This window comes from Strigops habroptila, chromosome 22 (genome assembly GCF_004027225.2).
Source record: "Strigops habroptila isolate Jane chromosome 22, bStrHab1.2.pri, whole genome shotgun sequence".
NCBI lineage: Eukaryota > Metazoa > Chordata > Aves > Psittaciformes > Psittacidae > Strigops > Strigops habroptila.
Window position 1 is genome coordinate 1 of NC_044298.2, and position 206966 is coordinate 206966.

Here is a 206966-nt window from a genome sequence, read left to right on the forward strand (position 1 = left end):
ACCAGCGCCCGCCGCAGCTCTCGGCCAGCACCGCCACCATCCGCTCCACAGAGCCCAGCACCGCGCGGTGCAGCAGCACCGGCCGCGCCCGGGGCCCCCCCGCGCTGGGAGGGGGACACACAGCGGGGGTCAAGGGGGAGGATGGGACCCCCAGCACCAAACATGACCCCCAGCACCAGTCCTGAGCCTCCAGCCTCAATTCTGACCCCCCAGCACCAATCCTGACCCCCCAAATCCCCAATCCTGCTGCCCCCAGCACCAATCCTGACCCCCCAAAGCCTTAATTCTGACCCCCCAGCACCAATCCTGCCCCCCCCAAAGACAAAATCCTGCTCCCTCAAATCCCAATCCTGCCCCCCGCCTCAATTCTGACCCTCCAGCCCCATTCCTGCACCCCCCAGCACCATTCCTACCCCCCCAGCCCCATTCCCACTCCCTCCAGCCCCATTCCTGCCCCCCCAGCCCCATTCCCATCCCCTCAAAGCCCCATTCCCACTCCCCCCAGCCCCATTCCCACTCCCTCCAGCCCCATTGCTGCCCTCCCAGCCCCATTCCTGCCCCCCCATCCCATACCTCGTATACTCCAGCCCAAACCTCTCCGGCATCTGGAAGTCCAGCTGGATGGTGCCACACTGGTGCTGCCTCCCCAGCGCATCCCGGATCCGGATATCGATCTGTTGGGAATAACACAGTCGGGGGGTCCCAAAGGGTCCCAGTTTGCCCTGTTCTGGGACCCCCCACCCAAAATCTCTCACCTTGGGGCCATAGAAGGCCCCGTCACCCGGACTCAGTTCCCAGGGGTGCCCGAATGTGCTGAGGCTCTGCTCCAGGATCTGGGGGGACAGTGGAGGGATTTAGGGACAGGAATGGGGGGGGACACAGGGGTATGATGGACACCTTGGGGGGGGGACACTGAGGATGGGATGGACACATTGGGGTGACACTGGGACGGGATGGACACGTTGGGGGTGATATGATGGATATGGGGTGACACTGGGATGCGACGGACACGTTGGGGTGATGGAGGCGATGGTGCCCAATGCACGTTGTAGGGGCCATCAGGGCCTCACTGGGTGCACGGGGACGAACCAGGGTGACACAGGACACAACGAGGGGACACCATGTCCCCATCCCACCTTCTCAGCACGGTCCCAGGTCTCGGGGTCCCCCAGGAAGCCCTGGGGACGAGTGGCCAGAGCCATGCGGAAGGTGAACCCCAACACATCATAGACCTTGTGCACGAAGTCCAGGCAGGAGCCGATCTCCTGCTCCAGCTGTGGATGAGGGGATGAGGGGGTGACAATGGGCTCGTGGGGACACAGGGAGGGGACAGGAGGGGACCGCGACCTGCTCCATGGTGCAGAAGATGTGGGCATCATCCTGCTGGAAGCGCCGCACCCGCGTGAGCCCTGTGAGGGTCCCGGGGGGCTCATTGCGGTGCAGGACCCCGAAATCCGCCAAGCGAAGGGGCAGCTCCCGCCAGGAGCGCGGCCGGTGTGCGAACATCAGGCTGGGGATGGACACACGGACACTCGGAGCTGCCCTTGTGTGTCCCCCCCCCCCCTCTTTTGGGTGTCCCCAAATGTCCCCAAGCTCACCAGTGCGCCGGGCAGTTCATGGGCTTGAGGGACAGCGTCTCGGAGCCGGCCGCGCAGGAGAACATGTTGGGGCCATAGTGCTGCCAGTGCCCAGAGAGCTCCCACAGCCGCGGGTGGAACACGTTGGGGGTCACCACCTCCAGGAAGCCCCGAGCACGGTACTCGCTCTGCAGGGATGGGATGGGGATAGGGTGGGGAGGGGGACGGGATGGGGAGAGGGTGGGGAGGGGGATAGACACAGGGATGGGGACGGGATGGGGAGAGGGTGGGGATGGAGTGGGGACGTCAGGACAGATCCACAGAACAAGGAGTGGGTGTGCTGTGGGGTGAGGGAGGCATGGGGAGATGGACCCACGGGTGATGTGGGAGGGGGAATGGCAGCGATGGGGGAGTCAGGGGGTGGTGGGGATGGGTGCAGTGGGGTGCAGTGGGGTGCAATGGGGACGGGGGAGGTGAGGATGGGGAGCAGTGGGGATGGACTGGATGGGACAAAGGCCAACCCCCATTTCTCCCCCCACCCTGGCAGTGGTGACAGTGACACTGGGGGGGGTCCAGTGGGTGCCTGTGTCCTGGTGTGTCCGTACCCGGATGAACTCCACCAGCGCGTTATAGATGTGGGCGCCACGGGGCAGGAAGAAGCAGCTGCCGGGGCTGAGCTCATGGAAGAAGAAAAGCTCCTGCTCCTGTGTGGGGGGAGAGGGGGTGACACTGAGGGGGTGACAAGGTGGGGGTGACGGGGGGGGTGACACTGGGGGTGACAGCAGGGGCTGACCCTGCCGATGCGGCGATGGTCCCTCTGCATCGCCTCGTCCTGCGCCCGCTCCCACTGGGACAGGTCCTGGATACTGGGAAAGGCGACGGCAGCGACGCGCTGGAGAGACCCGGAGCCGGCGCCGTGCCACAGCGCAGCTGAGCTCTGCAGCGGGGGGCAGAGGGGCGGGGGCTGACACACAGCTCCTGACCCACAGCCTGACCCACAGCGCTGACCCAAAGCCTGCTCCATAGCACTGCCCCACAGCCTGACCCAGAGCCTGACCCACAGCACTGACCCATAGCACTGCCCCACACCTGCCCCACAGCACTGACCCAAAGACTGACCAGCAGCCCGGCTCCACACACAGCCTGACCCACAGCCCCTGTGACCCACATCACCCCTGACCCATAGCACTGCCCCACAGCCCACCCCACACCCTGCCCCATACCTGACCATACCGAAAGGACGCGCAGGGCTGTGATCAGCCCCGTGTGCCGCAGGAGGGGCCCGCGGCAGAGCTGGAGCAGAGGCCCACACCTGAGGGGGGACAGAGGGATGGAGGCGGGGACAGACAGGGGGACCCCGCAGCCCCGGTGCCCCCGCGCTCACCTATAGACAGTGGCTGTTGGGGACGTCACCTCCTCAATCTGCTGCAGCTGGAAGCTGTTGTGCTGCGAGGAGGACATGACACTGAGCTGGGTGACACCGACACGGGTGACACCAAGGGGACGTGACACCAGCACGGGCGCCAGTGCCATGTGTGCCACCGAGCACGGCTGACCCCAGTCCCCATTAGCATCACCCTGATCTATAACCCCAACCAGGAGCATCCCGCTGTCCCCAAAGGGTCCTGCTTTGCCAGTGCGGGGACAGGGAGGGGACACCGTGGGGGGGTGTTTGTCACCTTGAGGAGCTCCATCAGCTGCTGCCGCGGGGCCTCGAGGCGCTCGAAGCGGTGCCCGGCGCGGGCGAAGGCGGCGCAGGCCTGTTCCAGCGCCTGCAGGTCCCCGCGCGGCACCGTCCTGGGTGGGAACACGTGGGGACACGTGGGGACACCCCCATGGGGGGGTTGGGGGGTGTGTGTGTCCCCTCCTGGTCCCCTCTTACCTGTCCCCCATGTGCACATCGCAGTGGAACCCATCCTCGGTGGCACAGGCGCGGCAGAAGGTGGCCCCATAGAACTGCTCCAGCACCGCCCCCAGCACACAGGCACCCGAGCGCCAGAACGCCTGGGGACAGGGGGACACAACAGAGACATGAGGGGATATGGGGACACAATGGGGGGACATGGGGTGCGAGGAGCCCCCGCCCCACCTCGCGCCCCTCGGGCGAGCTGAAGTCCAGCAGCTCCAGGTCGCTGTCACACTCGAGCGGCTGCTCCAGGTCCTGCAGAGCCCCGTTCACACGGGCCACCAGCGCCGCGGCCGCCACGTCACCCCTGCGGGACACGGGCACACGTGGGGACACTGGGGGACACTAAGGGGGTACTTGGGGACCTTGTGGTGACACCCCCAGAGATAGCATGGGGACACTGGGAATGTTCTGGGGACACTGGGGACCCCTTGGAGATGCTGGTGCCCTGTGGGGACCCCTTTGGGGACCTGTGGGGATCCCGTGAAGACACTGGGGACCCTGTGGGGATCCCGTGAAGACACTGGGGACCCTGTGGGGATGCTGTGGACCTTCTGGGGATCCCATAGGGACAGTGGGGACCTTGTGCAGCCCCTCTGGGGACCATGGGGACACCATGGGGACACCCCAGAGACACTGCTGGGATGCTGAGACCCTGTGGGGACATAGTGGGGATACCTGGGGACACTATGGGGACCCACGGGACCTTGTGGGAACTCCAAGGACGCCATGGGAGCACCACAGAGATACCACGGGGACAGACACTATGGGGCCACTATGGGGCACTACGGGGCACTGTAGGGCACTACGGGGATGCTATGGGGGCACTATGGGGCACTATGGGGCACGATGGGGACGCTATGGGGGCACTGTGGGGCACTGTGGGGACGCGCGGGGCCGCACCCGAGCTGCGTGGCCACCATGAAGGGGGTGGTCTGCAGGGCCCGGCCGGGCAGGAGGCGGCCGCCGGGCAGCGCGATGCGGATGGGGGCGCCGGGGGCGGGGCTCCCGCCGCTGCTCCCGCCGCTGTTCCCGCTGCTCCCATCCCGGCGGAGCCGCTGGAACAGCCGGAACCGATCGGGATCGGGCCCGGAGACCTGGGAACGGGGGTCAAGGGTCAGGGGGGGAGGGGCGATCCCGGGGCAGGGGGGAGGGGTGGCGGGGGGGGGGGGGGCGGGGTGGCGCACCCGGTGCCGGCGCGAGGCTCCCGCGAACAGCAGCCGCCCGGCCGCGGGCGCAGGCGTCATGACGTCAAGCCCCGCCCCTTCCGCCGCCGCGCTCTACGCCCCGCCCCGGAGGAGAGACCAATCGGGCCCAGAAGGGGCGGAGCCTGAACTTTAGGTCCCCGTGTCCCCGTCCCCGTCCGCCCCCCCCCCCGCCGCCCGCAGTGGACTCGCCCGCCCGTAGCGCAGCCCCGCGGTGCCGGACGGAACCACGGGCGGGGGGGGGGGGGGGGGACGGACGCGCACACGCAGACACAGTCACACACACACGCGATAACGGGACACACCCCCACCCCCGCGAGAAAGAAAAGGAGCCGTCACCTCCTCTGTTTTGTAGTTTTTATGTCGATATTGAACCCTACACCTTTATCAAACAGAATGATGGATTCTAGCAACTAAAAACCAACCCAAAAAACAACCAAAAAAAAAAAGAGAAAATCAAGTAAAATCCCAACTTCATATAAAAGCCGCCGGGGGGGAGGGGGGGCCTTGTCAGGCTCCGTCTGCGCGTCGAGAGGGCAATTAAAAAGTGATTCTTGTTCTTATATACACCCAGGTACAAAGGCGAAGAAGGGAAAGAATTCAAGAGAAGGGAAACCAAAGCCACCAGCTGCAGTTTGGGCCATGGGGGGGGGACGGGACTGAACCGGTGGAGCTCAGCACCACGAGGGGAAGGGGTTTGGCCTTTCTAAGGGGGCTGAAAGTGGCGCCGGGACCCTTCGCTCCTCCCCCTGGCAGCGCCTGGGGCTAGAAAAGCACTGCTGGAACCTTCCTTTCCTCTTCTTTTCCTCTTTTTGGGTCTTTTTGTGCCTGAACGTTACCGCTTTTCGCTCCTCGCGGAAGGTTTCCTTCCAGCCGCAAAGCTCTGGGTCGTGAAAAGGCTTTTCTCCTGCTCTTCGTTCTGCACCAAACGGGGGGGTTCGGGGCCAGAAATGAAAAGGGGGGGGGGGGAGGGGAAAGAAAAAAAAAAGGGAAAATTGGAAAAGAAAAGAACATAAAATTACAGAGTATTTAATTTAGAGGTTCGGGGGCTCTCGAGGGCAAGAGAAAAGAAGAGGGAAAAGTGGGAAATGTAGGGAAAAAAAACCCAAGTGAAAAGCGCTGCTCTCGACAGCACGCGGGTGCCTGCGCGCGGGGCGGCTGCCTCAGTACCTGGGGGGGAAGAAGGGGCGTTTTGGGGTGAAGAAGGGGGCCCCCCCCCTGCCGAAGGGGGGGCGGGGCCGTTTCAGGCTATGGAAGGGGTCTCTGCTCACAAAGGGCTCCCTCGGCCTGAACTCGGTGCGGGGGGTCCTCACCAAGACCCCCCCGCGGCCACCAGTGTCCCGGTGACTGGAGGGGCCCAAACCCCGCGCTGCCCCCAGGGGCTCCCTGGAGAGGGGCGTCATTCCCACGGCTTCCCGAGAGCGGGCTAAGGGAGCCGGGGTGTGATCCCGCTGCTGGGGCTGAGCCCCTGGCTCCCGGGATGCGGCGTGCACGGAGAAATGCTCCTTGAGCGTCCCTTGGTGGAGCGGGCCGTGCTCCATGGGCGGCGGCGCGGGGAAGGGGACACCACCGTGCTCCCCGGATGCTGGAGGCTGGGTTGGGAAGGGGACGCTGGGATGATCCCCGGGAACGGGGGGCGGAGGGGGAGCGGGGAAGGGGACCCCGGTGTGCTCCACGGGCGGGGGCAGCGAGAGCGGAGCGGAGGGTTCCTTCGAGAAGGGGTTGTTGTGATCCACCGCCGGCATGCGGGGAGGGACGGGGTGATCCCTTGGGAATAAGCCACCGTGGTCCTTGGCGGGAGCAGCCGGGGGGACCGGCTCCCGCGGGAAGGGAGTCCCGTGCTCCAGGGGAGGCGGCGCGAGCGGCGGCGGCGCCATGTGGTGCTCAAAGGCAGGGCTGAAGTTGTTGGTTCGGAAGTTGTTGACGCTCTCCGGGAAGGGCGGTGGCGGCGCCACGTGCTCCTTGTACGGAGTTGGGAACGCCGCGATGGCGGGAAGCTCCGAGCTGCCCGAGGGCCCGTTGTCGAAGGCACTGCCGCCGCTGCTCATCTCAAACCAGCCTCTGCTCGCCTCTCGCCCGTGGCCTCTGTTCCCTTTGCCCAGCACCCGGATGGATTCCACCGTCTGGATGGGTTCTCCCGACATTCCCCTGCTGGAAGCGTTGTGGTATCCCAGTGTTTCAATGGGAGCCCCTTTCTCCTCGGTGCTGTCGGGTAAGTCCAAGCAGGAGGAGGAGACCCTGGTCTCGATGCGGTAGTGCTCCTCCTGTGGTTGTGGTTTTCCTTTGGGATCTCCAGCCAAGCTCACACTGTCACCAGAGCTGGATTTGGGGATCTGACCAAAATGCTTCTCCTCGGAGGGTTTACGGGAGGCGTTTTTGAGCATGTTCTTGAACTCCATGGTGGACGTGGTGGAAATGGACGAACCCAATGGTTTCTCCACGCTGGAAAGGGTGTTTTGAGAGGAGAAAAGGGAACGGTGGGGAAGGGAGTGGGGAGAGTCCGGGAATTGCTTCTGTGCCAGGCCGGAATGCACCACCGGCTTGGGCAGGGTGTTGTGGTTGGAGTCCGGGGTGAAGAACACGTCGTTCTTACTGGGAGAGGGGGATCCATCCGAGGTGGAATCGTTCCCCCGGAGGCTGTAGCTCCCATAGAGCCCCGGGGATCCGGCCAGCGGGTCGCAGCTCTCGCTCTGCTCGAGGATGGACCTCATGGATTGAGGGAAAGGGGACTTCACCCCAAACTCCTGCGACCTCTGGCCGTAGCTGGACAGGACTGGCTGATATTCTGCAGCCTCGGAGAGTTTGCTTGACTTCAGGATGGATTTGGTGGGCTTCTTCTCCAGGTTCAGCATGGCCGACGGCGGCGGCCCCGAGTAATCGAAGTCACGGTAATCCTCATCCTCTTGGAAAGAGGTGTCCGGGTAGAACTTCTCCTGGGAGGAGTCCATCAAGGAGGAAGGGATCTCCATGCTGTCTGCAGGCTGCTTGTACAGCCCGGCTGGAGACTCTCTACCAAGCCCGAAGGGGCGGTAGGTGTGCACAGAGCTGGAAAGCTCTTGGGAATACCCATCATCCCGGCTCTGGAGAGGGGACCTGGTGCTGCTGGGAGTAGAAGAACCCGGGCTCATGATTTTGGACAGCAGGGAAATGGTGTCCACGTTGCTGGAGGTTGGTTTATCCATCATCTCGTCCTGGGTGGGTGTCCCGCTCCGCTCGTCGCGCACCGGCGTTCCATCCACATTGTCCATGGAAGTGCTGGTGGGACCCCGCTGGAAGTCGGCCGCATGGCTTTCCGTTGCCATGCTGGATCCTAAGCTGCTGAGGATGGGAATATTCAAGTTGAGGCCACTAAAACCAGGATTTCCCTTCAGGAAGTTGTGGATCTTCATCTCCAGGCTGGGAGAAGGCGGCTCCGATTCCAGCTTTGCTTTGGGAATTTCAGAGGGTTGAGCCAGAGAGGTTTCTGTTGGCAAAAGGGATGAAGGGCTGGTGGGGTGGGAGCTGGAAAAGCCCAAGGAATTGGTTGGTGGCTTAAAACTGGAGCTGGGCAGGCCTGTGGTGTGTCCAACGGGGGCTTTGTTAACTGAGGTGGAGGAGACCTCAGCAGTAGATGAGTTTGGAGAATAACCAAAGCTTTTGGATATAAAAGACTGAGTGTTGGGAGGAACATTCCTGCCCTTCCCGCAAGGAACAGTCGTGTTGGCTGGAGAGGCTGCAGTGCTCTGCGAGGAGGCTTCACTGGACTGAACGGAGCTTCCAGCCACGCTCTGGAGCAGGGATGACAAACCTGGAAAGAACAGAACCTGAGCTGAGACATTCAGGACAGGACGAGGGGGCAATGGCCATCAACTGAACCACAACAAGTTCCACCTCAACATGAGGAAGAACTTCTTGATGTTGAGGGTGGCAGAGCACTGGAAGAGGCTGCTCATGCGGGATGCGGAGTCTCCATCTCTGGAGACATCCCAAAGCCACCACGGTGTAACCTGCTCTAGGTGGCTCTGCCTTGGTCTAGATGATCTCTAGAGGTCCCTTCCAACACTAATGATTCTGTGGTGCTGGGAAGTCAACCTGAGCTGCTGCCAAGCGAAAGGTTTTGGTGGTTATACCACGGATGTTGCTCCTTCAAACTGCTCCACGGCTTAGCCAGGAGAATGAGTGGATTTCACAGCATTAATGTTGGTGTTTGAACCTTGGTGGGTGCAAACTATTGCCCAGGGGAACCACAAAGAGCTCCTGGTCTCCTGTCGCACTCAGTGCCCTTGCATGAAGGGCTCTGGAGAAGCACACCGTGGTCATGGCAGAAGTATGAAGGTGTACAGAAATCATGGAACCATGGGATGGGTTGGGTTGAAGAGAGCTTAAAGCTCCTCCAGCTCCAACCCCTGTCACAGGCAGGGACACCTTCCACTAGAGCAGGTTGCTCCAAGCCCCTGTGTCCAACCTGGCCTTGAACACTGCCAGGGATGGGGCAGCCACAGCTTCTCTGGGCACCCTGTGCCAGCGCCTCAGCACCCTCACAGGGAAGAGCTTCTGCCCAAGAGCTCATCTCCATCTCCCCTCTGGCAGGTTAAAGCCATTCCCTCTTGGACTCACGGGTCCATCACATGTGCACTACATGAGAAGAAGTCACTGGGATTTGCCAAGGACATTCTACGTTCCAAGTAAGGAATTCTCCCTCCATATCCCGGGTAAGTGCTGCCATTCCCGTTCCCTCCATCCCCGCTCTGGTACCTTGCAACGCCGGCGCCGCCTGAGTCTGGGTTTTGGACAGAGCTGACAAAATACTTTCTGGAGTAATTTCCACTTTGGAGAGGATATTTGCTAAAGGATTGGAAGGAGCAGCTGGAGTCCCCAGGACAGGAGTCTTCAGGCCACTAGTGAGAGCGGTGGGGCTCGTTGGGGTTCCTGGAGAAGGCCTGGAGGCCGGACTGACACCTAGGACAGAAGGAGACACCACTCATGTCCATTGCTTCCTGAAAAGGTGCTTTTTAGCCTCAAGGGAGAAGCTCCTGAAGGTGACAGTTTGTGTGTCAAAGAGACTGAAGCAGGTTTTTAAGCAGTAACTCTAAAGCTTTAGGAGATGCCAAAGCTCCACCATGAGCTCAACACCTCAGCACCCACCTGTGTTCTTCATCACTGAAGTCAAGCTGCTGAGGATGGAGCTGATCTTGGCCAGGTCCACGTTGGCCAGGTTGGGCAGGGCAAGAGCTGGGGCCGGGGGGCCGGGTGCCGCGCTCGCTGCCTTTGGAGCTGGAGGGGTTGGAGGGGTCTGGGCTGGTGGTGTCACCGTCACCGACGTGCTGGCTGCTGCAGTGGTGCACGGCACCGCCTTGGGGACGCTTTCAGCCTTGCTGGGTGCTGGAGCTGTTTGCTTCTCCTTCCTCTCTTCCACTGCAGGGAGAGGGGGAGAACAAGACCAAACCCATCACTCTGTCCATGAAGAGTTGCTTGGGGTACAGGATTTTCAATGGGATTCGGCCTAATTCATGGAATCATGGAATGGGTTGGGTCGAAGGGAGCTTAAAGCTCCTCCAGCTCCAACCCCTGCCACAGGCAGGGACACCTTCCACTAGAGCAGGTTGCTCCAAGCCCCTGTGTCCAACCTGGCCTTGAACACTGCCAGGGATGGGGCAGCCACAGCTTCTCTGGGCACCCTGTGCCAGCGCCTCAGCACCCTCCCAGGGAAGAGCTTCTGCCTTATCTCCAACCTAAATTTCCACAAAAACCATAAGATTCCCATAAAAACATATCTGAAGGGGGGCTGGGACACGGGAATGGTCACGGCTGGACTGGGACTTCCCTCCTGGCACCAGGGTGTGGAGCAGGAGAAGCCCAAGAGCTCCAACCTCAGCTCTCTGGCTGGTGGATTTGTGCATCCTCCACACCCCGAAGGAGGCTCCAAGGGGCTGTTCCACCTCCGTGTAACTACTACCTCATTACTCCAACACTACCTACCGATGATTTTAGACGTATCATCCTCCACATCAGAGAGCTCCATGTCCTCCACATCCCGGTTATCCGTCACAGGCTCTGGAGACACCGTCTTACGGCTTCCAACCGCCGGCGAGTGGGAATTATCCTCCTCTCCCATCCCTTGGAATGGGGACTCAGAGCCTGTTGGAGATGGTGCATCCATGCTTGGGGAAGGGACAGGAGACTCCTCCGGATCGGGAAGCGTTGCTTTCAACTGGTCAAGCTTCTTCTTTAGGTTGCTCACTCGGTTGGCAAATGTTTTGTAAGCCTAAGGAGGAAAGGACATGCACTGAGAAGGGTTTATGGGATGCTCCTGCCTCAGTTGCTTCCCTCACAAAGCAGGACACAGCTTTGGAAAAGCATTTCCAACTCCTCTGCACCAAGAGCTCAGCTTGGCAGCGACCTGCAGAGCAACAGCCACTACAAAAGGGGAAGGGAAAACCTTCTGCCAGTGGCTTCAAGCAATTTCATGTCCAAAATCCCACTTTCTAACAACTCTGCTGCTTGGCTGGGGAGGTTTGGGGCACGATTGGGTGTTTTTACAATGCTTTCCTCAATTCTTTCCTCCTTTGTCCCTCTAGTTTGTACATTGAGGACAATTTGTGCTGTTTCCACCATTTAGGATTTAGAGGAACTCTAATTCTGCCCCCATTTGAAAATCCAGGGGGGCTAAAACTGAGCTCCTGAGCCCTGGATTTTGGTAGCATCAAACACCTCAACTCTGCTCTCTCTTGGAACCATCTGGACAAGCACCACCTCCAACTTCCCCGTTTGTGAATAGAAGATGATGCATCTGAGGAGGAGTGAGGAAAAGCCACTTACATTTGCTACCACCTTGACTTCCTTATACTGAGCTTCATAAAATATCCCAGCGTTTTCCAGGGCCTCTGTGAGAGAGGGGCCGTTCTTCACTTGCTTGTCCAAGCCATTGACAAACTCCTCCAGCTTTGAACTTGCTTCTTCAAATTCCTTGGAGAACTTCTTCCCTCCTGTTTTATCTGCAGGGAGATGAACAGGATGTAATAAGCTGAGCACCCTCCCAGGGAAGAGCTTCTGCCCAAGAACTCATCTCAATCTCCCCTCTGGCAGGTTAAAGCCATTCCCCTTGGCCTGTCCCTCCATCCCTTGCCCAAAGCCCCCCTCCAGGTTTCCTGGAGCCCCTTTAGGCACTGGAGCTGCTCTCAGGTCTCTCCTTCATGCAGTAGAGGGGGAGAACCCCCTCCATGAGCTGCTGCCCACAGTCTGGGGGTGCACCCAGCACATGGCAGGGTTCTGGGCTCAAAGTTCACACTTTCACTCTTTTGACTTCCCAGAGAGTGGACTTTTGCCTTCCTTACCATACTCCAAGAGTTCCTCACACCTATGAGCTACCACGACTGTAAAGGAGCATTATCAAGACTGTGGTCATGGATCCCAGAGCCCAGTTTGAGGCATCTGTGGTTTTACACAGTTCAATTTCCCCTTAACACAACTCAACCCAGTTCCTTTACCCCTAAACGTGCTGCTGCTTCTTGCACTCCTGGCTGGTGTTCCCCAACTGCAGCCTTTGATGGATCCTTAATCCGCTTCAAATATCAAATCCCAAATGATTTAAGGGGTTCTGAATGCTTTAAAGACAAACCACCACCTGAGGGAGTGTGTGACTAGTACAAAATGCATCTTCAACACTTCTGCTCTGTTTGACCCTCAGGTTTCTACAAACAGCTTCAAGTTAACACAGGGCTGAGGCTCCAGCTCCTCTGCTTTCTGGTCCAAGGCTCAAGCGAGGAGCTCCCACAGCTCTACCTGCACCTCCTTCAATGGCAGAAGGTTTTGTTTGCTCCACTCTGTCTTTACCTTTCAAACACTTCAGTGTTTCGGTGCTGCACACATCCACCCTCATGGTGGAAAGCTGCTTCTCCTTCAGCTCTATCTGGTCTTCTGAGCGCTTGTACAAGAGCAACTCATCAATGAGAGACTGGGGCTGAAAGAGAAGGCGAACAAGAAAAGCATCTTCATCACATTCCACGGCAGAGCAGCTCAGCTGGGAATGGCACAGAGCTGCTCCAGCGAGGAGCAGCAACGCTCTGTTTTGAGGCGGTTTCCACGTGAGAGCTGATGCAGAACCAAACTGGGGATCTCTGTGGTTTTCACAGAACCCTGGAACGGGTCAGGATGGAGGGAGCTTAAAGCTCATCCCGGTCCAACCCCCTCTCTGGGCACCCTGTGCCAGCGCCTCAGCACCCCCACAGGGAACAACTTCTGCCCGAGATCCCATCTCAGTCTCCCCTCTGGCAGGTTAAAGCCATTCCCCTTGGCCTGTCCCTCCATCCCTTGTCCAAAGCCCCTCTCCGGGTTTCCTGGAGCCCCTTTAGGCACTGGAGCTGCTCCAGGGTCTCCTCAGAGCCTTCTCTTCTCTAGAAGAACACCAGAGCTTCTCACAAGCCTGCACTGCTGGTGGACATCACCACAAGCCCCGGCATGGAGCTTAGTGCAACAGAATACCTCCACTTACCCTGAATTCAGCAACGATCTTGGACTTCAAAGCAGCTTTCGGGTTGGTGGATGCTGTTGGAATAAAGAAAAGGGATAAAGAAACCAAAAGGAACCACAAGTCAGTCACAAAAAGCAGCTCTAAGTCAAAAGGTCACAACATAATTTAACCAGAGACTCATGGGCTGATGTTCCTCATTCCAATCCCCCTCCACGCACGGCCCTCAGCGCTCTGGCTTTTGGGACACGGTCACATGCAGCTCAACAAGTCCTACAACCACTTCAGTTACCGGGTGCACCAGCCCCAGCTCTGCTCTTGGGAAGAGAAACCCCTGCCAGGGTTCATCTAAGAGCCTCATCCAAGGAGTTTCCACCTCTCCACAAGGAATGTTAAAGCAGTGCCTAAGTGCCAGGCTCAGAGCTGACACGTGCAGCTCAGCACTTCCTTCACACAGGCTTTCCTTTGGTACTTATTAAGCTTAAGCACATAAAACCTCTCACGCTTCTATTCTGGTGTCTTATTAACAGGGTGAGGGGACAAATTCCACTGTCAGACACCCTAAATCCATCATTTTCTGCCCAGACCAGGAGAAGCGACACACTAACCCTTCAGCCACGCTGACTGCAGCACAGCTGGTGTTTGGGAAGCAGCTTGTGATGTTAAGCCAAGTACTAAACACTTCCAAACTCTTTGGTTAACCTGCTCTGGGCACTCACACAGATTGTGGGATGTTCCTCCACCTTCTTTACAAACCCCTCAAGGCTTTAGAATACAAGAGATGAGTAAACTTGGAGCGTCCTTAAAGGTGTTTCCTGCTAGACTGCACTCTCGGGCACCCAAGTTCATCCTCTGCACTGCCAGTGCCTGCTGCTTTCAGCCTAGTTTGCTGTCCCAGGTGTGCTCCTGCCACCACACGTGGCTCTGTGTCTTCTCTCCAGAGCCTGAGGTTCCACCAGCTCTTCCCTCTACTCTTCACAACCTCCACTCTCAAAGATCTGGGGTCTCCTCACTTCATTCCTTTAGAACCACCATTTAGAAGTGGGTTTCTAGCACCAGCTCCTTGGTGCTTTCTGCATTAGTGTGTGAGGAGCTCCACAAGGCTGGAAGGTGCCTGTTTGCTCCTGGTTTACTCCAGTACTGCCTTCTCTTCCTCAAGCCCTACATCAGGTCAGAGAATTCCCATTGGTTCCTTACTTTGTGCTTTCTTCCACGGCTTATTCGGTTGTTTGTTGAGAGTTTCTTTCAGCTGCTTCTGAGTTTTGAAAGTGGTACCTGGAAAACATTGCAGGTTTTGCAGGCTGGCAGTAGGGAATTCCTGGGAAAAGCTGGATTTTGGGGCCCAGATGGTTGCACAGTGAAAGAGTGAACAGAAAATTGGTTTAAAGGACTTAGACCAAGTTCCTTTGGAGAGCTGCTGGATGCCCAAGAGAACCCACGTTGCCTCAGGAATGCAGCAACCTGGGGATGGTCTTCCAGGTTTAAATCAAGTTTCTGTTTGCCCTTAGGCTGAGACAGGTCAAAACTGACAGTGATGAGGAAAAGGCAACACACAAAGCATGGAAAAATGAAACCATAGGCAAGTTGGAATGAAATCAGGCAATAAACCAAGTTGGGAATAGCCACAATTCCCAAGTTAAAGTTATCTGAAGGATTTCTGCTCTCAAGTGATGGGAATGAAGAGATTTCAGCACATTGTGTGCAAACTTCTCACCATGCAACACCCAACAGAAGCCTTTTAGCTCTCAGATCCACACAGGATTCCCCCACATCACCTTCAGCTCTAAAGGTGGCACTGAAGAAAGCAGCAACGTGCATTTACGCCCTTCCAGTGTTTTGAGTATTGGTTCAGTTTGGGTGTAAGTGGACCTGTGCTTCCCGTTCCCTCAGAGCACACGAGGACACTTCACCTCCAGCTTTGCTTCCACCACTTTCCACATCAAATCTTATCAGTTACAACAACTTCGACCTACACCAGACTCCAAAGGAGAGCCAGGGCAGAGCCAGGGCACTGTGTTCATGGCTGGCAGGACCACGTCACCTTTCCATCCTGTGTCCTCCCAGCTGGAATAACCCCAGCTCATGTGGAAGGATTCAGAGCTGCTTCAGAGAAGTACAAAGCCATGAGGCAGAGGAAGTCCAGCACCTCAGTGCTGCTCTGAAGCCTGCACTAGGTGTAAGAACGGACACACACACAAACCAACTTGTTCTGCTCAGTGTTAGTGCAAAGGGGAAGGAACTTACTCAGAGCTTCTTTTAGAGCCAGGATGGTTTCCTCAGGGTACACGTTTCTGTCCTCCCAGATCTTGAAGATCCTTTCAATGGATTTGGATACAGATGGATCCCTGGAAAAGAGAAGAGTGTTGTGGCTTTTCCTCACCCCACACTGGGATTCCTCCTCATTCCAGACTGGGAATAATTTTGTGTTGAAATCAAGACTTTAAGGGCTCCTTCAGGTGGGAAGTTCTCTGTCCAGGTGATGACTTTAAAGCCTAAGGCAGCACATCCACATGCTTGGGGTCACACAAACACTCCCACACCCCAGCAGGGTCCTTTCTGGGGTTAAATCAGGAGGTTTCAGAGAAGAAGGAACAGCAACAAGACCTCTCTGAAGCCTTTCTTCATGGAAAAGCAAGGGACAGCTCCTGGGATAAGAGAGGATCAACACACGAGCAGCCACCGTGCTCAGCACCCAAAGAGCTTTCCTCAAGGACCCCACATTGAAGTTCATGTGCCCACACTGAGCACCCTGAGGGCAGCACCCTGAAGCCCCCAACCACCACAAGCAGCTCTCCCAGACGACTCCAGCTGGGAATAACAGACTCTAATTGGGAAGTGGAGCGGCCACCGCAGCTCCAAGCACAGGGTGAAGGAGCTGCTCTGCACCCATGGGTGCTCCAGAAGAACTCTTTGGGTCAAAGGGAGCTTCTTAAAGACCACCTGAGCAGCCTCAACTCCTGGGGCGTTCATGTTCCAGCCCCAGGAAAGAGCAACGTGATTTCTGGCTGCTTTTCCTTTCCCACATTTTCCTTTTCCCCCAATTCCCAGCGTTTTCCCTCCCTCCTCCTCATCTCTTCACGGTATTTGCAACTTTCTCTTCTGGCAAATGGCACTGAAATAGAAGCTAATGAGCAGCCCAGCTCTAACCTCTCCCTGCTTCCTGCTAGGTTCAACCATCTGCTGCTTCAAACTCTGTTCCAAAGACCCACAAACCAACCTCATCACTCCAGAGGAGCTGCTGCTTTGGGGGTTTACTATGTCCTGTCCTTTAAAAACCAGCTTTGAGGAAGATTCGGAAGCCAAATGGAGGGCAGCAAGTAGAGGGAGTGACGGGATGGGGCTCAGCCCACTGCGACCCACACCAGGGCCAGACCTTTTCATCCTATGCTACTCTGATCATGGAACCATGGGATGGGGTGGGATGAAGGGAGCTTAAAGCTGCTCCAGCTCCAACCCCTGCCACGGGCAGGGACACCTTCCACTAGAGCAGGTTGCTCCAAGCCCCTGTGTCCAACCTGGCCTTGAACACTGCCAGGGATGGGGCAGCCACAGCTTCTCTGGGCACCCTGTGCCAGCGCCTCAGCACCCTCACAGGGAAGAGCTTCTGCCTCAGAGCTCATCTCAGTCTCCCCTCTGGCAGGTTAAAGCCATTCCCCTTGGCCTGTCCCTCCATCCCTTGTCCAAAGCCCCTCTCCAGGTTTCCTGGAGCCCCTCTAGGCACTGGCAGAACGTCCCACACTGACTCCAGGTGAAGCCAGACTTCAGACTTCTCCTTTATCCCTGTCCATGATGCCACCTGGACTAAAGCCCCTTGGATCACTCCACGTGATGACTTTACCCAAAGGAGACCCCCACGCCAACCCCCAGCTAGCTCTATGTGTGTTGGAGCCCACTCCTCCCCAAAAACCCCAAACCCACAGAGCATTGGAACAACCTCCCTGAAGTTCTGCTGCTGTTTCTAAACGCTTTGAGCTGTTTGAAAGCCAGAAATCCCATTTGGGGGAAATGTTCAACCTTCCATCACCTTGTTACTTACTTGACCAAGGAAGCAGCTTCAGGGAGCACTTCTGCAAAGGTGTCACGAAAGACGATGGCGTTCTTCCTCTTGCAGTTCTGTATGACATCGTTGGCCAAGTAGAAGAGGTTCAGTCGATGAGGAAAGGCAGCTAAAGACAAAGAGAAGATTCGGGTTCATCGCTCAACAGGAGCAGTCCCATCGGCATCGAGCCTTGAGCTGGCCTTCAAAAGGACACAAAGAGCTGCTGGCCCCGTCCAACACCGTGCAGCCAAAGGAGCCAGAGAGCCACAAAGACCAGCCTCATGAGAGGTCAACCACGAACCAACCCAAACGTCTGGTGAGGAGCGGCTGAGGGACCTGGGGGGGTTTAGTCTGGAGAAGAGAAGGCTCAGGGGGGTCCTTATCGCTCTCTGCAACTGCCTGACAGGAGGATGGAGCCAGGAGGGGGCTGGTCTCTGCTCCCAAGGAACAAGGGATGAGACAAGAGGAAACGGCCTCAAGCTGCTCCAGGGCAGGTTTAGATGGAGATGAGGAACAATTCCTTCCCCAGAGGGTGCTCAGGCATTGGAACAGGCTGCCCAGGGCAGGGCTGGAGTCACCGTCCCTGCAAGTGTTCACACCCCGTGTAGCCGAGGCCTCAGTGCCATGGGTTAGTGGTGGCCTTGGCAGCTGGGACTGGATGAGCTGAAAGGTCTTTTCCAACCCGGTTGATTCCATGATTCTCCACATTAAATCCTTCCAATGTGTATTAATGCACTCGATAAGTGCTGCTGGTTCCCTGGATACGGCATTTGCCACCACGGGAAAACAGGATTTAAGGCAGCAGCAGGGACACAGGGAGTGATCCCAGAGCCAGGGCTCACGGCGCTGCTGCCTCCACCAGTGCTGCAGCCGGTTGCTCATCCCCAGCTTTGCTCCCCATGGATTTTCCAGCCAGCTTTTTGCCAAAGGTATCTGGCATCCTTCCCACCACTATTACAGGAGCTGCTGCCTCAAGGAGCCTCAGCTCCCATAGAACCATGGGATGGTTTGGGTTGAAGGGACCTTAAAACTCCTCCAGCCCCAACCCCTGCCACGGGCAGGGACACCTTCCACTAGAGCAGGTTGCTCCAAGCCCCTGTGTCCAACCTGGCCTTGAACACTGCCAGGGATGGGGCAGCCACAGCTTCACATCCACAACCTGGATCTGATGGTTGAGCAGCTCCTTCCTCACTCTCAGCCTGCTTTGGCTTCAACTGGAGAAAGAATATGGACAAGAAACAGATTTTCCACCTGAGCCCGGCCCAGCTTTGAGCTCAGCTCAAGCCACACTTAAAGCTGCTCTCATGCTCCTGGTTCCCAACAGCCACTTCCCAGAGGTGAAGTTCTCTCAGTGTTACCTTCCAGAAACATGAAGTTCTTTGGCCAACAACCACAGCCTGGCCCAAGGAAGGGAGATGCCAACACCCCCAGCAATGTATTTAAACACCGGTGCTCAGGTTTGCCCTTAAAGGACCAAATCCTTTGTCCAAACAGCCCCACATCTTGTCAGTTAAGGTAGACAGAAGGACCCACTTGAATGTGTCCTTAGAAGCTTTGCAGTTAAAGGATCTAAAAGGTGGGAAAGGAACCCGAAAGCAAGTGGTGCTCAGTGGCGGTGTCACCTCATGGAGAGGCGCTTGGGCCGAGAATGAAGTGGCCACGGAGGGAAAAGCAGGGAAAAACCTCACCACATAAATGGGAATAATCAAATAATCAGGGATCAGCAGCAACGACATTCCTTTGGATGAGCTTAGGATGGAAACGGGAAGGGGCAGCACCGCACAGAAGCTCTGTGGCCTTAGGCAGGAGTTGAGAGATGAACGGCAGCCACGGAGCAGGGCAGGGAAGAGGCTCTGCTCCACGGGGATGGGACCTGCAGGACAATCCCCATGAGGCAGTTGTGCCAGCACCCACAGAGCAAGGACCTGCCCTGAGGTGCAGGCAGGGAACGAGGGGACGGGGCGGGGGGGAGTGTGAAGCCTGACCTAGAGCAGGATGTTCACTGATGTCCAGAGAGGAGCCACAACAAGAGGCACCAAGTCCAGAGGAGTCAGCATAGCCCAAGGGGAGATAGGAGCTGAGAGGGAGAAGAGGATGAGGAGGGTCCTTGCAGGACCCCTCTGGTGACAAGGGCTGCCAGAGGGAAAAGGGTTGCCAGGAGAGGTGGGACACAGCAAGGCAGGAGCAACCAGGACCAGCTTCTCCTCACTACCAGGTCAGTATGGACCAGAACAGCCCTCGGGCTCTTCCCTTCCTCTTTAATCCCAGCATATAGATAAGACCAACCATAAATCAAAACATGGGAGACGAGGGCCCCTCTGTTTAGCAGAAAGACCTTGACAGGGAAAACCAACTATCCCGGCGGCACTTTGGGATGGGAACGTTATCTCTGCGTCCCTGCTGAAGCTTATTGTAACTCCTGCCACAAGAGGCCAAACCCTCCCGCAGCAGCAGATAAACCACCTCGTTCGGGCTCACGGAAACATTCAACTTCCCACTTTGGGTGGTCAAATCCCAGCGTTGGCACCGCAGACTTGTGCCCACAACCAACAGCCTCCCCTATGGCAGGGGACAGCGCTGCCCCATCCCCGCCGCGCTGATGGCGGCTTCCCCCCCCCCAACCCCGCAAGTAACGTTTCAGCCCCCGGGGGGAGCAGACACAGCCCCGGGGAGGGTGACGGTGCCGCCGTTGGGCTGCACACACACACCGGGAGCCTCTAAGCGTGACCCGGGGATGCCGAGCCCGGGGGCCGCCAACCCCGACAGGTCCCCAAGCGATGGGAAACGCTCCGCTTCCCCTCCGCTGCCCCACATCGGCTCCGCCACCTCGGGCAGCGCCGCCTCCGCCGCCCCCCATTGCCCTTCCCCTCCCCACAGCCGCGCCGAGGCCCCCCGGCCCGCCTCGCCCCGCACTCACAGCGGCGCAGCCACTTCATCCAGTGGTAGACGATGGTGCTGTGGTGCCGCTTGTTCTCCAGGCACCATGAGGACAGGCCCTGGATGGACTCCATGGTGTTGGTCACCGCCTGCAGCTTCCTGTCGAGCGAGGCCTCCAGCGCGCCGGCCGAGGACGAGGAGGCGGCGGCCGAGGAGGAGGAGGACGAGGCCCGCCCGCCGCCTCCGCCGCCCGCCGCCATCTTCCCGCCCTGCTCGCCCCAGCCGGGCCCGCACGGAGCGACGGCGGCGGCGCAGCCCTCCCCGCTCCGCTCTCAGCCCGCCGGGGCCCGGGCGGCGGCGCCTCAGAAGGAGGAGGAGAAGGAGGAGGAAGAGGCGGCGGCCCCGCTGCGGGGGCCGGGAAGCGCGGCGCCGCGCAGCGCCGGGCCGAGGTGAAGACAACAGGAGGTGGCACCGCCCTAGAGCGCGATCGGTTCAACCGAGAGCCGCGGGGCCCGTCCCGCTGCCCCGGGGCGGCGGCGGCAGTCACCGGCCGGCCCCCCCCCGCGCGCAGCGCCCGCCCCCCCGCCGCCATTTTGTGCCGGGCTCCCCTCACACGGGCCGCCGCCGCTCTGCGCATGCGCCGTCCCGCCCGGCGCCGCACCGCCCCTTGGCGCGCTCACACCCCCCCCCGCCCCGCCCCCCCCCCCCCCCGCCGCCGCGCAAGATGGCGGCTGCCGCCAGTGTGAGGGTGGCGAAGGGCTGAGCCCTACGTTAGGGCTTAAAACAGCTTCGGCGGTACAAAATAAAGCAGTTTATAGTATAAATAACGAAGGAAGAGGCGGATCCTGCCCCGCCGGAGCCCAACGCGGGGTGCGCACCCCTCATTTCCCCTCACAAACCCCCTCAGCAGCGGGTACCCCCCCACCCCAAGCAGCCTCAGCGCGGCTTTAACCCGCTTTGAACGAGCGGAACGGGGGCTTTGCTTTAAAAAATAGGTCTTTAATGGAGGAGGGTGAGGACAGGGGGGGCTGGGGGGCCCCGCCTCAGTCTGTGGACTCGAGCACGGACTCGCTGAGGGCCAGGTCCCAGTAGTGCTCGGCGCCGTGCTTCTTGAAGTGCTCCCGCGCCATGTTCTCTGTGGGACACTGCTTAAACTTCATCTCCCCGAAGCTGCGGTCCTTGGCGGTGCCCTGGGAGGGGGGAAAGGGATGGAGTCCAAGGCATCGCTGTTGGAAATGTGGCTACAAGGGGTGTAACAGAGCCAGGAGGGAAGGCTTTCCAGTCTGAGGTGTGACTACGGTCCTACTGCTGCTACAGCTCAAGAGCACCATGAAAACAGAGAGAGAATCACATAATCCCAGCCTGGTTCGGGGTGGAAGTGACCTTAAAGCTCCTCCAGTTCCAACCCCTGCCACAGCAGCAGGTTTGCATCCGTTCCAAAGCCTTGGAATAGCGTTTCCACCCCAGCAGAGGGACAGGAGTCGATGCCCTCCAGGGTTAAACCCTCCCCTCTGGAGCTACCCCCCAACTCACCTCCCAAACCAGAGAGCATTTGTTTGTCTTCTTAACAGACTCCTCGTCAGACTCATCATCATCTGAAAAACAACCCCAAAACCAGCCAATAAAGATGATTTTAGTCCCAAAGGAAGAGCGGGGAAGCCCCACTGCCCCCCCCCCAGCACAGGGTCCTCCACTCACCCTCGCCCTTTGTGTTTGCTGTTTGCTCATCCCACTTTATTCGATGAAGCATGAGACGTTTGAATTTCTTCTGTGCTTTTGGGCCTGGAGAACAATCAAGAACGTTCAACCAAGAACAGGTCGGGTTGAAGGGAGCTTAAAGCTCCTCCAGCTCCAACCCCTGTCACGGGCAGGGACACCTTCCACTGGAGCAGGTTGCTCCAAGCCCCTGTGTCCAACCTGGCCTTGAACACTGCCAGGGATGGGGCAGCCACAGCTTCTCTGGGCACCCTGTGCCAGCGCCTCAGCACCCTCACAGGGAAGAGCTTCTGCCCAAGAGCTCATCTCAGCCTCCCCTCTGGCAGGTTAAAGCCATTCCCCTTGTCCTGTTCCTCCATCCCTTCTCCAAAGCCCCTCTCCAGGTTTCCTGGAGCCCCTTTAGGCACTGGAGCTGCTCTAAGGTCTCCCCAGAGAGCAGCAGAGGGGCAGGATCCCCTCCCTGACCTGCTGCTCCCGCTCTGGGGGTGCTCCGAGCACACAGGGGGGTTCTGTGTTGGAAGCACACACACTGCTGTGGGCAGCCTTGGGCACGGCACTTGGCTCTCCTGCTGCTAAACGCACCCTTCAACCCCTCCGAAGCATCACTTCCAACAGAGCAAACCACAAGGAGCTGCAGCAGAGAACTGACCCTCTCGTCACTCAGAGCAGCCAGGATTCAAATCCAAGGCTCTTCCATCCAGCCCGGAACGCGCTGGGATTCTACCTGGATCCCAGCACACTCTGCACTCAGCAGAACCCTGTTAGAGCCGTAACTAAGGCTAAATTCAGGGAGTTGCAAACTTCCTCCTGACTTCTTGTCCTTCTGCCACCCTCAGTCAACAGTTTTCCTGGGAATTTTGGCTTTTCAACACTCTGCTGTGACCAAAACCCGCTCCCGAAGTCCTCACCTCCTTCTACCACGACCACATTGACATCTTTGTGCAGAACCACCACTCCTGTCAGGTAGAGCTGCCCGGCGTTCGCCTCGATTTTGAACTTCTTTGCTGGATTGCTCAAGTTTCTGACCCTAAGAATGGAAAACAACAAAGAAACGTTCGTGGCAAGACAGAAGCATTGTCACCACACACGAAGCTCCTCCTGTGCCAGCGCCTCAGCACCCTCCCAGGGAAGAACTTCTGCCTAAGAGCTCGTCTCAGCCTCCCTCTGGCAGGTTTCTGGCCGCCAAGGTCAGCTCTGCCAGGCAGGAACCAGCTCTTCCTCAGCAGCAACTTCAATCCCAGTTGAAATGCTCCAAATCTGAGCCATTCTTTTAGTGCTTGGCTGCAACGCCCTGAGTTAAGGACAAAGTGAATGACTCCTGGCTGGGATTCTTTCATGCTTGCTGAATGGGAAACCTGCCTGCTCCTCCCCAGCGGCACGTTGGGCATTCGCCATGTATTTAGGAAGAGAAGGAGCGTGCCCAGCAGCAGGAGCCCCAGCCCAGCCTCACCTGTACACCGCTATGTGAACCCCTTGGGAAACATCCTCCTTCAGCTTTTTGACCTTCTTGGCTTTCCGCTGCTCTGCCGTGAGCTTCCTGGCAGCGTTGGCCTCCTCGTGAGCTCTGCACGCACAGGGAGAGGCAGCAGTGAGCTCCCGCCACGGGAGCCACGCACCCCAAAGCGGCTTCAGCTTCGTGAATCCCCTCACCACCCCCCCAGATCATCCTCCCCTTCTTCCCTGGAAGCCTGACTTAGTGACAACCACCCCAGTGATCAGCCTCAGGGGAACAGACTCTACTACAGGGCACAAGGGTCGATCGCCCAGACCCACACCTCAAAGGGAATCACTCCGGCAGCCAAAACAGGCTCTAAACCCAACACACACAACCTGCTTCACTCCATCACTTCAGGGATTTCCTTCTCTCCAAACAAATGCAGCAGCAGCAGCACTAAATGCATCTCAAAATAACCCCAAAAACCAACGTGCCACCTACTTCTGCCTCTTTGCCATCTGTGCTCTAACGTGAGCTTCCACTTTTGTTGGGTCCTGGACAGCTTCTGTGCCCAGAACTCGCATCAAGTTGGAGATTCTGACTGCAAGGGAAGGGGAGAGGAGCTGTCAGAGGCTGCTGCTGGCTCGGGCTGGTGCTCTGCTGGCTCACGGCCCACAGGAACTCTCACCTTTGGGCTCTGGAGGTGGCATCAGGCCCAGCCTGACCTTCTCCTGCAGCTCCTTCTGCGCTTCTCTCCGAGTCTGTCGCCGTAGTTTCTTCTGCTCTTTCTTAGTTAAATAAACACCCAAAGTCACCGGTGTGTCACTGTCCACTGGGAAGAGAAATGAGGAAAGATGAATGGGAATCTGCAAAGGAAAACCAGGGAACACCCAGCACCACATGCTGCTGTACCCACACTTCATCAACCTTGACCCCACAGTGCCGGGGGGTGTTTGCACCACACGTGGAACAGACAAAAGTGGGGGTTCTGCTACTCTTGGCTTTGATTGAAAAGGCAAATGTTGTGTTCAGCTCTGGGGCAACAGCACGAGGGGGACGTGGAGCTGTCGGAGGCCCCGGAGCTGCTGCGAGGGCTGGAGCAGCTCTGCCATGGAGCCAGGCTGAGAGAGCTGGGCTGGGGCAGCCTGGAGAAGAGAAGGCTCCTGAAGGGGAGACCTTAGAGCAGCTCCAGTGCCTAAAGGGGCTCCAGGAAACCTGGAGAGGGGCTTTGGACAAGGGATGGAGGGACAGGCCAAGGGGAATGGCTTTAACCTGCCAGAGGGGAGATTGAGGAGAGCTCTTGGGCAGAAGCTCTTCCCTGTGAGGGTGCTGAGGCGCTGGCACAGGGTGCCCACTGGGCTGCAGTGCTATGAGCTGGGGTTCAAGTGCCACCAAGCACTGGCCATCTGGAGTATTTTGTGTCCCGTTTAAGAGCAGATCACTGAGAACTGGTGCTACCTGGTGGGTTGAGCTGTGCCGGGTGTTCCACGAGGTTTGTGATCCCAAAGTACTCGTCTCTCTTGGAAGATGTTCCACCTTTTCTAGAAGGGAAAGAGTTGGGGGTCATTGCAGAACTCCCAGCCTGACTTCCCGTGTTCCCTCATGAACACAAGCCATGGGAAATGAATAAAGCAGAGATCAGGGCACAACCCCAGCCCTGGCAGTGTTCAAGGCCAGGTTGGACACAGGGGCTTGGAGCAACCTGCTCTAGTGGAAGATGTCCCTGCCCGTGGCAGGGGTTGGAGCTGGAGGAGCTTTAAGCTCCCTTCAACCCAAACCACTCTGGGATTCTATTAACTCTGGACCAAAATCCATTAAGCCCCCCAGCAGCCACCTGAGACAACATGGGAGAGGAGCAGCCAACCACCATCAGCCCCCAGCAAGACTTGGGGAGCAAATGTAGGTGACAAGAGGTGGAATCCAATAGCTGGAGCAGATAATCTGACCCAAGTCACCCAAGCACCCAACAGACCCACCACATCACCCCATGGAGCTCCCGGAGTTTCCTCCTGGAGAATGATCCCAACCTGTGGAGTGAGCTACTTACAGGTCGAGGCCATTGGGGATGATGTAGGAGTCCCACCACTCTATCTCTGGGATCTCCCCCTCCTTCAGCTCCTTCTTGGGGGTGATGAGAGCCAGCTTGGTGGAGGTGTGGATCCCCGTCTTCCTGGCAGCCTGGGAGATCTCAGCCTGCAGCTTTTCTAGTTGAGCCTGAGAGCAAGGAGAGGAAATGGGCACATAAAGGTCATTCCAAACGGCACATCCCTTGTCCAAAGCCCCTCTCCAGGTCTCCTGGAGCCCCTTCAAGGCACTGGAGCTGCTCTAAGGTCTCCCCTTAAGGAGCCTTCTCTTCTCCAGGCTGAGCAAACCCTGGCTCCCGTGCTCTCCTGACCACATCTCCAGTACCTTTGTTCTCAACCTCTGGGCTATTTTCTCAAATTTGCCTTTTTCATGGAATTTGAAGGTTCGTTTCTGCCTCTGGGCCGGGGTTATGGAGACCCGGGGGTCAAAGTAAGTGTTGGACTCCATATCTTCTGAGGGCTTCTCTTTAAGCTGCTGTTTGAACTGCTCCCTCTTCACAGCTCTGATGTTTGCTTTCAGCGTTGGCATGCGGTGAGTCAACTCAATCTCTTTACCAGTAGCATCAACAGTTCGGCCTTGCTCATCCAAGATCAGTGGGGTGGGCTTTGTCTGATCCTTCAGCTCCACTTTCCTGGGGGCAAGACAAGAGACATCACCTTAAAACACGAGCATGGCATTCCTTTGAAGGAAACACCAACCTTCCCAAGGCAGGGCTGGAGTCACCGTCCCTGCAAGTGTCTGACACCAGGTAAGCCAAGGCCCTCAGTGCCATGGGTTAGTGGTGGCCTTGGCAGTGCTGGGCAATGGTTGGACTTGATGAGCTGAAAGGTCTTTTCCAACCTGGTTGATGCTGTGATTCTTCACTCCATGGGAAGCACCAAACACACACCCCCCCCCCATCTGAAATCTGATTTATGCCACCAGAAAGGACTCAAATCCCACGTGTGGACATTGAGAGTCTCACCCAAGGATGGAGCAAAACCCACTTCACTTTCTTAATAGAAAACCTGTTCCTTCAGCAGCTGTTAAAGCCACTGCTGGGGAACCAACCACAGCAGTGACACCCTTGCTTAGACCTTCCACGGCATTCCAGAGCGGGACTGAGCAGGGAGGGAGCAGCAGCCACGGGGTACTTACGGCGGCGCGATGCCCATGGCGTGCAGGTTGGCCAACCCCACCATGTTGGCGTTGCCAATGAGCCCGGGCTTCAGAGCCAACTGAGCCTGGATGCGGGCCTGGAGCTCTGCGGCTTTCCTGGCCTTCTCTATGGCATCGTTCATGAAGGTGGCTGCCTGGGAGGGCTGGATGGTGTTGCCAATGGGGAGACGTTCCGATTGGGATGAAGAAGAGATTTTGGGCTGTGGACAGAGAAGGAGGTTTTGTTATGTCCCAGCACACCCAAGCCAACGCGGCCCAGGTGAAATGGGGGCTGTGGGATGTGCCTCTGGCCCCCAGTGGTACCTGGGGTGTTGGAGGGCTGATGAAGCTGAGCTGCTTTTTCCTCTCTTCTATCTGCCGGGTGGCTGCCTCCATCATCTGCTTGATCTGTGGGAAGAGAAGTGGGCACTGAGCGTTCCTTCCCTCTGCCACAAGGAGAAGAAGGGTCCCCACCACAAACACACACCCCCCCGCTTGGTGAGGACACAACCACAGCAAACAGCTCCAACCAACAACCTCCAGCTATGGAGAAGGAACTGACAGTGGAACCCTACCAAGCTTGTGCAGAGAGAACACCCAAACCCTCCTCACTTGAAGGCTTCCCATCATGATCAACCCAACGTGCAAGTGACACAGGCAACGGGTGCACCCCGGGAAGGGTGGCCCAGAGCAACCTGCCACGTGCTCGCTCACAACAGGAGTTGAGATAAAGACTCAAGCACGTTGGGACTGAAGCTCTCAACCACAGGCAGCTCAGACTGACCTGAAGCTTGGTCAGCATCCCCGGGCTCTCCGATGGTGGGCCTGGAATAACCTCAGGCTCATCCTCCACCTCCTCGAATCGGGGGATGCGCCGCTTCTTCACACCAGAGGATTCCTTGGATACCTCAGAGTCATCACCAAACACATCCTGATGTAAAAGGAGAGAAGGAGAAAGCTGTGGTTAACATCAAAGGGTTCTCCTCATGGCCAGATGAGAAAGCACCGCATGGAGCAGATCCGGCACGGGCAGCACCTCAGTGTGCTCTGGAATTTCCAGGGAAGCACTCACAGGTATTCCCATGAGTCCCCCACCAGACAAGCACCAATGATGATCCATGCAAAAGCAGGAAGGACAGGAGACATCTCAGGGATGTGTCTGTGTAAAAGCCACCATCATTCTCTGGTGGTCAAAGGGGTTTCTGGCGCTGAGGAGATGTAAGGTCTCGGTCAGCAACATGGAGAGACCTTCCCACAACTGACTTGATGGGACTAAACTAGTTTCCATGTCTTAGAACCCCAGAGTGGTTTGGGATGGAGGGAGCTTGAAGCTCCTCCAGCTCCAACCCCTGCCCCGGGCAGGGACACCTTCCACTGGAGCAGGTTGCTCCAAGCCCCTGTGTCCAACCTGGCCTTGAACACTGCCAGGGATGGGGCAGCCACAGCTTCTCTGGGCACCCTGTGCCAGCGCCTCAGCACCCTCCCAGGGAAGAGCTTCTGCCCAAGAGCTCATCTCAATCTCCCCTCTGGCAGGTTAAAGCCATTGCCCTTGTCCTGTCCCTCCATCCCTTGCCCAAAGCCCCTCTCCAGGTTTCCTGGAGCCCCTTTAGGCACTGGAGCTGCTCTGAGGTCTTCGCGCAGCTTCTCTTCTCCAGCCTGAGCTCTTCCACCAACTTCAGAGGGTTTGGTGAAGGAATGTGCACTGTCCCACCACATCCTCCCCAGAGGAGGCTGCAGCCCCAGCCCTGAGGCAGCTCAGGACACCACAGCATTGCCCCCTGCTCCAACTCCAGCTCAGATCCAAAGACACCGCGCTCAGCCCGAGCTGCTCCGGAGCAACCACCACCCTGGTGGACTCCTGAGGGTCACCAAGCCAAAGGTGAGGTGAACCCCTGGGTTGGGAGGCTGCAGCCATGGGTTGTGGTGGGTGACTGGCTGCATCCCTGGGTCTGGAGTGTGTGTGTCAAGGTGTTATTTGAAAAGAGAAGATACACACCGGTTGCAATCAGTCGCAATCCCTTCTTCACTACAACGGTTCTACAAGGACACTTCCTCAGCCACACACAGGTACTTCTTGGAAAACCTACAAGTTCAAGAGAAAGGACTTGCCCATAGTATAAAGTGTGTAAACCATTACTTTTAGTTCCTGAAACTTCCCAAGCAATGACCTACCCCACGAGAGTTAAACCAAGGAGAGGAAGGCAGCGAGATGAAGACACCAGACACGAGCAGGAAGTGCCATTCAGGGTTAATCCACCACGTTGGATCTTGTTGCTACAAGATCTTAGCGTGCAAGTACCAACTGAGCTCCAAAGCCTGCACTGGGGTGAGGGGAATGTTGGTCTGTGAGTACAGCCACCGTCTGACACCACCGCCAGAGCATCTCGTGCTCCAGCAGCTCACACTGATCTACATCTCGATGGAGGACCTCCAAGAAAGTGAACTGTGGAGAGGAGGTTGATGATTTAGCAGTAGGTTGAGCCAAGAGAAGAGGACAGGTCTGTTCTGCTTCCCAGCTCTGCTTTTGGGAAGCTGAGGACACCATCGGCCATTTGTGGTCACAGGAGAGAGCCCAGATGTGCTCCACTGGAGAAGAACCACCTACTGCACACCCGGCCCCAGCACGAGATCCTCTCTGCCACGGCCACAAGGAACAGGAGAGGACACCACAGCCCCAAGGTGGGCACAGGAAGAGGGGAACTGGAGTTCAACGTGTGAAGGCAGGTGGGATCCACAGGCACCACCACGTCCCAGCACCACCAAGCAGTGGTGGGGCTGGTGATGGTTTGGTCTCTCCACCATCTCCCCAAGAAATCAGCAGCAGGAGGGTCAATGGGAGCAGGGAGGATCCATCAGGTGAGCCAAAACCTCGCCCTTTGGCTGTGCCCCCCTGGATTCAACCAGACCCACAGCACAGAAACGCTCCAGAGGTGCTCAGCGGCCTCTCAGCTGTGACCAAGAAAGCTGCAGAACACTGAGCCACGGCCAGAGCCCTGAGGAGCAGTAACCGGGCTCGTGCTGCTGCCACCTCAGGGTGGCAACTCCTTTAACACCAGTTGTTAACTGGTGACCGGCCCCGGCCCCTTCCCAGCACTGCTTAAAGCCTCAGCCAGAGGGAGGAGAGACAAGACTCTACCAGAAACAGGGAGTGGAGGCAGCTCCCACCACGCCTGAGGGGATCCAGATCCTGCCCGGGATTATTCCAGCTCACTGAGGTCAACATGGACTGAAACTGCCCCACAGAAACAGGGGGGCACGAAAGAGCTTCCTCTGGAAACGTGAAGGGGACTCACTGTGGGAGTGGGGAGCAGCAGAGAGTGGCCCCTGTTCCACTCAGAGAGGTTTAACTCCAGAAGCTGGTACGTGAAGACCTCCAGGGAAGAGAGGAAGTGCAAGCGGTTGGGACGCACGAGACTTCCCCCCTCGCAGCCAATGTGGGGTGGGAGAGACACCAGAGAGCTCTTAAATCCCTGCTGGAAGGAGAATCAGAGAATCCCAGACTGGTTTGGATTGGGAGGGACCTTAAAGCCCTTAAAGGGGCAGCCACAGCTTCTCTGGGCACCCTGTGCCAGCGCCTCAGCACCCTCACAGGGAACAACTGCCTCAGAGCTCATCTCAGTCTCCCCTCTGGCAGGTTAAAGCCATTCCCCCTGTCCTGTCCCTGCATCCCTTGTCCAAAGCCCCTCTCCAGGTTTCCTGGAGCCCCTTTAGGCACTGGAGCTGCTCTAAGGTCTTCGCGGAGCCTTCTTCAGGCTGACCCATGTACTGGACCTTGCACTCGGTCTTGTTGAGCCTCATGAGGTCCACACTGAGCCACCTCTCCAGCCTGTCTAACCTTTGGCACTGCCAAAACACCCCCCTCTATTGGTTCCTGATGGAAAAAGGGAATGAAAGCCCTTCAAGATGACCCAGCACAGAGCCCTGACGGGAACAGCCGCTGGGAAGAGCGGTGGGAAGCTGTTGGGAGCATCTAATCCCGTGAAAACACTGTGCTGCCAACACAAAGGTGAAGAGTATGAAAGAACAGAGATGAAGTGACTCCACTGGGGGAGCCAAGCGGAGATCGGGAACGAACTGAAGGGAAAAGAACGGGCAGGTAAAGGCTCACACACTTCATCATGGAGAAGAGTCTTTTCTCTTGAACTTTAAGCATTCCAAGATGTACCTCTCTGGAAGAGGAAAGTGTGGCAGAGAACCAGCGCTGCCTCCAGGCCACCAAACCACAGCAAACCACTAACAACTAAAGCAATCAATAATCAATAATCACCTTCAGCTCTCGCTTGCGGTTCCGGTCACTGTTGGACTTGGAATGTCGGGAGCTTCGACCTTCCTCCACTGCTTCAAAGAGCTTGTCCACAAACCGCAGGGTGGAATCATCGAGGAAGGGTTTGAGGTGGTCTGGAAAAGAGGAGGAATTGTGGCAGGTTAGAATACGGAGTGGGAGAATCCACAGGGATTTCTGGGAAGCTGTGAAGTGAGTGAAGGGGGATTCAACGCAACTACTCCAGCAGGAATGTGGCTGCGCGCTGGGATCTGGGGATCCTGTTGTCAGGAGCTTTAAACTAAGGGATTAAGGGACCCCAGACCTCAATTGGGGAAATTAGGCTCTAAATAGCAAACAAAAAGCACCAAAAGGGTGAAATTCTCATTTCCAGCTGCTTTAGAACAAGAGCCTTTAATATCCTGGCTCCATCCTGGTTTTCTTAACGTATTCCAATGCTTCCGAGCACCTCTCTCATGAGCCCAAGCTGGAATCAGCCCGGTGTGGCTGCTCCAGAGGCTGGTTTAAGGCTACGTGGGGCTTTTCCTGCACTTCTTTCCTCCCCCACGGGGTGTGAGCAGGGTTTGAAGCTCCCCAGGGCCAGGCTGGGCCCCCAGCTCCTACCTGCCGCTTTCTTTTTGTCCATGCCCTTCCCCACGCAGTTGAGCGCTGCAGTGACCACGGTGGGCTCCGAGAAGCCCAGAACTCGCTTCACTGTCTTCTCGATCCATGGTTTGAGCTCATCCAGCTCTCTTTTGGACAGAGCCATCGTGGCCAGGACCCAAACAGACTTATCTTGCTTGGAGCTGTGAAGAAGAAAGAGAAGGACAGAAGCAAGTCAAACGTGGGCTCAGCAGGAACGCTCTCCTTTGTAGCAAAGCTTCCCAGCACCAACAGCTCTTGGGGAGGGCTTTTCTGCCTTCATTAACGAGCTGCATTAACGAGGAGGAGCCTCAGCCCCATGAAACCCACAACCCAACCCCAAGAGACTTCACCATCAAGCCGTGCAATGGAACCGGCACTTGCAGAGCTCAGACCCCACATCTGCCCCATGGATCCACCAGCACCAGGAGGAGAACTCGGGGGGTCCCTCACCCCTCAGCAAAGCCCTGGTGGGTCTTTCCAGGCCCGGTACCGATGGGCTTTGACAGGTTGGGAGCAACCACGGGCTGGTTCTGCTGCATCCAGCCCCAGGCGGAGCGGCCAGTGATGGTTAATGCCCTGCCCGGGCTCTAATCTCATTCGGAAATGGGACAAAATCCTCTTAAGGGAACACGTTTGACCTCAGAGCTTCTCCCTGCGACGGGACTCGGGGCTGTTTGACCAGAGCCCAACGAGACGCAGCCAAAGAGCCCCCGGGGCTCACCCCAAAGCAGCGATTCGGGGTCTGCGCCGCGGCTGAAAGCGACAAATCCCCCGTTCAAAGCCCCAACCCCCGGGCAGGGACACGCTCCATAGAGCAGGCTGCTCCAAACCCCTGTGCCCAACCCGGCCTTGAACACTGCCAGGGCTGGGGCAGCCGCAGATCCCCCGGGACACTCCATGGAGCTGCGGGAACAGCCCCCGGGGGGGGGGGGGTGTTGAGCGGCTCCAGCCCCGGCGCCCCCCGAGGGCCCCGCAGCCGCTAAAGCCCCGTTTCCCCGCCCCCAACGGGCCCCGACACGCGCCTTCCCCCGCCGCGAACCGCGACCTCCCCTCAGGCCGGCCCGGCCCCCCCCGCTCCCCTCGGCCGCGGCCCAGCCCCGGTCCCGCCGGTGCCCCCCGGCGCGGCCGCGCTCCCGCTCCCGGTCTCGGTCTCTCACCGGGCGCGGCCCGGGCCCGCTCGGCGGCCCCTGACGGCGACGGCACGTCGCGGCGGAACCGGAAACGGCGGCGCGGCGCCTGCGCGCCCGCTCGCGGCGGGGGATGGCGGGAAGGCGGGCGGGGCTCTGGGCGGGAGGAGGACGGAGTGACCCCCGGCGGGTGGGCGTGGCTTCTGAGGAGGGCGCGGCCTGAGGCACGGGGCGTAGCCGAATGAGGGCTGGCGCTGATTGGGTGGAAGACAGAGAGTGGGCGTGGCCTGCGGCGGGGCCTGGCACACACTGCAGCCCCGCTGGAAGGCGTGGCCTGCTAAAGGAGGCGTGGTCTACTGAAGGGGGCGTGGTCGCCGGCGCGCCCCTGCCCACCCCGCAAGATTGACAGCGCTGCCGCCCAATCGCCACTCCCCGCGCTGTAAGCGCTGCCCCCGCCCGCACTAAGGCAGTTCGGAGGCGCTCGGAGGGAGAAGGAGCCTTTATTGCGGCCGCCGCTAACAGCCCGGCCACGGATCCTGCCGGTTGCTCCGCGCCAGGAAGCTGATCTTGCGGCCCATCTCGGCGTTGTAGACCCGCCGGCACGCCTCGTAGGCCAAGCGCTGCCGCCGCCGGCACGGCTTCTCGTAGTAGCGCCCGCGGCGCACGGTGTCCACCAGCCCGTCCTGCGTCAGGATCCTGCGGGGGGGGACGCGCAGAGAGACCCCGTGAACGGCCGCGCCTCCCGAACCACGGAGTCCGGTTCAAGCCGGGCTCCCTGGTGGGGTTTTAACAGCGGGTTTGGCTGCCCCACCCCTGGCAGTGTTCAAGGCCAGGGTGGACACAGGCGCTTGGAGCAACCTGCTCCAGTGGAAGGTGTCCCTGCCCCGGCTTTAAGCTCCCTCCCAACCCAAACCACTCCGGGATTCCGTGATGCCAGGAAACATCCTGTGGGCTCATCCCTGCTCCACTCTGTGCCCATTCGGGGTTTAATTCGTTTCCATTCATCAATGCTCATGCCTGAGGAGGAGTCAGGGCACAGCGCTGGGGGCAAAGTGAGATCCCCCCCGACTCAAAGAGAGGAGCCCCAAACCCGCCCGTTCTGAGCCCATTCCTGAGGAGTGGGAGGTGCGATTTTTTCCTGGACCCCACTTAATCTAACTGCTTAATTAACGCTGTGATTGTGTCTGAAAGCGACGAAGCTTAAAGGGCTCCAGAAGTGCCCCAGTGCGGGTGAGCTCTGCCCCCCAGTGCCCCCCGGGTCCCGCCCGGAGCCTCCCCCGGCCCCTCACCTATTTAGCACGCCGTAGGCCGCCTCCACGTTGCCGTTCTGGACCATGACGGTGCGGCCCCAGAATCGGAGGTGATTCGCCATTGCCGCGCTGCTGCGGGACGGGCACCGGGGAGCGGGGCTGGAGCGGGGCGAGGGGACCCCGAACCCGCGATGGGGCCGGTTCTGACCCACAGCACCGACGTCCTCCCCCCCACCCCCCGCCGGGACTCACCCCCCGCCCCCCGGTGCCACCAATGTCGCGATCGCGACGACAGACGCCAGGTCCTTCCCACTCACCGCGACCGAACGGGAACCGGATGTGACGTCCCGACCAGCGGGGGGAGGGGCTTAGGGCGCGGGGGGGGCGGGGCCTGTCCTATGGGTCCCGCGGGGAGAGGTCAGCGCTTAGGGGGCAGGTCACGGGGTCAGAGGTCACCATTTGGGGCGCTCGGGGGGGGTGTGTTGGCCCTTTGCCCCCCCATTGCTTCCGGTGGGGGAGGGGACAATGCGGGGGGAGGGGCAGTGGGGTTACACCACCCCCAAAGCGCCATATGGGGGGGCCCAGCCCCCACCTACCCCCCCATGGGGGGGGTTTGGGGGGTCCATGGGGGGGTCCTGCCCCTCCCCCCCCCCGGGTCACAAAATCAGCGTTAAATAAGAAAATACCCCAAAAAAAGGCAAAAAGCAGGAACTCGGGGGGGGGAGGGGGGGTCACGCGTCGGGGGTCGCGCTGCTGGGGGGGCGGTGGCACTTGGGGGGGCCCCGTGCCCTCGATGGTCCCATGGGGAGGGGGTGGGGGGGGGCGGCGGCACCGGGGGGCTGCGGAGGGGCCGGAGGGGGGGCGGCGGCGGGGGAGGGGCGCGGGGGAGTCCGGGGGGGGCGGTTTGGGGGTGACGTGGGGGAACCAGACCCGCAGCATCCCCTCGACTTGCAGCAGCGTCGCCAAGTACCGGGCGCTGTGGGGGGAGGGGGGGGGGAAAGGCATCACCCCACTGCTGATGGGGGGCACCCCATGGCGGGGTGTCCCCCACCCACCCACCCATAGGGGGTTTTGGGGGATGCTCACCCCATTTCTGGATTCTGCAGGACCCCGATGATGCGCTGGAGCCGGTCCATGGCCACGCTCTGCTGGAAGCTGCTCAGGCCTGGGGGGACCCCAAAGGCTGTGAAGGGGGGGGGGGGGGGGGGGGGGGGGGGGGGAAACGGTGGAAAAGGGTGGGAAAAGGAGAAAAAGGGGGAAAAAGAAGAGAAAAGGGGAGAAAAGGGAGGAAAAGGGGAGGGAAAAGGGGGGAAAAGGCAGAAAAAGGGGTAAAAGGAGGCTCAGGAAGGGTGCAGGGGGTCACCCACCTCTGTCGTACCGTCCCCGCTTGAGCCCCTCGAGCAGCTCCTCCAGGGGCTGGATGAAGCCCCCCAGCTCCCGGCACTGCGAGGAGGAAGAGGATGAGCTGGATCCTCCCCAACCCCTCCTGTCTCACCCATTTGAAGTGGGGAAACTGAGGCAGAGGCAAGTGAAGACCCGTTCATAGAGACCCCCCCCCCCCCGGGTTTGGGGCTTCTCCTTTCTTTCCCCCCCCCCAAAAAACTCACTTTTTGGGCAAAGAGGAGATCGGCATCACTGGGGGTGGGGGGCTGGGGCTTCCCCCCCTCCCCTTTCCGGGGCCGCTTCCCAGTGCAGGGGGATGGGGGGGAGCCGGAGGGAGCTCGTTCCGGCCCCCCCAGGCGCTTGCAGCCGTGCTCAGGTTTGGGGGGGGGGCGGGAGGGTGCCGCCCCCCTCGGTCTCGCTGTCGGAGGTAGGGGAGCCGCAGGAGCAGGCGCGGGGGGGGGGCTCCATGGTAAGGGGGGGGTTCAGCTCCGTCGGGATGAGGCTGCATCGAGGGGGGGGGAGAAAGAGGGAAAAAGGGGTGAAATAGGGTCAAAATGGGAAGTGGGGGAGCACAGCGGTGCCCCATGGGGGGGTTGTGGCCCCCCTGACCCCCCATGGCGGCACAGGGACCCCCCACCCGAGGCGTGGCACCCCCTCCCATATATACGGGACCCCCATAACCGGGACCCCCCCCAAGACCAAGACCTCCCCCCCCACACACGGGGACCTCGCTTCCTACAACCGGCCCCCTCCCGACCCCATCAGCACCCCCTGATGGGACCCCCATTCCCAGGGCCGGACATCCCCGGTACCGGGACCTTCCCCCCTCCTCCGGCCCCCCGGGTCCCACCTCGGGGGTGCTGCAGGTGCCGGTGTCCGGGTGTCGGTACCGATACCGCGCTGTCCCGGTACCGCTGGTCCCGGTCTCGTTGTTCCCGTCCCGGTCCCGCCCCGGCCGCGGTGGCCCCACGCGGACACGTGCGCGGCCGCACGTGCCTCCCGCTGGGCCCCGCCCACCCCGTTCGTCCATTGGCTCCCGCGTCCCAGCAGCGGGCGGAGCCTCGGCGCCACGCCACGCCCCCTCGCCGCTGGTTGGCCGGCGCTGCCCAATGCGGTGCCGCCCCGCAGCTGATTGGCCTGAGGAGGTGGAGCCGCGGCCACGCCCCTCCATGTGGCGACACGGGCTGCGCGTCACGTGGCTCCGCGCTGGGGGCTCATTGGCTCCGCCCCTTCTCCTCCAGCCCCGCCCCGCTACGATCCACCAATGGGCGGTGACTTTGGTCTCGCGTCCCTGCCAATAGGGAGGGAGGGGCAGGGCGGCCTCCGCCGGGGCGATGTTACATAATGATGGGGAGGAGGGGCCACCAAGCGGGGGGTGTGCCTTTGTGACGTCAGGGGGCGTTGGGGGGGGGGGTCAGGCAAGGGGGCGGAGCTTAGAAAGGGGCGGGGCTTCACAAAGGGGGCGGGGCGAGGGGAGCCAGCGCAGGGGGCCCCCCCTCGTCCCCCAGCCCCACATGAGCCCCCTGCAGCCCCACACAGGCCACCCCCCCCGCCTCACACGAGCCCCCCCCAGCCCCACATGAGCCCCCTCCCCCAAACCCACCCCCCGCTCCCCCCAGATCCCTCCAAGGTCCTCACCCCGCCTCAGCTCCCAGCCCCCCTGCCCCAAATCCCCCCGTGCCCCCGCCCCAACGCCATGGGGATGGGCACCCCCCTCCCCGTGCCCCCCGGGGGGGTATTTAAGGCCTGTCCGGCGGCCCCCAGCCCCCCCCGCCCCCGGCCATGCTGCCCGTGCTGCTGCTGCTGCTGGCGGGCCTGGCCCCCACCCTGCCCGCCGGTGAGTGTGTCCCCCCCCGGTCACCCCAATCCTGGGACCCCCGCGGGGGGACCCCAGGAATGGGCTGGGGGGAGCTCACCCGAGCCCCAGGCCCACCTCGGGGACCCCCCCCAACGCCTCTTTGCCCCCCCTACAGGTCCCCACTGGGCATATGAGGGTGAGTGGGACACCGGACCCCCAAGTCTATCACCCCACACTAGCACCCCCAGAGCCGGGGGGCACCACCCGAATCCCCCCAAATGGGAGGGAGATGGATGGGTGCAGCCCCCCCAACACCCCCACCCCCTTCCCAGACAGCTGGGTGCTCCCAGATCAGAGGGGGTTCCACATGTCTTCCCCCCAGACCCCTGGGTCCCCCCAAATCAGAGGTGGATGGATGGGTGCAGCCCCCATGTCCCCCCCAGACTTCTGGGTCCCCCCCAATGGGAGGTGGGTGGTTGGGTGCTCCCCCCCCCCCGCCGTGTCCCCCTGGGTCCCCACCGTGCTCCAATGCTCCCATTGTGTTCCCTTACATAAAGCTCCATCCCCGCTCCCGCTGCCAAATCCAATTAGAATCAGACCCCGGCCAAATCCCGGCTAAGCCCCATCCCGCTGGAGACCCCGTGGGTCCCCCCCGGCTTTGTCCCCGCTCCCCGAGCCGGAAAAACCGGCCCCAAAAAGATTAACGAGCCCGTTGGGAATGTCCCCGGCCGGGGGCTGGCACCGCTTGTCCTCCTGTGGGGAGAAACGAGGGCGTTCGGGGACACGGGCTTGGGGAAAGCGGCATTCCCGACGTGAGGAGGATCCCCCCGGACACTGGGACCCCCCCCTCCCCAGGTCCCCACGGGCAGCAGCACTGGCCCGAGGGGCACCCGGCATGCGGGGGGCGAGCCCAGTCCCCCATCGACATCCGGACGCAGCGGGTGCAACCGGACCCTTCGCTGCCCCCCATCCGCCCCGTGGGCTACGAGCGCCCCGGCCCCGCGCTCCTCACCCTGAGCAACAACGGCCACACGGGTGAGGGGGCAGCGGGATGGGGGGCTCGGGGGTCCCGGCGCTGGGCGCAGCCCCGTGAGCCCCCTCCCGCTGTCCCCGCAGCGGTGCTGGAGCTGCCGCCGTCGCTGCGGCTGCGGGGGCTGCCCCGGAGCTTCGCCGCGGCGCAGCTTCACTTCCACTGGGGCCGAGCGGGGCGGCGCGGAGGGGCCGAGCACCTCCTGGATGGGCACCGGGCGCCCGCGGAGGTACCGCGGTGCGAAGGGGGGGCGGCCTGGGAATGGGGTGGGAAATGGGGCTGGGGTGGGAAATGGGATGGGAATGGGGCAGGAAATGGGGCTGGGGGTGGGAAACGGTATGGGAATGGGGTGGGAAATGGAATGGGAATGGGGCAGGAAATGGGATGGGAATGGGGCGGGAAATGGGGCTGGGGGTGGGAAACGGTATGGGAATGGGGTGGGAAATGGAATGGGAATGGGGCAGGAAATGGGATGGGAATGGGGTGGGAAATGGGGCTGGGGTGGGAAATGGGTTTGGGGATGGGAAATGGAATGAGAATGGGTGAGAAATGGGGCTGGGTGTGGGAAATGGCATGGAAATGAGTCTGGAGGTGGGAAATGGAATGGGAATGGGGTGAGAAATGGGGCTGGGGTGGGAAATGGGATGGGAATGCGGTGGGAAATGGGTTTGAGGATGGGAAATGGGATGGCACTGGGGTGGGAAACGGGTACAGGAGAAGGTCTGGGGGTGGGAAACAGCACAGGAAAGGTGCAGGAAACGGGTCCGGGTGCAGGAATTGGGTGCAGGGAATGGGAGAAGGGTCCTGGTGTGGGAACAGCCGAGGCAACGGGTCTGCAGAGCAGGCGGGTGCAGGGAGCGGGTGCAGGAAACGGGAGCGGGAAGAGGTGACGAGCGCAGGCAGCGGGTCCAGAAGGGAAGGGGGTGAGGGGGGGACCCCAGCAGGGGCTGGGGGTTTGGGGGGTCCCTGCTCTGCCCCCCCCCGACCCCCCCAGATGCACGTGGTGCACTACGACGCGGAGCACTACGGCAACGCCAGCGATGCGCAGCACCACGGCGGGGGCCTGGCTGTGCTGGGGGTGCTGCTGGAGGTACCACCCCCCCCCAACCCCCCAAATCACCCCCAAACCCAAGCCCTGACACCCCCACTGCCCCCCCCAGGTGGGTGCTGACCCCCACCCTGCCTATGACAACATCCTGAGGCACCTCGGCAGCATCCGCTACGCCGGTGAGTGAGCAGGGAGCTGCAGGCAACGAGCGGGGTGATGATGGGGGGGACCCCGAATTCCTCCTCCAGCCCCCCCCAAACTGCTTCCCCCCCCCCCCAGGGCAGGCGACGGCCATCCCCTCCTTCAGCATCCAGGACCTGCTGCCGTCACGCCTGGATCTCTACTATCGCTATAACGGGTCCCTCACCACCCCCCCGTGCTTCCAAAGCGTCCTCTGGACGCTCTTCCAGCAGCCCGTCCACATCAGCCTGGCCCAGGTGTGGGTTTGGGGGTGAAAACCCCCTTGGTTTGGGGGGGGGGGGCAAAGCTCCAGCACCCCCCATTCCATGCCCATTGCAGCTGGAGCAGCTCCAGGGAACTCTTTATGCCACGGAGGCAAGTGAGCCCGAGCCCCAGCTCCTGGTGGACAACTTTCGGGTGCCCCAAGAGCTCAACCAGCGGCGGGTGCTCTCCTCCTTCCCCAGGGGTGAGAGTGGGCCCGGGGGGGTGGGAAGGCCCCGGGGGGGGTTGAGGAGGCCCCCCCCGTACCCCTCAAACAGCTCCTGGAGCCCCAGTTGAGTGCGAGGCCCCAGCGCTGAGCCCCGGCTCTTCTCTTGCAGCACCCGAGGGGTATTCAACAGGTAGGGCCGGGCTGGGGGGGTGGGGGGTTGAAGGGGGGTTGGGATATGGGGTTCACCCCCAGCACCTCCCCCACCCCGGTGTCCCCAAGGTGAAGTCATCGCCATCCTCATCGGTGCCGTGTGCGGCTGCATCGGCCTCTTCCTCAGCATCCACTTTGTGGGCAAAAGGATGCGGTGAGAGGCTCCTGCCCCCAAGGAGGGACCCCCCCGCCCCGGGACCCCCCCCAGGGCTGGGTCAGTGGCACCTCAGCCCCTTTGTGCCCCCCCAAAGCAGCGCGAGGAGGACGCAGGAGCAGGACGTCGTGTTCAAAGCCTCCTCCCATCGTACCCCCTCCAACAACAGCCACCCCTGAGCCCCCTCGGGGGGCTCGGAGGGACCCCCCCGGGGCTCAGCCCCATGGAGTGACAGAAATAAAGCCCCTTCCCTACCCTATGGCTCTTTGGGGGGGTAATGGGGCTGGATCCCATCAGTACTGGGACACTGGGACACCTGGGTGTCCCCCCCCCCTTGAAGTGGGAGCAGAACAAGATGGGGGGGCCCAACCCCTGCACCCCCCCCAGCACCGTGGCACCATTGCTCTAGTAAAAGGGTTTTACTCTGAATCCACAAAAATAATTTACCCCCCCCAAAACGGCTCCAAGGGAGCCCAGCCACCAGCGGGGGGGCACAGCACCCCCAAACCCAGCTCTGTCCCCCCCCCCCGAGCATCACCCCACTGCCACAGAGGCCAAGAGGGGGGTGGCAGCAGGTTGTGATGGGCAGGACCCCCCCGGAGGAGGGGGGGGGGGGAATGTGAGGGAAGGGGGGTCCTGCCCCGAGCCCCTCAATGTGGCCGCCCCCTGCAAGGCCCAAGTCACTAATGGGGCACTGGGAAGATTCCCAAAATCCCATGGGGAAGGGGCTGGGATATGGAGCCCCCGTGGGGCACAGCGAGGGGCAGCACCGGGGGAACAAACTGCGGTGGCCAAGGCAGCATCAGGAGATTCCCGAGGCCGGGAATGGGGCCCTCAGTCCTCACAAGGCACCTGCAGCGCTGAGTACATCATCACCGTGCTGTCATCCTCCTGCTTACCTGCGGTTGGGGGGGGGCAAAGGGGGTGCAGGGGGTGGTTTGGGGCTTCGGGACTGTTTGGGGGTTCAGAGGAGCCCCCCATTAGCCCAAAGACCCCATTAGCCCCCATTGAACAAGAGGGAGATGGTTGCAAACGAGCCGTTCTCCCCCAGCCCACCAGCTCTGAGCCCCCCCCCCCCCCCCAGGGACCCCTCATCCAACCCCCAACACCCCAAAGGGGGCAGAGACCCCCCAAAGAGTCCCCCCATCACAGCAGTGACCCCCCCACTCCTCCTCAGTCCCCCCAACTTACAGGAGAGGCACTTGAGGACGTTGTGGAAGGAGCCCCCGGCAGTGATGAAGGCCCAGAGGCCCGTGCAGAGGGTGATGATGAAGATGGGGCCCAGGCTGGCTTCATACCAGGGGTTCAGGAATGTCTTGGGATGCAGAGGGATGTGTTGGGAATGTCAGGGCCTCCCCGCTGCCCTCCCCGGCCATGGTGGGGATGGGGGGAAGCGGATCCAGCCCCTCTGAGCCCGCCTCAAAGTCCTGCCCAGAGGTTTCCCAGCAGGAATTTGGTGGCTCAGCCTCAGCCCAGCCCGTCGTGAGCCCCTCAATGCCTCCCCCCAGAGCCTGGGGAGGCTGAAGCAGCACCTGGGGTGTCCCCATGTCCCCAGGGGGGTGCTGGGACTCACCAGCCCCGAGGTGAGGAGGTGACTGGTGACCACCAGCCCCAGGCACCAGTAGCGGCGGCGCTCGCAGGCGTCGAAGAAGATGATGCCCCAGAAGGTGTGGAGCAGAACCAGGGCCATGGTGAGGAACGCTGGGGAGGAGAGAGCCCTCAGACCCCACCACCTTACTCTTCCTCCTCCGGGGAAGGGCCAGGCTCCAGCCTCACCTGATGTGATGAAGTAATAGGGCGAATCCCCATGGATCCCAACGATTCCCGGCCCCATGGAGTCTGCCAAGATGTTGATGACGGAGAAGATGCCGCTGATGATGCCAAAGGAGAGGCCGGAGACTGTGGAGGGAGAAGAATGAGCCAAGAGCAGCCACCATGAGCCCCACGCTCCCTAAGTCAGCCCAGGGAAAGGTGGGAGAGCAGGGAAAGAGTTGGGAATGCTGCAGGAGTTCATCAACACAGGGGCTGGGACCTGGATCTGAGATTCCCGCTGTCGGGAAGCGCCAGGGGAGAACAGGGCCAGCCCAGAGCTCACCATAAGCCATCTGCCGCAGGGACATGGGGGATCGCCCGTCCTCGCTGATGGTCACCAGCCCTTCATCTGCTTTCCTGCAGGGACAGGGGAGGAGGAGGGAGGAGCTGGGGGGGAACAGGGAGAGGGGAAGGCTTCGGAACCAGCGGGGGCCCAGGAGAAACGGGGCTCTCCAGGGATGCTGGGATGGGCTGGCTTCAAGCGACCTTAAAACTCCTCCAGCTCCATCCCGTGCCCAAAGCCCCTCTCCAGGTTTCTTGGAGCCCCTTTAGGCACTGGAGCTGCTCTAAGGTGGCCCCAGAGCGCAGCAGAGGGGCAGGATCCCCTCCCTGCCCTGCTGCTCCCGCTCTGGGGGTGCTCCCAGCACATGGAGGGCGGTTCTGTGGGTCAGGGGGAGCTTTTTGTCACCCAACAGCCCAAGCCCTTCTCCTCGGGGCTCCTACTTGAGCAGTTTGAAGTAGGCGAATCTGAAGAGCTCCTGCAGCAGCACGGAGATGGCAGCGCCGAAGATGAGGAGCCCGTACTGCAGCTTGGGGTCCTCCTGGTCGCTGACATGGACCATAACGAACCAGATGAGAGAGGCCAAGAGCAGGGACACGAGCCAGAAGAATGCCCTGGGGGGGGCAGCACAGCAGAGCTCAGCACCACCCCCGGCTCAGCCCCTCCACGCTCTGCTCCTTGTCACGTGGCTGCAAACTGAAGGGATTTAGACCCAAAATCCTCCTTTCTCCTCCCGCAACCTCCTGCTCCAACCAGGCTCAGGAGGAAGGAGCTGAACACTCAATGCACGGGGTGTTTAAGCCATGGAGCCAAGCGGTGGCACCCCCCAAAGTGGGGAGACCCCACTATGGGGACAGCTCTTCCGCCCCCCTCCAAAGCCACAGCCTCACCCCCACTTGCCAAACCCTCCTCAGCCCCCCAACAGGCACAACCTGCCCCCCAACTGCCCCCAAGGTGCTGCCTCCTGCCCAAGACCCACCTTCAGCCCCTCCTGGACACCCCTGAACCCCCCCCCCCCATTGCTGTCTGCACCCCAGATCCCCTCAGCTCTCCCTTGTGCCCCCTCTAAGCTGCCCCATCGCCCCCTTGACTGCCCCATAGCTGACTCCCCCCTTCTCCAGCTGCCCCCTTGGTCCTCTCTGTCCCCTCACCCCCCTGCTGCTGCCCGCCCCGCCCCAGACCCCCCAACTCCCCCCCCACGGGCTGCTCCTGCCGCCAAGAGGGCGCAGAATGGGCTCCTCAGCCCCACGGAGCTCCTCGGAGCACCGACCCCTTTACCGCCCCCCCGCGGGCCCCGCCGGCCCCGCTCCCCCTCCGAGCCCCGCCGCCGGTCCCGCTCTCACCCCGCCACCAGCACGATGACCCGCAGCGGCTCCGCCGCCACCGTGAGCAGCACAAGGGCGAGCGCGGGCCCGAACGCGATGGCGGCGCAGCCGAAGAAGACGGCGGCGGCCATGGCGGCGCGCCGGCACAGAGCGCCGGCAGCGGGGTAGTGTGTGCGCACAGCGCCCCCTGCCAGTGGGAGGCCGCGCTGGGGTTGGTGGGGGGGTAGGACCAGCGCTGGGGATGCTGCAGTGATGAGGGGACCCCTCGTCTGTACCCCAAAACGGGTGAGCTGGGCCACTCACCCCCTGGTACCTCCAAAGCGGTGCTGTTAGAGCCATTCTGTCCCCCAAATTCTCCTCCCAAAGCCTAAATTGTCCCCTGTACCCCACATCCCTTCTGTACCCCAAATTCTCCTCCCAAAGCCTAAATTGTCCCCTGTACCCCACATCCCTTCCGTACCCCAAATTCTCCCCATACCCCAAATTCCACCCCTGTACTTCAAACTCCTCCTGTACCCCAAATTCCCACCCCATACCCCAAATTTCCCCCCATACCCCAAGTTCCCCCCCAGCAGCAGTGGGGTGCTGATCCTCCCCTGCTGCCCAAAAAGGGGCAGGGGGGTGGGATCTTACATCCTCACATCCAAATTCCTATCTGGAATTTCAGTGGAATGGGAAAACCCACCATCATGCTGGTCAGAAAACGGACTTTTAGGGGTGCAAACGCTGGTGCTGCATCACCAGGTCCTGCCTGGAGCATCCCAGTGTGGATTTTGGGGTGGCTGCGAGGGTCCCCCCTCCAAAGCTGAGGGTGAATCCTGGCCGGGTGTAACCTCACCCTCAGATCCAGCTCTGGAACGATCCCAGAGAAGCTGTGGCTGCCCCATCCCTGGCAGTGTTCAAGGCCAGGTTGGACACAGGTGCTTGGAGCAACCTGCTCTAGTGGAAGGTGTCCCTGCCCGGGGCAGGGGCTGGAGGAGCTTTAAGCTCCCTGCAAGCCAAAGCATTCCAGGATTCCATGATGGATATTCCTGACCGCCATCCACATCCGAAGGCAGTCAGTTGCCTCCAGGATATCCTGGTAAAAGCAAAGAGGTTCCATTCACGTTCATTTTATTACAAAATCCTCAGTCCCAAAGCACACCTCAAGCCCTCAGAGCCACCAGCAAGACCAGAACCCCCCAACCCACCGCTCCTGGAAGCACAACGGGACTTCCAGGAGAAGCTCCAGGAGAGCTCTTGTGTCCCACCTTGAGGAGCAGCAGCAGCTCAAGGTGTGGTTCCCACCTTGAGATTCCACATCGAATGTGCAGATTTGGGGTTGGGATGTTCAGGTTTGGGTCGGAGAAGACACCACCTCACCCTGTGGAAGGAGTTGCTGGCTCCAGACCTGATCCCAACGGGATGCTGGGCTCTGGGGTGCTGGTGGCATCTGCCTTGGCTCAGTTCTTCTTGGTCTTGGGGGTGTCATACTTCCTCTTGCTCGAGTACCACAACAGCAGGGGGATGCCAATGGAGGGCAGGGTCATCACACCAAAAGCTGCCCAGTCCAGCTGGAAGGAGAAGACATTAGAAGAACCAAACCAAACCCATGTAGATGAGGCTCAGAGCCATCAGATCTTCTCTGCTCTAAAGCTTCTGGCTCAAATCCCACCATGTCAGCTCCTTCCCAGAGATAACCGGGATGCAAGCTGCTCGTTTTGGTGCAATCCATGCAGTTTTCCAGGTGACTGCAGGAGAACATCCATCACCAGCCCCAAGGTACTCACAAAGTGTGGGGAGAACCTCCTGTCGAACTCCCGTTGGGCCAAGATCCCTCCCTGCCCTGGAGCACTGGTGAAACCAACCTGGAAAAGGCAAGGAGGGAAAAGAGAGAGGATTTGTCACCTTTCCTTCTGGAGCAGGGCCATGGATCATGCTCCAGGGCTACCCGGTGCCTGCTGAGGGCAGTGAACTCACCACAACCTGTCCCCCCTCCTGCGCCACGTAGGTGATTGTGGCCGAGGTGAAGTTGAAGTATCCAGCTTTGAGAGGCCGCAGCACCACGGTGTGGGACACGTTGCTGGCTCTGAGTGTTGGCAGTTCAGGAGAACAGTTGGATTTACCAAAGGGAAAGTGAGGAGATGGCGAAAGAGGAGCCACAAACCAGGTGGAGAAGTCATTCATGGAACCATGGGATGGGTTGGGTTGAAGGGAGCTTAAAGCTCCTCCAGTTCCAACCCCTGCCACGGGCAGGGACACCTTCCACTAGAGCAGGTTGCTCCAAGCCCCTGTGTCCAACCTGGCCTTGAGCACTGCCAGGGATGGGGCAGCCACAGCTTCTCTGGGAAAAGTCTGTGCCAGCGCCTCAGCACCCTCACAGGGAAGAGCTTCTGCCCAAGAGCTCATCTCAGTCTCCCCTCTGGCAGGTTAAAGCCATTCCCCTTGGCCTGTCCCTCCCTCCCTCATCCAAAGCCCCTCTCCAGGTTTCCTGGAGTCCCTTTAGGCACTGGAGCTGCTCTAAGGTCTCCCCTTCAGGAGCCTTCTCTTCTCCAGGCTGCCCCAGCCCAGCTCTCTCAGCCTGGCTCTAGAGCAGAGCTGCTCCAGCCCTCGCAGCAGCTCCGGGGCCTCCAGCAGCTCCACGTCCCTCTGCTGCTGTTGTTGTTTCACTTCCCTGGGTCTGGCACACTGGAATTCCAGTGCAAACAAATGAAGGCAGGAGAGCTACAGGGGTGAGGAGGAGCATTGGGAGTGATTCCATGGATACGGAGCGATCCTGTCCCACTTGACGTTGAGCATTCCCGAGACGATGCCAAAATCTTCCGGAGGGAAGGAATCATCCGACAGCTCCACATCCAAAGCCGCACTAAATGCAATAGAGAGAGGGATGAGAAGTGAACCTCACCCTTGACATTCCACACACTAATGATGGGTCCAGAGTGAGGGGGTTTGGAAACAGAAGTCAGGAGACGGGGAGGAAAGTCAAAGCGTGTTGTAGGGAGAGGGCTGGAAGAGGAAGACCAAGCTGAGAGAAAGGGCAGAAAGGAAAGGCAATGAGGTGGAAAAGAGCTCCCAGAGCCCCCAAAGGGAGGCTGTGACACAGGCAGCACAACCCGCTGCGCCGTCAAAGCAGGGAGCAAGGCAAGAAGAGAGAATAGGAGGAATCCCAGGGTCAGCCCTTCACGCTGGGAAGCTCCGAGTCAGGGCGAGCAGAGGGAAGAGCCCCTCCTGGAGCTCACAAAGCGGCTCCCGCCCATCCACACACAGAGCCCGCGGCCGCGGCTCACCTGGAGCCCACGTTGTAGATGTTGTACTGCAGAGTCAGGTCCTTGCCCTCCACCGCGTATCTGTTCAGCAGCGACTTGGAGGCCAAGAGCCTGGCGCCGTCCTCACAGCGAGCCACGGAGCACAGGGCGAGCACGGCGAGCGGCAGGAGCCTCATCTGCCAGCGCGAAGGGAACGGAATTGGGGATTTAACCATAACACACGCAGAGCCAGCCCCGCGGAGCTGGTCCCGGTGCGTCCCGGTGCCCCCCGTCCCGGCCCCGTCCCGGCCCCCCCGGCCCTCACCGTCCCCTCCCGGCCGCGCTCCTCCGGCCGCGTCAGCGCTGAGGGAGCCCCTCACTGCCAACATGGCGGCCGGAAGCGGCCCCGGGGCACGCTGGGAAATGTAGTCTCAGCCCCACCCCGGGACTCTGTGGAGGCCATGCCTCCTCGTGGGTCCAGTGTGCCGTGAGTCCCCCTCCGCGCATGCGCACTCCAGCGCCGCCCCGCCCCAACGCGCCTCAACGCAACTTGCTGCGAGCGCCTCCTTCTCATTGGGCAGCGCGCCGCGGGGTCGGGCCGGGATTGGCCGGGGCTGGGCGGTGGGCGGGGTAGGGTGCGGCGGCGCGGTGAGGCGGCAGATCGCGCCGTGGCTCCAGAAGGTTCCGCGCTCGGAGCCGCTGTCGCCGCCATGATGGGCCCGCGGCCTGTGCTGGTGCTCAGTGAGTGTCGCTGCCGGGCCCCGGCCCCGGGGGCTGCGGCGGGGGCGGGCGGGCGGGCCGGGGCCGCGGCCGGTTCTGCTTCTCTTCCCTTCTCGCCTTCCCGCCGCCATGTCGGGTTCGATGCGGCCGCGTGCTCCCTCACAGACCCTCCCCCCGCCCCCGGGTCCGTCTCCTCAGGGGGGCCCTTTGGAGCCTCCGTGCTCGGCCCCCCCCAGCGCTGCCTCCGGCCCCGTCCTTAAGGGCCCAATCACGGCTCCCCGGGGGAGGGGGGTCTCGGCTTCTATCGGCTGTATTCACACAATCCCAGCCTGGGTTGGGTTGAAGGGACCTTAAAGCCCCTCCAGCTCCAACCCCTGCCGCGGGCAGGGACACCTTCCACTAGAGCAGGTTGCTCCAAGCCCCTGTGTCCAACCTGGCCTTGGACACTGCCAGGGATGGGGCAGCCACAGCTTCTCTGGGCACCCTGTGCCAGCGCCTCAGCACCCTCACAGGGAAGAGCTTCTGCCCAAGAGCTCCCCTAATACCCACCCGTTCCATTGTTCCTCAGCGCGGTGCTTTCTGTTGCCTCGCTTGGCCCCCACGTGCTCTGTGAGCGTGTCCCCACCCCGCGATGCCAGTCATTCCTGGCGGCTGCTTTCTCTTTGGGTTTTCTATCCCAGCACTGGGAAGTGCTGTTCCCGTTCGCCCCGGAGGTGTCTGGCATAGCCCCGGGGTCCCTTTGCTGTCACCCTGCTCCCCTTTGTTCTGCTTTTACCAGTGCTTTTGTTCTGTCTTCGATACACAAACATCCTTAAATCTGTGCCCATCCAGGCTGGGAGTGGAGGAAAAGCAGCACCAGGCTTGGAGGTTCTTTAGGGCAGACCCTTGTGGGAGAACAGTGGAAGCCTGGGGTAGAGCAGTGGCTGCTCACCCCAGTGTGCCCAAGGCTGAGCCCCACAGGGAGAAAACTGAGTTTAAAGCAGTGTTTTACATACTGTTTGGGAGCATCTGGGCTAAAAACTAGTGTGCAGCAGCTTCTGGGTTAGTTTTGGACTTAGAGAGATCAGCTTAAAGTCTGTTTGTGCTTTAACAGCTTCTTCCTTTTCCATCTCTTAAGGTCAGAATATGAAACGGGAGTCTGGGAGAAAAGTCCAGACTGGAAACATCACTGCTGCAAAGGTACCAGCTCCTCACCCAGGTGTTCTCATTCAGTGTGTATGTGCAGATATATGTGTGTATGGAGCCATTTAAGAGGGCAAAATGGGATTTGGAGCATGTTTTCTCTCTTATGAATCCAGAGCAGAAGCAGCGTAGAAATGAGGTGTCAGGGTAAGTGATCAGGGAGAGGTTTCTCTTTCCCTGTCCAATCTCGAAGTGTGTGAGCTCTGCACTGGGTTTAGGTAACCCTGCAGTGTGGTGCCAGTCCCTGTGTTCCATTCCCACCCAGTTCTTAGTCCAGTTGCTCCATCAAAGCACTGCAGATAGGTGGTTACTGGTATTTTCCACCAGCTGCTTGTTCCATAATGGGGTGTTTTGGACTGTCTGATGCTCTCCAGCACTGCTCATGTCCTTTCTTCCTCCTAGACCATCGCTGACGTGATCAGGACGTGTTTAGGACCACGAGCCATGATGAAGGTAAGAACTTGGCTGAAGAAGCTGTGTTGAACACCAATGGAAACCCCACACGACCAAGTGTTGCTTCTCCTTTGCTTGTAGATGCTTCTGGACCCCATGGGTGGGATTGTGATGACCAACGATGGCAACGCTATCCTCAGAGAAGTGAGTTTCTCCTGAAGGATTGTCTTGCTGAACGTGGGAGTAGGAATCTTCCAGGATACCATTAAATAGCTGCCAGTCCTGGAATGGGTTGGAAGGGACCTCAAAGCTCATCCAGTTCCCTGCCACGGGCAGGGACACCTTCCACTAGAGCAGGTTGTTCCAAGCCCCTGTGTCCAGCCTGGCCTTGAGCACTGCCAGGGATGGGGGATGATGTGATTTCATTCTCTCTCTTGAAAGCAGCAGGTTCTAACCAGCAGTACCAAGAGAGGAGCTTATAAAGGAGGAAGTAAATGTATCCAGCAAACACTCTTTCTCCTCAGAAGAGTAGGTTTGAGTCCTGGGCTTCAGTTTTCATCGAGGTTTTCTAAGCTTCATCTAAATTCTCTGGTGATGGAGTGATGCTGAAAGCTTCAGCTTTCGTCTTCTGGAACAAACTCCTGTTTCTTGCTCCTGTACAGATTCAGGTCCAGCATCCAGCTGCTAAATCAATGATAGAGATCAGCCGTACTCAGGATGAAGAAGTTGGAGATGGGACCACATCTGTGATTATCCTGGGTGAGGAGAGCGAAGGATGTGCCTTTTAGCAAGGGTTTTAGAAAGGGTTTCACTCTTTTTGCCCACCAGAGCCTGATAAATATGCTTTAAAGTGGCAGATATTCATTATCTACCACCCCTAAAGGTGAATCCTCGAATCCCAGCTTGGAAGGGACCTCACGGATCATCTGCTCCAACCTTTCCAGGCACATCGTGACCTAGACTAGATGTTTCAACACCCTGCACAGCCCAGTGTTAACTGTCCAACACTGGGGCACCCATCACTTCCCTGGGGAGATTATTCCAATGGCTGGTTGCTCTCATTGTGACAAATTCCTCTTGTGTCCATTGGGAATCTCCCCAGGATTAACTTGGGCCCATCACACCTTGTCTTTTCCATGTGATTCCATGTAAAAAGGGACTCTCCATCTTCTTCGTAGCCACCCTTACCTAGTGGAACATGGGGATAAGGTCTCCCTGAGCCTTGTCTTCTCCAGGCTGAACATTCCCAGCTCTCAGCCTTTCCTTACCTGCTTCCTAGTCCTGGGATCATCCTTGGGGCTATTTTCTGGATCCTCTCCAGCCCATCCACAGCTTTTCTGTGTAGCAGGGACCATACTGAGCCCAGTATTCCCAGTGTGGCCTCACAACCCCTGGGCAGAGCGGGACAATGACATCTTTACCTCTGCTGGTGATGGCCACCAGCACCCTGTTGCTCCCTCCTATGGGGCTTGTGTCCCCAGAAGGCTGTTCCCAGCCTCCGGGGGTTGTGCTTGCCTGGATGCAAGACCTTCCCCTTATCCCTATGGAACTCCATCAGGTTCTTGTCACCCCACTCTGGGCTACAAGTTCCTTTTGGGGTCTCTTTGCTGTGTGGAAGAGAATGGGGTTCATCAGCCCCTGAGGTGAGCAGCTCCATGCCCGAGAGCTCGGCCTTCCCCTGGGATAAGCACCGTGAAGTAGAAAGGAAGGTGCAGATGACGTTAGAGTTCTCCTCATGGGGAGCAGATGCTCCTTGTGTGGGGTGTTCTCCTGTTTTGGTTGTTCCACAGCTGAGGAAGTTTGATGTTTGGCCTTTGCTTTTTAGCTGGAGAGATGCTCTCTGTTGCTGAACACTTCCTGGAGCAGCAGATGCACCCAACTGTGATCATTGGGGCTTATCGGAAGGCTTTGGATGACATGATCAGCATCCTAAAGAAAATCGGGTGAGTTTGGGGGTTGGGGGGGGGTGGAAGAGAAGGGATTGGGGGGAATAATCCTTTTCCCTTTGGGGCAGCACCCCAGTGGATGTGAACAACAAAGAGATGATGCTGAAAATCATCAAGAGTGCAATAAACACCAAGGCAATCAACCGGTGGTGCGAGCTGGCCTGCAGCATCGCCCTGGAGGCTGTTCGAACGGTGGAGCTGGAAGAAAACGGCAGGAAGGAAATTGACATCAAGAAATACGCCAAAGTAGAGAAGGTGAGTGTGTCCTGAAGCCCCTTTTTGCCTTCAACCTGGTGGTTCCTGGCGATGGGAATCTCGTCGCGCTCATCAAATGACCTCACGGCGTGGCCTGGCTGCATCGTGGTTGCTTGGGAAGGGTTTTCCTTTCTCAGCACATGGGGTATGGGTGGTTTCAGGAGCCTGGAACCTATCCTGAAGGATAATTTCCATAGAGGAGCCTGATTTGCCTTATTTCCCTCTCTCCTGGGGCAGATTCCAGGTGGGTTTAGTGAAGACTCGTGTGTGTTACGTGGGATCATGGTGAATAAAGATGTAACTCACCCCAGAATGAGGCGTCTCATCAAGAATCCACGGATTGTCCTTCTGGATTGTTCACTGGAGTACAAGAAAGGAGAGAGCCAGGTAAAGCCAGGATTGAAACCATGGAATCCTGGAATGGTTTGTGTTGAAGGGAGCTTAAAGCTCCTCCAGCTCCAACCCCTGCCACGGGCAGGGACACCTTCCACTAGAGCAGGTTGCTCCAAGCCCCTGTGTCCAACCTGGCCTTGAACACTGCCAGGGATGGGGCAGCCACAGCTTCTCTGGGCACCCTGTGCCAGCGCCTCAGCACCCTCACAGGGAAGAGCTTCTGCCCAAGAGCTCAGCTCAACCTCCCCTCTGGCAGGTTAAAGCCATTCCCCTTGTCCTGTCCCTCCATCCCTTGTCCAAAGCCCCTCTCCCAGTTTCCTGGAGCCCCTTTAGGCACCGGGAGCTGGTGGGTGTTTTTCCTTGTGTAGTTCTCCTTGGCTCCTGCCCAGGAGGTGCTGGAGGAGCTCAGATCCCTCAGCTCAGGGGCTCTGGGTTTAACTTCCAGCTCTTTCTGTGCAGACGGACATTGAGATCACCCGGGAGGAAGACTTTGCCCGCATCCTGCAGATGGAGGAGGAGTACATCCAGCAGATGTGTGCAGATCTCATAAGGGTCAAACCAGATCTGATCATCACAGAGAAAGGCATTTCTGGTAATAACCCACTTCTTGGTGTTGAGTTCATTCGAGTGAGATTCAGCCTGGCTTAAATTCACCCTTTGGCAACTTCCAAACCCCCCAGAAGCAAGCCCTCAAACCTGATGTGAGGTTTGGGTCAGGTTTTTAGCTCTCTAACAGAGATCTCCAGCGCAGGGGTTGGATCTGGGGCTCGAGGTTGCCTTGTGGCAATTCAAAGAGTATTTTGCTTTTCCAGTAGTTGGAAACCATCAAATGAGCAGTGAGGAGGAGCCTGAAAAGCTGCGCTTTGTGCCTTGAGAAAGTGCATGTGGCTTTCCTTTCTATAAGAGATTGCACTTGAAAGAGACCTCAGTTAGTCCTGATAGTGCTGATTGATGACTAAACCTCCCTAAACCTGATTCCAAACCTGATTCCAGACCTGGCCCAGCACTACCTGATGAGAGCCAACATCACGGCCATCCGCAGGGTGAGGAAGACGGACAACAACCGCATCGCCAGGTGAGTGCTCCTCCTCACCGGAGCCTCTGCTTGCTCTCCTGCCATGGACTTCCCTCCTGCTCTCCCCTCTTTCTCCCTTCTCCTTCCCCGGGCGTGTGTGACTGGGCCCTGGTTGTGCGCAGGGCCTGTGGAGCTCGCATCGTGAGCCGCACGGATGAGCTGCGGGAGGAGGATGTGGGCACCGGCGCCAGGCTCTTCGAGGTTAAGAAGATAGGGGATGAGTATTTTGCCTTCATCACCGACTGCAAAGAGCCCAAGGCCTGCACCATCATCCTGCGTGGAGCCAGCAAGGAGATCCTGGCAGTGAGTTCCTGCATGTTCTGCTTCCCCTCCTGGCCTGGCCCTCCTCTCAGTGACAAGAAGTCACTGCTTCCTTTGGAGCAGCTCTAGGGCACGAGCGAAGCCAAGTCCAGGTTTCCTTTGGCTTCTGGAGCTACAGAATTCCCATCTCCTGGCTCCACTGTACAGGGGAAGCAGAACTTGCCCCCAGACAGGAGCCACCCAGCAGCCTGCAGTGGTGGCAGCTGCAATAAGGACCATGGAATGATTTGGGCTGGAAGGGAGCTTAAAGCTCTTCCCCTTGTCCTGTCCCTCCATCCCTTGGCCAAAGCCCTTCTCCAGGTTCCTTGGAGCTGCTCTAAGTTCTCCGTGGAGCTCAGCAGAGGGGCAGGATCCCCTCCCTGACCTGCTGCTCCTGCTGTGGGGTGCTCCCAGCCCAGGGGGGGTTCCCATCCCCTCCTCCCTGATGTGATCCCGTTGCAGGAGGTGGAGAGGAACCTGCAGGATGCGATGCAGGTCTGTCGCAACGTCCTCCTGGACCCGCAGCTGGTGCCGGGCGGAGGTGCCACCGAGATGGCCGTGGCCCATGCACTCACTGAGAAATCCAAAGGGATGACAGGGGTGGAGCAGTGGCCGTACCGAGCCGTGGCCCAGGCTCTGGAAGTCATTCCTCGCACCCTCATCCAGAACTGTGGTGCCAGTACCATCCGCGTGCTGACCTCGCTCAGGGTAAGCTGTAAGCTGGGCTCATGAAGGAGCTTCAGCTCTTCTCGCTGTGTCCCTGAGATCCGTCAGCTTTCCATAGCTGTGCCTGTGCCATAGCTGCTGGGGCAGCTCTTTGGGTAGTTGCTGTAGGTTTTTCCATTGAAGGATCCTGGTGGGCAAGGAACTGATGGATCCCTTGAGAGTGATTTAAAGGCTTGTTGGCATTAGCTGGGCTGCCGAAGTCCTGTGCTTGGATTTCAAAGCATGAAAATCATGGAATCCTGGAATGGGTCGGGTTGAAGGGAGCTTAAAGCTCCTCCAGCTCCAACCCCTGCCCCGGGCAGGGACACCTTCCACTAGAGCAGGTTGCTCCAAGCCCCTGTGTCCAACCTGGCCTTGAACGCTGCCAGGGCTGGGGCAGCCACAGCTTCTCTGGGCACCCTGTGCCAGCGCCTCGGCACCCTCACAGGGAAGAGCTTCTGCCCAAGAGCTCGTCTCCATCTCCCCTCTGGCAGGTTAAAGCCATTCCCCTTGGCCTGTCCCTCCATCCCTTGCCCAAAGCCCCTCTCCAGGTTTCCTGCAGCCCCTTTAGGCACTGGGAGGCCACACTAAGGTCTCCTCAGAAGGTCCCAGCCCCTGGTGGTGATCCCATCTTTCCCGACAGGCAAAACACACTCAGGACAACAGCCAGACGTGGGGGGTGAACGGGGAGACCGGAGCCCTGGTGGACATGAAGGAGCTGGGGGTCTGGGAGCCGCTGGCGGTCAAGCTGCAGACCTACAAGACAGCGGTGGAGGTGAGGACGGGGCCCGGGGCCCCCCGGCTCCTGCGCCCACATCCCAGCGGGGGGCTCGGTGGGGAGGGAGCCGGGATGCGGTTCCTGACTGGCTCCGGGTGCTCTCTCCCCAGACGGCCGTTCTCCTGCTCCGCATCGATGACATCGTGTCGGGGCACAAAAAGAAGGGCGAGGAGAAGAGCCAGGGCCCGGCGGCGCCAGAGTCAGCGCAGGAATGAGCTCCGGGAATGAGGGATCCAGTCGCCGATGGGAAGAACCAGCCGGCACCCGGCTCCCTGGAGCTGCTGGGGCTGAAGCCTTGGGGTGGGATGGGGCAAAGCAACGCGAAGGTGGGGCGGGGGCTCAGTGCCCTGCTCGAGGGGCAGGGACTGGGCACGGTAGGCTCTGGAATGTCACGGTTTGCCTGGGAAATAAACCCAATCACATCATTCCAGTCCCTTTGTGCAGTGCATGGGGAATTGGGGGGGTAGGAACCTGCCGCTGGGCTGGTTCATGGGCCCTGGGGGGGGGGACAGGACCCCCCCCATGGTGCTTTTTGAAGGATGGTGGCTCCTTTAAGCCCCTGGTTTCTCCCTGTTATTCCATTCAGGAGCAGAATCACTTCCCTCAACAAGGAATCCCCTGTGGCAGGTTAAGGCCATTCCCCTTGGCCTGTCCCTCCATCCCTTGCCCAAAGCCCGTCTCCAGGTTTCCTGGAGCCCCTTCAGGCACTGGAGCTGCTCCAAGGTTTCTCCTTAAGGATGGAACCGAGAGCATCGGACCTGCCCTTGGGGCAGGGCTCCCTCCCTCCCACTGCCCCGGCTGGTTCAGGAACCAGTTCCTGAACATCCACCCCCCCGCGAGGAAGAGGAAGGAGCTGGATGGGACTGGCCCCACCAGAGCCAGGGCTGGGTCCTGCCGCAGGGCTGGGGCTGGACATGCCACCCCATGGGCAAAGTCAAGTCCTGGCAGCAGCGATTCCTTGTGGGACCTATCCCACCCTCCATAAACCAGCCACGGAAGCACTTAGCAAAGTGTTTTATTGGGCCATGGGGCTCACCCGCCCAGGGCAGGGCAACGGGGAGAGCAGGCAGGGAAGTAGGACCCGGCCACATCTACCTGCCCCCCATCCTGGGGGTCCCCTCATCCCCAGTACCGGAGTTTGGCTCCAGTGTTCTTGGAGTGATCCTCAGGCTTTGCCTCCGCCACGGCCAGGAGGTTCTCGGGCTCCAGGACTAACATGCTGTAGAGGTTCCAGAGGAGCATGGCCAGGAGGGGCAGGAAGCTCATGCTGAAGCCAAAGACGCGGAAGGAGCGCCCGATGGCGTAGGCCAACCAGTAAATCAACCTGGAGAAGGCACAGAAGGAGCAGGCTCAGCCAGGGCCAGGCATGGAAGCGGCCTGAGGGATGGAGCAATCCTTCCCCTGCGCTGGCTGAGCTCGGGAAGGTCCAAGGCACCGCTAGAGCCCCACGTGCACCCCACCTCGGCTTACCTGGAGATGGCAAAGAGCCCTGTGAGCAGGGGGATGAGCTTGAGGACCTCCTGCTGGAGGTAGGTGGCCAGGACAGCCATGTTGAAGAAGTAGAGGATGAAGAGGTGGATGGACTGCGCCACGTAGGTGCGGTGGATCTCCACCTCCCGCTGCAGCTCCCCGAAGGGCTCCAGCGCGGAGGAGCAGAGGCGTGAGATGCCGCTGACGATCATACCTGGGGGTCAGAGACAGGAGCTGAGGGGTGGGAATGGGGCAGGACTACCCCGTGTGCTGCTCCTGGTGGGAGCAATGGAGCTGGAGCTCTGCTCACGCCACCCCTCAGCGCCACGGGCTAGCGGTGGGACTGGATGAGCTGAAAGCTCTCTTCCAGCCCGGCTGATCCCGTGCTGGTTCCACCCCAAACCTGATGCTCACCCAGAACGATGGGGAACGTGGCAAAGGAGGCGCAGCGCAGCGTGTACACCAGGCGGGTGCTGATGGTGGGCAGCAGTGGGGCATCGAAGGGCAGGAAGACGTAGGCCCCATAGATGAGGCAGGGGCAGAGGAGCAGAGCCCCCACCACTGAGGCCACAGCCTTGAGGTTGCCACCATCACAGTCCTTAGCACATGGGCACCGTGCTCCTTCACTTGGCTTGGCCACTCGCCCCTTGAAGCCCAGTGGGTCCCTGTAGCGTGAGGGACCCATGGGGAGGAAGACCTGCTTCTGGCGCTGGCTGCTGGGTCGGTCACTGGGGGGCAGGTACCCCCCTTTGCCCTCCTCCTGCTGCTTCTTCAGCTTGCCGGGGCTCTGCTCAATGCACTGGGGGTCTATGGGCACAAAGACATGGGACGCCACCACGGGCAGCCCGGGGGCTTCCTCATCTCCAGGCTCAGCCTTGGGGACCACGGTGGCCTCCTCAGGGTCTTCGCGGCCACCTTCAGGGCTCGCCCGTCTCCTCCCCGGCGCGGCACTGAGCTGGCACCGGTCCCATGGCAGGGTGGCATCGGGGTCCCCCAGCACTGGGGGCACCTTGTCCAGGGGGGTGGCCGGGGCCCCCTTCCCCAGCTCCAGCAAAGCCACCTCCTCGGGGGGCAGGACGGGGTCTGCAGCAGACATGAGGGTGGCTGCGGAGGAAGGAACTCGCTGGTGCTTTGAGGTGCCGAGGGGGGACGTGGCTCCGGCTCCTTCCACTTCACCCTGCGCAGGAGAACAGCCAAAAACCAGCAGAAATGAGAGGTTTGGGCTCATGTCCTGCCCCTGGTGACAATGGGGGTGGGGGGTGAATCGGCAGCTGCCACCCCCGGGAGCTCCCACACTTGTCCTGTCCCTGCATCCCTCACCCAAAGCCCCTCTCCAGGTTTCCTGGAGCCCCTTTAGGCACTGGAGCTGCTCTAAGGTCTCCCCTTCAGGAGCCTTCTCTTCTCCAGGCTGCCCCAGCCCAGCTCTCTCAGCCTGGCTCCAGAGCAGAGCTGCTCCAGCTCCGCGGCCTCGCTCCAGGAGCTCCATGTCCCTCTGGTGTCGCTGCCCAGTGCCGTGGGCAGGGGAGCCTCCTGCAATGGGAACCCCCCTCCCTCCTGGGCACATTCCCCCCCAGAGCGAGCCTCAGCACTGGGGGGCCGGAGGCAGGGAGCGGCGCAGGGCTCCGCACAGGGAGCATGGCGGCTGCTGCTTCCTGGGTCCCACACTCCTCCCTGCTCCCAGCCCCATTCCCTCGGGCCGGAGGGAGCCGGCTCCGCGCTGCCCTCGCTGCGGGACTCACTTGGGCTGCAGAGCGGGGCCATGGGGCTCCTGGGGAGGCTCCGCAGCGCTTCCACCTTCTCCAGGTCTCTCCTGCTCTCTCTGGACCTCAAACCTGTTGGACCGGCCGAGGTGGGGCCGGGCTGGAAGGGGCAGAGCTGCTGCCGAGCCCCAATGGGGCCGAGCCTCAGCCCTGCGCCCGAGCCCGCGCCCGGCAAGCGGCAGGAGCCAGCGCAGGGCAGCACATCCCTACCCAAGGCTCTGTGCTTGGAGGAGGAGAAGAAGCCAACGGCTGGGGTGGGAGCAGGCTGGAGCCGTGTCCACGCTGGAGCTGTGTCCACGCTGGAGCCGTGTCCATGCTGGAGCCGTGTCGATGCCACTCCTGTGGCCGGGCCCAAGGGTGAAGCTCCAAAGAGAGCCCCCGGCCTGGGCAGCAGCACCTCGGCTCCACCGTGTGTGCGCCATGAGGCATCCCAGCGCTGGGCAGGGATTCCCAAGGGATGAGGAGGAACTCCCAAAGCCGTTCCATCTGTCTCATGTCAGCCCCACAGCCCCTGCCAGCCCCACAGCACTGCCAGCCCCACAGCCCCTGTCAGCTCCACAGCCCCTGTCAGCTCCACAGCCCTGCCAGCCCCACAGCCCCTACCAGCGCCACAGCACTGCCAGCCCCACAGCGCTGTCAGCCCCACAGCCCCTGTCAGCTCCACAGCCCTGCCAGCCCCACAGTGCTGTCAGCCCCACAGCGCTGTCTGCCCCACAGCCCCTGTCAGCCCCACAGTGCTGTCTGCCCCACAGCCTCTGCCAGCCCCACAGCGAGGGGCAGCCATGGCGAGGCCCCACAGGCCCGCACTAGGCCGTGGCTGAGGCCGGCGCGGGCACCATGTTTGCCAGCACCAAGTACTGGCAGGGCGGAGAGGGCGAACTCTCGCGAGGTGAAGAGGGCCCCGCCAGGTCTCGCCGGCTCTCGCGAGAGCGGCGCGGGGCAGGGGGCAGCCATGGCGGCCGAGCGGGGCCGGGGGCGGCGGCGGCGGCGGCGGGGCCGGTGCTGAGGGGCGGCGGGGCCCGGCCGGGGCTCAGCTCCCATCGGAGCCATGAGCCAGGGCGGAGGGGCCGGCGGGGAGAGCGGCGAGCCCGAGGCCAAGGTGCTGCACACCAAGCGGCTGTACCGGTGAGGAGACAGCGGGCGGCGTGAGGGGCGATGGGGAGACCGGGGCGGGGAGCCGGGCGGGAAGGGGATGGGGAGAGGAACCGGGAGAGCGGGAGCGAGGATGAGGGGGACCGGAGGGGAATGGGAATGACGAGAGAGGGGGAGCGGGGTGCGGGAGGGGGGATGAGGTGCAGGGGAAGGGGGTTCCCTGGCGTTGGCAGCAGCCGGGGGTTATATGAGAAGTGCTGGGGATGAGGATGTGAGCGAAGGAACTCGGGCCCCGGCACCTCTGTGCAGTGTCAGGGCAGGACTGCCCCAGCTGCAGCGCTGCCCACGTAACCGCCGCGCTCCGGTCCCAGGTCTCTGCCTCGTGTGTGCGGAACCGAGGCAGGATCCGGCAATACTGACGGCCTTGGGCTGGGGGGCCCGCTCTCTGCTCACCCGCCCCGTGACCTCTGCAGGCTCCGTCTCTCCATCAGTGCTCATAGCATCAGCCAGGTTGGAAAAGACCTTTCAGATCATCAGGTGCCGCCGGTGGTTTGGGACTCTCTGGGTTTGAAGAGGAGGAATCTGGTGAAGGCAGGAGGTGGAGTTGGTGGCAGGGTCCCCCAGGTGACACTGGGCATGTCCTTTCATCTCCCTGCCCTCCTCCAAAGCAGGGCAAGGCTTTCCCCTTCCCCTCTGAGGAATGGGGCAACATCCTTAAGGCCAAGGATAAGAAGAGCTTTGCTTGGGAGTCACTAGTTGCCATGATGGGCTTTGGACAAGCACGTTCCTAGTACTTGGAAGTTCTCTGTGGTGAATCCCTCTGTCTTATTGGGAGCTCAGTGGTAGGACACAAGGAGTTGGAGCCCCAGAGGTGGTGTGGAGCTCTGGAGCTGCCATCCCATAGAGCTCCCCTGTGCCCACAGCACCCGAGCTGCGCTGGGCAGGGCTGCAGAGGATCTACGTGCTGCTGCTTGCAGATGGAATGTGTTCTGTTTCAATCACCTTCATCTCCATTCAGGATGGGGTTTCATTTGTGCTCATGGTGGCCGAGGAGTGTGTGTGCTCAGCAGGCAAGTGGCAATGGGGTCAAACTGAAACAGGGGAAGTTCAGGCTGGAGATAAGGCAGAAGCTCTTCCCTGTGAGGGTGCTGGGGCGCTGGCACAGGGTGCCCAGAGAAGCTGTGGCTGCCCCATCCCTGGCAGTGTTCAAGGCCAGGTTGGACACGGGGGCTTGGAGCAACCTGCTCTAGTGGAAGGTGTCCCTGCCCGTGGAGCTGGAGCAGCTTTAAGGTCCCTTAAAGGGGCTCAGAGTTGTGTCTGTGTATGAGGAGCTGAGCTCTGGTCTCCATGGTCTGTTTTTCATTGGAGTATCCTTTTGGAGATGCTGTTTTGTTTGTAGGATGCTCTTTTGCTCTTTTCCATTGCAAGCCTTCCTGGATTGCTGTGCCCCAAGTTTCCCCTTGGAACACAGCAACTGGGTGATCCTGGTGCATCTTTCAGCATAGGGCAAGTGGGTTTATTCTCTTCCAGCTTTGTGTTGCTATTCCTGTCTTCCAGCCTTGTCCTGGGCAGCCTGGTTCGTGTGCTGCCACATGCCAGGACACAGCTGAACACTGCAGCTCTTCTCCCTTGCTCCTCAGAGCCTTTGGGGTGAATTAAAGCCAGAAATAGAGGACAAATCTTCCTCCTGCATCTTGCCCCATCAGATTAATGGCACAAAAGGAGGAGGTTGGGGTCTGCGTGGCTGAAGAGGGCTCCACGTTGGACCGTTTCCACCCTGCTTGGCGTGATGTGCTCTCCTTGCTGCTTTTAATAGCCTGCCGGCTCATTTTCCTCCTCTGGGCGCTCATGTGCTGTCTGAAAGCAACTTCTAACCAAGCAGGTGTCAGAATGGCTCCAAATTCGGCCTCTTTAACAGCCACATGGGATCCAGCCCATGGTCCCAAAGCACTAACGTTAAGGTGCATTTCAAGCCTGTCGATGCTTCCTGACACTTCCGAGGTGAGGTGGGCTCCTCACTGTGTCCCCTTTCCTCATGGCTGTGGACACAGGACCCTCAGCTCCTTCTTTATTCCTGCCCCTTCCAGAGCTTGTTCTAACATGGGATCTGCTTTCCAGCTCAGCAACCCCCATCCTAAAAGAGCAACCTTCCTGCCTTCTATCCCCCGTCTCTCTGTTTCTTTGAGAACTCCTAAAAAGGAGCAGAAGGAACCAGTGTCTTTGGGCTGAACTTCATGGCTGGAGACAAGGTCGTGTTGGAGACGTGCTCTGGGCTGCTCCCAGCCAAGGGGAAGGTGAAACACCCACCGGTGCCCTGCTGGGACAGCCCCTGGGAGGCTTTGGACACATGGATTTGCCATCCCCCCCAAAGGGATGTGCTGGGGTGCAGGTGTTGGCTGCTTGTGGTCACTTCCCACCTGGAGGTGTGGGTGACACATGGCAGACACCCGCTGGGCACGGGGAGCGCTCGTTGGAAGGTGCTGCTGCCTGTTTTGGGAAGAGAAGAGCACATTTTCCCTGTCATCCCCTCTGGGAATCAGATGAATCAGCAGTTCCCCTTTCTGGTCACCTTTGTGCGTAGGAACCAAAGTGGTTGCCTGGGAGCCACAAGCTTCATCCCACTGCAGGGAGGCTTTGGGGGATACAGGGCCAGGACATGAAGCGCTTATTCCCTTTTACCTGTAAGCCAAAAGGGTTTTACTCACCTGCTTTACTTGCTGGTGGGGTTGTTGGAGGTTGCAAAGGACCTTCAGGCCACGTGAGGAGGATGCTGGTGAGCAGAAGTGGATGTTGAGGTTGGTCACAGACCTTTGGATGGGATTCCTCCTCTGGAGGAGGGTTCTTGAAGAGGAAGACGTAGAGTCAGCAGCTGGGAAAGGCTGATCTCAGGTTTTGGCCGTGGTTTAGAGGTTGCTTGGTCTGATTTTAGCTGCTTTCAGGGGCAAAAAGCTCATAAGTTCATATTTTAGGCTGGTTTGGAATCCCTGCTGGCCTGAAGCTCTTCCTCCTGTGTCCCCTTGCAGAGCAGTGGTGGAGGCTGTTCATCGCCTGGATCTCATCCTTGGTAACAAGGCAGCGTATCAAGAGGTGTTCAAGCCGGAGAACATCAGCTTGAGGAACAAGTAAGTTGGGCAGAGCACTCGCTGGGCATGGTTCCCGGGGAAGATCCCTGTGCAGCAGCAGCAGCCCCCGGGGGTTTCGAAGGTGGCCTTGCACAGTGTGAGCAGGTTGTGGTGCTCCTCGTGGCCTGGGAGCACTGCCAGGGCTTGGGAGCAGAGGCTGCGTTTGAAGCACACACCCCATGGCTGGAGGCTGTCGCTGTGCTACAACCAGGTCACCTTCACACTGGCCAATGCCTTCCCTGTCATCTTCTCTGTGTGTGAAACCTCCTCCCAGGCTCAGAGGTGCCCAGCAGGGATGAGTTCTCCTCCTAATTCTTTAAGCTGTCAAGACAACCCTTGACATGACCCTTCCTGCAGCGCAGGAAGCTGCTGGTGGCCCGTTGACCCAAGGTGACCATTGAGGTGCCACCCCACTTCCAGATGCTGGTGTGTGGGGGTGATACACACTGTACCATCACCCCGTGGCCCAGCTCATCCCTTGTAATGCACTCTGCTTTTCCTCTTCCATGCTTAGCAAGTGGCATTTCCGTGCTTATCAAGTGTATTTGGAGGTGGATGTGACTTCTGTGCTCTCTGCCTCAGGCTGCGGGAGCTCTGTGTGAAGCTGATGTTCTTGCACCCGGTGGATTATGGAAGAAAAGCAGAGGAGCTGCTCTGGAGGAAGGTTTACTATGAAGTTATCCAGCTCATTAAAACAAATAAAAAGGCAGGTATCTGGAGCTCTGGCCTGAGAAAGCCTCTGCCTGGGCAGCGGGTGTCTTCCCATCTCCAAAAGCCTCCCATCTCCCTGTGGAATGATGGTCTCCAGAGGCACAGTGTTCCCGCTTGTGTTTTCCAATGCCATGAGCCCTCTCCTGGTGACCTGGTGCTCTGAAGGTGTTTCAAGTGCTCTGAGCACTCGCCTTGATTTTAATTACCTCTTGTTGCAAGAGTTTCTCGTTCTTGATGTTGGCCCTGAGTCAGTCCCACTTGATAGAGCATTGCTGAGCAAGAGAAGGTACACAGCAGTGCAAAACTCCACCTGAGCTACCTACTATCCTCCTTCTACTCGGTGTAACTCGGGTGGCCAGTCTAAACGTTAACTGGGTTAACAGAGCCTCCTTTTTCCTCCCTCCAGCACATTCACAGCCGCAGCACCCTGGAGTGTGCCTATAGGACTCACTTAGTAGCTGGGATAGGATTCTACCAGCACCTTCTCCTCTACATCCAGTCTCACTATCAGCTGGAGCTGCAGTGCTGCATCGACTGGACACACGTAACAGACCCTCTGATAGGTTAGTGCTTGGGCTCACTGGGGAGGACTGAATCTCTGGCTGGACAGAGAGGTTTGAAAAGCTTCATTAAACCTGATAAATGGGCCATGGGGGGAAATAGAATCATAGAATCCTGGAATGGGTCGGGTTGAAGGGAGCTTAAAGCTCCTCCAGCTCCAACCCCTGACCCAGGCAGGGACACCTTCCACTAGAGCAGGTTGCTCCAAGCCCCTGTGTCCAACCTGGCCTTGAACACTGCCAGGGATGGTTCCTCCAAACCTTCTCCCTTCAACCCATTCCAGTTCCTCATCACCCTCACAGGGAAGAGCTTCTGCCTCAGAGCTCATCTCAGTCTCCCCTCTGGCAGGTTCAAGCCATTCCTCTTGGCCTGTCCCTCCATCCCTTGCCCAAAGCCCCTCTCCAGGTTTCCTGCAGCCCCTTTAGGCACTGGAGCTGCTCTAAGGTCTCCCCTTAAGGAGCCTTCTCCCTTTACCCAATGGTGTGTGTGATTCCCTCATGCAGGCTGCAAGAAACCTGTGTCTGCGTCGGAGAAGGAGATGGAATGGGCGCAGATGGCATGTCACAGATGTCTGGTTTATCTGGGAGATCTGGGTAAGAGCAGCAGCATCTTTTGGGGTGTTTTATATAGTAAAAAGATGGTGCCTGGCCAGGGCTGAGTCCCTCGTTGTTAGTAACCAGCCACAGTGACTTGGGGACACTGGCTTCCCTCTGACATGTTTGGCAGTGACTGGTATAAGCTGGAATCCTCGTGGCTCACTGAACTTCACCTCAAGCTTTAGCTTTAGGCAAGTAGATGAGGTGTAAAGCAGTGGCTCAGGGAGGCCTTCACTTGCATTGGTGGTGTTTGGACAGTGTGAAGGCAACTCTGAGACTCCTCACTTCACACATGCTTTAAGGCTGCCTCACTGCTGTCACCAGCACAGGCATGACACAAAGTCAGGTTTCTTAAGGAATATTGGGGGTCAATCTGGAGCTTTAGGCCACCACGGGTTCTTCATCGCTGTGTCTGTGTCTCTCCCACAAGCGTGTGGGGTGAGTGTGTCAGCGTCTTGCTTGTGAACACGGGGGAGGGAAGGCAGGGAGGAAACATGGAGCTGGGTAAGAACCAGCTCTTTGGAGTGTGGCACAGCTCTTGGAAGCTCTTTGCCCTTCTCGCTGGGCATGAATCAGCCTGAAAATGGCTTTGTCACAAAGAAATGGCTGATGGGGGTAGGAAGAACGACTGGTGGGAGAGAAATGGGCTCATCTCCTCAGTGTGCTTTCACCTCAGGTTTCCAAAGTGCCTCCTGTTGTCCAAAAACTAAAGGCACAGCTATGTTATTAACTCAGCTGACTTGATTTAGTTTTCCCACTCTGCTGTAGTAGAACATAGTCTTAGGCACTGGAAAATGGTGATATTTCAAGGATACATTTATCAGCACTTACCCCACGGGGCAGGAGAATTTCTTCCCTTTGCTTATGTGCTGTTACAAGTGTTGAGGGCTGGCCCCTCAGCTTCAAGTGTGATGTGCAGTGAAAACAAAAGGGTTTCCTAGAACCATGGAGTGCTTTGGGTTGGAAAGGACCTTCCAATCAGCCAGTTCCAACCCCCTGCCACGGGCTGTTGCCCTCTGGTTGTAGTTTTGATGCCTGGTGTGTGCTTTCCTTCCAGCTCGCTACCAGAACGAACTGGCAGGCGTGGACACGGAGCTGCTGGCTGAGAGGTTTTACTATCAGGCCCTTTCTGTTGCACCACAAATTGGTGAGTGAGTTTGTAGCTGTTCAAATGACGTTACCACAAGGTGAGCCCAGCACGTTGTGATGTGGCCCGGGGCAGGTTTCTGTGCTGCTGCTGAGGGAGGGGTGGCTTTAAATCATGTCCTTTGGGAATCTTCCTTGCTGGGAACCCAAAGAGAGGAGTTAAACCAAAGTGCTCTTCATCAGTGAGTGAAGTATGTATTCCTCATCTGCTAACCTCTGAGAATTTATGTGCCACATACCAGAGCAGAACTCTTAGATGCTGATAAGATGATGTCTATGACAAGAGGAGTCAAGGGCATGGTATTACTGCTGTACAGGAGGAGATGACATTGTTTGCTCCGCTTTCTTACGTAGAGAACTGGCAGGAAGGTTGGGAGGGCCTAAAAGCACTACAAAACATGAAACAAAAAGCTGTGTGCCTGAAGGATTGAGTAGTCCAGACCTTTGTACTCCAGCTTTGCTACTGGTTGTGTCTCCTGGCTTCCCTCCTGTGTAGAAATGTAGTGAGAGGGAAAGGATCTGCTTTCTAGGGCCGCTAGAGGATCGTCACTTAATGCCATTGCCCCTCTCTCGTGACAGGCATGCCCTTTAACCAGCTGGGGACACTGGCAGGGAGCAAATACTACAATGTGGAAGCTACCTATTGTTACTTACGCTGGTGAGTGTCTGTCCTGGGCAGAGAATCAGTGCACTGTGGTGGTGGTACCACATTCTTTTCTCCTTTACTTTGGACTTGGGGGCCTGTTTGAAGCGGATAAGTTTCGGGGGACATCAGTGGGAAGTCAGTAGCCCAGCAGGCTCAAAGCAAAGCACTCAGTACCTGTCTTCATGCTGAAGTGACTGAAAAGCTTTATGGCTTTAATACAAGCCCTAAAATGTGAGTAACCTTGTGGCAAAGTAACCTGGGCTGTGTTCTCTTTGGGGGTCTCAGCATCCAGTCTGAAGTGTCCTTCGAAGGTGCCTATGGGAACCTGAAGCGGCTCTATGACAAAGCAGCCAAAATGTACCACCAGCTGAAGAAGTGTGAGACCAGGAGGTTGTCTCCAAGCAAGAAAAGGTGAGAGGGGAAAGGAGGAGGTTTGCAGTGCCCCCAGAGTCACCCTCAGGGTTGGGAGCAGTGTCTTTCTGCAGTGGGAACTGCAGGAATGGCTGCTTGCAAGCAGGGCTGTTTCCAGGATGCTGAGAGCCCCAGTCTGGATCCCATTCCTGAGCTCTTGGGTCCTAATTTTAGGAGAAAAGCTAAATGCTGGCTCATTGTAGAGTGTGAAATGAGACATTTTCTCTCTCTCCCCTGGAGCCGGTGACTGTTCCTGAGGGTTGAGGCACATTGGTGACAGTTTGAAGTGTATGAAGTGTCGTCTTCCTCTAGTTTCATCAAGATGTGGTTTTGAATTGAGACCTGATTTACCTGTTCATACAGCTCTGCTAGTCTGGTCCATCTCTGCTTTACAGTATTTTCTTCTCAATCTTTTTAGAGGCAAGGACATTAAGAGGTTGCTGGTGAGCTTCATGTACCTGCAGAGTCTTTTGCAGCCAAAGAGCAGGTAAGGTTACAGCACATTCCATCTCCTATTGCTCACTCACAGTAGTGGGCATTCAGAACTGAGAGAGACTGTTCCCTGGGGGATAACAGTGCCTGTGCTGAGGCTTCCTGCCAAAAGGGCCAAGACTTTAGTCTTCTAAATCATGGTGGGACACTGGCACAGGGTGCCCAGAGAAGCTGTGGCTGCCCCAGCCCTGGCAGTGTTCAAGGCCAGGTTGGACACAGGGGCTTGGAGCAACCTGCTCCAGTGGAAGGTGTCCCTGCCTGGGGCAGGGGTTGGGGCTGGAGAAGCTTTAAGCTCCCTCCCAACCCAACCCAGGCTGGGGTTCTAACCTTGCACGGAGAGTGAAGATTGTCCTCTAAGGGAGGCAGAACCCCAGAGGGTTCAATACTTTGCAGCTAAATGAAGCCAGGTGCTGAGGGGATGTTGAAGCTCTGAGCCTCACATCTCAGCTCTGCTCTTCTGTGCCTTTGGTGTTGTCTTGCCTTGTTCAGCCGTCAAGTGCTTCCTCCTGGCAAGTGCTGGCTTTTGGCTGATGGGGCAGCAAAGAGGCCGCTGTGAATCTGTAACCAAAGGAGCACACAAACCTGTTCCTGCTGGAGTCAAGGGGAAGCTTTGTGCAGTCCCTGGTTTCTGTTTTTCCTTGGCTTCTCTGTCTCTGATAGAGTTTTCCAGGTGACTGGAAATGAACCTCATCCTGCTTGAAATGGAGCAGTTGTTTTAAAGGCCTTACACACAGGCTACAGTTAAACCCATGGTGGAACATGTGAAAACAGAGATTATCCCCCCTGAGGCTTCTCCCTTTTGGGCTGAACAAACTTGCTTCTCTTTTCCTCTTACACATCATGTTTTCTCTACCCCTTGACAGTCTTCTGCTGGGCTGGGTCCAGTTTGTCAGTGTCTTTAGTTGGGTTTTTGTGCACTGGGGACCCCAAACTGCTGCACTACTCCAGCTGCCATCTCCTGAGTGCCAAATACAGAGGGATCATGGTTTTCCTCAACCTGCTGCTGTGCCAATGCAGCCCAGTGTGGGACTAGCTTTCAGCTGCTGCCTACTAGCAGAGTAGAACTTCAATGCTCCTTAAAATAGCTGCTCCACACTTATTTAGTGCCTAAGAAAACTGGGAATGGCTTCAATTTCTCCAGCTCCCTGCAAAGGATGTTTTGCAGCCAGATTTACTTTGTAAGGAGGAGGTTCCCATAGACTGTTACACTGGATACTGAGCGTGCTTCCTTTGAAGGAGCTGATAGCTACAGAGGATTGGGAATATTCTTCCAGGGCTGCAAGTTAAAGACACTGGAGTCGAGGGCTGAAGGATGGCCCAAGTGCCAGGTTTGGGTCAGCTTCCCCACAGACCTGAGTCTGGAATACTAATGCTGGTTTGGTTTTGCCTCTTGTTCAGCTCTCTGGATTCCGAGCTGACATCTCTGTGCCAGTCTGTGCTGGAGGATTTCAACCTGTGCTTGTTTTACCTGCCCTCTCCTCCTAATCTGAGCTCAACTAGTGAAGATGAAGAAGAGTATGAGAGTGGCTACTCCTTCCTTCCTGATCTCCTCATCTTTCGCATGGTGATCATCTGCCTCATGAGTGTTCACAGCCTCAAGAGGGCAGGTAACCACTGCTTTATTCAGGGGGCTCTCATCTTAACTGTGGTCTTAGGATGTTGGCAGTCATGGTTTGGGCTCGTGCTTGGTCTTCTCCACCTCCTGCTGCTGCCTTGTTGCAGGTTCCAAGCAGTACAGTGCAGCCATTGCCTTCACCCTGGCCCTGTTCTCTCACCTGATAAACCACGTCAACATCCGCCTGCAGGCAGAGCTGGAAGAAGGGGAGAATCCAGTCCCAGCCTTTCAGAGTGACAGCACGGGTGAGTTGGGGCTCCTGGAGGCTCTTCCCTTGCTTTCCTCAGTCTCCTGGGCGTGGGTTTTGGTGCCTGAGTGGGGTTAGAGACATCTACACTTCTGACTGCTGAAATCCCTCAACATGGGTGATGTGCTGAGGCAGTCTCCACCTAAACACTCCCTGGGAGTCTCAGACTCCTCACAGGAGGTGGTGAAAATGTGGCTTTCCTTGTTGTAAGGAGTTATCTGGCTGGATCTCTTGGCAGCTCGTTCCTCATCTGTTCACCCTAAGCTGTGCTCCTTAGTTTCCATGTCTCTGCTGCTATTTACTGGACTCTTTTCCACTGACATGATTTGAGGTGAAACATCTGAGCAGAGCCTCGGGGGGGCAGATCTTGCTCAGCAAACCTCATCCCTGCTCACACTGCCCGGAGAAGCTGTGGCTGTGCCATCCCTGGCAGTGTTCAAGGCCAGGTTGGACACAGGGCCTTGGAGCAACCTGCTCTAGTGGAAGGTGTCCCTGCCCGTGGCTTTAGATGAGCTTTAAGCTCCCTTCCAACCCAGCTGCTGGTCTCATTTTCAATGCCTGCAGATGACCAGGAGCCCCGGGAGCCATTGATTGAGAAGGAAGCTGAAGGTGACTTGGCAAATCATCAGGCAAGTGAGGAGCAAAGGAAGAGTGACTGCAAGAAGAGCAAGAAGTACTCCCGCCTGTCCTGCCTGCGGCGCCGCCGCCACCCCCAGAAGGTGGATGAGAGCGACCTGAGCGAGGGCTTTGACTCTGACTCCAGCCAGGGCTCCATAAAGGGCAGTGATGGCTCTGAAAGTGGCTCAGAGAAGAGTGATGAGGAAGCAGAAGCTGCTTTTGATGTGGAGACAGACTCTGACATGAACAGCCAGGAATCTCGGTCCGACTTGGAGGACATGGAGGATGAGCCGGGCGAGGAGGGAAGCGGCCGAGGCAAAAGTGGGCCTAAAGAGGCCTTGAAGAACTGTGTGGATGGCAGTGGGCTGGGGGACTCCAAGAGCTCCAGCAGCTCTAAAGCTGAGGCTCCAGACCCAGCCCTCAATGGGCCAGCTTCCCTGAGCACGAGTGACACCAGCATAGCCAGTAACCTCCAGGCCATGTCAACCCAACTGTTCCAGACCAAACGCTGCTTCCGCTTGGCTCCCACCTTCAGCAACATCCTTTTGAAACCCAACAGTGAACCCCCTGTCTTGAAGGATGGAATAGAAGGCAAGCCATGTGTCAATGGAGATCTGGAGAAGTCCAGCCTGGCAGAGCAAGGTAAGGAGCAGTGACCTCATCCCAGGTACTTGTGGTTGCAGTTCTGGGGCTGTTTGCTGAAATCCAGTCCTTCTCCTGGGACAAGTTCTCCTTTGGGCAGGTTTGGAGGAGCAGGTTGCCCTGCAAGTGCTGGGCAGGGCTTGGGTTGGGTGTTTCCTGAAGAGCTTTACTGTTCCCGAGGGACATCCAGGAATATGTACACTGAGCAAAGTACCTGCAGCCAGCCAGGACTAGCCACTGCTCAGGCTAAATGCTGAGCAGCTCTGGTAATCCAGAGGAGAATTCCAGCAGGTATTAAGGATTCTCTTCCTTTTTCCCCATGTGAAACCTCTGTAATAAGACACTTCCAAGTGCTTCTGGTGCTGGGCAGTGCAGGAAGCTCTTCATGACGTGAAGCTCTCAAGGAGCTGGCTGTAAGATGGGACCTGGGGGCAGGGGAGAGGTGTTGGGGGCGTCTTGCTGTGCCCCTCTGACCAGGCTGCAGGTGGAGCTGCAGTGTCTCTATGGAGCTCCCACAACTGAGTAATGCTCTGGTGGGAAAGGGGGGGATAAAAACCAGCTCGAAAGGGAGACGTGGTGCCCTACAGGGGGTTGCTTGTGTCTCAGGTAAACCCACATGGGCCTGTTTGTCGTTCCTGGAGCAAGGAAGCACTTTGGCAGCCTGCTGCCAGGTTCCTGCAGGGTTCAGGCTTTGCCAGGATTTGGAGGGGAGCTCTGAGATGATGTTAATGTTTGCTGGCTCCCAGCATTGCTTCAGAGCCACTTGAAAGACATGGGGGTAAAGGAAGAAACAAACCATTTTGGGGGCTGCTTAACATTGTCCTTCACTGGGTTCCCCGACGTTGCAGCTCCAGGAATGTGGTTGAATAGTGTGGCCACGAGCTGGGGAAGAGGAGAGGGTTGACTGAGCCAGCTTGAGTTAACCCGTGTGTGCTTTAGCTTGGAGCTCCCCCTGCCTCAGCTCTGCAGTTTCAAAGCTCTTCCCTGATCTTCCCACTCTGTGAGGGCTGGTTTGTGAGTAAATGACTTCCTCCCTTTTGATTCTGAAGGTTTCTTGGTTGCTGGTAGCAAAATGTGGCCCCGATTCCCACCATGCTGCTGCCTTGGCCTCAGGTCACTCCAGGGAGTTCAGCAGCAGTGGCTTTGAGATCATAGGATCAACCAGGTTGGAAAAGACCTGTAAGATCCTGAAGTCCAACCAAGATCCTCAGGGTACCGAGTGTTTCAAACTCAGCAGTGAGCCCCACCATCATCTTCTCTTGCACAGCTCGGAGGCTGATGCCCATTGACTTGAACAGCAACCACTGGCTCTGGTCTCTGCGGTAAATGATGCTCCTACGCATGGCTTCTGCAGGGGTCTCATTCCTGCTTTTCCCTTTGTTTTGCAGATGATGTGTCTGACTCCGAGGAAAGCATTTCAAGTAACAAATCCTGCAGGAATGAGCGCTCCCTTCAGGAGAAGCTGCAGATCATGACCAACGAAGGGCTGCTGCTCACTGTCAAGGTGTTCCTGGACTGGCTGAGGACAAACACAGACCTCATCATCATGTGTGCTCAGGTGGGAACTCTGTTGGGTGCTCAGTTCCTCTGCGCTGGGGTGCTGAGGGCATAGGAAAGCTGCTGTCCCAGGCCTGGGCGGGATGGGAGATGTTAACTACTCCTCAGCTGAATGAAAATAATCTTCATTTAAGAAGGGGAGTGAAATTTATCCTTCAGCTCATTCTGAGGCCTGTGAAAGGGGCTGAAATTCCCCAAGGGGGTTGTGTCCATCACTCTTGACCTGTGTGTTCTGTGTTCTGCTCCTGCAGAGCTCTCAGAGCCTGTGGAACAGGCTGTCAGTGCTCCTGAACCTTCTGCCTTCTGCTGCAGACCTGCAGGAATCAGGTACTGGAGAGGGAATGTCGTGTTTCAGCCATCGGGGGGGAGAGATTTGCCAGGAGCACTTTGCTGCCAAGCACAGTGGGAAGCAACATCACACGTGTGGTGGTTGAAACACCATTCCAGTTACATTTGAGCTCTATTAGTGCGTCGTGTACAGCTGACAAGACACTGGCACACTCTCCCCTCTGTGTGAGGCCTTTATGTGGCCAACACCTTGAGAATTAACTGTCAAGGGTATGATTTTTGTCATGGCAATCATGGAAACTAGTTTGGAACCTCCAAATGCTCATGCTGTGCCCTGTACCTCAGCCTAAAGATGCCCATGGTCCATGAGGAGCAGAGTTGAGATGGGAATGCTTGTCAGTTGGACAGAGAACCCTCCCATTGCTGTTCTTCCCCTCCATCCCCTCCAGGCCTGGCCCTATGTAATGAAGTCAAGGACATTCTGAGTGGTGCTGAGCTCCCAGACCTAAAGGCCAACTTGCTGCTCCCAGAAGATGTTGCCCTGCGGAACCTTCCTCCTCTGAGGAGCGCACACAAGAGGTTTAACTTCGAGCAGGACAGGCCCATTTTTACACCCCTCGAGGAGGTGAGTTGGGCTAAATCCTGGCCAAAGTCCTCTGCTGGAGGTCTCAGCTCTGCAGGGGAAGATCTGCTTCGTTCTTGCCCCCAAAAGACCATCTGCCATGAGCTCCCCTTGTGCCGGTTGGAGCTGCTGAGGCTGCAGCCCCCGAGGGGAGCCTGCTGCTGAGTCCCTGCCTGCTGCTTTCAGTCTGTCGTTCGGATCTGCTGCATTCGGAGCTTTGGCCACTTCATCAGCCACTTGCAAGGCAGCATCCTGCAGTTCAACCCCGAGCTTGGGATCTTCATCAGCATCGCCCAGTCAGAGCAGGACAACCTGCTGCACCAGGCGCAGGCCCAGTTCCACATGGTGAGTCGGCAGAGGTGGGCTAATGCTCCGTGCTTGGCACAACTACCTGGAGGTTACTATTAGGTTGTAACTAATCTTTGGGGGGGATGGAAGTTTTGCTCCTGAAAGCTACTTGGGTGTCCCCTTTTCACCCGGTCCCAGTGTGAGCTTGTGTGTTTCCTGCTAACTGATGTGGAAGTTTGGTTTTGTGATTAGGCTGCAGAGGAAGCTCGTCGGAACAGGCTGATGAGAGACATGGCTCAGCTTCGACTGCAGGTAGGAGGGGATGCTGCTTCCAGCCTTGCTCCTTCCTCTGACAGCCCTGGTGCTGGGAGCCAGTGACCAAGGGTGAAGAACCTTTTCCTAATGTCCAATGTGAACTTCCCCTGGCGCAGCTTCATCCCATTTCCTCATGTCCTGTCTCTGGCCATCAGAGAGAGGAGATCAGCACCTCCCCTTCTGTTTCCCCTTGTGATAAGGCCGCTCCTCAGCCTTCTCTTCTCCAAGCTTAAGCCAAGTGACCTCAGCTGCTCCTAAGTCTTGTCCTCTAGACCTTTCACCATCTGGGTCACGCTCCTCTGGATGCACTCTGATAGTTTAATGTCCTTCTTCTACTGAGGTGCACAAAACCTGCCCACACAACTCCACTGGCCCACTCTCCACCTCCCTCTGCCCCACTGCCTGCAGCCAGGCCTGTGCTCCATGTGCTGGGAGCTTGGAAGGGGCTGGCGAAGCTTTGCAGGGCAAGTCTTCAGCATAAACGTGAAGCAAAGTGTCTGTGCATGTGTGTGTGTTTCCAGCTGGAGGTTTCTCAGCTGGAGGGGAGTCTGCAGCAGCCCAAGGCACAGTCAGCCATGTCCCCTTACCTCGTCCCGGACACCCAGGCCCTCTGCCAGCACTTGGCTGTCATCAAGCAGTTGGCCACCAGTGGGAGGTTCATCATCATCATCCCTCGAACAGGTAAAGGAGTCTCCACATCAACCAACCCAGTCTGCCTTCCCCTCCTGGCACATGGGTCCAGGTGGTGGCTGCTGTTGGGCTTTCCTTGTCCTCTCCTCTTCCCGCGTGTGACTTTGGGGGCCTGTTGGCCCCCGCTTGGAATCTGTAGTGTATTGGAGAGCAGCTGGAAGGAGGGAAGCCCCATTCACCATCTCCATCTGCCTCCTGTGGCAGCCACTGCTGCAGCAGCAGCAGCAGCTCAGGGGGCTGAGGAATTCCTGCCCCATGTGGCTGGGTTTGCAGGAGCAGAGCTGTAAGGCAGATGGGTTTGCTTTTTGTGTGGTTTCTGTTAGTGATCGATGGCTTGGACTTCCTGAAGAAGGAGAATGCAGGAGCTCGGGACAGCATCCGGTATCTGGAGGCAGAGTTTAAAAAGGGAAACAGGTATGGAGTGGGAGAAGCTTGATCCCTGCTTTTGGAATGGGTGGATCTGGGCTGGAAGGAGATCCAGCAGTGGGAGCAGGTCGTGCAGCAGTAGGAGCAGAGCAGCCAAGGGCAAGCCAGGCCTCAGGAATGCACTTGGCAAGAGGGAAGGTGGGAAAGGAATAGATTTGGTTCTCTGGATGCACTTGGAGTTGCTGCTTCTGAGGGCTGGAGGGAGAACATCCCCTTCTCAGTGTGAAACCTGAGCAGCACCTTGCACCAAGGCACTGGGGGTGCTGGAAAAGCTTTGCTGCAGGTCAGGCTTGGGGCTGGTGGGCTTTGAAATGCTTGGGAGCTGCACCCAGAGGTGCTGGGGGGACAGAGGGTTCCTTGGGCAGGCCTTTGGTTGCTAAAAGGAGGTGAACAGGTCCTGCAGCACTGGGAGGACCTGCTGGAGAGCATCGACTTCAGGCTGGGTGATGGTCTCCACGTGAGCTCAGGGACTCTCTGCTTTCCTCAGGTACATTCGTTGCCAGAAAGATGTTGGGAAGAGCTTTGAGAGGCATAAGTTGAAGAGACAAGATTTAGATGCCTGGTAAGATTGCAGGACCTGGAGTGGCCTGAGCATGATTCCCAGCAGGAAGGTGGCTTGGGACCCATCCTGCAGGTTGCTTGATGTGGTACTGATACAGTTCCCTATAGGGAGAGTCCTGGGTGTTCACCTCTCATCTCACTCAGCACCAAACACTCGGTGCTAAGAAGGGGCTCAGAAAAGCCCTCAACAGGCAACAGTCCTGCTTCCCCCTTGAGCCCCTCTGGAGCTGCGCAGACAAGGGCTCTTCCCTCTGACTTCTCCCTCTTTCTCTTGGATCTCTGTGGCAGGAATCTCTATAAAATCCTGGACAGCTGCAAACAACTGACAGTGTCGCAAGGAAGTGGAGAGGATGACACCACGGGAATGGTCACCATCATCACAGGCTTCCAGCTGGAGGACCCAAGCATGTTCTCAGCACCCATGCAGGTCAGTGGCTCTGCCCGAGCTGGGCTTGGCTGGCAAAAGAGGGTTTGGTTTTCAGTGCTTTCTGCTTTGGGAACGAAGTGTCCAAGTCCCAGGTTTAGTTCTTCCAACTTGAAGGCCCCTCAATTTCTCCTGTTGTTGTGATGCAAAGTGCCTTGGGGGGAGGCCTCTTGTGCCAGAGCAGCTGGAAGCATGAAGGAGAATCAAGTCGTGGAGCCAGGACAAACTGCCCAAGGATTTCCAAGTTGTGAGGGGCTGAATTCTTGACAGGGCAAAAATAGAACCATGGAATGGGTTGGGATGGAGGGAGCTTAAAGCTCCTCCAGCTCCAACCCCTGCCACAGGCAGGGACACCTTCCACTAGAGCAGGTTGCTCCAAGCCCCTGTGTCCAACCTGGCCTTGAACACTGCCAGGGATGGGGCAGCCACAGCTTCTCTGGGAAAAGTCTGTGCCAGCGCCTCATCACCCTCACAGGGAAGAGCTTCTGCCCAAGAGCTCGTCTCAGTCTCCCCTCGGGCAGGTTGAAGCCATTCCCCTTGTCGTGCCCCTCCATCCCTTGTCACATAACCTGGTGTGTGTGTGTCTGTTTGCAGTCTGCCATCCAGGCAGCCGCCAGTGCCAGCGTAGAGATAAAGAACGTTCTGGAGTTCTACAAGCAGTGGAAGGAGATGGGCTGATGCTCTGCAGGGCACTGGCTGGTGTGAACCTTTCTCTCCCCCTCTCGGAACGTGCAGCGTCTGAACAAAGGCAACCAAACTCCAGGCGACACTTGGACACGAAGAAGCAGCAGCAGCAGCAGCACCACCAACAACAACCAAATCTCTACCCAAACCAAGCCAAAATGAACCCCAAATCCAATTTGGGCACCAACACAGAGCCACCCTCCAGCTGGATCCTGAGCAGACGGCTGCACAGCTCCAACTGCTCTGAGAAGAGCCAAGGAGAGCTCTGCCCTTCTCCCAATGGGCAGAGATGGGCGAGAGCTGGGCAGTCCTTGAGCCCCCCACTCCCCCCAGTGCTTGCTCAGCTCCTCAAGCCTGGACTTGACCTCCAAGCCCCCAAACCAGCGTGGCGGGAACGGAGCCCTCCTGGCTTGGGAAAGAAGATCCAAAGAGTTGTTGAGCTCTTGGTTGGCAATTTGGTGACAGGAAAGCAGAAAGTCTTTTCTTTCCTTCCCCCTCCTGCGAATCAGTTCGTTTTCAAGGGCTTTTTCCTTTCAATTCTTAGGTTTTTCTATGTAGAAATGAGCTTAAAGCAACAGCAAAGTTGGGAGTTCCTTTGGGGTTCTGGCTCCTCTTCCCATGTCAGAGAGAAAAGGAAGGGATGATGCTATTTAAAAGGGGGGGAGTGGGGGGAAAGCTCTTAATATAATATTGTTGTCTTGGAAGAAGCATATTTATTTCCTTTCCCAGTCCCCCCAGTGCGGGTTCAGTGCAAAGGGATGGTTCCTGCAAGGAGGGAGCATGTCCTGGCTCTCCTCACAAGCTGCATGAGCACCAAGAGCTTGGCCAAGCTGCTTGGGAGAGGTGAAGAAGACTCTGGTCCTCCTTCCCCAGTCCCTCCCACCTCTTTGCTTCCAGCATTAGGAGGAAGGAGGGGAATTGCAGTGGAGCTGCTGGAAGAGAGAAGAGCCATGTGGGATTTGAACCCCAAATAAGGCTTGAGTGACCCTGGGATGGAGCAAACATCTCAGAAGGACCCAATGCCACCTCTTTTTGTCTGTTTTCCATTGTTTTTTTCCTTGCAATGAGGTGTTTGTGGAGGAGGAAGGAGGATCTCGAAGCCATTCTCTCTTCTGCTGGTTGTTCTGACACCCCACTGCTGCTATGCCGTGCTAAAGAGGGTGGTAGAACTTTGAGTGTTGGGTGTCCCCTCTCCTCACACCCCTCCCGGGCAGGCAGAGGCAGTGTCACTGCCCAGGAGGACACAAACCCTTTGGTGCTTTCAGCATCCCAAAAAAGAAGGGATGATGCTACTGGGATGGATGCTGGAAGAGCTTATTCCCCATGTAAGGGACCTTTGAGACCTCCATCCTGATGGCATCTCAAGCAACCTGTGTCTGACATCCTGTCTCACCACCATGCTTGGAAATGAAGAAATGGGTTGCTCCTGGGCTGCCTGAGTGGCCTCTTTGTAGCTCATCCGTGTCAATGTGCTCCAGAAGCAGATGTCTCCTCCCTCCACATGGACTCACAGCAGCTATGCAAGTACCAAACCACTCGTCTTCGATGTCTCCTCACATGGGCCAGCCAGAAGCTGCTACAAAAGGGGCCTAAGACAGCAAGTGACCTGCTCCAGTCATTGCAGACTTCCCAGCATGGGTCAGGATGTTCCTGGTGTTCAGGTAAAAGCCCAAACCAGCACAAATCCCCGAGGATTCATTTCTAGCCCCACTTCCAGTTCCTTTGCAGCATGCAGCCTTGTAGCACAGCAGGAACCTGCAAGCTCCAGCCCTCGGGGGCTGATGGGCACACAGAACCAGGGCTTCCCTCCGGGGTTTTGCTTCTGCAGCTTCTCCTGAGCCTCGTGGTGCTTTTCTAGGCTAAGCCAAGGAACCAACACAAGCAGAAGAGCAGGACCCAGCCTCTGGCTCCTCCTCTTAGAGGTCCAAGGTGGGCTGCGAAGCTTCACTTGCTCTTTGTTCCAGTGCTTTGATTTGAGGCCGTTGCTTTGGCGAAGCTCCTGAGGTTTGGTTGATGGGCTGGGGCCGTGCTTCCGCCCGGCATGGGACGGGGAAGCACAGAGGAAACCCCATCCCTTGGGCCACAATCCTGTGGGTTTGTGTGTCTCTTGGGTTTGGTTTTCTCTTCGTCACCACCACATTGAGCTTTGGGAGGGGTCGGGGCACACGGTGGTGGGGGCTGAGGCTTTCGGGGCTGTCCCAATGGCCACGGTCCCTCTGGTGCTGGTTGGACTTTGGCTCCGGGGCTTCAGGGGCTGTGCCAAGCGCCTCTTCCTTTTCCCAGCCTTGCTCGGGGTTGCCTTGCGCTTGGTTTGGCTCCTCCTCGAGCTCCCTGGGGCAGAGCCCAGGGTGAGGGCAGGGGAAGGTTGGCACAAGAGCCCGGGGCTTGCTTGGAGCTGAGGGATGCTCCGGCACGAGCCAAGCCCTGGCTCTGTGCTTGCGGTGGCAAAGGGCTGCTGGAGCTCAGCAGGGCCAGGAGGAGCTCGGGGGCTCTCACAGCATGTGCTTGACTGTGCCCCCACCACCTTGAGTAGCTTAATAAAGCCCAGGATGTTTGTAGCCTGTGTCCTGTGCTCCCGCTGGGCCATGGGGATGGATGGAGGGATGGATGGAGCTCCAAGTCCCTCTTGTGTTGCTGCCCCCCTGGGCCCCCAATCATTCCATAGTTCCCAGGGCTGCCCGAGGATCCCGGCGCTCCCCACACTGTTCCCAGGGAATGGGATTCCTCTGAGGCTCAATAGATCCCTAAGGACGGGGGCTTGGGAAGTGTCACTCCCACTCCTGCGAGGCGGCTGCATCCCCTCGGGGTGGATGTGGACACCATGGGCTGAGCCTCAGGCATTCCCCGGGGTGCAGCTCCGGTCCCCTGCTCCCAAAGCCACCCCTCGCAGCAGGAGCAGCACCCAGGGGTGCCATCGGCCGCAGCTTCCCTATCTTTTACATTCAGCTGATGGGACCTGTCACTGGGGGGGGGGGGCATTTACGCTGCACCCACCCCAGGTAGCACCCCCGCCACAGCCCCAGGGCATAGGATCCCCAAACCCACCCCAAATCCATGGATCCATCCCAAGCCCAGGAGCCCATTTCCAGCCAGTTGAGTGCAGGAACCTTGGGGCCCGTTGCCCTGTGCTGCAGGACCCCGGCAGCAGCCATGCAGGAGGCACCTGGAGCAGCCCCAAAGCCCCCCATAGTGCTTGGGATGAGCAGCTTCCAATGAGCCTGGAATAGCACAGGGATGGAGGGATGGGGACGGAGTGATGGGGATAGAGGGATGGGGACAGAGCCCACGGGGATGGACGAGGCAGAAGCTGCCGACACTGTTTTGTGCGTTTATTTCTGTCCCGTTACCAGGAACGGGATGAAAACGGAGCTGTTGGGGGGGGGGGGGGGCTGGTGCTGGGAGCCCAGCGGGGCGCTGGGGGGCGCTGGGGGGGTTACACAAGGCCATAGTAGCGCCGATACGCCTCCTGGAAGCCGATTTGGTCGGCGAGCTCATCGCAGTCGGGGTTGAACTCACACACCTCCCGCTTGGCCTCCAGCGGGTCCCGCACGACGCCGTAGACACTGCTGGGACACAAGGGGAGGTTCGGGGGGGGGGGGGTCCTGCAGTAGGGACCCCCCCACCCCCCAGACATGGGGTGGATGCAGCAGGTCCCCCCCACGGTACCTGTCATAGATGTAATTCCTCTTGTGCCTCCTCATCTCGGCGCTGGTACGTTTGGATGCAAAGGCTGCAGGGACAGAGCAGGGGGTCGGGGGGGGCCGGGATGGGCCTCCCCCCTCCCATCCTCATCCCCACAGGGACACACGCAGCCGCTCACTCACCTTCAGATCTCGGAGAGTCGGCGCTGAGGGAGCGCTCCGGCCCTGGGGATGGAGCAGGGGGGTCAGAGCAGCCCCGGTCCCACTCTGGAATCGCATCCCAGCCCCTGCCCTGAGACCCCCTACACAAGAGGGACGTGGAGCTGCTGGAGCGAGGCCAGAGGAGGCCCTGGAGCTGCTGCGAGGGCTGGAGCAGCTCTGCTCTGGAGCCAGGCTGAGAGAGCTGGGCTGGGGCAGCCTGGAGAAGAGAAGGCTCCTGAAGGGGAGACCTTAGAGCAGCTCCAGTGCCTAAAGGGGCTCCAGGAAACCTGGAGAGGGGCTTTGGACAAGGGATGGAGGGACAGGCCAAGGGGAATGGCTTTAACCTGCCAGAGGGGAGATTGAGGTGGGATGCTCCATCCAGCCCACCCGAGGGTCCCCATCACCCGTGGCTGCCCCATTACCTCTGCGGCAGAGGCCAAGGGCGAGGAGGGCCAGGAGGGGCAGCAGGACCAGGAGCCTCATGGTGCCTCTCTGCTGGGTCTGTCCTCACTGCCCTGCTCCCGGAACAGCTTTATAGGGCGCTGCGGCCACCAAGGAGGGGCCCGGGGCCCGGCCGTGGTTATTTCCAGCACATCCGGGAGCGCAGCACAAGCAGCAATTGTGGTTTGGGATGAACTTGGTCCCCCCGGGAATGGGCAGAGCCCACAGGGAGGGGATGGTGCAGGCCTGGCCTCGTTGGCAGCAGAGATGGGGAGAGCTGGAACCGGAGCTCTCTGCATCCATCCCACTCTCCATCGGAGCCCGGAGGGCTCAGGGCACCTCCAGGCTTGGCTCCCGTTCCCCTCCGGGCAGGGGGTGATGCTTCTCTCCAGGTCCTGCCCAGATTCCAGCTCCGGTAGATCCCACTGGAGCAGAACTGGAGGAGGGAAGGGCTGGACCAGCCCCTTTGTCAAACAAAGCCATAAGTACAGAGCACGGGAGCCAAGCACCGGCAGCGGGAGCCCATCCCGAGGGAACGGTGGCTCCAGTTGCTGTTGATTATAAAGCAGTGGGGGAAGCGCTGGTTCCACAGGAGGGAACGGTGCCCGAGCCAGGCAGGGCCGGGCTCTGGTGCCTCCCGTTAGAACCCTTGGTCTGCACCAGGCAGGGTCCAGCCCCCCAGAAGCTGCTGCCATCGGCTGAGGTGGTGGCAATGGGCTCAGTGACAGACAGTGGGTTCCAGGCATGGACACTGCAGCGCCGTGGTGTGAAGAATCCTAGGGGATATTTATTCCAAACACCATTTCCTGATGTGGACTTTGTGGGTTCCAGCTCCTCATTCCATGGATAAAGCACCCATCTCCCTCCCAACGCCCATGGGAGATCCCTTCAAGGCCCCCAGTTGATGTGTACTGAGCTAGAACCACGCTCCCCCCAGCACCAAAGCAGCAGCCACCCACATCCATGGGATTCTCCTCCCTGCTGGGCTGAGAGCAGGAAACTGTCCCCAATTCCCAAAGCTCCTGTTGTGTCCTTTGTTATTCCTTTGATCCAGCTGGTGCAATCCAGCGGCTTTGCAGTCCTGCCGCAAGTTCCGTTTGGGCCTGATGGGACAAACAGGAGCTGAACATTCCCTCCGGGATGAGGATCAAGCCCTGCGAGAGGTCCAGGACATCCCCACGTCCTCACTGGGGCTGCTGGAAGGTCAGGACGAGCTCCTGTTGCTCTTTACTAAGTGCCTGGAAGGGAAACAACCACCACTGAGCTCAGGCAAAGGCACAGGACACAGAGAGAGCACCCCCCCGGCTCCCCCCCCAGCTCTGGAGGCAATCCAAGGGCTCCCAAGGAGGCCTTTGCTACATGGAAGGCTTCAATCTAGAGCAGCCGTTGACCAGTGAGGCCACACGGGGTGTTGCTGGCACAGAAGGGGTTTGACTCGTTTCTGGGCCATTCTTTACCTGCCAGGCCCGTTTGTGAGCCTGGATTTGCTGCTGCAGCTCCGAGATCCTGCCCCTTCCCGCAAGCACCGACTCTGCCACCTTCTTGTTCTCCTCCTCCTTGTTCTTCAGGGCTCTGAGCAGGTAGGAGCGGTGCTTGAGGAGATAGGGCACGAGGGCACTGCGCGCGTCCTCCTCCGGGATCCCGCTGGGGCGCCTGCGGACAAAGGGGGATGTGGAGCAAGCAGAGAGCAAGGAGCTGGCAGGGGAACTGGTGTCACACACCTCGGGGGAGGCCCCGGCTCCATTCCCCACCTCTGGCCCTGGCAGGAGGCAATGGGAGCCCCTGAGTGAGGTGGAGCCATAAGAGGGGGCTCTGGCAGAGCAGCAGCTCAGGCTCAAACACCCCCTTTTGGGTTCCTCACCTCCCCTCCGGTCTCAGCAGGGGTAACAGCCCCTTGTGCTGCGGCAGCACCCAGAGATGCCTGACCCCGAGGTGAGGAACCGGGGCTTTGGGTGCTTTGCGCTCACTGGCACCGCTGGTAAAGCCCAGGAGCAGAGCACAAGGTCTGTAGGACACCCCACATCCCCTACGGGCTGTGCCCCCCCCGCTGGCCCGCACCACGCAGGCTCCTCCTGCGGCTCTGCCTCCTCCACAATCTTATCCAGCGAGTCGAGGAGCGCCTCCAGGTTCCCTTCGTCCATCACCTCCTGGACCTCCGCCTGCAAAAGAGCCCGTCTCAGTCCCCCTCCGGCGGCTTAAAGCCGTTCCCCGCGTCCCCAGCCCCGCGCCCGGCGCCCCCTGAGAGCCCCCCCTCACCCTGATGGACGCCTGGAGCTGGGCCACGAACTGGCTGTGGATGCTCTTGGTCACCTCCGGCTGCAGCCTGTAGAAGCTGCGGTAGCAGCTGGCGAACCGCTGGTAGCTGCAACGGGGGGGGGACGGGACCGGTCACTGCGGGGAGCTCCCCAGAGCCCCGGCTCCCTCCTCACCCCCCGGCTCTCCCCCTCCCCACCTCCCGGCCGCCACCAGCTTCCCGAGGAACGCGTCCATCACGGTGCTGAAGAGCTGAGCGCGGCCGGGCCCGCCCGAAACGCTGCTGCTGCCGCCGCCGCCATCGCTGCCGCCGCCCCGCGCCTCCGCCATTGTTTGCCCCCTACAAACGGCCGCCCGCGCCGCCTCCCCATTGGCTGCCGCCACAGCGCCGCGCCGCTGCCATTGGTGGATGAGCCGGGGAGGGCCCGCCCACGATTGAGGGCGCGCAGCGGACTGGGGGGCGAGGCCCGGCTCATGGGGGCGTGGCCTGGAGCATCGGGGGCGGAGCCTTGCGGAAGGGGGCGTGGCCTGGCGGGCGTGGCTCGGCCCCGGGACGCTGGAAAACTGCTCAAACGGTAAAAAACGCGAATGTGCCCAAACGCCCCCCGGGGGTTAACGCTCCATCGGCCGCGTCCCGGCGGGAAGCAGCGAGGCAGGGCCTGAGGCAGGGCAATGGCTACAATAAACCGTCCTGGGAGCCCACGGGACCCCCCCCCCCGCTCCCTCCCTGTACTGTCACTCATGAAGCAGAACTGAGCCGTCCCAAGGCGGGTGAACGAGCCCCGCTGAGCACACGGAGAGAGGCAAAAGCAGTTTTCTCTTAAGACAGTGCTCGCAGGAGCCAACCAGAACTCACCGCATTGGGGAAGGGGGATCACAGACTCACAGAGCAGTTTGGGTGGGAAGGGACCCCCGAAGCTCATCCAGTCCACCCCCTGCAACGAGCAGGGACATCTCCAACCAGACCAGGTTGCCCAAACCCACATCCAGCCTGGCCCTGGATGCCTCCGGGGGGTTTGCGCTTGCTTGATGCACAGTTTCAGGTACTCCATGTGCTTTAGGCTGGTATTTTTCCAGCTTGTTCAGCTCCGTGCGCAGTCACTGCCACTGCTTCCCCTCTGCTGGCCAGGCCCCTCGGGAGGAAAAGCATCAAACCCAAGCAGGAATAGCTGTGAGAGGACAGAAACCATCAGGCTCCCTCAGCACAACCACGCTTTTAAACCCAGGCATCACATCGAAGGTCTCTGAAGTTTATTAGTTGTCAAGAACTTCGCTGGTTACGAGAGGAACATGAAGCTGGAAAGTCCCTACATCCGTGCTGCCACTTCCCCACCACACACAGACACTTACCCTGCTGGTACCCACCAGAGCCTGATGGTTAGTTTTGATTTTAAACCAGGATTAGTACCACCTTTGTGTGAGAACGGGGCTACCACACGCTCGGGAGGGCCCCTGCAAGCCTTGAGGTGCTGCTGTTCCACTCTGGAAGAGCACTCTGCTATTACAGAAAGAACCAACAAAAAGGCAAGAGAGGAGCAGCTTGCAGAGTGCATCACCACCTTCTTTAATGCTGCAAGACACAAAGGTGGGATTAAAAGGCCTTTCCTGCCTCATCTGCAACCCCACTCATGAGTACCACGTCTTCGAACCCAGTTCTGCACCTCATGGCACAAGCCTCGGTCCATCGTCAGCAGCATTTTGGCACCTCCAGCAGCAGCTGTGGCCCAGGCAGTCTCTGCTGGCGTGAAAAGGCAGCCAAGAGCCTGGCAGGAGCCACAGCGCAGCAGGACCAATGCTGCAACCAAGAATTCCAGCAGCAAGATGATGAGAGGCAGCGACCCCCCCGTGCTGTGGAGGTGCATCCCTCCCCTCGCAGGTGTCCACCTACCTGGGATGAGCACCATGGCATGAGGAGCGGCAAACCTCAACTACTGAGAGCCAAAGCAACCCCGTCAGCCCTTCTCCTCCCCTCTTGCTTCGTCACTCGATTGCAGGTTAAAAAACACAGGAGCATGGCTTAAGGTTTTGATCCAGCACGACAGTGCAAAGAGTCATCCCTGCCCTTCCCAAACAGGAGAAGCAGGATTTAAACGTACAAAGTATTAGTGACCCATCACTTCTTATTCAATATGAACACGTCAACCAGGTTGGAACTGGATCAAAAGCCAGTCCAAGGTTTCTTCCTTCCCCACCTCACATCCAGTTGGAGCTCAACTCACTCTCGTGCCGGCAGCACAAGCTTCCAAACGCCACCCTTGTTTGTGCTTCAACTAAGGAAAAGGTGGGAAGTGGCAGCGGCCACCCTGAACATGCACTACTGACACGTTGAACAAGGCCACAGCACAACCACTCAGTCCCCCCCGAAATCAGAAGCAGCGTCCCTAAGATAAAAACATTAAATAACACCAGATTAAAAGCACAGGTTGAGTGTCCAAACTGCCACCAGGTGGTTACAAACAGCTCGACTCCTGTTTTGCTGTTTGAAGGATGAGAGATAGGAAACCATTTTCTGAGTGCATACAAAAAGGGGATGTTACAGATCGCCTCAAAGAAGGGCTGAAGTGGTTCCAGGTTACTCACATCTAGAAATCAACGTGGGTGACTGGAGAAACGGGGCTGGATCTTCCAGCTTCCCACAGGACAAGTGCAGTGAGCAGCCAACCCACGAGAGGGCTCTTGCTGCCGTGTGCTGCCCTCTCCTCCGCGGCAGCTTGGCAACGATTAGAACAACTGAAGCTGGCTTTTGGCTCCAGCCAGGGAAGTCTTTCACCTAAAACCCCCCTACGGGAAGGAAGGTGGGGCCAGGATGTGCTCCTGGACAAAGCGTCACGGGCAAACTGCGTTGCCAAAGGTCACATCCTGATGGTTTGCAGCAGAGCACTGGGTGACAGGCGAACCCGAAGAGGCGAGCTGCAGGTGCTCTTGGTTCTGCCTTGTTCTGTGAAACCGGCTGGAGACAAAGGAGAAGGCAGCAGCTTCTCCTACCCTCAAGCTCTCCACCAGGACGGTCCAACCGAGGGTGCAAAGGAAGGTTTCTCTTCACCACTTGCCTCTACCAGTGTCTTGAATCCACCAGCTCTGGGCGGAGGCTCAGCTTCTTCAGAGTTTCATAGCCCACCACGATGACGATGGTGGAAGGAGTAGCTGAGATGATACGGGCGGAGAGGCCCTTTGTCAGGCCCCAGGGACCTTCCTCTGCCATGAGCTGTTTGAACGTGAGGATGATGGAGCTCTTGCCTTCCACCTGCAAAGCCAGAACAAGCATTCACAGAGCTGCCAAGCGTCAGCCTGAGCTGCTCTGGGGTTCTGCTCCAACTGAAGGCTCTAGAAGCCACACATCAGCCTTGATCTAGGCTCCAGGACTCCCTAAGTGGGGGGGAAAAGGCAAGAAGTCCTAAAGAGGCAGCAGCAAGTGGGGTCTTAGACCTGTCTCCTGCTTCCTCCCATCCGCCCCCATCCAGAAGGGGCTGGATGAACCCTTGAGCAACAGCTCAAGTCTCACTCAAATTGACACTTTTAAGTGTCTCCTTATGTGAAGGAGGCCACAGCTGCTGGGGAACCTCATGTGGAGCAGCCCAGGTAGGCAAATCCAGCCTTGCTACTCGAGCTGCGCCCTATTAATGCTGAGTGCTAATGAAGCAGCGAGAGATCTAGGCCAAAAGAGCCCATCCAAGCAGAGAGAGGAGGAGAGCAGCTCACCTGAAACCACAGAGATCAAAGAGCTGAGCCCAAACCCCACCCTGCTTCCTGCTGGTGCTGCAGACAGACGTGCTGAGCAGGCTGAGCTCTCACCTGAACCCGAGCCCTGATGACATCCATGGGGTTGGTGAGTGTTGAAGCTGTTGCAGCTGCAAGTGGCCCAGATATAGCTTGAAGGAGGAGATGGGGACAGTCTTTAGGAGTCAAGCTAGAAAGTTGTTCTGGGAATGGAAAAGAGAGTCAAGCATCAGTGCAAGCGGCTGTTCAAGCAGCTCCTCAGCTCCCCCTCCTCACTCAGACCCAGGATCCCTGCTTCACCTCCTCCCACAGTGTGTCTAAGTGCTGCTTTCTACATCGAGTTAGCAAAGGGCAGGGAGCAAGCCCATAAACACGCCAGTGCTCCAGCAGCCAGCTTCTAAGCAGCTCAAACCTCAGCCATGCTGGGCAAAGAGGGCAGAATGAGCTCGTACGGCCCCAAACCATCGAAACACTCCCCCCTCCTTTAAAGGGCTGGGGGAAGCTTTTAGACGAGGCTCTCAGGAATGTCTGCAGATTCCCACAGATCCAGAAAGCTGGAGCTACCAGTGGGCACATCGATATCTCCACAGGGATCCTGCTGTGGGATCCCTAAGGAATATGTCCAGCTCATCCCAGGGATTCCCTCATTCTGCTCCTCAGCAAAGGGGAATTTCAATCTCCCACCCATTCAAGTTGTCCCAAAGCCAGTGTAAAAGCCCCAGTTCCTTTGGGTGCTGGGTGGAGGGAAGGGAGCTGCTCTGTTCAGCACCTCAGCACCCAAAGAGCACCCTGCCAGCACTGCACTTTGAGCCCTGGGGAGGGTTCAGCGACCTCCTGCTGCTGCCAGCGGAGCCCAGCACAGGGCCAGGGGCCAGCAAAGAGGCACTGCCCTGGGGGCTTCATACAGCAGCATCTTCATTTCCACTTGCAGCAGGCAGCACCCATCTGAAAGAGGCAAATTATCTTGGCTGGGCAGTACCTTCAGTAGTCGGGAACACCCTAAGGATTACCAGAGCTGAGCTGGAGAGAACATCAGAGAAACTAAGGGAGAGAAACTTAGAGAAACGAAGTTCAACCAAGTGTAGTTTTATAGCCCAAGGCTTGGTGCCAGTTTTAGAGCTACAGGAACCGAAGCACCATCTCGAGACACAGAATCATGGCACATTTGGCCTTTACCTCTTTGGTTTTGCTACAGGATTTGTGGCCCTAAGAAGTCTTTTTGTCACCACTGAGACCCCTGAGTCTGCGTGAGCTGGAACTGTACTTGCACAGTGGCTTCAAAACCCTGCCCATTGCCAGACAACAGCCTTCCATGCAGAAAGCAAGCATTATTTGGGATTAGTGGAAGAGAAGGCTAAACCCAACAGCCACAGGATTTGATTTGTTTCAAGGCAGGTTCTGCTCCCCCCCCAAATCAAAGAGAAAAAGCAAATCATGCTGGGCCCACAGTCTCAGAGTCAGTTGGAGCAACTTCTGGGGTAAGTCTCCCTTCACTTACCAGCATAGAAATGGTAGAAGGGCCACCAGACTGCACTGTTGGGGATGTAGGTGAGCAGTGAGGCCACGTAACCCCTGTAGAAGCCTCTAAAGCCATCGGCCTTGAAGATCTGTACAATGATGTCCTTGGTTTGGCCAAAGACCAAGAGCCGTTTGCCATCCTGGTTCTGCACCTTGAACCTGCCCATGCTCTCCCCTTTCCTCTGCATCATGAGGTGCTGGGAGATGACATCGATGGGCACCGTGATGCTCTGGGCCACCAGGGAGGCCGAGCCCCCCGCCACCAGAGACTTGACAGCGTTGTTGTTGTTGTAGCGCGACACGTACTTGCGGGTGAGCTCGTAGGTCGTCACGTAGCACTGGCCTGAGATGAGGGTGAAGGTGTTGACCAAGAAGCCACGATAGAGCCCGGCTGTCCCTTCTGTCTGCAGGATCTTCACAAAGGCATCAAAAGTCCCCTTGTACAAGCTCTTGCCCTTCTGAACCTGTAACCGGGTGCGGATGAGCGTGAAGGGGTAAACGCTCACGCGGATCATCATCGTCATGCAGATCCCAAACACGTAGAACTTCCTTTTGTCCAAGTGCTCCCACTCAATGATGGGGATGTTGCGTTTGTCCTCCATGACTCCTTGGAGGCCAGGAGAGGTGGGATGGCCCAGACCTACCTCAGCAGGACAGAGCAGATCCAAGCTCAGCACCAGTGGCTAGATTGGGAAGTGCTGGCATCTGAAACGAGAGACACTTTGAGGAGCTGATGAAGCACTTCAGTCACCTAAAGTCTGCCAGTGCCTAAAGGGGCTCCAGGAAACCTGAAGAGGGGCTTTGGACAAGGGATGGAGGGACAGGCCAAGGGGAATGGCTTTAACCTGCCAGAGGGGAGATCGGGATGGGATCTTGGGCAGAAGCTCTTCCCTGTGAGGGTGCTGAGGCGCTGGCACAGGGTGCCCAGAGAAGCTGTGGCTGCCCCATCCCTGGCAGTGTTCAAGGCCAGGTTGGACACAGGGGCTTGAGCAACCTGCTCTAGTGGAAGATGTCCCTGCCCATGGCAGGGGGTTGGAACTGGAGAAGCTTTAAGGTCCCTTCAACCCAACCCATTCCATGATTCCATGATCCATGGAGGAAGAACACTGCTCCAATGGGAAGCATCACCTCTGAACAGACACGCAGGAATCCAAGTAGTCAACGAAAGCAGCTTCTCCCCAGTCATTCCGGATTTGGGATGCTCTGAGATGTCAGGACATCAATTTTCAGTTCCAGGCTCTGCACAAGGAAGGAAATGACAAGTTTCCTTTTGCGTTCCCAGATTCCCTGCACAAATCAGACCCATTTTCCTGGGGCATTTCCATTTGGACCTTCCAAACCTGGAAGCTGACAGAAACCAGGGAAGAGGAGGTTGTGAAAACAGGAGACCCAACAGAACAAGAGCAATGCAAACAGCCTCACAGAGCCTGCAGGTTAACGACCAAGACCCTGAGAAGAAGAGGGTTAAAGTCACAGCTGAGCAGCAACTCACCCTGTGAGCAAAGTCCACCCTCACAGAGTGCCTTCCTCCCGGCTTTGGCAGCATTCAGAGCACCAGGAGCTGCGGGTTGGGGAGGCAGAGCCTCCTGCAGCAGACCCCCCCTGCCCCAGGGCGCTACCACTGCTCTCCCCGTCACCACCAAGTGCTTCTCCGAGACAAGACTCTTGGTGGTTCCACCACTTGGTTCTCACTGGGTGCATTAACCAAGCTTGGAATGAGGCAAACTCCTTGCAGAGTCCAAGCCAAGAGAGAAAAGCACCTGAAAGCACCAACCCAACAGGAAACCACAGGAACTTTCCTTCCATAGCAAAAAAAAAAGCTGCCAAAAAAGCTGGTTTGGGTTGGAAGAGACCTTAAAGCTCCTCCAGTCCCAACCCCCCCGGAACTAGTCCCACCTCCCGCTAGGAGCTTCAAGTACTTTTGGGGAGACGGATGGAAAAGGAACTGCTGCTGCTGCTTCCTCACTGCTCTGTGCTACCACCTACAGGACCCAGCTTCAGTCTCAGACCCCAACTCAGTACGAACCCCCCCAATTTACCTCCCTTTTCCCCATCCACCCGCTCCCCAAACTGCTTTTGGTTCCGCTGTATCTAAATGTGATGCTTTGGAAGCTCCAGACAAGGCCCTTTGTGTAGCGCTGGCCACGGAGGTGTCCTGCTTGGCATACTAATGCCTTTGGGAAGCATCCCGAAGCCTTTCCAAGCCCCGCTCACTGCACGTGGCTGCCTTTGGAGATCCTCTGAAGTGGGAAAGTCCCAGCCCCCCCAAACCGCTCCCAGGGGAAGGCTCTGACCCGCTCCGCACGGCTCCGAGCGGGCACAAACTCCCTTTCCAGCCCTTCCATCACCCTCCTTCACCCGCAGCACGGACGCGGGCCCAAACCTCCCCCCCGCTGCCAGCGACGGGGCAGAGCCTCACGCTGCCCCCCCCGCCCCGTCCCCAAATCACCCCCTTACCCCGCGGGCAGAGCCCCCGCCGCTTACACCCGACCTGCGCCAACCCCGCGGGCAAACGGGACGCGCCGGGCACCGGCCCCGCTCAAGGTCACTGCGCGGATCCGCGGCCCCGGTTCCACGGCGCTGCCGTGTCCCGTGTCCCCCCCACGGAGGGCTCCCGCAGCACAACCCCCCCCCCCCACCTCCGGGCTCTATCGGCACCGACCCGCTCCGCCGCTCCGCCACCCCCCCCCCCCCCGCCGCGGGCGCCCCCCGGGGCTGCCGCCTCCCCTCACCCCGCGGCCGCGCCGCCGCCGCCCGGTCCCGCCGCTCCCCCCGCCCCATGGCGGCTCGGCTGACACCGGCCGGAAATGAAGTGCCAGCGGCGCGGCGCCGCTCGACCAATCAGCGCCAGAGAACCGGTGCCATCTTGGAAAAGGGCTGAAGCCGCGCCGGAAGAGGGCGGTGTTGGCGCGGCGGAGGGACGGAAAACGTTACTTCCGCCCTCAGTAAAGATGGCGGCATCCTGGGAAGGACGTATGGGGGAACGGAATGCGCATGCGCACATCCGAACCCTCCCTCCTCACCCCCCCTTCCGCGCCCTGTTCTTAAAGGGCCAGCGCCGAATTCCAGCTCCATAGCCGTGCACGCGCGCGCCCTCGTGTTGCGCGAGGCCGGGGGAGGGTTGGGGGGGGGGGGGGGTGTTTCTTTCCTTTTTGTGTTTAATACAAAACATCGAATGTACAAAGACAAGGAAAATTTACAGCTTCCAAAACAGCGGCTCGACAGCATCCGACGGGGCGGGGGGAGGCTCCATCCCCACAGTCGCCCCACGGCAGGTGGCTGTGGGGCAGGGCCGTGGGGTGCCCCCCCCTCCCATTGCTCAGCACCCAGGGTTGCACATGGGGCACCAGGGGTTGTTCCGTGGGGTGACACTAACGGCACCGTCCTCATCCCTATCCCTGTGCCCCCCATCCCACCCCCTTCGCTGCCCCCACCCCAAAACGTTACGTTGGGTGTGTTAAATTAACCCCCAAACCCTTCACATTCACCCCACATCCCCCCCCACCATTGCTCCCCGTCCCGGTGGCACCGTCACGCTGGGCCCCCCATGGGGACACGGAGCCTGTTGTTATCAGCATCGATGTCCCCATCAAGCTGGAGGCAGCAGGGTTGGGAGCCTTCCTCCTCCTCCTCCTCCTCCTCCGTGGTACCTCCGGGTGCCGCGGGCTCCCCGGTGCCCCCATTGAGGGGCACCTTCTCCCGGCGCTGTGTTGGGGGGCTGTGGGGCGCGCTGCACCCCCGAACCTTGCTCCTGGCTTTGAGCTGCTCATGGTAGGCGAGGAGAGCCAAGCAGGCGACCGCGGCCAGCGTCACAGCCAGCAGCACGGTGACAGTGACAAACTGGGGCCAGTACGAGCGGGGGGCCCCAGAGGACCCCCAGGGCAGCCCGTCCTCAGCCAGCCCGTCCGGCGGTGGGGTGGCCCCGCTGGGGTCCCGGAGCTGGTAATGAGCCACGGTCCATGTGTAGCCGTTCTCAGTGGCCTGGCATTTGTAGGTGCCCGCGGTCCCCCGCTGCATGATGACAACCAGCGTGTGGTCGGGCAGCAGCGCTGTGTCCCCGCGGTCCCCGTGGGGCTGCTGCCAGTGGTAGGTGGCCAGTGCGGAGGGATGGGGACAGGGCAGGCGGACCACGGCGTTAAGCGGCGGGGTGAGCCCTGTGGGGTACAGAGGGGGACAGTGGGGTGATGGGGTCCCCATCCTGCGTGTGTCCCCCCCATCCCGCTGTGTCCCCACACTCAACTCTCTGCGGTGGGGTCCTCCGGTGCTCCCCATGCGCGGGGCATGGCCACGCTCCGGCCGCGGTGGCACAGGGTGGCCGGGCTCTCTGCCTCGATGTCCTGCAGCCACGTGCTCCTGTGGTGGGAGAGCGGCATCAGCATCAGAGATCACAGGATCATGGGATGGGTTGGGATGAAGGGAGCTTAAAGCTCCTCCAGCTCCAACCCTTGCCACGGGCAGGGACACCTTCCACTGGAGCAGGTTGCTCCAAGCCCCTGTGTCCAACCTGGCCTTGAACACTGCCAGGGATGGGGCAGCCACAGCTTCTCTGGGCACCCTGTGCCAGCGCCTCAGCACCCTCACAGGGAAGAGCTTCTGCCCAAGATCCCATCCCGATCTCCCCTCTGGCAGGTTAAAGCCATTCCCCTTGTCCTGTCCCTCCATCCCTTGTCCTAAGCCCCTCTCCAGGTTTCCTGGAGCCCCTTTAGGCACTGGAGCTGCTCTAAGGTCTCCCCTTCAGGAGCCTTCTCTTCTCCAGGCTGCCCCAGCCCAGCTCTCTCAGCCTGGCTCCAGAGCAGAGCTGCTCCAGCCCTCGCAGCAGCTCTGGGGCCTCCTCTGGCCTCGCTCCAACAGCTCCACGTCCCCAGGGTGTTGCTGCCCCAGAGCTGGATGGAGGATGCAGGGGGGGGCTCACAGAGGGGCAGGATCCCCTCCATGACCCGCTGCTCCCGCTCCACATCCCTTTTCCCACCCTCATCCCGGCTCACGTGTCCTGGGCGCCGCGGGTGGGCTGGCAGGACCCCTCGGCGCTGTTCCAGCCGCAGTAGGGGTCCCGCGCCAGCACGCACTCAGCACAGCTCCGGTGCAGGCTGCAGTTGGCCAACGGCACCTGGAGGACGCCACCGGAGTAACCCACGTAGAGGATGCCCTTTGGAGGGAGAGGAGCAGGGTTGAGCCTATCCCAGCTTTGGGGTGGGTTCTTGTCCCATCCCCATCCCCTGTACCTTCCCCGGGGCCAGCAGTAGGTTCTTCACTGGCTCCGGTGTTCCAAAGAGCTGGATGCTCTCCACGATGTGGGGAGCTCCGGGCAGCTCCACGGCTTTGTGCAGGAACCCATCCGCTGTGGGGCACAAGGGACATCGTGGGTGGGTTTGGGGACACCAAGGGAAGGGTTGGGAGGGGTGACCCTGTGCATGTACCCCCAACATAAACTCACCCGTGGCCAGGAACAGGACACGGTAGATGGTCCCCGAGGCACCGCGGGTCTCATCCACCACGATACGTGTGTAGGTGACGTCCGTCTTCACCAGCAGCGGCCGCCCCTGGGTGGGTGACACCTTCCCATCCATCAGGAAATGGTCCTTCATGAAGGTGAGGGCTTTGTCAGAGGAGGGACCCATGGAGCACTGTGGGGAGAGAGGAGTCAGCGCTGGCATGGGGAAACTGAGGCACGGGGAGGGGGACAGCATCATTGGATGTGATGGGACCTTCTCCCTTTCCCATCTTTCCCATCCCTCTCATGACACCATTTCACTCCAGTAGGAGCAAACTGGAACAGCAAAACCCTTCCCCATAGGGATCAGCAGCATCCCTCAGGGATGGGTCTTGTCCCACTCACGCTGCCGGGCCGGGGGCTCATGTCGGGGCCACCATAGACGGTCCAGCGGGAGCTCTCCTTGTTCAGCTCCTTGTATTTGCCCTCGAAGACCTTCTCCAGCTCCTCGTGGCTGTAGGCACAGACGGCAGCGCTGCCCGCCCTGCCCTCCTGCCTGTGGGGACAGCACGGTGCCCATGGGTGCACCCCAGGGGCACCCGCAGCACCCCTGGGTGCCGGCACTCACCACTGCGAGGTGAAGACGGCGTAGAAGTCAGCGCCGCCCGGCTGGGGCAGGGCGAAGGCGTGATGGATGACATTGAAGGGGAAGTGGCCGGGTTGTGAACACAGCAACTGGGCCTTGAGGAACGTTGTCCACTTCTTCTGCAGCACCTTGTCCCCACCGACATCGCTCTGCGGGAGATGGGGGGATGCTCAGCACCAAGGTGGCAGGAGCTGGGTACCCCTGTCATCATCCTCCGTCATCATCCACCATCATCGTCCTTTATTATCATTCTCCATTGCCATCCTCCATCCTCATCCTCCAACATCATCATTCTCCAACATCATCATCCTCCAACATCATCATACTCCAACATCATCATCCTCCATCCTCATCCTCCAACATCATCTTCTGTCATCAGAACTGTTGGAGCAAGCCCAGAGGAGGCCAGGAGGATGAGCAGGGGCTGGAGCAGCTCCTGTAGGAGACAGGCTGAGAACATTGGGGCTGTTCAGCCTGGAGAAGAGAAGCTGAGTGGAGAACTCAGAGCAGCTCCCAGTGTCTGAAGGGGGCTACAAGGATGCTGGAGAGGGACCTTCATCAGGGACTGGAGCGATAGGACAAGGGGTGATGCACCCACCTTGCAGACACGCGCCACCCGCGGCACCAGGAGCCGCTCGAAGAAGTCAAACTCCTCAGCGGTCTCTTCGAAGAAGAAGTAGACTTTGTCATCTCGAGGGATGCTGAAGGAGGCCACGAAGGCAGCGTCGGCTGTGGGGGAGCGGGTGAGGAGCTGGTGGTGGCACAAGGAGGGTTCCGGGGGGGTTCTCCCAAGGGTTGTCCCCTTTGCTCACCCGAAAGCCAGCGGAGGAAAGCATCTGTCTTGAGCAGGGTCCTGCTGCCCAGCGAGCGGGAGATGATGGGCTCGTTGCCTTGGAAGTTGTTCATGGTGCCGGCGTAGAGCTCACCCTCTGCATGGGGACACCGGGACCGCCCCTCTCCATCAGCCTCCATCCCACCCCAGCAATGGGTGCCCACCCATAGGGGCCACCAGCCCCGTACTCACCCACCAGCAGGGCCGTGTAGGTGTGCTGCGGGTCGAAGGGGCACTGGCCCTTCCCATCCAGGAAGGGTTGTCCTCTGCTGTTGGACACCAGCGTGAAGTTCTCCAGGAGCTGTGGGGACGGGGAGAAGGATCAGCCCCAAAGTGCACAGAAATGGCTGGGGAGTCCCTGGGCAGGTGGGGAAACTGAGGCAGGGGCAAGCCTGGGGTCACCTGAGGGACCCCAAACCAGGGCTTCACCACCTCCATCCATGGCAGCGTGCTTAGAGGCACCACGGGCTTCTATAACCCCAACGGCAGGGGGTACCCAGCACCCCACATCCCAGGGGACATCCTGGGATGCAATGAAGCTCCAATACCCCATCCTGCAGGATGCTGCCCCCCCCCCCTTATCCCCACCCTCCTCTGAGGGGCACACTCACGATGTAGGTGCACGCGGGGCTGAAGGCGTAGGTCCCACACACATAGAGGTGGGTCTGGTTCAGGGGCACCAGCACCCGGATGAAGTTGAAACACTCGGTCTGCAGTGGGGGGGAAGAGTAAGAAGTGAGGGGCTGAGCACCCCGTAGCCCCTATGGGACCCCCCCAAACCCCATGGTGCTGTCCCACCTCCTGGCTCTTCTTCTTGAAAGCACACTGGGAGGTTTTCTCGGCCGTGGGTCCCCACGTTATCTGTTGGAGGGAAGGGAGATGAGTGGGGAAACTGAGGCACGGCCAAGGGCATCACCCCAAAGCTGCTGCTCACCGAGGCCTTGGCGCGGATGGTGCCGGGGGTGCCGACGGCGAGGGCCAGCACCCTGTCCCGTGCCCCCACGTACAGCTCCTCCTCATCCTCACTCAGGAGGAAGATGTCGTAGTGCAAGACATTGGCCTGGCTGAAGTGGGTCAGGGTCCGCCGGGGGTCCCCTGGGCAGAGAGGGAAGGGTGACAAGTGCCAAGGGCCACCCAGAGAGGTCCCGGTGCCACCGTCAAGCCCGGATGTGGCACCACCGGGGAGGTGCGGATGTGGCAGCTCTCACATACGAAATGGGGGGAGCTGCTTCCTCCATGGTCACCCCATCACTATCCTCAGCTCCCTGCTGTCCCCTCCAGGTCCTGCTGCAGGAGCTGGATGTCCCTGAGCACGCCTCACCCTGTGACACCGGGTCGGTGTCCTGTTAGAAATGGGGTGTTCATTGTCCCCTGTTGGGCTGCCAGCGCTGCCCATGACCATGGCCATGGTCTGGGGGATCCATCATCCTAAGGGGACAACTTGGGGGGGGGGGTTCCAAGCCCTCCCTGATGGTCTCAAGCTTCTTGTTTGCCCCCATCAACCACGGAAACAGGGAGAGAGCAGAGGGAAGTGTTGCACTTCTCGGAATGGCTGCATGGGGAAGTGGAAGTGGCAGCAGGGCCAAGGGCCTCGGCAGGGCACAGAAGTCTCTGTGGTAGAGCTGGTACCCTGGGGTGCGCCCAGCATCCCACTCCCAAAGGGGTTTGGGTACCAACCAGCCTCACTCCATCGGCCCCTGTGGTCACCCTTTGCATCACCCTTGTGCCACCCTGTCGTGGTACTCGGGACACAGCAGAAGGTCCCCAGCCCCACCACCACCTTCCCACTGCCAAAACGAGGGGGAATGGGAGGGGGGGAGGTGATGGAGAGCAGCCCATGGATGGATCCTCAACCCAACGACCTGTTCTAGTGGAAGGTGTCCCTGGGTGGAACTGGAGGAGCTTTAAGGTCCCTTCATCCCAACCTATCCCGTGACCCCATGATGCCGATGGTGTCCCCCAGCCCGTCCCGATCCCTCTCCCTGCCCTCACTCACCGCTGTGGAAGGTGGCGCGGGGCCGGGGCTCGGCGCAGAGCAGCGCAACCGGCACCAGCAGTGCCCAGAGCAGGCGCAGGGCGTTGGGGGGCAGCGGGGGGGCCCCCATGGAGCGTCCCGGCACCATCCCTGCGGGAAGGATGGGGGATCAGAGCCCCGCGGCGCTGGCACCGCGTGTCCCTGGGGCGGAAATGACACGAGGGGGAACCAGCACCCGGCGCGGGGGGGCCGTGGGGCCTCAATGCATCGAGACACGTGTGACCCCCAAGTGTGAGGCAGAGAGTCCCATTCTCACCGCGGCACAGGCGGTGCCATCCCTATGTCCTTCTGGGACCCCTCCGTGTGGCTCCATCAGTGGCCACAGGGTCCATAGGAGGGTGTGTGGGTATAAACCATGGAACACCCCCACCCCTTCCAACTCTTTTTGCCCCTCTTGCTAGAAGCAACAGGGAAAGCCCTCCCCATGGGGCTGGGCACTGTCCCCACAAACAGCTCCACGGAGCTGAGCATCACCCCTTCAAAACAGCGCCTTGAGGACCCCGTGGTCCCTTTGGAGCAGCCACCGTGTCCCCACGGAGCAGCTTTACCTCTCCGGCGGGCGAGGACGGAGCCGCTTCACCTCCACCCCTGGGCCATCATCATCACCCAGCGGGTGATGCGGCCAGAAGCGCCCCCCGGCCCCATGCCCGGTGCTGGTCCCAGGACGGGGCTCCCAGCGCAGTTGGGGCCCGGCCCAGCCCAGCGCTGCCCCGGCAGCGACTGCGGGAACCAGAAAGTCCTGCTGGAAGGGGACGAGCCTCAGCCTGCTCCGCGCCCGCCCTGCGGAGCCTGGTGGAGGGAGCCGGGATGGGAGCTGCGGTGCTGCTGCTCCTCCTGCTGGGGGGGAACGGGGTGTCCCAGTGCCCGGGTTCCCGCCTGGCTTTGGAGCGAGGGTGAAGCAATGGTGGTTTTTCTGCTGAGCATCGTTCCTGCGAATGGCCCCATGGGGCTGAGCATCACCCCCTAAAACAGTGCCATGGGGCTGAGCATCACCTCCTAAAACAATGCTATGGGGCTGAGCATCACCCCCTAAAACAGTGCTATGGGCTGGACATTGCACCCTCCAAAAAGCCCTACAGGGCGAGCATCACCCCTCTAAAAGCAGCGCCATGGGGCTGAGCATCACCCCTGAAAACAGTGCCATAGGGCTGAGCATTACCCCTTAAAACCAGGCCATGGGGCTGGACATTGCCCCCCATGAACTAGGGCTCGGGCAGGCTCCATCCTTCACCCCAGGCAGCTCCGGGGCGAGGAACCCCCCAAAGCCAATGCCCTGGAGTCCCCCCAAGGCCAGAGCCACATCTGAGCACCCCAATACCCCACTCCAGGCGCATCCTGCCCTGTCTGTGCCTCCTTACCTGCATCCCCCAGTGCCACCATCCACCCGCAGGGACCCCGGGCCCCAGGAGGGCAGCGCTGTCCCCACCACCTCGCTTGGCTGGGACAGAAAGCTCCTTGTGAGCACAGAAAGTAGGTTACTCTGCCCCGGATTTCCCACTTGGGGACACACGGAGCCTCGGACCGGCCGCATTGTTCTGCCCTGGGCTGGAGCCACCGGGGCCGGCGGAGGGGGAGGAGGGATGGGAAAGGGAGTAAGAGGCTCCTTGGTGAGGCTGAAGGCTCAGGGGGGCCGTGGTGGGGCTGTGTCCTCCCCCCAGCACAAGCCAGATCTGATACAGGGTGGAAGCTGCTCCAGAAGCTCCATCCCAGCCCTGGCCCTCATCCTTTCTGGATCCAAAGTGGTCCATATGCGAGGGGGGCACATATGGACATTACAGCCTCCCTGGATAGGGTTTGGAAGCGAGTGTCGCCAAGGGCCACTCAATGCTGGAGTAGTTTGGTTGTCCCTGGTGCTTCCGGGTTCACCACGGCCGTGGCTCCATGGGTCCCCTCTCCACATTCCCTCCAATGCCAGGGAATGTTGTGCTGCCAAGAAACACAAATTCTCCTTCCAAAGAGTGGTTTAAGCTGCCCCAGGATGGAGCCAGACCCAGGCCATGTGCTCAGCAAGGGAACAGGGAGGCCCCAACCTCTGCCCATGTCATAGAATAGAACCACAGCATGGTTTGGGTTGGGAGGGAGCTTAAACCCCAGCTTCAACCCCCTGCCACAGGCGGAACACCTTCCACTAGAGCAGGTTGCTCCAAGCCCCATCCATCCTGGCCAGGATGGGGCATGTCACCCCTCAGGAGCATCCCTGTGGAATGGAGAGGTGCTGAGATGCTTCCAACACCCAGGAACAACCTTACTCCCGCCCCCCCCACCTCAGAGCCCGGGCAGGAGGAGGGGTGGGGGAGATGGAAAGCAAAGGATGCAGTAAGGATATAGCAGGATGCAGGGGAGGAATCTGGGGGAGAATACAGGGAGATGGGGAGGGATTCAAGAGGTGGGGAACGCAAAGGGTGGGGATAGAAAGAGGTGGGAGGATGCACAGGAGGGAACTGGGGGGTAGCGGAGGGATGTGGAGGGGTGCGCGGGAGATGTGGGATGAAGGGGGGGGGGGGGTGCTCCTAACGCGGGATGCAGGGAAGCGATCCCCGGGGCTGGGACCTCCGGCCCTTTGTCACCGCCCGGCAGCATCAGGGCGGTCTGGGGGGGTCCCCAGAGCCCATCCCCGCTATAGCGACCACCCGCAGCCCCCGCGGAGCCCCGGTCCCCGTGCGCGGCGGTACCGACCTGCGGCAGCCCAGGGCCGGGCTGGCGGGAGCATCCCCGGGGCCGCCGGATGCTGCTCACGTCGCCATGGCAACGGCTCGGGGCGGACACACGGACGGACACACGGACGGACACGCGTGTACACGGCACATGTATGACCGCGCACACACACGCACATGTGCGGGGACACGCACAGCACAGACATCCCTGAGCAGCGCCCCCCCCAGCTTTGGACACGCTGCTCTGCCCCATAACTACATCGTGTCACCCCAGCTTTGCTCTGCCCCTGTTTGCAGTATGGCCCCGCACCCCATCCCTGCACCCCCATCCTTGCACCCCCTTATCCACAATGCATCCCTGTACCCACCTCTGCACCCCTGTGGCTGTACTACACCCCCCTATATCCACACTGTATCCCTGAATCCTATCCCTGCCTCCCCATATCCACACTGCATTCCTGAGTCCCATCCCTGTGCCCCCACAGCCACAGTGCATCCCTGAATCCCTGCACCCCCATATGCACACCACATCCCTGGACCCTCATCCCCACTCCCCCACCTCGCACCAGCCGTGCTGGCTTGGGGGGGTGGGGTCCCCAGAGGGGGTTCTTGGCCCATCAACAGGACCCCATCCTGAGCACCCCCCAGCACCCCAGTTTGGTCGATGGCACTTCCCATGAGAGCAAGTCTGCCCCGATCCCACTTCTCCTTCCCCTTGCTGGAACCCCGAAACAGGATCCTGCCTCCGCTGCTTCCTCCCTGCACATCCTCAGGCAAGTCCCTTGTCTCCAACCTGGACCAGGCATGAGGAACCCCAGGGAGGTACCTGCTGGGGGCACCAGCACCCCAAAGGCATCAGGCTGGGAACGAGCCTATCCAGGAGCCCATTTTTCCCCCTTGGCTGCTCCCCACTCCCACGAGGCTCCAGTGCTCCGGAGCCTTTGCCTGGGATCCATAAGGAGCTTGTGCCTCGTGCCTTGAAGGCTTAGCCAAAGCTGTGGGGATGCAGAGCTGCCCCGGCCCCTTCCCACCCCAAGGGTTGAGCCACGTCCCCTCCTTCTCCCCCCACTTTTGGTCCCCCCAAGGGTCCCCCCATGACATGCAGCCCCTTGGGGTGCAACCTTGGGGGGTGGCAGTGGGCTCAAGCTCCCATCTCAAAGCACCCTTGCGATTAGCAGGGAGACCTGACCTTAATCCCCCTGGGCATGCAGGGGCCTGGAGGGGGCCGGTGTGGGGCTGGTGGGGCCCCTGGCACCTCCCGCCAGATGTGCTGGGCATTCCTGGCTCTATCCCAGCCCAAGGGCTGCTCCAAGGCTCTCCCGCAGAGACCCTGCCGCTCAGTGCACAAGTGGGTGCGGACGGGCCATGGTCTCATTTCCCTCCTGTCACCCACCCTGGGGAGCCCAAAGCTGGGCTCAGCCTTGTGGCTGCAGCAGGAGAACCCCAAACCTGGGCTGGGGCTCTGCCACAGGCTCCCTTGTGCATGGTCCTCATGGGCTGTGTGAGGTGTCATGGGCCATACGGGCTCCCCATGGGCTGTACATGGGCCCCATAGGCTGCACCAGGCGCCAGTGGGGCTTATGCAAGGTCTACATGGGCTGTGCAAGGCTCCCATGGGATGTGTGAGTTCCCCGTGGGCTGTACATGGTCTCCATGGGGCTGTGCAAGGTCCCCATGGGATGTGTGGGGTCCCCATGTGCTGTACAAGGTCCCCAGGTGCTGTACAAGGTCCCCATGGGGCCGTGCAAGGAGCCCACAGCTCGTGGGGCACTGAGGCAGGCGAAGGGGCACTGACTTCCCAGTGTCACCAGCCCTGATGTGGCAGGGCCCCAGTGTCACCAGCCCCATTCACCCCTTGGAACCCATTGCCCTCAGCCCTGCTTGCACCCATCTCCAGGGTGCTGTGACCCCGTTCAATGAGGGGGACCCATTGGGTGGGCACCTACCTGTGCCTGCGCTCACCCGTCCGTGCTCCTCACATCGCGGCTCCCAGCGCCAGGCCCAGTAAAGCCGATTAGGGACCAGCTTTACAGCTCCCTCCTTCTTGCCACATCTCCTCCCGCCTCATTCCAGTGCCTGGCACAGCCCGGGCAGGGCGGGAATACACGGGGAAGGGGTCCCCTTGGTGGGGTGCTGGGGTCATCCCGTGGTAGGAGCAAAGCTGCACCCTGGGGCTCACTCAGGTTCTACAGCTCCCCCCCCCCCCCAATCTGTCCCATCCAGGGGGATTTCTGCTTCCCAAAAGCCCAGGGGCAGGGAATCTCTGAGCCTTCTCCCCACGTTCCATCCCCTCTTCACTAGTGTTGGAGCTGGGGGGCTTCCGGTCCCACAATCCCGACCCGCTTCCCAGGACATCAATGACAACAGCACACAGGGTGGGAAGGGATCAGCTCTATTGATTCCAGAAGGAAATAGAGGCAGGAATACAGAAGCTTTGCAAGCACAGATACATAACGCGGTGTCACCATATCCCGCTGGAGCAGGGGGCTCGCACCGGGGGCCTGATCCTGTCCTCAGGCTGGGGGTCAAGAGCTGGATGGAGCCTGGCAGAGAGGGGAGCTGCCCCCCAGATCCCCCTCACTCAAAGGAAAACCTTCCTCAATGCTTCCTACAGCATCCTTGGCCTCATCCTGCCTGGAAAAGGGCTCCTGAGCTCCTACCACTGGAGAACAAAGAGGGGTTTGAACCCCACTGGATGCAGCATCCCCCGAAGAGGACGTTCAAGTGGGTCCTGCAGGAGCGAGGTCCATCACCCCATCCACCGAATCCATCTGGTCCCAGCATACAGCTCCAGGGCGTTTCACTTCCCATATTCCATCCACCCGTGATGCCGTGCGGGATCCCTGCTCCGGAGCGGCTCCCGCCTTGGCTAAGGCACAACTTGGCTGCTTATAAACGAGAGACCCCAAGGGGCAAAGAGGCGCTTGGGCTGGGGAATACAGTACATGGAGTGACGGGAATGCTGCCGGATGCCCGCGAGCGGGGACCTGAAAATGGGGGAAAAAGGGGGAAAAAAATGGGAATTTGGGGAGCAAATCCCCAAAAGAGCCCGAGTTGCTCGAGGCATCGCTCCACGTCAGGCACCAGCATCAGAGCTGCTCTGCTCAGCCCCATGGGAATGGCTTCGCTTCTCCCAGCCCTAGAGAAAAAGCTTTGGCAAATACTAGGATAGCATCTATGGAGCTGTCGAATTCCAATCTCCTGCTCCGTAAACACAATTCCTCCTTGTCTTTGGCTGCAGTTTTAAAAAGATTTGGAAGCTGAAAAAGCTTTTTTGGTTTTTTTTTTTGTTTGGTTTTTGTTTTTTATAGAAATAGATCTTTTTTCTTTACAAAAACAAAAAATCAAAGCATCTGGAAGCGTTTTGAATAGATTTATATATAAAATTCCTGCTCTAGAAAAGAAAAAATCCCAACGTTGGTGCTGGATGTCAGTGGGTTGAAAAGAAAACACCAAAGTACTCTGGCTTTGGGAAAGCAAAACCTGCCGAGGGATCCCAGGAATGGTGCCACGGAGTTACATGATGCTGCAGTTCTGCACGGCCTGAGCCTGGGAGGAAGAGAGGGAAAGCAGCGCATGAAACCCAAATCACTGTCATCGATTATTTGCCCTGGTTGTGACGGAGGCAGCAAATTCCAAGTGGGATCCCCCCCGATCCCCTCGGGATGCAATGAACTCCCCTCAGCACTGGGATTTCTAGACCTGAATTGGGGAATTAGAGGAGGGTATTGATTGATATTGAGGGTATTAATCTGCAAGTGCCCAGCACAAATGATGGGTGGAATGAGAGCCATGGGGATGAGGGATGCTCCCAGGGGTCAAGCATGGGATGGGGAGATGCTGTGGACATCCTCTCCCAGTCCCTCCCCTTACAAAGGTGCCCAGAGCAAGAGGAAAAGCAGAAAGGAGGAAGAGGAAGGTGCTGCCTTGTTGAGAGAGGAGGATGAAGAGTCATGGTGGGCTCCGGCAGCACCAGGGCAGTGCGGAGCCAGGCACTAACCTGCCGACGAGGGCTGGAGTCACCCAGGAGGTAGTTCCTGGTCACCAGCGTTTCCCCGAGGCCGATGCTGCCGGAGTCGCCCATGCTGCGGTAGCTGCGGGTGACGGTCACGCTGGAGGTGGACGAGCCCGAGGACATGGTGGCGACGTTCTGGTTGCCCCCCTTGTCAGCCGGTTGCCCGCACGTGCCGCAGACCACGGTGCGTGAGCGCAGGTTGTATTCACCGGGGTCCCCGGGGCCACCGCAGCTGCCCTGCACCAGAGGGAGGGGGGACACAGACAAAGGGACCTCAAGCACCCGCCAGAGCATCTTCTGCCTCAAGCACCCTGCCCTGAGGACCATGGTGGGAGCCAGGAGGGCTCCTCAAGGTAGTCTTCAAAGAGGGTGCATGCGCCACCCATCCCATCCATCCCCTGTTTTGAAAGTAATAGTGGTAATAACAATAATAATTATATTATTATTAATTATAACTATACATTCTCCTCTTCCTCCTCCTCTTCTTTTCATCCTCCTCCTTCTTCTTCTTTTTCTTCTTCTTCTACTTCTTCTTCTTCTTCTTTTTCTTCTTCTTCTGCTTCTGCTTCTCCTTCTGCTTCTGCTTCTTTTGCTTCTGCTGCTTCGTTTGCTTCTTCTTTTTCCTTTTCTTCTTCTTTTTCTTTTTCTTCTTCTTGTTTTTCTTCTTTCTCCTTTTTCTTCTTCTTTCTCTTCTAATTACTATTATTAATACTCTTAGATGATGATGATGATGATGATCCCTGGCAGTGTTCAAGGCCAGGTTGGATGGGGCTTGGAGCAACCTGCTCTAGTGGAAGGTGCCCCTGCCCGTGGCAGGGGGTTGGAGCTGGAGGAGCTTTAAGGTCCTTCCAACCCAAACCATTCCATGACTCTATTACTATTACTATTATCATCATCATCATCATCATCATCCCAAATCACTGGGGCTGGCACACTGCAGGTGGATGAACTGTCCCCACTGCCCCAGGGCTCTCAGCACATAGGACTCATCTTAACTGTGCTTCTCTTGTGCTTATCCAAGAGCATCCTCTTCCTCGCTGCCTGGGAAAGCACAAGCTGACTGCTTTCCAATGGGAAATTCACTCTTGCAAAGGATTCAAGGATCCAGCCCCGGATAAATGGGCAGCACTGGCCTGCAGGAGCTTAGGGATCATCAATATCTGACTCACACAGCTCTTCAGATCCCAAGAACTCAGAGGGAAGTGGATGATGGATGCAGACCCACAGCCCCAGGAGCAGCATCCAGCTTTCCCTCCAGTCCCGCCATCCTGTCCTCCACCTCCGAGCAATGCGAGGTACCACCTCAGCCCCCCTCCTTGGTTCCTCCAGCCTGTTCTGCAGCAGGTGAAGGCTGCTCAGGCTTGCAGATGACTTCCAGCAGGGTCTCTAGAGCTTTTATGGCAAACAGGAATCTTCTGCAGGTGCCAGAAATCTATTGGCTTCTCCCACGTGGTGGTTTCCACAGCAGTCTCCCAACTGCCTTCTCCTGTAATGACTGATCCAGGTGACGCTGAGCTGCCTCCCATCCTGCCTGGGGCCAGACCCAAGCCCCCCAGCATCCCTCCAACAGCCCCCTGCGTTACTCACGTGGTGATGGCGGTGGTGGATGTTAACTTCATCATCGTCCTCATCCTCATCGTCATCGTTGATGATCACGGTGCGGACCAGCTTCCGCATGGCCACCTCCTGCAGGGGACAGGGAAGGAGCTGGGGGCTTAGGTGGCTGCTGACCCCCACCCTGTGCCCTGGAGCTGCCCTTGGGCTCTTACCTCCCCATTGGAGTTGATGAGGGCAGTGCGCAGGCTGTCCCCAGAGCCCCAGCTGCTCTGGGCTTTCCACACCACGTTACTGGGGGGGCTATGGGTCGCCCCAGCCCCTGAGGCCCAGATCTAGGGAGAAGTGCACAGAGAAAAGCAACGTCTCAGGTCTGCAGAGCCCAGAGCCCAGGGCCATGGCTCTGTCCCTCAGAAAAGCCACGTGCCAAGGAGCCTGCACCCCAGGTCCAAGCGCTCCATGTCTCCAACAGCCCATCTGGGACAGGCTGAGAACGCTGGGGCTGTTCAGCCTGGAGAAGAGAAGCTGCATGGAGACCTCAGAGCAGTTTCCAGTGTCTGAAGGGGGCTACAAGGATGCTGGAGAGGGACCTTCATCAGGGACTGGAGCGATAGGACAAGGGGTGATGGGTTCAAACTGAAACAGGGGAAGTTCAGGTTGGAGATAAGGCAGAAGCTCTTCCCTGTGAGGGTGCTGAGGCGCTGGCACAGGGTGCCCAGAGAAGCTGTGGCTGCCCCATCCCTGGCAGTGTTCAAGGCCAGGTTGGACACAGGGGCTTGGAGCAACCTGCTCTAGTGGAAGGTGTCCCTGCCCGTGACAGGGGTTGGGACTGGGTGAGCTTTAAGGTCCCTTCAACCCAACCCAGTCTGGGGTTCTCTGATTCTATGACCTGTGTCTGGGATCTTGGCTGGATCTGTCACTGGGCAGTGACTCACCGTGACCACTTGTCCAGCCTTCAGGGTGAACTTCGGGGGGAAGCGGTAGGTGATGGGGGGATCGTCTCCATTCTGCCTCTTGATCTGCCAGTTCCCCATCGCCTGGTCCTGCAAGAGACCCATCCTTAGATCCCTCCATTCCTCATCAGCTTGTCCCTGTTCCCTCCTCCCCATGGGGTGAAGTAGGGCTGAACTGACCCCCCCTTGGATCCTCCCTGAAGGCAAACGCACCTCGTTGGACTTGTTCCTGAGCCTCACGAACCTCCCCTCCAAGTCAACCTCCTCCACACCAACGCGGCCACTTGTCCGGGCATGGTGGGAGAAGCTGGTCCGGCTCTCGCTGTCCTCCAGCTTCCTCTTCTTGGAGGAGCCCGGGGTGGACAAGTGGCTCCGGGATGTACCTTTGTGGGAGGACGGGCTGGGGGACAACCTCAGCCTGGGCAGGAGGAGAAGGTGAGATGGGATCAGTGAGGACACAAGGGCCGGGACCCACCGAGCCGGCTGGGTGCAGCACCCCATGCTCACCGCTCCTCCTCGCCCTCCAGCAGCTTGCGGTAGGCGTTGATCTCCATGTCCAGAGCCAGCTTGATGTCCAGCAGCTCCTGGTACTCATCGAGCTGCTGCTGCATGCGCGCCCTCATCTCAGCCATGTCTCGCTCCTTGTCGGACAGCAGGCGCCGGTTGGTCTCACGTTCTCTGGCCAGGATATCCTCCAAGTCGTGCAGCTTCGCTTCCTTGGCGGCCAACTGTGTAGGGAAGGGAAGGTGAGGGTGGCTGCTCCATCTAAGAATCATTGATGGAGCATAGGATCATAGAATGGTTTGGGTTGGAAAGGACCTTAAGATCATCCAGTTCCAACCCCCTGCCGTGGGCAGGGACACCACACACTAAATCAGAGGGACCCCCCTGGTCCTCACTCACCTGCTTCTGGAGCTGGCTGACTTCCGAGGAGAGGTTGTCGATGCGGATCCGGGTTTGCTGCAGCTCTTCATGGGCAGCACCCACCATGTTGCTGTTCCTCTCAGCCGACTGCTTGGCATTCTCCAGCTGGAGGACACGAAGGATGGATGGGTCACCATCCCCATCACCCCTATGGGGCAGGGTGAGGAGGGGACAAGGCACGTGGGGTGCTGCTCACCTTTGCCCCATAGGTCTTTTCCAGTTCCTCCTTGTAGAGCCTGATCTGGGCTTCGTGCTGGCTCCGCAGCTCCTGCAGGGCTTCCGAGAGCTTGCTCTCGAACTCCCGCTGTCGCCCATTGTCAATCTCCACCAGCCGCGTCTCGTGGCGGCGCTTGGTCTCCCGCAGCTCCTGGGGACAGGACACAGTGGGATCAGCTTTGGGAACGGGGACATGGCTCGGCCGGAGGGGTGTTATCTGCCGCGGCACATGGAGGCTCACCTCACTGTAAATGTTCTTCTGGAATTCCAGCTCCTCCTTCAGCGTCTGGAGCCGGTTCTCGGCGTCCACGCGGCGCAGCATCTCATCCTGCAGCTGCTTCTTGGCTTCACCCAAGGCGTTCTCAAGCTGCAGGGCATTGAGGACGGTCACAGCGGGCTCCTGAGCACCCGGCCCTGGCTCTGCCCCACGGCTGGCCGGGGACATGGTGGGGGACAGGGGCTGTCAATGCTCACCTTGGCCACCTGCGCCCTCAGGTCCCTCACTTCGTTCTCCAGGTTCCTCTTCTCGCCCAGGGCCGTGGAGAGCGCGGCCTCCTTGGAGTTGAGCAGAGCCTCCACGTCCTTGAGCCGCGCCTGCGCTGTCAGCAGGTCCCCTTCCTTCTTGGCATTCCTGCAGGGACCACATGGGATGGGTGAGTGTCTATGGCACAGTGCAGCATGGCACAGTGCATATGGCACAGTGTCTATGGCACAGTGCAGCATGGCACAGTGCAGCATGGCACAGTGCATATGGCACAGTGTATATGGCACAGTGCATATGACACAGTGCATATGGCACAGTGCAGCATGGTACAGTGCAGCATGGCACAGTGCATATGGCACAGTGCATATGGCACAGTGCAGCACGGTACAGTGTATACGGCACAGTGTATACAGCACAGTGTATATGGCATGGCACAGTGCGGCATGGCACAGTGCAGCATGGCACAGTGTATACTGTACAGTATATATGGCACAGAGTATATGGGATGGCAGAGTGTATATGGCACTGTGTATATGGCACAGTGTATATGGCATGGCACAGTGTAGCATAGCATAGTGTATATGGCACAGTGTATACGGCACAGTGCAGCATGGCACAGTGTATATGGCACAGTGTATACAGCACAGTGCAGCATGACACAGTGTATATGGCATGGCACAGTATAGCATGGCACAGTGTATACGGCACAGTGTACATGGCACAGTGTATACAGCACAGTGTAGCATGGCACAGTGTATACGGCACAGTATAGCATGGCACAGTGTATATGGCACAGTGTATACAGCACAGTGTAGCATGGCACAGTGTATACGGCACAGTGTATACGGCACAGTGTATATGGCAGGCACGGTCCCACACTGCACTGTGGGTGACTCTCCTGTCCTCCAGCATCACCTCATCCCATCCCTCGCTCCTCCCCTCGCTCTTCCAGCCCTCCAAGAGCAGGTCCAGGCTGTTCCTTATGGACCCATTGCTCTGTGCCTGGGGAACCCGACCCGGCTCCCACCCCATACACAACCTGACGCTATTTTGGTAAGTCCTATAAAAAGCACAGCCCTGTGGGTGCCTGTCAGCACCAGGGTGGTTGTGCTGCCAGCCCAGAACAGAGGTCGTCACCCCTCCTCCTTCACAATGGGGTGTAGGATGTGCACAGGCACGTGGTGCACATTCCTGGGGCAGAATTCCTGCCCCCATGGCTCAGAAATAGCAGGGAGGAGCTGGTGGCCCCACAGCAGGATCTGCCCCACTTCACATCGGGAACACATGGAGGAGCTGCTCCACTCCTCTCCTCCTGCCCACCAGGATGAGCAAGCACCGACATTCCCAGACTTGTGTGTAGGAGGCTCCTTGCTTGGCCAACAGCAGCTTTTCCTGCGTTTCTTTCTGCTTTCTGACCTGAGCCAGCCACGGAAAAGTCATTCCAAGATATCCACCCGGTGCCGTACTCCATTAACCCCCTTCCTGGGGCACCACGGTCCTTCCAGTGCATCCCACTCCTTTCATGGCACTGACTCACGGGACAAAAATGCCATCTGGGAGCGGATCCAGAGCCTGAGCTGTCCCATCTGGCAGCAGCTCCTCACAGCGGCCACCCCAGCGTTGCCGGCAGGGATCCATCCCGCTGTTCCTGATGGAGTTAACCACCTCCGAATTCTGGGACCTGGGTACAACTGGGGGGTCACTGGCTCTTTGGGATGGGGTTTGGGGTATGTGCAGCGCCGGGCACATCCAGAGCCTCTGATGCTTTAGGGGGCACCAGCACCATTTAGAAGTAAAAAGGCTGAGATTGGACACGCTGATGCTCAGGAAGCCCTGTGGTAAATCCCAGGAGACTTGAGGACAGACCTATTTTCCCTAAAAGCCTCTGGGATACCCCAGGGAGGACCAGACGCAGGAGCTCAGAGAAGGATGAGGTGAACATTATCCCATCCTTCCCTTTCCTCCGGAGGCTCCTGGGGACCTGAGCACGTCCCCCCATGTCCCTTCAAGCCACATAGGGTTTGTGTGATGATCTCGGAAGGTCCCTTCCGACCCAAACTGTTCCATTCTATGAAGTTCTCTCCTGTGCCCACAGTTTGGGTTTTCCCCCCTCGCTTCCCATCGGATCCTGCTTTTATTTCCCTGCAGCCTCCCAGGCTCCAACTGGCACTGGGCTAAAAATACATCACTTCCATGGCAGCTGCGTCGCTCCCACGTCCCTCGGGAAAGGGATGAACAGGGACCATCCTCCTCCTCCTTCTCCGTGTGTTCCACTGCTCTCCCCATCCTGCCTGTGAGAGCCAAAAGGATCTCAAAGGCTCTGTCAGCCCAAAGGGAGGCACAGCCCCACTTTTGGAGCAGATCCCATGGGATTTGCTTCCCTACACTGGGAGAGTCGAGTGTAAACCCGAGCATTTATTGAAGCCAAGAGGAGAAAACACAAAGAGAGAATCAAATCCTTCAGGAACAAACGTCTCGAGAGAAAAGACAGAGGGAAAAGGGGCCTCCAAACTATTTTTAGCTTTTAAAAGCAGGAAGGAGGGAAAAAACCCATTGCGGCTGCCAGAAAATCCCAACGTTCATGGAAAGTTGGATCTGCTCGGAGCGAGCTCAGCACAGGCACAGGCACAGGCACGAGCCTGCAGAGCGCATGGGGTGGCCTCAGGGTCTGGAGACCTTGGGATCCTTGCCCCTCTTTCTATTGCTGCCCTTCCTTCTGTCCCAGAATCCCAGGCAGGAGCCCGGATCTGGGCTCTCCCTCTGGGAAAGCCGAGGCAGGCCACAGCCACCAGAGCTCACCGAGGCGGGATGCTCCGGGCGCGCTCAAACCCCATCCTCATCCCTCCCCGAGCCCTGGCTGAGGCATGAGGCTGCTGGGAAGGGACCATGGAGGTGGGATGGAGAACCAGGCACTTCCCTCCTTCCCTGCCTCCCAGTCGCAGCCGTCCCGCTCCAGACGAGGTGCCAAGTCAGGAGCTTCTTCCCCATGGATAAATCTTTTTCCCTTATCCCAGGCATCACTCCCCCATCCCAGGTTTCATTCCCCCATCCCAGCAATCATTCCCCCATCTCAGGGATCAATCCCCCATCCCAGGGATCACTCCTCCTATCCCAGGGATCATTCCCCTACCCCAGGGATCATTACCCCCATCTCAGGGATCATTTCCCCTATCCCAGGGATCATTCCCCCATGGCAAGGACCAGGGCCCCAGAGGACAAGCAGCAGGGACAGGGTGAGGAAAGCCTCTGTGGTGGGGCAATGGGAATGTGGCAAAGCAGCTTCTCCCAATTCCTGACTCATCCATGCCTCTGCCAGGTCACCAGGATAAACAGAGCCGGTCTCCAAGCACGGGCCCTAAAGAGCCGGCACAACGTATGGAGAGGACAGCATCCGCACGCAGCCAGCATCCTGCCAGGTCCAGAGCCCTGCCAAACACAGCCAGGGAATGCCAGCGCTCATGGATGCATGGAAACAGCTCCCACCCTCCAGCATCCGCTGGGCCAAAGCCCCTTCCCGGTGCTGGGCACGCTCATCCCTAGGGATGAGGGGTTTGCTCAGCTCCACGTAGCTTGTTGGCATCTCTTAAGAGCTCAGCTTCCTCTTCCTGGAATGGGGAGCTGGCTTTTCCATGCATCCTAGAAGGGAATCAAACCCGCTGGAACCAGAAAAGGGCATTTCATAGGGATGCAAATGGACTCAGAATCATACTGATTCCTGTTGCCCCACAACCCCCACCACCAGGAGCCTCACTGGGGGTTGCTCCCAGCTTGATTCCTCCAGGAATCGGCTACAAACATTCCCCACGAAGCCTTGGAAGGAGCTTTTTTCCTTTCCATGGATACACTCTGCGCCGTCTCCCCACATCCTCGCCTCTCATGACAGGGAAAAGCAACCTGGCTTCATCAGCACCAGGATGCATGGACACGCGTGACCACGACATGGAATGATGCCCCTTCCCTCGTGGCTTAGAAGCTGGAAATGGGATTTCAGAGGACAAATAGCACATTCAAAAGCCACAGAGCCGCCGTGCCGTGGGGAGCCCCAATGCCACTCACTCCCTATCCCAGGCTTGGTGACTCATCCCAGCTCCAATGGAAATCCCAAATCACGGAGCGACGTGGCTGTTTGGGCTGAGTTCCCCCGGTAACAGGAGGGCTCCGTGGGTTTGAAGGGCGGATGCTATTACCAGAAGGGTTTTATAGCTGGAAAAAGGGGTTTTGCCGGCTCCGAAGTGGGAGTCGATGGGGGAACAGATGGGAATTGGCTTTCCACTGCCCACACTGCACATCCCCCAGGCATGAAATTGTGCCTGCATAGACAAGGGGCAGGGTGTATTCTTCCATTAAAGCAGGTCACTCCAAGCCCCATCCAGCCTGGCCTTGTCCACTTCCAGGGCTGTGATTCCATGATTCTGTGCAAACAACTCCTAGAATTGCACCTCCATAGAAATCCCAGAGCATCAGATTGACTTTAATACCTCTTCCTCGTGCTGAATGAGCCTCTCAAACATCACCTGCAAGGCTGAAGACACAGTGCAGATTCCCAGGGCTTCCCTGGGGGATTCAACACGGTGGGGGCAGGATTACAGATGGACTTAAACCCAAAGAGCTGAGTCACTCAGGTTAATCACATCCTTGGGGCAGGGAGGGAAAACAGCCCTAAACTTGTGTTTTGCTGGGCCCTGGCAATGCAGCCAGGGCTTGGGGCAGCAGAAAAGGAGCAGGGATGCAAATTCCAGCCCCAGGAGCAAGGAAATGAGTTGCCACCATGGAAATGTGGCTGTGGCCCCCTTTCCCGTGGCACCTCTGCATGGAAAGGTGATGGAAAGCAGTGGGGAGGTCGCTCTGCTTATGGGGGCTGCAGGGTGAAAGCTGCAGCCCAGCCAGCACATGGATCCATGGCTGGGAATGGGGTCCCTGATGGGACAAGGCAGAGAGGACCCAGGAGAGGCAAACCAAGAAGCAAGCTCAAGGGCTCCCTCCTGACCAGCACCTCACCCCATTCCTCATCAATCCGTGTACACAAAGCTTCCGGCCAGGAAAATTTGCTCAAGGAACAAAGCAGGGATTGTGGGATCCAGTCTTCCCAGGAATTAAAGGATTTGCTCCCAGCTCTGGAGCACAGGCAGATAAGGGCAGGGAAATGTTTACTCTGCACAAGGTCTGTTTGCCTGCTGCTGCCTTGTTTGCCGTCTGCAGCTGGGGCGGGTCTGGATGTGATTCCGTTGGGAAAAGGCAGCTGGGTGCAGGGATGAGGAGGCCAGTGCTGTGCTGTGTGGAGGCCAGTCCTGTGCTGTGTGAGGCAGAGGCTCCCAGCTCACCTCTGCCTGCTTTAGCTTCCAGGATGGAGCCCGGAGTGCAGGGAATACCCACTTCCCCACTAGCCATGACGTGGCATCCCTGGGTGTAAGTTTAAACCCATGGGATGAAAGCTCAGCTTTGCCAAACCGTTGCTCATGTCACCCATAGGGATGCGAGGAGATGAGCACGACAGATCGCTGCACCCCACGGGCGCTGCTGGGAGCAGGTTATCCACGAGCACCCATCACACCAGGAAGGAAGGGGCAGGCGAGAGCGACAGCCGGCGGCAACCGCACCCTGCGCCAGCCCCAGGGCTGAGCCTGACTCATCTTATTCATCGCACAACCACAGCCTGCTTTGGGTTGAAGGGAGCTTAAAGCTCATCCAGCTCCAACCCCCTGCCACGGGCAGGGACACCTTCCACTAGAGCAGGTTGCTCCAAGCCCCTGTGTCCAACCTGGCCTTGAACACTGCCAGGGATGGGGCAGCCACAGCTTCTCCATTCAACCCAATTCCAGTTCCTCACCACCCTCACAGGGAAGAACTTCTGCCTGATATTCTTCTAATTCCACTTTTGCCACCGAGCCCCAAAGCCATTGGTGAGCCCAGAGGTCTGCTCAGCCACCCTATTGCAAGGAGAAGGGGACAAGTGGCTCTTCCCAATGGGGACTGATACCTGAAATGGGGCAACTGGTACAGGGTGCCCAGAGAAGCTGTGGCTGCCCCATCCCTGGCAGTGTTCAAGGCCTGGTTGGACGGGGTTTGGAGCAACCTGCTCCAGTGGGAGCACCAAGCTGCATGGAGCAGGGCAGAGCACGTGGCTGGAGGTGGCTTTTGTCCAAGCGGGCTGAGAGACCTCTGCTATCAGAAACCACCTCTACAGAGCCACTCACAGCCCCGGTGCAGGAATCCAAGTGATCCACAAGAGCTGTTGGCTCCCAACCCTGGCTCCATCCCCACGTCGTAGGGACATGGCACCAGCGCCTGCAGAGGTGCAACCCCATAACTGAGCGGGGCAAAGTCCAGGCAGTGGGTAATCACCGTGCACAGTCCCTGGGCTGCAGGAGAACTTTGGCCCTCTTGCTGTAGCATCTCCTGGCTCTAACCATGGGAAGGCAGCAACAGAGCTTCATGGCTGTGAGGGGAACACCGGCCACCGGCGCCTTCACCTTCATCGTGGGAGGAAGCTGGTTTATGATGGACAACGGGTGATGCTGACTCAGCAGTGCTCAGAACAGGGATGTCCCAACCCCAGTTTGGTTTTGTGGCATTCCTGTGGGCTCGATTCAATGCACTTCATCAACCAACTTATCATAGAGTCAGACTGGTTTCTGTTGGAGGGAGCTTAAAGCTCCTCCAGCTCCAACCCCTGCCACGGGCAGGGACACCTTCCACTAGAGCAGGTTGCTCCAAGCCCCTGCCTCCAACCTGGCCTTGAACACTGCCAGGGATGGGGCAGCCACAGCTTCTCTGGGCACCCTGTGCCAGCGCCTCAGCACCCTCACAGGGAAGAGCTTCTGCCTTATCTCCAGCCTGAACTTCTCCTGTTTCCTCTTGAACCCATCACCCCTCGTCCTATCGCTCCAGTCCCTGATGAAGGTCCCTCTCCAGCATCCAGCTTCCACCCCCTTGGACTTTCCTTAATCACCACAGTCCCATATGGCACCACAAGGCTCAGACATGTGCTGGATGTGACCCAGCACAGCCGCGGCCACAGCTGCCATTGCACCGGTGCTGCACCAGTTGCTCACTCCACACCGGGGCTATTCACCCCTCGGTGGCTATTCACCCAGCCCTGGCACCACGGTGAGGGGCTGCGGGCACACACGTGCCCCCAGCTGCTGGGAACGTGCTGAGCCAGCCACAAAGGAGCTGGTGCAGCAAATGGCATTGGAAAGAGACCGGGAAATGGGGAGCGGAGCTGGCGGCAGAGCAGCGGGAAGTGGTTCTGGGCTCTCGCATCCCAAAAGGCCAATGCTTACCAGGGACTCTATATATATAATCACGGAACGGTTTGGGTTAGAACTTGTCCATGCCAACCCTCATTTTGGCCAGGACTGGGGGGGAAAGCTCCAGTGGCTTCCTCCTGCCCTGATTGCCAACAACAGGGAAGGAAACTGCTGCTCCCAAAGGGCATCAATTCAGCACAAGGAGCTGGGAGCAGCCTCTCCACACGCCTCCGTGCCGGGAACAGCTCTGGAGCTGAAGCGTTAACTGGGAATCAGGCAACTGAAGTGACGTGCAAGAGGCACGAAAACACTTGTGGCAGCAAGTGCAGCCAGGGCAGGCTGGGACGCGCCGTGCTAGGCGCTGCATGGCAGGGGGGGAAGCATCCCCACACCAAAAGCAGCCACAATTCCCTTTGGAATTGCTTCTCTTTAATCCCCCATCTCTGGGATAAAGCCCTTAATTTGCCAGGGTGGATCCTACCGCAATACAAGTGGTGAAGGCAGCAGGATTTCCTCTCATTCCCCTCATTCCCGGGGCGGCCCAGCCCTGCAGCAGGAGTGGGTAAGACGCCAGCAATGGGAGCAGAGCCACAGAAACGAAAGTGTTGGAGCAGCTTCATCTGCCTGAAATATTCCTACTGGGACAAAATGGGGCTGGATGTTTGCACAGAGAAGAAATATCCCTGTGGAGAAAGAGCTGTGGATGTAAGGAGGTCCCTGAGGGATGGGGGGTCCTGGAGCAGCCCCGGCTCCACATCTCCTGCTCCCCCAAAGCATCCTCCAGCAGCACAAGCTGTTCTTTGTGTGCTCCAAAAGGGCAAAGCCTCCTCAGAACCCAACTGCTCCTTCCCTGGCAGAGGTTCTCTGAGACAGAGAGGGGGAAACAGGCCAAGAGCTTGAGGTTTACCCCCACGCAAAGTGTTCCAGCACAAGCACGTCATGGCTGGAGGCAGCGCCCAGCCCTGCGGCGGGAGGCTCTGGGCTTGGGGTTCTTTATCCCTTCTCCTCTCATCTGGCTCTGTTTTCCTGCTCCTGCTTGGAAGGTCATTGTGGAACACGGGGCAAAACCCATGCGGGATGAGTGCCTGCTGGGTCTGCCCCTGGAGGAGCTTCTCCTCCCCCAACAACCACCTTTGGAAAACACAGTTTTCCTCCTTAGGGCAGGGATGAGCTCTGGGCGTGGAGGAGGAGGCTCTTCCAGCACCAGTTTAATTGCATTAGGGGCTGCAATTGAGGAAGCCATCGCTCAGCAGCCGCGCTCCAATGACGGTCTGGTTCCGGAGGAGGGAGCTGGCAATGACCAACCTCTGCTGCTGGGATGTGGGATGAGGGGGATCCTCAGTGGAGCATGGCAACGGCTCCGGTTTTCGTAGAGCCACAGCAGGGGTTGGGTGGAAGGGACCTTAAAGCTCACCCAGCTCCAAGCACCTTCCACTGGAGCAGGTTGCTCCAAGCCCCTGTGTCCAACCTGGCCTTGAACACTGCCAGGGATGGGGCAGCCACAGCTTCTCTGGGCACCCTGTGCCAGCGCCACAGCACCCTCACAGGGAAGAGCTTCTGCCTCAGAGCTCATCTCAATCTCCCCTCTGGCAGGTTAAAGCCATTCCCCTTGTCCTGTCCCTACATTCCTTGTCCAAAGCCCCCACAGCTCATGGAGATGGCAGGATGGGCAGGACCGGGGTGCAGTGCATCTCCCCGCGGCAGCCCAGTGCCACGCTGGAGCCGGTGCCCTCCAAACCCTCCTGCCCATCCTTGGGGACTGCAGGTCAGGGACATTTTGGGCTGGTCCTGGCTCTCCCCATGGTGCTGGAGGGGACAATGAGGTGCAAGAGTCCAGGGTGGGGACTTTGGGAAACCCTTCCTGGACCAGCATTGGGAGCAGCTGAACACAAAATAGGAAGGCTCCAGCCCAAGGGAAGAGCAGCCGGCTGGGAATAGCAGGATGGCAGGAGGCACAGGGCAGGGAGCCAGGGAATACCAGGCTGGCCGGACCCTCCTTCACCCACTCAGCTCTTGCACCAGTGAGTCGGTAGCTGGTGAGACCTGTCTCCTGCTGCACACCCTGCACCCAGCACCACCCTGGATGGGAGGGACAGGAACCGGGTGCTATGGGGTGGCCCCAGCACCAGGCACAGTGCCCCACACAACGCACCATGACAGCCCCAGCCCCGTTTCTGTGCTGGTGAGACAACCGCAGCTGCGGGCAGCGGTGATGCTGGGGGTGCTGATAACACAGCCCCACTGCTGCCTGCCCCATGGGAGATACCCGGAGCTTCCCCTCGGCTGATGAGGTGAGCTTGGGGCTCCCCAGTGTCAGGGTCAGTGAGACGAGGTGCTGGGCCAGGGGCTCGGGTGGGCAGGACCGGTTCTCCCTGCCCATCGGGATGGAGCAGCACCACGACAGCAGCACACAAGTCCCTCCTGACCCTTCCAATGGCTCCAACCCATCCACTATTCCCCCACGGCCCAAAGGTTGAGGCCACCCCTTCCAAACCAAGCCCTTGGAGCAGCATCTCGGTTTGTGGTCCCTTTGAGCAACTCCATCACATTGAGAAGGTCCCTGGTGATGTGACAATGAGCCACAGCCCCTTGGCAATGACTCCGTGTGTGTGGGGGGGGAAGCGGCCCCGATGCTGGTGCCCAGAGTGGTGGCACGCTAAGGGCGGCGATGAATATCTGCTCTTCCATCTCACAGCCCATGAGTCAGAGACGACTCAACACCTCCCTCCTTCAGAAACCAGCCCTGAGCCCCCACCCAAACCTGCCTCCAGCCAAAGAGCTGCTCTTTGGGACCCCCCCCCCCAGTGGTGAAGAAGCTCCAGGAGCATTTTCCATCGCAGGGATAAAGCCCATCATCTATTCTGTTGCAGGACTAGCTCCGGGCTGAGCACGCAGCACCCAGCCAGCAGCAGCAGGCAGCTTGGGCGTGTTTTCCAGCCCTCCTCATACCATGGCCAAGATAGTTCTTAGTTTGCATCAGGCAGCATAAAAGCCTGTAGACAGCTCAGCTCAGCTCCCCGGGAGCTGTGAGCAAGGACGGCGCCTTATCCGAGCCCAGCGCTGCAGCAGCACATGGGAAATGGAGCTATATATAACCCAGCGCCCGGCATTCCGGGAGCGCTGGGAAAGGCTTCGCTTCACCCCTTCCCTGTCGGAAGAACGTTGACGGCATCTTCTGGGGAGGTTAATTTTAGCCTCGTTGGAGATGGCTCCAAATGAGGCGTCCAGAGCGAGAGGCAAAAGAGCAAATGGAGGAAGAAGGGAGTTGTCCTGATCCTGCCCCAGTGACAGAGGGGAACCCACTCGCTCCAACGTGGAGCGGGACTCGGGAGCAGAGCCAATGGCACCGGGGCTGTCAGAGCCCCAGGGAAGCCCAGGGCTGGTCCAGCACTGACCCGTGCCAAGACCCATGTCCTCAGGGGACACGTTCCCAGAATGGGAAGGGCAGAGGCAGTCGGCAACAGCAGGGAGGTCCCTATGTCAGGAAGGGAATGACATAAACCTGTCAGGAAGGGGCTGGGGGGAGGAATTTGAGCCTCAGAGCAGAGTGGGAATGCATCGCCCGAAGGCAGCCGATGGGATGGGGATGCAGGCATCGCCCCAGGGGACCCCACGGCACAGGGAGGGTTAAGGCAAACAAAACCAGAGCAGGTTCTTTAAGTGGCAAAGACAGCAGAGGAAAATAGGGCGAGCTCAGTGGGCAGGACGGAGCCAGCTGCCTGGCACCGCTTCCTGCCCTGCGCCCCAGCCTGATTGGGAATAGCTCCAGGACAACGAACGCGGAGGGGCCACCAGCCCCATGTCACACAGACCCGCTCCAATACCCCCCCTCTGAGGGCATTCCTGGTGCTGGGAGGGAGTGGGAATGCCGGGAGACCCTCCCTCCCCTCTTGGTCCCTGCCATGGACACTCCAGCTCTAGCCAGGTCACGGGTTTCTCCTCTCCCGGCCTCCTCCAGGTCTCTATTTCCTCACTCCCGGCTCGCTGCCAGCCATGACGACAGTGACCGTCCCGCCATCATTCCCCCCCCCCGCATCCATCCATCCATCCGTCCCTCCATCCATCCCTACTGCACTCACCGGGCTTTGAGCTCCTTGTGCTCCTCCCGGACTTTGCTGAGCTCCAACTGCAGCCGAGCTCTCTCCTTGGCCACGGAATCCAAGGTCTTGCGGGCATCCGCCAGCTCCGACTCATAGGCAGCCTTGATGCCGGAGACCTCCCGGCTCACCACCTCCTCGGACTCGGTGATGCGGAGCCTCAGCCCCGCGTTCTCCAGCTCCAAGGAGCGCACCTTGTCGATGTAGACAGCCAAGCGGTCATTGAGCTCCTGCAGGTCCTCCTTCTCCTGCAGGCGCGTGATGCGGGTCGGGGACAGGGGGGTCCCCGAAGCCCCGCTACGGGTGCTCCTCTTCTGCGAAGGGGTCGCCATTGGGGTCCGGTGGCGAAAGGACACGGCTCAGGTCACGGCTCGATGTCCCCAACCGAGCGCCTCGGCTGCTCCTGCTTGTCTGGGTGACTCGCTTATATCCCGACTAGGAGGAGGAGCTGCGAGGAGGAGGAGGGTGGAGTTAGCCGGGGCCTGGCTGGGGACAACCCACTTGCATCAGTCAAGGCTGTTGCTTGGTGAAAGCCGGGAAAAGCATCCTTGGGAATAGGGGCCTTGGGGTGAGCCCATTGGAAACACCCCTTTGCAAACACCACCACCACCCCCCCCCCCCCGCTTTTCCCAGCTTTCAGCTTTGGAAAGGGCAAAGTGCTCCAAGCCTCGGGGGGGCTGCACCAGGCACCCCCAGGACATCACTGCCCTACACAGTGGGGTAGGTGGCATCTCAAGCTGGCCCCAGGGGGTCCTGGCATACCCCAAGCACAGGACCCTGGAGCACCCCAAGATTTGAGGTCTGGGAACCCAAGTACAGAATGCCAGGTCACCCATTGCCCAGGGTGCCCCCGAACCCCAAATCATCACAGACCTAGAGCCCTGGGGCACCCGAGGACACCCCATTGCACTGGCTTTGCCCAGTTCTCTTAGCATCAGTCACTCCCATTGCTCCCAGTTTCCCTGTGCCCAGTTTAACCCTTTCTCCCCCTTTCCCATCCCAGATGTGCTCAGTTTGGAACTCCCCCAGTTCTGAGCACCAGCAGAGTCCAGTTCCCATTCTCCCACCACCCATTCCCAGCCCCACCAGTTCCCATTCTCCCACCACCCATTCCCAGCTCCACCAGTTCCCATTCTCCCACCACCATTCCCAGCCCCACCAGTGCTCAGCCATTCTCCCATTATCTCCAGTTCCCACAGGGATGATTCCCAAGTCTTCCCAGCTTGGTCCAGGCTGCTCTGCCTCCCTCCGAGCCCTATCAGCTCCTGACTGCCAGATCTGCTTCCTGGCACCCCCAGTGCTACTGGGGGGGTGTTTGTCCCCTCCTTAGGCTTCATTGGCACTAAAAGCCAATCCCTCCTGCACAGGAGAGGGAAAACTGAGAATGGCAATGGGAGAGGAGAAGTAGCACCCCAGTAATGAGGTCGGCTGTGGGGGCTTCAGCTTCCTCCTTTATAGGTTCCTGCTTACAGTGCTGGGATCTGCAGCAAGGAAAGCTGGAATGGGAGCTGTATCCCACGGCTGGGAACACTGGTGGAAGCCTGGGCACCGCGATCCATGGCCGTCCCAGCTCGTCCTGCAGCTGAGCTCCGTTCCCTTCCCAGTGCGCTCAGAGCAGGAAAGCCGAGGGCAGGCTGGGAATGACTCACCCAGCAACCAGAGCAACACAGGCAAACACATGGGGCACACGCAGAGGGACACGCGTGTGGGTGCATGCGCGCTCCGGGAATGATTAATCCCGGCTCCATGAGTCACTGTCACTGGAGCAGGAGTGGGGTGGGGACAGGGAATGCAGCAGCAGCCAACTTTGGGGAAGCAACAGCCGAATGGCAGGAAGCAGCTACCGCGCTCCCTTGCTCAGCCCTTCTCCTTTGTGTTTGCAGCTCTATTCCCTTTCCCACCCTCCTGCCTGTTCCCCATGTCCTCCACTCACTTATCTGCTTCCCTTGGCTGCACTATAGCCCTGGGGACCCGCATGCATGGGCCTGGGGACATGAGGGGTGTTGACGGTGCCCCAAGGACAAGGACAACAGGGTTAAAGATGCTTTCACTTCACATGGGAACTGCAGCCAGGGCAAAGGCACAGGGATGAGCTTGGGCAATAGCTAAAAATCCCAGCTAAGGGTCATGGGTGCAGCAGGGCCCATATCCTGGCTCCTGGCCCTTGGTCCTGTCCTTCACTGCCCATTTGAAGGCTTCTCCTGGGCTGGGGGCAGCAGGACAACGTGGGGGGCTTGGGGGGCTCTTGTCACCCTCCTTGGTGGGGGTGACAGACCCGGGTGGGCTCTCTGCCCCCGTTGCTCTGGTTGCTGCATGCACAGGGTGGTGATGCCCTTCTCCTGCTCCATCGTCCCCACCAGTCCCAAGGGACACCCTCAGCCCTGCCTTGGACCAGGGCAGGATTATCCCAACCCGACACAGCCATGGGTCTGTCTGGCTCGTGATGGCAAAGAGGTTCTTGTCCCTTGTGCAAGGCAGGAGGGGTTTAATTCAAAGCAGATGAGCCACGGGATGAGGCTCCGCTCAGCACCTCCCATCCCTGCCACAGCCAGGCCAGGATCCGTGCCCAGAACTGGGAATTCCTGTGGTTTCCACGAGCTGGAGCAGTGTGTGCATGAGGAGCGATGCGCAGGGGATGGTGAGGGGTGATGGAGGGATGGATGAGGAGGCTGTGTGGCTCCAGCACAGGCGCTATCTCCCCCAGCAGGACTCGGAAGGCAGAAATCAGCGCCATCGCTGGAATTCCAACCTCCTTCCAGCCTCCAACACTCCTTGGTCAGCAAAAGAAGCCTGGAACCATGGAGTGCTGCTCTGCGCGTTTGGGGTGCTGAGAGGAGCTGCAGATCCAAGGCTGCTCCAGCATGGAGAGCCATGGGATGGGGATGTGCCATCGGTGGGAGCCTTATGGAATGGGGCTCTTCCCAAGGAGCCTGGGGGTCCCTCTCTGGGCTGTGCTCCCCTCGCCCCTCGACATCGTTCCTCCAGCTCTTTCCAAAGCAGACACATCCCATCTCCAAGTGGGAATTTGCTCTTTCCAACCGTCTCTTCTGGCCAACAAGACATCAAAGCGTTAACCCTGCATCCCTGCCCACGCCGCTACCAGCAGGAGAAGATCCCATCCTCCAAGTTTCTTCCCATCGGACCCCAGGCAGCCGAAAATCACTGCGTTGGCTGTACCCAGAGGTCCCCCTCCCTTATCTCGAGCAGTAAGTGACATGCCCAAGGGTGAAGGGATGCAGTGGTAGAGGCAGGGATGGGACCTAGATCCCCCCATCCAGCATCCCAATGCATGGTGCTGACCTGCAAGGCCCTGTGCTGGGCTTCCAATTCCTCCCCCCCAAACTGTGCACATAAGGGGGTTGGTGTGTACGTGTAGAGGAGCTTTAATTAGCTAATACTCTCTAATAGGCTCTAATTGCCTTGTTATAAGAGGTAATTACAGCGATACATCAATTAGAGCTGGAAAATTAATAGATTTACCAGTTGCATTTGCGGTGAGGGCTGGAACTCGCAGTGAGCAGCGGCCGGGGGGGAGCTCGGAGGTGCCAACAGGAGGAATGGCACTAATCTTGCTCGAGCATCCTGTGATCCACTAGCACCCACAGCCCCGCTGTGCTCAGCAGCCAAGGGGTTAAAGCAGATCGGATGGACACCCAGACATGAGGATGGGGTCCATGGGACAGGTCCCTGCTGTGTCCCTCTGGGATGCTGGAATAAGTCACCTCTGCCAGGGATGGGGCAGCAGAGGCAAGAGCACCCCTGGGGCTCGGGGACATGCTCTGGGCTCTTCCCTAACCCAGGAGGTGCCAAGCGGCCGCTCCAGGTATCCCAATGGGAAATGCATCCCCTGGCTTGGCTGCGAGGGAAGGGTTTGGAAGGAAAAGCCGGTTTGGCATCACGTTGCTTTGTGGCCATTTTCCAACTCCCAAACGAAGGCTGAGCCCTCCTGCCCCTTCCCCAAGTTGTTCCTATAGAGCAGGAGCAGCCTGTTTTCCATACAGCCCATGGACCATGTGTCCATCACCCGGAATATCCCATTTCACATCAAGGAGCAAGCTTCTGAGTGTGGAATCCTGAGCAGGGCAGTTTCCTGCTCCCCACAACCCCCCATTGGGGTCACACTCATCTTTTATTGCCCATTTTCCCCCATGCAGCGGCTTGGCACACACAGGAAAAGCAAATACAATGGGCTGGCACCAGCCCAGGACACAGTGGGGCAAAGGCTGGAGCCTCCTACACAAGGACCAGCCTGGGATGTGCCCCCTTAACTGCCACCCTGGGCATGGCACCCCGCCAGCTCACCCCATCCATGTGGGAAGGGGCTCGAAGGACTCAAACCCCTTTGTGCTTTGCCGGGGGGGGATGGATGGAGGCCTGAGGAGCAGGACCTGAGGTGTTGGGTGAGGAGAAGCTCCCCACGAGCTGGCCCAGAACCCCCCCTGTGCTGGGCTGCACCCCCAGAGCAGGAGCAGCAGGTCAGGGAGGGGATCCTGCCCCTCTGCTGTGCTCTGGGGACACCTTAGAGCAGCTCCAGTGCCTAAAGGGGCTCCAGGAAACCTGGAGAGGGGCTTTGGACAAGGGATGTAGGGACAGGACAAGGGGAATGGCTTTAACCTGCCAGAGGAGAGATTGAGATGAGCTCTGAGGCAGAAGCTCTTCCCTGTGAGGGTGCTGAGGCGCTGGCACAGGGTGCCCAGAGAAGCTGTGGCTGCCCCATCCCTGGCAGTGTTCAAGGCCAGGTTGGACACAGGGGCTTGGAGCAACCTGCTCCAGTGGAAGGTGTCCCTGCCCGTGGCAGAGGTTGGAGCTGGAGGAGCTTTAAGGTCCATTCCCACCCAAACCCGTCTGTGATTCATTCCGTGATTCATTCTGTCCCTGGCTGATCTCAGTGTTTGTGCTATAAAAAAGTCTATAAGCGCCCCGGCTCTTCCAGCACTGCAGGTAGGGCTGGGCACAGGGCTGGGGGCTCCATCCTGACCCCATTCCACAACTAAAGCTGGGATAATCCTTTGGTATCACCTCTCGCAGGCAGGGATGTGCTTTGGGAAGATTTCCTCCCATGTGGCCTGTGCCAGCTCTCGCTGGCATGGAAAACACGGGAGGCTCCAACCCCTGGCAGGGCTTCAGCCAGCGCCACGGGCAGGATGTGGATCTGTCTCCCCTCATCCCAAGGCCAGAGCAATCCCAGCTCACCAGCTTCCTCGCAGGGCACTGGAGCTGCCAAGGGGGATGTTTGTGCAGGATGGAGCTGGAGAGCAGCCAGGCCATTGCCGGTGCTCAGCATTCCCTGGCTGCCATGCTGGAAGCCTGCAGGAAAGGTGGGCAGAAGCCAGTCAGCCTCCAGGGCTCCCCATGGCCCTGCTGAGCTTCCAGCATCCTCCAGCCCAGCCCCAGCCCTCAGGGCACCGGTGCTCCCGGCACCTCTTCTTCCCCAGGGAAGCCCCTGTGGGGCCAAGGACTTGCAGGCAGGAGCTGCTGCAGTTCCCGTGTGTAGTGGTTGGGTGCTCCAAAGTCTCTTGCCTGGGGGCTTTTAGGATCCCACAAGACAAATCTCTCCAGGGGTGTTTCAGGATGGACTAATCCCAACCTTTTCCCCATGTGTCACCCATGTGCACAATGCCCAGCCCAGCACCTTTGCTCCTGCTCTACAGGATGAAACCCACCTTGTGCCAAAGAGCAGCCTCTGGCATCGCCCGCTCCCTCTGGCAGCCCCGGGGATGGATGGGAACAGGGATGCCGCCAGGGACAAGGTTCACGGTGCCGGGACACACACCCAGAGCCACACACCCACTGTGCAAATATCCGCATCTCTTTGTGCTGCCTTTGAAAGGGAAAACTGGGAAAGACCAAGGATGGGCGGCACACACCAGCCTCAGCACTCCTGGCATCCCCAGAGCACGCGGGACAGGGAGGACTACTCCATGTATCCCAAAGCATTCCCCATCCCCAGCAGTCCCTGTGAGTGGGTGCCAGCATCTTGCATCCAGGGAAGGCTCCTTCTGTGCTTCTTGGCAGCATCCCTGGAGAAGGGGTCATGTCTCCAGAGGTTGCATCCATGGACATCCAGGGGCGGAGGCAACTTCAAGCGCGACCGAGCAGCACTGAGAAGCTCAGAGAGTGGGATCTGAAGGGGAAAACCCAGCACTGATGGTGCTTTAGCTCCTGTCTCGAGGCCTCACACTTCCCATGCACTTGGTGTGTCGAGAATCCCATGGGCTCCTCGGTGCAGCCAGATCCTCAGTGCTGGGGAGGGAACGTGCCTTCAGCAGTAGGAGTGGACACAGCCCACAGGGGGTTGGAACTGGAGGAGCTTTAAGCTCCCTTCATCCCAACCCAGTCTGGGATTCCATGGGGAGGAAGCTCTGTGTATCCAGGGAAGGGATTGGAACCCCCTAGATTGCCTGGGAGATGGTTTGGAAGGGGAGATGTGTGCTGGCTAAAGCCAGGCAGAAGTTCTTGGTGCTGCCCATTGCTGGGTACGTGTGTGGAGGAGCAATGGGAGTTTTCCTACCGGCGTTTGGACATAAAAGGCAGCAGAAGCTGGAAATGAACAGATGAGCATCAAAGGGAAACGGATGCAATGTGCCTTGTGCTGGGTCTGGCTGAGGAGGGTCCTTCCGTGCTCACTGTGCTCGCAGCCGCGGCATGACGGAGCCCAGGGCTGTTTGTTTGCCTGTTGCCAAGTGCTGGGGTTGAGCTTTGCAAACCCTGTGGTTCCGCTGCTGTTTCCAACCCACAGACAGGGTTTGGGAGGGGGGAAGCCAGAGAGAACCCTGCGAGGGCTGGGCTGCACTGGGCAGGATGGAGCTGGTGGTGCCAGGAATGGGGTTTGTGCCAGCACCAGTGGAGACCCCGACTGTGCACAGAGCCAAAAGGGTGAAGATTGATGCACCAAGAGCCAGAACCACTGCACAAGAGGGGCTGGAAGACAGAGGCCACTGGGAACAACTCATGGACAGCCAGGAAATCCCTTTGGCTCCAACAACAAAGACAGAGCCCTCCTGTTCCTGCTGGAGGTGAGTCTCCCCTTCCAGTTGCCTCCACTTCTCTGTGCAAAGCTTGACCCCCTTAGATGAGCCCTGCCTGATCCGCAGTGCGCTGCCCACCCGATAGAGCATCCCCTCCACCTCCCAGCTCATCCATCCACGATGCACAGGTCCCTGCCTCAGTGTCTGTGTTTGGGGTAAGTGCCTTCTTCCAGCTCTTTCCCACCTCAGCTCTTCACCTGGATGAGCTTTAAGCTCCCTCCCAACCCATTCCATGCTGTGATTTGATGACGATTAAAGGTTATACAGCATCATTCCCAGCACACAGTCTCTGAGCAATCCCATGGCTGTGCCGGCTCCATCCCGGCTCCCTTCCCCTCGGCAGCCGTCCCCGTGGGCTCTGCATTGGCAAAGACACGGCACAACAGCGTCTCTTGCCGTGCCCAGGCAAGGTCACACAGCGGAACCTGCGTCCCGGCAGCGCCGGGATGCTCCCCCTCAGCCACGCAAGGCTCCGCTCCGCGCATCCCGCTTTCCCAGGCAGGAAGAGGAGCGAACGGCAGCGCCACCTCGTGTCTGCCGTGTGCAGTGCAGAGGAGGCGAGGCCGGTCCTGGGACAGCGCTGCCCATGGATGCTCCAATCCCTGTTTCCAGGGATCTCGAGTGGGATGAGCTCCACTCCCATAGCCCCCCACTCCAGAACCCCACTGGACCACAGAGAGCACAGGCACAGCTTCATTTCCACACGCTGAGAACCTGCTTCTCATTAGACCAGCAGAGCCTGGTAAGAAATGGTGCTGAGTCCCCAGGCTGGGCTGGCACCCTACCAAAGGATGGAAAAGGATGAGGGGAGGAGACGTCCCTCCCCAGGGGTTACCCTTGCGTGTCCCTGTGCACCCAGCGCGGCTCTGGATTGTGGGGAGAAACAACCATGTCCTGGTGCTGGTTGATGCACTGTGCCATCTGCATGACCCCGCTCCCTGCCGTGGCTGCCAGGCAGGGAAGCCAAGTCCATCCTCTCCAAGGCAAAGGCAAAGGCAGGGCAGGATTTGAGGCAGGAGCAGTGGAAAATCCAGCATCAGCATCGCTGCTCTGGGTGCTGCTCCCTCACCTGACCCTGTTGCATGTCCCAGGGATGGGATGACACTGCCCTGGGCCACCTTCTTGCCTCCAAGATGATGAAGCCGAGGAGCGGGAAGCTTCAGCCATCCCGGGATGCAGTAGGAATCTCTCAGGCATTTCAGCCGAGCACAGGCTGCCTGCAGCTCCAGCTTGGATCGACACCCGGTGCCCTTTGCTGCCTGCAGAGGACCCAGCCCCTCGGCAGTGATCCCAAGCCCCCTGCTTCGCTATTAAATCAAACCCATCTGGCCTCCACCACGGAGTGTTGTTATCCGAGATCCCTCTCGAAGCGGAGCTGGGATTAGCTGCCGGGCATGGGGGGATTCTCCCTCCCTCCTTCCCTCTTTCCCAGCCCCTCCTGCCTCTCTTTTGTGTTCCTCCACTTGAGCTCCTCAAGCAGCTCTTGCGCAGCCCCGAGCTGCAGGGCTGTCCCCATGGGGACCATTATGGCATCACCCTCCCCATGGGTCCTGGCTGCACATACCTGAGTTACCCACATGTGGGGCAGCCCCAGCCCCACCTCCCCAGGGACACCCAGAGCTGAGCAGGGTGATTGCAGCCCCAGGGAGCCCATGATCCCATGGGAATGGAGGCTGGTGCCGGGGTGAATCAGGGCGATGTGGGATGTGCTGCCACTGAACAAGCGGTTGTCAGTGTTGCTGCTTCCCCTTAAGGCTGCAGCTTCCAGAGCACTGCTGAAGAGTCGCTGGGTTGAGCAGCTGCCTCTGGCTGTGACCTCCATGAAGAAGGATGATTTCATAGAGCCACAGACTGGGTTGGGTTGAAAGGACCTTAAAGCTCCCCCAGCCCCAACCCCCTGCCACGGGCAGGGACGCCTTCCACTAGAGCAGGTTGCTCCAAGCCCCTGTGTCCAACCTGGCCTTGAACACTGCCAGGGATGGGGCAGCCACAGCTTCTCCATCCAACTCATTCCAGTTCCTCACCATCCTCACAGGGAAGAACTTCTGCCTTATCTCCAACCTAAATCTCCCCTGTTTCAGTTTAAACCCACCACCTCTTGTCCTATCGCTCCAGTCCCTGATGAAGGTCCCTCTCCGGCATCCTTGTAGCCCCCTTCAGACGCTGGAAGCTGCTCTGAGGTCTTCCCAGTGCTGTCACCTTCTCTGCTGGTACCAGTCCACACAGGGCTCTAAGCAGAGCACCAGTGGAGCCCCAGCTCCATCCCAGGCCACCCTGTCCTATGGTGGGCTGCAGCCCGTTTGGAGGCAGCAGGGATGTGTCCACTTGACGTGCCTGAAAAGCAGCTCCCATCTCCCCGTTGCTATGGCAACCCTTCTTTTAAAGCAAATGAATAATAATAATTAACAGGATCTATTAAATAATAGTAATAAAGGCACTAGCAATGACTTGTAATTGGTCAAGAACTCTTAATAACACATGTCCACGACCCGCTCCCAAGCGCAGCAACTGGGGGCAGCAGCTCGAATCCAAAGGGAAGTGCTGGGTGAGGGTGAGCACACTCTGCATTCTGAGCCCTAAAGGCAGGAGCTTAGTGGGATTCAGGGAGGGATCAGACATTTATCTGGATAATGAGGATGTCTAGACTGATAAGAAGAAGGGTTCAATTGGCTCAGGGCCTGATTCTGCTTCACCGTGTGCTTCGGGCAGCCTGGCACACTCCAGCACCCTCGGGAGCAAAGCTAAGATGGGTCGAGGTTGTGTCCAGAGAAGCTGTGGCTGCCCCATTCCTGGCAGCGTGTGTTGGTCTGAACCTGTTGATGAGCCTCAACCAAGGTTGAGTTGAACTCCATGAGGTTCCAACCTCTCCAGCCTGTCCGGGTCCCTCTGGATCCCATCCCTGGGCTTGCACAAGCAGCTTCAAAGCTGCGGGATGTGCTTTTTGGACCTTTTCCCAAGCATTCCCAATGCCCGGGCTGCGGTGCCATGCAGGATGTCAGAGCAGCGTTAAGAGCAAGGAGGTGTGTGGCTGTGATTGCACCTGCATGGCTCAGCCTCCATCCCACCCCGTGCTGCAGCTTCCACCACAAGACTAAAATTAGTAGCAGCAGGAAGAGCTCTGGAGTATGATGGGATGATTAAAGCATCCCTGGGAAGGAGGCATCACGTGCGATGCGATGACTTTCCTCATCTCTGGCACAACATGTTGTGGAACACAGCAGGGAAAGGGAAGGGAGGGAGAAGGAGAAAGAGAAAGGTGCTCACACACAGAACTGAAGGTGTCCCTGCCCATGGCAGGGGGTTGGAACTGGAGGAGCTTTAAGGTCCCTTCAACCCAACACAGGGATTCCATGGTTCCATGAAAAGCCATATGGCAGTCTGGATGTTCTATACATTGAAATCAGGAATTCTCTGCTTGCAGAAGATGGGATTTCAACAGGGAGAAAAGTATTCCTTGGAAAACAAACTCCATGTATAAGCAGCAGGGATAAGGGAAGAGTGCGGCCCTGGAACTGAACCCCCCTTTGACTCCCAGACCTAAAATCACCCAAATTTCAAGTTGAAGGAATTTCTTTAACAACCTCAGGGCAGTTTTTCCTCAAACCCTTCACATTCACAGGCACAATCCTATCCCAAACAGCCCAGCACCACACCAGCTTGTCCCCATGGCTTAACACTCCATCTGCAGGCAATATGCTGAGCTCTTAACCAAATTGAGGGGGTTTTAAATCTGCTCTCCTGGGCCTGATCCCACGGATCTGGATTCCCCAAAACCAATGGACTTCAAGGAGATTTGGCCCAAAGCTTTGTGGTAATTTACTTATCTCATAGAAGAGCTTAATGAACAAATGTTTGCAAAGCACTTGAGGATCCTGCATGGGCAGCAAGACACCTCCTGCTACCGGTCCTGTCTACAGAGCAAAGAGGTTTACAATCAAGGCCCAGTGAACGTGTTGCAGGGACAGTCACTGCTGCAGATGGGGCTGCTCTGACCTACCCTTGGCCACCCTTGGTGGCCTACAAACATCATGTATGTGTGAGGTGGGAGGGACCCCTTCCAGCTTTAGAGGGTTTGGGATGCTCCTGTTCTGCATGTGGCTGAGCAGTGATTGAAGTGAGCTGCCCTGGGATGCGGAGGTGACATCCAGAGTTCTTGCTCCAGTCTCATGGGAAAGGAAAAGGAAGGAAAGGCTAAAAAAGGGTGTCCTGGTGACAAGCAGCATTTTTGCCTCCTTGCTGCCCCCCCTCCCGCCCCTTGGCTTCTCACAACAGTCAGAGGGAATCCAACCGCCCCATCCCTGGCAGTGTTCAAGGCCAGACTGGATGGGGCTTGGAGCAACCTGCTCTAGTGGAAGGTGTCCCTGCTTTAAGATCCTTTCCAACACAAAGCAGGCTGGGATCCTGTGATTCTCTGACTCTGTGATGAAATGGGGACGCTCACCCAGCATTAAAGCTTTTCTAAGCAGGGCTTTCTTACAGATATCTCAGGTGCTTCCATAGGAGGAGGGATGCAGCCCTGGGAAGTGACCAACTTTGCTTTGCATCGATGACACAAATGACCCTAGAAAGTCTCTTTGCTCTTGATGGTGAATGTGAGTTCGTGCTTAGCCTAAAGACAGTCAGGGGCAGCTTTAGGGCTTTCCATTGCCCGAACACCCCTCCCCTGGCTCTGGCATCGGGCACAGTTTGCAGTTTCTCCCTTTCCTTTGATTCTTCTGCAAGCTCTTGCCTAGGAAAGGGGTGAGGAGCACGTGATGCTGCTACATGATCCCAACCTCTCCTCTTGGCAGAGCTTCCGGCGTCCCTGGTTTTAATTAATCCCTTTTTTTCCCCCTCTTTTCCCTCAGTCATTCAGGGCTGTGGATTTCCAACCAGTTGGAAAGAGCAATTTTTCAACTCGCAACGCTGTGTTTGTGCCAAAAGCTTGGTCAGGGCTGGTTGCAGAGGGGATGTAGCTGTGCACAGTCTCCCCCCGCAACCAAACTACCCGGGCTCACAATCCAACAACACTGCCTGGAACCAGAAAAGAACCTTTTCCACCCACATCCAGGGAGCTGCAAACATTCCAGTCCCGTGAGAGGAGCCCCACTGCTCGATTCCAGCTCATCAAGGCGATCCAAGCCACCTGCAGTGCTAACTTTAACCTGAATTACTAGGGAAATAGAGCTTCCCCACAGGGCAACAATGCCAGACGGGAGGGAAGATCATTCCTAAGCAGTTGTAGCACCATGAGAAGGATCAAAGTCTTGGTTGGAGCCCAACTACACCCCCAAAATAGAGTATGAAGCAAGATACATTGCTATCGGGGACCCATCAGGATTAGTCATTGCTCCTGTTGCCAACTCTTGCCATTTTCCTCAGAGCATTCCTGTTTGCTTGAAATTCCCAGCTCTGTCACTCATGTGGATATGGGAATTCTCAGGTTTGAAGGTTTCTAGACCTCGTGGCCGTGCAGGGAAGGGAAGTGTTGGAGCCCGAGTGAGGTCTGACAGCCCTGGGAGGAGGCGAATGGACATAAACCCCAACACGAACCTTTCAGTTGGTTTGATGGGTTTGGGGCCTGTTTGAGAGCTCAGAGCTGGAGCTCTTGTTTTGCCCTTTCCTTTTCCTTTCACTTTATGGTTCCCAGAAGTGCTTCCGAAAGCTCCAGGACACAACGGACAACGGAGCTTGGAAGCAGAAGCGTCTCCCCACAATGATCCCTCCAGAACATCTTTATTGGCTGCAAAGGATGAGACCAAACTGGGACAGATGAGAATGTTGGTCTATAATTCACAGGACAAAACACGAGGGCTTCCCAACATCACCACTACATGTATGCACGCCTGTTCCTGCACACGGATGCACACAGGAACACACCTGCACATAGATGTGTGTTAGATGAGCTTTAAGGTCCCTTCCAACCCAAACCATTCCATGATTCCATGATTGTGCAAGCACATGCCTGGAACACACACGCTTCCATAGACACACACCATCTTTTTACATGGTTTTAAGCGTGTGTGAGAGGCAGCGCATGTGTGAACACCCACATGTGTTAAACACACATGGATTTGCCCATGCAACCTCCATGTGTGTCTGTACACACAGAGCCATGATCCATCACAATCCGGACACCACCTTGGATGAAGGAAAACAGCCCAAAGTGCCAGACTTCCACAAGCCCCATCCCCACACAGGGATTAAAAGAACAAATACACTAGTCATTCAAGCCACTGTCCTCCAACGCGACCAGAACCAGCAGCGTGAGGTGGATCCCTCTGTTCTTAGCTCAGCTTTTCCCTTTCTTTGCTTGCCCAAAAGTCACAGCACAAACACCAAAACCCCCCCATCAGCAGCTCCACGCCAGGGACCTGCCACCACCAGCCCCAGCAGTGTCCCAGCATCGCCCCGACTTGGCTGCCAAACCAAAAGGAAAGCAGAATTCCCATTCCCAAAGTGCCTGGGCAAAGTTGCAGGGAAAGCTATAGCAACACCTTACCGTCTGAGTCAGTGGATGAGACATTTCCTTGTGCTGGGTGCCCCATCTGCTTAGTTCATCTGCAAGCTGAGATTCTTCTGCTTGTAGACCCAGAAAGGGGAGGGAGGGTGGGGGGAAAAAGAGAGAGGAACCTTTGCTGCAGGGATCTGGGAGCCAGAGAGAGGGAATCATAGGGAATAGAGGGGGGTGACAAGGCATCGGTGGCACCCCCTTCTCAGGCAGCGCCGCAGCCGTGGCCTCTGCCCGAGCTGCAGCGATGGGGCTCGGTGGGAGCCTCGCGTCTCTCTGCATTGTCTCTCTCCAGTGTAAGCTCCTGCAATCGCATTTCATGGGAGAGACATCTGGTTTGATTCAAAGGGAAGAAAGGGGAAGAGGGGAGAAAGGCTCCGCTCACACCCGCAGAGCCCAGCCTCGCTGGCGGGGAGCTGGGAAGCTCTTTTCAATGCTTCCCTCCGTGCTAAAAAGCTCCTCATTTCAATGAGAAAAGGCAGGCGGGGGAACAGGGCTGTCCCGTGGCTCTCCCCCAGCGTCCCCAGTTTGCAGAGGGGGCTTTAGTGGGGCAGGGAGCCAAGGGCAGGGTGAGCTGCTCCCACTGCAAGGCCTTGGGGTGCTGGGGGTTCCCCCTTCTCCGCTCTTTCCATGATTCCTAATGCTGCTGGACACGAGGTTTTGGCCCTCACATGCTTTTGGGTTTGGTTGGGGTCTTCCTTCACAAGGCTGAAGCCCCGATGAATGAGGAGGACCCAAAGGCTGCATCCCCCATGAAGCCAGTGAGATGCGTGTCCTTCAGGACCTGCCCCATCATGCCCAGCACCCTTCTGCCCACCAGTTCACCCCACTGCTGCCAGTCTATGGCTACCATGGGGTGTCCCTACCCTTCTCCCAAGGGTCCCCAATATGCCGGTGGATCTCTATGCTCCCAACTCTTGACTTCTCCACAGCACCGCACACGGGTGGGCAGTGGCAGGTCCCCACACAGAGCCTCCTTGTGGGGTGCACACTGACATGTCCCCATGCAGCCCCTCTCCATGCCGGGGTGCACACAGCACATCCCCACGCAGTCCCCTTCCACCGCTGGCTCCTCTGTACCGGTGTGGATGCTGTTGGGTCCCCAGGCACACCTCCTCCACTGGCAGCCCCTCCATGTCCGGGGTATACATGGAGAGTATCCCCAGTGCCCCCTTGGCATGGCAGGTCCCCACGCAGCCCCCTCCACCCGTGTGACAGCAGGTGCCCCCGTACCCCCTTCACCCCATGGCACACCCCTTCACACCTTGCACATCCCTTCACCCATCGCACAATGGGACCCCTTCACCCCTCCACCCGTGTCACATCGTGTCCCCCCGCAGCCTCCACCCGTGTCACATCGTATCCCTCCACCCGTGTCACATCGTGTCCCCCCGCACCCTCCGCCCGCGCCGCCCGTGTCCCCGCGCGGTGCTCGGTGCCCGGCGCGCCGGGGGTGCCGCTGCAGCGGGACTACATCCCCCATCAGGCCGCGGGCCGGGGCCGGCTCCGCTGCGCCCAGCCGCCTTCAAACAAAAGAGTTTTCCCCCCGCGGGGCTCCGCGCCCCTCGGCGCTCCGAGCCCGCCGGCGGCCGGGACCCGGGGGCGGAGGCGGCGGCGGCGGCGGCGGCGGCGGCAGCGGCAGCGGGGGGACCCCGGCGGGCTGGAAGTGCCTGTGCGAGGAGCTCGGGTTACAGAGAGAAAGGGGCTTGGCCAGGCGAGGGGAGGTGGGCGGAGGGTCCTTTTCTCTCTCTGTTTCTCTCCCTCTGCCTTTTTTTTCCCCCCTTCTCCCTCTCGAGCTCTTTGTGTGTCCCCCCCCCCACACTCCCCTCCTCTCGCTCTCACACCCCCCCCCCCTTCCCAACCAACCACCACCACCCAACCCCCTCTCAAGTCTTTGTTAGCCATGCCTAGCCTGGTAGTACCAGGGATAATGGAAAGGAACGGGGGTTTCGGCGATTTAGGCTGTTTCGGTGGGAGCGGCAAAGACAGAGCGCTGCTGGAGGATGACCGGGCGCTGCAGCTCGCCCTGGACCAGCTCTGCCTGCTGGGGCTAGGCGAGCCTTCCTCCTCCTCCTCCTCCTCCGCCGTGGTGCTGGTGGAGGACAGCAACAACAACAACAATAACCCGCCGCCGCCGCCGCCGCAGCAGCCCCCGCCGCCGCCGCCGCCGCCGCAGCAGCAGCCGCCGCCTCCACCGCCGCCACCGCCGCCGTCGGCCCCGAAGGGCTCGTCGGCTCCAAGCGCCGGGGCGGCGGAACCCAAGTTGTGCGCGTTGTACAAGGAGGCCGAGCTGCGGCTCAAGAGCAGCTCCAACACCACCGAGTGCGTCCCGGTGCCCAGCTCCGAGCACGTGGCCGAGATCGTGGGCCGGCAAGGTGAGCACCGGGGAACCGGACCCCCCTCCGTCCCCTTCCCGCTGCCCCCCGCCGCTGCCCCCCGCCGCTCCGCCCGCCCTGCCATTGTTCGGCCCGGCTCAGCCCTCCCGGGGACAAAGCGGGAGGATGGGGAGAGGGGAAGCGGGGCTGCGGGGAGGGATGTGCAGGGGGAGTCTGGAGGAATGAGGAATGTCTGCGAGGGTCTGTCCGGCTGCACCGGAGCCCCGAGCCCGCCGCTGCTTCGGTGCTGCCAAAGAGCCGTTCCTGGACCGCGCTCTCCGCCTCCCTCCTTAAACACAGAGAATAAAAGCAGGGGGGGGACACGACACCCGGGACACGGAGCCCGGTTGGGGTTTGAGCATGAACCCGCCCCGATTCCCGGTCGCGCTCGGCGCTGTAGGGAGGAAAATCCCCTTTGTTGGGCTCGGCGGGGCGGGGGTGTGGCGGGCCGGGCCGCGCCGCGCCAACCGGCACCGGGAATGGCACCGGGACTTGGAAGTTGAAAGTGCTCCTACGGGCGTGGGACCGGCGGAGGGACCGGGACGGGCAACCCCCGGGGCGGGCACCCGGTGAGCCCCACGCCCGGCCCCGCCGCTGGCCACGCTCCGCGACAGTGATGCTTTTGTTCTCCTCCCGGCTCTGTTGGGAGCGAGGTGGAATGGAGGAGGGCTTAAAGAAATAATTATATATATATATATATATATATACACACACACCACACCCACTCTTAAGTCACCCCTCGCCCACCCCCACGGCTCCGGGCTCCTGAGTGTGCGGGGAAAGAGGGGGGGGCAGCAGCTCCATTGCGGGAACCGGGGCAAGATTAGACCGTGGGGCTGGTGAGAGAAGTTTTGTGTTGCATATAGAGGGGAAAACAATACTAGTGTGGCGAAGTGGGGGTTTTTCTTCTTCTTCTTTCTCTACACGAGTAACTTGATGCTCTGGAAGTGTGACGGGCAGAGACTGCGGCTCCAAAGCTTCCTCTTGGGTTGGGAATGGGAATGGCCTGGGCAGGGGCTTTGCTGTCTGACATAGGAGGTGGTTGCTTGGGGCCAGTGCTCCCACCTTGGCTGTGCAGTGGGCAAGGAGAAGGCCACTAGTAGCTAATGGCTGGGGGGCTAATGGCTCAGCATCCCTACACCGGGGCGTGTTATGGGAACAATGGTGGTCCTGCTCATTCCCACCAGTGAAGCTGGTGGCTGGTCCCCGTGCTGCGATGGGGAGCGGGCAAGGATGTCCTCCCTTGGAACAGTTTCACCTACCGCATGCTGGGATCGTGGCCCCGCGGAGCCGGGGGCTGGAGGTGGGCTGAAGGTGGGGCTGGAGATGGGATGAAGGCTGAGAAGATCCCGCCTGGACCTGCTGATCCCTGTGATGCTGCCCTGAGTGCAGCCAGAAGCGTTGGGGCTTTGCACCAACTCTATGAGGCCATGGAGAATCAGGCCCCCTTTGTTTAATAAAGTTAGGAAAGAGAGAGGATTCGGCAGGCAGAATCCAGGGAAAACAGATGATGCAGGAGGAGCCCAGGCTGTTTTCCTCCTGGATCTCCCTCCCGCCCCAAACTCCCGCAAAGGGGGTGTGTGTGAATGTGTTCCGGACGCAGCGACCCGCCTGTTGTGGCTGCACTGATGGAGAGGAATGTGGAGACCTGGATTTTTTTCCACCATTTTTACTGTGTGTGTGTGAGGGTTTTCCCACATCTGGGAATTGGGGGATGTCGGCAGGGCAGAGCAGGCTCCATCTGGTAGTGGGGCAGGCGATAGAAGCCATGGCCCTTCACTGGGGTGGATGGGATGGATCTGTGCTGGTAGGAACCAGCCCACAGCACTTTGCTCCAGCAGAGATTGTGATCCACACTAAAGGCCTATAGGAATGTCTCCTGGGTCTTGTTTTTGTGTGGAAAGCTGGACCCTGAGGGTCTGCTCTCTGATGGAGCTGGGTGCAGGGCACCCTGGGGGGGTGAATCCTGTGCTCTCATGGATGCCTGACCAGGAATCCTGGGGAGGGACCCCAAAACCTGCACATTGTCACCTCCTTGTTTATGCTGCTCATGGTTTTCTAAATGGGGGGGGGTGGGGGTGTGTGTGTGAATTGGATATTTTGGGAAAGAGAAGGGAAAAAGAAGTAAGAGTGAAATAAAAATGATTTCAGGGCTTTTAATAGGTGACAGGGTTGAGCTTTTCCTTTAACTTCATATTCTGTGGTGTGACGAACCACACTGTTCCTTCATGTTATCTTCAAATTCTGTCTCCCATCTTTGGAAGTGCACCTTCTGGCATGTATGGATTTAAGAGGCCCGGATCTGGGCACGAGGGCCCTTTTCTGTGCCTCTGGCAATGGGATTTCCACCTCCCTCCACTTTGCCAGGAGAGTGTAAAGGCACTGGAGTATAAATAAGGCCCAAATCCCCATAGATTTGGATGGGAACGTTTGGAAGCGGTTTCATCGTGGCGGAGGGGGTGGCTCCACTTCCACCTGGAGATGCTGCAGGAGCTAAACCCCGTGCTTGGCAGCTCCCTGCTTTCCCTGAGAACTGGGAACGTGCCCTCGCAGAGCCAATCGCGTGCGGAAGCCTCGCTGGAGTTTGTGCGCTCCATTCCAGCAGCGCTTCCGCAGCGGCACGGCCGCTATCCATGCGGGATGGGGACTGGCTGGGATGAGACCAAGGATGGTGGGAAAGGGGGACTTTGGCAGGGCAGGCAGTGGTGTCTGAGAGCTGGGTGCTGCTGAGATGTGGGATGTGCCAAGGGCTGCTTTGCGGATCGAAGGGGAGGAAGCTGGAAAGGGAAGGATGAAGGGATAAAGGCATAACAACCCCTTTGACTGACGTTTATGACCTCTTCCACTCTGTCCCTGGCCATGGTTGGCAATGAGTTCCCTTCCCTGGCTGGAAGTGGAGCCATGACCTCCATGCATGCCCTTGTCGCTGCTATGGTGAGGAGCAGGGATGTCTCCATCCGCGTCCTGGCTCCTGCTGATCATTCCCTGCTTTCCTGCAACTCCATCCCTGCTGACCTTGGAGGCTGAAACCCCTGGCATGTGCCATGGTGTGCGCAGTGCTCCCTGGTTCTGGAGCTGCTCCGGGCCTGCGTGGTGTGGTGGGGGGTTTGGTGGCTCTTGTGTTTCACCCACCAGCTCTTCCCGAGGGAACAGCACCCTTCCGTGGGCTGTGCCTGTTCTCAGGGTTACGCGGGGTGTAAAGACCAAGCCCTGAGGTGTTTGCAGGTGATTCTTGAGGCGATGGTGGGGCACTGAGGGGCTTGCAAAGGAGAAGAAGGTTGTTGCAAAGCCAAGGGTGTGAGTTGAGATGGGAAGAGCGGAGTGTGTCGAAAGGTGTCATGCTTCCAAGTGTGAACTTGGGAAAGGGCAGAGCTCCTCAGCCACCGAGATGTCCGTGTTCGCCCCTGGAAGTCACCTGAGGCAGGTATAGCTCAACCCCATGAAGACACGTGTGGGACTTGTCTGCCCATGTTAATCTGCTCCCAGTGACAAACTGGGCTGCTGGACTGGAAGCAGGCCACACTTAGGGCTAGATATTGTAGTCAGGGTGACGTGCTCATGGTTCTTTGTGTGCGTGGTGTGTGCAGGCGTGGGGAGGAGGTGGTGGGTCAGCTTGGCTTGTTGCTGTGTGGAGCAAACAGTGCGAGCTGCCTGTTCCCAGCAGGTACCTTCCCTGTAAGAGCGTTTTTACTCTCATCACCAGTAGTAGCATCCTTTGTCACCTGTGCCCAGAGACACCCTTTGATGAAGCATCTCCCAGCCTGCTCTAACTAGCCTGTTGTCACCAGGAATGAGATGATGTGAGAGAGGAGCTTAACATAAATTGCTCTTTCTTGGCAAGGTGAAGTCAAATAACAAGAGGCCCCACTAACCCCAGGTGATTGGGCTCTTTGTGTAGCTCCAAACATGCTCGAACGCTCTCAGCATTTAAAAATAGTCCAAGGAAGCCTTTTTCATTGAGGAAGTCTGATGATTGCAGCTCCCCCACCCACCATGTGGAGGAGGTGGATGTGCAGCATCCGAGAAGCAGCGCGGGGGTCAGATCCTGTTGTCTGCTTGCTTTGAGTAAATCTGGGAGTTAAAGGTCTGCTGGGGCCTGAAGACCAACCTCCTTATGCAGCTTGAACCGGGCCTTAAAGGGAGCGAGGAACTGCAGTCGGGTGGCAGCTTGTTGGGAAGTGTTAATGAGAATCCATCTGAATTTACACCAGGGAAAAGTGCCGACCGGGATTGACTTTGTGTGGTTTGAACTAGAGGTGGGAGGAGAAAACGGGTCTGGGAGAGAGACAAAGGGAATTTTCTAGGGAGAGACACACACACACACACACAGAGGCTCCGCGCATCGGATCCGGCTGCTGGATGCCGCGGTGACCGACTGAACCGCGCTGCAGCGCCCGGAATCTGGGGCAGTGGGAGAGCGCAGGGTGGGGGCCCCGCGGTCCTGCCTTTGTCTGGCAGCCCCCTGCTCCTGCAGCGTGTCCCCCCCCCCGCCTTCCCTGCGCCTTGTCCCGCTTTCCCTGTGCGTGGCGGGATCGGGATCGGGATCGTGCCGGGGGCTGCGGGCACACCCACCCTGATGCGATGCCTTTGCTCATGGCCAGGGGCTTCCAGCCCTGAGCTCCCAACTTTCCTTCACCTCAAACAAGGCAGCAATTGTCCATGGCATCGGAGCCGTTGCTTTTCCTTTCTTGTTCCCCCCATCCCTTTATTTTCCACCCCCTCTCTGTAAACAACTTTCATCCCTATGGGAAAAGGCAGAAAATCCCTGCACTGAAAGGAGGTGGCTGCTTATTTTCACGGCGTGGTCGTGTGTTGGGGTGGTTTTTCCCTTCTTGTAAACACAACTTGCATCATCAGGACAATAAAACCTCAATGCAAAGGGGTTTAGTTGGCTGGTTGTGGTCCTTTTGTGTGTGTTGGGGTGCATGGTGGTGGTGGGGGGTTGACACCACTTTCAATGCAGCAGAAATCTCACCCCACAAATAGACAGGAGGGTTTAGTTGTGATGTTCTTTGTGTGCTTGTCTTTTAACACAGCTTTCATCTTAAATGGGAAATGAATGCCCCACCTTAGCAGGGATATTTGAGGGTTGTTGATTTTATGGTCCTCTTTAATTTTATGACTATAACCCCAAAAAACCAACCCCAAATTCTAATTTGCCCTTAAGCTCTTTTCTACCACAGCATCAGTGGCAAAATGTCCTAAAGTGGGGTATTTACAGGTGTAATTTACAGCAGCTCAGTGGAAAAGTGCCTCACTATAAATGGGAAGAGGGCTAAAAATCTTTTGTCTGTAGAGATGATTTCCAATCTGATTAAAACAAGGACTAGAAGGTCGTGGAGTGATTTGGGGTGCTGTGATTTTCAAACCACAATGAAATACAATTGGAACCCACCTCGGGGCTGGGTCTTTGGCTGTTTGCTGGAAGCTGGTCCAGCACCTCTGATGGTTGTACATGAAGGCCACACTTCATGAGCTGCACCAGTCCGTGCCAGCCTGCATCAGTGTGTACCTGTGCAGGATCTGGCCTTCTAGCAGCAGGAAAGGAGAAGGTCGTCAGCAGGTTGAACTCTGAATTTACACTGGAGTGCAATACCCGATGGAACAATGGTTTAAACTGAAAGAGATGAGCTCTTGGGCAGAAGCTCTTCCCTGTGAGGGTGCTGAGGCGCTGGCACAGGGTGCCCAGAGAAGCTGTGGCTGCCCCATCCCTGGCAGTGTTCAAGGCCAGGTTGGACACAGGGGCTTGGAGCAACCTGCTCTAGTGGAAGGTGCCCCTGCCCGTGGCAGGGGTTGGAGCTGGAGGAGCTTTAAGCTCCCTTCAACACAAACCAGTCTGGGATTCTGTGAGCTCCAGAGATGTGGCTGCACGTTGTGCTGCTGGCGTGGTGCAGCATCCGTCCCCTGCATCCCGTGTGCTGCTCCGCCCTTTTCCTGCTGCCACGGGGGGGTCCCGTGGGAGCTCCTTGGGTTGATGCCACCCTGAGCGAGAAAAGATTTGTGCTGGGCTCATGCAAAGTCAGATCAGATGCATCCTACACCCTAGTTGCCCTCATGAGCTGGACAGATGGACCACGCTCTTGAAGGCCTCTCTGCTAGTTTTGATGCATCTGTGCATCCAAATCTCCCCCTGACTCCCCATCCCCAGTTGGGCAGTGTGTAGGCTCGATGTATTTACTTGGTTTTTAGCCAGAGCAAGCTGCTCTGTGGGTTAATCCCAGCTAGAAACTGGTCTGGGTGCTGGAGGCTCCACTGTCCTCAAGGGTTTGTTCCTCTCCCCTAACATTTGTGGCTTACTGGGGTCATTTGCAACCACATTCACTTGGAGTCAATTGGCAATCAGTTAACTGAAATTACAAAGCAAAAGAGGTGGTGGGGAGGAAATAATCATACAAGCCTCCTTTCCGAATGCTCTGGGATCTGTGTTATTGGCAAACCCCAGAAGAATAGGAGCTAGGTAGTGGAAACCCAGGAAGAAAGGGCTTAATTCTCTCTCCAATATAAAAATCTAAGTAGCAGGAGCCTGCCAGGGATCAATTAGCTGCTGTCTGCATGCTGCCTTAAAGAGCAGAGCATGACAGCAAAGTTACGTGTTAGTAGAGTTTCTCCAGGTCCTTTTCTCCTCTTGGTTGCACATTTTTAACACCACCTACTAAGCAGTTCTCCCCTTTTAATAACCCACCGAGTCAAGCTGTTTGTTCCATGTTGTATTCAAATGGCATTTACACAGGAAGAAAGCCTTTCATTCCAAATAACCCACCACGCAGGACAACTTTCATGTGACAAAAGCACACAGGACCATGCTCCTCAGCTGCCCGGGGTAGGAAGGGCCACATCCTGAGCTGGCTGTGCTGTCACAAGCGGAGCGATGGCAAAGACAGCTCAGTTGTGTGAGCACGGTCAGGCTCGGGGTGAGGTGGGCTGGAAGCCTTGGCACTGAGTGGGGAAAGCAGATTGAAGCCCAGCCTGATGTAACTGATGTAAATCAGTGCAGCTCTCTGGGAAGTTGGTGGAGTTGTCATGCTGCTGATGGCTTGGCCTGCTGTCTGCACCGGTTCAGAGCTGCTGGAGAGAGATCTGCGCCACTGAACCTGCTGGGGCTCAGTGGACTCGGGCTCGTTTCCTGTCGGGTTATTCTCTCCAGTTCCTAAGCACAGGATCCCCCATCTGTCTGTCTCTGCAAAGCTTTCCTGTCTGCAGGCCTGCACAGAGACCCTCCCTCCTCCTCCTCCTCCCCCTGCTTCTCACACCATCCACTGCACCATGCGTCCTTTTGTCCGTTTCTAGATCCTCCCTCCCTCCTCTCGCCATGCTCTCTCCTTGCCCATCTCCCTTTTGCTGTTTTGGGGGGGGTCTCTCCTTTGCCTCTGCGCCCCTAATTCTCCTCCTTCTCCCTTAGCGGAATCCCAGCGTGCCTCTCCCTCAATTTCCATCCCCTTTCCTCCATCCCTAACTCCCTCCCACCCTCTGCAGCCCGTGTAACTCGCTTACGTTTGCCCTCATTCATGTGTATTCCTCGCCACTGTTGCCTTCCATCTGTCCCCAGCATGGAGCCCCCGTCCTTTGTCACTGCTCCGCTCGCCTGACCCTCCGTGTTGCCTCCTTGATTGTTCCCTGTCATGCAGGGCTCGGATCCCTTGGCCCCTCCATGCACTCATTGTCCCGTGGCTTAGAGAAACCCAAGCCCAGCCCTCACAAACGCCAACCTGAGGTCCTTTGCAAGCCTTGTGCTCCTGGGAGGCACCACGTGGGGCATGGAGGGATTCAGCAGATGCTTCCTCAGCCTGGCGTGTTGCACAGGAGGCATTTCTGTGGGGATGTGAGCTGCTAACACCCCCTTTCTTTCTGTGCGACGCTCGGGTGAGATCCCTGGGGAAATGGTGGCATCTCGGTTAATCTTCCTAAGATGGAATCTCCAGCTTTGGAGCGAGCAGCATGGGAGTGGGGCAGAGAAATGTCTGCCAGGGATGGGCTAGGGAAAGCTGATCCTGCCCTGGGGCTGTAGGAGGGCAGAGGTGATCCCCTATGATTTTATCCTGCCCTCCTTGGGATACTTTATCCTGTGCTTGTGCCTGTGTGGTTTCATTCCACGCCTGTGTCGTGCTGAGCACCGTCAAGTCCCGCTCTTTGAGTTTCCCAAGTGCTAATGATTCCACACTGTAGATGACCACGGTTCCACGTCAGCTGTTTAGAAACTTCCCTAAACAAAGCATTGCAAATATACTTCAGGGTGTAAAGCCAGTGGGGAGTAACACGTGAGCCACATTGGACTTGGCAGGGGGTGGATTCGGTTTGGAGTTTGGGAATTTGCCCAGCTCCTTCTCTGGGTCAGATGTAGCATTTCCATTCCCCAGGAATGAGTGGCTTGAGATGGGTTTAGTGCAGCAGCATCACAATGCTGAGTATGGCAGGACATCCTGCAGGAACACCAGGCAGGAGACAGCTATTCCCGTTCCACAAAGGGAGGACCGAGGCTCTGAGAGCCCAAGTAGCTCCGAGGAGTTCAAACTTGCTCTGGGAGCCGACACCAGCACGTGTCCTACCCCAGAGCCAGGACCCTGTGACAGGCAGTGGGGTTTGGGAGCTCCACGCTCAGTCTCCTGCAGCTTGAGGTGGCTGCTCCGTGGTGCCCATACGATGCTGGAGCTGCGAGCGTGACCCGTCAGGCTGAGCATGCCTTGTGCAGCTCTCACTATTGGTTGTAACGTGCGCAGCGCCCGCAGCGTTCCCGTCAGCCCGAGTGGCACGAGGCTCTGGTTGTATCCCTAAGGATGCGGGATTCGGTCCTTGCTAATGGTACGTGGCGGTGGGAGCGTTACGTGCCTCTAAACACCCCGATGCCACAAGCCTGCGTCTCGTGAGCTGCAGGCGAGTGGCAGCACTAAGCGAGTGGCAGCCCTGAGCTCGCAGCTAGGAGAGATGGTATTTATTAGGAGCTGTATAAATAATGATGTTCCAGCCCATGAGCTGAGGAATCTCCATGTCTTGGTTGCAGAAGCATCATTTGCAGGTCATCTTGCGTTCAAGGATGGTGGCAGCATGGTGTGTTGAGGAAAAATTGCTGGTGTCGGAGCATCTCTGATACTCAGAGAGGAGATGGGCTCCTTTTGGGGGAGAAAATAGGGGGTCCCGCAGGGGTTGCAACACCATATCCTGATCTTCTTCTTCCACGAGCCCCATGTCAGACACCCGAGCCCTTGCTCACCTTCCTGCACTAGTGGAAATGTGGTAACCTGCAGGGTTTTACTTAGAGACCCAAGCTGAAACCTCCCTGCAGAGAAAGCCCCAGTCTGCATGGGAACATGGTGCCAGGCTTTGGGAATGCCTTCAGGCACTGAGCAAGGCTTTTGGAGACACGGGTCAGTGGGAGCGTTTCCAGAAGTGGTTTAGAGAACTTGTGCCACATCTGTAAAAACACAGATGTTTGATGCTTGATGGCATCATCGAGGAACCCGGAGCCACTCGGCTGGCTCTAAATCTCTCTAAAAAGGGGGTTTGGAAGCCAAAACACACTGGCAAGTCTCTTGCCTTTTTTGGGAAAGCAAAAGGATGTTGTCTGAGCTGGAAGGAGCAGGGGGAATAGGCTTGGTGGGCAACAGGGATACACAGGAGCGCTGGCTTGGGAAGTGACCGCAGGAAAGGGTCCGAGCACCCGGGTTGTTGTGGCAGGGAAGAAGCCTGTGCCCATCAGTCGTGGGCAGAACACAGCCCGTTCACTGGCATCCTGCTGCCGAGGTGGGGAGCCCAAATTGCTGCATCTCTTCTACGTCCTGCCCCAAACTTGGTCTCCCCAAAGGGACCTGGGTCACTCCAGACTCACCAGAGAAGCACAGAAGTCCCCGTGAAGGGCTCTGCTCTCGTGCTATGGCCGACACCTCTTCCCTGGTGCAGGGTGGTGAAGGGGCTCCACAGCGGCCATGGACTCGGTGTCCCCCTGATTCCTCCTGTCACCTCCAGCCTCTTGCGCAGCCCCGTGTCCTTCCTGCCCCGAGAGCCACTGTGACAAGAGGGGAGCCAGGGTGGACATCTCGTCTTCTGAGGGACAACACGGCAGGGCAGGGACTGCTGGAGCAAGGGGAGGGCTTGGATCCCATCCGGCTCCTGGCTGCTTGGGGATGTGTGAGTGGAATGGCTGGGGAATGGCTGGGGAATGGCTGTGTGGTGCTTCCTGAGGCGAGGGCATGACGGCGGATGGTGTCTCTAACCTCCTGCCTTGTTTTCTCTCTCCTCCTCAAGGCTGCAAGATCAAAGCCCTGCGGGCAAAGACCAACACCTACATCAAGACTCCTGTGCGGGGCGAGGAGCCGGTCTTCATGGTGACGGGGCGGCGGGAGGACGTTGCCATGGCCCGGCGGGAGATCATCTCGGCTGCCGAGCACTTCTCCATGATCCGAGCCTCCCGCAACAAGGCTGGCACCACGTTCGGCAGCGCTCCCACCTTGCCGGGGCAAGTCACCATCCGGGTGCGTGTGCCCTACCGCGTGGTGGGCTTGGTGGTGGGTCCCAAAGGTGCCACCATCAAGCGAATCCAGCAGCAGACCAACACCTACATCATCACACCCAGCCGGGACCGGGACCCCGTGTTTGAGATCACCGGTGCGCCAGGCAATGTGGAACGTGCCCGGGAGGAGATCGAGACCCACATCGCGGTGAGGACGGGCAAGATCCTGGAGTACAACAACGAGAATGACTTCCTGTCCAGCAGCCCCGACTCTGGCATGGAGAACCGCTACTCAGAGGCCTGGCGGGTCCATACGCCGGCGCCGGGCTGCAAGCCCCTCTCCACCTTCAGGCAGAACAGCCTGGGGTGCATCGGCGACTGCTCTGTCGACCCCGTCTATGAGACGCCGCGGCTGAATGACCAAAATGACTTCAATTACGGTTACCTCTTCCCCAACTATGGGGTGAACAAGCAAGATCTGTATTACGGGGTGCCGGAGTCAGGTGCCCCGATGTGGGCTGGGCAGGAGAACACCAACCCCGTGTCGGTGCTCTTCTCGAAGCAGCAGCGGTCCAGCAGCACCGGCACCATCCATCCAAACTCCCACCGCTCCCCATCCTCCTCCATCCAAGAGCCCAATCTCTCTGGTCTCCCCAGGCGGTCACAGGGGGAACCTCTCCAAGGGTTTTCCAAGCTGGGAACGACTACCACTGCCCGGACGTCCGTCTCCAGCAGCCGCGAGTGCATGGTGTGCTTCGAAAGCGAAGTCACAGCAGCTCTGGTGCCATGCGGCCACAATCTCTTCTGCATGGAGTGTGCCGTGAGGATCTGTGAGAGGACTGATCCCGAGTGTCCCGTTTGCCACGCTGCAGCCACTCAGGCCATTAGAATATTTTCCTAAAGAGACACAGCAGGGCATTGGGGTGTGGGGGGGTGGGGTAGGAAGGGAGCATTGGGGGGGGGGGGGTCCAGGAGAGAAAAAAGATGATGCTAATAATAATAATAATAATGCTAATGCTAATAATAATAATAATGACATCTGAAGAACAAACGAATGAATGAAAGAATAAATTAATTTAAAGAAGAAAAAGAAGAAGAAGAAAAAAAAAGAAATTATTTTACAAGCAATGTATGTTATTTTTTAAAAAAGAAAAAGTGAATAATAAAATGAAAGTGAATAGCAAAAGCCAGAAATTGGGAAGAGCGAACGATGCTCCAGCCTGCAGATGTCTTCTGTAAAGCAAGTTCTCGGGACGCACACTCGGATCTCGCAAGCAAAGCGGTTTAGTTCAGTTTCTTTTTGGTGGTGAGATTGGGACTTCTCGGCATGGACCAAGCCAGGCCATCGGGATCGGACAGGGAAGGGAGCAGGGATGCGGGGAGGGCCCTGTGAGCCTTTCTTCTCCAGCCACTTCATCTTGGTCTGAAGCCCCTACTCTCCTCCTCCCCAGGGATGTCTCAGCCCAACTGGGAGCTTGGCAAGGAACAACTAGGAAGAAAGGAAAACGGATGACAGGGATTTAGAAGAGACAGCAAAGAAACCATCGACCTCTGGGAACCTGTTAGAACGAGGGCACAACTGTATTACCTCAAAGATTTAAACACAAAAAAAACAGCTAAAGAACTTTTATTGTTTTCCTTTTTTTCTACAAAAATAATAATAATAAAAAAAACCAAACAAAAAAAAAAAACACAAAAAAAGAAGAAAATCCTTAAAAAGAAGATGAAGAAATCGAAGGTGACGCCGGTGAAAGGGCAGAAGGTTCGGAAGAACCTCCTGGAATCGCACCGGGCGCTGAGCAGTTCTTTTGTTCTTCTGAGCCACCGTGGAGTCTGGAACTTTGTTCTTTTCTTTCCTTATCCGAGCAGGGATTTGTTCATCAGACGAATCAGGAGTCACTAACAGGGTATTTCAAATGCAGTCCTGAGTTCCCATCCATGGGGGGAGTGGATCGACTTCCACGGTTCCGGAGTTCACTCTTCATCCCTTTTTTCCAAGTGATGCCAGCTGCAGCTACACACGTGCACACCCCTAACATTGTGCTTTTCTTTTCTTAACGAATAGAGATATATATCACACCAAAACCTAAGAGAGACGATCATGCAATACAGGCAATGAGCCCACACGAACCCAACGTGCATCCCGCCAGAAAGCAAAAAAAGAACCACCCCGACTTTATAGAGAGGATTTTGTTGTCGTCGTTTTTAAACTGGACCAAAACTTTTTGTTACCCAAAAAACCAAGTGGGGGGGGGAAATAAAATAGAAGAAAGAAGTATTTCTTTATGGACCAAAACCTCGCCGCTGTCCTTTGCCTGGATCTTCCTGAGGTTGGCCACTTTTATAGATTCTATTTTTTTCAGAAGGAAACAAAAAAAAACCACAAAACACAAAAAAATTTGCCTTGTTGAACATCCTTGAATCATTTCAAGACTCCTGGTTTTGTTAAATGAAATACTTGTGGAAAGCCTTGGGAAGTGGGAGAGGATGGGCTTCGAGTCTGGCTTCAGTGCCCCAGGCACGCGAGCTGCAAGCCAGCACCTTCACATCATCAGGTTTGTTCAACCAGTGTCTGGATGCCAAAATGCTGTGATGGTAAAGATGTGTGTTGGATTAACCTATCAAGTACCAGTTATACCTATCTATAAATATATGTGTATATATATATATAGGCACTTAACTCATCAAGCACCTATATATATATATATGTGTATATAATCATATATATATATAATTTTTCTCCCACCACCACCGCTTCCCCATTTCCTACCCCTTGACTTCTGCTCACAGATCCCAGACCCTGGTTTAGAACTGAACCAACAAGTGTCCCAACTTGCTCTAGACAGTTCTACTTTTCCCCTTCAGTTACAGGAGACTTTCTGTTCATCGTAAGGACATTCCTGGGAACATCCCCTCTTCTGCTCAGTTTGCTGCCGCTTGCTCCCGGTTGCTGCCTCCATCCCAGTATGGGCTTCTGGAGCCTCACTGGAGGAGAGGCTGAGCTTGCCACTCTTGGGGTGGGCTGCTCCGGTGCTCTGTGTACACTAAAGATCGACTTTTGGTCTTCCGATAACGGGTGGAAGGGCATGAAATGCTGTTCCTCCACCAGTTTGCGTCAGCGGTAAAATGCTACCTAGGGGCAAGAGGTGGCTGGAGGGGTGGATGACATTCCCAGGCTCCGGAGCGGATGCTGATGTTCTGGAGAAAGTAAAAAGAAAAGAGATGCTGTGCTAAAGGGACACTGTCAGGTGGAATTTGTGCTTGCTTCCTCCCCAAAGCTTTAAGTGATCTCCGGCCACGTGGTCCCGGCGCTGCACCGGGAGCAGGTTGGGAAGGGAGCGCTTCCCAGGGGAAGGCGCTGCGTTTTGGACCCGCCGCTGTGGGTGCCGTGGGGAGATGGAGGGCGGGGGGTGCTGGGCTCCCAAAGCCTCCCTGGACTGGTGCTGTTCCAGGGCACAGAAGCCTTCCATCCATCCATCCATCCATCCATCCATCCATCCATCCATCCATCCATCCATCCATCTATCCATCCATCCCCTTGGCAAAGGCTTCCGAGCCCCAGCCAGCTCTGGCCACATCCTTTCTAAAACTGGCCCTCCTTCAAAATCTGGCTTTGTTTTGGTCCCAGTCAAAGAAGGGGAAGGGAGAGGGGGAACATTCCTGTTCTCTGGGTGGAAACCTCTTCCCTCCCCACCACACCACCTCCACCATGTCCTGTTCCCCCACCCCAGGGTTGGATTTGAACTGTTCCTTGTGCAGAATTCTCCCGCTGATGTCGAGAGAGTGGCTGGGGCAAGAGCTGGGGGTGGGAGGGCGACGGGTGGGTCAGGGGGGGTCCAGCCCCCATTGGAAGGGGCGTTCGGAAGCGTTGGTGTTGGTGATGGAGGGGATTGAGCTGGGAACTCCACCGGGAATTGCTTCCCCCTGCCGGGCGCCCCGGGGCCGATGTGTTAGTTGAGTGACTAGTCGTTCTTGGCTGAGTGAAGTCTGTTCGTGGTAATGTGAGCAAGTTTTTGATCAATGTCTTTCTTTGATTGCCAGGTTATGAAGAGGTGGGTGGGAGCGGGGAGGGGGGAAGGAGACACCCATGGTGGGGACCTGGGGTGGGGGGGGACCTATTCTAGCACTGACCCTAAGGAGTGGGAAGGGGAGGGAAGAGGGGGCTCTTGGCCGCTCCCTTTATCTCTTCCCTTACCTTAACAAGAGAAAGTGATGTAAAAGCCTCCTGCATGCTGAAAAATGTTAGAGAAAATGAGAAAAAAAAAGGTCTTTTTAAGAAAAAAAAAAAGGAAAAACCACAAAAAAAAAAAAAGGAAAAAAAAAAAAGAAGGAATTCTGACCCAAACAAACGTCCATGCTTGGTGGGAACCAGAGCAGGGTTGTCCATCCGTCTGTCCAGGCGGCACCGCGGCCACCCCTCTCTGCAGACAAGGTTCCTACTTGAGTCTCCAAGTTGGCCTTTAATAAAATCTTCAGTTCCAATAACCTTTATATATATATATATACACATATATATATACATATACATATATATTAAAAGAAAGCTTGATGTAGCAGTTCTAGTTTAAAATTGAATAGAAAGTGTTTCGGCCCCTGTTTTCTTTTGAGTTCTCCCTTTCCCCTCCCCGCACCTCATCCCAACTCCATAGTTTGATGTAGCAACTTGGGAAGAAAGCAAAACCAGGCGCTGTAAAACGCACCGAGAGCTACCTCTGGCCTGAGAATGGGGCTGCCCGGGGGCTGGGGCAGTGCAGGGGGGGCCCTGCAGCACCCGCAGAGGTGCAGCCCCAGGTGCTGTTGCCATCCATCCAAGAGGAGCCCGGTTGCGGGGCTGAAACAACAGAATTTGCATACCTATTTTTTTTTTTCTCTCTCTTTTTAAATATATGTATATATATTAAAAAAAAGAAAAAAAAAAGGAAAAAAAAAGCTTAAAAAAGAAAAATCAATAAAAACAAAAAACAAGAAAAATGCCCATGACCTTAACTGTTTGCTCTGACTTGTATCTTCCTTGATAGGTGTCTAAAAATGGCTTGTTGGTCTGATTCACCAGCAATAACTCAAGTTCACTAAAGACAGAGCCCTCCTCCCGGCACCCTGCCCTGCTCTGCACCAGGGTCCGAGCGGCATTCCCTGCTTTCCTCTTTCCTCCCACCCAGCAGGGATGCTCCTTGCAATAGGAGCAGCAGTATAAACCAGCTAGGCTGAACCTCACTAGCTTCACCTGCCCTCAGCATCCCTCCCAGGGCGCTGGGTAACCCATTTGGGGTGCTGTGTTGCTACAGGGCACCTTCCTTGTGCCCAGGGAGGCAGAGGAATGCTGTCCAGGTCTTTCCAAGCCATCCCAACTCTCCCTCCCTTGGGTTTAGGAGCAGTAAAACTCTTGCAAGGGAGCCTGGTCCTCAAGACCCCCATCCTTAAAGCTTAACTTTATGGCCAGCGAGGAGCCCACCAAACCGGGGGGCTCCTGGCAGTGCTGAAGCAAAGCACGTGCAGGATGGGACCTCACGGGTGGCCCAATGCAAGTGGTCGCTGCTGGTTTCCCCTTGGGGGAGCGGGTTGTGCTGGAGTGTTTACATCTAGTGGGAATGGTGGAGCCAGTGTGGGGCTGAGGACCTGACTGGGACTTGCTGTGCGCGATGGGATGCTCCGGCCACTCATCCTGCGGCAGGTCCCCAAAAACCCGGGGGCCTTGAAGCGTAGCTGCATTGGAAGGTGCTGAGCTGTCAGCAGGAGGCTTCCATGTCCAGGCAGGATCAGACTCATCCAGGAAGAGGGAGTGGACCTGGGAAATGGGGCTGACTTGGTGCCGGATGCCGCTGGGATGTCTGCGTGTGCTTTGCCAAACTGCACCAAAAGCAAGGAGCAGGGGCTCCGGAGCTTTGCTGAATCTGGGACTCATCCTGCAGTCTTTTCCTTGTGGGTGCAGAGCTGAGGTGGTGTCAGGGCTGCGGGAACATCCCTCGTCCCGGGGTGCTGGGCTGGGGGGGGCTTGGGGGTGATGCCAAAACCTGCTGCGTCCTAGGCCGGTGTTTGCAGGGCACCACGGTGGGGACAGAGACTCCTGGCGAAGGGATGGTGCGGGGGAGAGGGTGACAACAGGTAACAAAGGGAAAGCAGAGAGAGAAAGTACTATCGTGCTGTGATGTCATCCTCATGGACAGAAATTATATAGAGAATAGTGTGTATTATAATACAGAACAAAAGAGAAGAAAAAAAAAAGAACCAAAATTGGATTTATATTTAATGAGGAGATCCTATAAAAATATCTTGTCCTAACTCCCATTTGCAAAAGTATTTTTCAGCTGGAGGGAATATCTATTATTTTTTTTCTCTTTTCTTTCTTTCTTATAAAAAAAAAGAAAACTAATGAATAATCTCCATCCATACAAAGGCTCAGACTGTTAATATTGTGAACCTCTGAAATCACTGCTCCAACCTGTTTCTTTGCGAGTTGAAGTGTTTATTTTGATGCATTTTACTGGTGTTTTTTAAAGAGAGAGAGAGGAGGGAAAAAAGAAAAAAAAAAAAAGACTTAAGATTTTAAAATTAGAACATTTCTTTATAATTTAATATTCTATTTTAATAAATGCATTTATTACATGTAAATGTAGCAAGGAACTGGGCTAATAAAAATACTTTTTATTAGGTAATTTATTATAAGAAAAAAAAAGGATATTTTATTTTATGATAAAGTGATCCTTAAAAGTTTAGAAGGTTTAGAATATATGTAGGTTAAAAAATACATTTGTATCCAGAGTATTGCTTACAAAGTGTTTTTAATATATGTTTCCTCTTTTTGTGTGTGCGTGTGTGTATGTACAAGGTGATAGTCATGGTGCAGATAGCCCTTTCCAGAAACGAGACATTAACACAGTTGGATGTATTTAAACAGAAGGTAACAAATAAAAGAAGAAAACAAACTAAAATGGTGATTAAAAACTCGAGAAGTAGAAGAGAAAGAACCACTTGGCATCTCGGAGCCCCAGCCTGTGGTTGCTCTGTCTGTGAATCCCTTTGCAAGGGCTCAAGGGTTGAGCGCGCAACGTCTTTGTGTCTCGGCTGAACCTCCTTAGGCTGGGGCTTGGAAGGCTTAGGGGCAGCGTGGCCCCAGTTTGCTCCCAGTGAACCCCATCCAGCCCCGGCCTCAGTGAGAGCATCACCCACCGCCCAGGGTCCGGCTCTAACCCACTGCCCGGGGCCAGTGCTGCACGGGGAAGGGTTGCTGCCGCTGGGTTTCCTTAGGGAAGGGTTGCTCCCACTGGGTTTCCTTAAGGAAGGGTTGCTCCCGCCGTGGTTTCCTTGGGAAGGTGGCTGGGCACTGGGAAGCAAAGCTTGTGTTCTTCCAGCCAGCACCACGAGCCCGATCCTGTCCCAGGGAGCCAGTGGCGAGCGTTGCCCTTGGTTCGGTTTGCAGCAGGGTGCAGGGAGCCCAGGATAAAACAGCTTCTTGTAGGAGGCCAGAGGATTCCTGGTCCTTGCCACTGGGAGGGACTGGCTCCCAGTGCCAGCTCGGAGCTCCCTGGGATGAGAGCGTGCTCGCAGGGCTGCTCTGCACAACAGGGTGGTGCTTGCCATCCATTGCATGTGTTGGGATGATGGTCCCGCCATCCGTCATCCTCCTTTTGGAGCTAAGGGCTTGTGCAGGACCCAACTGCTGCTGCTTTGAGCAGCTTGTGCAGAGCTCCTGGCCAGCTTCAAGCCATCCTAGAGAGGTGAATGTCACCCTTCCTGCTCCCCCCCAAGCCAGCGAGGGCACCTCTTGGGCAAGACAACTAATGGAAGGCCATCCCGGAGCAAGTGTCCCCATGTAGACCAGTGAGGCTTTGTGCTTGCAGAGGAAGCTCTTCAGCCTCATCCCTGTGGGTTCTGCAGGACCTTGACCCAAGTCAGGATGGGTTGAACAGCTCCAACCTCCCCATGGGGAGCATGGAGGGGTCCCACACCTTCACATGAAGCCAGCCCATGTCCCGCTCCCTTCCCAAAGCAACAGGAAGCTTTGGGGGACGCTTCTGCTCTGTTACCTTTCAAAGAAGCATTTTGAAAATCAGATATTTTTTTTTTTGTTTGTTTTTTAACCAAAAAGGAGAAGAAAAAAAGGAAAAAAAAAAAAAAAGAGTTGATGGGTATTAAAATAATAATAATAATAATAAACATTCAAATTTATTTCCTATAATCCTAGAGTAAAGATGAAAAGAAGATTAACTAGTTCAAATAGTAGATGCTATCCATATTGTTTAATCTATAGTAGAGCCAAGTGATCCCAGACAGAGCAGAATGTAAATGGAACTCCTAAACAAGATCAAGGAATCATTTGTAACTTCCCAGCAAATTCCCATCTTTTTTTTTGGGTCCTGTTTTTCCTGAAGCAAATTAAAAACCAACCAAAAAGGGATGGAATAATCAGTATTTTTTTAAGCAAAAAGAGACATTTGTGGGTTTTGTGTTGCTTTTTGTCACTAAAACTAAAAAGATTTGGCTTGTCACTGAGTAAATCACGGCTCAGGCTGTTGGGTTTTGCCTTATCCTGACCTCCGGGTTGGAAGCAGGGAATTGCCGAGGGGAAAAGAAGAAATGGGCCAATTTCTGTTCCTTTTCTTGCTGTTTGAACATCTCCAGCGCTGAAGGTGTTGGAAGGTCCCGGTGAGGGGCGGGTGGGAAGGAGAAGGGCAGGAAGATTGGATGAAATCCCCTCTGTAACGTGGTGGGCAGAGCTCGGAGGCAGCGGGTGCTGGTGAAAGGCAGGGGGTGAAGCAGCCTTGAACCAGGGAACAGACAGAGGACACTCGGTTGGGTCCTTCCCTTTCTTTTCTCTTTCCTTTTCCCTTTGGGGTTCTGTTTGACCCAGAGGAAGCCTCGCACCATGTTTGGCACCCGGCATTGTGCAGGGTGCCAGGTTTGGTGGTTCTTCAATGCCAGATGTTCCCATGAGGGAGCCTCAAACCATCATCTTCAGGTGCTGGAGGTGCAATCTTTGTGGGGTCCACAGCATCCCTGAGCCCCAGCATCAGCAGAGAGGGGCAGGATGTGCCCCACACCCCCAGCTGGTTAAACCCTGGTCCTTCTGGTTCACAGAACCAGGCCACCACTTTGCTCTGAAGCATCAGTGACTGCTTTTTGCTGCACCAAACCCCTTGTTTCCATGTTACAAATGACCCAGCGTCAACTGGGTCATTGTCATTAGAGAATGACAATTAGAATGAATTAGACAACTGGGCCGTTGTCATTAGAGAAGCAGAAGAAAACCACTCTCGAAAGGTGCTTACCTCTGGGGTCAGCTTTTGCTCCTCTCCTCCGTGTCATGGCTCACCCATTAGCAAACCCAGGGATGTCCCTGAGTTCGGGAGAATCCACAAGGATCCTAAAAGCCTTGGAGACACACTTGTGGGGCAGGAGGAGGCAGCCACTTACCAGCATTCCTTCAGCAAAGCCATGCAATAGGTTAGGACAGGAAGCGAAGACAGTTCTCATTCTGCACATAGCACTGTGAATCAGAGGGCGCTCCCCGGATCGGGTTGGGAGCGCCGGGCACAGCATCTCCTGTGCTGTCAGAGGGGGTTGTGCTTGGTGGAACCAAGCTCCTGGTCCTGCAGGGTGACCAGGAGGCCTGTTTGCTCTTTCCTTTTCGTTTTACCTCATGTTTTTTGGTTTGATACTTGAAAAAGAGTCAGTGATTGACATTAGACAGTGGTGATGCCCTGGACTGGAGAGTGGATGCACTTTATAGGAACTTGTATACTGATGGTGGGGTCCCATCCTGCCTCTGCAAGGTTCCCTCGGTGTCAGTGTCGGCAGGAGCAGAGCCAGGGTGGGCTGGTTCTTCCAAAACCCTTTCTAGGATGTTAGGGAGCAATCCCTCTATTTCCTTGTGGGTTTTCACATACTGTAGAGACTCCAAATCCCGTTCTGCTCTTAGTTGACCTGGTGGAAAATTCAGCCATAATCCTGCTGGGTTTGACTTCAGTTTTGCCCAGTTCCATAGGGAACGTTGGGCAGCTCCTGCCTTTCCTCCTGTGTAACTCACCCTTTTCAATGGGGTTACTCAATTGGAATCTGAAGTTGCTTCAGCCCTGGCAGGCTGCGGCGTTCCCACTGGATCTGCTCCAGCATCACTTCAGGGCTGCTAATGCAGCAAATGGAAAGTCACCCCCAGGAAAGTGGCAGTGATGGGAAAGCTGGAGTCGTTCCACTGGTGCCTGTGAAGACACCCTCACCCGTGGCACTGGTTGACCGGGCAGCCGATGGCAGAATGGGTTCGCGGGGCTTGAGGTGATGCTTTTGAAGCGCCTCCCAGAGGGACAGAGCAGCCCCAGGGATGTTCTCTCAGCTCCCAGGGGCTGGGATGGAGGGACACGCTCATGGCATGCTCTGCTCCTCTGTGAGACAATCACAGGGTGGTTTTTACCTTTTCCTTTTGGTTTCTGTTCAAGATAATGGTAAAGGGGAAAACCCCATAAATGAGGAGCCAGATCCTGCTCTGCAGCTGAGGGTTTGCTCTGGGGTTACAAGCAGCGTTAAGCAACCATGAAGGGCCGTGGGCTGAGGAGTCCTGCACCAGCAGGTCTGTTGGAGCCATACCATGGAGCAGCTCTGATCCCAGCTCCAGGGGAATCAATCCCCTGGGATGCCCAGAGCAGCCCCTGGGCGCCCACTGGGACCTGCAGAGGATTTCCTCCGGCTCTGCCCTGGTATCAAAGAGCTCCCAGCTCCGATTTGCTGCAGTGGGACTCCAGTGGGATTTCCCATGTGAGACACGAGCTAAACCCCAACTGCAGCCACGGGGACCCACCAGCACTGAGTTCAGTGATACCCACCAGCCCTTCATGGCTTATTGCTTGACCCAGCACCCCATCAGCTTCCCCTCATCCTCACTCCAAGCTGTACAAGTGTCTGTGTGTATCCGCTTTCCCCCCAGATCCGGGTGCTATCCCACGGTCCTACTCCAACGGTACTCCCAACCTCGCGCTGAGCCAGCCAGCCACACTTACCCGGTGTTAGCCTGACTGTGTGGCCCTTCCAAGTCCATTCCCTCTTCTGTTGTGTTTGCTTTGATAGATTCTTCTTTCCCTCCCTCCCCTCCTCTTTTCTTTTAACGTCATAGGAAACCTGTAGTAGGGATTGTTACTATTGGAAACCGATCACATGTTCCATCCAGGTATTCTCATCTCTCCGGCGTGACGCAAAAGGAAAGGCCTGAGAGAGACATAACCGAAGCTAGAGTAGAGTTAGGCTCGTCGTCTGAGTTTTGAGGCATATAGTATAAGGGGAGAAGGAATAAAAAAGGTTAAAAGAAAAGAAAAACTTAAAATAATGATGTTGCACAACTTGTAGAAAACAAAGAAGGGAAAGGGTTAATGTATTAAATGTGCTAAATTACATTAAGAACTTAATTTTATTAAAGTATTATTACTTAAGAATCTCAGGCTCTGCTCTTGGTTTCTGGCTGGTCACAAGTGCAGGGGAGGTGGTTGGGAATCATCGAACCATGGAATGGGTTGGGTTGAAGGGACCTCAGGGCTCATCCAGTTCCAACTCCCTGCCACGGGCAGGGACACCTTCCACTAGAGCAGGTTGCTCCAAGCCCCTGTGTCCAACCTGGCCTTGAACACTGCCAGGGATGGGGCAGCCACAGCTTCTCTGTGCCGGAGCTGTGCTGGTGCCAGGGCTGACATCACCTCTTGGCACCGCGGCTCGGTGCGGGCAGATGGTGGCGCGGGGCTGGGGTGGGTTAATGACAGTCACTCGCCTGGGGACAGCCGCGGTCAGACACAACAAGACGTGGCCAAGGATGGGTCTGGCCAGCCCAGGGTCACCCCCAATGGAGCTGGCACCCCCCTGCTCACCCTGTGCCACGGGAGCAGGACCTGACCTGCTCCTCCAAGCCTGAACGTCAAGCTCTGCCCTCCAGCAAGACACCTTCATGCTGCCCCTCCTCACCTCTCGCTCTTCCTGATGGGGTTGCAGAGGTGTGAGGCTGGAGGGACCCTGCAGAGAGAGAAGGAGCCTCCAGCGGCAATGTCATTAGGGGATTTTCCCAGATTCCTATTGCAGGGATGAATCCCAGCCCCAGGCACAGCTGATTGCGTGATGGGGACAGCCATGGAGAGACAGAGACCCCCGGACACCATGCTGGGATGGGAACATGTGCCCAGCACTGGGGGGAATGGGGACAGCCCAGTCTGCCCCAGCGGCTCTGGCCATGGCAGGCTGGGGCTGGGGCCACTGGCACCCATGGGTGCAGCACCCACTCCATCTAGTGGCAGCCAGGCTGGGCCACACTGTCACCAGTCCCACAAATGACAACGCTGGAGTGGGGCAGGATGGTGCCTCCTGGCAGCCAGAGCTGAGGGGTCCCACATGCTGGCTCCAGCCATGCAGGGGGACCACATGCCCACCCACAGCATCCCCTTATCACCCTCTTAGGGCTCCCCCAAAGGACATGTCCCCAGGTCCCCCCGAGCTGGGGCAGCAGTGGAATCACAGAACCACCTCAGAGCTCATCTCAATCTCCCCTCTGGCAGGTTAAAGCCATTCCCCCTTGTCCCATCCCTACCCGCCCGCACCAGGGTGTCCCACGGCTGCCCCACCAGCACCCAGAGGCTCACCCAGCCCTTGGTGCTGAAGGGGCAGGGCTGGGTGCCACCCAAAGAAGGGTGCACCCAGTGTCCCTCTCTCCACCCTGCCCTGAAGGGCTGCACCCAGGGGTGCCGCAGCAATGTGGAGTCAAGATGTTTGGGCTTACTCAGTGCCACCCTGAGTCACCCCACGGCTGTGCCTTCAGGGCTAGAGGAAGCACGGACAAAAAGAGATGGCATGTCCCAAACAATGGGGAGGGAAGGGAGAGACCCTGATGGGGTTTTTCCCCCACTATTTGTGTAGGTCCTACATAAACACAGGGCGAGCAGCACACGGGCAGCGTGATGGTGTACATAAGGGCGGTGATGCAGAAGCAGCCATCGTGTTCCGGGAGGGGGGGCTGCAGCGAACAGAGGTAGAGGGTGATAAAGGTGATGCCATCACATGGTGGGTGGTTTGGGGGTGCTCAGATGTTCTGGCAGCAGGGTCCCTGCCTGCCCTCCTGCTGCGTGGGCAGCACCCGGATGGGCTCGATGGTGGTGCTGGGGCCGAACTCGGGCTCCGGCTGCCCCGGGATCTGCCTCTGGGACACGATGCGGTAGATCTCTGCCAGCAGAGGGGAGAGGAGGGGAACAACAGGGGCTTGAAATGAGGATTTGAGTGGGGGACCCCCAAAACACACAGCTCCAGGGGAGCAAATGCCTTCATCTCCCCACCCAGGGGAGCAGGATCCCACCGCAGCAGGGTCCTGGGAGAACACAATGTCCAAAGCCATCCCCCTTACCAGTGAGGATGTTGTGGAAAGCTGTCTCCACGTTGGTGGAGTCCAGAGCAGACGTCTCCAGGAAGGACAACCCATTCTTCTCTGCAAGGACAAGGGCAAGCTCACGCCGGTGCCATGAGCTGCAGCTCCGGGATGGAGACGGGATGCGGCAGGATGGGGACAAGGTACCTGCAAAGCTCCTGGCCTCATCGGTGGGCACGGCCCGGAGGTGCCGCAGGTCGCTCTTGTTGCCCACCAGCATGATGACGATGTTGGCATCCGCGTGGTCCTGCAGCTCCTTCAGCCACCGCTCCGCATTCTCGTACGTCAGGTACTTGGCGATGTCGTAGACGAGCAGAGCCCCCACCGCCCCACGGTAGTACCTGGGGCATGGCAAGGGGACAGGTCACAGCAGGGCCCTGCCTGGGGGGCACGAGGTGGGGAACAAGGGGACTCACGCAGAGGTGATGGCGCGGTACCGCTCCTGCCCGGCCGTGTCCCAGATCTGAGCCTTCACCGTCTTGTTGTCCACTTGGATGCTCCTAGTGGCAAACTCCACGCCGATGGTGCTCTTGCTCTCCAGGTTGAACTCGTTGCGGGTGAAGCGTGAGAGGAGGTTGCTCTTCCCCACCCCAGAGTCCCCAATGAGCACAACTGGGGGGCATAAGCACAGGGTCAGTACCCCTGGACACCCACTACAACTACCTGAAAATACCCCTCAAGAACATTCCTGCATCTCCTGGATGTTGCCAGGAGTTTCCTTCCCAGCTCCACGGATGAGAAAGCTCCATATACGTCAAACAGGTGGGAAAGCAGAGCCAGGACCTATGTGGAGGCAGCCAGGCTGGAGAGGCCAAGCACAACTGAGTCTCCTCTTTCCAGACCAAGCTCCAACCCTGAGGGTGCACAAGAGACCTGGTCTGAAAGGAAGCATTTTCCTCCTCCTCCTCCTCCTTTTCCTCCCTGGCTGGTCCCTGTGGAGCCTGGTGTGACAGGCTCTGGGAAGCTTTATCTCACAGCTCCCGCATCGAGTTTGTTGAGTTTATGACTCAAAGGGGTTGGATTTTGACGTTATTTAGTTATTTCTCAATGCCCTCGCTGACGATTCCGAGCATTCCCGGGAGAAGCCGGATGCAGGGACACCCCTGTGGGACCCAGCTGGGGGGCAGGATGCAGGGGGGTTCTCACAGAGAAAGAAGGGACAAGAAGGACACGGAGGGCTCGAGCAGCATCCTCCACTCCATGCACTAAAGCACTCGGCATGCTCGGGTCTTGCTGCCTCCGAGCATCGCATCCCTGACACATCACGTCCCAGCCCAGAGGTGGGGATGGAAGCAGCCTGGAGCTCCAGGCAGGAGCCCCAAGGAAGGTTCCAATGAGTGGCCATGCCCAGGGCCAATGCTCATCTACTCTGAGCCCCTCCAGCAGCACCGAGGCCCTTTCCTTAGCACAAGGACCACAAGCAGCCCCCCAGCCAGCAGCCACGCACCATCTCAGACCACGGCAGCAACCTCCATCCCAGCAACACCATCACCCACCTTCCCTGTGCCCAGCACCCCGACAAGCCCCCCCAGGTCCCCAGCACTGGGAAGCTGTGTGTTGTATCCCGGTGCAAGCCAAAGCCCCGGCTTCCAGCTCCATCCCAAGGGCATTGCATGGGGGCTGAGACCGGGCTCAGCTCATTACAAGCATGGCCAGGGCAGGACACCCACCTTTGAAGAGGTAATCGTACTCATCATCCTTGCCTCGCATCCTGCCCGGCACCACAACCCCGATCCCACTGGGCAGGCTGGGATTTCCGGGCCTGATCCAGCCCTGGCCGGGGCTGTTCCCTGCGCACTCGGAGGTGGCCACAGCCCTTCCTCCTCCAAACCCATTGGCTGCCGGGGCTGCCCATCACCGGGCAGGTATGTTCACCTGGGCCAGGTAAGGGGGCAGGTATGAGGCTGCTCCACGGCTCTGTGACACCCCCCACCCCCCCCCCCCGCATCCTGCATCCAGCCCTGGGGCAGCAACGCCAGAGGGACGTGGAGCTGTTGGAGGCCCCGGAGCTGCTGCGAGGGCTGGAGCAGCTCTGCTCTGGAGCCAGGCTGAGAGAGCTGGGCTGGGGCAGCCTGGAGAAGAGAAGGCTCCTGAAGGGGACACCTTAGAGCAGCTCCAGTGCCTAAAGGGGCTCCAGGAAACCTGGAGAGGGGCTTTGGACAAGAGATGGAGGGACAGGACAAGGGGAATGGCTTTAACCTGCCAGAGGGGAGATTGAGATGAGCTCTGAGGCAGAAGCTCTTCCCCATGAGGGTGCTGAGGCGCTGGCACAGGGTGCCCAGAGAAGCTGTGGCTGCCCCATCCCTGGCAGTGTTCAAGGCCAGGTTGGACACAGGGGCTTGGAGCAACCTGCTCCAGTGGAAGGTGTCCCTGCCTGTGGCAGGGTTGGAGCTGGATAAGCTTTAAGCTCCCTTCCAACCCATCCCATGGTTCTATGGCAGCAGGGAAAGGCCATCACTGTGGCTTTGTGCCACCAACAGCGACAGCCGTGGCCATGCTCTCCATGCAGAACCACAGACATGAAATGGGAGCTGGGCTGACGTGCCTTGCACAATGCAAAGGGAAAGCAAGTGCCCAGAACTAGAGGAAGATACAGAGAATCCAGCAGCAATTCTCCAATTTCCAAGCAGTTTTGGATAACTGGCTGAGGCCAAGACATGGTTTGGCCTGATAAACTCTCAGCCAGCCCTTAGTGACATGGCTTAGTGGTGGCCTTGGCAGTGCTTGGGATAAAGGTTGGACTTGATGAGCTTACAGGTCATTTCCAACCTGGTTAATGCTATAAGCCACCAAGGATGTGGGGATGTGGAAAGGCTGCGTGGGGAAAGGGCACAGGGGGACCATAGCATTGGGTGCCCATGACCTCCCGCATGTCCCAGAGGTGGGGACCAGCAGATCACAACCCTGCAGGAATTCCAGCTCAGCAAACCTGCCTTTCACAAGTCCTTTAATGATGGTGTCACCAGCGCGCTGGACACGGAGCTGCTCCCGGGCCCCAGCACCCGGCTCTGCACCGTGCAGCCAGGAGGCACCTTCCCGAGCTCCTGCCATCACGCTTGTCCCACATGTAGGATGGGGACAGAGCTGTGCCAAGGGCTGAGCACTGCCACTTGGCTCCTTAGGGCTTGGGCTGACCCCAGCAGGGATGGAGACATGTGGGGACACCCACATCCTCAGCACATGGCCCCACGGAAGCAGCCCCAGGGCCGGATGCAGTCGCAGAAGCTCCCATCGCTGGGCAGGGTGTCCTTGCAGACCCAGCTTTATGTCACTGCCGTGTCCTGGGGGAGCCGGGGGCTTCCTTGGTGCCTGGACACCTCAGATGGCCACACAACACGGGCGCTTCTCCTCCTGCGCCGTGGCCGCGCCGTCCGGGCTCCCGCTGGCCAGTGCCACCGTGTTGCTTTGGCTGTTCCTCTGCTTCTGCTGCTGCACCTTGTGGAAGATCTCTGCAAAACAAGGGGTGCCCAGAGGCGGGGGGGGGGTGTGCTTCAGCCAAGGGGAAGCAGGGCCGTTGCTCACCCTCCAACCGGTGCTGCTGCTTCCCCTCTGCGAGCTGAGGGGTTACAAGGAAGCAGCTCCCTACAAGCTGCATCCCTGCGGTGCATGGGGAACACCCTGTGCTTTGGCAACTTCCTCTTGCCCAACCTGGATTAGTGCTTCACCCCGTGCTGGGGCGGCAGCTTGGCACGACGTGGCACAGCACATCTCACTGCCCTCCTGCCGCAGTGCTGCTGGCTGCTGTGCATGGAGAGGTGCTCCTGTATGAGCATCGCCCCAGCTCCATCCCTGTGCCCCCATCTCCCCACGGCCAGTTCCGCAGCGTGCTGGAGACGTTGAGTCAGGAGCCCAGGACAACAGGAAGGGAAACCAGAGATTACAGGGGAAGAAGGAGCACCCCCCCCCCCCCCGGGAAATGCAGAATGCCCAAGGGGCCGGGAGAACAAAGCCGAGGGCGCAGGGAGTGAAACGCCCAACCTGAGAACATGGAACCAAACGAGCCAGAAAGACCAGAAACCAGCCCCAAAGAGCTGCCGCGGGGCAAGGTGGAGGAGAAGCCCTGTGCAGAGACCCAGTGAGGGTCCCCCAATGTTCTGGTCCCCAGGACCCTGCTGCAGCACGGTGCTGATGCATGTACCCTTCAGGATGGTCTCAAACGCTTGCTCGACGTTGGTGGAATCCAGCGCCGAGGTCTCCACAAACAACAGCCCATTGTTGTCTGGAATGAGAGGAGCTGATACAGACCCCGGCCAGGGCACAGCTCCATGCTGGAGCCCCTTTGGACATGTCTGGGTGCCCACACTGGTGCAGGTCCCTGCTGTCAGGGGGGTTGCCAAGCCCCCAGCCCCTAGAGCAAGGCGCCAGCCTGTACCTGCAAACATTCGTGCCTCCTCCGTGGGCACCTCCCGAGCCTGTGCGAGGTCAGTCTTGTTCCCCACCAGCATGACGACGATGCTGGGCTCAGCGTGGTCATAGAGCTCCTTCAGCCACCGCTCCACCACATCGTACGTCTGGTGCTTGGTGATGTCAAAGACAACCAGGGCACCCACAGCCCCCCGGTAATACCTGTGGCAGAACCTCAGCATCACCCCACGCTCCATCTAACCCTCCTCACCAGCATCTTCACCACCCGGGTGCCACGGGCAGCCCTGGTTTGGGTATCGCATCCTTACGCGGAGGTGATGGCGCGGTACCGCTCCAGCCCGGCCGTATCCCAGATCTGAGCCTTCACCACGGCGTCTCCCACCAGGATGCTGCGGGTGGAGAACTCCACACCGATGGTGGTGCGGCTGTCGTGGTTGAACTCGTTGCGGGTGAAACGGGACAACAGGTTGGTTTTGCCCACCCCAGACTCCCCGATCAGGACGACTGCAGAAGGAAAGGAGGAATCCCACTGGAGCTGCCGAGGAGGGGAAAAGGCTGCTCCAAGGAATCCTAATAACCTGAGCCAGGCCAGCCAGTGGGTTGTTGCCTTGGCAGGGTGGCATCTGCACTGCCGCAGGGTGCACGGGCATCCCTCATTGCCTGGGCAATGATGAGCACAGACCTGGGCAGGATAGAACATATCCTGCTGGGTATATATAATGTGGATATAGATGTGAGGGTGCTGAGGCGCTGGCACAGGGTGCCCAGAGAAGCTGTGGCTGCCCCATCCCTGGCAGTGTTCAAGGCCAGGTTGGACACAGGGGCTTGGAGCAACCTGCTCTAGTGGAAGGTGTCCCTGCCCGGGGCAGGGGGTTGGAACTGGAGGAGCTTTAAGGTCCCTTCCAACCCAAACAAGTCTGTGGTTCTGTATTACACCCGCTGTGGTCACTCCTTCAGCAAACGGGTGTCACCAGCTCTCAGCCCCCTGGACTGAGCCCAACCATGCTCCCCATCTGCTCCTGTGGTCCCAGTGTTGTTCGAGGGGGGTCACAGCTACCAGGACCTGTTGGCAGGAGCAGGGTGAGGGTCACCCCGCTGTGGTGGGCACCCACATGGAGCCTTGTCCATCTCTTCTTGTCCCAGGCGATCCCCAAGGTCCAGCTGGTAGCACCCAGGACACCAGGACCTGTGCTTGAGGAGCACAAGCTGGGGGGGCACGAAGCTGTATCCCTGTTTCTCCAGACCAGGTCTGACCCCCGTGTCCTCCACGTGCCACCACCCGCACCAGAATGACTTTTAGACACCCGGGTTAACAGGCTCACGTGGCGCTTCCCTGTCACAGAGCTGCAGCGCAGGGTCCTCCCCATGCCCCCATGGACCCTGGTGCCATCCACAGCGCTGACGTCAGCAGGGACAGAACGGAGGCCGGATCCTGGCCCCTGACCCCCTGCCCCTTCACAGCTGCTGGTGCACACGAGAGCAGCCGAGCTGCTCAGCACCACAGTGGGGGCACCCAGTGAAGACCCCAATCCCCACCCGCCGCCCCGCTCCATCCTTTCTGGGGACACCAAGCCCGGGACTTACCCTTGAAGACGAAGTTATAATCCTCCTCGGCGCTGCCCATGGCGCCCCAGCCGCTCCGTTTCCTGCTTCCCCAACCCGGAGCCGGCGGATCCCGGAGGCACCGGTGGGAGATAGGAGGAAGGGGCAAAGTTTCCTTTGCGGTGGGGAGTGCGGGGCCGCGGGGCCGGCAGCGCAGCGCAGCGCAACCGCCTGACTCAAGGGGTGGGACTGGGTGTCGCAGCGCAGGTTGGGCAGGTAATGTCACCCATGGGACATGGCACAGGGCGGCCGGAGGAGGAGCCGGGGCTGGGGCCCGGCTGCTGTGACCAGCGTGGGACAAGCACGCAGGAGGAGAGCCCCCCCCCCGCCCCGCTCAGCCCCGCTCCAGATGGGTTATGAACGTGTTTCCTTGTCTCTGCTGCCATCGTGTGAAAGATGGGGAGAACGGGAAGGGAAAGAGCCCCCGCTGCCCCCATCACCCCAGCGCAGCTGGGCAGGGGGCTCTGTTGGACCCACTCCCCTTGACACGAGCCCATCATATCCCTGCTTGCCCCAAAGCCCGGCCGGGTGCGTGTTACCCACCCCCCCCAGCTCCTCTCATTCACAAGAAGACACAAAGGACACAAGCATCAAAGACACTTTTATTCCTCCCGTTGATATTTTGCTCCCCACATCTTATTTGTAAAGGCACCCCAAGCTCTGGGGTCGCTGATGGTGTTGAAGGCACTAGCCTTCACGTGGTGGCACCTCCGAGCTCTGCTCCTGTGGTCAGGATGCGGCCACTTGTGTGAGCGGCTCCTCCAGGTACTGGACCAGCGCCTGCGCCTGTGAGTGGAGAGTGGTGTGAGAAGGGCCAGGGTGGCTTCACAACCCATACCCCCCCTCCCCGTGTGCTTCTGTTAGTCCATATCTCATTGTGTAGAGGCGACAGGAAATCTGGAGAAGGACTTTGGACAAGGGCCTGTACGGACAGGACAAGGGGGAATGGGTTTAACCTGCCAGAGGAGAGATTGAGATGAGCTCTTGGGCAGAAGCTCTTCCCTGTGAGGGTGCTGAGGCGCTGGCACAGGGTGCCCAGAGAAGCTGTGGCTGCCCCATCCCTGGCAGTGCTCAAGGCCAGGTTGGACCCAGGGGCTTGGAGCAACCTGCTCTAGTGGAAGGTGTCCCTGCCCGTGGCAGTGGTTGGAGCTGGATGAGCTTTGAGGTCCCTTCAACCCAACCCATTCTGTGATTCGATTCTATGGTGGCTCCTCCACCACCCCAATCCTCACCCTAATCAGCTATTTCCCACCCCACAGCATGGACACGGCCCTGTGCCCTCTCCAGCCCCCTCCCCACCAGCATTACCTTGGCTTTCAGCATCCCAAATCCAACTGTCTCCTTCGCATACATGCAGAGCAGCAGGTTCGCCACCCGCGTGATGGCCACTCGCCCTTCCTGCCCAGGGAGAAACAGCACCCATCGCACCCCCAGCTTGATCCTGGGGGACCCCCAGAGTCACGTTGGTGGCCGGGTCCCCAGGGAGGGGATGGCAGTCCCCATCGCCACGTACCATGCAGTCCATGAGGATGAATTTGAGGTTGTCCTCATTGAATGCCTGGTGCCCATTCTTGTCATAGGCCACCCAGATGTTGCTGGCAATGGCCGCGGTGACCCTGGCATCAGTGTCTCCATAGCCTGAGTAGGCGAGCAGAGACCCCTCGTTGTTCAGGAGCCTGTAAATGAGATGTGGGGTGTGGATGTGTTAGGGAGATTGGTGCCTCTAAACCCAGCGGGGCACCAGACCCCATAACAGCCCCCCCAAGCCCAGCACCGCACGTTGGTAGGGATGTGGGCAGGGGGTTGGGGGGCTTCAAAGCCAGAAAGCTCTGGGCTGGCCCCAAGTCCTGAGTGGGGCAGGGGGGCTGCGGTGGCTGTGTCTGTGGCAGCAGCAGGACCCGGCGCAGACCGGGCATGAGCCTGGTGGGCAAGTACCGTGCATGGTCCTGTCACTGTGCACCACGTACTGTGCACAGTCCCGGCACCCCCGTGCACCACATTCCGTGCACTGTGTATGGTTCTGGCGCCACTGTGCACCATGTACCGTGCACCGTGTACAGTCCTGGCACCACCGTGCACTATGTACCATGCACCATGTATGGTCCTGGCACCCCCGTGCACCATGTTCCGTGCACGGTCCTGTCATAGTGCACAGCCCCAGCACTGTGCACCATGCACCCCGCATCTCCCCAGCGTCCCGCACTGACCACCCTGCACTGTGCATCCTGCACAGCCCCAGCACCCCACACCGTGTCACCCCGCACTGTGCCCCCCGCATCTCCCCAGCACCCCGCATGTCCCCAGCACCCCGCATCTCCCCAGCACCCCGCACTGTGCCCGCCGCAGGCCCCGCACGCCGGCGCAGCCCCTCCCGGGCCCGGTCAGAAGCGGTTCCCGCCGCCCGCCCCGCGGCCCGGCCCCGCTCACAGCGTGCTCTGGACGCCGCCGGTGTTGGCCTGGCTCAGCACCTGCGTCAGGGCCTTGGGGCGCAGCATGGCCGCGGCCGCCCGCTCCGCGACAGGGACAGGGCCGCGGCCAGGGCGGGGCGGAGCCGGCCTCGCCCCGCAGCGCTGCCGCGCTCGCCTCGGAGCACGCCGGGACTCGTAGTTCCCGGTGTCCCGCAGCCCGAGGCCTGTGCGCCCCCCATTGCGGGGTGGGGCGCGGCCGGACACCCCCAAACTCGGCTCCCGGGATAACGGTGGAATGTGGTGGAGCCCCGAGGAAGGGGCCCGGCCCCCGCGGGGAGGGGGAGCCCTTAGAGCGGCGTTAGCGAAGGGACGGAGTGCACAGGGTGGACCTGGGAAAGGGGAGTGCGGGATGGAGCCAGCTCATGGGGGTTCAGTATGGATCCAGTAATGGGGGTGCACGAGGGATCCAGCAATGGGGGTGCAGGAGGGATCCAGCTAATGGGGGTTCAACATGGATCCAGTCATGGGGGTGCGGGATGGATCCAGCTAATGGGGGTTCAACACGGATCCAGTAATGGGGGTGCGGGATGGATCCAGCTAATGGGGGTTCAACATGGATCCAGTCATGGGGGTGCGGGATGGATCCAGCTAATGAGGGTTCAACATGGACCCAGCTAATGGGGGGGTGCAGGATGGATCCAGCTAATGGGGGTTCAACACGGATCCAGTAATGGGGGTGCGGGATGGATCCAGCTAATGGGGGTTCAACACGGATCCAGTAATGGGGGTGCGGGATGGATCCAGCTAATGGGGGTTCAACACGGACCCAGCTAATGGGGGGGTGCAGGGTGGATCCAGCTAATGGGGGTTCAACACGGACCCAGCTAATGGGGGGGTGCAGGGTGGATCCAGCTAATGGGGGTTCAACACGGACCCAGCTAATGGGGGGGTGCAGGGTGGATCCAGCTAATGGGGGTTCAACACGGATCCAGTAATGGGGGTGCGGGAGGGACCCGCACAACGACCTCTCCCCGCTTCCCCGCCCCGCCCCGCCCCGCCCCTCCCGTTAACCCCCCCGCGGCACGGCAGGTCCCCGCCGGTCCGCCAGGGGGCAGTGTTGCTATCGCGGGCGAGCGGGGTTGGCGGGGGAGGGCCTGTGGCGCCGCTCTCTCTCTCCACCTCTCTGTGTCGGCGGCCCGGTCTGGCGGGGCGGGCGGTGAAGATGGCGGAGCCGAGCGGCGGCGGCGGCGGCGGAGGAGGAGGGCCCGGCCCCGGTGGGGAGGGCGAGGCGGGCCCCGGTGGGGCTCTCATCCGCGTCACCGTGAAGACCCCTAAGGACAAGGAGGAGATCGTCATCGCGGACGGCGCCTCCGTGCGCGAGGTGGGGGCCTGGGCCGGGCCGGGGGGGGGGCCTGGCTGCGGGGTGAGGGGCTGGTCTGGGGGGGTCAGGAGCGCAGTGTGGGGCTTCTGTGGGGAGGGACATGGCTCTGGGGACAGGGGAGGGCTCTGGGGGGGGGGAATGAGCGAGCCGGCGGCGCTGGGAAGCGGGGGGGGACGTGGCTGTGGGGCGGAGGGGAGGGCCGGGAGGACATGGGGGGAGCAGGGGGGTGTGTGGGGCACCCCTCGCCTTCGGGGCCGTGTGCGAGGCAGGCTTGAAGGAGCGGGTAGAGCTGGGTGAGGGCTGGGGCTTGGGGGGGGGCTTGAGCGGGGAGCAGGCACTGGGCATAGGGGGGGTGGCCCTGGGGGTGTTTGTGGGTGTCCAAAGCAGGGCGGTGTCGGCAGTGGGGAAGGGAGGTGTGGGGTGGATGGTGGCTGTGGGGAGGGGGGTGGGGGGTGGGGTGAGGTCTGGGGGCTCTGCAGAGGGAGGGAAGGGTTGGGAGGGGAAGGGTGCTGTGGTGGGGAGAAGCGGCTTTGGGGGCAGAGCTGGATGGGGCCGTGTGGGGCTGGTTGTGGGGGGTGTTGTGGGGCGGCTCCACACACTGGGAGGCAGAGGAGAGGAGCTGGGCAAGGCTCTGGCTGAATGAAGCAGAGGGAAGGGAGCAAGAGCCCATGTGTGGGCTGGGGGGGGGCGAGGGAGGGAGCTTCCCAGGGGCTGGAATTCACAGGGACTGGCTCCAGCGCTGCCAGTGGCTGTGCCCACTGGGGCACGGTGTCATGGGCACGGCTCTTGGCTTGCTCTGGGGTAGAGGGAGAGCACGAGGTTGTGGTGTGAAGGGGCTGGAGGACGCTCAGCTCCTGAGAGCAGGATGACCCCAGGCTCAGGGCTGTTGTTTGGGAGGGTTCTGGTGGGAAGGCTGTGAGCTCCTCTGCTGCTTTTCTTTCCATCCTGGCCTTTCCCTGTGAATTTCCTGCAGTTTGTGGCTTCCAAATGCAAGGCTTTTCTTCATGGCAAATCAACTTGGGAATGCCCCAGCTGGGCTAGCAACGACAGGCTTCATTCCACCCCATCACCCAGGAAAGAAGAGGTGTCCGTGTGGCGTAGCGTGCTCAGAGGGAATTCACTTGCAGAAATAGGAATTGGAGAAGACCTAGTTTATTTCCATTGGCTGATAAAGGGTTGTTCCCTTTTCCATAGAGCTCTGGCCTGTATTAAAGCAGAGTTGGGCTTTCCTTAGGAAAAAAGTCAAGCAGAGACAGAAAGAGTTCAGTGATTCAGAAGATGAAATGGGGTATTTGGATTAGGTCTAAGAGACACCCTTGGAAACCTTCAGCTCTTCTTGAGGTGGTTGCTTCTGAAGTGTAGAGTTTGTCTTCTTGTTTTCCTCAATGCCTCAGACATCCTCAGCAACTTGCTTGGAACCTGCATGGGCTCCTTTTGGGTGAGGTACTGAAGGCCTGGCAGCTCCTCCTGCTGTTTCCTTCATGGATGTGCTCTCTGGAGGCTGAGCTTTCCATTCCTGGCCCTTTTGCCTGAGCAATGCTTTGTTTGGGGTTTGTTTTCAGTTCAAAGAAGAGATTTCCAGGCGGTTTAAAGCCAAACAGGATCAGCTGGTTCTGATCTTCGCTGGGAAGATCCTGAAGGATGGAGACACATTGAATCAACATGGGATCAAAGATGGGCTCACTGTACACTTGGTCATCAAGACTCCCCAGAAGTAAGAAACTGTTTTGTTTTGGGGGTTGAGGGTAAATGGACGATGCAGAGAAATCCTGGGGGGGGATATTTCTGCCCCGTTGGTGACCGAAGTGCTTGGTTGGTGGTGATGATCCATCAGGAGATGGATCCCAGCTCTCTCCCTGCCATGGCTTTGCTGTGCAGCAGTGAGGTTTATCCCTTGGTCTCTCTTTCTCCTAGGTTACACAGCTGTGTAGGTTTATGGCAAGTACCTGAGGGGGTTGACTCTTCTTTAACACAACTTGGGTATTTAGAGCCTTTATAACTTAGTAATCATGAAAGAGCCCCTTGGAACTTGATGCCACTTCTAAGCAAGAGAAGTTGCTGTTGACAGAAGTTACTTTCTCAATGGCTTCGTGTTGAAATTGAAACTAACACCCAGTTTTTCTCTCCCTTCCTCTCATACTCTCTGCTCTGAGCCTGTGCTTAGGCTCTCTCAGGTGCTGTGGGAGGCACACGGGGTGTGCAGAGCACTCTGTAAGGCAGAGCAGTGCCTCTCTGTGGTACCCAGAGGCATGTCTGCAGGGGCAGGGGCAGAGAGGTGGGTGCTGCGCCTTGGGGGGAGGCTCAGGCCACGTGCATGCAGCAGGTTCACCCCATGGAGCTCCCAGATTGAGCTCACTCATGTCCCTCTCCAGTCGGGCTGAGAAAGGGACACAGGATTGATCCCTGCAGAGCTGGGCTCTTCCCAGTGCTATCCAATGGAGCACAGAAGGTTCTAGGGAGCAGTTGCTGTGCTTCACAGTGATGTGCAGCCACATCTTGTTGATCTCACCCCCCCCTTCACAACCATTTCTGGGGCTCCCTGCTGCAGCCTCATCAGGCTCCCTGGGAGCTGCGGCTCTTTGTGTGGTTCTTCCTGGCTTCCTTCAGATTCGTGCTGCCTTTTCTTTCCTCCCTCTTCTTTACAAAGCCATGGGTATTGTCAGCTCCTGCAGGAGGCCTCTCTCTGGATTCAGCATCTTCAGGTAGCCTGGTGCTGTTTACTGCTGCCTCCACAGCTGACTGTGGTACTCGTGAACCATTGCAAAGGGGAAACAAGAGCTTTCCTGGGCTGCTCGTTCTTGGTTTTCCCTCCTAAGAGTCATAGACAAGTGCTTACTGAAAACAGCACAGCCTCTTCCTGGCTGAGTGAAACCAAGTGACCTTTCTCGAGCTTCCTTCTTCCTTTCTTGTTCAGCTTCCTATTTGCTTTGTTTCCCCATTCTCTGCCTCCTGGTTTTGGGGTGAGGCTGGAAAAGTGGACAGGGCCCTTCAGGTTTGATATTGAAAGCCCTGGAATAAGAGTGAAAAAGGAAAAGGAGCTCGAGAAAGGTTTTGTGGGGGGGGGAACCCAACTTGTCAGTGGCATAATAGCATTATTTGGAGTAAGTAAAGTGAATTTTGTGGTCTGATTGCATGTGAAAGCTCTTCAGCACTAGTCCAGGGCTCCCTGTCACCACTGCAGATGCTTCAGAGAGTCTGGCCATGTTCTCTTTCAGCTTCCTATAAGGATCCTGAGGAGGAGCTGTGTTTACAAGGTGTTGGCTTGGTTTGCTCACTGAGGCTGGTGGCCAGCATCTCTTACAGCACAGCATTAGCATGGCTGGCTGACAAGAAGCTCTAGTCCACTCGTGTCGGATGGAGAAGCCTTGCATGCAAGGTGCAGTGGTGGCAAAGCTCTGCATTCCCAGAAGCGTCCTGCACCTTCATGGGCCAGACGCTGCCTGCCTTGTGCCTCAGTTTCCCTGCTGTAGAGTAATGCTCATACTTACTCTTGCCCTCAGGAGCACTGAGAGGGGAATATTCAGTGCACGGGAGGATTTAAGAGCAGCAGATCCTTGTTTTCCCCATGCACTAGCCCTGCTGTAACCTCCTGTGGTTTCTGTGGGAGCAGCAGGAGGATTTTCCTGTTTGGAGCAAACCCATTGCTCAAGGATATAGCTGAGGTAAATAGTTCAGTGGGATTCAAGGAAGAGTTGGTTATAACTGGGGGTAAGACCAGTCAAACCACTTTGTGTGGGCCCAGGTAAGATGTCAGGGGCTGTTATGCAGCAGGATTGGGAGGCAGATTCCAGCTAGATGGAGGCATCTGGGAGCACAGCTGTGGATCCATCCATGCAGGCGGGAATGTGGGGTTAACTGGCTGGGGCCATGCGCAGAGGACTCCGCTCACCCTTCCTGCATCCCTGGACTTTAATGCTGCCTTTCTTGTTTCGTTGCAGGGTCCAAGATTCAACATCTGCTGCTTCTGCCCCCAGTGCTGCTTCTGCCCCCAGCGCAACCCCTTCCTCTCCTGCTGCCCCATCTCAGCCTTCCACATCCAGCAGCGCCGGTTCCGACGCCGGCAGCGGCAGCAGACGGAGCAGTGGCTCAGGGACCATGGGAGGTCCTGGAGATGGAGGCCCTAATAGTGCTCCATCCATCCTGTGTAAGTGATGGCTGTGAGGTGTGACACCAAAGAGGAGTTTCCTAGGATTGCACCAGGGAATCGGGGTTCTTGGCCCCTGTAGATGTCTCTGCTTGCTGCAGGTGTTGCAGGAGTTGCTTCCAGTGGCGTACCTCAGTTTCCCTGCTGTGGGTGATGCCAAAGCCCTTAGTGAAGCATATTCAGGGGGTGTTCTCCCTCAGAGCTGGCTGCCATAGGGATATAGACTACCTCCAGATCAATGTGGGTGCTGGTCCTCTTCTTGCAGCTGCTGACAGTTACTGACTCACACCTCTCGCTGTGTGTTGTTCCCTCTCCAGCTGGCTTTGGTGGCATCACTGGGCTGGGCAACCTTGGGATGGGCTCTGCCAACTTCATGGAGCTTCAGCAGCAGATGCAGCGGCAGCTGATGTCCAACCCAGAGATGCTTTCTCAGATAATGGAGAATCCCTTGGTGCAGAACATGATGTCTAACCCTGACCTCATGAGACAGATGATCATGGCCAATCCCCAGATGCAGCAGCTCATGGAGCGAAATCCAGAGATAAGCCACATGTTGAATAACCCAGAGCTCATGAGGCAGGTGAGTCACATGCCAGGGCCTGTTTAAAGCATGTGCAAGAGCATCTTTGTGGACCAGCTTCCAAAGGGAGTGTGTGATGCCAGATCAGTGATTTTAGAGATCTCTTCTTTCCTGCTGTAAGCTCCCCACAAACAGATGGTGGTCTTGAGTTATGTGAATACTGAGTACTTAGCCCACATACTTGCAACTTATCTTCCTTTCAGGGCTATTGAATCCATCATGTGTTGGGCAAAATAAGGATGTTGGGATCATTCTAATGTGCTGCATGCAAAATGCTGTGTTCTCAGTCAGGAATGGGAGTAAAAGCAGGCACGGAGAAGTGAAGCTACTGCAAAAGCTTTTTGTTTCTATTTCTCTTGATAAACTGTAGACTACAGAGCTGCACAGTCAGTATTTTACTACCTATAGCAGAGCAGGGAGCACTAGTTGTAGGCTGGGATCCTAAAGGTTTCCGTACAGTCCCAGAACAGCAGGAACCTGTGCCCCGGAGGAGTGGAAGACTGAAGGTTCATCAGAAAGGGAGCACAAGGGATGAGTGTGAGAGCCTGAGTGTTAAATAGCCCTTGGCAGGACTCTGCTGTCCCCAGGAAGATTTGTCAGAAGGTCTTTCTGGGTTGTTGTTCAACGAGCCTGGTTTCCATCTGCTTCTCAGTTATCTTTCAACTGTGTCAGCCACACATGAAATTCCAGAGCTGCAGGACCAAACTGTGCATGATCCGTGCTTAAGCAGCACCTCAAATGAGATCTGGAGTTCCTTCTGCAGGGGAGACCCATCAGAACTTTGGAGAGGGTGAATTTCTTGGGTTTCTTGTAATGGGAAGGATCCAATCTCTTCCACCTTCTCAGCTGTTGAATGCAGTCCATCTCCTTTGAGTGGGAACATATGGGTGTTAAATGTTTGGATGTTCCAATAGTGCTTAGAAACAAAACAATCTCCTCCAGCTGAGCTGAGGTTGAGAAGGAAGAGCTGAGCAGGGATGGGAGGAGCCGGGGGCTCTCTTTGCTTGGATAAATGATCTCTCTGCTCTCTGGCTGTGAAATGGGTTTAATTATACTCTTTCTTCTGGGAGCCCAGGTTTAACTCTTTCACCGCTTGACTGCTGCATCAGTAGAATACCCCTGGGCTGCTCACCACTCTTTTAATCCACTCCAGTCTTCCACGCTGCACTTAGGCCTGAGCTTTCCACATTTTCCTCCTTCTCCCAGACAATGGAATTGGCTCGTAACCCTGCCATGATGCAGGAGATGATGCGGAACCAGGACCGTGCTTTGAGTAACCTCGAGAGCATTCCAGGGGGATACAACGCCCTGCGCCGGATGTACACGGACATCCAGGAGCCCATGTTCAGTGCAGCCAGGGAGCAGGTATGGGCTGTGTTCCTGTACGTGGGGTGTAGTGTGCTGAGCATGGGAGAGGTGTCTTTCCTTGAGCCTTCCCAAAGCATGGGATTAAACTGAAACGGGAAGTTCAGGTTAAATAGAAGCAAGAAGCTCTTTGCTGTGAGGGTGGGGAGGCCCTGGCACAGGTTGTCCAGGGACGTGGTAAATGCTCCATCCTTTGCAGTGTTCAAGGCCAGGTTGGACACGGGGGCTTGGAGCAACCTGCTCTAGTGGAAGGTGTCTCTGCGTGTGGCAGGGGGTTGGGACTACATGAGCTTTAAGGTCCCTTCCAGTCCAAACCAGTCTGGAATTGTATGGCTGCTCCGCATGCTGAAGGCAGCCACTGGCAGGAGAATGTTGTGCAGTGCCTGTCATCTGCTTCGGTGTATGTGAGCAGAGACCTGCCCTGGCTCTTTGGTCTGCAGGCAGGCTGGATGCCAGCCATCACCTCTGGGAAGCTTCGTTAGCACAGCCCTCTGCTCTCAGCCTGGCTTACTTATTAGCTCAAGCCTGATGCCTTTGGATTGGAGCTGGCTGAGCTCCAGCTGGCTTGAAGCACAGGAGGAGGGAGCACAGGTCTGTCTGCAAAAGGCTCTGCAGACATACTCCAGTCTAACATTACCTACTGGTATGTCTGGGTGCTGGCTTTACAGGGATGTTTGGAAGCCCTGCATTTGGGAGCCAAATCTGGGGCTGTGGCCACTCCTTGAGCCTGGTCTTTTTCTGAGGGAGGTGTGTTGTAGATGCACATTTCTCTGAAGGCAAATTACAGCATGTGCTCAGCAAGTTCTGGACCTGGATGAATGTGCTGGTCTGTTCCCCAGCTCCTGCAGTGGTGGGTTTCCTCAGATATTGTCTGCTGGGACTAACTGATCATGACTCTTTCTTTTTCTTCTTTTTCCCTAGTTTGGCAACAATCCTTTCTCTTCCTTGACGGGGAATTCTGAGAGCTCCAGCTCACAGCCTTTGCGGACGGAGAACAGAGAACCATTACCCAACCCCTGGAGCCCCACACCTCCTGCTTCCCAGAGCCAGGCGCCCAGCAGCGAAGGCAGCACTGGTTCAGCAGCCACCCAGAGCACACCGACTGTGTCCAACCCCTTTGGGCTGAATGCTGCTAGTATTGGGGCTGGTACGTAGGCAAGAGAGGAGCCAGGGGATGCTACTGCCTGAGCAGGTCACCCAGGCTTCCAGGGAGGGCAGCTCCCTCTGGCATTCAAGTGCCTGCCCATGGCTGCTCTCCAGATGACTGATTCTAGCCCAGCTTCAAGCACAGCTGGGTTATTTCTGGTGTGCCCTGTTGGAAAGTTACTTTGGGAATTCTAATGTCCCTGCAGCCCACAAGAGGATGGGAGAGTAGCAAGCAAAGCACTGCCATGGCTGTCCACAGCCATAGTCACTGTTGGTCAGGGGATGAAGTGAACACATTGCTGTTGTATGCATTGCAGCAGTGCTCAAGCTTGTATAAGGGGTTTTCCTTTGTCTCCTCTTCCCTTTCGCCTTGCAGGCATGTTTAACAGCCCAGAGATGCAAGGACTCCTGCAGCAGATTTCTGAAAACCCTCAGCTGATGCAGAACATGATCTCTGCCCCTTACATGAGGAGCATGATGCAGACTCTTGCCCAGAACCCGGACTTTGCAGCACAGGTAAAAGCATCACAGTTGTCTTCTGTCATCAGACAGGCTGTGAGGCCAGTGCTTGTGCTTGCTTCTCTAGCTGGAGCGGTTCCTCATGCAGAGAGCTCAGGGAATATAGACAGTTGTGATGTATTTCTCAGTAGCTTCAAGTCAGCCACAGTACTGAATCTGGTGTCTTAGCAGAGCCCCTAACAAAAAAGGTGGCTTTCAAAGGGATATGGGAATGGCCCTTCTCTTTGCCCAGGGCCACTGTTCAACACTGCTGCCAGGAATTGAGCTGTCCTGTTTCAGCCCTCATTAGCAGGGGAACATGTTGAAAGCCCAGGGAGGGAGTCAGGGGCGTGACTGACTTGTTCTTCATGGCTTAGTTACATAGGGCTTAACAGCCAGTGGCAGCAACCCTCTGACCCTACCTACGTGTGCTGTCTCTTGCTAGATCATGGTAAATGTCCCCCTCTTTGCTGGGAATCCACAGCTTCAAGAACAGCTCCGCCTTCAGCTCCCTGTCTTCCTGCAGCAGGTAAAGGCCTCTGGCTGGCCCTGTGCTGCTCTCAGCCCCAGGGCTCCAGAGCTTCTCCATCCTCTGGAGGAAAGGGAGAGTCTGGGCTGCTTAGTCAAGTGGACTAGGAAGCATGTGGGCCGGGGTGGTTTGGGCTCTGAAAGAAAGGGGTTTGCACAGGAGAGACAAAAAGGAAGAGCTTGTTTAGAGAAGGCAACCTAAAGTAAGTCATCTAAATTACCTAAAGGTGGACTTTAGAGTAGTTTTGCTACATGAAACCCCTGTGTGGGCAGTCTCTAGCTGTAACGAGGTTACAGAAATGAAAACAGCAAATTGTGCTCGAGCAGCTGCTTCGTTCAGGTAAATGAGAGAAAATCCCTTGAATTCCCAAGGCCTGTGCCCCCAGTTCTAATCTGCTTCACCCAGTTCATTTAGGAAGTTGGATGTAAACCCTGAAGAGCTCTCTAGATGAGCCCTGCAGTCTGGAGACTTGGAGGAGGAACCAGACTCACAGGCTGGCTCTGGCTGCAGGGCAAGAGGCGCAGTTCTGCTCTTTGCTGCTCAGGTTTGAAGCTGGAGGCTCTCTGGCTGCCCGAGCTCTCGCTGTTTGATACCTCTGGGTCTTTGTGCCTTTGTTCCCAGATGCAGAACCCAGACTCCCTCTCCATTCTCACCAACCCCCGTGCCATGCAGGCGCTCCTCCAGATCCAGCAGGGACTCCAGACGCTGCAAACGGAGGCCCCAGGACTAGTGCCAAGGTAACAAGTGCTTTTGAGTGGGTTTCTGCAGGCAGAGTTCTGTGCCAGCAGGCAGAAGAGCTGTTGATTCGTGGAGGAGATCTGCTTGGGGCACTGTCGTGATGCATGTGGAGCTCTGTGAGTTCCAGCTAGTGAGCACTTGCTGCTTGTTTGTACTTCACGTGGGAAGTCTTTGACCCTGCAATAAAGCTGGACAAGGACTTTTGACAAGGAGCATGTAGTGATAGGACAAGGGGAAGTGGCTTTAACCTGCCAGAAGGGAGATTGAGATGAGCTCTTGGGCAGAAGCTCTTCCCTGTGAGGGTGCTGAGGCGCTGGCACAGGGTGCCCAGAGAAGCTGTGGCTGCCCCATCCCTGGCAGTGTTCAAGGCCAGGTTGGACACAGGGGCTTGGAGCAACCTGCTCTAGTGGAAGGTGTCCCTGCCCGGGGCAGGGGTTGGGGCTGGATGAGCTTTAAGGTCTCTTCATCCCAACCCAAACCAATCTGGGATTCTCTCTTTTGGAAACCACGTGGTCCCTCTTCCCATCTCTTGTTTGCTGTAGTTGGTATCAGCTGCACTCACGAGTTTCCTCTCTGTGTACAGTAGGAGATGCACAGCCAGAGGTGGGGTGGGTGGGCTGGGACAGAGCGGAACAGTGTGGGCAGCCCCTCTGCTCTCTGGCAGCGTGGGTCTCGTTCAGGCTCTGTAGTTCCCTTCGGGCCCCTTGCTCGCTCCCAGCACCATGTGTGAGCAGTGGAGAAACGCGGTGGTTTCATGTACAAAGCTCTCCTGCAGCAGGGTCTCGCTGAGGGGCAGCCTGGCAGAGCCTGGGGGTTACCAGCCCTCAGGGGACACCCCCAAGCGCCAGCCTGCCTCTGAGCACCCCCTGCCTTCCTCTGCAGCCTCGGCTCCTTCGGCATGCCTCGAATGCCCCCGTCCTCCACAGGAGGAAGCACAATCCCGGAGAACCCCGTTCCCTCCGCTTCGACGCCGGCCAGTGCCTCTCCAGCTGGGGGTGGGAACCCCCAGCAGCAGCTCATGCAGCAGATGATCCAGCTGCTGGCCGGAGGAAGCTCTCAAGTATGTAATGCCCAGCTACATGCCCACATGTGTCTGGGGGGTGGCCTTCTCCAGGGGGAGGTAAAGGTTGTCCCGATCCCACCCCACTCCAGGGATGGGGGGTCCCCAGCAGGTTTCTCTGGTGCTTTATGCGAAGTCTGGTGGCTCAGGATGGCTTCAGGGTGTAGTAACCCTTTGGAGAAGGTTGGAACCAAGAGTGTCAGGATCCTCCTCCTCCAGTGCTGCTGGCACTCTGGGTACAGAGCTTGGACTGACCGTGTGCAGTGTGGCTGCTGTGCCAAAGAGGGTAACATCACTGAGCTGTATGGTTCTGGTGTCCCCAACATCAGAAGGACATGGAGCTGTTGGAGCAAGTCCAGAGGAGGCCATGAGGATGAGCAGGGGCTGGAGCAGCTCCCATAGGAGCCAGGCTGAGAATGCTGGGGATGCTCAGCCTGGAGAAGAGGAGCTGCTGGAGACCTCAGAGCAGCTCCCAGTGTCTGAAGGGGGCTACAAGGATGTGGAAAGGGACCTTCATCAGGGACTGCAGCGATAGGACAAGGGGTGATGGGTTCAAACTGAAACAGGGGAAGTTCAGGTTGGAGATAAGGCAGAAGCTCTTCCCTGTGAGGGTGCTGAGGCGCTGGCACAGGGTGCCCAGAGAAGCTGGGGCTGCCCCATCCCTGGCAGTGTTCAAGGCCAGGTTGGACACAGGGGCTTGGAGCAACCTGCTCTAGTGGAAGGTGTCCCTGCCCGGGGCAGGGGTTGGAACTGGATGATCTTAAGGTTCTTTCCAACCCAATCCAGTCTGGGATTCTATGAATGAGCCCGAAGTGTTTCAGTACACCTAGAGCTGAGCTCATGCTCCCTGCCCAGCCATCGCTGCCCGCTTTGGGTGCTGCTCTCTGAGTCTGAAGGTCTTTGTCCTTTCCCTCTGCAGGCGCAGAGCCCTGAAGTGCGATTCCAACAGCAGCTGGAGCAGCTGAATGCCATGGGCTTCATTAACCGTGAGGCCAACCTCCAGGCTCTTATTGCCACTGGTGGAGACATCAATGCAGCTATTGAGAGACTGCTGGGCTCCCAGCCCTCCTAAACTCTTATCATGCTGCCCCACAGGCGTCAGCACATGCATCCATACACATGCACAAGGGGATCTTTCAGGAAAGCCCACCATCATTTTCATATCTGACAGCTGTCCATGTATTTAAAACAAAAAAAGATACAGCTTAACCCTGACCTTCCTACTAAGTTAAGATTTCATGTTGAAATGCTCTTTAACTGGCTTGTATGTGGATTCCAGTTCTCATCGTGGCCACAGAGACTTCAGATGTGTATTTTTTCCTAAATATGCCCTGTCTCAGACACTCTTCTCTCTTTCTCTAGATGGTAGAGGCGAATATTCTAGTTACTTACCTGAATGATTGTGTTTGGAGTAGCTTGATTTTAACTGTACATGATTGCCCTACCCTTAGCCCTCCTTTCAGGCAAATATTTAAATCTTGAGCCAAGTTTGGGGTTTGGTTTATTTCACCCTGGATCAAAAGAAAAGAGAAAAAAAAAAAAAGAGATTACCTGCAAATTTCTGCTGTTATTTGTCTTAATGTTCCATTGGATGACCTGAGCCTGTGGCCCTGGCACACAGGGTACCTCCTGCTAGAGGGTTAATGTGTGTGACAACGACATGGAAATGTGGCCTCTTTACACTCTTGGGGTGGTGTAAAGGAGCTTAGATGCCTTCAGGGATCCGGCTTTGCTGGTCTTGGGCTAGAGTTGCAAGTGCTGTGCAGCAGGACATGGTGGAGAGGTGTGGTTGTGCCCAGGGTCAGGTCTTGCACAGTGTCACGGGGGTGGGGGGGTGGCTCTTGTGCTCAGTGGGCTCATTCTTTTAACAACAAACCCAAAAGGAAAGTGCAAAAGCTTTTCACTTCATTGGGGAATGCTGAAGTTCATCTTCTGCCCAGTTCAGCTCCATCCTCCATCCCTCCCTTTCCCCCTCACTTTGGTGTATTTGAATGTTCCCAGGGAGCAGCAGGGTGACGTGTGTGTCCCCCCCCCGAGCCTCCATGGCTGTGTAATTGACATCCCATTTTTATCAAAGACAAATAAATGCGCACAACCATCCATCTCCCTGCACTCCATGTATCTTCCTTGCTTGCCAGCTGGAGCTGATGGAGTTCCCCATGGGAACCGTGATGACTCTTATCACCCTCTTGCAGACAACACTGGGTGTCGAGCAGCCTCCCCCCACCTCAGGCTCCCTCCCTGCTGTGACAGGAAACCTTTTGGACACTGAAATACTTAAGAAATGCTGCCGAAGCTTTGCCCAAAGCCCAAAACTTCCCAACTTCCATTGGGAAAGCTCCCTTTGAATTAGGGACTCTCAAATGCGTGTAGGACAAGGTTAACTTGGTAGTTCTGCTCCGTATGGATGAGCTGGTCATTGGAGCCAGTGGGTTCTGCTGACTCCAGAGGTGTTTGCTTGCAGCTGGATGGTGCCAATGGCCAAGGCAGGGCCTGTGCACTGTGGATTTTATCCCTGCTTTTCCATGCTTGCTGTCACCTGGGTGTTCCTGTTGGTGGGGGAGGATTGGGCAGTGAGAAGGAACAGGAGCAACTCCAGCGCTGCTTCCCTGTATACCTGTAAAACCTGCTTGCTTCCCAGTGGGAGATGGGATCTGTCCATGCTTGGTGGTGTTGGAGGGTGTAGGTGGAACAGTGGTTGCTTCAGAGAACAGGGGAGTGCCCATGGGCTGGAAATGCTCCTGCCTGTGTCTGTGCATCCCAGTGAGACTGGGCTCTCCAGGTGAGCACCCAGCTTTAACCTCCTGAGGGTGTCACACACCGTGTGGGTTCCTTTCTGCAACTTCTCCAATAAGGAATGGGGAAAGCGGGAATGGCTTTAACCTGCCAGAGGGGAGACTGAGATGAGCTCTGGGGCAGAAGCTCTTCCCTGTGAGGGTGCTGAGGCGCTGGCACAGGGTGCCCAGAGAAGTTGTGGCTGCCCCATCCCTGGCAGTGCTCAAGGCCAGGTTGGACACAGGGGCTTGGAGCAACCTGCTCTAGTGGAAGGTGTCCCTGCCCATGGCAGGGGTTGGAGCTGGAGGAGCTTTAAGGTCCCTTCAACCCAACCCATTCTGTGGCTCTATGAAGCCCATGATTCCGAGAGTGGTTGGGACACCTCCAGCTCTCTCGGCTGCCGGCGGGACGTGACCCAGTTGGGTCCATCTCTCCGCTGCTTTGACTTGGGTTATTTTTACTTCCCCCAGCAAGTTGACACCTTCTCCCGGTGCTCGCACATGGATGCAGCATTCCCAGCTCGCAGGCCGGAGCCGGGGGTGCCCGGGGCAGACTGGAGCTTGGGGCTTGGTGCGTGCTCCCCTTGGGCTTGGGAACACCATCACCAGTGTTCAGCCTGCCCTGGGGCTGAAGGACGGGTCAGAGAGTGCCGGAGCTGCCCTGGGGAGGAGCAGGGAGAGGGGAGACAGTTGGGTGGCCTTTGGGTGGCATTTGGGCACCTGCCCTTCCTCTGGGTCTGCGTGTGCCTCTCTGGCCCCATGGAGGGTAGGTTGGGGCTGGCTCACGTCCTTGTGCTTGCACTTGCGTGTGCACCAGGGGCTGTGTCACCCCTGAAGCCCAGCGCTGGGACAGGGTCCAGGGTGCTGTGGGCAGTGGTGACACGAAGGACAGTGTGTATGTGTGTACATGTATGAGCATGTGTGTATATGTGCCTGTGTGAATACATGTGTACACGTGTATGTCTGTATGTGTGTACACATATGTAAATGTGTCTATATGCTTCTATATGTGTGTACATGTATGAGCATGTGTGTATATGTACCTGTGTGAATACATGTGTACACGTGTATGTCTGTATGTGTGTACACGTATGTAAATGTGTCTATATGCTTCTATATGCGTGTACATGTCTGCACATCTACGTCTGTAAATGTGTACATGTACATGTGTGCATATGTGTGTGCATTTGTGCCTATGCCTGTATGTGCATGTACATGTGTATACACGTGTGTACATGTGTGAATACGTGTGTACGTGTCTGTACACACCTTGCACATGCGTGTACATGTGTGTAACGTGTCCGGTCACTCCATCGCGGTCCCGCCCCCCGCGCGTGCGCACTCGGCGCTTCCTGCGGGCGGCAGCGTGCGGGACCCGATCCCGGTTCCCGATCCCGGTTCCCGATCCCTGGTCCCGATCCCTGGTCCCGGTCCCGCCGCCATGAGCGCGCCGGGGCCGCCGGGCCGCGGTTTGCTGTTCGCGGAGAGCCAGCTCCGGCGGCACGGCTGGCGGCGAGGTGCGGCTCCCAGCGCACCGCGAGCGGCCCCCGAGCGCCCCCGGCCCCCGAACCCGGTGTCTGCGCCCCGGAGCCGGGGCGGTCCTTCGTGGAGCCCGTGCGGGCCGTGATGGAGCCGGTGCGGGCCGTGACTGGAGCCGGTGCGGTCATTGATGGCGCCGTTGTCCGCAGGGCAGGGGCTGGGCCGGCGGGAGCACGGCATCGCCGAGGCCATCCGGGTGAAGGTGAAGTGCGGCACGGCCGGGGTGAGTTGCGGGTCCCCCCCCCGCTCCCCTGTGGGGCTCGGGCTGGTGGCAGCATCTCCAGGGGCTCCTCTGCTCCCCGCAGGTGGGACACGACGCGTCGGAGCCGTTCTCCTTCCACTGGTGGGACCATGTCTTCAACCAGGCGGCCGCCAACATCGCGGTGGAGACTGGGCAGGTCGGGGGTCCCGGTGACATGGTTTAGTGGTGGCCTTGGAGGGGGCAGAGCCCCTCAGGTTAAATATTCCCAGGCTCTTTCCCTCTCTGTCCCTGCAGGATGGCATCTCCGTGAAGACCCTTTCCGAGCAGGGAGTCAGGATCAGCAATAAGAAGCCCCGCAAGGCCAGCAGCACCCCCAGCTTGTTGTACGGCCGCTTCGTGAAGGTAAATGGCTTTGGGGCCATGGCCTGGGGGGGCAGCCAGTGTCTCTGAGCTCTGCACCCCCTTTCCCAGCGCAGCCTCCCCAGCACGCTGCTGCTGTGGCCCTCCAGGACCCCCTTTGTCCCCCCTTTCTCTGCAGTCGGCCACGCTCACAGCACATGGTGAGGAGCCCACAGGCTCCGTGAGCAGCGAGGAGGAGGAGGAGGAGCTGGACCTGTCTTCAGCCAGGAGGCAAGGCTCCATCCCCACACTGCGGGACTGGGGGGGTGACGCTGAGAGGGGGACCCCGGGTCCTGACCACGCTCCCCCGGTCTGTGTCCCACAGGCTGACGGATGACGAGCTGATGCGAGTGTGTGGGGGCCGCACAGCACACAAGTGAGTGGTTCCTGGGGGTCCCCTCTCCTTGGAGGGGGCTCTTGAGCAGGTTGGGGGGCACGTGCCCTGCCAGGGAGGTGCCAGACCCTGGTCCAATGGTCGTTGTAGGGGTGCCCGGCACGGCCTGACGATGAGCGCCAAGCTGGCGCGCCTGGAGGAGCAGGAACGAGCCTTCCTGGCCACGTACGGACAGAAGGAGCCCCCCGAGAGGCAGGGAAAGAAGAGGAAAAGGAAAGAGTCCAGGGATGGAGCCAGTGCCGAGGTGCTCCAGAGCCAGGAGCCAAGTGAGGAGGAGGAGGGAGATAAAGGAGAGGCTGCAAAGAGGAAGAAGAAGCAGCAGAAGCCACATGGAGAAGAGGAGGTGGCAGGAGAGGAAGGGAAGGCTGCAAGGAGGAAGAAGCAGGAGCAGCAGGAGGAGGACAAAGAAGAGTCAGTTGAGATGGAGAAGAAGAAAAGGAAGAAGCAGGAGGACAAAGAAGAGTCAATTGAGATGGAGAAGAAGAAGAAGAAAAAGAAGAAGCAGGCCAAAGAGCCAGCTGAGCCAGAGGTGCCTCTAGAAGACACAGATGTGCCAGACCAGACCAGGCACAGCCCCAGGAAGAAGAAGAGGAGGAGGAAAAAGGACCCAGAGTGAGCAAGGGCTGTGGCTGGTTCCATCTGGCTGTGAGGGTCCCGATTCCTGTCGTTGGTGCTGATGGTGCCCAAGGGTGCTCTGGGCTCTTTGTGGTCCGGCTGAGTGTTCATCCCTGCCTGGGGATGCTGGGCTGGGACTGGTTGGTCTGGAGCTGGTTTGAGCTTTACTTCCGTCAGGGGGGACCCCAGCTCCAACCAGGGACCCCTTTGCTGTGGGTCTATCGCAGAGGGACACAAGGGGACAGACCCCACAGAGCACCGAAATGTTCTGTCAAGGGCATGAATAAAGCTTTTTATTGCCATGAAACTATCCCGCAGTGCACACCACGCGGCAGCCCCCGGGATCCTGGATCACGTTTACCCCTAGAAACACTGGGATTAGGTCAGAACCCCAACCAACAACCAACCTCCCTGTCCCAGGCTCCTGGTCTGCACTGTGCTTCCATCCCGCTGGGTGGGACTGCAGCCCAGTGAGATGCTGAGCATCCTGAGCTGTGGGTTCGGCCCTGCTCTGCCCCCCCAAACCCAGCTCTAGGTGAGCTGCAGGACACAGTCTGTCCCGGGGTACGGGGGCAGGTTTAAAGCGTATTTCTCCTGGAGTGCTGGTGGCACGAACCTGCCCCCGAGGAAGTGGAAGCGCCCTTCGAAGTGCAGCGCTGACTTCTTGGGCGCCGTGAGCGAGATGAGCATGTCGGGCTGGAGCCCATCCGCCTTCCCCTTCTCCACATCCCAGCCTGCAACGAGCCCCCGGGACAGGCTGGAGCCAGGAAGACCCCAAATGGGCCCCTTTGGGTGCCTTGCGGTTGGGGGCAGCAGGTACTCACCCGAGGGGATGTCGATGCTGGCGATGGGCACCGTGATGTGCCCGAGGGTGCTGAGGATGCTGCCGAAGGGCTCCCGCACGGCTCCCTTGAAGCTGAACCCGAAGATCGCGTCCACCACCAGCCCGTAGACCTCGTCGATGAGCGCAGGCTGCGGAGGGGAGGGTGGAAACCAGCCCTGGGCATAGCTGCTCCATGGGCACCTCACATTGAGGTGCTGGAGCGGGGCCAGAGGAGGGCAATGGGGCTGGTGCAGGGCCTGGAGCACAAGTGTGATGAGGAACGGCTGAGGGAGCTGGGGGGTTTAGTCTGGAGAAGAGAAGGCTCAGGGGGGACCTTATCGCTCTCTGCAACTGCCTGACAGGAGGATGGAGCCAGGAGGGGGCTGGTCTCTGCTCCCAAGGGATGGGACAAGAGGAAACGGCCTCAAGCTGCACCAGGGCAGGTTTAGATGGAGCTGAGGAACAATTCCTTCCCCAGAGGGTGCTCAGGCATTGGAACAGGCTGCCCAGGGCAGGGCTGGAGTCACCGTCCCTGCAAGTGTTCACACCCCGTGTAGCCGAGGCCTCAGTGCCATGGGTTAGTGGTGGCCTTGGCAGTTGGGACTGGATGAGCTGAAAGGTCTTTTCCACCCTGGTTGATTCCACGGTTCTATATCCTCACCTCGGCTGGGAATTCAGGCAGGAACGGGATGTCCATCTTCTGGCACTGGGTGGTCAAACCCTCAAAAAGGGGTTTGTTGGGGCGCTTGGGGTAATACACGGTGGGCTCGTAGCCCTGCAGGAACAACAGGGATCTGAGCAGAATTCCAGCGCCGGGCACAGCCCGAGGAGCAGGAACCCCAAAGCTGATGGGTTTGAGGGTGCACAAGAGACTCACAAACATCTTCAGGTGTCGGGCACAGACCAAGCCATCGCCGCCGTTGTTCCCCGGCCCACACACAACCAGCACGGTGGGGCGGCTCGTGGTGAAGGAGCTGGGGGGATAGACCTGGAGTGGGGCAGGAGGTGGTGGTGGGGTGATGCCAGGAAAGCAGGGACCCCCCCATGTTCCTGTGCACCCACCTTGGCGATGGCCGTGGCGCAGCTCAGCCCCGCCAGCTCCATCAGCTGGTCCACGCTGAACTTGTATTCGGTGAACAGCTCCTGGTCGATGGCCTGGGCCTCATCCTGCCTGGATGGGGGGGGTGGGGGGAGGATGGTGCCCATGGGAACCCCAAAACCCGCCTGCGCCCCGGTTCTGGAGGCTCAGATACCCTCGGCTTTGTGAAGAGCCAGCAAAGGGGACACACACCACAGCGCACATCTCCTGCCCCCCTCCGTGCACCCCAATGGCCCTGCCCGACCCCCTCCACCGCGTTACCCCCCCTGCGGACCCCCAACCACCCCCCGCACCCTCTTACCCCTTTACCCCCTTCCCCCCCCCCCCCCCCATTTCGACCCCCTTCGGCCTCCCCCCCCGCCCCGTCAGCGCATCCCTCCGACCGTACCCGAGGAACCGGAGCCCCCGCGGGCCGGGCCCCGCGCTGGGGCCGTGCATTGCGCGGTAGGAGCCGCACCACGGGGCCCGCTCCCAGCCCCGGCTCCAGCCCCAGCCCCGGTTCAGGCAGCGCCCGCCCGCCCGGACCCCCCCCGCCGCCACCAGCAGCCCCAGTCCCAGCAGCGCCCGCGGCCCCGGCATGCGTCGGGCTCGGAGCGGCTCCGCTCGGCACGGAGCAGGCGCAGGGACGGCCCCGGGGCGGAGCCGGGTCCCTCGTACCCGCCCCGTCGGATGCCCGAAGGAGCATAGCGGAAAAGCGGGTTCGAAACCGTGTTGGGTCCGAGCTCCGTGTCCCGGTGCGCGGTCCCGGTGCTGCCGCCGTCACAAGAGGCTGCAGAGGAGGGACAGCGTCCTGCTCCCGCTGCGGGGCTCCCGGGTCCCGCTGCGGGGCTCCCGGCTTCCACGGGGCCGCTGGTCCGTGGGGCTGGGGGGCAGCGAGGCCACCGAGGCATTAACGGGGTGTGTGGGGTGCCTGAGCCCCCACCCGGGTCACGGCTGTATCCCAGGATGTGGGGATGCAGCAGACACAAGGGCGGCGGGTTTCCAACTCACATCCTGCTCCCCCGAAGCTGGGTCCTGCTGGCGCGGGGCTGCGTGGGTTGAAGCTGCAGCTGACCTGGGTCCTGCTGGGATGGAGGGGCACGCCGGGGTTCATATCTCTGCCCCCCAGACCCTGGTGCCTCCACCAAGCCCTGCCTAGGCTCTGATGCTCCAGCACCCCAACCTGCTCCGCACCATGGGGCGATGCTCACCCTGCAGGAGAGGTGACCCTGGAGGCAGAGCTGGTGCTGGATGGCATCAGTGAGCTTGTGCACGACCCGCTCATGGGCAGCTCTGGGGGTGTCCTGCAGAGGAGACACGCCACAGTGAGCGCCCAGGGCTGGGGTGGTCACTCCGTGATGCAGGAGAGCATCCAGCCCGCCCTGTTTTCGTGACCTGGCGGTGGGAAAGCAGCGTCAGGGCCTCCTTGTAGTGCCCGATGGCTTTGTGGGGGTCTCCCAGGTGGAAGTAGGCAGCTCCCAGCCCCTCGCATGCTTGCCACTGCCCCTGTACATCACCTGGGAGGTGAGGAGCAGCATCAGCGCTGGTTCAGCACAGTCCTGGGATAGAAGCAGCACTGATGCCCTTTGGATCCAGCATGCACCCGGCGTGGGGATGCTGCAGAGCCACCAGCACAGGGATGATTTGCCTGCATCCCCCTTACCTGAGTCCTGGAAGGCTTGCAGGGCGTGCAGGTAGTTCTCTGCAGCAGCCTCATGGTTCCCGAGCTGGCTGCAGGCGTACGCCAGATTCCCAAAGCACTGTCCCTGCGCCCTCCGGTTCCCTAGAGTGCCTGGAATTGAGAACACAATTGGAATTGGAATTGGGCACATCCAACAAAGCCAAGAGCAAGAGATCCTGGTGCAACCTACCGTGCAGCGCCGCCGCTCGCCGGTGCCAGCCCAGCGCCGTGCCGAAGCTGCACAGAGCATTGTGGGCAGCACCCATGTTCTGCAGCAGCGCGGCCGCCCTGTGCTGCTCTGGTTCAGACGCCAGAGCCCTCTCGAAGCTCTCAGCAGCCAGGGTGAAGATGTGGAGCTGGGAATAGCTGAGCCCAATGTCGCCGTAGAGTTTCCCTGCAGAGCAGAGAGGAAAGGCCGGGTGCGGGTGCTGGTCCGGGGCACCGGGAGCGAGGGATGGAGCGCGGCGTTACCTCGCAGGGCTGCATCACAGATGCTGCCGCAGAGCGAGTGGCACTGGGCAAGGACCGCGGCGATCTCGGCCACCCCGAAGCCCCGGCTCTGCAGCATGGAGCTGCTGGCCCTGCTCAGAGCCACGGCCGCGGCCTCGGGGCTGGCAGCCGCTGCGAAGCACCGCGCAGCATCGAGGAAGCACCGCGCCGCTCGCGCCGGCTCCCGCATCCCCAGGTAGCAGCAGCCCATCCGCACGCGGGTCCTGGCTCTGCTGCCGGCCTGTGCCGCGCTGTCACCGTCAGCGGCGATGCCAAAGTGCTCCAGTGCCTTTGGGAAGTCCTGGAGCCCCTTGTGAGCCGCCTCGATGCTGAAATAAAGGTCCTGCGAGGGCTCCCCACTGCCCCCCAGTGAGGTTTGGGACTGGAGGAGGAACTTGAGGCCCTTTTTGGGTTTCCCGGTCTCCACGTAGGCAGCCCCCAGGTTGAAGGCACAAGCGCTGCGGAGCTGGGGGCTCACCATGCTCCCGGAGAGGACAAATGCCTTCCTGAAGCACCCAACCGCCTCCTGCCCATCGCCCAGCACCAGCGCCCGGCGCCCGGCTCGTGTCAGCCCCTCGATCCTGGCCTCCCGCTCCACCATCTCATCCCGTCCTTCCTGAGCATCTGCCCCGGCCTCTGGCTTCTCCTTCGCTTTCTTCAGGCTCTTTTTGGGGATTGCAGGGGTTGCGGGATGTGTTCCGGGGTTTGCTGCCTCCTCTGAAGCCATGGCCTGGGCGAGAGACCTGCCTGCAAGAGAGGGATGCAGCGGGATGTCTGGAGAAGAGCAGCACGGGCTGGATATTCCCGAGGTGTCCTTATGGGAGGCAGAATAACCGGTCGCACGCACTTACTGTTTGCTCTTTAGGTCCAAAGGGCACGGGGCATCACCAGCGCTCGCTGCCGCTCTCCAGTCAGGGATGGGGGTGCCCGAGGGGCCGCTGGGTCCCCCTGGGATGCCTGGAAAGCTGCTGGGAGCAGGTCACAGCCCCCTGGGTGCTGGAGCTCAGACAGCTTTGGAGCACCAGGAAAGCAGCAGGGGCGTGCGTGGCACAGGCGAACCGGGACAAAGCCAGGCTCCTCCTGGGGAATGAACATTCCGAGATGGCTCCACTGGCTCCGATTTCATCCCTGGCACCGGTGTGCAGCGCCATGGCAACACGGGCAGCGGAGCCGGGTGACAGTGTGAGCCGGGTGACTGGTTGCACAACCAGCCCCTTTTGTCCATAGTCGCTGCTCCCCAGTACTGCACTACAGCCAGTCCCCGGTGCCGGTACCGCACTACAGATGGTTCCCGGTGCTGGTACCACAATACAGCCGGTCCCCAGTGCTGGTACCGCACTACAGCCAATCCCGGGTGTCGGTACTGCACTACACCCGGTGCCTGGTACCGCACTACAGCCGATCACCAGTGCTGGTACTGCATTACAGCCGGTCCCGGGCGTCGGTACCCCACTACAGCCAGTCCCGGGTACCACAGTACAGCCGGTTCCCAGTGCCGGTACCGCACTACAGCCGGTCCCTGGTACCACACTACAGCCGGTTCTCGGTGCCGGTACCGCACTACAGCCGGTCCCTGATACCACACTACAGCCGGTTCTCGGTGCCGGTACCGCACTACAGCCGGTCCCTGATACCACACTACAGCCGGTTCTCGGTGCCGGTACCGCACTACAGCCGGTCCCTGATACCACACTACAGACGGTTCTCGGTGCCGGTACCGCACTACAGCCGGTTCCCAGTGCCGGTACCCCACTACAGCCGGCTCCTGGTACCACACTACAGCCGGTTCTCGGTGCCAGTACCGCACTACAGCCGGTCCCTGGTACCACACTACAGCCGGTTCCCGGTGCCGGTACCGCACTACAGCCAGTCCCGGCCCCCCGATACTGAACTACAACTCCCGGCGGCCCCCGCGCGGCGTCACGTGAGCGGCGGGAGATTCAAATCGCGGGTGGAGCCGCCGCAGCCGCAGCCATGGAGGGAGCGGGGCCGGTGCGATGTGAGTCGGGGGGCGGCGGCAGTGGGGTGTCGGGGTCCCGGTGCGTGTGTGGGGCAGGTCTGGGGGCGCAGTGGGGTGTCGGGGTCCCGGTGCGTGTGTGGGGCAGGTCTGGGGGCGCAGTGGGGTGTCGGGGTCCCGGTGCGTGTGTGGGGCAGGTCTGGGGGTGCAGTGGGGTGTCGGGGTCCCGGTGCGTGTGTGGGGCAGGTCTTGGTGCAATTCCTTGTTGGAATCTTCGTTTGGGTGGGATGGGGGTTAAGGACCCCCCCGGGATAACAGGGTCTGACGCCGTGTCCCCGTCCCCACCAAGGCGAGCGCCTCACGGCCGAGGAGATGGATGAGAAGAGGAGGCAGAACATCGCCTACCAGTACCTGTGTCACCTGGAGGAGGCCAAGCGGTGGGGCTGGGCGTGGGGACCCCTCTGCTTTGAGCTTACATTGAGAGGGGCGAAGGGCCGGGGAGGGTGTTCGGAGGTAAGGCATGGGGGGGGTCTGGGGTCCTGCATGATCCTGCCTGCTCCTGGTGCTTCCTGGCTCTCCAGAAGTGGGGTTTGGGGGAGCAGCCAAACAAGAACACCCCATCCTGCAGCAAAGGGCTGGGTGCCAACCTCTCCCTGCCATGGAGGGGGGATTGATGGGGATGGAGTGGGGGTGTCTCCTTTGGGAACTGCTTTTTCTGCCTGGAATGGGTCTGGGGGGTCCATGACGTGCCCCATCTCTGTCCTGCAGCTGGCTGGAGGCCTGTCTGAGCGAGGAGCTGCCCCCTCCAGTGGAGCTGGAAGAGACCCTGCGCAATGGGGTGGTCCTGGCCAAGCTGGGCCATTGCTTTGCCCCCACTGTGGTCCCTCTGAAGAAGATCTACGACCGTGAGCAGACACGGTACAAGGTGAGGCTGGTGGGTACATTCCTTAGGGTGCACCCCGAAACCCGGAGGGTTCATTCCTTGGGGGGTCACAGGCTTTGCCTTGGGCTTTAACCCCATGGATTTGGGGGAGAGGGGACCATAAGGTTGGGAGAAGGGGGGGTTCAGCCTCACCCTGTGTTTCTTCTCCTCCAGGCAGCTGGGCTCCACTTCCGGCACACGGATAACATCAACTACTGGCGGGATGCGATGAGCCACGTGGGGCTCCCCTCGGTAATGTTCCCCATTGCTGGTGTCACTGGGGGGCTTCATCTCTGTCCCTTCACCCTTGGACACCATCCTCCCCATGGACCATCTCGGTGTCATCTCCTCCTGACCTGCCTTGTCTTGTTGGCAGATCTTCCACCCAGAGACCACTGACATCTATGATAAGAAGAACATGCCCCGGGTGGTCTATTGCATCCATGCACTCAGGTGGGTGACCCTAGCCCCAGACTGGTCATGCTGGTGTTCAAAAGCCCTTTGGTGGCATCACCCTGGGGGTGGGGAGAGAGCCTTTGAGTGCTGCAGAAGCACTGGGAGGGAGAAGGGAGTGCTTGGTCATGGTGTGTGTCTGCTTTGCCTTTCAGCTTGTACCTCTTCAAGCTGGGGCTGGCTCCTCAGATCCAGGACTTGTACGGGAAAGTGGACTTCACAGGTACAGCATCGCTGCAGGGGTGCTCTGAGGTCCTGCAGTGGGAGGGATACGGGGAATGAAGACCTTGGGCTTCAGCCCAGAGCTGCCCCGGCGATGTGACCCCAGTGCGGGGGTCTTCTGCACCCCTCTGGTTTGGATGACCTTTAAGCTCCTTCCCAAGCAAAACTGTTCTCTCATTCTCTGTCTCTGTGCTCTGTTCCAGAGGAGGAGATCAACAACATGAAGCGGGAGCTGGAGAAGTATGGCTTGCAGCTCCCTGCCTTCAGCAAGATCGGGGGCATTTTGGCCAACGAGCTCTCTGTGGATGAAGCAGCAGGTGATGGGTGCCCCCAAATGTCAAACGTGGGGCCATCAAACTCAGGGGTGCCCTGAGATCTAAGAGGCACCTCATTGTTCTCCCTCAGACCCATGCATGGGCTGGCACAGAACCCAAGGGGTTTGCATTAGCTGGGCTTGCTTGGAGACACGGAGGCTTCCTGGGCACTGGAGAGTAGAGCTTGCTCTTTGGGAATGGGGATGGTTCCCACCATCACGCGTGGTGCAGCTTGTCCCACGGCACTGAGGGATAGAGGGGATGGTCCCTGCGTGTCCTGCCTCACCTTCCCGCTGCACCCGCAGTGCATGCCGCCGTGCTGGCCATCAACCGAGCGGTGGAGCAGGGGGTGGTGGCCCAGACCATGGGGGCCCTTCGCAACCCCAGCGCGATGCTGCTAGGCCTGCGCCAGGAGCTGGCGGGTGCCTACCAGGAGGTGCTGCACCGGGCGAAGCTGGAGAAGGGCAGCAACGTCAGGAACAGGGTGAGGAGGGTACCGGGGGGGCCTGGAGGGGCTGCCAGAGGTGGTGGTGATGTGCTGGAGGGGTCCCTTGTGGAAAGAAGCTGTCCCTGTGCGTGTCTTGAGGCGCTGGCGCAGGGAAGCTGTGGCTGCCCCATCCCCGGCGGTGTTCAAGGCCAGGTTGGACACAGGGGCTTGGAGGCATCTGCATGGGACCCCGGGTGTGTGCCATTGGGGTGCATGCTCAGGGTGAGGAGTCCCTCTGCAGCTCCTGCAGGTGATCCCCGAGGGAGAGGACATCTATGACCATTGTCTGACCCAGGCTGAGATCCAAGGGAACATCAACAAAGTGAATGGTGAGTAAAGCTTGTGCCTTCCCTACCCGTGGTACCCCGGGCTGCAGGGAGAGCCTGCCTGGGGTGGGGGGCACAGCAGAAAGAAGCCATCAGCTCAGGCTTCAGATCTGTTGGGGGCCTGGGCTGGGTCTTTTGGGGCTTCACCAAGGCAAAATTAGCATTGTTAATACTCACTACCAATAATTCTGTGTTCACTTCTGGGCCCCTCGCTGCAAGAGGGACATTGAGGTGCTGCAGCAGGGCCAGAGAAGGGCAATGGAGCTGGTGCAGGGCCTGGAGCACAAGTGTGATGAGGAACGGCTGAGGGACCTGGGGGGGTTTAGTCTGGAGAAGAGAAGGCTCAGGGGGGACCTTATCGCTCTCTGCAACTGCCTGACAGGAGGATGGAGCCAGGAGGGGGCTGGTCTCTGCTCCCAAGGGATGGGACAAGAGGAAACGGCCTCAAGCTGCCCCAGGGCAGGGTTAGATGGAGCTGAGGAACAATTCCTTCCCCTGAGGGTGCTCAGGCATTGGAACAGGCTGCCCAGGGCAGGGCTGGAGTCACCGTCCCTGCAAGTGTTCACACCCCGTGTAGCCGAGGCCTCAGTGCCATGGGTCAGTGGTGGCCTTGGCAGTTGGGACTGGATGAGCTGAAAAGTCTTTTCCACCCTGGTCGATTCCATGATTCGAGCCTCATCTGCAGCTCTCTTTGCTCCTGGAGCCATTGGGTTACTTGTTTGCTCACCTTCTCTGGGTGTGAATGTCCTCTCGTAGTGCACGGAGCTCTGGAGGAGGTGGATGATGCCCTGGAGCAGCAGGATGTGCTGGCGCTGTACCGTGCACTCCAAGACCCCGTCCTGGCCCTGCGCTGCCTCCAGCGCGACAACCTCCAGCGCTACTTGGAGCAGCTCAGCATGGACCGGGAGCAGAAGGCGCTGGTAGGGGCTGGAGGAGCCTGGGGGGTGTTTGGGTGCTGGTGTGGTGGTCCCCTGAAGCAGGGGGTCACTGTGGATCAGCATCTCTGTGCACCGAGTCTGAGCGTGGCAGCTCCATCAGCACAAGCAGGGTTTGGTGGGACACAGAAGCACTTCTTGCTGCAGGAGCTGGGCTATGTGGACCTGCTGGAGCAGGAGGAGCTGGAAGCCGGGATCCTCACAGCAAACAGGAAGGGCGAGGAGGAGCGAGCCAGTGAGTAGCTGGGTGAATGTGGTGCTTTTGGGGCAGGTTATGGTGCTTGAGATGGGTTCTGCTACCTGGTGTGCCCCCTTGGAGCTGGTGGCCTCATGGCGGTGTCTTCCTTCAGTGCTAGGGGCCATCAGCCGGATCAATGCAGCTATCCGTCATGGAAAACCAGCCGAAACCTTGGAAGCGCTGATGGATCCTGCCGCCCAATTGCCTGATGTGTATCCGCTCGCTGCCCCCCTGTACCAGCACCAACTGGCCCTTCTGCAGAGCCAGCACCCGCGGGTGAGCTCCCCATGGATGTGCTCCGCGTCCCACTGGTTCTGGGGGATTAGTATCTCCAATAGTTGGGGGGGGCTCCCCAGCACTGCCAAGGCCACCACTAACCCATGGCACTGAGGCCTCGGCTACACGAGGTGTGAACACTTGCAGGGACGGTGACTCCAGCCCTGCCCTGGGCAGCCTGTTCCAATGCCTGAGCACCCTTTGGGGAAGGAATTGTTCCTCAGCTCCATCTAAACCTGCCCTGGTGCAGCTTGAGGCCGTTTCCTCTTGTCCCATCCCTTGGGAGCAGAGACCAGCCCTCTCCTGGCTCCATTCTCCTCTCAGGCAGTTGCAGAGAGCGATAAGGTCAAGGATGAGATTATGGGGGTCTCAGTGTCTCTGCCTTGCCCCATGCAGGGTGAGCTGGTGCAGGAGGAGCTGTTTGTGGCTGTGGAGATGCTTTCGGCTGTGGCATTAGTTAACAGAGCCTTAGACGCTGGAGACCCTGACGGGCTCTGGAGCAGCCTGGTCAGCGCTGCCCTGGGGCTCGCTGGTGTTGAGGATGCAAACGCACAGCGGTGAGGGCATGGTCTGTATCTGGGGTGGGTGGTGTGAAGCAGACCCTTGGGAAGCGATGGGCACAGGGCCGGGGCTTTGTGTGGGCTTGTTTCACCAGCCAACCTGCCCTGGACCTTCCCTTCTCCCCTTTGAAAAGCAAGGCACTGGCTCTGCCTGGCACCATTCCTGCTTGGAATGCACTGAGCCTGTGCCCTGTGTCTCTCCTGCAGGTATTTTGAGGACTTACTGCAGCTCAAAGGCCAATGTCGGGCAGCAGGAGCAGAGTTCTTGAGCTGGAACAACATCCAGGACAGCGTGAACGCCACCAATTCCTCAGTGCAAGATGAAAACGACCGTGAGTGCTGCCCGCGTTGGGTCAAGCAGGGGGGTCTGCAGGGGGTTTGCATGGGGAGCCCAGCCCTAAGGAGACAGCAGAGAGTCTTGCGCTGCCGGGGGGGAGCTGATCCATACACCCCATCCCTCCCATGCAGGAATCACGGCTGTGAGGCTCATCAATGAGGCGCTGCTGCAGGAGGACCCCGAGAAGACACTGTCGGCGCTGCTGCTGCAGGCAGCTGCCCTGCCCCACATCACCATCCCCACTGCCCAGCGCTACCACCATGTCCTGGCCCAGGCACGGAGGATGAAAGCCCAGGTTGGGTGGAATCCCCTTGGCCATGTGGTACCCCCCAGCAGCAGCCCCCTGTAGTGTGGGGAAAGCAGAAGGTGCTTGAGGGGTGGTGATGTGCAGACCGGGGCTCGCTAGAGCCCGTCTTCCTGATGCTGAGAGAGCTGGGCTGGGTCAGCCTGGAGAAGAGAAGGCTCCTGAAGGGGAGACCTTAGAGCAGCTCCAGTGCCTAAAGGGGCTCCAGGAAACCTGGAGAGGGGCTTTGGACAAGGGATGGAGGGACAGGACAAGGGGAATGGCTTTAACCTGCCAGAGGGGAGATTGAGATGAGCTCTGAGGCAGAAGCTCTTCCCTGTGAGGGTGCTGAGGCGCTGGCACAGGGTGCCCAGAGAAGCTGTGGCTGCCCCATCCCTGGCAGTGTTCATGGTCAGGTTGGACACAGGGGCTTGGAGCAACCTGCTCTAGTGGAAGGTGTCCCTGCCCGTGGCAGGGGTTGGAGCTGGAGGAGCTTTAAGGTCCCTTCAACCCAAACCTGTCTGTGATCCCCTCGCTGTCTCACAGGCCACAGGGGATGATGGAGCTGTGCTCTGGTGGGAAGAGATCCAGGAAGGGGTCTGCAAGGCCAATGAGGACACGGTGGCAGCCAGGAGGAGTGAGTGCTCTCCCCAGTGTCATGCCCCTGCAGGCGAGGGGGGGGTAAGGAGAGTCTCACAAGGGGCCCCCTCTGTTGCTGCAGTGGCTTTGGGCATTGCTGCCATCAACCAGGCCATCAAGGAGGGGAAGGCGACCCAGACCTTGCGGGTGCTGCTCAACCCCGCCGTGGCCCTGTGTGGTGTGGTGGGTGCCTGCGCCGCTGGGTACCAGGAGCAGCTTGCAGCTCTGATGGCCACCAAGAAACAAACTGGTAAAAGCTGATTGTACCAGCCCCATCCCATCACCCTGGGGTGCACCCATCCATGGGGAACAGCACCTCCATCAGCACCCATCCCTCTCGGTGTGCAGGGAGCACGAAGCCATGCTGGATCCAGCACAGGCTGGCGGATGGTGCTGAGTTCTACCTGAGCCTGCAGAGCTTCGAGGGCAGTTGGCAGCGCCCACCCGATGGTGGCATCAACACCACGCACCTGAGCCGGGAGGAGATCCAGGTATGGGGTGGATTGGGCTCAGCGGGTGCCGGTGGCACTGCTGGGGCTGAGCTGGTGCGTTGTGTCCCCGCAGGCAGTTGTCACCCGAGTGACGGCGGCGCACGACCGGGAGCGGCTGTGGGCAGCCAACGTGGCCTTTGTGGTGAGGCTGCAGGCTCGGCTCCGCGGCTTCCTGGTCCGCCAGGAGCTGGCGGCACGACGGAGCATCCTGCGGGAGCAGCGACCGGCTGCCATCAGGATCCAGGTGATGTAGCCAGGATCTGTCCCACCTCTGTGCAAGGGGGTGCAGGCCATGGGTGGCTGCTTGCAGCATCCTCTGGAGTGCCATAGAATCAAAGAATGGTTTGGATGGGAAAGGACCTTAAAGCTCCTCCAGCTCCAACCCCCTGCCACGGGCAGGGACACCTTCCACTAGAGCAGGTTGCTCCAAGCCCCTGTGTCCAACCTGGCCTTGAACACTGCCAGGGATGGGGCAGCCACAGCTTCTCTGGGCACCCTGTGCCAGCGCCTCAGCACCCTCACGGGGAAGAACTTCTGCCTTATCTCCAACCTGAACTTCCCCTGTTTCAGTTTGAACCCATCACCCCTTGTCCTATCGCTCCAGTCCCTGATGAAGGTGCCATCTCCAGCATCCTTGTAGCCCCCTTCAGACACTGGAAGCTGCTCTGAGGTCTCCACACAGCTTCTCTTCTCCAGGCTGAGCATCCCCAGTGTTCTCAGCCCCAGTGTTTGCTGCTCTGCAGCTTTCAAAGCCAGGACTCACCCAAGGTACTGCAGAGGATGGTGTCACAGTGACCTTGCGCACAGCTCAGTAACTGCTTGTCTTGTCTATGCCCAGGCCTGCTGGAGAGGCTACAAGCAGCGCAGAGCTTACCTGGAGCGGCTGCGCTACCTGCGAGCCAATGCGGATGCTGCAATAAAGGTTTGGAAGAATCCTGGAATTGTTGGGTTGGAAATGACCTTAAATGACCCGGTTCCAACCCCCTGGCACGGGCAGAGACACCTTCCACTAGACCTCCTCTGGGCTGGCTCCAACTGCTGGAATGTCTTTCCCAGATCCAGGCGGGCGTGAGGATGTGGCAGGCTCGGAGAAGGTACCAGGAGAGGCTGCGCTACTTCAGGCACAACGTGAGTGGTGGGGTGGAGTCAAACAGCTCCTGGGAATGTGTCTGTGTGGATGGAGGGGGATGATCCTGAGTGAAACTGGTGCATCCGTGCAGGGGGCCAGATGGGAAGGAAAAGGTGCCCAAGTGGGTCTGGAAGCCAAGCTATCAGCTTTGCGTGTGTGAGGGAGAGAAAATATCACCCCAGTTCTGTCACTAACCAACAAGGACTTCAAAATGTTCTTTAGAGAGGAAGGGGTGTGTTGGCTGGGGGAAGTGGACAGCAAGTGGAGGGGAAAGGATTGCTAAGGAGAGTGGTCTGGACAGGCTGCCCAGAGAGGTGGTGGATGCCCCATCCCTGAAGACATCCAAGGCCAGGCTGGATGTGGTTCTGGGCAACCTGCTCTAGTTGAAGGTGTCCCTGCCCATTGCAGGGCGTTGGACAAGATGAGCTTTGAAGGTCCGTTCCCACCCAAACTGTTCTGTGATTCTATGAGAGTGAGATCCTGGTTTGTGGAGACCCTCATCCCCGGCACCAGCAGATTCCTGGTGGTGGGAGCGGGGAGCCGGGTGCCTGCCCAGCACTTCTCCCCATGGAGGAACTGTTGGGGGAACATCCCTCACCCCTTTGTTTGTCTTGGCAGGTTGAAGCTGTGATTAAGATCCAGGCTTTTGTGCGAGCTCACAAGGCCCGTGGGGATTACAGGATGTTGGGTAAGTTCCTGCTCATCTCCACTCTGGAGCGACTGGAATTAACTGGGAAGGGGGCTCTGCCTCCCCCCTTGTTGGCCCTGTGTGGTGGGGAGATGGGGGCAGGTTGGCCACCAGTGTCCCTATGGCAAGCACAAGAGTGGCAGAGCCTTGGTGAGCCCTTGGCATCAGGTAGAGCAGCGCTGGGGCTGTTCTTGCTGCGCCTCTGCTCCCAAAGGCTTCATAGCATCACCTTGTCTTGTGCAAGAAGATGCTGTTTTAGGGGTGCCTTGGTGAGACGCTGGGGGTCTGAGGGTCCACAGTGGAGGTGGCTGCTCAGTCTTGCCCATGGTGGTGCTGTGCCTTGTGTCAGTGCACGCCAGGAGCCCACCGCTGAGCGTTGTCCGGCGCTTCATCCACTTGCTGGAGCAGAGTCAGCAGGACTTTTGGGAAGAGTCGGAGGTGCTGCGGCTGCAGGAGGAGGTGGTGAAGAGGATCCGCGCCAACCGGCAGCTGGAGAGTGACCTGGACCTCATGGACATCAAGATTGGGCTGCTGGTCAAGAACAGGATCACGCTGCAGGTTGGGGAGCATGGGGAGGACCTTGGCCACCTCATGCTATGGAGCTGGTCCTCCCCTCCTTGGCGTCGCAGCTTGAAGTGGTGAAGGGGTTGGGGAGCATTGAGGTACCTCTGGCTCTTTGCTGGAGAGCTTGGCAGTCACCAACGCTGCTCTCCCCTTTGCCTATGTGGCTCCAGGAGGTGGTTTGCCACTGCAAGAAGCTGACCAAGAAGAACAAGGAGCAGCTCTCGGAGATGATGTCCATAGACAAGCAGAAGGGGCTCAAGTCGCTCAGCAAGGAGAAGCGGCAGAAGCTGGAGGCCTATCAGCACCTCTTCTACCTGCTGCAGGTGGGGCTGGTGGGGCTCTGCGGTGCCCACCACAGCCAGGGACCCTGCCACCCTGTGATGTTTGGGGTGATGTTGGTTTTCCTCATCCCTGCAGACGCAGCCGGTGTATCTGGCCAGGCTCATCTTCCAGATGCCCCAGAACAAATCCACCAAGTTCATGGAGTCAGTGATCTTCACGCTCTACAACTACGCGTCCACCCCACGGGAGGCTTTCCTGTTGCTCCAGCTCTTCAAAGCAGCGCTGCAGGAGGAGATCAGGTGGGTGCACCCCATAGGGACCCTCTTTGGGTCCTCTCCTGGGGGCAGGACTGGGAAAAGGCTGAACCAGGGGCAGCAGTTTGGATGCAGCGATATTCTCTGGCTGCTGCCTCCTGCATTGGAGAACAAACACGGTGGTTGTGCTCCAACAAGTCCCTCCCCTTCACTCCATCCATCCTGCCTCTCCCCAGCTCCAAGGTGGATCATGTCCATGACATCCTGCTGGGGAATGCCACAGTAATCCGGATGGTGGTCAGCTTCTACCGCAACGCCCGCGGGCAGAACGCCCTGCGGCACATCCTGGGGGGCCCAGTGCAGCAGGTCCTGCAGGACAAGACCCTCAGCATCCGCACCAACCCTGTGGACATCTACAAGGCTTGGATCAACCAGACCGAGTCACAGAGTGGCCAGAAAAGGTCAGGGCAAGGGGGCTCTGTCCTTGGCCCAGTCCACATGGTGAGGATGGATGTCAGGATGGTGATGGGGGTCCTTTTCTTCTATTCACAGCAAGCTCCCCTATGAGGTCAGCCCCGAGCAGGCTCTCAGCTACCCCGAAGTCCAAAGGCGGTTGGATATCTCTATCCGCAACCTCCTCGTGGTGACGGACAAGTTTGTCTCTGCCATCACCTCTTCTGTAGACAAGATCCCGTATGTATCTCAATGGTTTGTGGGCACATCCCTGTAGTGCTGTTGGCTGGAAGGTCTTGGAAAGGGAGGTTGGGTGACGGGGGAGCTTCCTGGCTCTGTAGTTACCGGCTCCATCCTCCTGTCAGGCAGTTGCAGAGAGCGATAAGGTCCCCCCTGAGCCTTCTCTTCTCCAGACTAAACCCCCCCGGGTCCCTCAGCCGTTCCTCATCACACTTGTGCTCCAGGCCCTGCACCAGCTCTGTCGCCCTTCTCTGGCCCCGCTGCAGCACCTCAATGTCTCTCTTGTAGTGAGGGTTTCCCCCAGGACTGGCAGCAGGGGCGGGAGCTGAGGGATGCTGCAGCCACCAGCCCCTGCTATGGGCTCCTCTGTCACCCCAAGGCAGGGGTGATGGGCAGGAGGGATGGGGCAGGGTGGCTGAGCTGGTGCTGCCCCACACGCTAACAGCCCTCTCCCTGCCCTCTCCTCAGCTATGGGATGCGCTACATGGCCAAAATCCTGAGGACATCCTTGGCTGAGAAGTTCCCCAAGGCCTCAGCAGAGGACATTGACAAGGTACCCCGGGGCAGGGGGGGGTCTGCACGGCATGGTGGGGGCATCCCACTGAATGTGCATGTGAAGGTCCAGGTTCCCTCTCAAAGGTCAAGTCCTCTTGACTTAAAAACCCCTTCAAGCCAATGCTTTCTTTGAGCCACTAAGGAAATGCCAATGGTGGGCTCTTCCCTGCACTGCTGTCCCCTCCAGGAGGGTCAGTGCAAGGGTGGAACAGCCTTCCCTGTCGTGTGCCTTAGGTCGTGGGGAACCTGCTCTACTACCGCTACATGAACCCTGCCGTGGTGGCCCCCGATGGCTTTGACATCGTGGAGCTGTCGGCCGGGGTGACCCTGCACCCCGAGCAGCGCCGCAGCCTGGGCTCCATCGCCAAGGTGCTGCAGCACGCGGCCGCGCACAAGCCCTTCGACGGGGACAACGCGCACCTCTGCGGCGTCAACCAGTACCTGGAGGAGACCCACCACAGGTTCAGGTGGGCACCACGGTGGGAGGGTGGTGCCGAGGTGGTGGCGGGGGTCTGGGGCTGAGCCAAGAGGTCCTTAGAATCATAGAACCAGAGAATCAACCAGAGTGGAAAAGACCTTTAAGATCATCAAGTCCAACCATTCCCCGGCACTGCCACCACTGACCCATGGCACTGAGGCCTCTGCTACACTGTGTGCGAACACTTGCAGGGACGGTGACTCCAGCACTGCCCTGGGCAGCCTGTTCCAATGCCTGAGCACCCTCTGGGGAAGGAATTGTTCCTCAGCTCCATCTAAACCCCCCCTGGTGCAGCTTGAGGCCATTTCCTCCTGTCACCCTCTCTGCAGAAGGTTCATCTCTGCTGCCTGCAGCGTCCCTGAGCCAGAGGAGAGGTTTAACATGGACGAGTACTCAGAGATGGTAGCAGTGGCCAAACCCGTCATCTACATCACAGTGGGGGAGCTCATCAACACGCACAAGGTGAGGGCATCAAACTCATCCTCAAACATAGAATCCCAGACTGGTTTGGGTTGGAAAGGGCCTCAAAGCTCCTCCAGCTCCAACCCTTGCCGCGGGCAGGGACACCTTCCACTAGAGCAGGTTGCTCCAAGCCCCTGTGTCCAACCTGGCCTTGAACACTGCCAGGGATGGGGCAGCCACAGCTTCTCTGGGCACCCTGTGCCAGCGCCTCAGCACCCTCACAGGGAAGAGCTTCTGCTTTATCTCCAACCTGAACTTAACTGCTCCAGCCCCTGCTCATCCTCGTGGCCTCCTCTGGACTTGCTCCAACAGCTCCATGTCCTTCTTATGTAGGGACACCAGAAGTGCACGCAGTGCTCTGAGCGGGGTCTCGTGCAGGCTCTGTTTCTTCTGCTCCCACCTCCTGGGCTTTCTGCTGCATCTCCGTTATCCCACCACCAGCACAGCTCCTCCTGGCCCTTTTTCCCCACTTTTTAAGCAAGCAAATAATCCCCGTTCTGCAGATTCTCTGCTGCTTGTCCTTGTCCTTCCCTGAACCTCCTGACTTTGGGCTTCCCTCTTGGGTGCAATTGTTCCCCACTGCCCTTTCTCCCTGTTCCTGCTCCTTTGCCGCTAACTCTCCTCCCTCACACCCAGCTCCTGCTTGAGCACCAGGACTCCATCGCGCCGCAGCACGGGGACCCCCTGCACGACCTGCTGGAGGATCTCGAGGAGCTTCCTACGCTCCAGTTCCTGGTCGGTGGGTAGAGCTCTGGGGTCCAGCACCTCGGAGGACGGAGGCTCCTCCAAGCTTGTTCCTGCATGAAGCTCTTGCTGGATTGCTTTGGGCATGGGGAAAACCATTCCTCAGAGGCCAACTCAGGCTCTCTCTGCCCTCACAGGGGAGAATGTTGCCAGCCCAGTGGACACCAGTGCTGAGCAGATGCTCTCCCAGCTCAGCAAGATGGAGATGTCCCTCACCCTCACTGGGAAGCTGGTGCCGGTGGCCAGCAGCGAGGAGAGCGACACCAGGAGCTTGTTGCTGAGGTGAGGATGGGCTCTGCAGGCTCCATGGGGTTGGGATGCTCAAGGAGGGCAAGAAACCCTTGGGAGGCAACTAAAGGTGCTGCTCTGGTGGAGCAGAATAATGGTCTGGAGTTGGGTGCCTGACCTCTCCCTCTGGTCTCCAGCACCAAACAGATGCTGGTGGATGTGATCCAGTCCCAGCCAGGAGATTCCCTCCCAGAGATCCTGTGGACACGGGCCTCGGAGTGTGAGGTGGGATGTACAGTGCTGCTGCCAGGGATGGGTTAACACCTTGCTTGGGGCAAGAGCAAAGAAGCCCTGGGCACAAAGGTGTCCAAGCTCCAAGGCTTGGCCACTGCTCTCATGCTCCAGCAGTGGCTGGGCTCTGTTCTTCAGAGACAGCAGATGGGCCAGGAGAGACTCGTGGGGGGGGGGGGGGGTGTGATTGCTCCATCTCCTCACATCCCATTCCAGCCATGCACCAGGCTCCCCCTCTCCTCATTCCCAGGAAGCCTCCCATGCCCACCTCATGCACAGGCGAGCACTGCGGGATGCGCAGACCCCGGCCAAGCTGCAGCGCAACCGGTCCCTGGCTGCCAACAGCCAACTGCCCATGGAGGAGAAGAAGCGCAAGATCATCCGCAACCTGCGTCGCCTGGAGAGCCTGGGGCTGGTGGACTCAGCCCATCAGTACCAGGAGCTCATCAACGAGCTGGCCAAGGTGGGCTGGGGGACACAGAGCTAGGGAGGTCACCTCTAACCCACCTGAGTTCCCGCTCTGGTCATAGAATCGCTGGATGGGTTGGGTTAGAAGGGACCTTAAAGACCCTCATCCAGCTCCAACCCCCTGCCATGGGCAGGGACACCTTCCACTAAAGCAGGTTGCTCCAAGCCCCATTGAACACTGCCAGGCATGGGGCAGCCACAGCTTCTCTGGGTAACTTTGGTGCTTCCTGAAAGCTCTAAATGAATTCTATTGGCATCATTTCCTTCAGGACATCTGGAACCAGAGGCGGTACCGGCAGCACCGCAAAGGGGAGCTGCTGAAGCTGAGACAGACCCTGCACGGCCTCAATGCCAAGACCTTGTTTTATGAAGAGCAAATTGATTATTACAACCAGTACATCAAGACTTGCCTCGACAACCTGGCAGCCAGCACCAAGTACGTTTCCTTACCAAAACCCCTCTCTCTTTCTAATTGCTGTCTGGATGTTGTGAGCCCTGGAGATGTTGGGGGTCCCAGGGGTCATGTGTGGCTGGAGACCAGCTCCATGGGCTCTTCTCTTCAAGGGTGAGTGGGAAGAACAAGAAGCTGCAGTCACTGCACTACACGGCGGCCCGGCTCTTTGAGAAGGGAGTGCTGCTGGAGATTGAGGACCTGCCCCACAGCCAGTATGTAACCCCTGGTCCATCCCATGGGATGAGCTATTGCAGTGGGCAGGGAGAGGAAAATAACCTGGGAGGATGGTGCATGTGGGGCCACCCGAGGATGGGATGAGTTGGTTTGGGTATTACTTGCCACAGCTTGCCCAGAGAAGCTGTGGCTGCCCCATCCCTGGCAGTGTTCAAGGCCACGTTGGACACAGGAGCTTTAAGGTCCCTTCAACTCAAACCATTCCATGATTGTATGAGTTGGGATTTGGAGGGGGTTTGGGCTGTGGGTCTGGTCTCTGGGGATTGTGCTGGGTGGGCGATCCACTCCTTGCTTGCGTTAAAGCCATGAAACCCCTTTTGGTAGCCAGTGCCTCTGTCCCTTTAGGTTCAGGAATGTGATTTTTGACATCATCCCCTGCGAGGAATCGGGCCGGTTCCAGGTGAAAGCCAAGTTCATGGGGATTGACATGGAGAGGTTCCAGTTGCACTACCAGGTAAGGAGCATATCACGGTGCCCTGGTGGGGCCAGGGCAGGGGCTTGATGGTGTCCCCACATCTGGCTGGGTCTGGGGGGGACTTGGAGCCCATGTGGACAACATCACCCTGCACCTCCATGCTGCAAACCCAGCTCCATGCTGGTCCCCTTGTCCCTGGGGGATGCTGGACCCGGGTGCTGAGGGTGGGACATGCAGGGCTGGTGGTGGTGACAGTCCCCTCTCGCCCAGAACCTGCTGCAGCTGCAGTACGAGGGTGTAGCAGTCATGAAGATGTTCGATAAGGCCAAGGTCAATGTGAACCTGCTCATCTTCCTCCTCAACAAGAAGTTCTTCAAGAAGTAATGGGATGGGTTGGTGGGAGGGCTGGGGGGGGGGGGTCTGTGAAAGATGCCAAAGAGAAGCCTCAGGGTCAGTGGTCCTGGGGCATTGTGTCCCCATGGCGGGGAAGCTGCTGCTTGCACCGAAGTTTTCCTGCCTGGATGCGGCATCTACAGCCACCAGCACCCAGCTGGGGCGAGCAGGGGGCTCAGAGCTCAGCCCTGGGCACCCCCGCATTGGGGTTGGAGGCTGGCTGGGCCCCCCTACTCCTTTGGCTCACACTGATGAGAACTGGTACCAACCCTTCCTGCAGGAAGGATGCGGCTCCCGCAGCTTCTGTAGCTTTGACCTGGAGTGTCTGTGGGTGTTTGGGCTGTCCCTGTGTTTCTGACAGCCATTGCCCAAGGATACTCTGCATTCCAGACACTACACGTGCTTTTAGTGATGAAATAAAGGTATTTTAATATATATATTTCTTCCTCCCCCTAAAGATGGGGAAAGGTCAGAATTAGGCTTTATATGGGGGTAGGCAGAGAGGGAGGATGGAGGCAGTAACTGTTGTGCAGCCACCCAGGGGCTGGTCTCTGGTAAATCGAGGAGCAATAGGAGAGTTTTGGGGTTTCGCAATGGATTTCCCTGCCTGCTCCGGCAGGCTGGGAGCAGGACTAGAGGAGCCACTGCTGTCCTTGGGGCACTGGAGCAGGGATGCATCCTCTCCTCTGGCCCATGATGTGGTGTGGAGCAAGCCCAAGCCGCTGTCTCAGCCAGGATCGTGGCTGCTCTGTCCCCTGGGGACGTGCTCTGGTGCTGAGTTAGTTTTAAAGTGTGACAGAATGGTTGAGTTAGGCCAGAGCTGCCTTTAAAGCACTTTCTCCTCCATGGAAGCTCCTTCCAAGTGATGGGAAAGGAGCTGGTGCCGGTCCCAAACCTCCTTCCAGCCACATCTCCTTCAGGCACAGGAGCAGCACGTCTCAAACCTGCTCCACAACAGCGTGGGTTTTGGGGGGAACCTTAACAGGAATCCCCATTGCTGCTTTGGTAACTTTGCACCTTGAGGTGGCTTAATGGTACCCTGGGACCTTGGCATTGAGGATGTCTTGTCTTTGGGAATTGATATCTGTTTATGGGATTTTGATGTAGTTTTAACTCCAAAAGCTGCAGGCAGTGGTCCCCCCTCTGCTGCGTGTGTGTATGTGCTGCATCCCTGCTGTGCTGCCTCTGCTCATGTACCCTAAATAAACCTATCTATCAGAAACCACAGCTCTTGGGTGCTGCTTTCTCCTCCCAGCAGCGTCGTGGTCCTCTCCTCTCCCTGGTGCTGGTTCCTTCATCCCCAAAGCTGGGGTAGCGGGGAGCTGACTCAGCCCTGAGGCATCACCTCTGCCCTTGCACGGGGAACTGAGGCCACTTTCAGACACATTTAGTTCTTAACTAACTTCTGTGATTGCTTCTCCTGAAGAGTAGGATTATATCTACAGGATGAGTTGGGATCAAGCTGCAGCACTGTTCAGGTTTTAAAAGCAGTTAAGCTGTTGGGTGCTGCACCCTCAGCAGGGACACGGGCCCTGGGTGCCTGGTACCAGTTACCACTTTTGCCTTTATTCTTCTGGTCACCATCTATGGGTGTTTCTTCTTCAGAGGAAGACCCAGCATTTCTGTGGTTGTGACTTGGGGGGGGTTATTTGTCACCAGCAGCCACTTGACACCCTGAAACTACTTATTTGTGATGCTTTGGGGATGGAGCCTGATGTAAATGATGCTGATGAGAACCCCCAGCTCTTCATCCTTGCATCAGTCTCAGCACAGGCTGGAGGGGACTTGGTGGTGCTGGGGGAAAGGTGATGGTTCTGGCTCATGGAAAGCTGTGCCATGGCTTGGAAATTGGTGCTGGCTCCTGCCCTCTGCCCATGGATGTCGAAGAGGAGGTTAGAGGGGAAAGTTGAGAGCTGGGAATGGTGAAGGAGCCCATCAGCTTGCTGGGGCTGAGCCGTCTCCTGAGGCAGCTCCACTAGATGTCATTGCAAGCTGGGGGAATGCAGTGGCTGTGGGTGCTTTGAGCACCCTGCAGCATCACGGGGACCAGAGATACCCACCAGCACTCCCCCTGCGGGGGCCTGGATGTGACCATGGCACAGCCTTGGCAGGAGGGGAAATTGCCACACCGTGGGCAGGCAGGGACAGGCCAAGGGGAATGGCTTTAACCTGCCAGAGGGGAGATTGAGATGAGCTCTGAGGCAGAAGCTCTTCCCTGTGAGGGTGCTGAGGCGCTGGCACAGGGTGCCCAGAGAAGCTGTGGCTGCCCCATCCCTGGCAGTGTTCAAGGCCAGGTTGGACACAGGGGCTTGGAGCAACCTGCTCTAGTGGAAGGTGTCCCTGCCCGTGGCAGCGGGTTGGAGCTGGAGGAGCTTTAAGGTTCTTACCAACACAAACCAGTCTGGGGTTCGATGAAATGAGCTGCCATAGGGGTGGGCTTTAAAATAAAGAGGAAAAAAGGGTAGGAGAGAGGGTTAACAGAACTGTGCATGTAAG

General features: G+C 58.3%; 24 protein-coding genes across 46 annotated transcripts; 7 read left to right on the top strand and 17 right to left on the bottom strand.

Annotated features, from left to right (window-relative positions):
* Positions 1-6: 6 nt before the first annotated feature.
* On the bottom strand, positions 7-4734 carry TARS2 (threonyl-tRNA synthetase 2, mitochondrial; the record flags this gene model as incomplete). Its single annotated transcript, XM_030473813.1, has 15 exons — positions 4671-4734; positions 4387-4580; positions 3667-3790; positions 3460-3581; positions 3257-3374; positions 2962-3023; positions 2811-2889; positions 2371-2514; positions 2183-2281; positions 1599-1765; positions 1348-1510; positions 1137-1274; positions 756-833; positions 574-674; positions 7-104 (listed from the first exon to the last, which is right to left on the bottom strand). Coding segments are annotated over exons 1-15 (1747 nt in total), but the record flags the coding sequence as incomplete, so codon positions are not given.
* Positions 4735-5033: 299 nt separating this feature from the next.
* Positions 5034-20665, bottom strand: RPRD2 (regulation of nuclear pre-mRNA domain containing 2). Of its 2 annotated transcripts, XM_030473814.1 has the most exons (11): positions 20091-20665; positions 17171-17300; positions 15379-15479; positions 14332-14409; positions 13159-13211; positions 12501-12627; positions 11487-11662; positions 10647-10932; positions 9813-10082; positions 9423-9626; positions 5034-8475 (listed from the first exon to the last, which is right to left on the bottom strand). In XM_030473814.1, the coding sequence occupies exons 1-11, from the start codon at positions 20308-20310 to the stop codon at positions 5852-5854; spliced, it is 4269 nt and encodes a 1422-aa protein (XP_030329674.1). In that variant the 5' UTR covers positions 20311-20665; the 3' UTR covers positions 5034-5851. The 2 variants fall into 2 exon arrangements, with proteins under 2 accessions (XP_030329674.1, XP_030329675.1); XM_030473815.1 differs by lacking the exon at positions 14332-14409 and having other exon boundaries at positions 20091-20310.
* A 363-nt stretch (positions 20666-21028) lies between these two features.
* Positions 21029-32557, bottom strand: PRPF3 (pre-mRNA processing factor 3). 2 transcript variants are annotated; one of them, XM_030473817.1, is made up of 16 exons: positions 32487-32557; positions 31309-31490; positions 30691-30821; positions 27208-27354; positions 26748-26831; positions 26424-26644; positions 25611-25917; positions 25249-25415; positions 24660-24742; positions 23890-24033; positions 23703-23802; positions 23217-23330; positions 22675-22793; positions 21749-21832; positions 21584-21645; positions 21029-21240 (listed from the first exon to the last, which is right to left on the bottom strand). In XM_030473817.1, exons 2-16 carry the CDS (start codon positions 31451-31453, stop codon positions 21094-21096), a joined length of 2055 nt encoding a protein of 684 aa, XP_030329677.1. In that variant the 5' UTR covers positions 31454-31490; positions 32487-32557; the 3' UTR covers positions 21029-21093. The 2 variants fall into 2 exon arrangements, with proteins under 2 accessions (XP_030329677.1, XP_030329678.1); XM_030473818.1 differs by lacking the exon at positions 32487-32557 and adding an exon at positions 28420-28506 and having other exon boundaries at positions 31309-31491.
* A 383-nt stretch (positions 32558-32940) lies between these two features.
* Positions 32941-36547, bottom strand: MRPS21 (mitochondrial ribosomal protein S21). Of its 10 annotated transcripts, XM_030473830.1 has the most exons (7): positions 35940-36059; positions 35314-35591; positions 35074-35149; positions 34793-34871; positions 34637-34682; positions 33746-33838; positions 32941-33152 (listed from the first exon to the last, which is right to left on the bottom strand). In XM_030473830.1, the coding sequence occupies exons 6-7, from the start codon at positions 33826-33828 to the stop codon at positions 32972-32974; spliced, it is 264 nt and encodes an 87-aa protein (XP_030329690.1). In that variant the 5' UTR covers positions 33829-33838; positions 34637-34682; positions 34793-34871; positions 35074-35149; positions 35314-35591; positions 35940-36059; the 3' UTR covers positions 32941-32971. The 10 variants fall into 10 exon arrangements, 9 of the variants coding, with proteins under 9 accessions (XP_030329690.1, XP_030329689.1, XP_030329687.1 ...); XM_030473829.1 differs by lacking the exons at positions 34637-34682; positions 34793-34871 and having other exon boundaries at positions 33746-33835; XM_030473827.1 differs by lacking the exons at positions 34637-34682; positions 34793-34871.
* Positions 36548-36871: 324 nt separating this feature from the next.
* CA14 (carbonic anhydrase 14) lies at positions 36872-40193 on the top strand. Its single transcript, XM_030474220.1, has 11 exons — positions 36872-36926; positions 37063-37083; positions 37596-37922; positions 38004-38146; positions 38912-39007; positions 39078-39144; positions 39245-39402; positions 39485-39611; positions 39745-39765; positions 39855-39939; positions 40037-40193. Exons 1-11 carry the CDS (start codon positions 36872-36874, stop codon positions 40116-40118), a joined length of 1182 nt encoding a protein of 393 aa, XP_030330080.1. The 3' UTR covers positions 40119-40193.
* Positions 40194-40343: 150 nt separating this feature from the next.
* On the bottom strand, positions 40344-43520 carry APH1A (aph-1 homolog A, gamma-secretase subunit). 3 transcript variants are annotated; one of them, XM_030473825.1, is made up of 7 exons: positions 43375-43520; positions 42475-42645; positions 42035-42108; positions 41716-41838; positions 41513-41640; positions 41131-41254; positions 40344-40838 (listed from the first exon to the last, which is right to left on the bottom strand). In XM_030473825.1, the coding sequence occupies exons 1-7, from the start codon at positions 43485-43487 to the stop codon at positions 40774-40776; spliced, it is 798 nt and encodes a 265-aa protein (XP_030329685.1). In that variant the 5' UTR covers positions 43488-43520; the 3' UTR covers positions 40344-40773. The 3 variants fall into 3 exon arrangements, with proteins under 3 accessions (XP_030329685.1, XP_030329684.1, XP_030329686.1); XM_030473824.1 differs by having other exon boundaries at positions 40344-40844; positions 43375-43513; XM_030473826.1 differs by lacking the exon at positions 42475-42645 and having other exon boundaries at positions 40344-40844; positions 43375-43513.
* Positions 43521-44452: 932 nt separating this feature from the next.
* On the bottom strand, positions 44453-47073 carry SSR2 (signal sequence receptor subunit 2). 2 transcript variants are annotated; one of them, XM_030473839.1, is made up of 7 exons: positions 46906-47006; positions 46623-46777; positions 46103-46201; positions 45316-45424; positions 45126-45203; positions 44798-44909; positions 44453-44723 (listed from the first exon to the last, which is right to left on the bottom strand). In XM_030473839.1, the coding sequence occupies exons 2-6, from the start codon at positions 46775-46777 to the stop codon at positions 44799-44801; spliced, it is 552 nt and encodes a 183-aa protein (XP_030329699.1). In that variant the 5' UTR covers positions 46906-47006; the 3' UTR covers positions 44453-44723; position 44798. The 2 variants fall into 2 exon arrangements, with proteins under 2 accessions (XP_030329699.1, XP_030329697.1); XM_030473837.1 differs by having other exon boundaries at positions 44453-44909; positions 46906-47073.
* Positions 47074-47106: 33 nt separating this feature from the next.
* On the top strand, positions 47107-54753 carry CCT3 (chaperonin containing TCP1 subunit 3). 3 transcript variants are annotated; one of them, XM_030473821.1, is made up of 15 exons: positions 47107-47321; positions 48418-48479; positions 48885-48935; positions 49017-49079; positions 49538-49634; positions 50701-50818; positions 50890-51076; positions 51314-51463; positions 51929-52061; positions 52463-52544; positions 52667-52847; positions 53307-53552; positions 54193-54324; positions 54438-54577; positions 54617-54753. In XM_030473821.1, exons 1-14 carry the CDS (start codon positions 47291-47293, stop codon positions 54540-54542), a joined length of 1638 nt encoding a protein of 545 aa, XP_030329681.1. In that variant the 5' UTR covers positions 47107-47290; the 3' UTR covers positions 54543-54577; positions 54617-54753. The 3 variants fall into 3 exon arrangements, with proteins under 3 accessions (XP_030329681.1, XP_030329680.1, XP_030329682.1); XM_030473820.1 differs by having other exon boundaries at positions 54438-54753; XM_030473822.1 differs by lacking the exon at positions 48885-48935 and having other exon boundaries at positions 47214-47321; positions 54438-54753.
* A 571-nt stretch (positions 54754-55324) lies between these two features.
* Positions 55325-58430, bottom strand: TMEM79 (transmembrane protein 79). Its single transcript, XM_030473823.1, has 5 exons — positions 57768-58430; positions 57537-57629; positions 56212-56974; positions 55798-56011; positions 55325-55651 (listed from the first exon to the last, which is right to left on the bottom strand). The coding sequence occupies exons 3-5, from the start codon at positions 56891-56893 to the stop codon at positions 55447-55449; spliced, it is 1101 nt and encodes a 366-aa protein (XP_030329683.1). The 5' UTR covers positions 56894-56974; positions 57537-57629; positions 57768-58430; the 3' UTR covers positions 55325-55446.
* Positions 58431-58592: 162 nt separating this feature from the next.
* On the top strand, positions 58593-77869 carry SMG5 (SMG5 nonsense mediated mRNA decay factor). Its single transcript, XM_030473816.2, has 22 exons — positions 58593-58682; positions 61673-61771; positions 62354-62477; positions 62889-63045; positions 63547-63636; positions 64697-64786; positions 65365-65443; positions 65717-65842; positions 66261-66329; positions 67733-67941; positions 68057-68194; positions 68761-69456; positions 70845-71014; positions 71265-71340; positions 71751-71926; positions 72110-72268; positions 72464-72523; positions 73048-73207; positions 73540-73630; positions 74130-74204; positions 74492-74630; positions 75222-77869. The coding sequence occupies exons 1-22, from the start codon at positions 58606-58608 to the stop codon at positions 75303-75305; spliced, it is 3144 nt and encodes a 1047-aa protein (XP_030329676.1). The 5' UTR covers positions 58593-58605; the 3' UTR covers positions 75306-77869.
* Positions 77870-78625: 756 nt separating this feature from the next.
* Positions 78626-80265, bottom strand: BGLAP (bone gamma-carboxyglutamate protein). 2 transcript variants are annotated; one of them, XM_030473842.1, is made up of 4 exons: positions 79576-80265; positions 79136-79177; positions 78978-79041; positions 78626-78874 (listed from the first exon to the last, which is right to left on the bottom strand). In XM_030473842.1, the coding sequence occupies exons 1-4, from the start codon at positions 79634-79636 to the stop codon at positions 78745-78747; spliced, it is 297 nt and encodes a 98-aa protein (XP_030329702.1). In that variant the 5' UTR covers positions 79637-80265; the 3' UTR covers positions 78626-78744. The 2 variants fall into 2 exon arrangements, with proteins under 2 accessions (XP_030329702.1, XP_030329701.1); XM_030473841.1 differs by having other exon boundaries at positions 78627-78877.
* A 93-nt stretch (positions 80266-80358) lies between these two features.
* Positions 80359-82205, bottom strand: PMF1 (polyamine modulated factor 1). The gene is made up of 5 exons (XM_030473840.1): positions 82047-82205; positions 81851-81956; positions 81653-81753; positions 81052-81247; positions 80359-80832 (listed from the first exon to the last, which is right to left on the bottom strand). Exons 1-5 carry the CDS (start codon positions 82175-82177, stop codon positions 80779-80781), a joined length of 588 nt encoding a protein of 195 aa, XP_030329700.1. The 5' UTR covers positions 82178-82205; the 3' UTR covers positions 80359-80778.
* An 871-nt stretch (positions 82206-83076) lies between these two features.
* On the bottom strand, positions 83077-89899 carry SLC25A44 (solute carrier family 25 member 44). Of its 3 annotated transcripts, none has more exons than XM_030473845.1 (5): positions 89815-89899; positions 88211-88321; positions 87063-87787; positions 85640-85767; positions 83077-85091 (listed from the first exon to the last, which is right to left on the bottom strand). In XM_030473845.1, the coding sequence occupies exons 3-5, from the start codon at positions 87682-87684 to the stop codon at positions 84900-84902; spliced, it is 942 nt and encodes a 313-aa protein (XP_030329705.1). In that variant the 5' UTR covers positions 87685-87787; positions 88211-88321; positions 89815-89899; the 3' UTR covers positions 83077-84899. The 3 variants fall into 3 exon arrangements, with proteins under 3 accessions (XP_030329705.1, XP_030329708.1, XP_030329706.1); XM_030473848.1 differs by lacking the exon at positions 89815-89899 and adding an exon at positions 89540-89562; XM_030473846.1 differs by lacking the exon at positions 89815-89899 and adding an exon at positions 88575-88800.
* Positions 89900-90222: 323 nt separating this feature from the next.
* On the bottom strand, positions 90223-98810 carry SEMA4A (semaphorin 4A). 2 transcript variants are annotated; one of them, XM_030473843.1, is made up of 15 exons: positions 98703-98810; positions 95988-96116; positions 94926-95086; positions 94790-94852; positions 94603-94701; positions 94184-94292; positions 93972-94088; positions 93758-93888; positions 93142-93308; positions 92919-93069; positions 92517-92706; positions 92305-92420; positions 92068-92228; positions 91323-91435; positions 90223-91236 (listed from the first exon to the last, which is right to left on the bottom strand). In XM_030473843.1, exons 1-15 carry the CDS (start codon positions 98734-98736, stop codon positions 90614-90616), a joined length of 2364 nt encoding a protein of 787 aa, XP_030329703.1. In that variant the 5' UTR covers positions 98737-98810; the 3' UTR covers positions 90223-90613. The 2 variants fall into 2 exon arrangements, with proteins under 2 accessions (XP_030329703.1, XP_030329704.1); XM_030473844.1 differs by lacking the exon at positions 98703-98810 and adding an exon at positions 96575-96689.
* Positions 98811-101421: 2611 nt separating this feature from the next.
* LMNA (lamin A/C) lies at positions 101422-119753 on the bottom strand. The gene is made up of 13 exons (XM_030473849.1): positions 119644-119753; positions 118156-118621; positions 106817-106973; positions 106584-106709; positions 106323-106493; positions 106106-106231; positions 105710-105930; positions 105416-105620; positions 105185-105292; positions 104465-104584; positions 104283-104381; positions 102681-102932; positions 101422-102229 (listed from the first exon to the last, which is right to left on the bottom strand). Exons 2-13 carry the CDS (start codon positions 118503-118505, stop codon positions 102197-102199), a joined length of 1968 nt encoding a protein of 655 aa, XP_030329709.1. The 5' UTR covers positions 118506-118621; positions 119644-119753; the 3' UTR covers positions 101422-102196.
* A 13511-nt stretch (positions 119754-133264) lies between these two features.
* MEX3A (mex-3 RNA binding family member A) lies at positions 133265-151401 on the top strand. The gene is made up of 2 exons (XM_030473850.1): positions 133265-134066; positions 144303-151401. Exons 1-2 carry the CDS (start codon positions 133595-133597, stop codon positions 145406-145408), a joined length of 1578 nt encoding a protein of 525 aa, XP_030329710.1. The 5' UTR covers positions 133265-133594; the 3' UTR covers positions 145409-151401.
* Positions 151402-155880: 4479 nt separating this feature from the next.
* Positions 155881-159672, bottom strand: LOC115602598 (ras-related protein Rab-11A-like). Its single transcript, XM_030473851.1, has 5 exons — positions 159559-159672; positions 158305-158500; positions 158036-158229; positions 157868-157948; positions 155881-157689 (listed from the first exon to the last, which is right to left on the bottom strand). Exons 1-5 carry the CDS (start codon positions 159596-159598, stop codon positions 157550-157552), a joined length of 651 nt encoding a protein of 216 aa, XP_030329711.1. The 5' UTR covers positions 159599-159672; the 3' UTR covers positions 155881-157549.
* A 1146-nt stretch (positions 159673-160818) lies between these two features.
* On the bottom strand, positions 160819-164189 carry RAB25 (RAB25, member RAS oncogene family). Of its 2 annotated transcripts, none has more exons than XM_030473852.1 (5): positions 163838-164189; positions 162562-162757; positions 162261-162454; positions 161537-162107; positions 160819-161337 (listed from the first exon to the last, which is right to left on the bottom strand). In XM_030473852.1, the coding sequence occupies exons 1-4, from the start codon at positions 163875-163877 to the stop codon at positions 161542-161544; spliced, it is 996 nt and encodes a 331-aa protein (XP_030329712.1). In that variant the 5' UTR covers positions 163878-164189; the 3' UTR covers positions 160819-161337; positions 161537-161541. The 2 variants fall into 2 exon arrangements, with proteins under 2 accessions (XP_030329712.1, XP_030329713.1); XM_030473853.1 differs by having other exon boundaries at positions 162027-162107; positions 163838-164183.
* Positions 164190-164437: 248 nt separating this feature from the next.
* Positions 164438-166445, bottom strand: LAMTOR2 (late endosomal/lysosomal adaptor, MAPK and MTOR activator 2). The gene is made up of 4 exons (XM_030473854.1): positions 166283-166445; positions 165369-165531; positions 165164-165253; positions 164438-164641 (listed from the first exon to the last, which is right to left on the bottom strand). Exons 1-4 carry the CDS (start codon positions 166348-166350, stop codon positions 164585-164587), a joined length of 378 nt encoding a protein of 125 aa, XP_030329714.1. The 5' UTR covers positions 166351-166445; the 3' UTR covers positions 164438-164584.
* Positions 166446-167404: 959 nt separating this feature from the next.
* UBQLN4 (ubiquilin 4) lies at positions 167405-179809 on the top strand. 2 transcript variants are annotated; one of them, XM_030473855.1, is made up of 11 exons: positions 167439-167644; positions 169207-169358; positions 171583-171788; positions 172106-172368; positions 173575-173733; positions 174655-174880; positions 175256-175395; positions 175823-175906; positions 176528-176643; positions 177527-177704; positions 178624-179809. In XM_030473855.1, exons 1-11 carry the CDS (start codon positions 167486-167488, stop codon positions 178774-178776), a joined length of 1836 nt encoding a protein of 611 aa, XP_030329715.1. In that variant the 5' UTR covers positions 167439-167485; the 3' UTR covers positions 178777-179809. The 2 variants fall into 2 exon arrangements, with proteins under 2 accessions (XP_030329716.1, XP_030329715.1); XM_030473856.1 differs by lacking the exon at positions 175823-175906 and having other exon boundaries at positions 167405-167644.
* A 2009-nt stretch (positions 179810-181818) lies between these two features.
* Positions 181819-183934, top strand: GPATCH4 (G-patch domain containing 4). The gene is made up of 7 exons (XM_030473857.1): positions 181819-181995; positions 182167-182240; positions 182323-182415; positions 182514-182621; positions 182758-182849; positions 182944-182994; positions 183103-183934. Exons 1-7 carry the CDS (start codon positions 181920-181922, stop codon positions 183626-183628), a joined length of 1020 nt encoding a protein of 339 aa, XP_030329717.1. The 5' UTR covers positions 181819-181919; the 3' UTR covers positions 183629-183934.
* NAXE (NAD(P)HX epimerase) lies at positions 183897-186187 on the bottom strand. The gene is made up of 6 exons (XM_030473858.1): positions 185938-186187; positions 185513-185621; positions 185328-185438; positions 185112-185225; positions 184452-184599; positions 183897-184361 (listed from the first exon to the last, which is right to left on the bottom strand). Exons 1-6 carry the CDS (start codon positions 186126-186128, stop codon positions 184159-184161), a joined length of 876 nt encoding a protein of 291 aa, XP_030329718.1. The 5' UTR covers positions 186129-186187; the 3' UTR covers positions 183897-184158.
* A 121-nt stretch (positions 186188-186308) lies between these two features.
* On the bottom strand, positions 186309-188755 carry TTC24 (tetratricopeptide repeat domain 24). Its single transcript, XM_030473665.1, has 8 exons — positions 188550-188755; positions 187681-188445; positions 187400-187603; positions 187192-187320; positions 186924-187045; positions 186740-186832; positions 186540-186613; positions 186309-186459 (listed from the first exon to the last, which is right to left on the bottom strand). Exons 2-8 carry the CDS (start codon positions 188423-188425, stop codon positions 186309-186311), a joined length of 1518 nt encoding a protein of 505 aa, XP_030329525.1. The 5' UTR covers positions 188426-188445; positions 188550-188755.
* Positions 188756-189623: 868 nt separating this feature from the next.
* IQGAP3 (IQ motif containing GTPase activating protein 3) lies at positions 189624-205697 on the top strand. The gene is made up of 38 exons (XM_030473860.2): positions 189624-189697; positions 190005-190092; positions 190424-190580; positions 190752-190829; positions 190954-191030; positions 191186-191253; positions 191456-191569; positions 191872-192050; positions 192295-192382; positions 193136-193299; positions 193462-193549; positions 193665-193828; positions 194225-194385; positions 194596-194720; positions 194857-195020; positions 195555-195645; positions 195730-195897; positions 195996-196138; positions 196212-196382; positions 196977-197060; positions 197195-197266; positions 197886-197955; positions 198305-198513; positions 198690-198842; positions 198937-199100; positions 199292-199516; positions 199608-199748; positions 200217-200301; positions 200538-200770; positions 201111-201243; positions 201880-201982; positions 202125-202269; positions 202413-202500; positions 202757-202969; positions 203244-203410; positions 203539-203640; positions 204008-204116; positions 204348-205697. Exons 1-38 carry the CDS (start codon positions 189673-189675, stop codon positions 204459-204461), a joined length of 4923 nt encoding a protein of 1640 aa, XP_030329720.1. The 5' UTR covers positions 189624-189672; the 3' UTR covers positions 204462-205697.
* Positions 205698-206966: the final 1269 nt, after the last annotated feature.

Excerpts from the sequence above, each read along its gene's own strand:
- UBQLN4 (XM_030473855.1), top strand. The coding sequence starts at position 167,486 with ATGGCGGAGCCGAGCGGCGGCGGCGGCGGCGGAGGAGGAGGGCCCGGC. Across the intron at positions 172,369-173,574 it reads ACCCAGAGCTCATGAGGCAG|ACAATGGAATTGGCTCGTAA; the intron begins GTGAGTCACATG and ends TCCTTCTCCCAG. Across the intron at positions 176,644-177,526 it reads GCCCCAGGACTAGTGCCAAG|CCTCGGCTCCTTCGGCATGC; the intron begins GTAACAAGTGCT and ends CTTCCTCTGCAG.
- PRPF3 (XM_030473817.1), bottom strand. The coding sequence starts at position 31,453 with ATGGCTCTGTCCAAAAGAGAGCTGGATGAGCTCAAACCATGGATCGAG. Across the intron at positions 27,355-30,690 it reads ACCGCAAGCGAGAGCTGAAG|GATGTGTTTGGTGATGACTC; the intron begins GTGATTATTGAT and ends CTTTTACATCAG. Across the intron at positions 24,743-25,248 it reads ATCCCCAATGGCCTCGACCT|AAAAGGTGGAACATCTTCCA; the intron begins GTAAGTAGCTCA and ends TTTCCCTTCTAG.
- CA14 (XM_030474220.1), top strand. The coding sequence starts at position 36,872 with ATGCTGCCCGTGCTGCTGCTGCTGCTGGCGGGCCTGGCCCCCACCCTG. Across the intron at positions 37,923-38,003 it reads GAGCAACAACGGCCACACGG|CGGTGCTGGAGCTGCCGCCG; the intron begins GTGAGGGGGCAG and ends CTGTCCCCGCAG. Across the intron at positions 38,147-38,911 it reads GGCACCGGGCGCCCGCGGAG|ATGCACGTGGTGCACTACGA; the intron begins GTACCGCGGTGC and ends CGACCCCCCCAG.
- MRPS21 (XM_030473827.1), bottom strand. Across the intron at positions 33,839-35,073 it reads GCGGGGACGGTACGACAGAG|CAGCGCGGCAATGGCGAATC; the intron begins GTGGGTGACCCC and ends CCCGTCCCGCAG. Across the intron at positions 33,153-33,745 it reads GCCTACGGCGTGCTAAATAG|GATCCTGACGCAGGACGGGC; the intron begins GTGAGGGGCCGG and ends CCCCCCCCGCAG.
- LAMTOR2 (XM_030473854.1), bottom strand. The coding sequence starts at position 166,350 with ATGCTGCGCCCCAAGGCCCTGACGCAGGTGCTGAGCCAGGCCAACACC. Across the intron at positions 165,532-166,282 it reads GGCGGCGTCCAGAGCACGCT|GCTCCTGAACAACGAGGGGT; the intron begins GTGAGCGGGGCC and ends TCTCATTTACAG. Across the intron at positions 164,642-165,163 it reads TTGGGATGCTGAAAGCCAAG|GCGCAGGCGCTGGTCCAGTA; the intron begins GTAATGCTGGTG and ends CTCCACTCACAG.
- TTC24 (XM_030473665.1), bottom strand. The coding sequence starts at position 188,425 with ATGGCTTCAGAGGAGGCAGCAAACCCCGGAACACATCCCGCAACCCCT. Across the intron at positions 187,321-187,399 it reads GCGAGCGGCGGCGCTGCACG|GCACTCTAGGGAACCGGAGG; the intron begins GTAGGTTGCACC and ends TCTCAATTCCAG. Across the intron at positions 187,046-187,191 it reads GCAAGCCTTCCAGGACTCAG|GTGATGTACAGGGGCAGTGG; the intron begins GTAAGGGGGATG and ends CTCACCTCCCAG.
- TMEM79 (XM_030473823.1), bottom strand. The coding sequence starts at position 56,893 with ATGTCTGCTGCAGACCCCGTCCTGCCCCCCGAGGAGGTGGCTTTGCTG. Across the intron at positions 56,012-56,211 it reads CACGTTCCCCATCGTTCTGG|GTATGATCGTCAGCGGCATC; the intron begins GTGAGCATCAGG and ends TCTGACCCCCAG. Across the intron at positions 55,652-55,797 it reads GGGCTCTTTGCCATCTCCAG|GTTGATTTACTGGTTGGCCT; the intron begins GTAAGCCGAGGT and ends TGCCTTCTCCAG.
- APH1A (XM_030473824.1), bottom strand. The coding sequence starts at position 43,487 with ATGGCCGCCGCCGTCTTCTTCGGCTGCGCCGCCATCGCGTTCGGGCCC. Across the intron at positions 42,646-43,374 it reads GTCATCGTGCTGGTGGCGGG|GGCATTCTTCTGGCTCGTGT; the intron begins GTGAGAGCGGGA and ends TGCCCCCCCCAG. Across the intron at positions 41,255-41,512 it reads ACCTCCTCACCTCGGGGCTG|ACATTCCTGAACCCCTGGTA; the intron begins GTGAGTCCCAGC and ends CTGCATCCCAAG.
- RAB25 (XM_030473852.1), bottom strand. The coding sequence starts at position 163,877 with ATGGGCAGCGCCGAGGAGGATTATAACTTCGTCTTCAAGG. Across the intron at positions 162,758-163,837 it reads TTATAACTTCGTCTTCAAGG|TCGTCCTGATCGGGGAGTCT; the intron begins GTAAGTCCCGGG and ends TTCCTTCTGCAG. Across the intron at positions 162,455-162,561 it reads TACCGCGCCATCACCTCCGC|GTATTACCGGGGGGCTGTGG; the intron begins GTAAGGATGCGA and ends GTTCTGCCACAG.
- SSR2 (XM_030473837.1), bottom strand. The coding sequence starts at position 46,777 with ATGAGGCTCCTGCCGCTCGCCGTGCTCGCCCTGTGCTCCGTGGCTCGC. Across the intron at positions 46,202-46,622 it reads ATCTACAACGTGGGCTCCAG|TGCGGCTTTGGATGTGGAGC; the intron begins GTGAGCCGCGGC and ends TATTGCATTTAG. Across the intron at positions 45,425-46,102 it reads AAGTGGGACAGGATCGCTCC|AGCCAGCAACGTGTCCCACA; the intron begins GTATCCATGGAA and ends GCCAACACTCAG.
- SEMA4A (XM_030473843.1), bottom strand. The coding sequence starts at position 98,736 with ATGCTCCCGCCAGCCCGGCCCTGGGCTGCCGCAG. Across the intron at positions 95,087-95,987 it reads CCGCGCCACCTTCCACAGCG|GGGACCCCCGGCGGACCCTG; the intron begins GTGAGTGAGGGC and ends CTCTCTGCCCAG. Across the intron at positions 92,229-92,304 it reads TACTGCTGGCCCCGGGGAAG|GGCATCCTCTACGTGGGTTA; the intron begins GTACAGGGGATG and ends CTCCCTCCAAAG.
- RPRD2 (XM_030473814.1), bottom strand. The coding sequence starts at position 20,310 with ATGGCGGCGGGCGGCGGAGGCGGCGGGCGGGCCTCGTCCTCCTCCTCC. Across the intron at positions 13,212-14,331 it reads GCCGTGGAAGAAAGCACAAA|CATCCACCAACCCGAAAGCT; the intron begins GTAAGGAACCAA and ends TTATTCCAACAG. Across the intron at positions 10,933-11,486 it reads AAGTCAAGGTGGTAGCAAAT|GCTTACAAAACATTTGCCAA; the intron begins GTAAGTGGCTTT and ends TTTCCTCCTTAG.
- BGLAP (XM_030473841.1), bottom strand. The coding sequence starts at position 79,636 with ATGAGGCTCCTGGTCCTGCTGCCCCTCCTGGCCCTCCTCGCCCTTGGC. Across the intron at positions 79,178-79,575 it reads CCTTGGCCTCTGCCGCAGAG|GGCCGGAGCGCTCCCTCAGC; the intron begins GTAATGGGGCAG and ends CTCCATCCCCAG. Across the intron at positions 79,042-79,135 it reads CGACTCTCCGAGATCTGAAG|CCTTTGCATCCAAACGTACC; the intron begins GTGAGTGAGCGG and ends CTGTCCCTGCAG.
- PMF1 (XM_030473840.1), bottom strand. The coding sequence starts at position 82,177 with ATGGCGGAGGCGCGGGGCGGCGGCAGCGATGGCGGCGGCGGCAGCAGC. Across the intron at positions 81,957-82,046 it reads AAGCTGGTGGCGGCCGGGAG|CTACCAGCGGTTCGCCAGCT; the intron begins GTGGGGAGGGGG and ends CCCCCGTTGCAG. Across the intron at positions 80,833-81,051 it reads CTCACAAACGGGCCTGGCAG|GCACTTAGTAAAGAGCAACA; the intron begins GTAAAGAATGGC and ends TTTCCCTTCCAG.
- NAXE (XM_030473858.1), bottom strand. The coding sequence starts at position 186,128 with ATGCCGGGGCCGCGGGCGCTGCTGGGACTGGGGCTGCTGGTGGCGGCG. Across the intron at positions 185,226-185,327 it reads CCCGACACCTGAAGATGTTT|GGCTACGAGCCCACCGTGTA; the intron begins GTGAGTCTCTTG and ends TTGTTCCTGCAG. Across the intron at positions 184,362-184,451 it reads CAGCATCGACATCCCCTCGG|GCTGGGATGTGGAGAAGGGG; the intron begins GTGAGTACCTGC and ends GGCTCGTTGCAG.
- MEX3A (XM_030473850.1), top strand. The coding sequence starts at position 133,595 with ATGCCTAGCCTGGTAGTACCAGGGATAATGGAAAGGAACGGGGGTTTC. Across the intron at positions 134,067-144,302 it reads CGAGATCGTGGGCCGGCAAG|GCTGCAAGATCAAAGCCCTG; the intron begins GTGAGCACCGGG and ends CTCCTCCTCAAG.
- GPATCH4 (XM_030473857.1), top strand. The coding sequence starts at position 181,920 with ATGAGCGCGCCGGGGCCGCCGGGCCGCGGTTTGCTGTTCGCGGAGAGC. Across the intron at positions 182,241-182,322 it reads TGAAGTGCGGCACGGCCGGG|GTGGGACACGACGCGTCGGA; the intron begins GTGAGTTGCGGG and ends TGCTCCCCGCAG. Across the intron at positions 182,850-182,943 it reads GACCTGTCTTCAGCCAGGAG|GCTGACGGATGACGAGCTGA; the intron begins GCAAGGCTCCAT and ends TGTGTCCCACAG.
- SMG5 (XM_030473816.2), top strand. The coding sequence starts at position 58,606 with ATGAGCCAGGGCGGAGGGGCCGGCGGGGAGAGCGGCGAGCCCGAGGCC. Across the intron at positions 63,637-64,696 it reads GGTTTATCTGGGAGATCTGG|CTCGCTACCAGAACGAACTG; the intron begins GTAAGAGCAGCA and ends CTTTCCTTCCAG. Across the intron at positions 72,524-73,047 it reads TGGCTCAGCTTCGACTGCAG|CTGGAGGTTTCTCAGCTGGA; the intron begins GTAGGAGGGGAT and ends GTGTGTTTCCAG.
- LOC115602598 (XM_030473851.1), bottom strand. The coding sequence starts at position 159,598 with ATGCGAGGCAAGGATGATGAGTACGATTACCTCTTCAAAG. Across the intron at positions 157,949-158,035 it reads TGAGGCCAGGAGCTTTGCAG|AGAAGAATGGGTTGTCCTTC; the intron begins GTACCTTGTCCC and ends TTGTCCTTGCAG. Across the intron at positions 157,690-157,867 it reads TTTCCACAACATCCTCACTG|AGATCTACCGCATCGTGTCC; the intron begins GTAAGGGGGATG and ends CTCTGCTGGCAG.
- IQGAP3 (XM_030473860.2), top strand. The coding sequence starts at position 189,673 with ATGGAGGGAGCGGGGCCGGTGCGAT. Across the intron at positions 193,829-194,224 it reads TGCAGAGCCAGCACCCGCGG|GGTGAGCTGGTGCAGGAGGA; the intron begins GTGAGCTCCCCA and ends TGCCCCATGCAG. Across the intron at positions 195,898-195,995 it reads GGCCACCAAGAAACAAACTG|GGAGCACGAAGCCATGCTGG; the intron begins GTAAAAGCTGAT and ends CTCGGTGTGCAG.
- SLC25A44 (XM_030473845.1), bottom strand. The coding sequence starts at position 87,684 with ATGGAGGACAAACGCAACATCCCCATCATTGAGTGGGAGCACTTGGAC. Across the intron at positions 85,768-87,062 it reads CTTCTACCATTTCTATGCTG|AACAACTTTCTAGCTTGACT; the intron begins GTAAGTGAAGGG and ends TTCCATTCCCAG. Across the intron at positions 85,092-85,639 it reads TCATCAGGGCTCGGGTTCAG|GTGGAAGGCAAGAGCTCCAT; the intron begins GTGAGAGCTCAG and ends CTGGCTTTGCAG.
- CCT3 (XM_030473820.1), top strand. The coding sequence starts at position 47,291 with ATGATGGGCCCGCGGCCTGTGCTGGTGCTCA. Across the intron at positions 51,464-51,928 it reads ACAAGAAAGGAGAGAGCCAG|ACGGACATTGAGATCACCCG; the intron begins GTAAAGCCAGGA and ends CTTTCTGTGCAG. Across the intron at positions 52,848-53,306 it reads CCAGCAAGGAGATCCTGGCA|GAGGTGGAGAGGAACCTGCA; the intron begins GTGAGTTCCTGC and ends ATCCCGTTGCAG.
- LMNA (XM_030473849.1), bottom strand. The coding sequence starts at position 118,505 with ATGGCGACCCCTTCGCAGAAGAGGAGCACCCGTAGCGGGGCTTCGGGG. Across the intron at positions 106,710-106,816 it reads TGAGGGCGCAGGTGGCCAAG|CTTGAGAACGCCTTGGGTGA; the intron begins GTGAGCATTGAC and ends AATGCCCTGCAG. Across the intron at positions 105,621-105,709 it reads CTGGAGGGCGAGGAGGAGCG|GCTGAGGTTGTCCCCCAGCC; the intron begins GTGAGCATGGGG and ends CCTCCTGCCCAG.